Source organism: Rhamphochromis sp. 'chilingali' (assembly GCF_963969265.1).
Source record: "Rhamphochromis sp. 'chilingali' genome assembly, chromosome: 19".
Taxonomy (NCBI): Eukaryota; Metazoa; Chordata; class Actinopteri; order Cichliformes; family Cichlidae; genus Rhamphochromis; species Rhamphochromis sp. 'chilingali'.
Window position 1 is genome coordinate 9,618,082 of NC_137946.1, and position 288,358 is coordinate 9,906,439.

At 38.5% G+C, this 288,358-nt stretch overlaps 3 protein-coding genes and 1 long non-coding RNA gene across 5 annotated transcripts; 3 read left to right on the top strand and 1 right to left on the bottom strand.

Moving 5' to 3' along the window:
• The first annotated feature begins 21,788 nt into the window (after positions 1–21,788).
• Positions 21,789–23,292, top strand: LOC308387398. The gene is made up of 3 exons (XR_013969940.1): positions 21,789–21,810; positions 22,225–22,542; positions 22,804–23,292. It is a non-coding gene; the product is annotated as an uncharacterized lncRNA (long non-coding RNA).
• Positions 23,293–87,625: 64,333 nt separating this feature from the next.
• pcdh1a (protocadherin 1a) lies at positions 87,626–195,455 on the bottom strand. Its single transcript, XM_080867110.1, has 5 exons — positions 194,906–195,455; positions 186,431–187,245; positions 183,663–185,849; positions 117,243–117,462; positions 87,626–91,519 (listed from the first exon to the last, which is right to left on the bottom strand). Exons 2-5 carry the CDS (start codon positions 187,223–187,225, stop codon positions 91,149–91,151), a joined length of 3,573 nt encoding a protein of 1,190 aa, XP_080723236.1. The 5' UTR covers positions 187,226–187,245; positions 194,906–195,455; the 3' UTR covers positions 87,626–91,148.
• LOC308386754 (uncharacterized protein) lies at positions 132,741–159,213 on the top strand. Of its 2 annotated transcripts, XM_080866514.1 has the most exons (3): positions 132,741–132,959; positions 133,277–137,004; positions 158,128–159,213. In XM_080866514.1, the coding sequence occupies exons 2-3, from the start codon at positions 133,507–133,509 to the stop codon at positions 158,143–158,145; spliced, it is 3,516 nt and encodes a 1,171-aa protein (XP_080722640.1). In that variant the 5' UTR covers positions 132,741–132,959; positions 133,277–133,506; the 3' UTR covers positions 158,146–159,213. The 2 variants fall into 2 exon arrangements, with proteins under 2 accessions (XP_080722640.1, XP_080722639.1); XM_080866513.1 differs by lacking the exon at positions 158,128–159,213 and having other exon boundaries at positions 133,277–137,152.
• A 20,675-nt stretch (positions 195,456–216,130) lies between the features above and the next one.
• Positions 216,131–244,156, top strand: LOC308387303 (E3 SUMO-protein ligase ZBED1-like). The gene is made up of 5 exons (XM_080867249.1): positions 216,131–216,215; positions 235,579–235,608; positions 242,312–242,464; positions 242,641–242,893; positions 243,058–244,156. The coding sequence occupies exons 3-5, from the start codon at positions 242,331–242,333 to the stop codon at positions 243,472–243,474; spliced, it is 804 nt and encodes a 267-aa protein (XP_080723375.1). The 5' UTR covers positions 216,131–216,215; positions 235,579–235,608; positions 242,312–242,330; the 3' UTR covers positions 243,475–244,156.
• Positions 244,157–288,358: the final 44,202 nt, after the last annotated feature.

The window sequence follows — 288,358 nt, forward strand, 5'->3', positions numbered from 1 at the left end:
GTACAGCTGTGAAGAAATGGCACTTCATTCCTGCCCGCTGCCTGAGGCTCTTATCCAGTTTTTTCGTCAATACTGCTCAATATTGTCAATAGCATTATAAACGCAGTGCCTCACTGTTAGATGAGAATGAGATGAGGCTGTATCAGGTGCTATTGATCTGGCGAGTGAAATTAAAGCATTTTTTTAGTGCTGTGTTCACAGCAGTAGATCGAATAATAATTGTGGACAATGACTAAAATTAGTCTGTATGAAAGGGGTGTAAAGTGAACAGAATTATTTACACTGGATAGATCTCATTTATCACACAATTGTGTTTTCAAAATATTTTTTTTCCTATGGCAGCAGCCTTGTTCTTGGTGTTGTGGAGACATCTTTTATGTCTATAACTCTTTGCCTTAAAAGGGCAAGCCTTTACCAAAACTAGATTACTGTCATTAAGTGTCATCTGGGAGGAATAAAGTACTGCATTACCATTCCTGCCAAACCACAAAGGAATGGTCGCTTTAAGTGACCTGGCACCAAGTTTTTCAAAATTTGATGTTCAAAGTGACCTTAGCCCACAGCGAGCCCTGCCTCTCAGAAGTACAAAGAGGAGATAATAAATAGGCTTTTCAAGAAATTAAAAACCTCACAAAATCCATCAAGGTGAACTTTAATGACAAGTAGAGGAATCTTCAAGAACACGGTGAGTGTAATTGTGGCAAATAACTTGATACATAATGCTGCTATTCATCATTAACACTGATGAATAGCACATGCTAACACATATTCTATGGTGCTTTTTCTGTGCTTTATTTTAAAATCCCAAATGTTATTAATTAAGTTACTTATTAAGTAAAAGTATTTTTAAGTATCCCTCAATTAAAATAGATTAATGAATGCACCTGAAAAAGGTTATGTTGCATAAGTATTTGTGTACTGGCATGTGAGATCTTGCATAAGGTTAAAAAAAAAGAAATACATTTATTGAGTGTGGTGATTTGATGTTTATCTTGAAGTTGAATAAGATAAGGGAGGCAGAGAAAGACCCCATCTTTCATCACACACTACAAGATAGACAGGTTTCCAGGCAACGTGGGATTCTGCTGCCTTTCTCACACAAACCAAAATCAAAAAGACTCTCATCAATCTACCTCTCTCCCCGCGCTGATCACACATAGGAGACAGTGTCAAGGTCAGAAGTTTTGTCTGCACCATTACCTGCTCATAGCTGTGTTTGTCCAAGCCAGAAGTGTTGGAGGTAACAGATGGTGTGTGTGACAGTGTGTTCAACACGCTCACGCTCAGCCTTACTGAGAGTAGACAGAGTAGACATGTGTCCTGACCACAAAGTCCAAACCTGCATACAAGTGTCAAACCTCTGTCTAACCGCTCAGGGTGCTGAGTGCAGTGGCAATGCCTTGAAAATCAAACTAGTGATCCGAGTAATTGATATAATAAAACTATTATAAAAATTGCTCAGATCAGTGACTTTTTTGGATTTTCAAGGCATTGCCACTGCACTCAGCACCTTAATAATAATAATAATAATATATATATATATATATATATATATATATATATATATATATATATATATATATATATATATATATATATATATATATATATATATATATATATATATATATATAGTATCGGAGCACTAAGTGCGGTGACTCCCAAGCTAGGCGAGTAGCTTCAGCAGATCCCGGGAATAACATCGGAGATCTCTGTCCAGAAGAGCGCAGTCCTGGGAACAGTTAAGATACTGCGCAGGACCCTCAAGCTTCCAGGCCTCTGGTAGAGGACCCGAGCTTGAAGGATAAACCGCCCGCAGGGGCGTGCTGGGTGTTATATATATATATATATATATATATATATATATATATATATATATATATATATATATATATGTATATGTATATATATATGTGTGTGTGTGTGTGTGTGTGTGTGTGTGTGTGTGTGTGTATTTTCCATTTTCAATTTCTAAAGAGCATTTTTTTTTAACTTTTCTTGCTTTTATACTATTAAAAGTAAGTATTATATTATACTTACTGTTTTTTTCTACAATATAAAAGCCAAATACTTTCCAGATAACAAACAAACAAAAATGTCAATTACAAGTCAATAGAATAATATCCACATGGTCTTACTTAATTAAGTAATACAGATCACTTAAACATTAAAAGCAATTAGTTCTAGGACTGATAATACTAGGTTAACAAACCAGACTAGTTAATGGAGATCACTGAATCATTTTGTTTCTTTGTTTATTCCACAAGATACATGAAGCTGTATTGATTCATCCATCCTTCCATTCTGTTAACTGCTCATTCAGCTAGGATACAGGGTGGTAGTGGGCACCCTCTGGGATAGTGCCCAGAGGGGGGGTGGGGGGGGGGGGGGGGGGGGGTGGTCAAAAGGCAGAATATACCCTGGACAGGTTCCAAGTCCATTGCATTGCTATCTCAAGGATCAATGTATTCCAAAACAGTGCAATGCTTCAGTTGCAATGAAAAAAGTATTTTGTTGTGGTAGTAAGTTTCTCCCTTCATCTCCTCCCCCTATTTTCAAATGTGGTTGAACATCATGAATTATAAGGATCATGTGTGGGTGTGGTTTTTTTTTATACATGTCATAGAAAAATGGTCTGACCTTCCTTCCAAATACAACACGATGTAGTTGGAAGCTTATAAAAAAAAACTAGAATGGAAATCTAAAATTGTGAAGGTCTGACTGACTTATGAGGGATCAAATCACTCTTTGGGATCTCTTTTGTAACAACACAACAACACAGCAGGCACAGTCACAAGGAATGTCTGTTAACTGGTGGACTACTGTACTTGGGTCTATTACAGTAAGAGTCTGAAGTCTGAGAAAAACAGCTTCACAGGAAAAAGAATGAGGTTCTGCTGGGGGAAACCTCTGTGTTCCTTTCTGACCTGGATTCTTTAAGGCTAGGGCAACGCGATTGGCATGATTACTGAATTTACCAGTTGTAAATTTGAGTTTACACAACAAAGTGGGAATAATTACACCGAATTAGGCTGTAGAACAACTACAGTACATAAAGTAGAGTAGATGCTGCTCAGAAAAGGCCGTCATCTAACACATGCGCAGGGACATCACTGTATGCCATCCCACCTGTTTAAGGGCAAAGAGTATTGGCTCCTCACTCTGAAACGTTGCCCTTTGTCTCCTTGAGTTTGAGAAGGCAGATTTTATCCTCCAGACCCAGCAGGCTGTGAATAAAGTAAGTATGCAATGCAAATCAAAAACCATGGGAATAACTGTCTCCACTGAGGTTCCTTTGAGTTCCTGTGTTGCTGTGCTTTTCTGGATCAAACCTGTTCTTTAAATTTCAAAGTGTACCATACCTCTTGGGATACTTTTGTAGGACTCTTAAAAAATCAAAGCTAAACATCGCAAGATGTCTCTTTTCAAGAGATGTATTTTACTTTCTGGGAGATAAGTGGTGTTGTCAATGCATTACTGTCACTTTATTCTCTTGCCGTAGTCACATTGCTTCCCCTGTATAACTTCACGCTTCACAAGACACCATTGAACTCCTGACATACCTTGCAAGAGTGGGGAGAGAAGAGTCCAATCCTAGCAACTCCATTTAAATGCTTTCAAGGTGAAAAAGACCCCATTCAGCTTCTGAAAGAGGTACTTTGGGGACACTAGTGGGAAACTTCTCTGGCAATATATAGATGTAGAAGAAGCAGAAAGGGTTTTTGCTTAATCAGGCAAAAGGACATTTAAACCATTTGTTTTTCCTCTGGATGAGCACAGGGGAGAAAGAAGAAAACAAGGAAGAAAATGCTGAGAGCAATATGAGGTAGAAACCCCAGGAAGCACTGTGCACATTTTCAAAATGGCAGATAATAGACTTCTCCCATGCGTGTAAACATTGGATTTCCATAGAAATGGCCTCTTTCTCTGTTTCAAACGGCTAGTCATGGGTGAGAGAGTTATGTGGCACTCACCTCTTAATCTTGTTAGATGTTTTTAAAAATAGCACTGGTTCTGTGTTTTTTTTGTTTTTTAAACATTGAGAGACAGAAAGCTTGTGTCAGTATTTGTAATTTGAAATCTGATTTAAAAATTATGTTTCTGTTAATGACAAAGATATGATTTCTTTTAATATATGTTTTGCTGATGGACGTGACAGGTTATTGGCCAAATGTCACAGCTGAAATACTCCCCCCACCTCCCAAACATGTTTTCTGTTGTTTCTTGTAACTTCCTGTATGAAACCAATTTAATATAGGAGATTAAACAAGAAATTTCATGTTAGGTTTACACATGCTTCCAATGACAAAATGAATCTGCACCATCTCTTCCTGTGACTGGATTCATATCATTCCCATCATTATTGTTTATGAACAATTATGTTGTGAACATAGCAGTTTTTTTTAAACAATTCATGGTTATATATTTTCACATGTGGAAAAGTTTATGTGATATTAACTGAAGTGAGTGATGACAGTTTGTAAATTGTTATTAGTACATTAAACCATTTAAAGTTTGTGTTTGCACTGAGATCCTAACAGCGCAAAGTTTTATTAACAAATGTAGCCCAAGGATTCCAATTCATAAGAAGTACAGATGATAGATGTGTATTAATAATGTGAGGACTGCTGCGTACTGTGTCTTGTTACAGTGCAATAGGTGTGGGACATTATGCATCATTGTGACATGCTTGTGTGTAGGCACAGTCTTGAGAAACATAATAACCCAAGAACAATGCATGCCAGAAAGCTAATACCTAAATTGTACTTACGCCACAGGTCTCCTCTTGAAATCTGTCATGCACTCCTCCATACTAGATGATCTTATTAGATTTTGGATGACTTTCCTGCATAAATTTGCATTTCTTTGAGTAAAAAAATGCATTCATTTTACTCTATCGAGTTTACACAGCTCCTCTACTTCTGAGGGAAAAGTTCTCTCCTAGATAAATGGCGGGCCGCTCGATTAATGGGGTGATATGATCCATGCACAGCAGTGCGGGTTTGTCAGGAAGCAGGAGTAAGAGGAACAGTGAGTTTGCTGGTTTTGTGCATCAAATGAAACTCTGTTTTCTGATCAGTCTTCTCTTTGCCACTGACCTGCGGTCATAAGGCTTCTGGGCAGTGACCGAAAGAATGAGCCAGTGGATATAAGTGACTGAGGGTTTAAGGCTTGACTTTGCGTGACTGGGTAAGGGATTTAGTGATCCAAAAAGACTTTGATATTGTTGTTGCTCCCTCACATTGGCAGGAGGTTGTTCAGGCTTCTCTCTGGAGCCTTTGCCAAGTTTAATAGAAAATGTACTAAAAACATTTATTCATGAATGTAAAAAAAAAAAACCTCTTCATGAAGTTTGTTATTATGAAACCTATTTTGTTACAGAAAAGGTTCAAAATCTTATGAAATATTTTATGCCTTCTTACGAAGCATTAGCTGACAAAATTGATGCCACGCTTATGCCTTTGAAAAAAATAGGAAACCATAACCTTAAAACTGCCATGTTATATGGTCCTTGCCCCCCACCCACTAATAAATAATTTAAAAAATACAGCTTTTAAAATAACAACTTTAAAATAACATAAACGAGACAAAAACTGCTGTTTTTACATTTTAGCTGTGATGGTACTGCAAGTCATTCAACAGGTCCAATAAGAAGAATTCTATAAGAAATTGTTATAGTGTTATATGAATATAAATTGGATGAAATATTGACTCATGTCTACATCCCTAAATTGCATTTAGGAATGTGGACATGGTCAAGACAAACTGCTGAATTTTAAACTGAGCATCAGAATGGGGAAGAAAGGTGGTTTAAATGTGTTTAATGCTGCCGGATAAGCTGGTCTGAGTATTTTAGAAACTGCAGATCTACAAGGATTTTCCAGCACGATCACGTCTGGGGTTTACCGAGAATGGTCCGAAAAAGAAAAGAAAATATTGTGCGAGTGACAGATCTTTGGGTGAAAATGCCTTGTTGATTCTAGAGGCCAGAGGAGAATGGTCAGAGTGCTTGAAGCTGATATGAAAGCAACGGTAACTCAAATAACCACTCGTTACAATCAAGGTATGCAGTTTTTCTGAACACACACCACATTGAACCTTGAAGGAAATGGGATACAGCAGCTTGCTCGAATTTTGCTGCATACATATTATAGTCTTATATTACTCACATAGTATTAAAATACTTCTAATCCTTAAGAAATATGCAATACACAGCTGAGAGGGTCAAGGCTGTTGTATATGAGAGAAATATCAGATTTATACTCAAATGAAAACAGCTATACTGTGTATTAGCTTCTCAGTAATATGAAGCTGGTAATGATTGGCCAAGCAAGCTACTTAGAATTACCTTTCTGTGTTATATATATTTCTCTTTTTTTAAATTTCAGTATATGTTAGAGAATGGCCTTTGATTTCTTGGAAATCAGGAAGAGGAATTCTCAGATATGTAGCTTCTACAGCAGTGCCACTGTACACTGCATATAGGGCATATTTTGTAAAATAGTTGGGTTTTTATTGGAGAAACAAAGGCATCAAATTGGGCTATGTCTTTCAATCATGTCCCCCTTTTTTGGTTAGGGGGATATAGACAAGTCTGATCGCTAAAGTAGTACAGACTGCGGATTGTGAACAGCCAGCAGGGATTAGACTGGTCTTGGTAGATCTTCATTAAATGGATCAATGTCCAAGGAGAAGCTCATTATTTGTGGCTAAATCAGGTAATACACTCAGATTGAATGGAGAGTGATTAGGTATAGAAGAACACAGGCTTGAGAAGCTGTCTGCCTGAGAACAGAAGTGAGACATTTGATGAGGAGATGCTGGTAAAGGAATTTTAATTTGCCAAAGTAGTCGTTGCTCTTGAACTTGTTATAGCTTCATTTGTCAACTCTACCTGAAGACCTAGCTATAGTGATATTCCTACAGTGAACGGCGGCGGTAACTGTTGGCTACGTGTATAGAGATCACTGTCAAGTATTGTTAATATTACATGCTGCAGTCTCTAACACTGTACACAAATCTTCATACTGGCTGGGTGAATTCTTGTAATAAGTATGCGCTTCTGTGCATTTCTTGTAATACAACTTTGCTGATTTGTCGGACGAGAGATATTTTTGTTCGAATATTCCTGTGAGAGATGACGCTAATATGAGCAGGCAGGTGGATTATTTCTGTAGCTGTAATAAGGCCTAATGCGCTATTGCTGTGTTAAATTCTGGTAATCCACAGCAACCTGAAAACAAAGCAATGACCTAAAGGCTTGAGAGAAATTAGTTTACTTTGTGTAAATATTTGAAAAAATGAAATGAAATTGGACATTTATGTTGGAAAATTGTATTTTTCAATATTGTTTTAGCAAGAAACAATGTTGGGAAATAGCGAGTAGCAATATCTCCATTACTGAAAGACAGATAGGACTGCATAGCTTTTTATTCTACACTTCTGATTTAAATCTTTAGGCAGTTTACAATACATTATGGTTTATATCTAAATACTACAAACTCATTTTATTCATATAGATGGTATGGATTATGATATTTCTCTGATATTCATGTCTACAAAGGAACCAATTAATAATAAGAATATGGCATAATGACATGTTTTAGTGTAAAGACAGCTCATACCAAAATTGTACCCAAGAATGTTCATTCCTGTGGCCCTAAATACCCTTTGGTCACTGTAACCCTGCACTGAATACTCATATCAACAGTGTGAATAGAAGGGAAGAAAGTATGCATCCCAGCTGCAATCATACCACTTTCCAGGTGCTGGGATTCTGGGCTAAATTCCAGTGTTTTGAAGAACATTTGCATGCATTGGAAATAGGCCTTATGCAGATTTATGGTGACAGCTGGTACTCTTAAGACCTAAAAGCTACACACACAGATCTATGTGCCATTTTTTTAGGTCTAGAAAAAACATAACCAACTGTAGAGATCGCTCTTGAACTGTTGTGAAAATTGTTTTGTGACCTCTGTTGCTTGTGTGTCATATATCTGTCACTGGAGATTGCCTCACATTTTCCCCCAAATGATCGAGTTGTAATTTATGTTTTTCAAAAAGCAAGACAAGAAATTTAAAACCACTCTCTCTGACACCAGTATTGTGACTTGCTGCAGTCACCATGGCAGTCAGAGTAAGAGGCCATTCTCTGCTGCTGAGCATAAGGAGCCTTTTTGATGACTTTGTAGCAGGTTGAGTAGACGAGCTTCTGTAGCTTCTTTTGTTCCAAACAGTTTTTCATCCTAAAAGCTGGTCTGAGACTTTGTTCAGTTCCATATGTTTGAATGACATAAGAAAATTTAGTGGCTTTCTCTTTATGTTAGACAAGACCTCTGCCACAAACACAGTGTGTTCTGTTTCTAAAACCCATGCAACTTTATTTTAAATTCAAGTGGAGATCCAAAAGTTTGCAAAGATATCAGTCATGTCAGCTTGAATAATGGGGGAAAGTTTCCCTTGGTGTCAGTGGAGAGCTGACAGCGTGGATTAAGATGATTTTGAACCGCCCAAGGCTATGCAGACGTGAACAAAGAGGGAGTGACACTGTATGTTAAAGGTATTAATTGTTGTGACAAGTTTAATTCTATTTTATAGCTATTTTACTGCATAACTTTGCTGTTTGTGACTATTTAACACGCTCTTGTTAGCGTTCTCCTTAATTTTGCTTCTGCACTGGAAGATCCGGGACATCATGAAACTGTGGAACTGTCCTTGGAAGTCTGAAGTTGGATGAATGGATGGATGAAGACCACTAGATCAGAAATGCCACATAATGTGGAACAACAATGAACAATTAATATATACCTGTATGTTGTAATCCCTTTATAATAAACCATCTCACAAAACCACCCAGTGAGCTGGACGGGATCCTGAACTGAGCCTACCGAGTTGCTTAGACTTATGTCTGGAAAGAATTTTTTAACATCTTATGTTTTTTAATTTTTTATTTTTAGTATGTTTATGTAACACACTGAGTACAGTGGAAGCAATCAAAGAGATTGTGGCAGAGTGCTAAGCAGCTGTTGAAGTACTAAAAAATATTGAAATATTTGTGGCAACCGTCTGCTTAGTGTTCTTTTTTCCTTTTCCTTCAGACAAATCATATTTCCTGCTTTGCTGCCGGTGTATATTTATAATCAAAGCACAACATTTCCTCCATAGGCCAGCTCTGAATATCACACTATCACAGTCAGTCTTGTTTGCCTGCACATTTAAGAGGTATTTACAGGTATTTACAATTTTGAGCTGCACAGAAGCACACACTATGTTTATCCAACCTCTACCACAGCTTTGTTTGCCTCTGCAGTTGTTTTGATTATTGCCTTTGCTGCAATTACCAATTGTTTGTATTGCACTACTGCCCCCTACTTATGGGCTGTGGTAAATAAACCTTCTAGGAGGTATTCAATGCGCTCTTTTTTTAATACACTATGTTGCAAAGACATCTGTTTCTACAAAACTGCACATTTGCTGCCACTCCAACACCCACTGCTCACTAAGTTGAAAAAATGTTTATGCATTTTTGTTTGCACTTTTTAAAATATTCAAATAACTTCCCATGTTCAGAAAAAAGAAGTCTATTCTATTCTAAAAAATGTACAAAAGTAAAAATGAGAGAGACCGTCAGTGTCTCTAGCAGCCTCTAGACACTTGTTATTCAGTGCTATTGTTTTGAGTGTCAAACAGACAGAATAAATGGAAGAAAAGCGTATACATAATATACTATAGATGGCACTCTCAAGACAGCAGAGTTACAAAGGAATATATCCAACAGATTTGCATTCATTCCCTGGAGAGGTGCTGCGCACTGCACATCTAGTTTGAAAATCAGCCTATTCTTAGATTCTTAGAGGGAGGGAAAAAAAGTTCCTTTCATATACATAAAATATGGTGCTGTCTTCAGGAGCAAGTAATATTCATGTGGAGTAATGTCACCTTAAATGTTAAAAACAAAACAAAACAAAACAAAAAATATCCATCCTTGAACGGACTCCTTAAAATAAAGCACATTCTCCTTCATTGGACTCTCAGGCAAACTCTGAGACTGAAAGCTGTAGCTGAAGAACATACAGTACATTGCATGCTGAACCAACAGTCAGTAAGATCTACCTCCTGTAGTGTTATCACCACTATGCCCTGAATTTAACATGCAGCTCTGTGACAGGAGTGAGCTTAAGGTGTCTGCTTCAAGTCATCAGCACATAATACTGCATCTGAGGTAAATAGATGGGTGGCAAAGAGAGGTAAAAGGAATATCTGTTGAATATAGCAGCAAGCACTAATAAGGAAAAGCTAAGCTCTTAGTGAGGCTTAAAACAGCTTACAGATGAAGAGTCTCAAATTGGCTGCAGTATTTTTTCTATTCCAAAAACTAAAATCTTGTGGGGCTTAGTAATTTCTTCACATATACACTATGCCAGACGGAATGAAGGGAAATCCAGATCTGCTGAAATGCATCCTCTGCTGCCCACAGCTTAAGTTGAGCTCTTAATATGTCGTAAAGGGAGCTTAATTGGAAAGGAGATGCAGACACTTTCATTCCTGGCTGATGTAATTTTACACAATATTAACACTGATGCAAGTGAACCATCCATATCCAGCCGTGTCTCCTTGTGATTTAATTTTCCTCAAGTGATATATATTTGACAGAAGTTGGCACAGAGCAATGTGCATTTTTCGTATGCATTATGATGAGCGATCTACCAGCAGAAATGCAATGCTTAAAGGAGGATATGAAGTTATGTGATAGACGCAGTTCTTACATAGTTTTATTTTTTTTCAAGTGGTAAAGTTTGGCTTGCAGAGGGCATGAATATTTCAGTGACGTTGCCTTCATTTGCTAGCTCTGTGGTTAATGACTCATTGGGGTGTTATATTTCTGCATAGTGGTTATATAGGAAATGTAACAATATAGGGCATCTTTTAATCAAATGAACCCACTAAAATGGACAAAGTCACATTCTCATATCCTACTAAGCAATAACTCTGCATGCCTAAGCCCCAAAATACATGCAGGTTCGGAACATTTAACTGACTCATTCACCATTTTTCTCTTAGCATATCTTAGTAAAAATCACATATAATTTTCTTTATGCTCACACAATACTCTCCTTAATTTCCTGCAAATTTTATTTTCTGAATTGTTTTTTTTTTTTTTTTTTTTGCAATTTTAACTTAAAAAAACCAAATCAATCAAACAAACAAAAATATTCATTCCTTTCCCAGTTTCATGATTAGTCCTTTTAATCTTGAGTTACCTACAAGATGAATTAGTAATGACTTTAGCTGCTAAGCAAGTGTGTCACTACTGTCGTATTGTGAATTTTAAGCAATGTTATGGACAAATACAGCTTCATAGAGTTCCTAGCATTGCTCTGGACACTTAATTATCAGTTTTTGCAAGCTGTTAAGCCCAAAGTGCAAAAGCTATATACAGTGAGTAAATTAGGCTTCCAAAGAACCCAGCACAACAACACAGCAAGGACTGGGAAAAAATATATATATTTTGAGGCTTACAATGAGGAGCAATAACAGAGAGGAAAAGACAAACAGATGGTGGATGTAACATACACGTAGATAAAAAAGTGGTAACTTCAGTCTCGGTCTCAGGTGGCAGGACAGGGACCAACAAATAAGAAATGGAAGAAAACAGGGGAAATCAGTTGAACTCTCCTGGGGCAGACCACATAATATGAAGACACTATACAGAGAAAAGTAAACACAACTCAATTTAATGGACATCAAGGACGACAATAATAGGAAAGTAGTGAGGAGAGCTATACTATTAAAAACCCGCCTCATTCAGAGTGCCTTCCTTGTTGCAGATGCTGCCAATTTGACTCTCTCTTCAAGCATGACCAGGTGCTGGGTATTTTAAGAGCTGAACTTTGTGCTGAGGCTCTCCCTCAGCATTAAGTGTCACTCACTACGAAGCAAAGGAAAAAGCACTCTGTGCAGCTTCCACAGCAGGACACACCACAATGCATTTGTTCCCAACAGCAACATCCCCCCCTCTCTTCTTAATCTAATCAGTTCAAATTAACCTTAATACACATTGTGCCCCGGGCTTTTGAATCTGTGCTGTATCTCCCTGACACACCTTGTATAACGTCCCCGTGTTCCTGGCTGAATGACAGCCGCAGCGCCTAACTTGAGGTGACGTGGGGAGTTTAAGAAAAGTTCATTGGTTGACAATTTTGACAAAACAGAATATGGGGTCTCAATGCATCAAGGTGCAAGAAAAAAACAATTTTGTATTTGTTTGATGCAGGCAGTCTACTTATTGTTGACAAGAACCAAAAATGCTGGTTTAGTCTAAAGTACACAGATGAAAAGTCGGTGACCTTAAAATGCCCACGGGTTGTCTACATAAGAGCATTAAGAGCCAAAAACATTTGCTAGGTTGCATACAAGGTAATTACTTTACATTCATCTGGGAGTGGAGTGGACTCCACTTTGCCCCCAGAACAGCCCAACAACTTCAGGGCATAGAACCATCTAATTATCTCTGCCGAAGCACTGCACGGATAGCAGCAGAATGGTGATGGTTATATACAAAGCTGGGGTCACATCATTACATGCTGTGACATTCATAATGAAATATTCATCTTAGCACAATACACAGTGGTTTGTTTAAAGCATTAAAACTTTGCCAGCAGGCTGCCTCTAGTTCTCCTAACACTGACAGAGACTGCTTCACAACAGGCTGTTAACCATTTCAGACTTTTTCCTGCTCAACTAAACAAGACAGATTCCACTAAAGAACAAAGAGTATATCAGTATATATGCAGCTTTTAAAATGTTTGTGGCACACAGATTAAGTGGCAAAGTACAGGCAAATAGAGATCTCCTCAAAAATCAAAAGTTCTTCTTCTGTTTTGAGATCTGGATCTACTGCCTATTGACCAATAGGCAGTAGATCCAGATCTCTTGAGGTACTCTTTCACATCTCTAGGACACAGCATTCCTATTCCATGTGTCGATGTTTTGGTTTTTTTTTTGGTTTTGTCTTTTAATTAAACTGTGAATTAAACAGGGTGCATATTTCCCCCTTATCTGATCTAATATATTGTTTTAATCAAATGAAGAAAATCAAATGTCCACAGTTACACTGCCATCAAGTGGTGAAAAGCAACATTTTTTTTTATTTTTTTGGGAGTCATTCCACGTGACTAAATCATTATTCTTGCACTGAAGGCAGAGGAAAGGAGGAAAAACATACTACTGAGGTGTATTTGAATAGGAATGAACTAAATTGGAATATGGCAGATGAAAGAAAATGTTCAGATATAGAGTTTGGCATGCATTTGAGCCTTACACTGTCGCTACTGTGCAGTGTGTTCAACTATGAAACACTAGGTTGTGATAAAACAATAAAAACAACAAATGAACAACACATGGAGAGCCGCCTCTCTCATCACACACCAGTCAAAACAAGCAATAGGAAATTATTTTTGATCTGGTGCATGAATGAGTTTTGCTGCCATCTCCTGGTAACATCACCTTATTGCAGGTAATATAACACATATGCCCCACTTAATACAATATTGACTTTGCTTTCATAAATGTGCTCTGTTAAGCAACATTGAGCAGCCAAATCCATACTTATTTGCTCTACTTTTGAAAAATGGTACACTTTGCTATTGGTCTCAATTCACTGGAATGATACAATGTGCAAAAGGCTGAAACTAGTTACCAGAGAAACAGTAGTTGCAGCAGTGACGGACTTGATTTGTTTAGTGTTTGAACATCCGAATTAAGAGTAAGCCCCTCGCCACACCACAACTTAAAACTCAATTCCAAGTCCTATTAACGATAAGGCTCGAAGGCAGCGTATAACAGTTTCAGTGTTTACATGCTGGGCTTGAGCCATTGTTTAAAGAGAGAGTTGTGCCAAACCTTGAAGCAGTGAGATTCGACATACAAGTTGGATTTTGTACTTCTGCTGCCCGCATATCTGAAATTTGGAACTTCCATTTTGGATTCCTTTGGTTTGACCTCGCAAAACACATGCTGTGGGACTGTGCTGCAGTTGACCAAGAATGACATGTGAAAAAGGATTAAGACTGTGTTTGGTGCAAGTATGATACATAGTTCAGGTAAATAATTTCATTTTATTACACCATATTACTCAGTTTCAATCATATACGCATATTCACACATGTACATAGAACAGAAATAGCTAATAAATGATCAAAAACTTTATTATTTCATTGGTGCAAAACAAGCCCGTTCCTACAGGCTGCGTGCAGTACTTCAATATATTTTATTAGACTCAGTTATATAGCCTTGACCTTTTACCTCAGATCTTTTTATGCTGCATCACTGCAGCAGACAAGTTTGGTAAGGGCTGTTGACAACCATGCACAAATCCAGCCAAACATGCAGGAGGGGGTTCCCTTGAGGGCAGCGTTCATAACTAGGAGGTTGATTGTTGTTTTGACGTTTAATTGCCTTTTAACTCAAGTGGGACGCAGAAGGTATTTGGTTTAGATGTAAGGACGAGGGGATAGGGGGAGAAAGCAATTGGAACTGACAACTGAAAATACTACCCTATTAAATATGTTAGACCAGTAATATACAGAGGTAAATAACATAAATATTTCATGAAAGCCGTACAGGTGGACCAGCTTGCCTTCAGGCTGACCACAGATGATTTAGCCTCTTTGCTTCTTTAGCCACTGGCTCGTCTAGCTTTGAAAACGTATATTGAAGTGCTATCTGGCAGTGCCTCTGTATTGTTGACAAATCTTGGTAATTGGCATCCAACTTAATAAGGTCCACCTCTGCTCCAGTGCAATAGTTTCTTTTCAGTGAAATTCCTCGTCCTTGAGGTGTTAGCGCGGCGTGCCACCGTTATAGTTCATCCAGAGTTTAACATGATGTGATTCCTTATTCCAAGTTCGTTTTTTGTTATTCAATTAAATCTAATTTAGGAAATGGCTTAAGTGAATATTTACATCACAGAATAATAATGATAAAAATGATTATGGTTTATTTTAAAGTAGGCAAACAACCATCTGAACAATCAGCTATTAAAACTGAAGATTTGCACAGCTAGCTCCCATTAAGTTCTACAATCCACTCAGCAAGATTCATTAACCATATTGGATCACCACAAGGAAATTAAGAAATGTGCCAGAGCATTTATGACACCAGTGTGAGAGTATCAGTTAAATGAAAGTTTTCTTGGTAATAGGTTCTTAAAGCACTATGTGTTCATATTAAGATAGCAGTCATGATATATTAATTATATATATATGTATTTATACACAAGTTGCAGTATAGAAAATACACTCAATTTATGTAACAAATTACCAAAGCATCTTCCATAACGAGTACTTGTACTATCCGGGAAAATATCAACGGATGTATGCATTGTCACGTTGTCACAGTGTGTGTGTGTGTGTGTGTGTGTGTGTGTGTGTGTGTGTGTGTGTGTGTGTGTGTGTGTGTGTGTGTGTTTGTGAGAGAATTTAGGTCACATGTTTGATCTGGTCACCTCAGGCACTGTAGATCTGAACATACCAGATCTACAACTACCCAGTTCAAAACATCTTTTTATGGGAAGCAGCAAATCAGAAAAAAAAAAGTTGGCTGAAAGGAATGGGAACTGGAACTATAACATCTTTTTGCAGACAGTGCATGAGCTGAAGGGCTGCACATAGCCCCAGAAATAAAATATGGAGCTGGAAATTAACCTGACAGGGTACTTTTAATCTCCTGTGCATAATCAGACTGTCAACACAAACCCGATCAAGGTGACATGCATCAAGTTATTGACTTACAGTGAGCTGCTGAACACATGATTACCGCATGTAGTTGATTTTTTTTTTCTTTTTAAGATCACAAACTTAACATAACCATGACAATGTAACATTTGGCTGTGGCATCTTGGCCTCAAGTGTTTACTACAAAAAGCTGGTGTGTCATCTTATGCTCTAAACACTTTTAATGTCCACAGCAATAGGCAGTATTAGTGTTATCGAATGTGTTCTTCAGCTGAATAACAGTAGTTAGATTATATAATCTTTACTTTACTTTAATTTTCAGCACTGATTTTCATGTAGCAATTTATGCCACATCTTTGTTGATATACTGTATCTATGCAGACTTTACTTCCTCTGCTTTTCTCCTGACCAGTTAAAAAAATGGCCTCTCACCCTGTTACATTTACATCTACCATCAAAGAAACTTTGATGGTAGAAGTTAAAGTAATATTTATTTGTTATTAGGATAAAAGGCTTTGAAAACAAAGGTCCTGTGCAGATGGTTGATGATTCTTTTATCTTGTTGCACATTGCAAACTATAACAAGTTTAAACAATACCCAAAAGGTCCACTAACTGAAGTTTGCATTTATGAACATTTGTTATAATGTATGTTAGGATATTACAGAAGATTATTTGAAAATTAGACACTGTTATGCATGCTGTATTGTACATTGTATTGGTTTATTCTGTTTTATAAACAGTGCTCCTTTTTCCAGGTCGCAAGCCATTTGACAAACTGTGACATTTTCATGTCTTTGTGCTGGTCCATATCACAACTGCCTATAAATCCCAAACTCTGTTACTGAGCCCACTGTAAACAACCAGAATCGGAGGGAAAGAGATGCTATTGTGCTTCCTCAGCATTTACCAAAGGACAGTGCTACCCTCAGGTACTTGTACTTTAATGTCATACTGTAATTTAGAGTCTTAAGACTAAAAACAAATATGGAGTGTGTATCTATGACAAACAGTAGCTTTCATATTGTGAAGGTTAGGTTTATTTTATTGTGATATTTGCATCAGTGTCATAATTCAAATGGGAATGATTATCCCCCCCCCATAAGTTTAAATGAATGGTACACTATTTTCGGAATTATTATCATCAAAGCTCAGTCACATACATAGAACAAATATGGCTCCATCTTTCTAGGATTATTTACTTAATATGCCATGAGTGGCCTGGTACTGCTGATAAATATGTCTTATTAATTTATGGTGAACTGTCAAATGGCTTTTAAGGGTTATAAATATCAGACTGCAACATTTTGGAGACAGCTACACAGAGTGGGTGAGGAAAAGGGTCAAGAAGACAGGAGGACAGGATTTCTTTAGAAGGTAATTTCCAGTTTAGCCTGTTTAGTGCGAAGGTATGTCTGTAAAAAACACAATGTCTTATGTTTTAAAGGTGCAATGTGTAAAACACTTGTGGTTCTGAAGTCTGAAAATAAAATCAAGAACAAATAACGTCTTGTAATGTCATATTTTTCAGAAAAATGCTGTAGGTATTATGTTAGCAGATGGTACATTTAAACTGATACAAAAAAATAAATCATACCTTACATAATTAATTTTATAAATCTGTTAATATTTTTTGTGCTATAATTACTTACACATGTTTATTTATTTTGAGAAGTAAGAGGGCACAAGCCTAATCTGGTTGTTAAGTGATGGTATATAAACTCCAAGTCCAAGTTTTACTGTGCTCATTAAGGCTATCGTCCTTATAATGTGTTCTAATGCTTTGTATCTTGTTCTATTTAATCTGAACAAGGCCCTAAAAATAGTCAGTGGTCACTATCAGCCTGTCTGGGTTTTTAATATCACTATTCATCTGCAGTACGTTTTAGTTTTTTAAACCTTATGATGTAACTACAGCCCACTGGTTCATGGTTTGCCAGACACCACATATTTTAACGATTAGAAAATAATCACTTTGGGGCTAAGGAAGACTTTAATGGGTACATCAAGATGAGGATCGGACAGTTTTCATAGTGAGTAATCCAAACCATGCATTAATGACTAACCTAGTGCTGAGGATAAATCAGCTCACACGTTCCTTTGACTGAAGGTTGGTTTTCAGCATATTTTTCCTGCCCTATGATTGCATTTGTCTCTGCTCATCCAGGACTCTCACGTTAACTTTTATTGAAGGGAAAAAAAAGGTTACAGTTTGTCCTTTAGCTTCACTGTGCTTATGTGTTTATATTATCCTAACCATAGCTCTGTAGCTAGTCACCACGTAGCCACAATTATATGCCAGCTAGTCCAACTTCAGTAACCCTACAAACAGTCACTGCTCTTTAGTTTTCTGTCTTTGTGTATGTCTGAAGTGATAGCAGAGCTATATATTTTAATGTAATATATATGGCAGGTAGCTCCATGCCCTCCTGGGTTTTAAATGCACCTTAGAACACACATGCATCAACACTACAATGAGCGGGTGGAGGGAGGTTTGGAGTCTTCTCTCACCCCCATTCTCTGCGGCCTGCTGGAGCTAGGAGGCTAGGAGGCTAGGAGGCTAGGAGGAGTTGGCCGTCCGACTGCGGTCTGGAGTGTGGGGCCTCCCTGCTGCTGCGGAGTCGGGGCGGTCTGCCTCCCCCCACCGCAGGGAAAAGGGTAACACCACCTGGGTCTGGGTGCAGTTCCCCCCTCCAGGGGCAAGGGTACCTAGACCCAGTTTGTAGAGTACGCTTGGGGAGTGTGCTCGTGTGTACAGCGTCTCTTTATGTTTGTCTCCACGTTGGTTGAGTGTGGAGTAAGTGCATATGAGAGCATGAGGGTGGGAATGGATGTTTGTATATGTGTGTGTCTGTATTTCTGTGTCTATATGTCAGGTTGGGTGTCAGGCGCCACCTCTCTGAGGACATCTTAGGCCCTCCAAGGTTTGGAGGCCTATCTCCCCCCACCACCACTTCCCCTGCCAGTGGCGGACTCCCTCAGACATCGGTGCGTTGGTGGTTCTTTGTGTCCGGGGATGGGCGTCCAGGTACACACTGGCTCACTCCTTGGCGGCCGCTTATCGGGGCCTGGAGCCTGGGGCTCGCTCGGGCCACTTCGGAGGTGGGGTGCCCCCGGCCTCTCGGCCTGGGGCTCGGTCATTTAGGCGCGGCTGGCTGCCGGCGGAGCTCACGGGCGCGTCACTGCAACTCCCCCTGGCTTCTGCTCCGCGGCTGCTGAGTGAGCCCTCATCTGGGACTCTCCTCAGCTCTTTCTGGGACAGTGGTGCGGCTGCCCCTCTGTTGGTCTTCCTTGGTCTCTTGTGTTCTGGGGGCCTCTGGATGTCTGGAGTTTTGATCTCCTCCACACCTGCTTCACGCCCTGGAGGACGGGGCTGTGGCCCCCCCACACCCTCTAGCAGATCATTACATGAAGGAACCTTTTAAAAAAAAAAAACAAGCACGTCCATGCTCACAGGTGTACACACGGGTGATCACACCCACAAACTACACCCTTTTTGGCTCCTACCTCAAAGCACACTGTGTTCTGTTGATCTTATGTGCTGCACAATAATGTTTAGTATTTAGTATTTACTGTCATATTCCCATATATCATTGTGATGTTGTTTATTCTATTACTCTTGTTCTCTTCTGCTTGTTTTCTTTTTTCTTTCTCAGCAGGTGATCCAGGTGATTGATATATGCATTTTTTATTTCTTTTTTTTCTGCTCATTCTGTTGGTTTTTGTTTTTTGCCCTTCTCCCCCGTCCCTCTTCTCAGCTGTTTCTCTTTCCCTCTTTCTTTCTCCCCTTCTTTCCCCCAGTCAAGTCTGTCCCGTATTCAGTAAGTGAAAATAAAATGAACAATAAAAGGTGAATCAAATGGACCATTACGGCAAGGCTGGGATGGTCAATTTGGTAAAGTAAATCCGTTGGGCATCTTTCTTTGCCTTTAGACAATAATTCTGATGGCAAAAGAGCCAAACGGGACAGGCAGCAAAAAAAAAAAGAAAAAAAAGAAAAAAAGAAAAGTAATTAATTTTTTAGAAATCCCTCAGTCGGAACATGGTAGATCATCTTAAGTGAGCTAACTCCCTGCTAACTTCTAACTCTATTAAACTTGTTATATCCAGTTTTTCATAGATGCCTGAAAGCTAAACTTTATTGTTACACCTGGCAGAGCTGCCACACTGATCATTATATTAAAATTGTAATAATTTAGACAGTATTAAACTTTCAGAGATGCCATAGTGTTTGTTTGACTTTGGGAAGTGAAGAGAAGTTTGGACCCGGAAACAGCTAATGATGTCAGACTTAAGAGGCAGATAGAATAATGCGGAAAATTCGGATGTTTCCTTAGCAACTTCTTAGTAGCTTCTAGGATTTGCCAGAACTTACCACATATAAATTAGATACAAGTTTGCTCTTTTGTTAGGTTTGAAATAAGAAAAATGTCAAATATTTAGAGACACCATTGAGGGTTTATTTATCATTTTCAGCATGATGCTCTTGTAGATCAGCAACAGATGACGACAACAGCATACACCATTGTGATGTATGCTGTACAGTACAGCGAGGAATGCCCAGACCTCTACATTGGAGAGACCAAACAGCCACTTCACAAATTTATGGCACAACATAGAAGAGCCACCTCTGCGGGACAAGACTCGGTGGTCCATCTGCATCTAAAGGACAAAGGTCACTCTTTCAAGGATGCCAATGTTCACATTTTGGACAGAGAGGACAGATGGTTTGAAAGAGGAGTACAAGATCATTAGGGGGTCCATTGTCCCTCTCGGTGGGTTACTCCCACAGAGCTTAAATCTGGGACCCTCCACCATATGACCCTAGAACTGAAGAAACTGAAGAGACCACTGTTACAACAGTAGGCAAAGCTCTGCTACTTATTAAGCATTCTTATGTACTGGCTGTGGCAATGTAGGGACTAGGGATGGGAATTGATAAAAATTTAGCTATTCCGATTCCATTTCTGATACCACTAATCAATTCTCAATTGGTTCTCATTGGCTCTATTTTGATAATAACCTTCATTGCTAAGCAGCAATAAAGAAATTAGATTTAAGCAAATTAAGTGCATGCTGCAGGTGAAATTTTTTTTCATGTGTCTTGAAATATTTCTCCTCCTTGTTGCAATCATTGGCAGACTCCCAGGAAAACGTAATTTGTTATAATACTAGTTACATTATTTTCATGTTATTCTGTAAAATAGCTGAAATAAACTGCCTCATAATCACCATTTAACAATATAAACCTGAGGCTGCAACCCCCCACACCACCATAAATCCATAATGAGGACACACTAAGATGTTTCTCTTAGTAGAATACAAAAGCTGACCACAAAGCAAAGATGAAAACCAGCACAAAAAGTGATTCTGCTTTAGAAAATGTCTGGCTGCTGGGGTTGACATTTGTTCAGCTTTCAGTCTGGGTTCTTGGCTAGCTTAGCATTAGCATAGTGGTGTGTGCCGATGTTTGCAAAGAACCAAAGTTGTGTTAGCAACAGTTAATCGAGCTGTTTCTTTCCTGGATGCAGTTCTCCCCTTTACCATTGTGCCCTTATCCTTTTTTGTAATAGAGGCATTCTTACTATTCGGTGCCATTTGAGTCCTAATGACATAATATGGTATATTTAGTGTAAAACTTGTCTAATGCTTATTTCTAAACCATTTTCTTGTATGTTTAACCCCCCTCTACCATAGAACACATTGATATATACACAGGATAAATACATTAAAAGTAATTTACTTTTATTTTAGCACAAGTCACTAAAGTACTATGTCCCCAGTCATGCTTGCTCGACTTCAGTTACAAATATAACTTAAAAAAAAAAAAAGAAATCTAGATTTTTCATCATTTCTGGATTGTCTTATTTCTAATGTTCCTCATCAAATGTTCTTTTTTATTATTAATGCATGTTTAATACTTAAAATCTTTAAAAAATGTTGTGTCCCTGAATCAACTGTCACCCCTGTTACTCTGATAAGAATTCCATAGAACACATCACCTGATTATTCTTTTAGTCACATGACACTCCCGGATGTAACATATTTTGGAGGGAAAACTTTCAAGAAGAAGACGAGTAAGTACCACTCTTTAATCAACCCTTTTTTCAATGTTTTAGCAAGATTTTGTAATGTGGCAAAGCATAACACGTCCAACCTGTTACGCTTATTAATAGTGGAAACAATTTTTTTTGTAATTTTTATAATATGGCTAATAAACATGTTAAAAATGGTTCTTAGTGGTCACCATGTACTAGCTTGTTGTTCATCATACTAGTAGTAATGGCTAAGTTTAGCATAAAATCTCCCCCCTGATACCGTCACCCCTGTTATTGCTATGCACTGTAACAGGGGGGACACATGGTAACAGGGGGGACGTAAGATGATAGAAGTTTAGTGTTTAGGGTTATTTATACAAGTGTGTATTGGTAATTATTATTAACCTGTATATATATACTTTTAGAAGATTTTGAATAGTATACATTTTTCAGGGAATGGCACCAATGTCTGCTGCGGAGAAGCAGCGGCGCTACCGAGCACGTCGTGATGCTGACCCTGAGAGAAGACAGATATATCTCAATAAAGAGAAAGAGAAGTGGAGAAAGGACAGAGAGGAAGGGGAAAAAAAAGAAAGTGGCAGATCTCAGTGAACGACAGAAGAGAGCACAGAGAAAGCAGTGGCGAGAAAGGAAAAGAAAGCAGAGGGCTAGTGCCAAAGGCAGGACAGAATTTGAGGCTATGAATACTCCTCCCCTAAGTCCAGAATATTCCCTAGAGCCAGAAAATGCCCCGCAACCAGGACCCTCAAGGTTAGAAGAAGAGTTGACAGTTCAATGCTTTGCTGATTAGGTAGATTTTGTATTTGAATGATAAAACGTGATTTTGCCCTAAAAAAGAGAGAGAGAGAGAGAGAGAGAGAGAGAGAGAGAGAGAGAGAGAGAGAGAGAGAGAGAGTCTACCTGCCTAATACATTATAAACATATAATATCCAACGTCTATCTTATACTGTATCTAAACATTTATCTAAACATATATATATAATAATTGTGACAATATTTCCTGTGTTGTAGGCAATACATTGTTGGACGAAGGAATATTAGACAGGGAAGAAGGAGACTCAAGAATGAAATTAAAGAGCTAAAGGCCTTGTTGGAAAAGGAAAAGAGAAAAAAAGAAAAATACAAGAAGAGGTGCCAGCGTTTGGGTGGGGAAAAAAAATCCCCACGTTCTAAAGTGGATGCACTGCTGCGTCATGAAACAGTTAGCAACACAATTAGGAAAAGACTATTACTGCAGGAATCAATCATTGAGGAAATCAGGAATAAATACAAAAACACCAAAAAGGAACGAGAGAGGCAAATTATTGCAAAAACGACAATAGGAAAAATTATAAAGAAATACAGGCTACAGAGGGCTGCACAGACAGCTCTAGGCTTTTCAAAAAAGCGTGGTCAAAGACAAGATGGAGGGCTCATAACCTTTGAAAGAAAGGAAAGCAATAGATTACCAGTTGATTGCAAGCAGAAAATAAAGGCCTTCTTCTTAAGAGATGACGTCAGTCGGATGACAACAGGACGAAAGCAAACTAACTCAAAAGAAAATAAAAAAACAGAAACGTTTGCCAACTGATTCACTGAAGAATCTGCACCATAAGTTTCTTTCAGAAACTGAGCATCAGGTCTCATATTCTTGTTTCTGCACCTTAAGACCATTTTGGGTTGTGGTGCCCACAGAAGCTGATCGTGAAACCTGTCAGTGCAGGACACATGAGAACTTACAGTTCATGGCCAATGCCCTGTATGTCCAAGGTCTGTCAGCAACAAAACACATTGAAGAGATGGTAGATGCAACAATGTGTGATGCTAAATCCAAAGTCTGTGCATACGGTGAGTGCAAAGACTGTTTCAGTACAACACACACACTCTTGAGACCTCCTAACAACACAGAGATAGCCTTTACCAAGTGGTCTCTAGACGAGAATGAAAAATTAAATGATGGAGAGGTATCTGGTAAAAAGTCAACAATTACAGTGAAGACAACTGTCATGACAACAGAGGATGCACTTGCAGGGGAATTTCATGACGGACTACTCAGATTTAGGCGGCACGTCTTTAATATCCGATGGCAGTATAGGGCCTACAGACAACTGAGAGAAAATCTGAGAAACGATGAATGTCTGCTACATGTAGATTTTTGAAGTTTCTTTAAGGTGGTATTTTTTGTCACTGATGTTATGTCCACCCTGTTACCTCCTGTCCACCCTGTTACCTGTGTGTTTCTTTTGTTAATTAAATCAAATCAACAAACATAATGCATGTCTCTTTGGTTATTGGGAGGGAATGAATCAGCAAAATTAAGTTACTTAAAAATGGAGCCAATTTTTTTTAATATTCCCTTTGAATCTAAAAACAATCTTTTGAAATTACACTGTCTTAAAACTGAACCTGTCTTCTTTCAATATAATGCTTGTTTAAAATACTTCCTTGAAATTTCCTTGCAGATTTTAAAAAGGGACATTGTAGCTTTTAGAAAATGTAAATATTACTATAACTGTGCATTCAAAACAGTTATTAATAGAAAATTGAATGTCCTGTAACAGGGTGGACATTTGGCACGTCATGGTAAAGACTTTGATTTTAAAAAATATTATAATATAATATCCTTAGCTGGACCAATACTGTCACGGCTGCCGAGGCGAGCCGTGTGGATTTAGAAGGAGGACCCAAGATGCAGGCAGTGGATGAGATACCGGTGGTTTTATTTACAGAGGTGTAGTGGCAAACAAACAGTGGGGCATAACAAACAACTAAAGACACCTAAACTGGGAGAACTAAAATAACAGACCTGGGAGCATATGACAACGGATGATGAATAGCAGAGAGACGCAGACGAGGAACAGGACTCCGTGGAACACAGGGTAACAGACTGACACAGACTGACACGGAGGAACACAGACGAACCGGCAACAGGCAGGAGAACACACAGGGCTTAAATACACACACCAGTAATCAGGGGATGAGACAGGAGGGCAACACAGCTGGGAGGAATCTGGGCTGACGGGACAGGGGAAACGTAAACTGATCACACTCGCATATGACGCGGACCTTCACAATAAAACAGGAAACTCAGATACATGGAACCAGACAAGACATTGAACTAAACAGACAGATTCAGATGCAGACTCAGAGGCAGATCGAAAATATAACACACAGAACTCAAACAATAATAATCATCATCATCATAAACTAGAAAATGATAACTAAAAGCGCTGGGTCACCGACCCAGGACCATGACAAATACATTTTTCTTATAGGTTGAAAATCCCTCTTTTAGATGAAATGTTAAAATAATTCAAAATTTTGTATTTTTTGATGAAGAGTGATCACACTGAAATGGCACCGAATAGTAGGAATGACCCAAAAATGTCCATGTCCATGATGTAGACTGCATCACCATTTTCAGCTGATTTCAGTGGGAGTGCAGATCTCAGTTCTCCTGTTAATCCTACTCCTTAATGTTTACTTGCCAAGGTATTCAACCACTGTCTACTGTTTTTTTTTCTCAGAATTTCTTTCAACATGATTGAAAAGAATCACAAACACAGATTCTAGAATTCTTCTTACCTTGGAAATTAAACTGACATGAGTAGTATAAGTGTGAGTTGTGAGGAGCAAGGGTAGGACATGCTGGTTAGCATGCTGGCTTTAGTAGATATTTCTGAAACACAATGCATAAATGTGTCTGATATAATGCCATTAATCTTGCATACATATAGAGGAGCCTGAAGCACAGTACTGTTCAATTTGGCCTTATTCAAGGATTTATGAAATCTGCCCTCTGATCAATTGATGTATGGACAATGGAGAAAGTCAGAATTTATTTATTTTTTTTTTGGGGGGGGGTATGTGATTACTAGCAATGCTACCTCTTCCTGGCCAGTACAAAAACTACATTTCGGCTCTTGGGATACAACATGTCCCATAATGAGCCAAGCCACATGTTTGGAATGATTTTAAAACTGCTGCTTCTTTGCATTCCAGAAACAATTTTATTTATTTACTTACGACTAATATATATATATATATATATATATATATATATATATATATATATATATATATATATATATATATATATATATATATGTATATATATCTATATATATATATATATCTATCTCCTTTAACATCAGTATCTTAGTTCAGTTGAAACATCCTGTGCTAATATATAGCAATGCAAGACAAAAATAATCAGCCACTTCACAATATTTAGCTAGACCCTAATGTTGAATCATAGTTTAAGGTCAGTACGTGTAGTATAAAGCCACTAGATGGCCATTTTGTGAACAGTTTTGCTTTTATGTAAAAAAGTAAAAATAGCATTTTTTTTTCATAACACCTACATATTTAAATGAAATAAACCAAATACAGTTTACCAAAAATTAAATACAGAAAAACAAACAAAAAACAGTTTGTTCAACAAAGGTGTTGATAAAATGTGTTGCAGACAACCTCGAAATAGCGTGCATTTTATCCCACATACGCGAACCAGTAAACACGTATCTATGAGCAGGTTTTATTATTGTTGTGCGACTGTACCTCGGCATTTCTAATTTACTGATGTGCACTAAAATGCTGATGCTGGTTTGACTCTGATACAGACAAGAGACAGAAGAATAACCCTTAATGAGGGGCAACAAAGCATGAATTTCTTTCACGGCAGAACAAGTGTTGAAATCAGTTTGTTGAAAACTTGCAAAGTGTTGTCTGGAGAGGAATAAAACAGCACTCAGTGGGATAGGAAGACACACATGACTAGAAATGATGGGAACAGCTTAACCAGTTCACCTTTTATGTCATTTTCCCTTTCTGGTACACACTTGAGTTAACAGAGAATACAGTACCACTGTGCTGGGTTCTCATTCCAAGCACCATAAGCTGCACCAAGACTCTAGGTTTGCTCAAATATCCCTGCTCTCTAATGCTCTGGGTTCTTTCTCTTTCGGCTGTCTTGCATACAATTGTCTGGCATGAGCTTGTGTGCTAAGCACGACTGCCCACAATCAGCTCTAAACAAATGCTCATAGAAAGTCTGTGGGGGATTTGGCATGGTGAAAAGAAATATTTTAACAGTGTATATTAAATGTTGTGTTAAAACAATGGGAAGATTTCAAAAATCAAAAGTGTCTGATAGCATTTCTTGGAAGTGTCAGTACAGAAGTGTTTATTCACAGCGGAAGAAGAAGGACATTTGCTGATTTGCCAAGGAGATAATTAAATGCTAAAATTAGAAACGTGACATGTTCTTATCTTATCTTACGTAGGATTGAATTATGGCTTTCTGTTCTTCAAGTACAGGAAAAAAAATAGATCTCTGTAAGGGTACTGACTGATTATTACCAAAATAACTGCAAACAACATTATAATCAAGATATGTTGTTAATATAAATGCAGGACAGCACAAGCACATAAGCACAGAAATAGTTGATGAGGAGATAATTTTACTGAATGCTTATGGGCATCCCCTGATTTCCATTCTAAGAGTAGAGCCCCCATAGAAGTTCAAAAAATTGTAAACATTTAAAATCAATGACTCCAATTAAGTGATACTAAAAGGGTGAAAAGCACTTGTTTTATCTTAAAAGACCTTAAGTGTTTTACAAGCTCATATCATATTTTACTCACTGCAAAATCTTAATCAGAAACGCATGGCAATTTATAGAGACATAAAAAGTGAAATACTTAGGTAGCATGACATGGAATGATTAAAGGGGTGGAGATCAAAGCAGCAGCTACTGCATATAATATGAGTTGTTTTTTTTTTTCATGTATTATTCCAAAAATGTACAAGACTAGCGGATAAAAGATAAGTGCATTATTTAGGAATGAGTTATATTTAAAAACTCTCCTACTAACTGCTTAGAAAGATGATAGGATCGATGCGTTCTGCAAGAATCACTGACAACATATATTTTCACTTAAGTGTCACTAATAATTGACAACAACAAGGTCATGTGAAGAGGAACAACAACTGTCTTGAAAGTTTGTGTCTCAACAGATGTGGTCTGCGGACATAAGACTGCCAATGGATGAAAACTCACATGACATTCTACTCAAGTTATGTAGTTATTGTCGGTAATACAAATGATAGCAATATACATAAGGTAGCAGTGTCACTGCTGAACATTTTATAGTAGCCGTTTCTTTTTTCTTTTCTTTTATGATCCATCATTTTGAAATCCATGAGCCGAAGATAACTTTGATTGAGTTAAATAAATACAAGCAAACGAGTCTGTCTGCCTGCTTACCTGTTCTCGTGATTGAGTGCCTGGAGGAAATCACTTCAAATTTAGCGCAAATGTTAATGTAGACACAAGGAACCAATTAGATTTTAGCGGTCAGTAGTCAAAGGTCATGGTGACAGTGACCTCACATCCAGGGAATTCTTTCCAAGTCTGGCACATGTCCCTTTGGATTAAATGTTGAAATGATTGGATTTGTGACTTAAAGGTCAAAGTCATGTTACCTCATGCCCGTTCCACTCGTGTGCATACGAAGACATTCAGGAAATTTCATTGATTCTGATACAAGCATTCCCTCGTACACAAGGAAAAACTTGTAAATTAGATTATGGTGACAATTTTCTAATTAGATTATTCATTAGAATCTGGTGGTTGAATGAGAAATGCTTTTCGTCATAAGTCAAGAATTCATTTGCTAATTAAGACTCAAAATATAGTAGGATAAGATGTTGAAGTCTTGCAGTTACTTAATGCCATGATTTAGGAACAAGAAGGAGAATTGTTACAAAGTATTACATTTAGCTAGATACTTAATTGGAGACAATGATCCTTGGTGCCAACCTTTTAAACTCCTTATATCATATTTGTATATAGCCATGCTAATATAAGGAATTGTGCTAATTTGCCCCTATAACCAGGATATTAATGAGTACAGCCAGATCTCCTCCTCTTCCGCAGCACTGTGTACACAACCACTAAGTTATTTAAGCACTGTATATAAAAATGGCTGTGATGACTAAAGTCAATTCCCCCCTTTTTTCATTGTTAAAGATAAACAGTAACAAAGATAGATGAACAAGTATTGCTGTTACTAAATCCTATTATGTAAATGTTATTACCTGTGATGTGCATTCTCTGCAAAACCTTAAACTGAATTTATTGAATTTTTTCTGTTGCATGACATAAAATAGATATCATACTTAAATGTCATGATGTGACAACAGCTTATATATTAAAGCCACTTGATTTAAATCTGAATGCCCTCACTTCAATTACAACTTGATTTTTTTGATTTAATATCCATTGTTATGCTATACAGGGCAACACTGAAAAAAGGGTAGATATCAACAAAAAAAAAAGCCAGAGACTTTAAACTCGAACACACAGTCTCATCAGAAAGCTGTTTTATAGCACTTGGGGTATTTTTAACTTGGTAACAAAGTTAACAAATTTCTAACCTTTACCAATTTTGATCTTTTATATATTAAACAATTTTGTTTTTTATCATTTCATATTTTTTGCCTAAAATCTGATAAAAGTTTTACCATGACATTAGGAATTCTTGGGGAAACGGTGTATAATGCCCTGAGCCCTTATAGTACTGGTAAACGCCAGTTTTGATAGTAGTAGCAGTAGTAGTAGCTGATAGAGTTAGAAGCATTTTGACACTGATAAACTAAAAATGGGAGTTTCTGTTATCTAGTTAATTATAAAGGGAAAGTCAGCCATGATGACATGTTGCCATCATATAAAACTTTAATACTCACACATGTGAAGACCGATGTATTTGTCATAAGAATTCATAAATGTTGTACTGCAACAATCGCATAGAGTGACAACTGTCTGGGGGACGGGAGAAAAATGGTGCCGTCTTTGTAAGGCAGAAATGTTTGCACTGCTGAAAGGAATCAGTTTATTGTACATTCAGCGCCAATGTTAATTCCTCATAATAATAGGGGTATTTGATGTCCTTTATCATCAGTACTTATGCCTGCATAAAGCAATTTGTTCAAGTTATTTGTTTACACTGTCATGCCACTTCTTTTTCTTGTTTAAGGCATCTTTCACATTCTTGATGAACACTGTGCAAACAGAACATCAAAAAATTACAGAGCAGCATTAACACTGACTAACACAGCATGGCGAAAAATGGGAGAAAGAATTGCCTCCCAGCACTTTCACAGCCCTAGGAGATTTAAATAATAAAAAGCACTGGGCCTCTGAACAAACAGGATAATTATGGCCTACAGTCTTCCTGTCGCTCGTCTGGCACGACCAAGCGGAAAGAAACATGTTATTACCACTCAAAGGTTCTGCAAGGAGAATTAGGAGAAATAAATGTTTCATGTGGAAGGATAGCTCCACAGTGAATCCCTCTGACCAAATCAACAGCCGCAGTTTATTGCTTTCATTTATTTTATAGAGCAGCAATGACAAAAATGTACTGTGTGGAATGTACCTTATTACTTATATTATTTTTTATATTACTTTACTTTTTTTTAAATGTTGGATTTGCTCAGTCAAGTCTTCCTTTAGTTTAGATAAAATCATTCATTTACTTTGGTTAAACACATTGTTATGATCACAGAAACATTAATATTCTGTAATTGTTTGCTGCCTTAGATACTTCACCTTATTCAATCAAATTAACATCAGAGCTTCTGAAAAGGTGAGCTCATTGTGTGGTGTCACAAAACGCATCAAGCAGCGGAATTAAAGGAGTTTCACTCTTAGGTTGAGCTCATTAAAATGTTCGCCATAAAATACCTGTCAGGTTTTCACAGGGCACTCGGACCTTTCTGTCTGGTTTCAAGGTACAGCTCCAACATCTGTGTAGCTGCCAGCAGAATGTTTCAGTGGAACAGATGGTGTTGTAATGGAATGAGCTTGTCTCCATTAGCAGCTTTCCCTTTCTGTAACATAGTCATCCAAGGCAGCCATTGCTTTCAGATTGCTACACTTTTCAAAGCGTAACAATGTCAGCAAAACACTATATGACCTTTATGTCTGAGGCTGCATGACTGTCATACAAAGGCAGTGTCTTCACATTGATCTATTCCTTCATTTTGCTCATATATTTTTTTTTCCACATAATATAATGAAATCGAGAGCACGATCTTATTTGCAATCCCTTATTATTTAGGTATGATAAAAGATGAAGATTAAAAAAATGCTACAACAGCCTGGTTACTTCCAGTTTAAACAGTTTTTATGTTTAGATTTAGCTGCAACTTGAGATGCACAATACTTGAGCAAAGATTTCAGGCATTTAGATTTTTTGTAATGAGGTTTCATGACCACGTATGTATAACTACTGACAAGGCTGTGCACAGAGAAATTACATTTGGTCTCTATATTTTTCAATTTTAATGAGGAATGCTGCATGCTCTAATTCAAATGTCACATTCTTGCATCTTCTTTTCATATTTAGCTTGGGTAAGACTGAAAGACCTTTCAATCAAAAAAAAAAAAAAAGCCACCTTCCACCAGACTTCGTGTATTAATTATGAATATGCTTTCAGGGCAAGGCCATCCAGATGTCTTGTGGCAATTGGAAAACCTTTTTGCTTCTTATTTTTGAATTCAGGTTGTGGGATTCCTAAATGAACTCAGGAGGCCATTTCCACAGCCCAATTAGCATCTCAAGCAATTATAGTAGAGAAGAAGCCCATGGTAATTTTCAGTGCAGGGTATTTGAACCTTGGGTTAAAGCATACTGTGCAGTGGAATACTTGCAACAAGAGAGCAAATATGCAACCAAAAAACACAGAAATCTAATTTGTGCTGGAGAATAGCACTACAGAAAAATAATATTTATGCAAATGCCTTTTACAATATTGTACCCTGGGTGTCCTGTTAAAGCCAGCTATGGCAGATGCAGCAAATGGTATACAGTGTTGTGAAGAAACCTTGTATTTTCAGTCAATTTCATTGCTCATTGTGTATTAACAACTCAGTCATTTTCTTTGACATTGCTTTGGAAGCATAATGAGATTTAAAGTGCACCGAGCCTTCACTCAAAACACAGACTACAAATAAGACTATATTAAATTGTGCGTGCTGTGTGTAATGCGCACTCACAATCAGGCAGCTGAAAAGGCTAAATCAATACAAAAGCAACCAACTTTCAGACGTTCAAATGCAACAATTAAATCTCACCATGTCACTATTTATGTTGCAACACCATGCTGAAAAATGTTGAAGCTAAAAATGGGACACAATGTAACAAGGTTACCCATATCTGCAATGGAACAATTATATAGTGATGATGATTGCAAGACTTAAAATCAGGGTCCCAGAAAGCTGATGGTTTCCTTATAGAAACATATATAATGGATTACAGTAATAGTTATAATGTTCTTCCTGGCTTCTCTGACGACAATCAAAAAACTAAATTAATGTTGCTTCTTTATAATTAGATATCAAGCAGGACACAAATAGTATATAGCAAAGAAAACAAAATTGATATAGAACAAGCAAAACATGATAGAAACACAGATTTAAAAAAATAATAATAACACTGATGGGTATATATGAGCCCCAGCTCTTACCTTTAACAGAGTAGATAACACTTGATAAATGACCTAGCTGTTGCTACAACAACACTGTGTTTTCTTTACTGGCTTCTGAGTCCTTGTTAAAATGCTGGTACAGCACCTTAGGTGAGTCCTGAGCTTGAAGTCATTTGCCATCTAAAATCAGCAGTCGCCGAAACTACAAATTTCATCTGCACAACATTGCCTCAAGGTTGAAGTCAAACTCTTGAGAGCCATGGAGAGGAACATTAAGATATTTAACTCTTTTTAATATTTGCTGCAGCGTCACTGGCTCAAACCAATGTGCCTTATTCAATGTCAATTAAAAAAAAAATCTCTGAATGGGCTTACATAAAGGACCCAGCTCCACTTTACACAAAGACTTATCTGAAGAGATCAATTCACCTGTGACATTTTCTTAAACACTATACTGCGTCTGCTGGTGTTCTATCTATCAACACTAGTGAGTCATAAACACTACTAAAGAATATTGCTGCTTGGTTTCTTATGGCCAAAGGGCTTATGTGATGCCCTCCTCTTTTGTATTGGATGCTGTCCTGGCCGACCTCAGCAGAAACCTGGCTACCATGGAAGAGTAGTTGGTCTTGTTTACTTGGGCTTTACACGCTTTAAAAGCTGGCACATGTGCTCTCTCCGCATCACCTTTTTTGCTTTTGCCCCTTCAACACCTCCACAGCACACACAGAATGCATATCCACTCCTGCCATCTTTTAGTACTTCTGTTCTCCACGTCGCAGTCTTTGCTTCTGTGAGTTTTAGTTTTAATAAATTGCATTTGCTTTCAGTTAACCTTTACATGGGCTCCCTTCATCTATCACAATGTTGAAGCCAGATTATGAAAGAGTCAAAACAGATATAAGAAACAACGGGAAACAAGAATAATCATTGCCTTTTTTGCAATCTGAGGTAAAATAGCAGATTGTCAGATACTGAAAATCAAGACAAATACACAGTATTTTTCTGCTTTATTATAGTCCAACACTCTGGAGGAAATGTCGATCTTGCTTGAAATCCATAAATACAGCACAGTTTGAAATGCACATGGTTGAAGCATTCTTCCAAGAATTCTTAAGAGAGAGACTAATCCTTAACAGAAATGTTTGCACAATTAAATATTTGGCTCACATAATCATCTTTCCTTTGCCACTCTGCACTCACTGGATTCTCTCAAGGGTACGACTTACAAAAAAAAGTGTATGTGCAGCTTTTAGATGACTAAAAATGCAGATTCTGGGTCTAAGTAATAGAAACAATAATCTGAAAGTCCTGTTATATATCATATTTCTCAACTCACTATAATATTGGGTGTTTTGCTATAAAATGTGTGTGTGGTTTTAGATGTATTTCATCAGGCAAAAACATTTAATTTAAAGCTGAGTGCTGAAATGATGAATGTATGATGAGTTACATGGAGAATGCAGATGGCATACTCTCCCCCATCTCTGTCCATCCCACACCATGTTGCTCTCACACTACATTTCCTGCCACCGTCCCTCAAAAAAAGGGTGTACTTTTCAGAGAAGGAGGCTTTTAATTGCATTTTCATGTAGGTGTTTTCTGAGGGTGTCGTTCCCCAGGCAGAAGGAAGAGTGCTCTGAGACGAGCTTTACATGCTCACCAGTGCAGTCAAGCCCCACTAGGGGAAGTGCGTCAGAGTGGAGAGGTGCTGGAAGTGCAGACAGCCCTGTAGGGACACTTGAAAAAGCCATAACAGCCAGAGTATAAATAAATGCATGGGAAGAGCATTTTTCCTCATGGATGAAAAGCCTTTAACCTTTTGGTCTACATAAGAGCAAAAATCATTCTGTGACATTTAACTTGCATATTTGTCCTTTTTTTCTGGATAGATAATTTCTGGCTTTATAGGTAAATCGACAGAGCTTTATTGGACTCCAGCAGTCTATTAATTCTGTTTCAGTGCTACTGAATTTGAATTTGGAAATTCCAAGGGAACACTTGTGAATTTCAAGGTGCAATCCCTTCGCCCTTGGACAATTTATTCAGCATTACTTAACGGTCATCTCTGTTTCCTCCTGTGTAGCCCCCCCAAAAAAAAAAAGATAGAAAGGAGTTTGTTTTAGCCCCAGTCTAGGATGCCACACTGATGCATAATTGATTTGGAAAAGGACAGAAAAGGAAACGGTGACATAACCAGAACAGTGTTCTAATCTAGGGTATGCTTACTGGTTTGAACAGATTTCGCAAAGAAAAGGACTGATAAGAAGTCAGAAGTTTGCACAAAAATTGGAAATATTTTAATCCCCTATAGTTTTGTGGCCATCAACTCTGTATGCATTTAAACTAATCATTTGACTACACTTGTTTTTCCTCGTTATTAAAGTCATTTGAAAAGAGATTGAATTCTGTGGTTTTTGACATTTAGTAGTCAATCTGTTCTTTTGCAAGCATTTGATTCACAAATTCCACCTTCAAAATAATAAAGCAGCAAGAAACAAAGGATGGCTGATCAATAGAGTCAGGCAACAGTTATACTAGACAGCCAACCACTGCCAAGACATGTTCACATATCCAGGTTTCACTGGATAAATAATGGTTAAAAAATCCACCCAGTTTCCCATCCATTGAAGTAGAAGAACAGCTCCAGGCTGTACATCAATGTGACATCACAGATCACAGACATATATCTCTGAGGGCTCATTTATAAAGCTTGTATACACTGAAGATACACCCTAAAAACTGTGCACAGCAGCTTCCCATCTCAGAGGCACAGATTAAGAGAATAGGAATGTGGTCATGTGTCAGTGCAGAGGGAATAGCTCTTAAATATTGAATACAAAGGAAGAGGCGATGTGTAAAAAATGATGTAAACTTGTTCTTGCTGAAGTGTACCATGAGCTCTCGCAAATGACTAACTCAGATGCCGTATAAGGCAAAATTACTAATTAGCAGACTTAACGAGCTTGATGAATATGAGTTTACACAATTTTACATTACACTTTAGGTTCTCTTCACCAGAATTTTAAAAAACTAAGAATAATTAAAACAAACGTCTTAAGAGGAATGAAAATGAGGTAATTATGGCTTAACTATTTTATCATAAATATACAGTTCTCTGAATCATACGCTGTTTACTGTATAAATAACAGATGCCAGTGATTAGTTTGTAGACTCAAAATTTCTCTTACTGGCACAGATCTGTGTTTCTGTTAAACAGAAAGTTATCTACACCCTTATAAACCTTATAACCAACTTTATTGCATACTTTAAGGTAAATGGGATTTTAATTTACAAACGGACACAATTTAATACAAAAAAACAAAACAAAACAAAATAAAATATACAAACATACACGGTAGACTGGAGAGGTAAGGTAATAAATCATGTGATACTTTTTCTCATTGTTTTAATAAACAATCTTACATTTGCAGGCGTTTTTGTTTTGCTTTAAATTAAAAGATATTCAGCTCTGACCAATTTAGCAGCGTTCAAATAACGGTTCTAACAGGTTTAAGTGACAGGGACGACTCACTCAATATTTAACACATAAATGGTGAAATTAACCACTACCTCAAGAAAGACCATGCGCTAACCCATGGTCCACATTGCATATTGTACAAAACACTTTTTTTAATCTGAAAAAAATATCAATATCCTTTTAAACCTTAGTGAAATAGAACTGTTGACTCAAAATACGGACTTTGCAGGCTGATTTAGTGAAATTATACAAAGCAGAAACATGACATTAGGATAAATATATGAAGGGCATTACAAGATGGGCACAGAACTAGAAATTGCTCAGAGATATATGCACATTTTTATGTGAGGAAAGAAAAATGTTTGTTATGAAAATGTTGCAGAATGCAACTAAATAGTCACAAAGGAGATAGAGAATGAAATTTAAAAAGAAAGATTTCAATAATTCAGTGACCCATCTGTCCTGGTTTCATCAAAGTGAACCTGGTGGATTGTAAGTTACAATATTTACAAGGTTCTAAATTTTGACCTTGACATATTATGTCCCCATCAGGCACATACACTTATGTGCCTGATGGGGACATAATATGTATTCAGGCACAAACACATAAGTGTATGTGCCTGAATACTGGACAGTGCCAATAAATAAATAAATACAAATCTGCTTTGATTGAGGTCACAAGAGGAGTATATGAGTTTGGAAGCTTAGGATACATTTACTTTTGTCATGTTGTCGTATTTTTTAAGTTTATGTTCTATGTGATATAAATTATAGATTCTATAATATATATATTCTATGTGGTATATATGAGAGTTCTTATTTCATTTCCAATCATCAATCTCATGAATGACTCAGCTCAGCTGATTAAAAGTTGTGTAGTATATATGAGACTTGCTCCAACTTTAAGCATCAATATCATGAATGACTCAGCTCAATTTTGCTGAAAGTACAGATAGATCAATGTCCTGTGGTTGTACTATAGCCTACACTATCCTGATCAAAGTGTGTTGACAAGTTTGCTAACATAAAACGAGTGTTCGGGGCAAACACAATTATTTTCTATCTACCTTTGGGAATAACTTCAACTCTGGCTGGCTGCTCTCCAAAACATGTGGCTGAACAGCCACATTCACAGGAATTAATCGCGAATCAAATGAACCGTCCCTGAGTGTATTCACTGCAGTTGGACAGCTTACGAGAATTAAAGAATATTCTCCCCACTCTAATTCCACTCACTGGTGTTTCAAAAAAACAAAAACAAAAAGTCTGCATCACCAGTCAGTCAATGCACAAAGCAAATGAAGTGCATTCAGCAGACTGGTGTTCAGTTTCTTTAGACCTTTATTGTTAACACGCACACTAGTAAGAAATAAGATAAGATGTACAAGGTTAGAGTTTGTATTAGCAGTGTATCTGTACACTCGGTGACTTGTAAGAATCTTTGTCCTTACAGCAGAGGTCTTACATTTTCAGTAATTCACCATGGATTTTCTGGAGGCGTACTCAGAGAAAAGGGAGTTTAAAAACCAATGCCATGTTCTATTTAACAATATGAGTGAGCTGGTCACTTATTTTTGTGTGTTGGTCTCCTTTTTTTACTCTCTGTATCTTCCTTCTGTTCTCCTGGGGTTTCTGTATTGACAACCTCAATAAAACTCCCGGGCAATTTATTGTATTGTTTTGATCTTTCACTTGCTATGAATTACCCATGTATGTTGCAGAAAATGTCACAGGAGTGTGCGCTGTATGAAATAACAATGCAGTTCACAGTGTGCAGTCTTAGCTGTTCTTTCCTCTTGTTGCCTGGCTCTCATGTCTGCATCTCTCTTTGATGTCTGCATTGAAAGACACCAGGGCTTGAATTTGTTCTGTTTTTGTGCGTGGAAAGATTGGGGAGGGTTTCACAGAATGCTCCTGAATGGTTACTCGACTCTTCCTGTCGGAAAGAACAACAGTTGCTACATGTCAAACACAAATGGTAATAAATTTTTGTCTTATTGCAGGATATTGTAAACAAGTCACAGCACAACAGTAATACTGAGATTTTTCCAGTGTTTCTGCATCTCTACCCCCCCCCCCCCCCCCCCCCCCCCCCCAATAAATGCCTAATGTTCAGGAAGAAAACTAAACAAATATTCTTTCCAGAGCCTGTGTAGCCAGGAGGCAAATTTGTGTAAAACAACCCTTAGATGCAATGCCATGCTGTATGAGATAATACATTATTATAACTCAGATTCATATTCCTCACCTGGTCTTTTCTGATGTTTTGTCTGCTTTACCTGCAGGCGCTATCATTCTTTCAAACTCTTTCAAATTTTATCTGATTCTGTTTTAACAGCAGCCAAGAACAACACCATACTTGGTATGAAGTAAAACATTAAAATTGAACATAAACATTACTTATTAAACAATGCTAATAGTCTGCTGCACAGATACAAGGACACAATAGGCTGTTTATACGTAGTGCCAAAGTAAGCTATTTGGCTGATAAATAGCTTGTCTTTACAGGTAGGTGGGCGATGGGTTCCATTAGCAATTACAAAAACAGGTAAAACATTACAACTTAGTCCATAAGCTTTCTTATTATTCGGTTTCAGTCTACTAATAAATGTGATATTTCCACTCAAGGATATTCATAAAATGCAGGAAAAAAAATATTCAAGCATCCCCAACAGAAATAGCCAGAGGCATGTAACGGAAATGTTCTTGTTTAGACAATGTTCAGTAATGTTGCTTTAAAACATTAATGTTTCAAAACAAATAGAAAAATCCCCTTTAAAGGTTGAGAACAAATACAGCCTTCAGTAATTCATAATTTTTTTGTCTTTGCTTGAAGTGCACATTTGTGTGCATGCCTGGGATAAAACAGGTGATTTATCAAAAAATATATAAAAATGTAACCTCATGGCTGTGGACAATGACTGCTTTTTTTCCTCATTATTTTTACTGATAAAATAACACTAACCTGGTTCTTTATTAAGTGCACCAGTTTAAGTCGTTCGTAATCCAACTATCTAATTACCCAATCACATGGGATCAACTCTGTGCATTCAGGCATGCAGACATGCTCAAGATGACCTGCTGAAGTTCAAACCAAGTCTTGGCATGAGGAAGAATGAGTTCAGATAGAATGACCCGAAAAAGACAGCATGTAAGAAAGGACCACACAAGTTGCCAGTCCTTTCTTGTAAGAACAGAAAACTAAGACTACAATTCACACGAGCTCCCCAAATTGAACAATAGAAGGCTGGAAAAATGTTGCCTGGAATGATGGGTGATGATGTGCATTGCAATATTCAGATGGTAGGGTCAGAATGTGGCATAAAACATGAAAGCCTGGAGCCATCCTGCCTTGCATGGATATAGGCGATATTTTCTTTAAATTATTCTTCTGGGTTTTTTTCTCACCTGCAAATTTTGTTGAAGATGAGATAGGAAAACAGAGAGAAAGACGCAGCAAATGGCCATAGGTCAGAATAGACCCCGGGCCATTCTATTTGGCCTTGCGGCATGTGGTTGCCTGTTCAGCCACTGAGCTAATCCAGCACCATTTGCGCACTTTGGACTTTGGTACCAAGTGAGCATCAATTGAATGCTCCAATCATCTTAAACTGTTTTCTTTAAGATGGCAATGAGTTTACTGTACTCTAGTTTCCACAGCATTGTTGGTGACTGGTCATTGTTGTTGGTTACTTGAAAAAAATAATTAGCAACTAATTACTGATTACTTCTCCAAAAAGTAATCCTGTTATTTTACTGATTACTTTTTCAAAAGTAATTAGTTACTTAGTTGCTTAGTTACTTTTAAAAAAACATGATACACAACCTCAATAGGTAATAAAGTAATAGACCTTTAGCCCAATTCTATTTTTCTCCATTATTCATCATATAAAAGGCAATCAAATGAATGTGTCTCTTTCTAAAACTTGTTTTCTTAGTTTTAATCTTTTAACTGTATGCACATTGCATCAAGCAAAAATAAAATTATATGCAACTGTCTTTGACTTGAAGAAATGTGTTTAACATTTAAACCTATTTTCTGCATATTCCAGCATAAAAAATAAAATATTTTTTTCTGTTTACACTCATTCTTTCAAATAGATGCAAGTAAAACACAGCAGAAAATAAATAAAATCAGCAGCACCGAGTCTTGTTGTGCTTAAATCTATTTTCATCAGTTTAGCAGAAGTGGAGCAGGCGGAGGTTTGCCCGGTGCCACAGTGGTCAGGTCAGTGGGTGAATCCAGGGGTTTCTCTGTGAATTTCACATTACTTGCTCAGAAGTTTGGGGGGGTTTGCTGTAGAAAGAAGTTTACTTCCCTTGCAGAGTGTACAGCAGACGCTAATATTATCACTTTAATATTAATATTATCACTTTATTCACTTGTTAAAGTAATATCAGTGCTTTCACTCTAAACACTGCAGGATCATACTCTATCCCACACTCTATATATTATCCATTGTTGTCTGTTAGGTTACCACGAACGTTGCACGTGCTTACTGCCCATCTCTGGTCTACAATCAACAGAGTTTAACCCAATATAGCACCTTTTGGATGCGGTTGAGGTGTAGATTTACATCATGAATCTCCAACCAATAAATCTGCAGCAACTGGGGTGATGCTGCCGTGTCAACAAAGTCCAAAATCTTGGAGGAATGTTTCCTGGACTCTTTTGAATCTATGCCACAAAGAATTAAGACGGTCCTGAGACCAACATTAGGTTGAACCAGCTACTCGCAAGGTGTACCTAATATAATGGCTGGTAACTGTATAACTAACAGCTTAGAGAAACAGACCAAAATGCATAAAAATGAGGCATTTAAGTCAACGTAAACTGTTAGTGTACTGAATTGACTCACACAGTCTTGACAGTCTTGAGAAATATTTTTGGCAAAGTGTCTCAGGCCTTTAAGAACACACACACCGTGAAGGCAAAATCCATTAATTCCAATAATTCTCGATTTTTAATGGAAGAGCCTCTGCCTTCACAAATGGAGGGCTAGATATTTTGTCTTTACTCAGAGCTTGAATTAGCTATAAAACTACATGTTTGAAAATTTCACTTTTTTTTTCTTCTGAACTAAAGCATTTTCACAGTCTTGCTTAGAATTACTTTGTATAATTATATGAGCCCAACCACCTCCAACAAAGAGGAAGCCACTAGAATATCTGCACACAGTCAATTATGGATGTCATCTCTTAGATATACATTTTACTTTGAATACTAAAGTAGTAATCAGGATAATTGCACTCTTCACTGTCTTCAGTATTAAGTGACTGTGAAGTACAAACAATCTGTGCTCTGCCCTCTGGTTCAAGATAAAAAAAAAGGGTTTCTTTGATTGTATAAAGTTAATTTAATATAACTTGACAAACTGAAATATAAAAAGGAGATTGGGAAACTCTGTTATTGCTCCTTGAAGAATGTAATATATCTTCAATGTAGTACAAATCACGTATATGGATCTACTTTAATGCACTATGCACATCTCCAGTCAGATTCCCTGTTTACTCTTGCAGAACAACAGGAAACACATTAGCAGTATGAGCTGCTCACTGGGTTGGGCACAGAGCAGTGGAGAGGTAAAGTGTAAATTAGTTTTTCGTTACCAGTATGTGTTAGGCAGGCAGCCAAATATCTTTCTCAAGGTATTATCCTGAAATAATCTAATGCATATTGTGGAAACATGATTCTAATCTGACGTTATTATTTTATCATTACAATATTGCTACTCATTCTAACACCGCACATAGTGTTTTCCACTCTAATTAGCTTTCTCTGTTATTACTTTTAAACTATTTTACTATATTATTGACCATTAAAGAAATTAATCGTTCAGGTATCAATTTATTCTTATCATCATACTCACATTATTACCACATCATCACTGTGTTAAAAGGTTACCCACTATGACTTATTTACCAGAATATTTCTTGTTTCGTATAATCTGACTTAAACAATTGCCTGTTTAGGGTGTTTTTCCAATTTATTCAACAGCAAGAAGAATGGGAAACATGTCCTTGAAAAGGGTATTGATGTAAACTAAAGTAAACCAAATATTACTGGGTTCACTGTAGTTCACTTTACTCACACGGTAAAAAGGGAAAACGAATTAAATATTTGTACCTTTAAAAAAAAAAAAAGATTCAAATGTAGTTTTCCAGCTAGATGAATATTTCAAGCAGAAAAGCTTTGATAGAGTGCATTTGAGAGTCGGTGCATGTTGTGTCTCTCTACAATGGGTTTGGCTCATGGCTCATGCTTAGAGCACTTTGGCTGCAGTGTGGCAGAGGGAGAATGGCCTCCGTCCAGCTGAGATAATGGAATTGGTGTGTTCTCCCTGAGCTGTGCTCCTGGCTGGAGTTAATTCTGTTAATAGCAGGAGCTTCCACAGTCAAACCCTTTCGCTGGCTCGGGCAGCGTTCAGAGAGCACAAGAGGTGGCTTCTGTAACATTGGTGATGGATGTATAATGGATTAACTGGAAAGTGGCACATGCAACTTGCAATTGTTCTCAAAGCTGCTAATGTGTAATCATAAAAAGGACTTGGCACTCTGTGTTTAAATATTCCATATTCACTCAATGCTGAATGCATTACAGCATTCCTGTATTCAGTGCATCTTTCTGAGCCCACCACTGTTAACATCAGGAGTCTCTTTTTGACAAGATAAGGCTATTTGTGGAATACAAAATTACATATTATACCTTCATGGGATTTTTAAATCCATTACACATGGGATCCACTCTTCTCTCTTTTATCTGTTTAATTTGTCATGGAATAACAAGGGAACAGCTCTCACCTGGCCATTAAAATCAGTTGTCACTCAATACTTCGATTACTTCAGAGCATCAGAGCAGTGCTTCTATTTAATCCCTTAAATTCATGCTGAAAATATGTGCTTTGATCATAATTTAAATATTAAGTGGCAACTTTAACAAAAGAAGAAAAAGAAAAGAAAACTAACTGTATATGTAGGTGGCAATCAGAGCTGTAAATGATCTACAACTCTCTATACTAATTTAATTATATTTATGAATTGATTTATAATGCCTGGTATGATATGATCAGTGATATCTGATGTGATAAAATAAAAATTAGCAATTTCAGCCCTCACTGTCTGCATGGACAGCTTAATTATGGAAAAAGGTAAAAGATTAAGCTAACACATTACTGTTTATATACTTTTCAAAATTACCCTTTCCACAAATGACGATAAAATGTTGGGTTTTTTTTCTATTTAAAAATGCACATATATTTTACTAACCTGTGAACTACATTCTTCATAAACACATGCAAGTCTACAGATGAGCCAGCATACCAAACATGTCTGACAAAACAACAGCCTCACCATGACTACCTGAACATTGGCAGTCACAATCATAGGCTTCTTCTGTAGATGTGGTTCTTACAGGGACAATACAAATCCCTCGCTTTGTTCTCTTGCTTATGGTATAAAAGTGCATTGCCATGCACAGTACAGTTGCCATAAATATGTATCGATAACAAATGCCAGCTGGGGAGATTAATATGCAGTTTTGACTGCCGTCACACCCATTCGCTGTCAGTTGGAGTAGAAGCTGTAAATGAGGCTCATTGTTTTGGGCTTAGGTCAGAATATGAATTCTGCATGATGTGTACACACTAGAGAAGAAATCTCCCATAATCTTCACCTCGAGTTAATTACTGGAGACAAACATTATGGAGACCGGAGAGTCTTATCACTGGCTGTTTGAACACAGAGGAGAATTGCCCCACATCTGATATGATTTTAAACTAAATAATCATTGCAACAAAACAATCTGTTTGCCCTATTGTGAAATTTATCCCCTTTTTCATGAGTCGATCTGAAGGAGATAGATGTACATTCTCACTAATTACAGCAATTATTACTAGGTGATGATATAATAAGCTCTCAAACAATTACTCCTTCTCCCCTTACTCTTCTTCCCACATAGTCTCAGAAGAAGTATTTCATTGCACAAATATATGCTTGCCATTTATACTAGCTCATAAGGAAAACTACAAGCATATCATTCATTATTTTTGCATGCCAGCATGGAAACTAAACAAGGCCATCACCCGGGAGCCAAGTTACTTCCTGCTGAGCACAAGATGTTGAGATGGTGACACTCTCTATTCTGCAAATTTACAAGACTGCTGACTAAACTTGTGCTTATGGCTTACATACACAGAAAAATATAATGCCTGGAGTGCATCCACCTTTAAGGTATTGTAGAACTTCAGTGACTGTACCATCATAAACCAGAGTTCTTAGTCCTCTTAGTCCTGATTTAACAGTGTTTACTAAAAATGTTTGACTTTTTAAAGCAATAGCTGTGGAAAGAAGTTAGAGGTTATGTGAACCAGCACTCACAGCTGGGAGCTACCGTGTACAAACAAAAGAGCCTTGTCTTGTTGCCCTCAGAGCAGACGTACTACTGCAGTTTCTCCATGTCTTCTTCAGTGTCCTGCTCAGGGGCATTTCCGCTATGGTGGATGACAGCAGTGAGGTCACTGTATCAGATTCTTGACCATATTTGCTGCTATGGTACCAGCTTTATTTGCAGCACACGCTTGTTTTTAACTGTGACCAGTGTTGCACCATAGATGTATGAGTTTGTTTCTGTACTTTTCTATACGGCAGTATTATTAAACTTCAGCATGAAAATTGCTTAGAAAACAATATTGAAGAAGTGATTCCTCTCTAGGAATACTTGGAATCTCATCAAAGTTTTCTTCTCCACTCAGTCTCTGTCTCCAGCCAGGATTTTGTGTACCACATGCCAGAGACTGTTGAGGACCCGTGGGGGAGTGAAAAGTGAGTACAATGGACAAAGGCATGTGTGGCACCTTACATCCATTTTTTCTCTACCTTGCAGCTATTATTGTATGAAAGTGCTGTCGACAGCTTTTGCACTGCACCATGACTTCTCAAACAATGGGAAACTTACCTTCCTTTTCTACATGGAAATAGTGATGCCTGCAAACCTAAAGAAAAGATCTTGATCACGTGCAATAAAGATGCCCCTGTATCTTGAAATTTACTTTCGCCACTCAAGAATTTAGGATTATGAAAAAAAATGCTTTTACAACAGCACTAAAATGTGCCAAAGTTGGGTCTGATGATTGCTCATGATTTTACTTCCTCATCACTACAGACAAGTATTGCTGCATGTCAGTTAAAATTAGCACGCAATAATAAATAAAGTCTAATAACTAAATAAATTGGTCCAGGAAAAAATAATAATAATGTAAAATGTACAGTACAGTACAACCAAGGCAAATTTCTCTTACGCAGAGAGGAACTTTGTCGCATGGAGTCACACAAACCACCTGCAACTCAACACCTCAAAGACTAAGGAACTGGTTGTGGACTTCGGGAGGTCTAGAGCAGGTCCACTGCCGGTTCAGATAGAGGGGGAGGAGGTGGAGGTGGTCAACAAGTACAAGTACCTCGGGCTGTGGGTGGACAATAAACTGGACTGGTCATGCAACACAGAGCACCTGTATAAAAAAGCCCAAAGCCGACTGTACTTCCTCAGGAGGCTGAGGTCTTTTAACATCTGCAGGAAGCTCCTGAGGATGTTTTACCAGTCGGTGGTTGCTGGAGTACTTTTCTATGCTGTGGTGTGCTGGGGGAGCAGCACAGCAAAGAAGGACTCATCCAGGCTGGAGAAACTGATCAGGAGGGCTAGCTCTGTGGTCGGCATGAAGCTGGACACTCTGGTGACAGTGGCAGAGAAAAGGACATTAAAGAAACTGATGGACATTATGGACAATGCCAGGCATCCTCTGCACACGGCCATTAACAACCAGAAGAGTCTGTTCAGTGACAGGTTGCTTCTCCCAAAGACAAGAACTAACAGACTTAAAAACTCCTTTGTCCCACACGCCATCAGACTGTTTAACTCCTCTCTGGAGGGGAGAGGGAGGGGAAACAGGAGGACAAAGGAGGGAACAACTAAGCTGTAGTGCCTCTTCACCTCACTGTGCAATACCTTTTGTGCAATACTTTTGTAAATAGTCAACGGTGCAATAGACTCAATACTTGAAATGTGCAATTCACTTGTATTTTTATTTTTATTCCTATTTATTCTATTTATCCCCTTCGTATATTTTATTTATATTGTCTCTGTATTTATATATATGTGTGTGTGTATAACTCTGTAACTTCTGTCGGTGCTGTGCTTTTTTGGAAATCGAATTTCCCAGAGGAACCCACCCGAGGGATTAATAAAGTTCTATCTTATCTTATCTTAAATTTTAAAATAAACATAACCTTAAATAATACCAAGGTGAAAACAATCTTGCTCCTTATAGGAATATGCTTCGTCCTATGAATAATCTCGCAGCGCTTACCGGGTAGCACTTGCTAATACAGCCTGTTAATAATATGGTACTACTGGTGTAATAAGGTAGAAACAGAGGGGTAATAATATGGAAACATAAAGTATATACTAATACCATATGATAATAGTATATGTCAAAATATCAACCAATATTACCTCATTAGGAGGTTACTACCACATAAGGTTATAAAAGTTCTAGTCCACAGTCAATACAATGCTATTGCTTGCAGGTTATTATATTGTTAACAATATGTTGCTATACTATTATTAATTGATTGCAGAATAGTTTGTTATAGGCAAATATTATTACATTTTTGCCTTCATTTTCTGGCCTGTCATTACCCAGTTAAATAAATTTCAATGTAATATTACTCATCCATCCATTACTACTTGGCATCCATCCTCTAAATTACTGTCATTTTGCAGCTGCGCTTGGTTGCTGGATTGTAGCTTGACTACCAGACATTTAAACGGTTGTTTCTGTCATTTTCATGAGCATTTATATCTTTTTAAGAAAGGCTAGAAGCCTCATAAGCTGAGAAGGGAGCTGACTGTTTTGGCTGTTGTGCATGCGCATTGTGGATAAAGCTTTGAGAAACTATGCACATGCAGATGTTATGGGTCTATTCTTTTCACATTTTTTGTGCTTATATTCCAATCCATGCATGCATATTTAGGATTATTGTGAATAAAGAATACAGTATGCGCATTCAGACCGGATTATGTGCTAATGTAGTTCAAATCATGAACTCATCTAAATAAGCACATATGGATCTGTACACAAATTGTGATACAGATTCAGAATGACCATGGCTTACTTGGGTGTGATAATGGTTGTCACTGGCAACCATTATTTCAAATGTGATCTCTGTAAAATGTTTTGGGTTTGTTTTTTGTGTTTTTTTTGAAATTTTGAAAATACAATTTCGACAACCACAAATACTATTTATATATCATATTTGACATTCACTTTTGAGTGCATTCTCTCACTGAAGTGATGATGTGAAGCTCATCATTTCTGTTAATGTCACTGGAAACAACTAATTGCCTGGTCAACTTTTGTTGGTACTTAAGCTTCACTTAGGTTTGGACTTAATTTTATGTGGGAACAAAAAAGTAGCTTAGAAATGAGCAAAACAAAAACAATAACAAAAACCACTTTTCTTTTAGGCTTTTTTTTAAGGCACAAAGCACACTGCTGAGTCTCCAACTGTTGCAATGATACTAGCATTTTGATGGAGGTGATGATGGAGATTTCTGTTATCGACATCTGCTCATCCAGTGCTGAGTACTCCTGTTCTAGGATGACTGGCAAAAGAGTGGACTCACATCGATGAACAACTATCAAAATATTGGAATTGATGCTGAAGCCATTTTGCTGCAGTTTAATGGAGAGACACAGAATGCACTTCAAATGATTGGAAAAACTACTTCATTTTATCTTGTCATCTGACATTTTGCTTTATGTGAGTGCTGCACATAGTTGATATTGTTTCCGTGTCCAGTTTTAATAATAGTGTTTCTGTTACATGCAGAAATTCTCCATATTAGCAAATTAGGTCAACTTTGAGAGGGGAGGATAGGTGCATTATGTGAATGGGTCCTGCTGACACCACTGGTGTGGACTAGCATTTAATAATTATTTTAGCACTTTAGGAAAGTCCTGACAGTGATGATGGCAACATCAACTCTTACCATGGGTTTTATTAAACAGGCAAGTTGAACATGTGCAGACTCCAGCAGACTTTTCAGATTAGACATATGAGAAATTAATTTAATTAACATAGGTAGATGATGCATTTAGCGTTTGTTTTAATTTATTGTGTTTCAAATGACATTCAAATAAAAATGGGCAATTTGATTTTAACAACAGTTTTGAACTGAAGCAAAGGAGCTCTACCCTCAACTAGATTAAAGATGGGGAAAAACTCCTGGGCTCTCTGGTAACTTCTGGCCCCACTAAACCAGTGAAAACCTTGATTCCACTGTACCAGGCCCAGCCCCATGCTTCAGATCCATGGATCACATGGGTGCCAAACTAAAGGTTCTACTAACAGAGCCCTGGACCACAGTTTGCCACATGCCCTTCTTTCAGCTTTTAAGATTTAATCCTTCTGTTTTAAGTATTCCTAAGATTCCAGTGTTGCTGTGAGTATAATGTACTGTAACCGCGTATTTATTTATTTATTTCAAAATGAGATAATTACTTGCCGCCAGTATGTTTATTATAAAAGCCAATATAATAGCAAGTTGGACACACATTTTCTATGGCCTTTGGATGCCAAGATGTAAACTGCTGTCTAAGGCCTTGAGATTCACCTCCAGTCTAATCACACCATTAGTGTTTCCCTCCGTGCAAATGTGCCTGTTGATGGGCTGTCTAATGTGAGAACTGTGGCCAGGCCTGGAAGAAGTCATCCACTCGCCTCATTTGTTCGCTTCATTGCACTCTGGGAAATTTTTCATGAGGTCTAAGTGACTAAAACACGCAGTGAGCATTTTTTATCAGATCTTTATAATTTAATATGGTTGAGATATTTGAAAGTTTGAAGCTGAGTAAAGCAACTTACAAAGTCTTACACGAGCCTAGGTTTCCGTGTATTTTAAGAGCGTGTTACTGATAGTAACAATTAAAGCAAGACCCTGATATTGATACACAGTAAATGTCACCTCAAGGTTCTTTGTATTGTAAGGTTACTGAACCTACGATATTAGAGAGAAAACTCCAACAACAGATGGTTTTCTTTGAGCAGGCACTTGGCGACACTAGGAAGGAAGAACCTGACATGCAATGGTGGTGTATAAACACTTGAGGAGCGAATAGAGGCAAATGGAGAAGAAAGCCTCAGTGCTGCTGGTTTTATGATGATTGTAGGGCCTAGGTTGTCATGTGGGGTGAAACTCAACTTGATAAATATCAGGTAAACAAAAAAACTGCTAATTTTTCCAGTAAAAAATGAAGTGAATTATAATAGAAACTCAAACGGCAATTTGGGTTTCAAATCATTTGTTCTGAGAGCTCAAAATAATATGTCAGTCTTACTCGGTATACTCTTGGTATCTAAAGTGGAGAAACTCAAATACATTTGAGGCAAAAACTTAAGTACATAGATATATTAGACATATAGGCATATAGAGTCAAGGTTCCTGTATGCAGCCATTTGGGGAATAAGCTCAGGTGAACATGCCTTATTGGTAAACATTATGGTTTGACATTTAACAACTTTATACCTTTGCGATTTCAACTTTTCATCATATTAATGCTGTCCTTAGGGGGCTGGTGTGATTCACTGAAGCCATGGCTTGACGACCCTATTCACCAATCTTATCACCAAGGGAGCTACCCTTTACTGAAAAAAAAAATTGCATTGATATGATATATCATAGACTGCAGCCTTGGTTAGAAGCAAGTGTCTGGGCACAGTGTCAGGTAAGAAAGTCTGTAAGATATAATAAGAGACTTGTATTGCACAGTATGGCTCAGGCACGTAGACTCCCATAATACTATTCACAGGAATCTACAGTATATGCCAGTTGAGTCAGCAGATATCAGATGAACTCATGCGTTTTACAATTGTACAATAACAAAGAGGGCTCTCCACAAGCTCCTCATATTTAAGGGGCTATTAAACCACTTGGGTAAAGCATAAATGTTGAAGCAAGCCACTGATCACTGAGTGATCTTGCCAAATGATTCTTAGGCCGATTATGGATCAATTGCCTTGGACACAGACTGCAACATTGGAAATGAAAGGAACTTGAAGCTCCTTTTGGCTGCTTCTTTATTCACAAGGGGTTAGCACAGTGAGTAGCTGTGCATGTTTGATTTGGTAGACTTTTGCACTGGACACACTTCCTGGCACAACCCCAAAGGGACTTGTGTCTCCTCCCAGGAATGAACCAGGGATGTCTCACTTGTTAGGTGAATGTGCACACCACTTGAAATAACTATGAGAATAGCTGTACATGTTTAAGTAATATCTACACAATGTGTAAGTTATGCATTAAAAAAAAGAAAGAAAAAAAGTGAAACTTGTTGGGGAACTCTGACAGACCTCAAGTAAAATGGAAAAAACAAAAGAAAAGAAAAACAAAAAGTGTTTCTTGAGCAAAGTCAAGCCATGGGGGATAGGTGTAGTTATTAAATGTGGAGCTTCAGTGCATGCTTTGGGTCTTTTCAGGCTGACTTTTTGACTTCTGCAGTCAACCAGATTTATACTTTCTTGTTTTTCGTTTTCTGTTTTTCAATTAACTCTTCAAGAGGTCATCGCGGTCAACAAAATTCTGTGTGTAACACAGTATTACTCAGCGTGCTGTTAAAATAACTGGTATTTATTCCAGTATTCCAGTGCACTTGTAGCCATAGTAATACAGTTTCTAATGGCCCAGCATTATTAACTGGTTTTCAGCTTAATTATCTTAAGACCATATCTGTGTTGTTAAGCCTGCACCTTTACACATTCATTTAATCTTCATTTCTGCAATGACCTGGAATGTGTGAATGTGTTAAATCAAAACTTTTCCACTTACCATCTTTGGTAAGTGGTATAAGTAAGGTATGGTAAGTCCCTATGGCTGTACAGTGGAAAGGCCAGCATGGAAAGGCATGGTGGTTAGCACTGTGGTCTGTGTAAATCTGTTCTACCCCTGTTTGTATAGGTTCTCTCCAGGTACACCAGCAGTAGTACCCATGCTTCACTGTAGGGATGATACTGAACAAGTGATGAGTGGTGTATGGTTTTCTCTTTGGTAAGAGTTAAGTATTAGTTTCATCAGACAAGAGAAATGGAACAAGTGAAGCACAGTGAAAAATACTATATGCAAAGTATTAATTTGGTGTTGCAATTCTCAGACAGATTATTCTACCATTTTTTACATCAATGCAACTTCTTTTTTGCTTTTTAGCAAGTTTATCGTCACACTACAGTTATCTGCAGTCAGCAGTTACTATAGTATATTTTTGCTTTAATAAATTAAATGGAAATTTGACACATAAATTGCGGCTTTATTTGTTTTTAATGCAAGGTTACACTTGCTACCATTCACACTCTTGTCTGACTTACATTTCAATATTCTGCAAACCTTAAGTGAGTTGTGTTTGTATCTTGCATTAAGTATTTGCGTGATCTGTATCACTTTGTTCTTTGTCTATTTTCTTTTTCTCTTGTGAAATAACTGAGATTAGTTTGTCTAAAGGTTCTTCTGACCTTCTGAGTATGAAATAAGTATTGATACACTGGCAAACAACTAGCTCTTTTCATGTACAGTGTATCCAAAAATGTCAATGCATGCTCAATAAAGCAAGTGAAAAGATTCCTAGAAAGTTGACTCAATTCATTTGTATGCAACATTTCCATCACTGAACGGGCAGGGGGCCATGTACATTTCTAATCCTGTCCATTTCTCGCCCAATGAAAATCCCAGCATCTTCTTAGCATCGAGCTCTGCATCCTGTGTTTTTTTTAGTACCACCATCTCTAAACGAATGCATCATAGCCGGTATTACTGCCATCTTGTAAACCTTCCCTTTCACTTGCTGCTATCCTTTTGTCACAAATCACTTCTGACATTTGTCTCCTTCCACTTCACCTTGCATGCACTTTCCTCGTCACCCCTCTTGTGTACTGTTAATATGATATATAATTTAAATGGGGGAGGGGGGATAATTTGATTTATATCCGACTCAAAAGTATTGCCACTGTAGGTGGAAAAAGTTGGGTCAGAGTATCCCTGTTTTTTACACAAGGAGATGGGTCAGAGTAACCTGATCAGTCACCTGATCCAGACCCATCAAATGAAGAAAGCTTTTACCTTTGTTTTTTCTCATGGAGCTTTAGTATTAAGGAATTACAATATTCCAGCCTAGAAGGGAGAAGCGCAGATTATTTTTCAGCATCACTCTGACACAGGTGTTGCAGAGATGAAAGAATGCAGTCTTAATATTACGTTTAGAGGACGAGCTAAATGACAAGTTGTGTTCAAATGGATGCAAAAGGCAATCAGTGTGTATAAATAAAGATAGCAGTCTGAAGCCAGACTCGAAAGTTCAAAACTTCAAAACTTAGTTCAAAAACTAAGGTTTGTGATAAGTTTGTACAAAAGCAAGAATAGAACTTACTAGGGTTGGGTACTCTGCCTTCATTTAGATTAGATGGCTGCCCATCTTTCAGCTGTAAGGTTAGGCAACTGTTTCTGACCACAAGCTAACAGGTGACAATCATTTTGTATTTGTTTGCTGTAAAAGATGGGAGTGTCGCAAAACTGGCCCATGGTAATTCACAATCTGTGACTCTGGGATGTCAAACTCCAGTCCTCGAGGGCTGTTGTCCTGAAACTTTTAAATGTGTCATTGCTGAAACACACCTGAATAAAATGGCCACTGGTATTAGACCAGGGCTCACTCTGTATGCAGTTCCCTGACTTTTTTTTATAACAAAGTAGATCTTTCAGCTACTGTGCGCCTATACTAACCTGTGTGGTAGTTTTAGTCATAATATATAGTATTCAAGAAATAGGAATGTAATATCTAAAAGGTCTGTGCTCATCTGAGTCTCACAGCTATATTATACTGATAATAAATCAGATAAAATACTGCAAATAATTATTTCTGCATTTGTGTGATTGAAATGAATTGAAAATGTGTATGCAGTGACACCATTTGAAAGATTTGACCTAAGATTTTTCTACATATTCAAGCTATAATACATGTTTTTTTAAACATGTTATATGTGAGCTTATTAAGCAAGATTAACATTTATATCCATGTTCATAAACATGACTCACTATGCTTGATGAATGAGTGTACATGTTAGATTGTAATGACAAATGAGTTAAAGCGCCCGCCTTTCCCTTTAAGAAAAAACATGTTATCTGTTCAACGCCTTACATAGTGAAAATGTCACTTCGCCTTTGTAACAGCTGTCAAATCATTTATGTGTTCAGAAAGCAGAGAAGAATGTGCAATACTTTAATATTTTTATATAAATGTGCCCAATTATCAGATTGGCTTTTAAAATGGACAGTGGCTTTGAATATGTCAATCTCTATTCCTGGACTCTAATCTCCTTTGCTGCAGTAAATGATTTGGGGTAAGACAGCGTAGTCTCTTCAGTGTTCTTCCTGCATATTTCTACATGATGTAAGAAGAAAAAAATCAGTGTCAGAATTAAGGAAACAACAAAAAGAGCACTGTGCTGGTCTAATGTCAAATGCAATACTATTATACATTACTAAATGCAGTATGACACTGCAAGGTTCATCGCTTGGTATATCTGACTAGCATACAGCATGTGATTTCTAGTATCCAAGAAATCTGTGAATCAGATTTGGTAGCATTTAACTTCGGACTTATAGAGATTAACAAAAAAATATATTTTTTTGTAAGTTCCAATATAAATTCAATAGCAGACGGAACTGATCATAGGTCATTGTATAAAAAACCTTTATCACGTCTAAGTAGATGTGTTGAAGAAAATATGTCTGTTCTTTTACACTGTCAAATGTCTACAAACAAACAAAAAAATTACCAAATTGTATGTAGTGACTCCCAAATGGACAAAAACATTTGAATTTCAAAAGTAGGACTTCAAGTTGTGGAGGGATACAGAACAAAAACAAACAAAATGTTGACATATTTTGAACAAAAAAGAAAATAAAATGAGTCCAGGCTGAGTTGTTTTGGATTTTTGCAAAGATTTCAATTTCATTGTTACAGCGCAGCCTATGAGTATGTTAGTTAGATAAAAGGACCAACATGAGAAATGTATTAAAATATTTTAGTCGCCGGCAAAACCCCAGTTTAATATATCCACTCGTAAGTTCGATATGTTTTATTGCCATACATCTAACATGTTTTATCCTGGTTTAGAAGCTGGAAATTCTATGTGTAATTCATTCATGACTGAAATACCTTTTTTATGTTCTGGTTTTAGATTAAACATTTTGTCTGTCCTTGACCAATTTTGAAAGACATCTCTGTTGGCAGTACATACTTCAGATTTTATCCTATTTAAATAATCCTTTTTCTGTCCGCTCATTGCACTTTTGTCTTTGTTATATGCTTGTTACATTTTTACTTTGGTGAGTGACTATTTTATAAAAAAAATTATCAACAAAAAATTTGAATAAACTTTTGGACGTCTGTCCTTTACTGTACTCACTTGCCATTTTATGTAATAACTAGTACTTTTTGCAATATTTTGCAGAAATAGTGTATATTTCTGAGTAAAAAACACAAACTCTGCACAAAGTATCATCTTTATCATTTTCCCTACATTTAAGCTGTCTCCTTTACTTTTATGTCTTCTTGTCCCTTCTTCTTCTACGACATTTTTGTCCATTTTTCAATGCAACTTTAAATTAAGAATTAAAATTGCAAAATACGTGTAGTCCACATCAGAAAAATGTCCGTAACATAAATAATTGCAATATCACTTACAATACCATAATAATCTTAGAAATTGAGAACTCTGATGGAACATGAAGAAAAAGTTGCAGAAAAAAGATAGCTTCAATGGGACATCATCCAATTTAAACAGCAGAAATGTGGGGCATTCATTACTGCAGTGCAGTGCTGGAATATGACTTTGATGTGTATATGATGTGCAACTAGAAAGGGAGAGAAGTGACAGTGGAACGGTAACTACTCTGATAGCAGAGCTGAAACCCTGTTGAGAGGCCATTGCTTTGTACACTCCAACTACATAACTCTCATGCGTGGCCATCATGAATCATAGAACAGATCATGATCCTTTAATGGAGACATTGAATTACTGACGAGTTGGGTTTGGTTGTTTTCTCATCCTGTTATTCTGTGCTCAGTGGTGTAAGGAATGGACCGAAATGATTTTTACTTATCACAACTGTGGTATGCAAAGTGAACTGAAGCAGAGGGAATTACGTTATGATTGAGCAAATGATTGCAGGACGAAGGGCAATGGTGATGTAAAAAAATCTGCTGCTAATGACATGGAAAGAAACTGGAGGGCATGTCAGTATTGTAAAATAGTCAACAGTGACATGTGACTGGTGTGTAAATGTCTTTATGTATATTGCACAAATAACTGCATGAAAAATATTCATTAGGGATTTGGTGGCTGCTCAGTCACCATATTTGTCGGCATATTAGGCAGAAGTATTTTTCAGCGGTTGTCTTTGTTGCCTCACAGCATGATGATCCTAGGTTTGAAATTGGCTGTTTCTTTTTTGTGTGTTGTTCATTTGCTCTGTGAGTTTCCCCGGGCTCTACTAGTTTCCTCCTATCCTCCAAAGAAAAGCAGCGCGGTTGAATTGGAAGTCAGTAACTGCGCATGTGTGAAAATAAGTGTGAATATGTTTGTCTATGTGTTATCCTGCTATCGATTTGAACCCCTCCAGAGTGTTAAAATGTGCAAATCAATGCTTGAATGTCAATATCTTCAACCCTGATGTCTCTTTTTGACTAAAAATATCAATACCAGTATCATTTTTAACAAGTAATTTTAATGTTTTGCAAAGTCAAATGCACATCTGATGCTGAAGACAAAATGAAAAAATGACAAACGTGCCAATTACTGCACTGGAGAGAAGGAGCCTCTCATTCCATCAATAAATAAGGTTGTTTGTTGGTCCTTGCTAAATGCCTTGTATCTAGTGCTTCTCGTACAATATGGGAACAGGCAGTTATATAGAAATACTCACTGCATTTATTTAGACTGCACAAAGGTTTCTATAAACAACCTGTTTAAATTCCATATATATTAAAGCAATATTAAACAACTGATCATTTAAATCAGTTGTTTAAATATCAGAAATAGATATATTTAGATTAATATAAAAAATGTTCTGATTACCAATCACTTCAGCTATTGAAGTTATTATTATATAACAAGCTCTGGCTTATACATAAAGAATAATAAATTTGAACGTAGACTACTATGTTTGAATTCTGTTTTTATATTTAATCTTTACTCTCAAACCCCGAGAGAATAAAAGCCGAAGCTGCCATTCGCAAGTTATGCTCCGAGTTTTGGTTTAAAATTTTCTGGAAGCGCTGCTTTTTCATTTACTTTTTGACTTACAGCATGTTTTAAGTATAATATAGATTCTGGGAGGAAATGTTTCTTATATGCAAACTGTTAAGCTGTACTTTACTAAAACCACTGTCCATTGCATTTTCATGGAAATGTGCATGCATTAATTTGGTGATTTAACAAAAAACGTATACAATGTTGTTACATTTGATACTAATCTGCTGCTAAGTGTCATGTTCCTGGGCCCGTGACCAGGGTTACAGAATCGGAGAAACTTTATTAATCCCAGAGGGAAATTTAGTTGTCATAGCAGCAAATATACAACAAACAACAAGAACTCATATAAAACGAGTGTAGAAACAGAGTTATGATATAATATATGATATAAATATTAAGATAAATCGATACATATAGAGATATATAAATATACATAAAAATATAAAAAGACAAGTATGTGTTCAAAAGTGACAGGGTGCACTGAAGTGTGATTAATTGTCTTCCACATGTGTGGACCTAACCCAAGTGGATGAGTTAAAGAGTCTGATAGCAGCAGGAAGGAACAACCTCCTGTAATGTTCCCTCAGACAGCGAGGTTCAGGGAACATGTTGCTGAAACTGCTCTTCAGATTGTCCAGTGTTTTATGGAGGGGGTGGGAGTCAGTGTCCATGATTGCCAGCAGTCTTGCCAGCATTCTGTCACTGATCACCTCCTTGGACGATTTGTTTCTGACTTATTTAATATTCTAAAGTTCAGTTGATGTTTCTGGTTTTGGTTCTTACTGTTGTGATTCTGCTCTGTGTAGTATTTGTACATTCTAGTGTTAGTTTTGTCATCTTGTCTTTCATTTTCTGTTTCCATGCCTCCCCTGTGTTCCACATTCCATGTCTGCCACTTTGTCTTCATGTTTGTTTATCTCTTGTGTGGGTTCTATGTTCCCTTCTGTCTCCCCAGTCTGTTGTGTCTCCTTGTCAGGTTACTCCCAGTCCTAGTCGTAAGTTCATGTGTCTTTATCTGTGTCTTGGCGTTGGTTCCTGTTTTACTTTGATAGTCTCCGCCTTGTGTGCATCAAGTTTAGTTTTGCTTCCCGTCTCGTCAGTCTGATTAGTGTCAGCTGTGTTCCCACCTGTGGCCCGTTTCCTCGTTATCCTTTGTGTGTATATATTGCCTGTGTTCCCCTCTGTTCTCTGCCATATTCTCCCTCATTGTAGGTAGTGGTTGTGTCTGTCTGTTTTCCTTCACTGAGTCAGTTTACTTTATGTTTTATAAAAATGTGGGACATGATACTAAAGAGGTAATTAACACTGTGGACATTGGGAGAAAGGGGAGGGATATGCTATCCATTCCTACATAAAATAGGATAATTTGTCACCCTTATCCCAACCATGTTTAATAATAAGAAACCAATCAGTAGATTTTTTTTTTAAAATTTATATCCCATTGCTTGTTTACAGCAAAAATGTTAATAGCTATCAAATTCCATGATAGGAGACATGATCATGCCCCTAACCACTGATTAATCACCAAACTGCCTGCATTTTTTCATTCAAATAAGCAAAAAGTCCCCCCCAAGAAACCACTACACACACATTTTTAAAAAGTTTTTTCAACATATATACGCCTTAAGATTTGAAGCTTTTACCAAGCTTTTTGTAAAGGTCACATATCTCTTATCTGTGCTCCCTGAATTCCTTTTCACACTATTCTTATCTTCAGCTAAAAGAACATCCTTATATCATGACAGTTCTGTTTGTGTTAGATTCATTCCATTCAGGTTATCCTCATCTTAAATCCAAGCTGTGTGGTGTGTCATTTGTTTGAGTGATGTACTTTTGTGAATTACGTGGTCAGATCTGTACGCTGATGTGCTGCTTTTTGTCATCCTGACATCTCATTCCAAGCATGCAAATGTCACTGTGTAGAACTTTTTCCTTAAAAGGGAAAAAAACTGGAATTCAAGTCAAATCATTAGTTGGAGTGTTCCAAAAAATATTTCAGTGGCTAGAACTGTCAAAATTATTAACCTCTGCTGCATTCTGATTGGATGTGGAGTTTGATGTGGAGCAGATGTCTTCCGCTTCCGGTACTTTTATTTAATCTGCACTTTTAGTCAACAGCTTCCCTGCTGGAGGAGCCATCCAAGTTAAAACACAATGAAGCAAGTTTATTTTTATTTCTTCAAATACATCAAATCATACAGTATATTACATCCTCTCCACTTCAGTACAGATATATATGGTTCTCCCTCTCCACAACCCAATAAACGTGTTATGCCTCTCAGGAGGACTTCACTCCCATTAAGTTCACACACAGTTCACTTTTTAAGGAGATAAGGGAGTCCTTTGACAGGGGGTCATTCCACTCGCAACCACTCTCACTTCGAAAACATCAAGCACTGACATGTGAAATTGACTGTGGATTTGAAAAGCCTACACTGCATGTATGAAATTCACTCAAACTGAGAGGTATCTAATAAAACCAGGCAAACTGAGATGCAACCGAATTTTATGCTTAATTTAAGAAACATTAAAGCTGCACTATGCAGATATCCGTAAAAGGAAAAAGAAAGACAAATTTGAAAGCCCTTACCACCAGATGAGCATGGGCATACTAAAAATAAATCAATGCTGACTTTTGGCACTACTAAAGATCAGCTTTCCCAGGTGAAGGCCTCTGATTATCTCACTTTTCTCAACGAGGACTTTGCTGCTTATTATATTAGTTTATACTGCACGCCTTATCTGGTCTGAAAAGATCTGTGATTGGCTAAAGCCTCTCCTAATGGATTAAACTTTCCAATTCATGAAAACAGACCGCAGAGCAGATTTAGAAGTCTGGTTCGCAATATGCTGGAAATGCCAAACATGTTTACTACCCACTAACAAAATGCAGTAGAGCACTTTTGGACACTTTTTTTTTTTGGGGGGGGGTAGTTATGAGTGATATAAATTGACTTTTTTTTTTTTTTTTTGCCCTGGAATTTATGTCGCCATCTTTACTACTGTAGAATCCAGCTATAGATTTCAATGTAATATTCATCTAGGCTGCATAATGTCTCCGGAAGAGCGTACTAGTTCCTTTAGCTTGAAATACAGATGCAATTTTATTCCCACCGTCCAAAGACATGCAGCTTGTGGGGATAGGTTAATTGGATAATCCAAATTGTCACTAGGTGTGAATGTGCGAATGAATGTGAGTGCGAATGGTTGTCTGTCTTTGTGTGTTGGCCCTGCGACAGACTGGCGACCTGTCCAGGGTGTACCCCGCCTCTCGCCCTATGACAGCTGGGATAGGCTCCAGCGCCCCCCGCGACCCTGAAAAGGACAAGCGGAAGCGAATGGATGGATGGATGGATGGATGGAAGTCAATCTAATACTTTGTCAAACAGTAGAAGCATTTCTTCGCAGTTAAACAAACTGTTTCACCTCAAACTCTTGCTCTTTTTGTCTGTCAGTGTTTCTGAGAGTAAAAGTGCCAAGTCAAGTGTTGTGCCACTAACAGAATAAGATAAAAGGGTATAAGACAACAAGTTTGGACAACTTTGTGAAGCATGAGATTATTTTTGTCAGCAAAAGTATAATGCTGTAGCAAAAAATGAAAAAATAAAAAAAAATAAAAAATAATGGAAATAGAATGAACAGAACAAACTCCAAAGCCTGTACAAAGACATAAATCAGTTAGAATGTGTTGGGGATGATTCCCAAACGAATTCACCCCCAGACTGTTTATTTCTTTGTCATTCTTGCTTTTAAACATTTGTTTCCTGAGGTTTTTTTTTCCTTACAGTGCCCTGGAGGTGTGCATTTCTGTGTGTCTGTATATATCGACAATTTAGTATATTAGTGGTTTTGAATGGAGGAATCCGTTATGCACCGGTGACAGCATAAGACATGCAGTCAGCAAAACTGGCGAATCTTTTTTGTTAGTGTCATAAAATCTCCCAGACATTTTCAGGGTCACACAGCCACAGAAATAGAGTATATATTTTTTGGACAACTCATGCAAGTGAGGTAAATCAGTGTCTCTGTGAATCTGATGGCTGTAAGACTTGTATTGGCCGTGCATTTATTTATTTATTTAACATGTTCTAGTCATAAGCCACACTTTCTGGAAATAATTGCATCCTTTCAAAAACCAATGAGTGACGCATCGCAACAGCATCAGTGAGAGAAAACAAGATGTTCTTTAGTGACAACATTGCTGTCTGGCAGAAGAGTGGGATTACTTGAACATCTCTCAAGGCTCAAAAATCAATATGTGGTGTTATTTGAGATGTTATTACTTGAAGAAAATTGCCAATAATTAATAACTTTTCCAGCCAAAATGTATTCTGTCTGCCTAAATGGTTAAGTAAAATTGGTGACTTGACTTAGTGTGCAGGAGAGCATCTCTTCCCAACTATTTCTGCAATCAGTATAGTGGATATTTCTTTAGCATGCTCCTCAATATGAAAAACAAATGTGATGCTTGTTGTTGCTCTCTCTGTTGCCTGTCTTAAAGACTTTTTTTTTGTGTTTACCACGGAAGGCACACCAGGAGCGGAGAGAGGAGATGTGTATAAGCTCCTTGACAGAACCATGTAATATTTCACAATTTACCTGTCAGCTGTCAGAGCTTTAGTAGACATCAGGGGGCCGCCGGTATACATGCATGCACAACTTTTCACTCAAAACGTGACTGACATTTTATTCAGAAAAGATTTTAGTGCAATAACCTGTTGGGTTCCAACAATATAAATTTTTTGTCATTCTGAAAAAAAATGTCAACATATTGCCACTTAAATACTACAGTTAATACACAAGTAACAATGAAAGGATATGTGTTGTCGATAAATATGGCTCAGATTACAGTATGCGATGGTTGTGCATGACACACAAAAGCCTTTCCAGTGTTAGAAGGTCCAGACCTTGGGTTTTGCATGTGTACACAATCTTACTGTGACGGTTATGTATAACATGCGGCAATCTGGTGCAGAGAATGCATATTCTGCCTTTGCGCATACTTGTTTAGCCTTGAAACAACAGTATGATCTATCTTTCCCTTGAGGTCTATAAAAGCTGTTAAGAAAATCACAGTGCATGTAGTAGAAACAAAACAGAAGAAGATGATGCTGAACATATAAGATAAAGTAACCAAAGTTGTAATTTAAGTTTAAAGTGCATACTGACTATTCAATACAATAGCAAGTCAATATGAATACAGATATCTATTATATCAGTAATCCTATTATTTCTTTAGCTGAGATTCTGTTTTGTATGTGGCATTGGTATTACCTAGAAAGGTGTGATTGAGATCGATCTATCTATCTATCTATCTATCTATCTATCTATCTATCTATCTAAGACATAGATGAAGACAAAGTATTTGTGTACCAGCTTGTTGGTATCTCATCCATCTGTCTTATTCATTTTCAAGTACACTATATGAGTCTAAGCCTTTGTAAATAAAAGACCTTCATTGTTCCAGCTCCTGCAGTCATTTGGGAGAACAGGATATACACCACCTTGCAAGCTTGCCTCGGGATGACTAGCAGTCATGCAAGTAACTTTTTACATGAGTTCTGAGTTAAACAGCAGCATGTTGCTCCATGTATAATGCAGAATGATTCTACAGTTTGATTATATTCCAATTTGGGTTAGTACTTGTTGTGAGTTACTCAGCCCTTTAGAACCGCTTTCACTCAGGAATGCTGCTGATTGGAATTTTGCACAGAAGAGCAAAATAGAGTAAAAATAGAGGCACAAAAATAGTGCAGAAAGTCTCTCAAAGAGATGTATTAGAGCACAGTGTTTCAAGAATTTGTTTTAGAACATCCACAAATTGAACACTTTGAAACACCTGTCAGCGATTCAGTACTTCTGCCTCAGGGAATCAAACTCTCAGTCTCAAGCTGAAAAGCTGACATTAAAGGAATAGTGTTCAACATTGTACACAGCAGACTAGTGAAGGCAAGAATGAGTGTTTAAAAAACAGCTTGTTGACATATGTACACCCTCAACCTTAGGGGTGTTTATCAGTATAAAAAGTAAGTTGTCACAACACAATAAATTAGAGCATTTTTTGCCAAATGTCATATATATACTTTTTTTCCTTTCTTTTTTTTAAACTATGTATAAAAAGTGACACTGAACCTGCCCGTAAACTGTAAAGAATTCCTCACCCACGACACTTATACTGTTAAGAGGATTATTTTCAGGTGTGGTGAATGCGTTATTAACCATCTTTTGAGCTATGCTATTCTATATGAGTGAGCTTCTCCAGTCCTGCACATTGTGGGGAGGAGAGCATCATGGGGCTGCCTTGACAAGCTCATCCATCAGCACAGCATGTTCAAGTCCCCATCAAATGCCTGCACCGCTCCATAAAGTGGAGGAGGAGAGGTGTCACTCCCTAAACAGGATATATGGTCTCTCACTGAGACACAAATTAGACAGTAAATACATAACAGTAGAAGTAGCCACTTCCGTGGCAACATGTTTGTGCTGCCGCTGTGCCAAAAACAACACCGCAGGAATATTAGAGGTGGCTGCTTGCCTGCCAACAAGACATATGCATTTGCATTAGATTACCCCCAGTGTCTCACTCACATCAAGCTTCAATGACAGCTTTATCTATAAAGGAGAGACCACTATAAATTAGTGACTCACTTCATAAAATACACATACTCTGATTATTATTACCCTGGCACTGAAACGCAAGTAGAATTATTAATTAATTTATTTTTATTTTTTTCTAGTTTGTGTAATATCATAATTATCATCACTTTCAACTCTGAAACTGGAGGCACAGATGGCACCCAGCCCATTGCAAATTCCCAGTTTAGTATGGCCAATTCCCAGCAGTGTGAGTGCCTCTGCTGCTGGCCTGGAGAGGGTGTAGGCAGCCACACATATTTTTTTTTACATACAGTGTCACTGTTTGTAGCTGCTGTACCAGTGAGCAGCCCTAGCATGCATAACCCCTCAACCCCGCTCTACTATCGCATCCACCAAACAACACAAGCTATAAATACCAAAACCCTAATATTCTTAACATCACTACCTGTGCCAGGCATATTTTTCATCAGAGACCACAAATTTTAAAAAAAAATCAAGCAACAGAATGGTCCATGTAACACCTTGGAATTAAAAAAAAAAAAAAAGAAAAAAAAACCCCTGAATAAATAAATGAATAAAGAGCTGACAAAGTAAGTGTATAATTGAAATGGGGCATTACCTGAAGGAGAGAATGGAGAAGTCATGTTTGCTTTTAGCGTTGCTCGGATTCTATGAAATGTGTGAGGACATTACCAGTTTCATGGCTGGTAAGGGAAATGTTTGTTGTAGAGCTGGCGAATAAAAGCAGAAGCAGTTTGTCTTTTCTATGTGTTGTAACAGAGAATTTCCATACCCCTAACATCTAAATGTAACACTGGAAGGACACAAACTGGGCATTCATGAATATGCATGCTGCAGTAAAAGGCACTTCAGACAAAACTGCCTTCACTAGGAGAGCCAAACGCAATAGGAAAGGTACAATTTTAGGAATTGGTTTACAAACCTTGATGCACATAAATAAACTTTTGAAAGTTTTACGAAACCATCTGCAGTCGACGCAAGAGAGAGTTTTCCAAAATACCGACACATAGAGCTGAATTAATTACAGTGGAACAGCCCACTGAGGGCCAAGTTTGAATCTCTGGAGGCAAAGGAGTTTGCCCCTTTCATCTCAGACACAATACCACAACTCCGCCTTAAGGCTGCCTGCGTGCTGAGGATGTTTGGAAGCATCTATTTGTGTAAACAAATGTTCTCCGTGATGAGGTTCAACAATCATCTCGCATGTCCGCCTGACAGACAAGAGCAGGTATCTATTTTTTTTTTTCAAAGCTGTCTGTTGTCTCACTACAATGTATTATTTCAGTAACAGCTTTCACATTTTCACAGTTTTTTTTTCTTTCAAATGAGTGATCACAGTCAAGTCTATGCAGTCAAACTAGAAGGGCAGCAGATGCACAATGAGTTATATCAAACACACACACACACACACACACACACACACACACACACACACACACACACACACACACACACACACACACACACACACACACACAAAATACTTGGAAATCATAACAAAAAAGCAGACAGTTTTATTGAATTACTACAGATAGGAAGAAATGGTGCAATGAGAGAGGCTTTGTCTTGATTGATTTGCAAGGAACAATACAAAACAATCTTTATTAAACTAAATATTGACAGCATGAGGCGCACTGTCAGAATGTATGAAATGAGAGAAAGGTCAAAAACATGATTTGGGTCTACATGTTCGACAAAAGGTTAGTGACTGTGTCAGAATAGTTACTATCTGTCAGTCTATAATAAAATAACTGGCCCATTTTAAAATGTCACAAACAGGCTTTATTATCCAGTGAGATTGCGCTCAGTAAAATATCATGCTTTTTATTTTAATATTTATTTTTTTGTGAGGCTTTTTGTTTGTCAATATTGAGTTGACAGTGCATACTCTGTGTGTATGTTTTGGTCTGCTGTGCCAGTCTGAGTCAAAAATATTCAGAGTATTCAGACAACAGTGTCAACATGTCGCTCCACACTCAAAACAGACACAGAGGAACCGAAATAGCCTCAAGATTATAATTAAAAAGAACCGACATCAATCGATGTAAAACACTGGAAATAGCAGGTGAGGAAACACCATGACTCAAAGCAACTCTGCCGGGCATTGTCATCTGACTTAACATTTTATTTTAGTACATTCCCTTTCACAGGCTATTTTTGTTATTTAAATGTAGATAGAGACAATAGTTATATAGTTTGGTTAACATGCAATATATGATCTTAAAACAAAAGACTATTGAATAATTGTAGCATTGTTGGGCTTGCAATGGATATTTTTAAAGGCTGAAAATCAATGCAGAAGAAGCCCATATATTGCCACCTTTTATTTTTTGCATTCATCTGCGTTATAGGATCTGTCGGCAACAGTTTCATTTGAGATTTGTACAAGCACATATTCACTGGAATTCACCTTAAGCTTCCTAACCATCATCCTCTTGTGTTTGGTGGTTCTCGTGCTGGTGGATACTGGACACTCATACAGTAGCAATTTCCCCGTAACAGTACAGGCTGACCCTTAATCTTCCTTTTTTTTTTTTTTTTTTTTTTTTTTAACTTTAACCAGGTCTATTATTTATTAAATTTATTGATTAAGATATGAAACACTCTATTCAGACAATAAACTCTTAGAAAATTATTTCCTGTATACTGTTGCTCTTTAAAATGAATACAGGTTTAGGACACTTGTTGACTGGCTGTGCTTTTCAGACCCAGAAACTTGTCCGTGTCCATTTCTTATATACATTTCATATCAGTTTCATTTTAGCAATTCATCTACTCTCATTTTACCAGCTTCAGGCATAGATGAGTAGTGTGCTAAAGAGATCTGGTGAGCTCAACCCATTCTAATTCTACCCACCCACCCAACTGAGTCAGTACATCAGACTCCATGCGCATCCCTCTTTAGCCGCATAAACATTCACATATGCAATAGGTTTCACTGACTGAACAAAACCCAAGTCATAATTTTTGATAGCTTTATTCCCATCAAATCCAATGTGTGTGATAATAATTTAATGTTGCAACGGTATACTGTATTTAAATGCTATTGGCTTGTGAGAGAATACTGCTGTATTATTAAAACTTGCTGACGAAAGGGAGACTTTTATCACCATCTTTATGGTATGGCAGGCATTTGCTACTAAATCATAACACTGACTGGCGAATGGGGGGACTCAAAATTAAAAGTGACAAGTTGTGTGACAGTCTGATCAAGAAGAGAACAGACTGCAGCTTTATTAGTGTCATCCATCAATCAATTTGAGTAAAGCTTAACAGACATCTATATGACACAACAGACATTGTTGTGTTGTGATGGTGATGATTCATCAAACTTATTGAGCTATGCAGTTGGGTGTTTTCACTTGCAAAGATATGTCTCGTTCGCATTCAGTTTTGTGACAAACAATATATCTGAAATTATACTTTTTAAAAAGAAACAAAAAGCTGCTTAATATTGTGATGGATGATGTTACAGGATAAAGAAGGCAAATTAATCTAAACATCCAGGTGGATGTTTGACATGAGACAAGTCCTTCATGTTGAGGTGCGAACTGAGGTTGCAGCATCTAGACCAGTCATGGTCAGATTATGATATTGATAAAATGGAATAACACCTTTGGGGTGATGTGAATTATGTATTCAGTTCTAAAAAACAAAAATGCTCGTTAGATTAGAAATTAGAAAGCACTTTTGTTCTTTTCTTTGCACAAATATCATTTACATGTATTTTTCTGTTAGTATTGAACGTGTAGGCAACGAAAAATTACAGCCGTTGTTTATTTTTTTATGAGCACATACAGCAGACTACATTTGAATGCATCTTTGCACATTCAATTGTTTGCTGTAGTTACTTAAATTAACTCATGTAATGTTATTTAATATCATTTGCTCACCTGTATGATAGAATAGAATAATAATCCTTTAACTGTGGATATAATATCAAAATATACACATGCAATGAATTATCAAACAAAATAATACTGCTGAAGAAAGAATATTTTGACAATATTTGAATATTTCTATCAAGTTTCTGATCATAATGGACTTAGTGCCAAAAATCCTGGCAAATTTCTTCTACATATAGAATACTATTTTTGCAAGTACTTAAAATTTGCACATGATTTTCTCAACTGCTCTCACAGAAGATGAGAGACTCTTTGTTGCAATACTAGAAAACACAGACAGATGATTGCATCTGGCTCGTCCTCCTCCGTTCTTTCACTGTATCCCCTCTGGCTACTGGAACAACACACCAACACGCAAAATTGAGAAGGAGGTCATTTTAACTTTAGCCCTTTGACAGAGTCACAGACCTTGAGCTAGAACATTTCATTATGAAGCTACAAACACTGTATTTGTCCTTTTAAACTATCTGAAGTAAAAAAATAAATAAATAAATAAATAAATAAAATGAAATAAAACTGAAAACTGTGGTTAACATGAGGCTAAACTAACATCTAGTATGAGTGGAAATTGCTTGCATCCTACACTTGTATGTGTTTTGATTTATTTCTCGTGTGGTGTTAAATAGGACAGTTCTGGAAGAGTTAAAATCTTATTTTATTGTAATACTTGCTTGCTTAGTTTTATTGTGATCACAATTATTTGGCATGGATGCTTTTTTTTAACATTTCAGTGGATATTTTTGTACTATTCAGTGGTGCTTTTTTTTTTTTTTTTTTCCAGAAAACAGCTATTCACTCTCAATATGAATCTCATTTTGGCAGAGAGGCAACACAGCTTTGCATGATTGGCTGTACTGCTGTCCTCTCCCACTCCCACAGACATGCATTTGATTTGTCACCAGCATCCAAAGTCTTATCTAAACACTGCAAAGAATCTCTGAGTAAATGTTCCCTGTTGGCACACTTCAGCTGCACAGAAACCAGCTATTCTTCAGACAGATCCTCTAAGTACCTTTCTTTCGGAGGAAGATTAGAATGGCCTGCAAAATAAAGAAAATAAATGATGTGAAGATGACTTGGCATGTAAAATCATGTGGGGCATGGCACATTATTACCATATGATAAGAGGACTGTAGGAAGTTTTCATTCGGTACTTTCCTGTGAGAGGCGAATGAAAGAAAACAGGCAAAACTTAAGTAATTGGCTTCAGAAGTTGCAACTTTCTTGCCCTCCATTTCTAGGCTGCGAAGAAGAAACCTGCCATGCTTGTCAAATCTTCTTGACTGTTACTGTGATGGCCAAAGACTGTAAAAATGGCCTTCATCTCGTAAGAGTACGGAGGGGAAATACAGGTTTAGCCGAGTGTGAAAGAACGTCTCATTATGAAAGTGAAATATGTCCTATTGGCAGCTATGGAATTGACATTTTTGAAATTCACTACACTGTTAAACAACTTTCTAAACAACTAATCGTTGTGGCATATGGTGTTGATAATAACTTCATACTGTATAATAGGAGATCTTTCAAATTACAGTAAACGTGACAAGATTTGCACTGGATAAAAAATGTTCCCTCTGGCAGTGTGTCATGTAGCCCAAGATCTGATTTATGGTCTGACAGCTGCAGAATTAGTTTAAGCACTGGTTTAAGAAAAGATCACAAATGAGTAGTTTCTGAGGAAAGATTACCTGCAGAGGGCTATGTTCCTTTTTCTTTCTTTCTTACTTCAGTCTTTAACTGATGCAATACAATAGAATGCTGTGTAGGGCGGAAAGCAACAGCAAAAGTGAAATGTTTGATCTCTTACAGGTAGAGTACAAAAGTCTTCACTGTTTTACTTATACATTTAAAAAGTTATATATATATATATATATATATATATATATATATATATATATATATATATATATATATATATATATATATATATATATAACTTTTTAAATGTGGTTGAAGAGATTTCACTGCAACACCTGCTTTGTTTACTATATATATATATATATATATATGCTTTGTTTACTAATATATATATATATATATATATATATGCTTTGTTTACTAATATATATATATATATATATATATATATATATATATATATATATATATATATATATATATATATATATATATATATATATATATATATATATATATATATTCCAACCAAAGTCTGAATATATAGAGTGATCTTTTGAATATATAGAATGAAACTTGAATATATAGAATGATCTTTTGAATTTATAACAATTATAACAATAAAACTTGTGGAAAAAAACCAACTCATTTTCCACTTTTTACAGATCAAGCTTGACATAATGGTTTGTTTTGTTTTGTTTTTTTGAAATAAAGCTATCATCTGTGCCTCCGAGCATCTTCACACTGTGCAAAAATCTCTTTCTGTCATTTTCTGTGCACATGTGTTTTGTATTTAAAGACGTTTTGCTCATTTTACAAACTTTCCGTCCGGCTAAGAAGATGAGTGAATCTAAACAGCAAATTGTAATCCTAGTAAACAAAGCAGGTGTTGCAGTGAAATCTCTTCAACCACAATCACAATTCCTCCCAGTTTTAAGATTTCCTTAAATACTGTGTAATGAGTTATCATGACTAGATTTTGCTACCGCTAAGCACACACACGAATTCAAAATTCTTGTGTAACCTTCCAGAAATACTCACATGCTTGGCAATCAAATAAGTCTGGATGTCTTGAAACTCAGTGTTTGGCAAGCAGTGTCCCCAACTGTTCAACTTTTCTCGCTGCAGTCCATATTGCTTCTTTTGTAAATTTGCCTTCAGATACGCCGCATTCCCAAAGTTTTGAGAAAGTTCAATCAGAAAAAAAAGTTATCTTTCGATAAGTGGGCAAGCAAATACATTAGCAAAAACCTAATTCAGGCTCATTAGGCAGCACAAAATTAAAACATCTTCAATCTTAAATAGATCCATTGGGAGGAAACGTGAAGTTAAACATCGCACTTGGCAGCCAGATAGACTACATCAGTTTCCTCAGATACTTGCTGCTCAGTAGGAGATAAACAACCAGGCTCAAGGACGTGAGCAGCTGCTGCAGCCCAGCATTACATTCCAACTTCTCAAGCTACAGCTACCCCCGACCATGCCCCCAACACCTGCACAGCAGGAAGTGGAAACCTTGAGGGATTGCTTCTGAGTAAACAAGTAAAAGTTTAGTTGTGGTCAGAGGTGTGCATGCATTCACAAAGCCACTAAAGACACAACTTCTTTCATATACATATATATATATATCTTTTTTTTAAACTAAAATGAAATTCAAAACAAAGCCAAATCCAGCCATGTTATCAAATACATTTTGGGGATAAGTGTTGCAGTTAAAATTGCAGTAAAAGTCACACATGCACACATTTATATTTGAGTAATAAAGAAAATATGGAGTCTATGGAGTCTTTGATAATGAAAACAAAATATGAAAACAGAATCGCTGACAACATCATTTGCATTTCTGTTGTTCCATAACCCTTTTAAATACATTGCATATGTGTTAGAAATATGTATCTTATGTTTCTGTTCCATTAAATCCAAAAAAAATGGAAAGAGACATCATGCACAGTTAAAATTTGAGAATTTTACATATTGTGAAAAAAATGACGTGTTTTACATTTCTTGTGTTCTTTTAGAGGCTGTACAACGGGGGAAAACTATACAGAAGATGTAGTGCAGTTCAGTTTTCTTCATAGAACAGATTTGCGTCCCATATGTCTAAGGCAACAAAAGAGAGACCTCCTGAGACGCAACCAGAACCTTCTGCAGTGAAGCAGGAAACATATAAAATGTTCAAATCTTAAACATTCTGAAAAAGAACACTAGAGTTGCAGGGAGGAAGTAAACAAGTAAGAAAACCTTACTGGCTGAGAACTAAGGTGAGAAGTATGTTGAAGTAGCTTACTGCATGCTTAGAGCCTAAGGAGGGAGACAGTGATATTCAATTACAGATTTTCTAATTTACCAAAGACATGAAAGAAGAGGAATTGGGTTTATTTAGTTGGGAGCCGAACGAAAAGAAAGACAGACCTTTATTTGATGAGTACTAGACACAGGAGGTGAGGGGAAGAATGAGAGACCTTTAATTAGACAAGATTGACGGTGAGAGGTTGTGAAGTCTAATTAGGCATGTCTGAAAAAAACTATTTTGAAAGTGGGATCACTCAACTGAATGAGAGACTTCATTATAGCTGAAAGAAACCAGGAAAGCGATACATGGCCAGTGTACTTTTTAAAACCACTCTGGGCTACATTTTAGATAACAAGCGATTAGTTCTTTTGTCTATTTCATTAGTGAATGAATTTCCTGTCAGTTGAATTTCCATGATACCAATGTCCCTAATTTTGTCTCAGAACAGATGAAGCTCGGTGAACTTGTAAAGTGACAGTGTCTTCATGAAGAAGCAGGTATTTTCCAGTCGACACTTACTTGGTAATTTCACAGCTTTTCGTGACACTAGTATTAGCAAAATATGAGAAGAAGATGATAAAACTGACTATTATGTCTTAGCCACTGGCTGACAGTTTGTGGTGTTTTCTTAACTCCATCTTAAAAACTCTTTGAAAACAATTATCTTTTTTATGCAAATATGGAAATAATAATGTTCTGCAGTGCCCTTTAAATGAGCTTTTCTTTCATCTGAAACAGTTGCGTAAACAGTCAAATAACCGCTTTATCATCTTCATTAAACATGCTGTTTTTGTGATTATATTTAATCGATCAAATACATTGATATGAAGAAAAAAATAGAAACAAACAAACAAAAAACCCCTAAAGAAACATAATTAGTGAAATGCTGGTTTAAACTACTTATGGTCAGTTGCTGACTTTAAGGCTACGTTCACACTGCAGGCGAAAGCGCATCAAATCCGATTTTTTGACCCTATGCGACCCATATCCGATCATGGTATGACAGTGTGAACGGCACAAATCCGATATTTTCAAATCCGATCTGGGTCACTTTGGCTACGTTCGCACTGCAGGTCTTAATGCTCAATTCCGATTTTTTTATCAAATCCGATTTTTTTGTCTGCTCGTTCACACTACAAATAAAATGCGACAGCAAACGCTCTCTAGTGTGAACGCTCAAAGCGGCCCGCATGCGCAAAAGAAGACGTCACACACAACGAGCTCTGTACACCCAGAGCAAACTATATTGTTTGACTGATGGGCCTTAATATAAAGACTTCGGACTTTACGTTTCCCAATTTTTGCTTTAAGTTTTGTTATTTACATAACAATGTAGATAACCTAATAATTATCCTTATTGCTGTTTTAGAGAGGAGCGGTGCTTCAAAGGATAGTTGCAGATTTCTGTCAGAATCTACAGATTATACAGTACATAAAATATACGTGAAAATAAAATGTTCACGTTTCCCCAACGTTGTCTTCCCAACAGTTTCACTAACATCTACACTTATTGGCCAGGAAGCGTTTGCGATGTCTTCTCCGGAGCTGATAATTGGCATCTGTCTTGTGTCGGTGACGTAAAAGACGGATTTAATGCGACATGACCATTCACACAGCAGTCGCTTTCTAAAACATCGGATATGTATCGGAATCAGTACCAGATACGAAAGTGACCCAGATCGGATTTGAAAATATCGGATTTGTGCCGTTCACACTGTCATACCATGATCGGATATGGGTCGCATAGGGTCCAAAAAATCGGATTTGATGCGCTTTCGCCTGCAGTGTGAATGTAGCCTTTCGTATGTGGTACTGAATCCGATGCATATCCGATATTTTAGAAAGCGACTGCTGTTTGAACGGTCATGTCGCATTAAATCCGTCTTTTACGTCACTGACACAAGACAGACGCTAATTATCATCGCCGGAGAAGACATCGCGAACGCTTCCTGGTCACCCAGGCCTGATCACTGTCAAAGCTGTAGAACTTTTTGGAAGGTTTGAGCCCGGTTACATCTGGTGTAAAACTAACAGCATTTCATAAAAAGAACCTTATAACAACAGTCAAACATGGTGGTAGTGTGATGACTTGGGCCTATTTTACTGCTGCAGGACCTGGAGAACTTCAAGTAGGAGAGTATTCGAGGCTGTGAAACACAAATGGTGAACTGTGACTAATGAAACTTGAATGACTTCTGTTCTTTACCAAAAGAATTCTGAAGGACTGTCTGGTCATCAGTTAATTCCCTGAAGCTTAAGCACACATGGGCTTATCTGAAACATACCAGCAAGTTTTGCCTCTAAATCATCTCCACAGCGATGTGAAAGACTCACTGAGAATTGTCACAAATGTGTAATTGCTGCCAAGGCATAACTACTTATTAGGTTTAGGGGCAATTCTTTTTTTTTTCTTTTTTTTTCTTTTTTTTACAAATACAAAGTGTGTTTGAATTTTTTTCATTTGAAAACTGCATTTTGGATTTACTTGGGTTATCTTTGTGTAATGTTAAAAAGTGTATGATGATCTGAAAAAATGTGTAAGAAAAATGCAAAACAATAAGAATCAGAATGGGGTGAGTACTATTTCACAGCGCTGTGGGAATGTCACCAGAATATAGTCAGAATATAACTAGCTGAGTTGAGTTCCCTATTGCATAGGTGTGTATCGCAGAGATTAGTGCAGCCTGACTCAGAGTGCAATGTGTTGGCAGTTTTTTGTGTTTAAAAATCAGGCAGCAGTCATTTGCAAACCTTTGCCAACTTGTCCTACAGTCGTTGCAGTCAGTCTGAGGACTGCGAATGTTTGGGGACAGATTGCCTCCTACCAGACAACTGTGCAATCACCTTGTAATAGAAAACAATTGACACAACAATTTGCCTTGTCAACATTAAAAAAATTAATTAAATTTCATAGTCATAATGCATAATGTAACTATGCATTGTTTCTACGGCATGGTGAAAATAGCATAGTGTTTGCCTAAATAATAATGTAAGTTGTGTTAGCGTAATTGGTTTCCCGCTTATTATGAAAATATAAAATGCATAAATACGTACATCTAGGACTTTCAGTTCTACTGGTTTTTGATGCTATAGGTTACTAGTAACAAAACCTGATGGTTCAAAACTAGCTTTTATCCACTATTCCTCTTCTTTCTTTCTTTCTTTCTTTCTTTCTTTCTTTCTTTCTTTCTTTCTTTCAAGCTTTTTCTTGGCTTCTACCATCCCGAGGGAAATGTCTTTCTCTTTATACTAAATGCTCCACTGTGTTCAGCACCTTTTATCTGACTTTGTCTCTCTGTTGTGTATTGCTTAGCTGGTTCTTCTCAGTGAAACAGATGCTTGCAGCACATGAAGCAAAACAGCAAAGTTTCAGATTTTTCAAAAAAAAGGCTAAAAAAGTATAACAATGCTCACAATGAACTGCAGTCTAATAATTCCATGTTGGCCCATCTCTCTGATCAGCCCCTTTCATGCTGCACAGTCATCCTTTCCTTTGCTATTAAATATTAATTATAGTAGCTTTAAACTAGCATCCAGCTGAACATAAGTGCTGCTTGACCTGTGTTGTCTCATGTGAATGTTAAGCATGGGCTGGGGTGTCAAACACAAAACTGGATGACTATCAGTATTATTGTATTACAGTGTTTTCAAACCAATCCTGAATGGTAACTATAAACCTATCATGGAGATGCTTTCTCAAATGGAGTTTAAACAGTGTGAGGCGTTCCATAGAATTGGTTAATGATTAAATGGGAAATGAATCCAGTTCTTCTCTCCCTTGAATACCATTTTGGTATTCAATAAGTTGAACCAATCATTATATGTAAATGAAAGACTGAAATCTTTCTCCAGGGTGATTTTAAAGCAGTGGGTTTAATAAACTTGTTTACTAAAAGAGAATAATATCCCATTACCAGTTGATCATTGTTTTTCCATAACACATGAATGCTGTGAGATTGAAATTTGGGTGATACCACCATCACCACTACCACGTTATACCCAAATTTCTGAAAATTTCAATAATATTTATACTGAATTGCTTTTTTCTCACATAGATTTCAAGATCAACCAAATTTTCTGTCAATATGGAAGCAACTACCTATTTCATTCTCTCCGTGAATAGAGCTGACTCAATCTGTCATGATCCCACTCGGCTCTTATGGCTCCATTCTGTATTGCACATGAAGATGTCTCTCCCAAATTAATTTTGCAACCAGAGCTTACTCACTGCAAAACAAACAAACAAGCAAAAAACAAGCAAAGGATAGTAAAAAAAAAAAAAAGAAAAAGAAAAAGAAAAGAAAGGCATGGCTTTATGTTCTGCTTTTCCATTTGTGTTTCACAGCCTCGAATACTCTCCTACTTGAAGGGACTTGCAGTATTGCAGGAGGATACAGAAATGCTTGTTTGCTGGCATGAAAGCAGAAAATCAGAAAATGTTCCGTTCAAATGTGCATTTACACATACCACACTCTTATAATATAACTCTAACTGTCTATATCTATATATATATATACACACAGAAAAAGAGAGAGAGTGCACGAGAGAGCGAGCACAAATGGGGTTTCTTTCTCCCTCATCCGTATGAATTTATGTCCGAAACACAATGTTTCCAGTGCATTAAGTAAGTCTAAGGCCAATTAATAAAATCAGCTGCAGTGCTACAAATCCACTGCAATGTCCTTGAGACCAGTCATAAACTACTGACTGCAGCACCAGAAATACATTTCTGATCATACGACCAGAAGTAAACAGCTGACTACACAACTGGAAACAAACAAGCTCCAATGAGACCAGAAATAAACGACTGATGCATGGAGCTGGAACTAAACTGGTGATCACAGGAGAGTAGATAGATGACCAATTATTAAACGGTGAGCCGTCAAAGCTCCGAGGGTTTGACATTCGTGAACTACATGCGAACCAACCCCCATCCAGGCATATCCCGAACAAGGCAGTGCCCTTTTGAAGCCTCTTAAAAGACTTGGTCTCCGTGAATTTGCTGTCTGTGCTGACTGTTCCTGAGGAGATGGGTCAGTTCCTCCCAAAGGTTACATTTTGTCACTGTAGGGAAGAGGATGAGGGATTCATGAAGATAGCGGTCAGCTTGCCACCATTGTATGGCAGGGTTGTATGTGGGGAATGTGCAGAATGATGGAGTAAATTAGGCTCTGAATAGGTGAAAATACGTGTTTCACATGCTTTAACTGACAGAGTTACTTTTCACCTAAAATAGAAAAAGTATTAATATCTTTCTTTCTTTTCTTTAGGAGTAAAAGAAATACCCTGCGATAAGTAATATACATTTTGCTAGTATTTATTATTGATCACCTCTGAAAGAGCATCTCAGCACAGATAGCAACTAAAATGTTCAGAAACTATAAAATCCAAAGATTCGTGGACATTCTGCCCAATTACAAATAATGATATTATTTGGACTGTTTTAATAGCCACTTTCACTCTCATCATTGAATTACGAACAAAATCAGCAGTGTTTAAACAGTGCAGTATGTTAGTTATGAGGCTGGTAAGAACTCACAAATTAATTTGGCAATAAAACCCCTGGTGAAATAATAAGTTGCTGCAACCAAACAATGTTAAGCCTCACACAGAGAAAATATGGCGTTAGGATAATGAGCCAATCAATTATCGGGATCTGCTCAAGTTGACAGTTGGCTCTCACCAAAGTCAAACCACTGCCTGATAATGTCACTGAGTCTTTCTGTTTTGCACAAGATTCTGCCATCAATTAGACCAAAATACCCTGAGAGAGAAGAAGGCACAAAAAAGCAAAGAGGAACTACAACATCTCCCCGCTAGAAGAAAGTGAACCACAACCAATTATTCTATCACCTAGAGGCCTCTGTAGAAGGTTGACAGATTGTATGAGGACGGTGATTAGTTTTAAGTGTCAGATGATCGGGCTGTGAACTCTGCTCTTAAAGAACTGTTACAAGAACTAATATTAAAAAAGCTAATAATTCCTTGAAAAACTCCCTAACAAGCTTCCTCTTACTTTTTAGTTAAACATAATGAAACATTTAAAATGTTGAAACAGCCTCTGCTGTCAAATACCTAGAAACCTTACACTGTGCACTCAATGCACCACTGGCAATATTAAAAATACATATTTAGAAGCGAGAACTTCCCCTGTACTTTTATTTTGATAATGACTGTAATATTATGTCATGCCATTTGATTTTACTGAAGGTTTACTCAGATGCTGTGGATTACCAGGAAAGATTCTGCAAATTAGACTTAATATTTAATTACAAACCATGCGTATAAAAATATAATAGACCAAGACTACCTTCCAACAACAGACTATAATGTCCTCGGGCATTACAATGTTCCACACGTAGCTCCTCTTTAACATTTCATTGGTTGTAAGAGTCTTCTTTGAATATGTTATGTTATTTTATTTGCTGGTAATTCTCAAATCCGAGGGGAATACACTCTGTGGAATAACTGCACTCCTATTTCTGTTTCTTTTTTTCAACAATGAGCAATCTTTTTTGTGACTCTATAGCACTGTATTTGCATTAATATTTATGTGTGTGTGTCATTATCATTTGTCTACTTTATGCACATGTTCCCTGCCCTCATTTAACCCTTGCTTTGTTAAAAATAAATATTATTACAAGCCTCTTATAGTCCATTAAAATGTACGTTCTATTCCAGCGTGTACCTGTTTTGAACTGTGACATCAGTCTCAAAAATGTTTTTTCCTGTAATTGCACTTGACAAACAACCCAATGGCCCAAGTAACTGTTTATTGACTTGTCTCTGTACAGAGTGGTGCAGCTTCTCACGGTGCAGTGCCACTGTTTGAGACACATAAGGTGCTGGCTTTGCACCCATCCCTACACGAGTGCCACAGTGTGTAAATGCAATGATCAATTTCAAATTTCTTGAGAGCTGCAGGGAATGCCAATGGTCACACAAACTAATCCATAACCAGAGAATCCAAACTTCTTTGCCTGCAGCATTTTCACTGGGCAGTATCAGCTACTGTTTGTTCCCTCTTTGCTCACATATTCTATGTCCCCCTGGCAGCAAAAGCTAAAAAAAGCCTCATAAAAAGATGAAGAAAATTGCTGTTTGTATTTGAAAGCATGTGCAGTGTGTACTCTAGTGTGCCTGCCTACTCCAGATTAGTTCAGTTACATAAAACATGTTATTGATACCCCCATTAGTGTTTTTGGATAGTTTTCATGCGTTCACATGAAATAAAATATAAGCTGTTAATACAATGCAATCAATTTTCTAAGCATATATGGATGCAATAGGTTTTGGCGGATTTCTAACAGGATATGAAAAAAAAAATGAAGTGGGTACGTGGGAAAGGAGGAAAAAAAAAGAGATTTCCGCTGTGTCCTCTGATCTTGTTAATGCGAGAAGCCAGGCATCTGGTTATCTGAAAACATATATGTATTTGTTAATGTGTCTCAGGATAATGCAAACTGTGTTAATTCCATTTGGACCTGTAGCAGTGGCTTATTAGATTATTGCATAAATGTCATGTTTATCAGGTTTAGAGATGTAAATGGGAAGAATTAAATATATCCTTTAAGTCTACAAAGAGTTAGTGAACAAGCTCTCCCTGGCTAACAGAGAGCTTGTGTAGAGTTTGGAACAGAATTTGTGGCTGATTGCGACTGGCCCACGTGCCTTTGAGTGTGTGGGTGGTTTATATTAATCTAAGTGAATATTTGGTACTACAGTCATCTCAGAAAGTATTTGGACAATGAAATTGTGTTTGATACTTTGGCTCCATTCTCTTTCTACTTCAAATGTTCAACTAGATGATGCTAATGAGGTTAGTAGGTTTTTCATTTTAGAGTATCTTCAGTTTCAAATTAATATTCAATGAAGCACTCATTCTTTACTTTTTTATTTTATTGTTAGAGTCCTTATCTACCTAGAGGGACACAAGTGCCTCTCTATAAACAAGGGTCTTGTTATGAACAGGGGCCAGAAGCACTGAAGCGCCGCTCACCAGTTCAACCCAACAGCCAACTGCACTCCTCTCTGCCCTGCCAAGCTACACCACAACCAGCTGGTGGCAATCTTCAATTACAACACCTGAACCGCATTAACTCGTCAGCCCCGACCCTGAAAGCCAGCAGGTGCTCGAGGGAGACTCGCAGGGGCTCACTGTTACCTGTGGACAAGTCTCAGTTCATGTCACAGGAAAGGGGAGTTGTTTTATTCATTCGCTGCCGTTAACAATGTGGAAATTTGAGATTTGCAGTGGAAAATGGAGCTCTAATCAAAAGACTGAGCCTTCCACCCTTGAATCATGCATGTGCCGAATATACCGTAATTGATTGTCTTTTAATGTGCCAATAAAGTCATAAGCCATTCATGTAATAGGAGTTCCTAGCTTTGTGCAAAATAATAATTCAGATATGATGCAATTCTCATTAAAGTAATAGATGCCATCCTATATTTATGTGTTTCACCCTGTTGGTGAAACATTGTTAAAATGCTTTGCCTTAAAAATATGTCTTCAATATTTCAGTACAATTTAAATTGGTTAAGATATTTGATGTCTAACAAAAAGGTTTTTAATTGTGTAGTTTTTATGCACTTTTGGTACCAGCAATGTTTTCTATCTATTTATATAACAAAAATGCTCATTAGGAAGTTATAATTTTAGTTTCTTTTATCATATTTGGTTTAGATGATGAAATGATGAGCAGATGCAAGTTATATTCCCATTAGAATTCTTTGAAAGGCAACACACTTGGGAAGGATAAAAGACATTTGCTTTACAGTAATTGCACAGGAAGTGGACCTATTATCTGATTTAATGTGTACTTTTTCTTTTTTTTTTTTTTAAAGAAACGATATCATTCTTAAAAGTGAACCTTCTATCATTCAGCCTCTCAGCCATTGCAAATTTTCCTTATGAAGCAAGTCATTATCACAAACTACAATTAATCTCACTCAGAGAATCTTAACATGTCTTCCATCTTGGTGGCAGAAAACCTCATCTTTTGAATTAATAAAAACGAAAACTGAAGCACTGGCTCTGTTTACACAAGTAATTGTTCAGGTGAAAAAAATAATTTTTTTTTTCCAGATTTCAACCAGGGAACGTTTGAAATTACACAACTTTGAGGAATGTTAAAGTGGATTATATTTTGAGTGGCAGTAAGTAAATTTATCCTCTGTGTTATCATATAGCCATGTCTAAAGCTAGAGTTGGTGAGATTCTTCAAAGAGCAACAAAAGTGTTTAAAGAATTGTATTGGAGATAGATGTGCGATGGTTCATTTTTGCTAAAATAGCACTGAAATCAACTGCTTTAATTCTCCTTCACATAGAATTAACACGCTGGAAACATTGCTCAAAGATTTTGGTTAAATTTGGTGACTGTGAGGGCTATTTGAATACAGTGAACACACTGCCATGTTCAAGGAACCACTTTGGCTACATTCACACTGCAGGTCTTAAAGTTCAATTCCAATTTTTTGATCAAAACCGATTTTTTTGTCTGGTTTTCACACTACAAATAAATTGTGACAGCAAATGCGCTCTAGTGTGAACGGTTCATGGCCCTCAAAGCGGCCCGCATGCGCAAAAGAAGACATCGCTCTGTTTACGGAAGTAAAAATGGCGGCTACAGAGTTAGTAGGTGTTGTTGCAGCAGTCTATCATTTCTCCCCATATGCTAATCAAGTCCAAAACCTCAGTTTCTGTCCATTGACTCGCTCCGTCTCCACTTTCTGCCACCTTGCTTTCTTGTTTGTGTTCTCCGCCGCTAATAATTGGCGTCTGTCTTGTATCAGTGACATAAAAGATTTAATGCAACATGACCATTCAAACAGCAGTCGCTTTCTAAAACATCAGATATGTATCGGATTCAGTACCACATACGAAAGTGACTAGGTCGGATTTGAAAATATCGTATTTGTGCTGTTCAAACTGTCATACCATGATCGAGTATGGGTCGCATAGGGTCAAAAAAGTCGTATGTGATGCGCTTTCGCCTGCAGTGTGACCGTAGCCTTGGACATGTCGTGAGCTTTGTGACAGGTTGCTGGGCGTACTGTGGACATAAACACATGGAAATGGTCGGCAAAAATTCTAAGGTAGATTCTGGCATTCAAACAATGTTCAGGTGAGGGATGCAAAGCATGCCAAGAAAATATCCCCCACGCAATTACACCAACACCAACAGTCTGCACCATTTATATGAGGTAGGCTGCATCCATTCTTTCTTTTTAGTTAAGCCAAATTCTACTCTTCCCATCCAAATTTTGCAGCAGAAATCAAAACTCATCATAACAGGAAAGGTTGTGATGAGTTTTGAATGTCCAATTGTACAATTTTGGTGAGCCCATGTTAATTGAAGCTTTTACTGTTCTTAGCTGGCAGGAGTGGCATTGTAGTATATGCTATAGCCCATTTCCTTCAAGATTTGATGCATTGTGTGTTCAGAGAAAGCCTTCTGCATTTCTTGGCTGTAACAGGTGATTTTAGATACTGTTGCCTTCCTATCAGCTGTCTGGTCATTCTCCTCTGACCTCTAACATTAACAAAAAGCATTTCTGCCCAAAGAGCCGCAACTCACTGCATATTTTCTGACCAATGTCTATAAACCCCAAGAGATTGTTACCAAATGACAATCACACTAGAGCAGCAATGTCTGAAGCACTCAGATCTGAAATCAACAACTAATATGGCATTCAAAGTCTCTTAAATCACATTTCTCCTCAATCTGATGCTCAGTTTGAACTTGGGTAGGTTGTCTTGACCATCTCTAGATTACACGTGACGGAGTGATTAATTATTTGCATTAACAGGCAGCTGAAAAGGTGTACTTAATGAAGTGCATGGTGAGGGTTTAATATTTTTTTTCTCTGTTTTTAGAACATGTGAGGAGCTGACGGGCAAGGTTAAATCAATGATGATGTTGTACAAGAAACATACCAAGTGCACTTCTCCAGAGTACTTTTTCACTTAAAGCAAATGTCCCGTGATGATGATTCACTCTAATTTACTTCATCAATTTTAATGCAATAATAACCTGCTCAGTTAGTAAAAATGCTGGGAAGTAATATAAATTGGAGAGTTTGATCAGACTAAAAGACTTCATTAAGGACCGTCATTAATTCCACCTATATTTCAGTTATCAATCATTTATATAGCAATCGCCTTGAATGGATGAGCAAAAAAACTGCTGTGTGTTTCTGTCTGTACTTGAAATAGAAGTGTACACACATTGATGCAGATTTGCACTGATCATTCAGGCATTTTCTGCTCTTGTGAAATAACCGTGGTGTCTAGAACATTGTTTTGCCTATTTGAGCTTGAGCAAGAAAGGGAAAAACATCACTAGTTACAAGGCGATGTCTGATCCATATTACATTTGTATACACAGTACTAAAAGACAGATTTTTTTTTGAAGTCATTCAATGGTATAGCAAGCATAGTGTAGACTTTTAGAAGCATAGCTCCCAGGTGCATGATTTATTATATGGAAAGCAGATGTAGCTTGGAAAGAAAAACATTGCTATTTGAAAGTATTTAATTGGAGACTGCATTTCAAGACAGCCAGCCCTGCCGCTGGTTTTATTCTAATTGCCAGCAGCTACGCACTTAATGAAGCGAGTGGTGAAGAGTGTGGGTAAAAGAGTGAGAGTGACCAGGTTTCCAAGGCAACAGCAGCGGTAGCTGAGTAGTGTTTTCATCTTGAGGAAAAGGCTACAGGAGAGCAGTGTTTCCCGGCGGTGCTTCCTGCAGCTCCATAATGAATACAGTAATAGATATATTTGTGGAAATGTTGCAGAGTTGAAAGATGCATGCAAACCTGTAGAGTAAGGCCTTTACAATACACCAGAGAAACAATTTTCCTCCAAACTTCAGGATTAGACTTGAGTAGGACACTTCGCAAGTAGATTATAGCGTACAAGCTTTAAAGTAACTGCACTGGGCCAAAGCTTTGAAAGCCTTCTGTCTCATGGTTTTGAACAAAGAAATGGTCTAGTCATTTTTTTGCCCTGCTTATCTTACTGCTATATAGATCTGCAAACTCTTATGTATCCCTAATCAATTACAGATGTACACAATGGTTCACAATAGCAGTTCAAGTTTTTTTCTTTTCTTTTGCACTCCAGCCTAGGCTCATATAAAAGTTTGGTTATTTTAAAATATCATTTATGAAGAAATTGCTCTCTCTTCCTTTTTGCCAATGGTCCGCATCCATGTGTGTCATGTGTTCCAAGTAGGACACAATATGCCCAGCAGGAAAACAGAGAGATAGGCAGAGCGTAGCCGATGTGTTGCATTAGCCTAACGGTCAGTAATGGATGAAATAAAGCAAAAACTTGCTAAAGGGAATATCCCCAAATCCCCAGTGATTCAGGGATGGCTTTTTCACTGTTTGAATAATATGACCTTGTAATATCCATAATTATGGCTGTATACAGAACTGTCAAGATTTTTAAGAGAAGACACTTAGATTTTAAACAAGCCAGTGTGAGCAATGAGGCAATAATCAGCTTGATGTGAACTAAAACAATATCAAATCTGATTCACAATGTCATTAAGCGTCATAAAATCTCTCATTCAAACTAAATCTATGTGAGAATTAAGCTGCACTCGTAATATATACAAATACGGTTTACACAACCCTATTAAAAGTATTCTTTTTTCAAAAGTATTATATATTGCAAAGATTTTTTTATTTCATAGAAAAACTGCATGAGGACATCTTGCAAAACAGCCTTGAGTTTGTATATATGTTTAAATTAGAGAAGAATTATAAGTATGCATCACAATACCCTCAACTTTCTACATTTCACCAGTAAAATACATGCTCCCTATACTTGTGGCCAAACATTACTAACTCATGCCCTGTCATTACTCAAATAAATCTTCTGTCAAATAAATAATTCTTATTAATGGTCATTGCTCAAATTCTTAAGATTTCTTGTGAGTTCCGAGCTTGGTATTCACACTTCTTTATCCCACAAACAACCTCAGATGTTACCACAGGTGAAGCTAGGCTGCTGGACTGTTAAGAGAATCTGATCTGTATAACTGAATTATAAGTCAGGCTGCTCATGAGATATGTATGGAGTTATTGATTCAATTTAACATCTTCAATTTATCATCTTCCTAGCCCCATCTTCATATGATTGTCAATTACCACATGGTCTCGGGTCTCTCCCGTCCAATTCAAGTTGACTTCCCTGAATAGAAAAACACTTCCATGAGTCAAAAAGCAGATAATAACCATAATACTGAGACAGCACATCCCTCAAGTAGGAGGGTCTCCAGTAGAACATAGACACATTAATAATTGATAGATAGATAGAAAGCCAGCATCGCCAGACAATTCTAAGAAGCTCAGTTCCTGCCACAGGAGAAATTTCCAGAAGCAAATAGGTCTTGAAGGTGGCAGTTATGTCATCTTTCACTACAACAGTGAAGGGAATGGCGAGCAGGTTTAATAGACTAATAAATTATAAAATGGAACCCTTACCCTGAGTCAGAATTCAGTGGAGAATGGAAATGTTGTAATGCCTGAGTAACAATTGAACCTGTGCTATTGAGATCACAAAACATCTGTGAAAGGTAAAAAAAAAAAAAAAAGCCGCACCAAGGATGTGGATTGTCTGGTTTGATGAAGTAGTTCTTAACTTATTGGTCTATCAAACACTGTGATGCAGTTTGTACATGCCTCATCAAAATGCTTCATTTTTTGAGTTTCTATTGCAGCAGTCCCTGTTGAGCTTTAAGGTTAGATGTTATTGATAATATTGGCTTTCTCTCACTCCCTGGGAAGCTGAGAGCTAAAATTAGCAGCAAGTTGAGCATGGCATCAGACCTGATAAACTCAGCAAAGTTACTCATGCAAGGTCTGTTTTGCACGGACGGTAAAAGAAGAGAATGTTGGAGTAAACAAATGCACATCATAAAACTCTTGCAAGAAAATAAGAAAAATGAGATGGGTGCAAGTTTTAGGTCACGTCAGGTTTGTGTGGGCTTTTTGCTTAATTCTGCATTTGTGTGAAGAAAGCAACTGCCCCACGAGGCACCACATATGCCCCGACACTTTGTCAGCAAGATACTCTTTTGTCAATATTGCATTGTGTTGAAAGGGCTCAGATGTGACTGTAGAAGTGTCCACCACAACAAATTGTGTATGTCAAAGCATTCTGTTAGGAGCTGTATGAATAAATATGCAATGTTGCTCAGAGTTTCCTCTAACTGTGGCGGTTCTTAAGACACCTTAAGACATGCCTTAAGACAAGGTCTTGTAAAATCACAAACATGAATCCATCTCTTGCCATTAAATAAAAGGCTGTTAGATCTTTGCTTTCTTTGAGCTATGCCTTTTTAAAGCAGAACTCATACTTCATTCCAACATCCCTTGGAGTTTTCTCGAGTCCAGTACGATTTACTTTTCACTTTTAATTCTCCATCTTTGAGAAAAACTTACAATTATGCCTTGCACTTTCCAGAGCATGTAAGATTTCAAGGTCTCTATTAGACTTTATTTTGTGGTTCAAGTCAGGCCTTTCCCCCGTTTTCCAGTGTGCATTGTTCTCAACAATGCCCATATACCTCTGCCTCGGTTTTTGCTAAGCACTACTAGCGAGCTCCACGGGAGCAAAAAGGTTGAATCTACACCATATCCAAGAACATACAGTACACTGCATTCTCAAGAGACATGGACTTGTGATGGCCTGTAATGGTATGTGTAAAAGGCTTAAAAACTCAAGCCTTTAAGGCCCCTGCACAGTGTGTGTATATAGTGTGAATATTTTGAGAGTTTCTACATCTTGACATGGATATATCTTTCCACTTAAAGGCTAAAAGGTGAAAACGGAAGGAAGTAAAAGAGCGTTATGCTTCCCTTCCTTCGTAATTAGCCATTCAGTGCATCTAAAGTATTATACTCATTGTACCGGGTAAATGTGTTGCTTTTTTTTTTATTAGATTATAGCATCGCATTCACACGGGTAGATCTAATGTTAAAGTGAATATGAAATTTTACTTGAAAAAGAAATATTTAGGAATGAAAACAGTGATCCTTAACACATCCAATTAAATGTGATTTTGTGAAATCATTTTATGAAATCAGTGTCCCCCTTTTTTTCTTTTTAGCACAGTTCACTGAGATAATCTGTGAAAAACAAGAGTACAGTTATTCACTTAGCCATGTTAAATGATCTGTTTTTGCATACTGGGGGTGGGGGGCGCTTGTTCGCCAATATCCTCAGCCTCCTTCCCTCCCTACGCTGTGTACTGGAAAAGAGCTTAAAAGTGATGGTCATATCTGAGCTCTCAGAGGGGCAACACAGATTCTGTTGAGGCTGTAGAACAGTGGACCAGCTTTTTACTTTCTAACAAATGATCAAGGGGGCTGGAAGTCTGCCAGTCCAATTTACTTTGGATTGGTTTGCAGACTAAAAGAAGGCTTATGCCTGGGTTACCCAAGGGATTCCATAGCTCTTAAGGAGTAAGGGATGTTAAAACCACTTCTGCCAGCTGTTATATTTGCATTTTAGACAGGATAGGTGGCAAACTTTGCCATTGTCTCAACTCCATTGGTGTAGTTTTTCCAGATGTGATTTAAAGACATAGCTTGAGAAAAGCCAGGAGATCTGCTTTCCAGTGTTTTTCTGTGCCTCTTTCAGGAGGACCTCCAGTGCTTATTCGAATGATTTTCAGCTGAGTGTAATACATCTAAATTTGAAAGCCACTGTTCTGCTCTGCCAAAGGATAGCACTCTCCTTTCTAGTAAAGGGGAATCATATAACATAAAGTATCAAACATTTCTTAAAATACTTGGTCTCAGGGGAAATGACAGCAAGAAAGGATAATGAGACGGTGAGAGTTGGGTGCTGTACTGTGCCTTACTGGTAAAGAGGAAATGTAGAGGTAGTTGTGCCACAAGACAAAGGTCTTGATTTATCATTTGGTCTCAGTGTAAATGCAGTGAGTAGCCATTTGAGGGAGGTTCACCTGATGTGAGTGCCACTCACAGAAGTCTACTAAGAATAGCTAGCTGGGAAAAGGCTGACTAGGCTAGCAGCTGTTCTGGGTTTGGATGGCTATCCCCCTGGAGGAGTTGGGAGAAGTTGCTGAAGACTGACATTCATTGGGCGTCTGTCTCCTCCTTTGGTACCTAAAATGCACTGTGTAGTTTGAAGAGTGGATTCAGAGGGTACAGTATTATAGCCTTACAGAGCTGTTGGCATTACTATGAACTATTTGGAGCTTTTCACTGTCTCATCTTTAGGGCAGTCTCTTGTCATCTATATCATCCAACCCCTCTGGTAAATTCAGTAGGATGTGGGCTTTCTGTTTTCAGGTGAAAAAACGCCCCAGAAGAGTAACTAAACAAACAAAACAGGGATTTTTTTGCTGTGCTGTTAGACACAATATTGTGTTTAAACCTTTCTCGATTAAATATGTTACGTTATTGTTGTTACCGCATAATTAACTAATATGTTTCAGATCAGCAGTTGTATTAAAGTAACATACACTGTAGGTACACATAAAGAAAAAGAAAAATAGGATAGTATATTTTTTTTAATATCTATTCTCTCTGACTTCAAGCCATGGCATTTAAATATCTTACAGTCACATGCATATTAAAAACACAGCAGCAACCTTGTTATCCTCGCACTAAATGTGTCGCAACAAGCAATTTGAATGAATGTTCCTTCCTAAGTGCATGACTGGGTCTGTGTACTTCTGGCACATTGTTTTTCTAGTTGAAGTAGTGAACACAGGTCCTGGGACTTTCCTACTTCAACCTCCGGAATGCTTCCCTCTCAACATTCAGAGGCTTCCTGACTGAGAAATAAGCCGCCTGTTCCCGCATGACAAGAATACTAGTTCTTCTTAATGAGCCCAGGTCCTGGAGTGAGATGCATTTTACACAATGTATCTCTAAGGCTGCAAAACCTTTTACAAAAAAGCAAAAAAAAACAAACAAACCCCAAACCCTAACATCCAAACACTTGTTTAGCTACCGGAAGTGATGAATAATGACGACAAACAAAGAAAACACTGACAGTGTTCATTTTTCCCTGAAGTGATTTTATTACAAAGTTCATGAGGACTTACAGTATTACAAGAGAATTTGTCAACATGCTGAAACAGAACAAAGCAGAACACAGGATTTAACAAACTGGTAAGATAAGACAATCCACTGTTCACGATAAACATAAAAACTGATTAAGTCCTCAGGAGGTGGGAGCCGGTGAATGACTACAGTGCAGGCATAGAACGGCCACATTCACACTGACTCAGCAAAGGTCAATCCAACCAAGGCAAGATGTGCACATCTCAAGAAAACATGTTACAATTTTTATATGCCATCGGCTTTTCTCAGTACTTTTAGAAAGCTTCACTTGTATGTACATAAAACTGTACAAAAACATGGCATCACAAGCATTTTATCCTATATAAATATACCAACAATTAGGATAACAACTAGATTCTCTCTTGCAAAGACGTATTTTCAAGGCAATTGTCTTTGTTCTAGTGAAAAAATGAAATGTTCAGATAATTTCAGTTCGTTTGGGAGAGGGCCTTCTGAATATGAACCAGCACTGACATTTCAGAAAGTTAAAAATAAAGAAAAAAGAGTAAACAGTATCTACCAATTATCTTTGGAATTCATGCTAAAATCATTGCCTGCCTGACAGCAGGCACAGCGTTGTGGAGATCTATGTACACTACACCACCAACAGACTTCTTTATTTTTTTCACACAACCAGTTTGCTAAGAGTCTTTGATCAGTAAGAAAAAGAAAAAAAATCTCTTGCCAATTTCAGAACGGTAATTTGTCCATCTGTCCACAGAAATGATCACCATACAATATACACTACAGATAGGCAAAAGATACTCAAGTGAATTCAACATTAAATCAATGTTAAGTACAAATTAAACATTATTCAACATAGTTTCGAGTGTATTTAGGTGCTCCGTGATGTCCTCTTACTTGGATCAAGGAGAACTGTTCTGTGTTTGAGAAAGAAGTAACCACAGTTCATTCAGCATGAGTTCAAAAGAAAGGTCAAACCTGGTGATGTATTGTTCCAGAAGTGAGTAGCAGGAGGTCATTATTGGCTGGAGCAAGAGAGTCCAACTTATCAAGAGAGTGGGAAAAGAAACCCAGGCTTGTTTTTGTTTTGGACTTAAATCAAACTCTCGCCATCCATTCGGATCAGCAACCGACAGTTCTGACACATCTGCTAAAAGCCTATTTATTCCATATATATAGATATTTTTTTTGTGATCAAAGACACAAATCAAAACATGTATTCCAAATTTACATCGTGACACATAGGCTGGAGCTGAATCTGAATCCAGTCAATGCTTTTAGACAGATCGAGTTTTGACTGAAGCTATGTGACACTGATTTTATCCCTCATTGGTATCTTTCTCACTTGTTATTAATTCCAGGTCAGTGATCTTACCCGCTGTTTTCAGTTCATGAAGCAGCTAGCCACAGCTATGAGAGGGGAGCTCGGGAGAGCCGTGGGGGTTTAATCACAGTGTATCATGGCTGTTGTTTGAATTTTACGTAAGTCGCTAAATGGCTTTGAAAACAGCATAATGTGCTTTCTCCCCCTCAAGGCAGGATAATCGCCCACCTTATTTAATCATGGCCATGTCCAGTAATTTCCATATGTTTTTGCGTTAATTATTCTAAACGTGGCTTTCAATGGCAGCATGATGAGGTAAGTGCTGATAAAAAAAATACCCCCTTTAACTGATTGTAGCTCTGTGGGTGGATTTGCATTATCTGGTGGGTGCCGTGTCCTGGGGTATGCTCACACATGCCCCAGCTCAGGACTTATTACTCACCCTAATTAGGAAATGTCCATTCCAGGCTCTTCCGCCCTTATTCAGAGACACAGTCTTACTGTGGAAATACTATACAGAGGTGAAAGGTATCTACAAATCTAATCAAATCAATGTTTAAATCAAAGACAACGACTAGCTCTTCGATGTTGTAAGGCAGGCTAGTGGAGTCATCATTAACACCCAATTACTGACTAATACATGGTGTCCTTCAGACACACAGTATCCTTCAGATTCACTTGGAAAATCTTTGCGAAGATAAATGAAGCCCATGGGCATGCCCTGTTTTTGTTCTCTACTCAATAGCCAGAGGAGGATAAATGCCTAATAACTTATTAAGCATGTTGTCCTCAATACAAGGAAATATATAATTAACAGGCAGTTGCGGCAAAATTGAGCCTTACTCCTACCACTGTCACTGTATTTGCAGGTATTCATTTACTGAAATGAATTACATATTTATTTCAGCTTTTATTGTTGGAATCTTTCATGTCAGACCAACATTGTTAAATCACTCACTTCAGTGTGTATTGAATTCACCTCTGCAGAAGCCTGTGTCCAGTGAGAGCTGACAATTAACATTGAAAATAGCACATACCACCTATCCAGTTCACATCATATTCACGCTCAATAAGTGCTCTATCTCTCTAGTGTCTCTCAACACTCAAGTGCCCTTTCCTGTAAATAATTCCTTAGGCCTTCATTAGATCAACACAAGTTCTCCTAAGCCGTGAGCGGAAAGCAGTATGAGTTTTAGAAAAAATGGACTGTGAATTACACAGAGAGCCCATCTGATTGTCACAACAGAGAAGAGCTTTCTCAACCGATACACTGGTATACTGTCATCAGCAGAGTAAAAAGCCAATCAGAACGTGTCTCGCGAGTACTCTGCGTTTGGTCATTGTGACTCTGGGGTACTGTGGCCAAGTCAACCGTTTTCATGATGAACGATAGGTCACAGTGCTGCGAGTCAGTGGGACATAATGTCAGTTTAAATGCTGCCACACAGCTCTCTCCACCAAGTGGAAGAGCTCTACAGGGAGCAGAGGTAAAGGCCATTCTACTATGATTAGGGGTCGAAGGGGGTGCGTGTGTGTGATTGTGTGAAGCGGATAAATGCCTTCCACAATATTGAGCTCCACTCCGGGAGATGGTTTTTAATCAAGTTTAAACAGCAGCATAAAGAAAAGCTTAAATATGCTAAAACTCTGAGGCATTTTTTTTTCAGCTTATGCCAGACAAAAATATATGTAGAACACACCATTCAAATGTATTTACAGCACTGTACATTAAGAGAGACCATTTTATTTGATTGTTAGTCAAAAGTGTTAAGCCTTTTGATATGGCCTGACTGGCTGTCTATTAAATTAGATGTAGCAATGGCACAAGAGCACTGATCACAACTTTCAGTTTCAAGAGATCACTTCACAGAATGGGACTTTGCTAACTACAGTAATGATTAGGTTCAATCTGTGTTTCCTATTCATCTGACTGAATTGTATCCCATCAAGATTTCCAATAAATAAATGAGTGAGTGCATCAATTAACTTTGTGGAGTCACTCATAAATATGCTAATAAATTAATATTTTAAGGAGAAAATGAGAAAAGCAGTGATCGAATGGGTCACAGCCTATATTGTTAACTTCAGATTGGGCATTGGCTTCAATGTGTGGACAGCCTGTTTCTCCTTCTTGAGGGGAGTGTGTATTTTCTTTAATTGTGTATTGATCAGATGAATATGTTCCTCACAGGTAAATTTCTCTTTTTGGAGTGTGAGCAGAAGGAGAGGTGGGTGGAAACTCAGAGGCTACGCTCAGGGGCACCTCCTCTAAGGGGCAGTCCTGATTGGCATCATGACCACTGCTGGAATAGGCACTGCGGGAGGGCGGAAGGCGCGGCCGATGCTCCTCACCACCCAGCCTGGCGTTCCCATTAGCCAGGCGTCCCAGGCTCCCTCTGTCTTGGTAAGGCACGAAGGTGGAGAGTTTCGGGGGGTTCCTGGTCTTGCGTACAGGGGAGGGATGCCCAGGCATCCAGCAGGCGTCTGAATGGCCCAGTTCACTGCACTCGGTTGTGCAGTTTCCAGTCATTGCCACATCAGGGAGGGAGCGGATATCTGTGGGCAGGAGAGAGAAGAAAAGCACCATCAGAGGGAGTTTCACAGCGACAAACACTGGAGCAATTTTCATTTAAAAAAAAGTTGTAAAAAGGCATTTGTGAACAGAAATGGTGTCATTTGAAACACCCCGTGAAACCCACCCCCCTCCTTGAGATCTTTGCAGCTGTTGCTAAGCAGTAAGCAGCAGTTGCTATGTAGCTGTTGCTATGCACTGTGTAATGAGCACTACTGTGTGTGTGTGTAGCCCACGAGCTGATGTGATACATTCAAGAGACGGCATGCTGTGTCTATGTCATTTAGAAGTATCCAACAGCAGTTTGTCTGCTATGTTTGTAATATATCATCGTGTTGTTAACATGTTCAACAGCAGTGAGTTAATTTCTATTAGTTGTGATTTGCATGCTGCAACTGATGCTCCAAGCAGGTGTCAACATGAAAAAAAAAAATACTACAGGAATGGACATAATGGAACAGCCACACATACTGGGGAAGTACAGTGTTTGGTTACAGAGAGAATAGCTCGATCCCTCTGGGCAAAACCATTGCTGAATGAGTTATTGATTGACAGTACTGAAATGAGTTCCCCTGCCCTTGATTCTCATCAATTTTTTATTCAACTGTTCCTAATTAAATAAATGGGTCCACGACCCAGTGACCTCGTTTCACTGTGGAAGCTGTGAAATCTTCCAAAATAAGTTTGCTTCAGCTAGCTCTCACAACTCACATGTTTCTCTCATGCTTGTAAAAGCGACAAAGGCCCCATTTATTTATTCATCGCTAATGTTCAGGTGCCAGGCAGCAGACTGGTTAAGCAGACCACCTGTTGACAAACTAAACATACAGCCCATATTAAATTTAAATACCACTCAATTTATCTTTGTTATCCCTTCAGACTCAGCCTGAGATGGCCAGATCAATGTCTGAAGAGCAGACAGCTGAGATCCGCGTGTGCGTGCAATGTCGCTGATGTGTAAACTTTTGATTGCCGTGATAAATGCATTACTGCAAATGCCACAATAGTGACCACGCCATCGAACGAGACATCCGTCGTGGGAGAGCTGTCTTGTTTTGCGGCTACAGGACGGCGCGCGAATGAGAGCAAATGTTCTTGTTGAGAAAGCAGAAAGTCCGCTGCTGAAAGAAGCTGGTGCATGTGAATGATGTAACCACAAGAGGTGACGTATTAGAGGCAGCGGTTCACAGCTAACAGAGAAAATGCCAGTTTGACTGTAAGCCTGTGAGACACAACATCAGTATTGTGCTCATGACCAGTGGCAAGATAATTATCTCACAAAAATGCCAGATCTCTGGGGCTACGGGAAAAAACACAGAGAAAAAAGCACAGCATCTGGTTCAACGAAAATTCAGTCAATCAAAGGCGAAAGTGGGAAAAGCTTGTGTGCTAAAGATGTTAAAAGCTCTGATGTTTACTAAAAATAAAAGCATGGCATTTAGCTTAATTCATTGTCCCTATTTGTGTCTAAAATATTCATTTCCCCTGGGTAAGCTACATACAATTACCTCTTTGTTTATTAAAATAATAATAATAATGATCGGGCATCTATTGTTGCAGTTAATCTCATTGTTCCTGTAATCCTAAACAGCTAGATGTTTAGGCTATTTAATACTTTCACTTCACAACTGAGCACTGTTCTTACTCATGCTTAATTACATCATTATGCTTAAGTGGCAAATTCCTATATCTGTTTAGTAGGTCAGTGTCAGCGAACTAATATTAATTTCATAAGAATGAACAACACTTTTATGGTTGATTAAGAACAAGGAGCTACAATAAATGAGGGATGCGAGCATGTACACGTTGAGGTGTGTGTGTGTGTGTGTGTGTGTGTGTGTGTGTGTGTGTGTTATTGCCTCATGCAAGATGACTGGAGTTTCATTTTCTCAGTTCCGCTAAGAGCATTGTCTGTATGCATCGCTGCAGCAAAGTGGACTCTTGCTACAAAAAGATGTTCATGGGAAGAGAGCTGGAGAGAGGGTTGAGGAGTCTGTTTCTAAGCGCAGGCACAGTTGTGTAGGAATCTACCCCAAAAGGATTTCACACTTGATTAAAACCTCTCCACAGCTTCCAGGAGGTTTATGCCACACCAAGAGGGCCTCGTGTTAAAATCAGCACAGCTCCACATCTACGAATTACTGTACAGGAAAAAGGAAAGACTTCACTGTACTGGTTTCCGAGAGACTTCACATGCCACAACTGGGCATGTTCCTTATAAATTAGGCATTGCCATTATGTGTCTGCATATAGGACCGCAAACTCCTGAAATTCACAAATGTCCTGTTGGTCTGTTTAATTTATGATTTCTCTTTGAACTCAGTAGAGATAAATGCCATATAGGGGAACACTGAATACTGTGACGTCTTCACTCACTGTCAGGTTGGTTATTGACTTCAGGTCGGCTGTATTTTTTATTTTTTTTACAAAATATAATGTGGAATTATTTAACTAAAAGAAAACATGTAATGTGAAATGATGCCATGCACCACTGACAGGAATTAGAGCACATTCTGAGCCACGCTCATCATCATCAAGGGCCAGAAAATCAGCAGTGACAGCTAAATACACGACTAGCTTGCCAAAGTCTGCCATTTTCTTCCGACGGTGCCAAAGTACATATCACACGTCATTAAGCGAGAACATACAGCAGATACTTTAATGTCAGATATTTTAGTAGGCCATTACCTTGACTGTTAGTGCTTTATCTAAATTTCATATGGTTTTATTTATAATCTAGCTTTGACATACAAGCTGTTCTTAATGCACAATTTAGCGAATAGCAGGGGTATATTCAACTTCAGCTCGCTGTGCTGCTGCATGCTGTCATTAGCACTCTGCAGTGCGTGTCATTCCCAGCCACCCATGTCAGCTCAAAACAGTTTTTAACGTGCAATAATAATGGATTAGTTATTGTGTAGTGATGACAGAATGTTATGATAGTGTGTCTCATTTGTGAAAGCACAAATTTTTACATTTGCTTCTACTGACCTTTCTGTCACACTCAAATCCATTTTCACACACACACACACAAAATCAATATTGGTAATTATACTTTTGTGTCCGCCTTTTGCTGTGGCCATTAGCCATCTGTAGCTGTACTACAGTCCACTTACAGTGTGGCACAAAACTGTCCACTCTGTGCATCAAAACACACTCCCACGCTTAGCTGAAATGATCATTGTTTGAATATTTGGTGGACACAATGAAGCAAATGGGTCAACCACAGGTTGAAGGAGCAGCCAAAGGCGCAGTGGGAAAATAGGTATTTTCTCACCCACTCAAGCCTGTTTTCTGCTGTACCTATACCTGAAATAAATCTGCTCACAGTCTGGAACAAACCCTTTAGAGTTTATAGTCGTGTATGTCATGGATGGCGAGCCAAGGTGGACAATTGAGAACAGATGGGCAAACCACAGCACTATTATGCCAGTGGCTGAAACAGGCTGACTGGATTTAGAGAGCTTGCGATTTGGTTTTGAAGAGCAGTGACTCAATGACATTGCTTCCTTTCTGCACAGCAGAATCCTTTTCCTCTAGACTCACAGATAGATTGCACCTGTAGCGTTCTCCTTTTATAGTGGGTCAGTCCCATCTGCTTGCTTAAAGCAATATCATGGAAAAGAAAAACAGCAATTTCTACCTTCTCCCAAATTCAGAACCACATCAGCGACTTGCAGTGAACCTTAGCCAAGCTTCTAAAAGCACCTCAGCTGCAGTAGCATAACATGTACTCCACAGTGCAGTTACAGAGTGGGGGTACACACAGAGCTTAACCCCCTGGCTGACAGATACATGTGAGGGGTGGGTTTGCATGCTGCTTGCATCAGGGTGCCAGTGGGAGGTGTTGAGTGTCTGAGGCAGGCTTCCTCATCGTCTGATCCCCTGCCCACGGGTATGGGGGAAGCTGCCTCTTCCTGAGATTTCACACTGCTCCTCTCTGTTTGATTGCAAATGCTGCCTCTCCCCACCGGCTGCTTTCCAGCGTACGCGCCAGACCGCTATGATCGATGGTGAACAAATATGAGAGACCTACAGCTTACGGAGGGATAACAGTGGAAAAAACCCAGCTACAATCATTTGGGAGTGTGCAAGAGATATCAACGGTATATTTGTGGTACCTGCAAACAGTTTATGAGGTAAATGACTACAGAAGTTCCAACAAACAAAAGGAAGAAGAAGAAATATCCCAGATCACAGACGTTAGTGTGTGTGTGTGTGTGTGTGTGTGTGGTGGCTATCGGTATAATAACTGGGTGTGAATGCATAGTGTGGCTGTCATCCTCTGGGAAGAAAAACAAGAAACCAGGATTTTGTATTTCTTTAGCTATGACATGTCAAGCCTTGTTATTCAAGTGTTCTCAGTAAGCACAGTAAGCAGAAGCTACCAAAAACATTTTTTTCTCTCCAGAGGAGTACATTTTTAAAGGACTGAAACTTGCTACAAGTGCACAAACATAGTGTTGACATGCACATTTTCCTTGCTCATTGTAATGGAATCCAGAAGAACAAAAACAGAGTTTGTAACCTCAGACGTGCACTTTCACATCTTGCCAGCCTAACTAGAACATGCAGGCTTGTAAGCTTTGTCACCTTAACTACACAGAAACTGATGGGTGAGATAAAGCACGGTAAAGCTCTTTTTGTTATAATACTGTGGCTAAAGATGATGTAGATTTCTTAAAGCATCGTTTTTGTGGAACAACCCCCGCTTTCAAGATCAGTATGTTTTTCTTTCATGAAATGATGCTCTAAAGATGACGATGTTAAGCATAGTTTAGTTTCTGTTAACGAAAAACTTCAGTCTGTTTGAACTCTTAATGGTTGATTGTTTTGGTGGAGACAGGTTCAGCAATTCTCAGTGAAACTGTACAGAACATGATGGCAGGATAAGAATGTGTATTGAGTTTTAAAACGCATGTCAGAACCTCCTTCAAAGACTCTTTAAGATCTGAATTCTCAGCTTGCTGAGCGGGCTGGCCTCTCGCTGACAGAGGCTGATGAGTGGACATGTCGGCCAGCCGCACGTCAGGAAAATATGCTGTAGATGGTTCATTGGGTGATGGTACACCTCCTGTCAGTTCTCTCACCATCCACCATTTTGTCTTAGAGTTCCTTTATTTGAAAACTGCCTTTTGTGTCACTGCGTCTGACAAAGCCTTAGCACCTGCTGACAGATCACGCTATGCACCAGCTCCTCCAATTGAGAAGTTGATATGCGGTGTGATATGTCAACCAATACTAAGGCTTTGTCAAACTGTGACACATACGCAAGGCGTCTTCAGATAAAATAGATTCAAAACACAGGTGATAGGCTGGGAAAGATAGCAATACGCTTTGTTTCGTGAGTGATATAATTGTTTCTCTGTTAGTGCACAAACATGTGTTTGAAAAATGTGTGTGGAGAAAAGCTTCATGCTTCTGCTGACAGTTGTATGTTTGGCTTGCCGGCCAATTACGGACTGGAGATTGGATCCTGAAACTTGACAGCAAAAGTATTGATCTGGGGCCTGTACTACCGAGTAAGTTCAACATATCATTTCATTATCACGAAACTTAAATTCAAGCTATTGCATTCCTGTAACCAGCAACAAGGTCGCCAGAGACTGGGGAATCTGTTTAATATCAAATATTATTTGCAACTAAGGTCAAATGGATTTTGGAAGAAAGAAATAAAGTTAAAAAAAGGCTTAATCACCATGTTAACCAATCTCAATAAAGAGCTTGCAGAGAGTGACTCTTTGTAAACTGACTGGGGGCATATTTAGGTTAGGACAAAAGCATGATTATTATACCTTTATCTATGAGACATATTCAAAGGAGTAGCATGATATAGCATCTGAAGCAAATTTTGCCTCGTTGGACGTTGGAGTCTCTCATTTCCCTCCACAGTCCAAAAGCATGACTTAACAGATAATTTTAAGTTGGCTGTGAATGTGGATTTAAACATGAATGGCTATTTGTATCCCTGTGATAGATTATTTCTTTAGGCCAGGGTAAGCTAATGTTTCACAACAACTTCTCAGTATTAAAAGGTTGACAGGGATTGTTTAAAAAAAAAAAAAAAAGGATTCTTGAGAATTTTATTTTATTTTATCATTACAAATAACCTTTGATTTAATCATTGTGCTTCATATGATAACACTAGAGAATAGCCCTAACCTCAGTCCTACTGAAGAGTTGCTGAATATGCTTAAAAAACAGGTCTGTGCCGAATAAATAAATAAATAAATAAATTAACTCTGCCAATTCTGCGAGAAAGAGCGGTCAGATATCCAGCCAGAAGTTTTGCCAGAAGCTTGCTGATGGCTACCACAAGCATCTGACTGAGGTGAAACTTGCTGAGGGACATTCAAACAAATATTAGTGGGGGTGAAAAAAGAAATGAAAAGAATCCTTAAAAGCCCAAACTTAGCATAAAGTTCATGTCCATATATATGTGGATGTATCATGCTTGTTACTCTGCATGTTTTACGCTACTAAAGTAAAACTAATTACCTATATCACTTCACCTAAATCTTTTATTAAGGCAGTCAGCTTGGAAGCTTGGAGACTATAAACAGTATTACTCTGTATGCTGTATTCACTCTCATATTCATTCAGAGAGAGCTTCGGGGACAGAGTTGAATGTGCGCATTGAGTTTGAATCACATTAGTTAGACATCAGTGATCTACTGTAAATCTTGAAATTTGCATATGTTCTTCAGGCCAATGCAGGTATTTTATTAATGCTGTTCATTTAAATCTTTACCGTGGGCTGTGCCACATTTGATGAAGGATGTAATGCTAAGCAGGGAGACACTGATTGTGATTAAAATATACAGTTTCAGAAATATGTTAACTACGATGCTAAACACAGTTAAATACAATATAAAGGGACATGAATTATTTGTCACTGTCAATACAGTCGAAGAACATCTTAAATTAAATAAGAATTAAAATGATTACATACACATTTTAGCTTTGCAGGTTTTTTTGCCAGTGCTTTTTGCAGTCTTATAATATATTTATACTTGCATAATTATATTTAAACCCACTTTGCTTCTTCCGCGCTGTGGTTCTCTTACTCCTGAAATAGGAAACCTCAAATTTCCCATTCAGTTTTCCTTATAATTTAATTAGAAATACTCCTGGAGATGCAGACAAAATCCCTGTGGTGTTGGGTTGTGACTGAATGCTCAATAATCAAGTGTTCTTTTTTTTCCTTGATACAACTATATAACATTGTGACTGTCATCAGCATATAAAAACTTGATTTCTAGCTAATAATCTGATCAACTGCTATCCTTTGTGCTCCTATGTGTCTGTCTGAAGTCAGTTGCTGGAGCAAATTAATTGATTATTAAAAGGCAAAATGGTGTAATGACTGGTGACAGTGCTGAGGTTGGAAGAGAAGATGAAGCCGAGAAATGTGACCACCAAAAATACCTTTTATGTGAAGTTTACGGTTGGGAAATATTGTCATGATAATTAAGCGGAGCGTTTCATCACCCAAGCCATTCTCTGATTACTGTGTGACATTTACTTCAAGAGTCACTTGTCTATTCCTGTCTCACACCCAAACGTTCTTTCTTCCTCTTGTCTGAATGTCTCTTTCTTAGTCCCTGCCTTTGAAGCTTTCCTTTCCTGCTTTAGGCCCTTTCTATGGCCCCTTTCAGAGTGGCAGCACTTCATGGCCACATACTAGCAGGTAGAAGATGTTTCATTTTGTAAATGCTGAAAAGAAAATCTAAACATTGAGTCCCCGGCCTGTTAGTGTTTGTCGAATTCAAGTTCCAAGAAGCACAATATACTTAATGAATATTAATGTTCTGCTTTTCAAATGACAGCCAAAAAAAAAAAAAAAAGTGGTTGCACTGGAAACATTTTTTCCCTCATCAATAAGAAAATCAAAGCCTTCCTTACATGTGATGTCCATGTCTAATTATCAAAGAGGAATTATTTCCTTCTCAGTATTTTCCCCTGGAGTATATTTCTATGCAGAACTTTGATGCTCACTATCTTTCGCTCATTGATCTTATTGACATGCAACACGGATGTATTCCATAATCCATTTGTTGTTCTTCCTCACCTTTCGATCAAGATGGTATCGCTTTGCTAATTCTGCCTTTGATCTCAGCAGTCTGCAATGTGAGACATGGTTAACTTGGGAGCACTAACATTAGCTGCTAATTAGCCTACACCTGCACAGGGCTTTGAATAAAAAGAATAGAAATGATAAAGTCACACACAGAGACTGTATCCAATCTGAGGTGATATATTTTTAGTAGGTTACAGAACCTCGCCTACGGCATGTTCCGTGATGACTTTTAACACCTAATCTTAATTCATATCCTTTAACCAGAAACCAATGTGGCAGACTTGGATTTATAGCAGAGTATCTTTTCATCTACATGTACTGAAGGCCATGTATTGATGTGATATAAAGCTATTATGAAAAACTTTAAATAAAACATTAACAGGAGGTACATAATTTCCACCACCAGTATGGACAAACATTGACATAATCTCACAAAATCCGATCTTTAGAATCGCGTAAGCCGCCCATGTGGCAGATAAATAATGACCCAGAAGAGGCAAAGCTTTATTCGACTATTTACTGTAGATAGTGTTGCTGCATGACTGACAATTCTCTGGAAAGTCAGCATACTAACGCAGTGAGATGGAAAGCTCTGTTACCACAATGCTCTCAACAATACAGCTATGTGTTTGGAGCAGGACAATTCAAATTTGTAGCACAGCGGAATATGAAAATTGCCTTTTGTGTAGCAGAAATTCTACAGGAAAAGAACAGCGGCAATCTCCCAGTGCTTCTCCACCCATTTATCCTCTTTTTTTTTTTTTTTTTTTTGACAAGGCTTTGATTAGGGAAAGGGGAAAAATAACACATGGAATCAAAAACATGATTGAATATGTAATTATTAAAGGAAAATGAAAATTTCAGTTTTTAAATATGCACGAAGACGGCAGGGGGTCATCAAGCTTTTAACACCAGCTTGATTCGGCCCTCTCCTGTTGTTCTGATCTGTTGCGTTTAGCTGCTACTGTTTGACTTTTATGAAGCTTTTGTTTGGTGAAGAATAGTCAACTTTGATGTTTTTTTGACATTACTGAAGTAATCATCTAATACAATAACAAAATGAACTTAATATTTTCTCAGTGGAGAATCAGGAGTAGTTGTAATGTGGTCTGTCTGGGAGACTGAGTATTTTGGTTACTAGAATGAGGACCACACCTTCACTTAAGTAACATCTAATATATTAAAGGCACTTTTAAAGGAGCACCATAAATGTTTTATCAGGTTAAAATGTCATAAATGGCCAGGACATATACTTCATTATGAGATAATAAAATGAAAATTTAATGCACTGATGGGCAAATTGGGTCATGTACACAGCAGTCGTCTGGGTCTGTCTGTGACCCTGGGTGTGCATGGCATGCAGTCCCTGTTTGGCTAAAACATGTCTTTTTTTTTTTTTTTAGTGTTACATTTTAACTACCATGTAATTATGCTTAGTGGGAGGCAATCAAGTGCCATGGTAATAAAAATACCGTATTTCCCGGACTACAAAGCGCACCTAAATATTAGCCGCACAAGCTAAAATCAGGGGAAAATCCTGTTTTGTACATACATTAGCCGCACCTGACCAAAAGCCGCAGGTGTTTCAATGTTGACTTATCATATGTAAGAGAATATGCACAAAGGGAATTGTCAGGAAAGAGATGGCTGTTTGGAGACATCACTTTTATTAATATTTTGAAAAACAAGTTATGGGTACATATTTGCACATGTAGTACATAACAGTAGCCTACAGCACACCAGAAAAATAGATTCGGACTACCTTTTAGGCTCAGGTGCAGTGACACAGCTTTAACAAGAAGAAAAGTCAGTCATTCACCACCATCTTTCTCTTCTTCCTGCGCACTAAAACCACCAAAGTCCTCTCCTCCAGTGTCGGAAACGAACAGGCTCAGGATGGCTTCGTCATCCACTCTTCTTCTCTCCTTCGTTGTCACTTTCAAAACCAAAGAAATCCTCATTGTCAGTGTCAGAGTCGAACACCCTCAGAAGGGCCGTGGCGGTGTCCTCCTCTCCATCATGCAGCAGTCCAGCCCTTCAAAATCCGTTGGTGATCGTGGATGTTTTCACACTTTTCCACGCTGTCAGAATCCACCGGTGGAGTTGGGCATAACTTGCTTTTTGGGCATAACTTGCAAGTTTATCGCCGCTCATCATCCACGCCTCCCGCTGAATGCGTAGCGCTACTTTGAAGTTTGTTTTTCGCGCTACTTCGTACGGCACTACGTTGCCTGGCGGACGGACATGTGACTAACATACCACTCTTGAACCCCGATCCTTCCGCCAGGCAACGTAGTGCCGTACAACAGCGGAACACACAAAACAAATCGTCTTACGATATGACAAAAATCACGGACAATCCATAGAAAAGCCGCACCTGACTAAAAGCCGCAGGGTTCAAAGCTTGTGCAAAAAGTAGCGGCTTATAGCCCGACATTTACGGTAACTAAGTGGTAAATCAATACCTGAAGGAAAAAAGCAAATACCAAAGGCACAACAAGAGTAAACATCTGAAGATTTTTCTTTTCATTAAAGTGTCTTCTCTCGCCATCTGTTTTCTCAGGGCCTGTGGCGGCTGTATGTTTGATGGGTACCTCATCTCCAGGCTAGATACTGTTTCAGTAGACAGCTCATCAAGATGAGTGACAAGTGTTGGGGCCTTGCACATGGCATGACCATCCAAGAGGAAGTTACCCAAAGGGAAATTGAAAAAAAAAAAAGGAAAGAAAAAGATATAATTTCTAAAGTTAAAAGAGGTTGCATGAAAACCAACAGTACATGTCTCTGTTCCAGCTCTGTAGTTGGGAACTAGAAAATATCAGTCACGATTAAACAGCAGAGTCAATACACGCTCTAATTAGACCGAAGATCTAACAGGAATCCATGGTGAGACCGAGCTGCGTAGTCATGCAATATTCTGTCAGAATTACTTTGCCTTGAAACAAGGACTATTTAGGGATAGTCCACTATATAATGTAGCTTTAAACAGAGTTTTGAAAGATCCAAAGAATTTAAGAATTGATTAAATAATCAGTGAGGTGCAACATGGATCAAAAACACGGGCAGGGCCCTGGAAATATCCTGATGATTTAGTTCAGTATGGAAGTAAAATGTCAGTGATGTCACCTTAAATGCACAACTGTATTATATTTGGCCATGAGGGTAAGCAAGACTAATTCAGGTCATTTTATTTAGCTCGAGGCATGTATGCTATTGACTGCCTGATATACCATGTTAACATAAAACTGCAAATTAAGAATTGATTCTTCCACCAGAGGAAAAAGCGAGAAAGATTTAAAAAAACGCACGGTTCCTTTTCATTCTGTGTTCAGAGGACAGTTTCAGTTTCACTGGATGCAGGCCTCATTGAGTTTGTATGGTCCCCGAACTGTAGTGAATTCTGCGATATCTGTAAGAAAGCCTTAAAGCGAGAGCGACTCTGTCCCTGTGAGACTCACTGGAAATAAGGAAATGCATGTCAGACCCATACAGTACAATTCCAGTCCCTCAAGTGCCATCCATCATTGAAGGGCAGAACACTAGTTAGAGGGAGGTTCAGCGGCTCTCAGTCCCCATCACAATATGATGGAAAGATGACCCCCGGGCTTACTCTGATGCCGGCCTGAGCTGCCCAACCAACTGAGGTTGAAGTGGAACTGGCCCCTAGCCAGCCTCTCCTCCCCCCCGATGCATAGCACTCTACCTCCTCTATGAATCACATAGACTGGGTAAGACCCAGTGAGAGCAACAGCGCTCTACCACCACTTTCTATTTCTGCCTCCATAACGATCCCTGAAGTTTCAAGTCAAGATCCCCTGGTTCTGCCGGTGGACACTCAGCTGAAAAGAAGCCACGAGCGACGCCAAGCTAATTAAGAAAACTTTCTTTATGTGCGTTTATAAACTTGTAGTTTTAAGCACAAATTTACACACACATCACCACCTCCAAACCTGCTGCTTCAGCACTCTGTTGCCCAGACTCACTGGCACGGCAAGAGCAGGCAGTGTGCTTTCCAATTTTTGCCTAAGTATAGGGAGTTATCCACTTTTGTTAGAGTAATACATGAGCACATCTAAAGCTTAGGGATAGTGGCTTAGGCACACTGGCTCACTCATTCATTTTACAAGCTTAGTGCTAAAACCGGACAATTTCAGTGGCAGCATGGTGTAAAAAGCACTATTTATGGAGCCTAATGTGCGCTTATATGCATGTCCTCGCCTTTCAGCACATAATTCTAAACACTTATCTGGGTTTTCAGCCATGTTATATACATGTGGATAAGAGTTGAGTGGCTTGTGTAAATCATATTGAAGAGGGCAATGGACTTGTCCCTATGAAACAGAGACCTTCCACAAATTCTCACATTTATTTGCTTTCCTTTTTTTTTTTTTTTTTGCAAAACAAGCAATAAAACTGGACAAATATTACAATATTAAGAACTAAAGCCCAGATATATTCCAGGTTCTGATAAAAACATACTATTATAAGGGATGTTACCACAGCCTTTGAGTCAGCTGGTCACAATGATGAAACTGCAGAGAAATCACTTTTATGTGTAAAAGAAGGTAGTCTGAAATCAAATGCAAGGGCTAGATTTATTGGGATAATGGGACTTCTGTTCGGGTTCCATCTATTTCACATGTGGCTGCAATCTCTGGCACACAATAAGTCAGTTCACTCGAAGAGACAATAAGCCAACTCTGTACTTTGCTACAGTTAATGGTCTGAGATGTAATAACATGTCCCTTCTGTCACAAAGCCCCTTTCAAAGGTCTGCAGTCATTTGACAAATAGTCTAATATGTGTGGCCAAAGTTTGGGATGAGAGCACGGGGCTCATTGTTAGTGATCACACAAGCGAGAGCACATTTTCAAATTGGGCAAAGGAAAATCTAGACACATTCAAAACTGTGACGTGTTGACACATCATCAGTGCCATTTTGGATTCAGCTGTATTGTCCCATGAAGTCATTTGTAAAAGCGTTATAGTTTACCATTGTCCATGGTGTCAAAGCCACATTCAGGTTATTGAGTTTAATTCTGCTCCAGTTAGGCTCTTCCAGTGACCTATTTGCTCTGAAATAAACCTACAAACAATCAGGGGGTAACAAAATAGCAGCAGCTGATGTGAGCATAGTGTAATGCGTGTGCTAGAATGAGCTCAGGATTATAAGCGTATTACTCATGACAACATGCCTCAGGGGACCGCTTGTAAGGACTTTTTTTCTGCAGAAGCCTCCACAAACTTGCCAGTCCCATGACCTGCCCCTTCTCTGGGTGGTGGCAGTTCCAGCAGTGGCTGGCATAGGCCACAGTGCTGTTGTAGCCTGGCATACTCTAGTCCACTCAATAGTACAAACAGGCAGAGACACTGACAATGTATAATGGCATCAGTTGGAAGAAACTCACACCCCTGCATCAGCATGCTTTACTGGCACCTAGGCAGGAGCCCAAGCAGGCACTCATGGACAAATAGGCTCAGTTATTCCATCTTTCAGTTTTTTGTTTTTTTTCCGTACATCTTTATTTGCTAAATAATAATTTCCATAGATAGATAGATAGATAGATAGATAGATAGATAGATAGATAGATAGATAGATAGATAGATAGATAGATAGATAGATAGATAGAGATATATGGGATGCACCGATACCACTTTTTTGGAAACGAGTACGAGTACTTGCATTTCAGTACTCGCCGATACCGATACCGAGTACTTAATAAAAACATGATTTAAATTTGCAGGTAACAGCTTTAGTCCTATAATTTAACAAAAACAAACAAACAAGGGACTAGTTTGGAATTAAGAACATTTATTTAAAATGAAAAGCATGTTGCATGCAACATATTACAGAATAAATAACATCAGAGGCTAGTGCATCGTAGCTGCACACTTTTTTAGTTAGTTCCTCAAAGGGGGCGAGGATGGCAACAGTCGTCTCCATAAGAGCCCATTGGTGAGCGGTGAGATAGTCAGGGAGTTCGTGCACTCGCTTTTGCTCAATGAGGGACTGGAGCAGGGGTGTCAAACTCAAATACACAGTGGGCCAAAATTCAAAACTGGAACAAAGTCGCGGGCTAACGTTAATATTTATTGAAAAAAAAAATCTTCCTCCACATATAAGAATGAATCTTTTCTTATGGACTCAAATAAGTTTTGCTGGAAAACTGAATATGGAACAAGCAAAGCTTAATACTAAACAATATATATATTAGCTGTATAATACCAGTAGGCCAGCTCTAATAGTAATTTGGTATGGCTTCGCAGGCCAAATGTAATTAGGCTGTGGGCCAAATTTGGCCCGCGGGCCAGAGTTTGACACATATGGAGTGGAGCATGTAATACGTGCTGTTCCAGCGCGTCTGTACGTCCTGCTGCAGTCTCTTTATTGGCTGGTTGAGCTGTCCCTGAATGTCCTCGAGGCGGGAGTAGGCTAAGGCGGAATGTTTAAAATGCCCAACTATTTTCCGTCCCACTGCTACAGCATCAGCTATGCTCCTCTGTGCTAATAAGCGTGGGGGCGGGCACTCAGCGCCTGTGATTAACCCCTTACATGCCGCTCAAACATAGACAGGTCTCAGACCGTGGTATCGGTCCTCGGTATCGGGGGACTTTTAATGAGTACGAGTACTTTAGAAAATGTGGTATCGAGGCCGATACTGGTATCGGTATCGTTGCACCCCTAAAATATACATATTTTTTTTTTTTTTAGGGGTGCAATGATACACAAAATTCACAGTTCGGTTCGATACTTTGGTGTCACGGTTCGATATTTTTTCGATACAAAAATTATTTTCATGCTTTTTAACTTGTCATTTATTAAAATTCTAAATATATATTTTAACTCAAAAGTACAGTTTTTAAATTTAATGTTGCTGAAACAACAAAGTAATAAAAATAAATAAATCTATCTGATCGAGAAATCACTCATCTTTGGAAAAGAGAGTTTATTACAGAGAAATGGCTCTTTCCAAAATAAAAGCTATACTATACGCTTCTTCTGGGCTATATTCTCAGCAGCATATTAAACATATCAGGTCCCCATAAGGAGAATCATGTGCTAACGGCTGTCTAAATGACTCGGGTAAAGTTTGTAGCATGCGTGCTTGTTGTTTTTGTCTGCTTCCACTTGTCTTTACACTAGGATGATGTCGGAGTAAATGTGCAGTCATATTCGTTGTGTTCCCACTAGTGCTGTCAGCGTTAATCTCGTTGAAATAATAATAATAATAATAATAAATTTTATTTATGAGCGCCTTTCAAGTCACCCAAGGACACTTTACAATAGGATAAAACACTTAGTAAAACAATGGCAGAATAAGAACAATAAAATACAAGCACAAGATAAAATTAACAAACAGTGGATTCACAGTGAATATGCAGATTTGAACAGATGAATTTTGAGTTGGGATTTAAACTGGGGGAGAGAACCAATATTTCTTATTTCAGGGGGCAGAGAGTTCCACAGCCTGGGAGCAGAGCAGCTGAAAGCTCTGCTTCCCATGGTGGTGAGGCGGAAGGAAGCTACAGTAAGCTGGATAGAAGAAGAAGAACGAAGTGAACGGGCAGAACAAGTGGTGGTTAACAGGTCAGAAAGGTAAGAAGGAGCGAGGTTATGAATGGCCTTGAAGGTGAGCAGAAGAAGTTTGAAAATTATCCAGAATTTCACAGGGAGCCAGTGAAGTTCCTGAAGAACAGGGGTGATGTGCTGGTAGGAGGGGGTTCTGGTGATAATGCGAGCAGCAGAGTTCTGAATCAGTTGAAGCTTATGGAGGGATTTTTGGGGGAGACCATGCAGAAGAGAATTGCAGTAGTCAATACGGGAGGTAACAAGACTATGTACAAGAATGGACGTAAAGTGGGTGGAAAGAGAAGCAATCTGTTAATGTTACGTAGATGGAAGTAGGAAGAACGGGTGAGATTATTGATGTGAGATTTATAGGAAAGTGAACTGTCTAGGATGACACCAAGGCTCTTAACCTGAGGAGAAGGGAAAACTGTGGAGTTATCGATGGTGAGTGAGAAATGGCTTGCCTTCAAAAGGTTGGATTTGGTGCCAATAAGGAGGATCTCAGTTTTATCCTCATTGTGTCACAGTCTGGCGAGGGCAGACTGTAGGTGTTGGCAAAAAGGACCCAAACGCAACTCCATAAACTGAACGTGGCGTAGATTTTAACAGAAAATAAGCCGTTTATTGAGGCCAGCAAAAGGGGAGTACAAACAGCAGGACACAGGTGAACACTAAACCATAGCCTAAACTGGGTGAACTAAAGCTAAACATGAAAAACCTTAAACGGGGTGAACTGACATAGAATGCTGAAGTGAGGGTATGGATGAGCAGACGACCTGACAAATGACATGCAAAAACAGAGGACTTAAATACACACATGAGGTGATCAGGGGAAGTGGAGACACATGAGGAAACAGCTGACTAACATGAACCTAATGACAGGAGCAGTGAAGCTAAATACAAAGAACCAAGAACACACGACTCCTTCCAAAATAAAACAGGAAACATAATGAAACGCAGACATGACAACCAGAACTTGACAACGTAAGACACAGACATGAAACACATGAAGAGCAGGGGAGACTTAACATGGGTTGGAAACACGAGGGGGAATTAATAAGAACTAAAATCACCTAGGCATGGTAACAAATGAACTTAGAAAACCTGAAGGGCTTAACATAAACTATAAACATCAAAATGAACTAAAACTCAAAACACTGGGTCATAAGACCCAGGACCGTGATACATTGAGCTTTAGAAAATTAGAGGTAAACCAGGATTTTAACTCGGATAGACATTCTGTAAGGGAAGAAGGTGGGAGGGAGGAATCAGGTTAGCAAGAGAGATATAACTGGGTGTCATCCGCAAAACAGTGAAACTGAAGATCAAATTTGCGGAAGATGGTACCTAGAGGGAGGATGTATATTATAAAGAGAAGAGGGCCTAAAACTGAGCCTTGGGGTACACCAGAGGTGACGGGGAATAGACGAGAGCGGAATGATCTTAGTTGAATAAACTGGGAGCGGTCGAGGAGATATGATTGAAACCAGACGAGGGGTGTGTCAGAGATGCCGAGAGAGGAAAGTCTGCTTAGAAGGACAGAGTGAGAAATGGTGTCAAAGGCTGAGCTCAGATCTAAAAGGACGAGAATGGTGAGAAGACCAGAGTCCGCTCCGATTAGAAGATCGTTAGTGACTTTAAGTAGAGCAGTTTCGGTACTGTGACATGAGCGAAAACCAGATTGAAATCTCTCGTAGATGTTATTATTAACCAGGTGTAAATGAAGTTGAGCTGCAACCACTTTTTCGAGTATCTTAGAAATGAAGGGTAGATTGGAAATCGGACGAAGGTTGTTAAAGTTGTTAGGATCTAAGGAAGGTTTTTTCAGTATAGGAGTGACTAGAGCAGTCTTCAATAAGGAGGGAACGATACCGGTGGTGAGAGAAGAGTGAAAGATAGCAGAAATGAGTGGGAGTAAAGGCTTTGATTTACATATTAACTAGGAAATATCAGATAAATCAAGAAGATGAAAAGTGGAAAACGGCTCAAAAAGGAGAAGAGGTTCTGGAGAGGGCGTAGACACAACATTTGATCTGAGTTGCTGGTGGATGTTATTGATTTTCGTAGTCCAGAACAGCATCAAGGAGTTGCATGTTTCAGAGGAATAGAAGTTCGGTGGTAAAGCGTTGGGGGGTTGAATTAGCTTGTTGAAAACTGAAAACAGAGTCCTTGCATTACCCTCATAAGAACTGATAATACCAGAGTAGAAGCTTTGTTTGGCCTTGTTAATGGAGTCTTTATACTGAAGTACGTGGTATTTATAGATTTCTGAATCAACAGTTAAACCAGATTTCTTATATTTATGCTCTAGCTGCCGAGCTTTGGCCTTCAGAGCTCGGAGGTCAGAGGTAAACCAGGGAGCAGAGCGAGCGAAGGAAACGGAGTTGGTTTTTACAGGAGCCAGAGAATCAAGGACAGTGCGTAGACAATTATTATAATATAACAACAAATCATCAGGAGTAGAATAGAAGTCCAGAATCTGAACATTGTCCAAACTGGTAGTGAGAATGTCCATATCAATGTTCTTGATGTTGCGGAACGAGATGAGACGGGTTGGCTTGGTAGAAGAGCAGCAGAGAGTGAGGTTAAATGAAAGGAGGAAGTGGTCAGTTATGGGGATTTCAGTAGCAGAAAGATTCGAGGGAGTAAGACCAGAACAGCAGACCAAGTCCAGGGTGTGTCCTTTAGAGTGAGTGGGAAAGTCGATAAATTGTTTAAATTCAGAGCCTTCGAGACAGGAGGAAAAGTCTCTGGTGAGCAGAAGGTCATTATTGTCCATGTGAATGTTGAAATCTCCCACCAAGATCACATTTGGGGATAGAGATGAAAGATGGGTTAGTAGATTAGCAAAGTCACTGAGGAAGACAGGGTTAGGTTTGGGGGGGCGGTATACAGTAGCTATGATAGTGGGAATGGGTCCAGTCAGCTCACATGCAAGGACCTCTAGAGAACTAAAGGTATCAACATTAACTGGCAGGACTTTCAAGTGCTGGCGAAAAAGGATCGCGAGACCACCCCCACGACCTGAGCAGCGGGGTTTAGAAAAGTAAACAAACCCCAGAGGAGCAGATTCGTTTAGCTGAGAAAAGTCATCAGGTTGTTGCCAGGTTTCAGTTAAGCAGAAAAAGTCAAACTTACGGTCAGATAGGAGGTCTTGGATGAGAGGTCCCTTACTTGTCAATGAATGAATGTTTAGAAGACCGAAGTTGAGTGGAGTATCTTCTTTTTTGCTAATCGCGGTGGGCGCCCTAGGCAGGTGGGCTAGAGATCGATGGTTGACAGCCCGATCAGGGTTCCTGCGAGGGCGGCGAGTAGCAGACCAGAACGATTTAGTTCCATTGGAGTTATGGAAAATCCTGCGGGACCCGCGATGGATGTATCTCCGGCGAGGCTGGAAAGTGATGCCCGGGTGGTAGTGGAGCTCCGCCGGCGACGGGAGCGATAGCTGCCCGCGAAGGCGCAGGATATAGCGGAACAGTCCAGCTGTAGGATGGTAGACGAGCGTCAGGAGAATCCAAAATAGTGCCGACCAGCTCAGGAACATCTTGGTCCGCATCTTCGATTGTGTGGAGGAAAAGGAGTCGAGCCGGCCGGAGCAACGAACAGGTAGGCTAAAATAGCTCAAACAGTTAAGCTAGTGCTGCTCACTGAGAAGAAGACGTGAGAACACATTCAGCTGAAATAACAGAAGTTGAGGACAAGCGTTGCAATTCAATCCCTGGCAGAGATCGATCTGGTCCTGAGTGTGAATGTCCCTGTTCATTCAAATCTGAATCCAAATAATCCAATTAATCCAAATAAATCCAAATAATCGAAAAATGAACCGGTGAGTAGCGGCAGCCAGACGCGCCAGCGTTCACTCAAGCCGAGAAATGACGTTAACGCCACAACACGGCAAATCTCCGTTAACGAGTTACCGCGGATCACCCCGTGCGTGGGACTGGATGGCCAACACGTTAACGAGCTAACTGCGCTAACCACTAGTTCCCACCAATGTAATTGAGCATTGCGTGGCACATCTGACATACTGTTTTACTTTTGTCCATGATGCGCTTACCTTCAGGATCATGCTTCACATGAAAACCAAAATAGTTCCAAACGCCAGATCTGAATTAGGGTGGGGGAGGTTCAATTTGCCATGTTGCAAGGAGAGCTTAACTTCTGTCTCGCTAGCTTGCCCTGTGCTCAGTGAATCTGCGTTCGACTACTCCACCTAGGCTGCACTGTCGAGCGCTGATCCACTGAGCGCTCAACACAGACAGCATCGTCAGAAGGAAAGTTGATAAAATAAATTAAAAATTTTGTATTGTTTGATACATATGCGTACCGAACCGAAAGTACTGTATCGAACGGTTCAATATCGACCCCTAACATTTATATGTGTGTGTGTGTGTGTGTGTGTGTGTGTGTGTGTGTGTGTGTGTGTGTGTGTGTTTCAATGTCCTGAGTGAAGACTAGCAAAAACAGTAGTGCTGCCTGTGTGATACTGATATGGCAAGCAGAGGAAAGCAAAGGAAAGCCCCATGACAACAGTTCAAACGGAACAAATATATGACGCTTCATGCATTATCTGTGAGATCTAAGGCAGGGAAAATCAGACAGCATTTCTAAAGAACCTTATTATCATGCAAATGCCATTTTTCCCATTTTATCTCAACCTTCTCAATAACCCATATGGCAGTGAGTCCGCACAGAGGAAGACACGGGGAGACCTCATGCTGGGCAAGCGGCCACATCAAAATTCCTCCATCTGTGGTCAATTGGGTTTGTGTGTGTGTGTGTGTGGGGGGTGCGCATGTAAGTACCTGTCTGCAATCTACCTATGTCTGTGCTAGCCCTCATATCACAGCCAAGATCCCCATCCACTGATCCCTGGAAGAGTGATTATTGTCTAGGCTGGAGTGAACAAGGTGGGACTGATGGTCAAACCAGTGTCCCAAAAAGAGAGGAGGGCTTATCGTAGGTCCTGGGACTTATTACTCAGAGGTCTGGGATAGGTGAGCCTTTTTTATAGGTTGTATTATGTGACTCCAGCTGAAACACAATATATTTGTTTTGCTTAAGCTAATGTTGGCAAAAATGAACAAAAACTCCAGTCATTCATGTTTTTTCTCCTTATAGTATAAGTGATTGAAAGCAACTGAAGAAAAAACACTTTAAATTAAATCAAGTGAACTCAGGATTAAAGATGATTAAAGATGCCTGATGCTATCTCGTATAACAGAGTTTTTTGATACTGATGTCTGTTTATTTATCAAATCCCCAAAACGATGCATTTTCTTTTTGAGCCAATCAGTAATAAATACTGTAAATCACTCTGACATTACCACTAATCAAAATCTAATCAGTAATGTCTGATATAGAGTGGATGGACAGATGGGACAAACAGAGACCAGTCGTCAGTCTATCTGTGATTTCACTGTGGATGACAAATCATGCATCTTGACAGCAACCAGACATACAAGATAAGCAGTTTTCATGCTGTCTGAAGCAATCAATTTAAATGGAATTACAGAGCTCAGTGATTATGATGAGAGTCTATTAAAGTAAAATAGCACTGTAATCAAAATGATTTAGAGATTTAGAGCACGATGCAACACCCGCCACTGCAAACAAATACATCCATGTACTGTATTCAGGTGCACATGCGCACCCACCCATGCCCCCCACATGAGCACGTGCATCCAATGGACATTGGATGCATGTGCTCATTTCTGATTAGATTAACAGTTGAGCAATGTGCATGCTACACTGTGAACGTAAGAGTGGAAAATGCACATGGGTAAACTGAAATGGAGTGCACTCTAACACAGCCGGGAGACAAGAATAAGAAAAAGTGGGAGGAGGGAGCAGCTGCTAAGGCATGGGGGGGGAGGAACTCCAGAAATTAATTTCTGCAGATCAGACAGCATAGATGTCATATAGCGGAATTTTTTATTACTCTACTTTGAATGAACTCTTAATACCAAAGCCAAGAATCATAACGGAATATGTTTATGCCCACTTGAGCGAAGCTGTTACAGACTACATACACACTTTCCTTTGAGCTACTCAGCCCAGTAAACCAAGGTCATATTACTTTAGTCTGCAAGAATCTTAGCAGACAGGGAAATTTTTTTTCTTTTGTTCATTTTAACTTTCAAAAGGCTTTTGATTGTATTTACACAGACACCTCTTTTAGATTTTTTTTCTTCTTAAGTATTACATGGCTATGCAGCTGTTATGTTCCCCATGTACAAACTGATTACTCAGTACTCCCATTTAGTGCTGGGCGATATGGAAAGAATATTTATCACGATATGAATTATGGGATCTGCTTTGGTCCTTTTCATATTATCTTCCTTTTATTTTCGATGTTACTTGTTAAGCACCTTGGCATACCCTTGCTTTTAAGTGTGCTTTATAAATAAAGTTTTATTATTATTATTATAGTTATTTATATCACGATGACGATATATATCACGATATACCACCTGACCTGCGGTCATCTGGAAAGTACGCGGTCTGTAAACAGCGAGCGGGGAGGGTCCAGTCTTTGTTAATGAAATGGATGGTTACGCTCATGTAGGGCTGCATATCTCTGCTTGTCCATAGGTCAATCATCAAGGCATAATGCACGACACTGCAAACATCCTTCTCTACTTTGGCCCAGCACTAGATTAATAGATTCTTGAGTGTTCTTTTTTGTGGACCTTCTATAGGTGATAGATTTGTTGTGTTGCCATTGAGTGCAGGAATAGTTTTATAGCATAGCTTGCAAATGGGCGTCTTCTGCTCCATGTTGGTGCTGTTGAACCCAAAATGTAACCAAATCATAGACGTACCCCCTCTTTTCGGTAAAAGTGCTTTTTCTTGGGCTGCCTGTGTAGCTGTCTCTGCCTGTTGCATGAAAATGCAAACTGTCGCACATCCATGGTTTTGAGTTACCGTAAAGCATGTCGCAAATCCGGGTGCACATAAAGCAGCATCATGTCGCAAAACCACAAGATGGAGTTTCTTTCCGAAAAATATCATTTTTCATAATTTATTTTCTCTTGCTAAAGTTAAGAGTATGTATAGTGAGAATACAACACTAATATATTTGCCACAAGCTATTTAATGATATTTTTTATGTAATCATTTATAAAATTAGGTTCGAAACAATAGAAGACAAATGGCACGATAGACACTTTTCTATCGCCCACACGATATATATCTTCATATCACCCAGCACTACTCCCATTGCTGTTAACCAGATTAGGCTCTTGAAAGTAAGAAACTGTAAGTACACATTTGACAATTTAATTCTTGCCATTTTGCCATATGCAGATGATATTGTGCTTCTGTCAGAGGGAATGTGTTAAAATTCTGTTTAAGATGATGGAAATTGTCAGTCAAAGGTAAATGATTTATTTTAGGGAACAAATTTGGGACTGCAGCATGGGAATATACATAGAAACTAGCAGGATTGGTTTAGAGATCATTAGTTGGGTGCCAACACAATAGAAGGGTGTGAAAATCTTGGGCATTTTACTTATCCACAACATTATGATGCATGTGTCAGCACCATATTAAATTATGTTTTAGTGATAAGGGAATTAAAAAATCAGCCTAAAAGCAACAAGTCTTGGTTAACTCGCAAGCATTTAATCAATCAATCAATCAATAAAAAAGTACCACTAATTATAGATAAACCGAAAAGCTAATATACTTACCTCATAAATTATTTACAGCTTTAATAGCAGTGTTAAAATTAATAGCGACAAGCATAATAGTAATTTTTCTATGTGTAATTTTATTAGTAATAAAAGTGATTCTGTATTTCCAGTTTATTATAGGAATGAAAAACCTGACTACAATCAGAATTTCACTGAATTCCCAAACTGAAATGGACTACTGAACTACAAAGTTTGTAAAAATGTAGATTCGCCAGTGTCAGAGTTCAACTTGTATAACAAAACACACATCCATGTCGATATTTTCCAAGCCCGGTGATGCAAACAGTCTGGGGTTCATATATTGCGTTTTATCCAACTTAAATGGAGTGACACATCGTCCTCACCTCCCCATTTTTTGCCTGTCAGTCATCTTTACTGCAATGAATAAAGCTCTGTACCAGTACAGCCTGTCACTCAAAATGCTTAAAAAAGACTTCATGTCACTATTCAGGTGAAGCTTGGGAGGAATTCCTCTGTCTCATTTGATTTTTCTGTCTAATCTTTCATTTTATGTAGGCTCCCTGTTATCTCCCTGGAGTGGAAATCACATTTTAATTAGGTCTTTCCTTGGTTAGCAGTTCATCTTCGCATCTCCCTGTCCTATGTGTTCATCCTGTGGGCTTTGCATCCTTGTCAGAGATTCCCTACACCCTGTCACAATCTAACGTTGTCCCCATCCTGTGCCACCTTTCCATTCTTTAACTGCTCTGTCTTCACTTGCCATCTTGCTCCCTTGCTGCTGAGAACAAAGGCAACATCACAAAAACATGTGTTTTCCAGATGGCAAAAATGCAACAAAGCCACAACAATCTAAAAAAGAAATCATACATATCCCATAACATAATTATGTGGGCAAGATAGAAATGTGTTAGTTGACTGCTGGCTCCTGAACCCGCAAGAGCGAGACTGTATATGGGCTGACTTAATCTGATGTTTAGTAAACTTAGACCTGTGTAGAGGCAGAAGGAAGTGCAACATTTGGGAGACTTGTCCTTTTTTGCACAACCACTACTCCAGTCTTGAATTCCAATGTCACTAATTGACACCAACATTTGCAGCAGAGATGAATAAACTAACTAATGTGACCCAGCACAAGAAGAGGCAATGCATCACAATGCAAGACGCTTTACTAAAAATGGAACTTTATCATCTGCTGCTTTCAGGTGACAGTGACACATTTTAGCCTTTGATCCTGCAATGTTTTGTAACTTGGGAATGCTTGAGACTGAAATAGTCTTCCTTTTTTTCCCCCCTCTCATCACTTAATCTTTTTCCAACCGTGATGTATACTTGCACTGACAAAAGATGCATCTGGGTCTGTTTCACCCACAGTGTGACACCTTAACTGTCAGTGTTGATCAGCAATTCATCAAGTCCTCAATGATGCATTTGTCTTTTATGGGGCAGTCAAAGGTCTACCTTTAAAATCTATATGCTAACAGAGCTGAGCCCTCACTGCTTTTGAGATAAGACCACATTAATGAAGAAAGTTAACATTCTAGAAATGCAAGCAGGAGGGCGAGGTGTTGTAGGTCAGAAGTGAAATATCAGAATTTACAAGTGTAAGACCGGGCAGCACTGCAACACAAAATGCTACAATAATTGGAAATGCACCATATGTATCACTTATCATAGACATGTAATGGATTGTGTTTGGCAGCGTAAGGCAGCAAAATTGTTATTTTGATGCACTGCTCACAGATTTGCAGCTATGGCCTTAGCTATAAGTCTTTTTGTTTGTTTGTTTGTTTGTTTGTTTGTTTGTTTGTTTGTTTGTTTGTTTGTTTTGGGGGTGTTCTTTGCAATATAAACCTAATAGTGAGGCCGTCAGTGTTCTGCTGGTGGATTGATTATTAAACCAAGAAATTATGGCACCTGCACGCCTTAGCTGCTGTGTAACTCGTGTCCGACTAGGAGCAAGGAACTGCTATGAGTAAACATAGTGTAGTCTGCACAGATGTCAAGGTTCAGATTTATTTAGAGGGCAAATGCTTCATTAGTTGGGCTTTTTAATTAGCACACTTGTGAGAGAGGGTCATTAAGGATGTCTGACAGAGGACCTGCTGATGAGGGGGATGGAGACACTGCTTACTCCAGCCTTGGTACACTCCCCACACACACATACACACGCACCCACGCAGCACAGATCTGCTCAAAAACCAATAACATTTCCACACAGTCATCAACAACCACAGCAAGTCAACGTCAAGCGTGCCACAACATTTTTGGGCTGAAATGGCCAGGGAGCACAAACAAACCTTCTACATAATGCATGTCTCAACCAAAGCCCGTTAGAGCCATCAACATTCAAATGCATATTCATAAAGAATATGCCAGAATAAAGAGGCTTGTCAGTGTACCATTTTCTGGGTGTTCAGTCTCTCCAATACTGCCATCTGGAGTGGTTCTCTCATAGTGGTCCTCAGGCAGGGTCAGGGGTCCAATGCGAGGACCAGACGATGACTTGCTGCTTGGAGTCTCAGATTCCTCCAGGCCGCTGTCATAGTAGCTGTGCTGAGAGGCATCCTGCAGGTCCTGCACAGGGTTGGTGGTGGAAAAGGTCACTCGCCGATGGGGATGCTAAAACACAGAGAGAAAACAAATGAATTTGTTCAGTATAAAGACACTTTTTTTTTTAACCCCCTATAACCCGTTTTTTTCTTTTTGTTTCCTTTTTGGTCTGCACAGTTACATTCACAGCTCAAAACACATCCATTTAGAATTATTCTGTAGATTGTGCTGGCCATATAAAGTTCACTAATAAAAAGTCAGAAAATAGTATTAAATATTAAAGACCTTTAAATATTAAATCGTTTTTTGGTCTATTATTATTCTGAAGATTGAATAGGTCAGAATTATATGAAAGGAGTGAAGATGGACTTCAATAACAAGGAACAGAAATGAATTAACTACCACAACATTCCAATATATTCTACAGTAGATTAATAGAGGCATCAAAGTGTGAATGGGGGGCATGCATTTAAATATTCTGACTGTTTATGGAAAGTGATTGAAATTAGTTTGCAACAAATAAGTGCCAATTCTCTTTCGTTTTTGCATCCTTGTAGTGCAAACTGTCAAAGTTTGATTTTCCTTGATATCCATGGACATGAAAGTAAACATTTTAAACAAACGTCTCATGGTGTCATAGAAATTGTAACCGCGATATGTACGATTATTGCTGTCACTGTCATTATTAGTCAGACAAAAGTTTCATTTTCTAAATCTGCCACTGCCAAATGAATTCTGATGACAATGATTGGTACACTAATCAGTAGCCCCAGTGAGCTACTTTCTATCTCCATATTTTAATATTTCTCTTTCCCCAGCTTTTGATGTTTAACTGAGTGGAAAGCTAGACAATATTTCCACAATCTAACTAAAAAGGAATCCAAAGAAGATCTAAATAAGGCTAACAACAAAAAGGGCACTGCAAATAAAGTTTGTGACACACATCAATTTGCCAGCATTAGAATATTTCATTAAATTTGCTTTCAGTGGTTTATGCTGATAAGATTTGATGAAAGATTGTAAAAAGTAAATGAATGAATGAAAATACTGATAGCTTGAAGAGGAGCAGAGCAACAAATGATAAATCATTTGAGATCACACCCTTTATCAAATTGAATGGCTTGTAAATAGAGTTAGGAGACCATTAAATTTCCTCTTCCAAAGATCAGTTTACTAATGGCTACCTACCCGCCGATCCACAACAGAAAGATGACTCCTTGCAGTGCACATGCAATCGTCCCCCACCCCCACACATGAGCACCTCTCGTAAAAGTCAGGAAAGCACTGATACAGCAGAACAGGCCTGCCAGTGCTGCACGACTCAGCCCCGATCAATACCACGGGTCTGCGCTTTCTACCGTTCAACCACTTTTCTGGCAAACAAATCCATGCTAGAAATCATTCGAACCATCAGCTTTTAGTACATACACACACCAGATATTGAGAAATGCTTTTAGGGCTTAGGTAAGTGCTATCAACAGCATGTTAGCGGGCTCCAAAATGTTTCCAGAAACCTGTTCATCTCTCCATCATCCCAACCCATCATACTGTTTTTTCTCAGTGCACTGATGCATCTCGACTTTTATCTGAATAATGACTATGTGAGTTCGCTGGTGCCTCGTAGTTATTTTTTCTCTTTTTCCCTCTCAAGAAAGCTACAACAACACTACATCAATAAATTATAGTCTCATCTTGGATTCTATAGATTTATGTATATTATTATATACATAAGAAACATAAAAAAGACTTCTATGTCTTTTTTGTTTCAGATATAGTGTAAACAAATGAAGAAAAGGTGCTGGGAGGGTGGGGGTGGAGTTAGGGGGTGTTTGGGTTCTATTAAATGTGCTCTTTGATTGTACATAGACACATAAAATATTTTTAAGCTTCATTTGAAATTAAACATACAAAGCAAGAACACGCTGTTTATTATACCACTCAAACTTCAGCTGATCTAATTCAGTTCTGAAAATATTACTAGTATGAATCGTGGAAAGATCCCACACATGACAAACACACACAAATTCAAAATAGAGACTCCTCCATCACCCTGGCTGCTAAGGATTTTCACTTCTATGGTATTTTACAAACATGACTAGACAAACTATATATTCCAGTGGTGCATTCTTAAAATCCGATTGGTCATCTCTTCGGCTCCTTATATGTTTAAAGTGAGGGGGCGTTTAGTTGTTCAAATATGGATTCTTGCTTACACGTCTCCTCAAGGCATCACTCCAGAGAGTCAGCATGTTTCCTGAGTATGATAACCAGCAAAGACTGCAGAGATGGGAAATAGATTCCCCTTTTAGTCAGAACAAAAATCCTTTGCCAGGCCTTGGGGGCTGCAGGGATGCGGCAAGACGGAAGGATGGAAGGGGAGGCTGAGCAGGAGTGGGGAGTTGGTCAGGCAGACACGGGCGGCGCTTTGGCTAGAGGGGACAAGCAGAAGGATTAGATTCTGGGAGACTGGAGGCGGGAGAGTACGATTGTTTGGGCATTGTTGTAGGAGTAAGAAGCTACAGGGCTGAGAATGAGGGACGGGACATTTATGATGACATCTAGAATTCATAACCCTATTTAGATTTTGCTAAAATGGCCTTGTTCATAATAATGTAGTCCCAAAGCAGATGGAAAGATATTGCATGATTCTGTCTTTATAAGAGGACCAAGATACATTTTTACATAAACAGCAATTGTCCACTGCTTAACTGCCCCCCCCCCCCTCCCCCCGGCATTCTTAGTCAGGCTGTCACAGAACAATTTCGAGCTAAACATGGTTATAACTGAATGAGTTTTAGCTGAACGTACATGCTGATTACTAGTAAGATGATGATGTTATTTCTTAATTTCTTTACAGTTTGCTGACATGACCATGTTCCACTCTTGTGAGAGCAGGCTGCTGTGTGCTTTCTTAAATAGGCTATTTAATTATACATTCATACAGTGCTCCTTTGCAAATACCATAATAACCAAGTGCTTTGTGATAAACACATAACAGATTAATAGCCTTTTCAGTGCATATATGACCTGACTGTAAGGCCTTGGACTATAGCTGAAGACTGCACTCCTTGTTCTTCTCTGCATGGAGTTGCTACTAAATATGAGCAACAGTGAGCTAAATGGCAGGAAACCACAAAACAGACATGAGCTGTCTCATTAGCAGCAAATGAACTTTCAAAATAAAAGCCAGGGAATTGTCCACAGGTAAACTGACTGTGACTGTGAATAACGGTGAGTCCCTTGACAAAATATGGAGTTTTTCCTTCCATCTGATTATTGGGGCTTTTTCTGTGATATTGTAGGATCTTTACCTTACGATATAAAGTGCCTTGAGGTGATTGCTCTTGTGATCTGAAGCTATATAAATAAAACTGAATTGAACTGAATGAATGCTAGAATGGTCATGTGATTTGAACTTTTACCATCTAAATATTTTGAAAAAATGTGTGACAAAGTGGCAAATAAATAAGGATTGTCACAGAAAAGGAAAAAAAAGGCTATTTTCGAAAGACTTTTTATGTGCTTGCATCTGAAGTTGTTATGCAAGCTGGAACTACTTATTTTAATTTACTATCTATTCAACTAATTAAAAAAATTAATGAGGACTGCACCTTCTCTTTATCTCACCCTTTCATTGGTTTGTAGAAGCAAACATATAACACAGTGGGGACAAATCTATTAAGTTGAATTGCAAGGACCAGACTTTCATCTAAATACATCAAAATATCAAATCAACAGAATAACACAACATTATGTGATGTCTTGCCTGAAACAAGAACTGGTTACGTTCGAACTGATAAGGAGTGAAATAGTCTGGCGCAGATAATCACAAGTGATGATTTATGTGAGTTAAATCTTGAGTGTGAGGTTAAGGGAAGAGAAGCCTGCTGGTCTGAACTCAAGAGTGCATTTTAGGTTATGTTTAAACTGGCAGCCCATATTAAATTTTTGGCAGACTGAGATATCAGAACAAATATTTCATTTTTCAAATCAGATTTAATCCAAATTCCCGAGCGGGTTGCTATCTGATTTAAAAACTGGCTTTCAAATGATCCTTTACATCACTTTGTATTTGACAGACAGCAGTGACGTCACACCCAGAGAACTGCTAGCTCGGTGCGGACTGTCACTAAGGTTTTCTGGCGTGATCGAAGACTTGTGCACTGTGACTAGATATTGCTACAGTGTGAAGAGTGAGAGAATACATCTCCATTATTCACCCAGCTTGTGGCCTGCTGTTTTGTGTCTGCATTGGGAAAAGGCACTACCAGTTTGTGAATGTATTTACGCCTATGCCGTTTCCATAGCAACTGACGCAAATGGGTTATCGTCAATGGTTATATTGGAATAGCGTGGACAGTTTGTCCCAAGGATTGGTTTTGAAATAAAATAATAATAATGTAGGTGCCTGCAGCTTGAATGGAAGAGTAGAAAGACATTGTGGTGGTGTACAGCTGTGCTTTATCAAAAAGGATAGCATTTTAGATCATCTCTAATATTACTGCTGATTTGCACTACTGTTCCCTGGTGGGACCACAGACCCCAATACTGCTGTGCTCTTGTGCTGGAGGTCTCAGTTTACTGTAGATGTCCTAGGGCTACCCAACACCATGTTGTCAGGTGCCCTGTCATTCAGCCAGGCTTCCCTGGTCATCACTGCTAGTGCTTATGCAGATGTGCAAATTCTTCATGCTCTCAGACACTTTTTAGGCAAACTCCTGGAAGAATCTTAGGTGAGGTACATTGAATTTTTGAATGCCCATCTCCTCCAAAGTTTGTATTTGTCTTTTCATTCATCTATGAGTAAACATATGGCGATCAAGCTGTTGACTGAATTGTATGTGCTTCAAAACTTATACAGTTAGGACTATATACACTGGATGACCAAATTATGCACTCACGACTGTTTACGACAATATATTTCAGCATTTAAATGCCATGTCAATTTTACACGGTACCTCATGGATGCAGATGGACACGCGAATAACAGCATGGTTGGTGAGGGTGAGATGGAACAGGAAACGGACAAGACAAGGCAAATCGAGGAGCTCGTTCCTAAATGAAGTTCTACCTCTGTAGCATGGATGTGGTTTGACTGTGAAAATCTGATACAAACCAGAAAACTGTATTCTGCCAGTCATGACAACAGGCTCAAACACCACGAACCTCTTCTACCACCTACACAAGAACTATTAGACAGAGAGTATGGACAGAGTTTTACAAATGACAAGCACAAAAGAACCGTCAAGTGCTTATATAAAAATCATTTATGTTGGGCTTGTAATCATTTTTTTAAACTGTTTTGTTTATTATGAATTAATATTTTAACATTTTAAATTAATGATTTGAGCTGACATTCTAAATAAAAAGATAAAAATAATCACATATGAACATGTATGATTCTTTTTTGAGCATGTCATTTAAAATTTTACAAAAAATACACTATTTTACACATTTTATAAACTTGTGTATGCACTATGTCATGATGTATTGTTATTGGGATATGGGATGACTTATACTGGGATATGAGATTTTGGTCATAACACACAGCCCTATATACAATATGGAATTAATCCATTTTCTTCTACCTATCCAGTTCAGGGTCACAGTGAGTCTTACCGTGAACAGATCGCTAGTCTGTCTCAGGGCTCAGTGACAGGCAAACATTCACTCTATATTCACACCTACGGCCAGTTTAGAACCACCATTTAACCTAACCTACCAAATATAGATTTAAGATTTAGCCTGAGACTAGCATTTAATATAAGCCACATCAAAGTCTGAATTTGAAACCAAAGTGGTTTCAAAATTCTGCATCTGACTACTACCTCTATTTATACTACTCTGTAAGCTTGCTAAAACCTGTCTGGCTCATAGTCCCTTATTGTCTTTTTTAAAATGAATTTATGATAAACACAATCACTCAAGTTTTCATTTAATCCCAGTGATGACAGCAACTTGTACTAAATCAGTGTAGAACAATGAAAATAGATATGCCAAATGCAAGAAAAAGAATCAAAATTTGCCACTACAATTCACTGCCACATTGCAACAATGCTAAAAAAAACAAAAAAGTTCAATCTCTTCATTGCTTCCAAGTCCAATGGCTAACACTGTATTTGTCACAGTTAGTTTGATGCCAAATGTTTTCATTTAAATTTTTTATTACACAGTGGTATTGTTCAAGCTGAGTCACTGTGGCCAGAAAAACATGCTGAATATTCAGAATTTCACTTGGAGAAGCAGAGCACAACAAGAGCCCAAGTTTCATAACTTTGAACAAGACACATGAATGGGGATAATAATGAACTAAACACAATCACTACTGGTTAATAGCATCTCGGGTGCAATTTGAAAGTGGAAAATATAGCTTTTGGAAAGATAATTAGGGAACAAGAAGGAGCACTTGTAATAAAAGTAAACTGGTTTAATAGGAGACTTCAGAAGGTAAAGAATGTGGACTATGTTTCACAAAAAGAGAGACGGAGAAAAAAAACAAGGACATTCTTTAGTTTACTGTTCTCAGCTGCATTTGAATAAAGCACCAAATCCACACTTTTAAGCTTAAATTTCAAAACTTATATTTTAACTACTGATTTTATCTAGTGTTCTGATTTTATCTACTGTTTTTTTAATCAATTTTAAATCATGCTTTTTATTGTTTTTGTTTTTTAATGTCTCTGTAAAGCACTTTGAATCACCTTGTTGTTGAATTGTGCTATATAAATAAACTTGCCTTGCCTTGCCTTACTGTGGCATGCTTTTAACCGGCTGTGAGGCCAAACAGCAATACTATACTCCACTAGAATACTCTCAACTTTTCAAGCTGCAGTAAACCTACAGTATGTGGCTCTGTTTATCAATCCTGAGTTGAGGTATATCGTGTGTGTACTGGTGCTGGCAGCCAGACTTTTCCTATTGAATCACAGTTATGTGTCTCTCTGATATTATGAAATGGGTTTTCTGCCCATGTTAAAGGAAACGGCTGATGTCTCAGTGCCCCTGTGATATGAAAAATTCAATTTAAAAGGATGAGAGAAAGAATGGTGCACGGCCTATTTTCATTCCCTCACACTGAGAGATATGAGAATGATGTTCTATTGTGTGGAGGAAATGATGCCAATCGTACTGCGGAGAAATTCCTTCATAATTCAATTCAATTTCTTCTAAATCCCAATGGCAAGCTCCTCTGCCAAAGAGAGGCAGAATGACAGAGACAAAAAGGGAGGGTTGGAGACTAAGATGGAAAAAGAAGCACTAAAGACTGAGACTGAAACAATGAAGAAATGGAGACGAGTCAGAGAGAGCAGCCACACTTAGCGGAAGGTAAGAGGAGAAGACAGTAATACAAAGTGGAGGGGGAAGTGGATAGAAGAGAAATGTTTTAGTAATGATTTATTTTGATCACTGTGGCATTTTAAGTAAAGCCAACTAATTTTCTCTAATTACCTCTCAGCAGCATCTGACAGAAGCAGAAAAAGTCATTTTCTGTTGCGATCCAACAGGACAAACTTCTAATTTTGGTGAAGTGGTGTTCGGGGTGGTTCACAGTAAGCCTGCCGTATATGCGCGCCTGATTCTAAGTGTACCATTAGCTACAGAACGTGCATCATTGATAGCCCGGGAGAGCTCTCCTGGTGCGGGACCAAGAATTTTCATTTTGTTACCGTGTTTGTGAGTACATCCTGGCTCTGGCATTTTGGGCGTGTATGCAGGAATCAATGAGCTGCTGCCTCTGAAGGCACAGAAAAAATGAGCTGCACCAACAAATATGACAATGAAGAAGTGCACCTCTCAGTGTATGCAGCAAGCATAAAACCATAAAGACAGAAGCAGTTGCAAAGCAAATGCATATGGAACTGTTTTTATTTTCTATTCCTCCATTATGTCCTCCATTCTCATCCCATCTACTGCTCTTTCTTGCTCTCTTCCTCTCTCTTTCTGTCTCTCTTCACACACACACTCACACACACCCACACACACACAGTTGTTTTTGTAGGTGCAATAGCTCCGAGGCAAGCAGCGTGGAATTGGAGTCTTCAAAGAGTCTTGGATTATCAAAGAGACACAGCTACCAGAAAACTAGGGGACACGCTAGAGAGGGGGAGGGAAGAACATAAGCATGAGGCAGGGAGGGGGGGGAGGGAGAGTGCAGAGGAGTCAGCATGGGTTTGGGTGGAGGATGAAGTGATCAGACAGGGTATGGGTGGGGGTGAGGAGTGGTTAAAGACCAGAAGTCCTTTTGTTCGCATACTGTAAGTGGAGAGGGGGGGAAGAAAGCTCAGTGAATGCATTAAAAAACAATCACATAGACCGTAATGGTCTTGATAGGCAAGACTGGATTTGCATTCTTCACTGTCTGTGCTGCTGCCTATTCTCTAGTAGTTTCTTTTCTTTCTTTCTTTTTTTTAATTCAACACAGAATTACATTTCAATGGGAGCACTGGCCTTGAAATACCATAATGTTGTCACAGTAAAACCAAGTATTACTGCAGCAGGACCCACCAAGTGTGAATATAGCTGCCACATCTAATGACAAATCTGACTGTTCATGCCATTCCATATGACAGGATGTGGGAGTGCTGGTGTGAATGCATCACCCTTCGACAAAAAGATCTCCGTCAGCCTCTCTGTCCCACAATGAGCTATGGATGTCTTTTTTTTCCCATTACAAGAACACTTCTTACTACTGAACACATTTCAAGTGAACCTACAAACCTGATTCTGGTAGCTTCGCTGCTGTCAGCCGCACGCCATCATCCAGCAATGATCTTGTCCAAGTGCCACAGCTAACATTAATACACACAAATACAAACCTCCCACCATCTCTGACCTTATTTGAAGTTAATTACAACCATTTAGCGACATGAAAGATGCAAAATGCTGATAAACAAGTCAGTTTTAAAAAGTCATCTTTTCTTGTGAAACTAGGAACAGAAGTCTTGCCCCTGCTTGCACTCATTTGGTAATTCTGGTGCATACTAAGACTGCTCTGGTGGTGCAGTCATTTGTTCTGACGGGAAGAGGAGAGCAGTAGAGAATAAGTTGTTGAACTCCTCTCCACACGCCACATGTATAGATGCTCTGCGCCGGTTTATTGCAGTCTATAAATAAATACACGCATTGTGTATGTGTTGGGCTTTCTTATGTGAGCATAGACCCTAAACTGCATAAAGATGGTCCAAAAAATTAAAACTTGACTTTTCCACTAAGCCACAGTTACAGATAAAATGATATTACTGTACAATACCAGCACATTTGACTATTATATTCAATATTAACCTTCATCTTACCAATATATTTTACACAGAGGAACTGCCAGCTGGACCCTCAAGACTAAACTACCGTAGGAAGTAATCATAATAACAAAATACCACCACCACTAGCAATAATAAAAATAATGATAATAGCAAAACCTAATATCTTTAAGAATTATTAATCTTTTAATTATCTAACATCCATTAATTTCCTTCTCATTCCAATTCAGGGAGGACTGGAGCCTATCCCAGCTACCGTAGGGTGAGAGGTGGGGTGCACACTGGACAGGTCCCTAGCCTGGTGCAAAAAAAAAAAAAGGTTTTTCATGAATATTATTTTTTTGCAGTTTTACAATTAGGTTGATAATTTTATCCAATTGAAATCTATACTTGTCTTTAATACAATTTGCAACTTTCATCCCAAGTATGCTCCATATTGTTACTTATCCTTTATCTCCTAGGTACTATACAGGATGCCTGGAGTTAGTTTGTCATTTTGAATGTAAAATTTAAAAAAAAAATCATCTTTCGCGCACTATTTGAATTTTCTCTCATACACCAAAATGGTTGAGGAGTTATGAAAATGTGATGCTCACATGGTAAAATCTGGGCAGAGCTGATTTTTCTGTCTGTATTCAAACAACAATACCTTGTGAATGCTTTGTGCTACCATGATGTACTAAACAACCCCCGTAGAGCTCGTCCTCTCTCCTTTTCAAGAGAATACTCTTGTATCTAGCACAAAACAGCAATGGCGTTACCATCATTTAAATAATAAAATCGGCCAGATGAAATGAATCTGCATCATTTCTATGTATAAAATCACTGAAATAAAGACAGAACTAGCCAGCCCAAAGATCCAGTATGTCCTGGATTTGCCCCGGGGCCTCCTCATCTCCTAGGACATGCCCAAAACACCTCACCTAGAAGAAGCCCAGGGGCATTCTGATCAACTGCCTGTACCACCTCAACTGGCTACTTTGGATGTGAAGGCATAGCAGTTCTTCTGTGAGTCCTTCCCAAATGACTGAGCTCCTCACCCTATTTCTAAGGGAGAGCCCAGACACGCTTCGCAGGAAGCTCATTTCTGCTCATATCCACAATCTCATTTTTTTTTCAATCACTACCCAGAGCTTGTTACCATACATGAGGGGTAGAACATAGACCGACCTGTAAATCGACAGCTGCTGGGTCAGCTCTCTCTCCATCACAGCAGACTGGTACAGAGTCCACATTACTGTAGATGCTGCACCAATCCATCAGTCATCTTCCCCCTCCACTTTCCAGTCACTCATGAACAAGATCCCCAGATACTCTAGAAGAAGCTCAGGGGCATGCTGATCAACTGCGTGTTCTACCTCAGCTGGCTACTTTAGATGTGAAGCTCTTCTGTGAGTGGGCCACTAACTCCTCCCTGACCTCAAGTGGGCACTCTACCCTTTTCCTGGCTGAGAACCACAGCGTCAGATTTGTAGGTGCTCATTCTCATCCTATCAGCTCAACTGTGAGTGGCCCAAGTGCAAGCTGGAAGATATCCCTCAAAGGATCCAGCAGAGCCACATCATCTGCATAAAGCATAGATGAGATCCTGAGTCATCAGACACAAAAGACAATTATAGGATGTTGGCATGTTAGCGGAGTAACAAACAGCTACTGCCTTCCTGTCTATGTTTCAGGAGTAAAGGTACCATCTTTGTTGAGCAGATCTTTCAGCTGAGCATTAGACAGTCAGCAGGCAGAGTTTTGCCCACTCCTAGGAGGGTTATTGCTGCTCAGACTGGAACATGTACTATAGCAGTATCAGGTCTCCTTTTCATGTGCGGCATGGCCAGTGCATAAAGCTATACTCTGAGCAGCAGGCATACCATTGCCTTGAAATAATCCTTTGCTGTGCCGTTTATGTCGCATACAAAATGACCTTATGAGACTTTCGGTTGCTTTGCCACGCAACTTATATGGTACTCGATTCCAATGAAAAATGACCAAAACCGAGTCGAGACGAGCCAAGTAGGTGTTACTGGAAAAGGGCTATATGTGTTACTTTAATGTAGGACCAGCAAGCAACTGCATAAAAAGTTGGACTGACAAAAAAAAGTACCTTTTGAAGAATTCAAGGAACACATTAAGTATGATGTTGGTTAATCAAATATTCAAACAATCCCTTTATTTGTAATTCAAGTCACATGGCAAACTATTTCTTTAACTTTGGGTGGGTTTAATATTAACGTTAATACTGATATATAAAAATCACAGTCAAAGCTTTGAACTGCAAGTTCTGACTATCACACAGACTGAGTTTATAATGCATATTATATTTGGTTAATTAGTATTTTTCTGACATAATGCCATAAGATGATGGAATGGGAAAGCACAAGTGGAATATTCTTTGGTGTCAGATTTGGAGACGGGGGGGATTAGCTTTGGGGAAGCCAGAGAAAGGATCAGTGTTGAAACTTAATTGGGAAGGGCACGGGATTAAAATTTTGATTGGTTTAGGGTTTAGATGGTGTTGTCTGACACACTCATTGTCTTAAACTTCAGAGATTAAATATGCTAATATTATATGGTAATATGATTGAGCTAATAGGAAATATAATGAAGGCAGCATTTAGTGTTGCGCTTTTGCAAGGAAAATGCTACTATGCACTGGGAAAAAAATGCTCATAAAGGATGAAAAACCCAAAACAAGCGGACAGGTTAAAACACAGGGCACAGTGCAGAAAAGACAAGAGTGAAACGTAGAGATGTAAAGAGAGTCCAGAAGCTCTAGCTTGCCATGATTTTTTTTTCAAAATCTTGTATGTTTTATATTTAATTTTCTTCCACATTGTAATCTTTTGTTTCGAAATATCTGTTTAATGAGTCACGAGCTTGTGATCTCAAATGTGCCTTTATTCATTTGTCCATTGTTTGTGTTTTATTATCCAATACACCATAAGAAAGTGTTATATAACTTAAACATATTGTTTTATTTCCCTCATGTGAAGTTCTCATGGTCACACTGACTGCTCTGACTATTTAGATTTAAACTTTAATCAGGTTCTCTTTGAGTGATTAAGCTCAGTAAGACTGTCCGTTTTCTTGGACCCAGACATCTACACTCTTGAAGTGCACTTGCAACCTCAGTAATTTCCTCTAACGACCACTAATTTTGCATTTAGCCAAGAGCTGTTGTATTAAAGTGACTATATTGTGGCTAACTTGGAAGCCAGGAGAGCATGCGGGAAAGTAAGCAGCAGGGATCGGTTTTAAGTAGATAAATGATAGATGCCTGCACTATTTGCAGCTCGGCATATCTTGGTAATAAATAAATTCTGTCTGGAAATAGACCAGTTTGAAACGATAAATTACAGATGTATGTAAATTGGTTTAAAATAGTCTCAATGTCTATTTTAACCACTATCATATCAATATCATTACAATCCAAAGATTTCAGCTTTTTACATTTTTTGACAATTTCAAGTCAAATTTCAGAAACTTCATTTTCATCAACGGCTGTGAGAAACATTCAATAAGTGTATTCATCAGTGTATCCAGTTTTTCCTGTGCTTACCCAGGATCAGTGATTGTTCTTGCTAAATTTGGTCCAGTAGTTACAAAAAAATGCCACAACATCCATAATATATTCTTTATTTTATCAATGAAATACATCAGATAGTTGTTCAGTCTAGACCCCCCATGTTTTATAACACTGTTCAGTATTTCCCATAATCTTTTAATATTATTTCTACATTATCTAATTGGTCCTTATAGTATTCTTTTTTACTATAGCTTAGTATATTTATTAACTTATTTTTATATCTTTTGTATGTCATTTCAGCATCTTCAGTTCTCTTTCTTAAGAAATCTCTGTATAGTGCATTTTTCTTTTTACTTGAAGACCTTTTCTTATCCATGGACAGTCCATATATTTATGTTTCCTACTATATTGCTTTTTTGGAAGGTTTGTATTACACAATAATATAAATATTCTAAGGAATTCATCATACGTGCCATTAATGTCTTGTTTCTGATATATTTCACCCCACTTCTGTTTCATTAAAAATGTTTTAAATGCATTTATTCATTCCTCTGTTCTTACTCGTCTGTGCTCTTATTTACTGTCCACTTTATTAATCTTGTAATTCCTATCGTAGACTGTAAAAATTGGGAGATGGTCACTGATGTCGTTAATCACACGTACAATGTCATTTGTAATAATGGTGTCTATGAGAGCTGCACAATAATAATGTGATCCTGGTAGGTCTAGTAATGTTAGGGAATAGGTTCAAACAGTACATTGTGTTACTAAATTCCTCAGTGATTTTTATTTCATGGGGGTTTAGCAAATGATTATTGAGATCTCCACAAATGAAAGTTTTTTTGTGAGCTCTTTCTTTATCCAGTCTACTACTACCTGGAGCTCTGTATATAACGCTAATGATTACTTTTTTACTCTTTAAACATTTCAACTGTTATACATTACAGTACCTTATTCAATTGCTATCATCATCTTATCCACCACATTAAATTTCAGGTTTTTTTTTTCCATATTCAAGGCCACTCTTCCTCCACCTTGGTTTTGCCAAGTTATAAATGTGAATTAATAACTCTCCAGTTCAATGTCTATTCCTTTTTCCATATTGATCAAGTTTCCAATGAGGCAATGACACTAAGTGGATGTGAAAGCAAGACACAGCAACTTACAAACAACTGGCAAACAGGAAATGACAACGCACGTATAGATTCGCCACTTTCAGGTGAAACTATTTCAATGTTTCAAACCCCTTAAATTACAGCTTCCTCCTCTTACAAAAAAACAAACAAAACAAACAAAACAAACAACCTACTCTGAATATTAATTGGTAGTTCATTATTTTTTGCTTTGAACAGAATTTGTGGAGTTTGAAATCTCATTAGATCAGCAATTTTCAATATTTCAGATTGCAAGAATATTGAGTTTGTATGATCCCTATAACCTGCATTGTGGATGATTCAAACTGCTTTTTTTGAAGAGCAAAAAGTGAATGTAATGTACTTTTATAGTTATTGCCCCAGACCTTTGCCAATAGCTTAAATATAGTGAAACCAGTGAACAGTGGAGAATATAAAGTAATATCTCATTTAATACCTTCTTTTAGGATTGCAATGCTTCTTGATACTTTGAAATGAATATATCTTATGTGAGCTCTCCAGTTAAGTTTTTCATCTATTATTACCCCCAGAAATGTATTTTCACTGACTCTTTCAATATCAACATCATTTATTTGAATCTTAGCATTTGTACATACAGTAAACTACTATTTCCAAATACCATTATTTTAGTTTTATTAAAATTCAACGATAATTTGTTTTTATCAAGCTAGAACGTCACTTTACTTATTTTATTAGTCATTTCATCCAGTAAATGGTGCAGATCATGACCAGAGCAGTTTGTATAGTCAGCAAAGAGTACCATTTTTAATACTTTGACACTTTACAAATGTCATTGATGTATAAGTAAAAAAAAAATGGGCCCAAAACTGACCCCTGGGTACACCACAAGCAGTGTCCATACATAAGGAGCAACAACCATTTAATTTCACAAACTGCTTCCTGTCACTTAAATAACTTTAAAACTACCCCTCTGAGCAAAAAGGAACCCAAATTTTACATAAATGTCTGGAATTGGCCCCAAATTTGGTCAGATCACACCTGGTCATAAACTATAATGTTGCTGAGCAGGAGCCCTGGCAGCATTGCAAATTGCAGTATCTGTGTGTGATTGGCTGTGGGTTCAGAGCCCTGTAATGGTCAACTGTAGCTGTATTTTTCATCTAAATAAATGTCCCTAGGGCAAGTTTCCAATTCAATCTCAAAGAGCTGTGGTGCTAAACAAAACTGAATTAAAGGCAAACAGAATTTAAAGGCAATACTTTAACAGAAAGACATGGAATGGAGTAAAGTTAAAGGCCTATTTATATATATATATATATATATATATATATATATATATATATATATATATATATATATATATATATATATGTTCTGTCCCAAGTAAAAGATTAAAAAAAATGGTTCATAATAATTTATTGATAAAATGTCATATTTCATCTGTGGTAATTTATGTTAAAAAAGAGAGTCATTTAGTTAAAAATATGTTCTATACAGTCAGCATTAGTTTTTCTGTATCTTATTTTGAAGGAGTAATCTGTGTTCGCAATGCATTGTGGGAAGCAGACGCTGCAGTCAGTCGGGAAAAGCATTGTACAGAAAACCTGCCTATCTGTGTTTAAACTTCATCTCCTGTGGCCTGAATCTTTATATACACCATCGAAAGCAATGGCTGTAAGTTTATTACATGTTCTGGTTGTTTTATATGTTTATAAGAGCTGATTTAGAGATCGTTTTGTGAATGTGTTTGTGCCAGGAATTAGCCTTATCCCAGAAGCGGATTTTGCTTAGAGCATGGTCTATTAAAACATAGCAATGATGCTAGCGATCTAATTTGCATATCAGAGGATTGTTAAAACTATTGTTTATCATTACTTAGCAGCTAAGACTAACTTTGATACATGTTTTCTGTCACTAACTATTTCTTTTGTGCATTTATTTCACAATGTCAAAGAGCTAAAGGATATTTTATTTTCTGGTTTATTTTTTAGTTTCACTCAGCACTTTCATCGAGCTATTCAAGCCACAGTTGTAAAAGATTGTAAGCCGTCGAGAAGACTGTAATAAAGGAGCAAGACGCTCAGTTTCCTGGCTCATGAAAATTGAGTTTGGCTTGCTGTTGACCTGCGTTAACATACACAGTGTATCCAACACGTAGCGATAACAGTACAGTGAAAAGCCAGGTCAGCAGTTGGTGGAAGATAAAGTTTATGCCACAGCGATGGATGCCCACGGGGAGAAGGCAGAAGAAATGGCTAACTCAGGAGACAAAGCACCATCAGAGGCTAGCTCCCGATCCAAACACTCTGGCTCCAAGCGCTCATCTTCCAAGTTGTCCTCAAGGTCCAGTGTATTGGAAGCAGCCATCTTTGCAAGAGCTTCTGCTGAAGCTACAAACGCCAAAGCCTTGTACAGTAAGAGACAATTGGAAATTAAAAAGCAGCAAGCAAATCTGGAAATGGATTTACAGATGTTAGAGATAGAGAAAAAAGCTGCAGCTGCTACGGCAAAAGCAGAGGTTCTAGAAGCTGCCGCAGCTGTTGAACAAGAAAAAGGAGAAAGTTTAAAAAGTTCAGTCCCACCACAAGTTATCAGACAGAGAACTATGGAGTACGTGCAACATCAAACCCAGCTAAAGTCACATCCGGCTGAAGAAGGAACACCTCAAGTCAAACTGACAGCAAAGGCGCCATCATTCACTCCAAGGAAACCAACCTCCTCTCCACCTGTACTCTCAAAAATGTACGTAGAGGAGGAAACTTTTGACCCACCAAGAGAGTATGTCGAGCCGAACAGTCACCATGCTCCTCACAATAGTGATGCACCTATGGCTGACTTTGCTAGGTTCCTTGCATGCAGAGAGTTAATCACAACAGGGCTCTTTAAGTTTGATGACACCCCTGAAAATTTTAGAGCATGGCAGTCTTCATTCTTAAATGCAACTGGAGGCATTGATCTTACATACAGCCAGCAGTTAGATCTCCTAGTCAAGTGGCTCGGTAAAGAGTCCTCAGAGCATGTTAAAAGAATCAGGGCTGTTTATACCACTAACCCCAAAGCTGCCTTCCAGTTGTCATGGGATAGGCTGGAGGAGTGTTATGCTACACCCGAAGTAGTAGAGAATGCCCTGTTTAAAAAACTGGACAGTTTTCCTCGCCTTACAAACAGAGACAATGTTAAACTTAGGGAACTAGGAGATTTGCTCCTAGAGCTGCAGGTTGCTAAAGACGAAGCCTACCTCCCAGGCCTCGCTTACCTTGACACACCACGTGGGGTTAAGCCCATAGTGGAAAAGCTGCCTCCAGGCTTACAAGATAAATGGCTCCACACTGGTTCAAAATACAAACAAAAATATAATGTGACGTTCCCTCCATTCTCATACTTTGTAAAGTTTGTCCAAGAGGAGGCAAAAGCGAGAAACGATCCAAGTTTTGTGTCATGCAGCAGTCAACCCCTCAACAAAGGTGAGAGACCACCATTCAAACAAATTAGCTACAAATCACCTCTAACTGTAAACAGAACAGAGGTTGATACAAGTGCTTCTGCTAGTATCAGAGAGGATGATCTAACACGTTATTGTCCAGTCCACAAGAAAACGCATTCTCTAGCCAAATGTAGAGCTTTCCGGATCAAACCACTACAAGAAAGACAAAACATACTCAAAGAACACAAACGATGTTTTCGCTGTTGTTCTCCCATGCACACAATAAAGGACTGCGACCTGAAGGTCAAGTGTGAGGAGTGCCAAAGTGAAAGACATTGCTCTGCCATGCACCCTGACACGGGTCAAAAACCCCAGCCGGAAAATGCACCTGAACCAGAGCCTCAGCCTCAAGACAACACTCTACCCAAGGTAACGTCACGATGCACTGAGATCTGCGGTGAAGGCTGTCCTCCGCGTTCCTGCTCCAAGGTATGTCTAGTTCAAGTTTTCCCTAAAGGTCAACCAGAACGGTCTGTTAAGATGTACGCCATTCTTGATGATCAGAGCAATTGCTCGCTGGCGCGTCCTGAATTCTTCGAGCTATTTGGAATCAAGGATAGCCCTCTGACATACCATATGAGAACGTGTGCTGGTCTAACTCAAATGCTCGGCAGGAAAGCAGTGGGGTTCCAAATTGAGCCTGTAGGTGAAGGCCCACGTCTAGACCTTCCTCCTCTCATTGAATGTGATGAGATAGTATTTAACAGAGATGAAATACCTACACCTGAAGTCGCTCTTGCCCATGCCCACTTGAAACATCTGGCTCCTCTGATACCTAAGCACGACCCAGCTGCCCAGATTGCAGTTCTACTGGGCAGAGACATCATACAAGTCCACAAGGCACGACAACAAGTCAACGGACCCCACAATGCTCCCTTTGCTCAGCGCCTAGACCTAGGCTGGGTAATTGTGGGGGAAGTATGCCTCAATGCTCACAGGCCAACGGTCAATGCCTATAAAACCCACGTGCTCTCCAACGGACGTCCATCTCTCCTCACTCCTTGTCCTAACAGCATGAAGATCAAAGAAAAACCATGCTATGGCGGGGAGCACAAGAGTAGCTTCTTAAAACGCAGTTCGAAACCCAATGCAGCAGAAGAAAAGCTTGGAGAGAAAGTTTTTGAGCGCACAGAGTATGACAACCAGCATGCCCTGTCCTTTGAGGACGAGACCTTCCTTAAGATAATGGAAAAGGAAGTCCACCAAGATGGAAACAATAACTGGATTGCTCCTTTACCATTCAAGTCCCCTCGCTTGCCACTTCCAAATAACAGAGACCAAGCGCTGTCTAGACTCAACTCACTGAGACGCAACTTAACCAAAAACCCTCAAATGAAAGAGCAGTTCTCAGAATTTATGGACAAGCTGTTTAAAAACAACCATGCAGAGATTGCTCCACCCATTGATGATAACACTGAGTGCTGGTACCTGCCTATTTTCGGCGTATATCACCCCCAGAAGCCCGGTCAGATACGGGTGGTCTTTGACTCTAGTGCCGAGCAGTCTGGTGTGTCACTCAATTCAGTGTTATTAACAGGCCCTGATCTCAATAACACCCTCCTTGGTGTCCTGATTCGGTTTAGGAGAGAGCCCATTGCAACCACTGCTGACATTCAGCAGATGTTTTACGGGTTCCTGGTTAGACCAGACCACAGAGATTATTTGAGGTTCCTGTGGCACAAGGACAATGACTTGTCAAAAGAGGTGCAGGAGTACCACATGCGGGTACATGTTTTTGGTAATAGTCCGTCACCAGCGGTAGCCATCTATTGCCTTCGAAGAGCCATCCAGGAAGGTGAGGCAAAGTTTGGAGCAGACACAAGACACTTCGTCGAGAGACACTTCTACGTCGATGACGGGCTGATTTCGGTTCCCACAGAGTCTGCAGCCATCGATCTGCTCAGGCGCACATGTGCATCCTTAGCTGAGTCTAACCTCAAGCTCCACAAAATCGCCTCGAATAGTGTCTCAGTCATGCAAGCATTCAAGCCAGAGGATTTGGCCTCCGGTATTAAAGACTTGAGTCTCGGCGACGATGCTTTACCGGCCCAGAGAAGTCTAGGAATGTGCTGGGACATTAACACTGATTCATTTACCTTCAAGGTAGCCGTCAATGACAAACCCTATACCCGCCGTGGGGTTCTCTCAGTGATTAATAGCATCTTCGACCCCTTGGGACTAGCATCGCCAGTGACAATCAAAGGCAGACTCTTGTTACGCAAAATGTCAAATGGAGTAAGTATTTTATTTTCTGGTTTATTTTTTAGTTTCACTCAGCACTTTCATCGAGCTATTCAAGCCACAGTTGTAAAAGATTGTAAGCCGTCGAGAAGACTGTAATAAAGGAGCAAGACGCTCAGTTTCCTGGCTCATGAAAATTGAGTTTGGCTTGCTGTTGACCTGCGTTAACATACACAGTGTATCCAACACGTAGCGATAACAGTACAATATATATATATATATATATATATATATATATATATATATATATATATATATATATATATATATATATATATGTGTGTGTGTGTGTGTGTGTGTGTGTGTGTGTGTGTGTGTGTGTGTGTGTGTGTGTGTGGAGAGAGAGAGCGAGAGAGACAGAGGGTATTTGAACACATTTAATTTGTGCCTTACCTATAATATACTGTAAAATATAAGTAACTTCCAAAGTGTCTCTGTGAAAGAAATATAGTTAATAGTGCAGGGAAGTAAAGACATACACTGAAGAGGATGGACTGATGACAGAAATAAAGTCAGAACCAAACATGAGAGAAATTAATCCTCAATATCCAGTCTCTGCTGGGTACCTTATTGCCTCTCAAACTTCCCATCTTCAGAGTTTATATCTCTATTGCTGCAGCATCTGGCTGAAAACCATGCATACACTTCCATTTGTTTGAACTGGAACATAATTGGATTTGGGAGTGGGAAAAAAAGCCTTCAACCATACTTAAAACTTCCCCTAATATGTGCACAAGGGGTGTGCAAGTTGGTATTTCAGCATGTGCAAGCTTGTGCATGGGCATCTATGTGTTGCTATAAATAGCATCTCTCATGGTCTCGCTTGCCTTGATTTGTTACCCCACATCCAAGATGTGCCGATTGGCAATACATTCCAAGAGCTAGGCGATTTCAGAAGTGTGTCTGCATCTCATGCTTGCACTAAAAGTAATCGTTCCAATGCAACTGGATGGGGAGCCCTCATGTTCTGCCATCTTATCAGGGAACTGAAAAATCATGGTTAATTAGATTCATAGTGACCTTTTTCATCTCTGGCTACAAACGCCCAGTCACTGCTGAAGCAGAATGTGTTCTCAACATTGATCTTTCTGCAGACTTGGGGATTGAGAAGACCATGGCGCAGTGAAACGAGGCAGAAAAACAACATATCAAAAATATCATCAGATGAAGAGATTACTCTGTTTGAGTGAGCTGCTCTCTTTTGAGGCCTTTAGGAGTTAGCACGTTTTTGTGAGAAGAGCTCTGTAATCCACCTACTGCATCTCAATCACTGTGCAAACAAACTCACACAAGTCCTGCCCTCTGTCTCAAGGCCCATTTGCCAGACATGCACATGTAATCCCACCGCATTTCTCATTATCAAATCCTATGTTCAATCTCTCTCTTTTGTATCCCTGCTGTCCACTATCCACAACAACAGTCTGCAACTGAGCATTGATCTTCCTGGAGGCTTCAAACAAAAGATGACTTACAACTTTCATCCAGACAAAAAAGCCCTTTTGATGATGCCCTGCTGATTTCCACACAGGAGAATGCTTGAGCTGTTCCAAAATTTCAACATACATACATCCAGGCAGCAAATATTACCAAAGCTTGGTAAAGTTCACAGTTATAAGAACAAACAAACAAATAAAAAAAAACTTGAAAAGAGAGCTGCTAAAATAAATGCCTCAACTGCAGCAAAGGAGAAATCACATTTTAAAATCCTGAAAAATATAAACATATTTGTGTCACACCTTTACAGTTTTGGTAACACTGAGGAAGAACCCACTAGACTCTGTTGATACAGATATGGTATGATATTGATGACAGATTTGATTAATCTACTGATGAAATTTTGGCGGATTGCTCCACAATGGGGTTTAGACAGGGCCTCAAAGCAGAATATCTTGTATGAATACTCTATTGCCATATCCTTTCAGAGCTCATTTGAGTCATATCTGACATATTTATGGCTCATCATGTCATATCGTAGCCATCAGAGTACAAGCACCATGAACCACTTAAATACTGTGGGCCATGCTGTCATCTCCTGTTAGTAACATATGTCTGATAGATGCATAAGAAGAGGCACTCAACTTGATTCTTTCACTGTGTTGCAGAGGAGCTGGAGCCCAGGCTTGGCAAATTTACAGGCAGGAATGATTTCTGCAAGAAAGCCTATTTAGCTGAATATTTTTAAAAAAAAAGGAGAGAGGAAAAAAAAGAAAGAGGGAACCTGACTGCTTTATATTGAACCGTATGCGAGAAGTGCACTGAAAGCATGGGGAAATGCAACAGAAGCCTTATCAGGATACAGAATGGTACAGTATATTTTAAAAGGAGTACAAGTTAACAGTTGCACCCCAGAAATCTATAATGATCCTTTGTGTGCACCTTAACAGAGTTGCCTGGCAACAGAACTAGAGCTCTGCAGTGAATTAAAGTGTCAAACGAAATACATTTGTAATCCAAAGGCAACATGGATTAAATTTTAGACAGTAGGAGTGCCTCTTGGACAAGATTTCAATAGGTAAGGTGGGCAAAGTGAATTGGGAAAGGCAAATAATTTTCTGCACTTTAATAACTTTCTGAACACTGACTGCTACCTGATATGGATGGCTGAATGAGCACAAAATAAGCACAACTAATTAACTGTACAGTTTTTAAATGGACCGTCTTAATGGAAGCTGTTATTCATCTGCCTTCAGCTAGAATCTATGAACAATCATGAGGGTGGGCGTGAAGCTGATAAATCAAAATAGTATATAGATCACTGTCACATATTTTTCTATGAAATTATTGATTAACTCATACGCAGAGCTGCTGTTTGAATAACACATTTCCTGTTTGCATCTGGCATTTGGCTTGATAAATATCATATCATGAACTGGTTCATGAAAAACAACGCGTCGAAAATGCTTTATGTATAAGCAAGATGAAAAATCTGAGAAACACTTTCTACCCCCCACACTCCGCTTCTCCTTCTCTCAAATGCAACACACACAAATAAGCAGACTGCTTATTTTCCAACAATGTTAAGCATTTAAACAAAGGGACCCAAATGAGCCACTGATTGAAGATAGAATCAGCACCCAAGCAACCCATCACAGAGCCTCTCAATCCCACATATGCATGATTAATACATCAAACAACATCAATTCTCCTTCCTTTTCCACTTGTCAATGAGTGCGCACGCACATACACGCCCACGTACACATTATAGGGGCAAACTTACGCACACATACATGCATATACACTCTCCCGCGCGCACAGACACAGTGTACCCAAATCCTTACAGGACTGCGTGCGAACACACAGACACTGCCCCCTCCATCATGGTTAATACATCAAACAGCATTAGCTTCCTGGATTCCTGAAGCTTAGACAGACACGGTTCTGACAGCCCATGATTCCTCACTGGCTGCCTCCCCCTTCAGCTTCCCCACTTTCTTTATTCCCTATGAAGTCTGTTTGGGTGGTTACAGAACATGCTGCCAAAATAGATTCACTTACATATTACCTTTGCTTTTTGTAAGCTTGTATAATGTCATGTTTGAAAGCCATCTCTACAATAAGATGACACTGCTGAGGAGCTTTAGAAGCTTGGGAGATGTAACAATAATAACCACAAGCCCTGATCAACAAAATCTTTATTTTATAAGAGTTCCATAGGCTTCTGACATCAGCAGGTATTTATAACTGCACATATCCAAAAGCTGCTTCTGTACCAGCATTGGCTCATGAATGTCTTAGAACAGCACCTAAACCAACAGGCCATCAAATACAATCAAATCTAACCTTTATAATTCAAATATGTCCTGTTTTTAGCTGGTTATACTCTAACATCAGTGAATAGTCCTTAAATGGAGATAGCAGGTGGCTTATTGGATCATAGTCTAATAAAATGGACATTCATTATTATATCTTTAGCAAAGAGTACTGTGTAATTATCGTCAGTGCGGTTCTGCATATGATCTCCATTTGATTTTACAGTTCTTTTAGTGGGTTATTGATTTAAACATGATTTTAGAGATCTAAGCTTTAGTCTTTGCATAAATAAGTAAACAAGAGTCTTTATTTCAGTATCTCTTAATGAATCTCAACCACAAAGGAAGCAACTGAGATAGTTCGTCTCACCAAACACAATAAAGAAACAGTCACATTTTGTGATGCTTTCAACATCAAATGAATACACCTTCTGTTCGCTTTAGTCTCCATCTGTTTTCATTCCCCTCTATACTAACACAAACACTATAGCAGTTTTCGTATTTCTGGGGAGAAGCCTTTAAATTTAAAGCTAAATATTTACCTCATTACTGTACAGACTAAAGCTTCTTTTCATCTAATCTGGTTTTCTTCTTTTCGTAAAGTGAACTAGTTATTTATGATTGGTTTTTTTATGTACAAAAGGCAGATGCAATTCTGATACTTCTTCCACAATACTTCCACTGGGCCGAAGTAGTAATGCTAGGGCACTTAGTAGATTGCTTTATAAATTTGAACAGTATCCAATGAGAATAGCTCCTCCATAAATGCAAAAAGATAAAAATTAATAGAAAAAAATTAATAAACAAACAAAAAAATCAGAAGGGAAAGTGTTTTTATGGATACTCTACCAATCTGCTAAATAGTGTAGCTTAAGTGCAGGGAGACTCATATTGCTATACTGCAAATCCTCAAACAGAGGATAAAGAGGCTTTAAAATCACATTTACAGCATAGGAGCAGTATCCTGCTGATAAATACAGATCATGGTATTTGACCCTGTCCATAAGCACATGGAAAGGCTTCTACACTACAGAGTCAGAACCTTTGTTACTAATAGATAAAGGGCCACACTTCAATAACTCTAAATAATAGCTATGGTTTGTGAGACCTAAAGAGCAACAGGGGTGAAATTAACTATGAGTCCAGAATTTCCTGGTATCTTGCTCAGTTATCTGACCTTTTATTTGATCTATTAAATGAAAGCATGTTCTTCATTTTAACTCTCAGGCTTGCTTTCGAATTGACCAGAGGCCTGTTATGAAATATTTTGTATGTTACACAGATCAATAGGCTTCCTAAAAGCCAGCATGCCATATTTATTTGTTCCTTCATAACATTCAACAACAACCTTAAATGTCAATACTGATCACCATCTGCAAGGCATTTTCAGTACTACCTGAAAGGAATTAACTTCACAGGATTACAGGAATCCAGTAGTTACAAAACAAGGATATTACTTGTCTAGCCATGAACATATTGTTAATAATTTAGCCAATGACCTCCAGTAAGTTCTTTTGACATTGCAGTATGACCTTTAGTGAGTCAATCTATCACTTTTAGCTTTTAGTTAATGCTGTGAACAAGTCCTATCTTTTTTCACAAAAACTCTTTAATGATAGCTGGTGGAAAACATTTTTCTTCTTTCTGAATGATAATTTTAGCTCCATTTTCAGGGGGACAAACACACAAAGCCACAGTGAATAAAGTTAATGGGTTTAAAAGTGGTTTGGCTTTCATCAGACTTGACTTAGATTGGAACTATTTTATTGTCCTCACAATTTGATGTGAGTCAAGCTGTCTATAAACCCACTCACTTAAGACATAAATTTGTGTGATTTTGGCAAAAGAAACGGTGTTAAATAATCAATGCCACAACTCGAAGCATTTTCAGAATGAAGACATCAATGTGGGATAAAGTTTTTAGTATGGTTGGACAATAATCAAATTTTGGCTTCCTGCAATTAAATGAGCATGATTGAGCAATGTTTAAATTTCTTGGTCAACTATTTAAAACACAAAGCAATAGCAAATCAAGCACTTCCTAAATCATTGTCTCACATGCTTGCAGGAGCCAGCTGTTCCCTGCACTGGGTAGCTTGAAGCTTCCTGAACTAATTTGGATGAGTAATGGACAGATATTAAAAGAGAGATACATAACAAAAATCTAATCTAACAAAACAGAAAGTGAAGAGTTTGTCCTTCAAAACAAATCATCATCTGTTTTTTTGAAAATACTTTGGATTTAACACACATGTTAACTATAAGCAAATCAGATCCAAAGAGTGCTGTCTGTGCTGTAAAGCAACCACCTGAAAAGACACTGCAACCAGAGTCGGGGTCAGGAAAAAACAGTGCAGTTTGCCTTCAGCATGCCTCTGGATGTGCCAACGTGTCCATCCAGCTTATAAACATACAATGAAATGATCAACACAATCGTATTCAACTTGGCCAAAGATGTGTCCAACAAACAAAGTAATGAACATTTTAGGAAAATGGACAACATGCTGGACAAAAGATTTTTGATCCTATTGCAATTACTTTCACAAAGTGGCAAAACCTCTGCTGGATCCTAAACACTGCAGAGGAAATGCAAAGAAATCTTGGAGCTCTATTTAATTATTTATATAGATATTTATATCTATTGCACCTATTTTTTTTTTCCATTTTGTTTTGCAAAGACTAATTTGAAAAAGATTAATTAGCACAATGTAAAAGCGAAAGCAGTGTCCATTTTTGTTTAATGTTGTGTTAGATTTCTGTTAGACTTTTTTCTTCTTCTAAGAGAATGGAGGCCAATTTTATTTTGAGGTCTTTGAAAGTCTTTCACAGATCCAAAAGCAATGTTCTATTTGTATGACAGTGCAAAAAAACAACAACCCCTCACTAAAATCAATGAATAATCGTGAAAAAAATTCATGAATAATCATGAAAAATCCTCCCAGGATTGAATGAAATAATCGTTTTGGCCACAATTGTGCAGCTCTAGATTTGAAATCTCTTCACAGGACACGGCTCCTGCAGTTCATATGACAGAGCTTGTCGTGCAAGAATTAAATAATTAAAGCAAATGCAGAAACATCATGCATAAGCTGACACTTTATATTTATTTGCTTATTTTTATTTTTTTATGTGACAGAGAACATTCACTGACCTGATGTCTAACTGTTGCGTTTACAAGCTATAGTTTGCAACTACACAAAAATCCATCTCTAATTTGAGTAGAGCTTGAAATAGAAGTGCCTGGGCTACACTTCAGAACTTTAGAAACAGTTTTAGATTTCCTTTGAATGTGAAAGCGAGTAATGTACTAACAAATATAACTACTGTTTAATTGCAGATTTTACGTGTTTGTCTCCAAAAGAGGAGAAGATGTGTGCCCAAACAAGAGTTGATATGGACTCATCTTTGGGTATTAATGTGACTAAAAACTACAAACACATTGCTCACTGTAAAAGCATAGCCACATTGAAATCACTCACTGCTTTTGGATTCTGCACACTCAAAAAAATGAAATTGGGTGGTTGCTACATGTACAAGATTCAAACTTGTAATTGGAACTAAATAATTTCATGTTTCTATGGTGAACGAAATTAAATCATGTGGCATCTGCATGAAATTCAGCAACTTAGTTTGTTCTTGTTGAGATGACATGATACAATCTAGTATTAGTTGTTAATTGCCTGGACTCATGAAATTCACAAGATCACATTAGACGTCAAACTGCAGGAAAATCGCTGGAGTTTTAAGAGGCAGACAATTACACCCACACCACGTGTATGCTATCGCTATTTATTGTGGTTTAACCTGTCAAGGACAAAAACGTACAGAAAAGTCTGCATCAAGCCTTGTAATCATAGCTTTCCTACTTTGGTTAAGCCTGGATTGACAGCTTGGTGGTGTGATGGTTAGTGCTGTTGTCTAACAGCAAGAAGGGCCTGGGTTCAAATCCACAGTCTGGCTGGTTTGCAGTGTGTAATTAGAGTTGGGTTAATTGGTGATTCTAAATTATCCATGAGTGCAAATGGTTGTTTGTCTCTATGAAATCATCAACCCCCATATTGGTTCATTAAGCAAGACTAGCAGTAATTGCCTTGATTGACAAAGTACTTGTTCAAACAACACAATTTCATTGTGTTTTCCTAAAGTTTTAACTTGTGTAAAATGAATTAAAGCAAATTTCACTCTACATACTTAAATAAATCACTTCAAGTCAATGCAAGTATACTACGTTGATCCAACATAATCTGATTACATTAAACCACCAAATGCCAAACGTGTTGGTTTGACATGGTCAAAAATGGGTTATTGTACATGGATAAATCACTTGGAAAAAGGTGCCATGATTAAATTGTGTTCATCCAACAACAGATTTTTTTGAGTGCAGTTACCTTACATGGATAAAAGGATGGAGTGCAACTAACTGTTAGTAAACCTTATTTTTAAAAACTACCGATGCAGTAGACACATATATACTGGATAATTAGCTCTCAGTAACGGACTAATAAAACACTACCTGTGTGGTCTGTACATTACAGTGATCCATCGTATTACTCAAATATAAATCAGAAATGCTCCAACAGACACCAATATTCCACAAACACGCAGTGAAGAGGTCCCATCTTCCAGTAGCTGTAGACGAGCACAGTGGCCCTGAGAAGCCAAGCGCACAAAGAAAGAATCCTAGCACACACCAAATGGGTCGAGGTGTTATTATCAGGATAACTGTCAATCAAGGCAGTTAGCCACGCTAAATACAGTATCCAAGTGAAAAAGCTGCAAAAACAATTCACCCCTGTCAGTTCTTTGTTGATGGAGAAAACGATCCACTGAAAGCAAAACCATTAAAGAAAAATCTAAATCAACTTTTTCAATTTGTGAATGATTGCCTCCCTTTTAGATTCAGCCTCAACTGGCACATGGAGAACCTGCAGTGTTTTTTCCATGTTGGCTGTTGGATGCCCCTTAAATAAGACATGCTTTTTTTTCTGCAATTTGCAGTAAATTGTGTGTCGTAAATCACATTTGTTTGATTGATTTATATCAACCCTCCCACTCTGAAAGGGAAACGCATATGCAAATACATATGCAATAAGGCCAGCTGTAAAAGTAACTGTCCGTGCCTTTCAGTTAGAAAGCTGACTCTGCACCTCTTCACTAAAGACCGTCAGTAGTTTTTTGAATGCTTGGTGCAGAGCATAACAAATCCAGTCCTCAGCTTTTGTAGACCAGTTTGTATAGTTTCTTGCTCTTATACATGACAACAGATATATAAAAGAGCACTTTTACCTACAATAACATGTAGTTTCAGTTAAACTGAGAATTTACATTACTTTTGCTGCATATGTAAACAGTTTTTAAACAGTCTTACTGCCATTAAAGACCAAATTCCGCGCTTTACCATTTCCATTTTATACGATAGAGATAAACAACTCCTTTTCCCTCAGATATTAGAGGTATTTGAGAAAAAATATTTCTGTTTCCCTGGTGGCATTTTAGTGACATTTCAATGTGAAGTACCTCTGTTGAGTACTTCACATCATAGTAGGCTACACACACACACCCATATATATATATATATATATATATATATACATATTGGGGCGATCGTGGCTCAAGAGTTGGGCGTTCACCTTGTAATCGGAAGGTTGCCAGTTCGAGCCCCGGCTTGGACAGTCTCGGTCGTTGTGTCCTTGGGCAAGACACTTCACCTGTTGCCTACTGGTGGTGGTCAGAGCCAGTGTTCGGCAGCCTCGCCTCTGTCAGTGCGCCCCAGGGTGGCTGTGGCTACAATGTAGCTTGCCATCACCAGTGTGTGAATGGGTGGATGACTGGATGTGTAAAGCGCTTTGGGGTCCTTAGGGACTAGTAAAGCGCTATACAAATACAGGCCATTTACCATATATATAGATAGATAGATAGATATTCAAAATGTTTTGTTAAAGTGTTCAATTGCTACATCCAAAATCCACATGAACACCCTCAATCAATAAAGGGAAACCTAATGTGTTTTTTGTGTCATTTTAATAGAGTTCCTCTCATAACTACAGTTTGTTTTCACATTCTGGCATTGGTGTCTAATACAGCTCCTGGGCTGATGGAAACGGTGGCAGTGAGGTTAAGTTTTCGAGTAAATACAGTCATGGCCAGTTTTCGTGAGTGTTCGAGGTGGTTTGTTGTGCTTTTCCCCTTTCCAAAACTGAATGAGAACAGACCTGGATGACTCATTGGCACTACAGTAGTAGGTTCCTGCTTTATTTATGAGAGCTGGTGGTTTTCTCCAGTGTGTCTCCTAGGCCCAGTGATTCATGAATGGACTAGACAGCCTGAGCCTGCAATTGTGGAGGTGCATTGGGAGCAGTGGGTATTGAGGATTAATTTCTTTCGTGTCAGACTGTTATTCCCAACCCCCATCAAATCCATCTCTCTTTTGCTCTCTATCTACAATGACTCACATTTCTTAGTTAAACGGGTGAAGCACAATTATTTGTCCTCAATCTGACAAATGGTCTGAATATTACGATAGAGCAGCCCTCTAATATACTGTAGGCTATATTATGTTGTTGTTGGTGGTAATGATTCAGACAGCACCAGTCAAATTCTAGCTTGTTTTTAAGCACATATAAGGTTCCATTACTTACACTGGGGACCAACACAAAGGGAATAGTAGGCCTATTATCCTGCAGGGTGATGCAATCAAGGGTTCAAAGAGTGAGTGAAACAGTATATCTGGCAGTGCTTAATGCAACAAAGCTCAATTATGTTCTATTGCATGCTTCTCCCCCCACCTTTTTTTTCTTTTGCCAATTAAACTGTTTAGTCCTGGTGGAAGAATGGGAATGCCCATCCATTCTATTGGCTTAAAGGACAAAGATCACGCCACATTCTGCCACAGATGGAGATATTAGATAGATCACTTGAAATATAGCTTGTATCTCCAGTTTCAGTGACACAGTAGGTGTCCAGAGAAATTTTTTGAAATAGATGAATATGTCCTGGTTTCAACAGTGTGTGTGTGTCCCAAGATATTCAGTTTTTGGCAGATTGTTAAATATTCCTTTCTAAGTAATGTTCTTCTGCATCCTGACCCACAAAAATCAAACCATAAAACAAACAGCTATAACCCCATGTGGGGTTATTTCTGCAGCTGTTGATGGTTGCTCAGCTGCTGGCATGCCAGTCAATCACAACAGAAATAGTTTGAACCGTCCTCCCGACATAGATTCAGAGGGAGCTCGTACTGTCTGACAGGAGAGACTGCTGACATTTTGCATTTCACCTCACCAAAGACAAAACAATTTAACTAGGGCCTCTGGTGTGAATACCTTTGTCATTTGCTCATACTTAGTAGTCTTAAGACAGGCAAAAAGAAAAACAAAAGTGGATTTTCAAAACACAGTGCATTGCCAGTTTAGTAGTAGTAGTAGTATTTATTTATTGTCATTGTCAAGAACAATGAAATTGCGTTTGGGGCTTCCATACAACCCAAAAAAAAGAAGAAAATAATAAATACCCCTTAAAACCCAAGTGTACATATTTAACCCAGTGTGACTCCAATGCAATAAGACAATCCTTAGCAATAATGTTCGTAGAAATTCAGACAAAGACCTGAGAAACATGACAAAATACAACAATGCAACCCATTCAATATTATTGTACTGTGAGATATGATATCAGATATGATAGTTATCTATTTAAGAAAGAGGGGGGGGGGGGGGCAGGAGGGGGAAGAGAATAAAGATATGATGCACCAATGCAGACCAGTTCATTGCTATTAAGAAGTTGGATATGGTTATTGTCCGTGAGAGGGGGGCAGAGAGTTCAGGAGCCTCACAGCCTGTAGATACAGGCTGTTGGCCAGTCTGGATGTTCTGGCCTGTATAGACCTGTACCTTCTCCCTGAGGGCAGCAGATGGAAAAGGTGGCGCGCAGGGTGATGTTGGTCCCGCAGGATACTGTGCACCCTCCTCAGACAGCGAGTGGGGAAGATATTACTGGTCTCTGGCAGACTTGTTCCAATAATTCTGCCAGCTTCTTTCACCACCCGCTGGAGTGCTTGCTGATCGGCCTTGGTGCAGCTGGGGAACCACACTAGAAATCCATACGTCAGAACGCTGCTGATGGCACAGTTGTAGAAGTTCAACATCAGAGATCTGGGAATGTGTGCGCTCCGCAGTCTCCTCAGGTAGTAGAGGCGCTGTTGGGCCTTCCGTGCAACTGAGGTGATATGGTTGCCCCAGGACAGGTCCTCGGTCACAGTTACCCCCAAGAATTTAAAACTGCTCACCCTCTCCACCGCCTCACTGCCAATGAAGAGAGGCAGATGGTTGTTATGACCCCTCTTCCGGAAATCTACAATGATCTCCTTGGTCTTTTTGGTGTTTAAGACCAAGTTATTGTCGTGGCACCATGACTCTAGTTGTTGCACCTCTGTCCTATAGTTTGTCTCATCATTGTTGGATATAAGTCTGAGCACTGTAGTGTCATTTGCAAACTTAACAATGAGATTGGACGCGCAGGAGGAAATACAGTCATGGGTGAAGAGAGTGTATAGCAGAGGGCTCAGAACACACCCCTGAGGGGCACCGGTGTTGACCACAAGGGTGGAGGAGGTGTTCTTACCCACTCTGACACTCTGTCTACGGTTAGTGAGGAAGTCCACAATCCAGTTGCACAGAGAGGAGTTAAGTCCCAGTTGGTGGAGTTTGGGACGGAGTTTGTATGGCCGGATGGTATTAAAAGCCGAGCTGTAGTCTACAAAGAGGAGCCGTGCATAGGTGTTCCTGTGTTCCAAGTGCTTCAGTAATGTGTGCAGCACTGTGGCGATCGCATCCTCGGTTGACCGGTTCTCCCTGTATGCAAACTGGTGCGAGTCCAGGGATGGTGGAAAAGCAGCTCTGATGTGTTTAATGACCAGTCTCTCCAGGCATTTGGCGGGAATGGGGGTGAGTGCCACAGGTCTGAAATCGTTCAGACATGTGACATTTGACTGTTTTGGGATGGGAACGATGGTTGCTGCTTTGAAACAGGATGGTACCAGTGAACAGGACAACGAGGTGTTATATATAGAGGTGAAGACGTCCGCACAGTCTTTTAGCACCCGGCCCAGCACTCCATCTGGCCCGGCCGCCTTCCTGGTGTTAATGCTCCGGAACACACGCCTCAGCTCATGAGTGCTCAGGACTGGAGCAGGATCGGTTGAGGGGAGAGGGGACAGGACAGGGTCGGTGTTCTCCCTATCAAAACGGGCATAAAAGAGATTTAGATCCTCAGCCAGAGTAGAACTGTCGGCTGAGGGTGATGGTGTTCTTCTTTTGTAGTCCGTGATAGCCCTGATGCCCTCCCAGACCTGCCTTGGGTTTGTGTTGTTCTCAAACCTGGCCTCGATACGCCTCCTGTGCTGCTGCTTGGCAGTCTTGATGCCTCTTCTCAGGTTGTCCCTGGCAGCACTGTATGCCTCCTGGTCCCCGGATTTGAAAGCGTTGTTCCTTGTTCGAATAAGTTGTTGAACTCCGTGTGTCATCCAGGGTGGATTATTAGGGAACACACGGAATCGTTTCCAAGTTGTTACATTGTCCACACAGAAACAGATGTAGTCCAAGACAGTGGAGGTGTAACTGTCCAATGCGACACGATTGTCAGTGTCCTGCACCTTGAATACATCCCAGTCTGTGCAGTGGAAACAGTCCTGAAGCATCGGAATAGCATCCTGCGGCCATGTTCTCACGGTTTTGGTTGTAATCCCAGTGCTCTTGATCTTTTGTGTGTATATTGGGTGTAGCAGAAGGGAGAGATGGTCTGACAGACCCAGGTGGGGATAAGCCTGGGCTCTGTACGCATTCGCCATGTTGGTGTACACCTGGTCCAACGTTCTATCTCCTCTGGTAGCACACTTCACATTACGGTGGAAATTGTGAAGTACAGATTTCAGGTCCGCGTGGTTAAAATCCCCAGCCGCAATAAAGACACTGTCCGGGTGTGCTACCAGGCTGTTATTGATGCTGGTGCTCAATTGTGCTAACGCTAGCTTAGCATTAGCATCTGGTGGAATGTAAACAGCGCAGATGTAAACAGCAGAAAATTCCCGAGGGAGATAGAATGGACGGCACTTTAACACCAACAGTTCTACCTCTGTACTGCACAGTCTTTCCGTTACCGTGACGTTCGTGCACCAAAAGTTGTTAATATAGATGCACAGCCCCCCGCCAGTCTTCTTACCCGAGTCCGCAGACCTGTCGGCTCGATAGGCGGTGCGGCCTGCTAGATCAATAGCCGCATCGGGAATGGCGCTGTCCAGCCAGGTTTCAGTGAAAATCATGCACGAACAGTTATTAAAAGTCCGTCGAGTGGCGATCTGCAGTCGTATTTCATCCAGTTTGTAACGGATTGAACGGGCGTTGGAGAGGAATATGATCGGGAGTGGTGGTTTAAACGGACTAGTCTTTAGCCGTGCCCACAGGCCTCCCCGCCTGCCTCTCTTCTGCCTCCGCTCGCAACGTCTCCTCCTGCGGCTTGCTGTTGCGGGTAGCCCCGGGGGTTGCTTAACGATCTCCGGGGGGATGAGATACTCGGATGTTAGTTGAAGATCTCCACGGCTTAGTTGTAGTAGATCATCTCTGTTGTACTGAAGTAACCCCAGACTGTGTGAAATAATACACAGTACCACCAAAAGTGCAAAAGTGTAGGAGCTCCGGGCCGCTGCGTCTGTGCGCGCCGCCATCTTGGTACAATATTGCTTGCTAGTTAATCCGTTTACTTGAATATGCTCCGTTTCACAAATTGTATAGTGTATTTTAGCGTGTTTTCTAAAGTATAACCACATGCAGTTAGTCTACAGTTAGTCTTCTGTAGTTCTGAAATCCACCAGCAAAAACCATTTCAATAAGGCCAAATGTGTATTTACATTAATTATGAAAGAAGCAAGTGCTGCAGACTTCAAATACTGAAGAGATATTTTCTCCTGGCCCCCTTTCTGTTGTTATTAGGCAGCTTCCTGGCTGATCAATGTGTTAATTTGATTTATAAAGAACAAGATGTATTGAACTTAGCAATTACTAAGGGTGGTACAAAATGACTGCAGATACGTTCTATGCACGCCCACAAAAACCCATTTTGTGCCTCAGTATAGCTTTGATCTATGAGAAAACGAATGCAGATCTGCACACATCCTTTACATTCTAATCCAGTTTCGTGGTATAATCTGTTCTCTCTCTTCACTGTTTCATAGTTCAGCTGTAATTGTTGAACCTCACTATTTTAACTCATGCCATATCGTGGGTCTGTCTCAAATTTCAGCAGTTCAAGGTTGTTCTCCTCAGCTTCAAAATGTGATTTTTGACGTCTTTGAAATGTCAAAAATGATTAACTGGCAACATTAATTTCACAACACTATAGGATTTGAAACTCAGTTATGAAATGGAGTATTCAGTCTTTCTGATACATTTCTCTTGGAGAATAAATATTATAAGATAAGGTAGAGCCTTGCAGGAGGCTGTAGGTAACAATCCTCCACAACAGCATATTAGAATGTGCTTCTTTTGTTATGATATCCTGGTGAAAATGAATTCAAAAGGGCTTTTTTGCTGGGATGCTTATTGCTCAAAATTGCAGAATCTTTCTACAACAGAGACTTAACCACTTAACCTTGTGATTGCTGCTATATTACACAACAACTTTTGATAGACAGATTTAATTTTCACAGTCACCACATTGGAAAGAAAAAAGCTGTGTCTGGGCAATATGTAGGCAATATTGCTAACAGACAAAGGGACTATGAGAAAGAGCTCTTAAGAGCAATGCCACCTTGAAAATGTTATATCTCTGACTTAATATGAAAACTGGGACTGCTGAATATTGGTTATTATTAAATGGATCACAGCTGTCTAGACTACTTTTATGAAAAATTATATTTTGTATAATTATGAGAGCGAGAGAGAGACAGGCAGACGAACTATCTGTCTGTCTGTCTTTATCTTGCTACCTTAGTTATTCAGATCCTGGGTGCTTTCTTTAGAGGGTCTCCATGTTCTCCGAATGTCCAGTTAAAAACGTGTGGATTAGGTTTAACTCTAGGGGTGAATGAGAGAGTGAATAGTGGTAAGTCTCTCTCTGTTGGCCTTGTGACAGATTGGCAGCCTGTCCGGGGTATAGCCTCATCTCGCCCTATGACAGCTGGGATAGGGTACAGCCTTGTAAGGCCATTCCTAAAGCCATGTCCTCAAGCCTAAAATTTGCAGATGATGCTTAAAACCTTGGTCCATGTCAGGAAACCAACCAGTTTAAATGAAATATTTCAGAAGCTTATTTCAGAAGCGAATGTATACTTCTGTCCCTGTGTGTAGTTTTTTCATTGCCAACTGAAGGCGTGTTGTGTGGCAATGTAGCATTTCAAAATAACGTCCGTGCTCAATTTCCTGTCAGCTTTTAATAGCTTTAATAGTGTCACTATCCGATGGCCCCGCCCCTCCCTGAGCCTGGTTCTGCCGGAGGTTTCTTCCTGTTGAAAGGGAGTTTTTCCTTCCCACTGTCACCAAAGTGCTTGCTCATAAGGGGTCATATAATTGTTGGGTTTTTCTCTGTATGTATTATTGTAGGGTCTACCTTACAATATAAAGCGCCTTGAGGCAACTGCTGTTGTGATTTGGCGCTATATAAATAAAATTGAATTAAATTGAATTGAACTATTGTCTTTTTACAGCCGAGTTGCAAATAATAAACCTAATGCCTTCCTTGGACTTTAAGATGTTGAAAGTTATGAGTCCCTGATTTGTTGTCATCTTATGGAATTTCCTTGTGTCCTTGTCCAAATACTTCAGCTTGACTGTGTATGGTAGTCATTCTCTAGCCCTGAGCACAGTTGTTAAGTCTTACTCAGTTCAAACCAACGCCTTTTATGACATGGCAATTTGCAGTGCTGTAGTTCCCAAAGATTCAGACTGACACATATTGACAATAGTTCAGCTAAAACAAATTCAAACTTCCCTAAGTATCTTGAAAAAGTATTTTTCATGTGCGTAAGATAACTCCTGAGAGAAAGAATAGATTTTTGTTATTTTCATTTTTTTTTTCTTAGTCTGCAGTAGGCCTAACTAAATAGCCAGGAGGGTTATGATGAGAACAAAACCAACAGGACTTGGGTAGCCCTGGAGCTAACAGTGGGTTTATCATAAGATAAATATTAGAAGAAAGAGATGGAATAATTCCAAGCTTGATGGCAGCAGAACAATATGACCTAGCCACTCTTTCTCATCATGACATCTTCTTCTCTACAGCCAAGCAAATAATAAGAAAGCAGACATTTCCTTTCTTTTTCTTTCTTTGCCTCACTTTCCTGCCCTGGTGCTCCGTCACTCACTGTCTGCGGTCTGCTGGATGTAAGAGCATGTCTGACACATTTCCATTAGTGGGGAGACTATTCAATTACTATAGCTCAAGATATTTAAACTTTGCCAATTACTGAACATCTCCCCTTTAAATTATGCATACACAGAGCTGATAAGGTTGTGTGTAGTGATTTCTCCTTTTGACATGTTGCAGAGTGTTCTGCTGTGTCAGACTTGTTTCTTCAGAGAGAAATCTACCCATTTGTCTCAGTAACATGTCCATTCAGTGCTAGTGTATCACAATGATATCGGCCATCTCTGTGTACCAAAGCGAGTCCAAAAATGTTATACCTCTTACCTTAAAAAGAGTTGTTTTTTTTCTGTATAAAGTGTGTGAATGATCCAATGTGATAAACTTGGTAATAAACATGTTTTGTCTATGTTTTTAGGTGGTAAAATGCTGATTTTGCATTGGGCCTTGACATAGTCTAAAATCTAGTAGTCTTCTCCTGAATAAGTACTAATCATTGGCTCTATTTTTTATGCCAAATCCAGTCGACAAAATGCGTATGCTCTTCAAGACCATCTAATCTCTTTCCTTGTATCCTAGCAACCCCCCTACATTTCAAACAATACTGCAAAACTCACACATACTCCTACATAATCCCACGTACCTCTCGCTGCCTACTGTCTCTGCTTTGTACCCGACCCCATCCCCAGGTGAGTAGCTTCCTACGATTTCTTACTAGACTATTTCTTCACCTTTACCCTAACCCACTCATTTCAACAGAAACACATCTATGAAAGAATAAACAGGAACCTCAGTGCTCTCTTTTCTTTAATGCTACTATATACATAAACTGTACAGTTTTGCTTTATATCATCTTTGCAATCCGACAGTTAGAATTCATTATGGTATGTTCCTCTTAAGCTACCTCCCACTTACAGTAAATGGAGCCACTGTGATACCTCTGCTTCAGAAACATGTCTTTCTTTTTTACAACTAAAATTAGGGATCTCCATCATTTCTATCAATCATCTGTCATCTATCAATATGATGACAACACTGATTTATAGGATAATGTGCCTAAAAATGTAGTGAAACAAAAAGTTAGTATGGAGATAGTTCTGCTTTAAATTCAGATAATAAATCTGAACAAATTTTTAAGCTTTAGGGAAGCTGAATGATTATCTATCTATATATATCATATATATATATATATATATATATATATATATATATATATATATATATATATAAAATAATCAAAATTATATATCCTTGATCTTATCTCAAAGAAATTATATATCAAAAGATCATTTTGCAAGGATTACGTTGATGAAATGTTTTGTCTTGCATCAAATATTGTCATAAAGCCCTGACATCATTTTCACAGATTCTTTGAAAATATTCAAAGAGTGGTGAAGTCTTTACATAAGAGCGATGTTCATCAAGATGCAGATTAGAAGTGTCAAGATGTCTGGAACAGGGCTGTGGCATATTATTAAATAGATGTCAAATTCACACTGAAAGTGTGAAGTGAATTCTCCTTCCCAAACTATTCAGTTGTCCTCATTGTGACTGGCAGGAGGAAAACACTATAAAGGGGTTAAAAGGAAGCAAAATTGCAGTGCGCCTATTTTGTTGTTCTACAAATTACTGGACATGTTGTTAAAGAAACTAAAATCTCACCACAAACTCATAAATAATCTTGTATGACTGATTGAACAATGTCTCAGAGAAAGCAGAAAAAATGATAACATTACCCTTTTCTGAAAACCCTATGTCTTTTATAGAAACTGGGAAAATGAACTCCGTTATGCGTTATTACATGTGAAATGAAGGAAATTAATTGAATTATATTCAAGTCATAAGGGTAATTGTTTCTGAGTCAATAACTGTTTCCGACAGTGAAGCAGACAAGCTGAAAGACACAAACAAGCTCCCAGCTGGAGAGATACATGCACAAAATCATAGAATCAAGCAAACTGCAAATGGCTAAAATCAAATACATATTCTAACACTATAAAATCTCTCTGTGCTATACCTATCTCTTTTATCTGACAGATTTTTATCAGAAGCATAAACCAAATGGTCTATTATTACAACCAGACAGTGTGTCAATCTGTGAAACAAGTTGGCATTGAACAAGTTATCATTATAACTCTTGCTTTACCTTTCAGTAAACAAAAATGGACTTTGTAATTCCAAGCAAACAGCATAGCATACAGAGAAAAAATTAATTAAGATGGCTTAGGTGTTACACTACATATAGATTCAGTATTCCCTGAGTTTATAAATAATTATATTTTATGACCATATGGCTGTATTCTTTGGTCAGACACAAATTTATCTGACCAAATACAACCGGCACAAAGATATAAGCACAATTGTACTTCACTGATTGTAACAAAATCTCTCTTGATAATATACTCAACTCAGTATAATGCTGCAGACAGATATCCTTAAGCTTCAAGTTAAATATGCAGTGTCAGGATCAAAAACATCCTGTTAAATTCAAGAAAGCAAACTAAAAGGGATGGGCTTATTAAACTCAAGTCTATAGTTTGTTTCTTTACTATGGCCCTCAATAATACTTTGCAGCACATAGGTTAAATACATATGCTATTTCTAACATATTTCTGAGGCTTTCACAAACAGATCTCTGTATATCAGAATCAGGTTTCTGATATATTACATTTGAGCTTATCCACTTCTACGGACAGTCTCCTACCCAGTTAACAAGGTGGGAAAAGTTTAAAGAAGTACACAAGGGGGCCAGAATATAGGCATCCTGATAACAAGCATATTGTTGTGAATATGAGTCACCTTTACACAAACACACACACTTTTTGTTATTAAACATTTAATACTGACCCATGAATCATTCAAGCATACAAAAGTTACCTAACTAAAGGAATGAACCAGTGTTGTGGCATGCCTAAAAAACTATCTGTACCTATCTGTAGTAGATTAACAGTGTCACACCCTGAATAAAATGATGAAAAAATTCTACTAATGCAGGACCTTAGTCAAACGCTGTTGTGACAGTGATGTACACTGTCTTTTTGGTATATGTATGATTTCTATACGTTGTACATCAGATAAAAACTTTGGTTGTAAGATTCAGATAATTATTTAATAAAAGCGAGACATTTTAAATGAGAATAAGAAAGAAAGGTATTTCTTTGTGCCCCCCTTTCACTGTTAATGCCCTACCTGGCCCCCTGGCAAAACTTTGCTAGACCCGCCCCTGCACAGTTGCCAGCTGTCAGCTACTTAGAAAAGGATCCTGGTGTTATTTGTCTCTCAGAAACAGTTCATAACTTCCCTTCAACTCATTCATGTCACCTAAAAGGTAAACCTATTTCTCCATCACCTGTTCAGCTCTGATGATTCAGTAAGGACATCTCCTGGTTTCATCTTCATGTTTCCCTCTCATCACATAACCAAACCGATATCATGACCAGCAGCTTTTACGGCTGTGGCTCCAGCAAACATCAGCTGATACTAGAAAGTAATATTAAATAAATTCTAACAACAGCTGATCAAGCTTAAACGTGCTGCTGTTGTTTAGCGCGACGTCCGCTGGTTTCCTCTTTCTGGCGCAAAGTCGGCGATAAACAAACATGAGAGAAAAGCCAATCAGCTGATCATTGATCAGTTTCATGATTGAAGGAGCAACAGGAGAGAGAGGGAGAGGGAATGAGAGAAGAAGAGGCAGCTGACAGAGTAAAGACAGAATAACTCCAGCTTTGTGTCTTTTTCCATCCTAGCTGAAGTACGGGACAAACTGTGTTCCTTTTCAGCTCAATAATATTTTCTCTGAATACGGGATGATTCCGTTTTTTATGGCACGGTTGGCAACTTTACTAACCAACCTTGTGAATAAAATAAAATTCACTATCAGTAACATCATAGCACCCACCCAGCTGTTTAGAAACTCTGTCATGCTAGCTAGTACGCAGTACGAGTTATTGTAACTGACTGTAAAAACTCAGCACAACCAAAATAAACTCCACCTAAACTTGGTTTATATCTGCCCCAGACAGACTGCAGGTCATAACTTCTTACCTGAAGTTCAGTTTACCTGACACTCGGACCGGCGGCCGCCTTGGGTCTCTCCTCCTGCCTCCCCTTTCCCTCATCCACCTGGCCTCTTGTGGCAGCTCCGCCATATTCCAAACACACTGCTCATGCAGTAAATGCAAACGTGGATAGAAAAAACCCCCCACAATAGAGCACTATCAGTCATGGATTGTCCTCCCCAAAGGCTGGACCCAAACATTACTGAAGCAGTGTGGGATCGTCTTGACAGAGAATGAAACAGATGGCAGCCAACATCCAGAGAAGAGCTTGGGAACGTCATTCAAGAAGCCTATTCCTGAAGACTATATAAAGTAGTAATCTTCAAGAACTGTGTTAGGCAAGAAAATTTCCTTAAGGCAATTTGGATTGTGCTGAAGAGTAAAGGTGATCCTGCCAAATATTAAATTTGAAGCTTGTTAGAATTGAATATTTCTATATATATATTTACAGATATGTGACTAAATTGCTGTACCTAATTCCGATTTTTTTCCAGGCAAAAATATCAAGACTTTTTTTCCCCCATATCTTCACATATTCATATCCTGGGAAAGCATTTCTGGCTTCAGCAAAGTGCATGGGGAGAATAGCAAAGCCTGCTTATTTGTTCCTCTAGCCTGTGGAACCGTTCGATAACTTACCACCTGATGGTTGCTAAGACCTTCATGCCTTTGGTAATAACTACTGTGTGGTCCGTAGGGAGTCAGAATAGTCACACAACTGCAACTGATTAAAAAAAACAATGTGGACCTGGTACGATGTGTTATGTCTAAGTTTGCTGTTTTCTGCTTCCTAAATTGTAAATGTCTTACATCACTGGTATTTTTGGAGATAACGGGTTTCAAAGCAGATGATGAAATGGCATGTTCCTTGGTTTTTCAGAGCTGTGCTGTTAAATTTTCAGTGAATTTAGTGTCCAAAGCATCAAATGTTTCAGATTTTTTTTTAACTCAAAAAAATTGTTGAATTGTTGAAGCCATAAACATCAATTGTAGGTGTTGATTGAACTGTATGGTCTACATTTGAAATATATAACAAATTAAATGAAGAAGCCTGTTACTTTTTTTTTTGTTGCTTTTTTTTGCTAATTGAACCATATATATATATATATATATATATATATTACAAGATGCAATTGAAAAACCTTTAGGCAAAAAAGACCACTTGAACAAAGAATACTGGAAATTTTCATGTTAAATGAAACTTTTATACACCAAACAGTTCATTTTATCCAGTAAATGGATTTTCCTTCTCCTGGTTCATCTCTCCTGTACTTGATTTTCTGGAAATATAAAATGCCTTATGTGAGTCTTAATATGTTTTGCTGGAGTTATAGGAATGGTATGCTTATTATGTTAACCCTTCAGCAGACACTGTCTGCATTTGACAACATGAGATGCATTCTCCTGTGACTGTATGCACAAAATCGTATCTTTTAGTATGCAACAGTGAATGCAGCTGCAATGGATGCATAGTGTCTGAACTGAAGTGGAAGCTGGACAATTGTCCTACTGTAGGATGCCCTGGAGCACACACTGTGCAGAAATGGAAATATCAAAGTGATGTGCAAAAGAAGCTTTAGACACAAACCTAATCCAGCTGTGCTACTGAACTGTTCAGCAGCTGGAACCCTGCATTCAAGACCTGTTTTCTCAGGCAAAACAAGGATAGTTTTTGAATGCATGAATTATACATTATAATTTGCAAAATAAAAAATGAAAAACAAAACAAAAAGATAGGGATTTGAACACCTACTGATCTCCAGTCTATGAACTAAGAGAATTCTACAGATATATTTATCACAGAAACATATCTGATCAGTGCTGTGATCAGAGGATTTTTTTCTTCATTGTCAAGCATAAAATGCAACTGCAAGCAAGACTTCAAAGGGAAAAAAGGAAACATTTCATCATTCTGGATGCTCACTAACTCGAATTACATTGAACTCTTATAATCAGGTCAGTAAAAGTTACAAAGGACAAGTGCCTAAGGGAATGCTCTAAAAATGATATTAAAAAATAAAATAAAACAGCACAGGTTTGCTAACATCTTATAATGAGAATATAGAGATAATAAAAAACAAGCTTGGAATTTGCTTGGCTCTGATATCAACACTGTGTTTAAATTCTTGGCCAATGACACGGTATAATCAGTTTAATAGTATAAGAAGGCTGCCAGTTATTCTGACCTCGAGACAGCAGAGCCTACAATAATTCGTCTGGCAAATAATTAGTTTTATCACACAATGACATGGGTCAGCCGTAAGGGCCTGATTTTAACAAGAGAACAATACAAGAAAATGTGCAGTTCAGTGAAGCTCTCAAAGGGGATTGCTTCTTCATATCTTGTCAAATTCCAGATGACATTTCATATGACTGCAAACCAGAAACAATCCTTCCCTGTATGAGCTGCTGCAGCCTCTGAGAGTCATTATGTTGAGAGCTGAAATTCCACACTGCAATGCTTTAGTCCTCAGTCTAAGTGTTTTGTTTGTACTGACTAGAGATGGCACGATACCACTTTTTTATGTCCGATACCGATATCATAAATTTGGATATCTGCCGATACCGATATGAATCCGATATAGTGTTTTTTAATCAACAAAACTGTTTTTAAAATATCTTGCTGCATTTTGTATAAGTTCATACTCAAGTTTAAAACAACAACTACACTAAAGCTATTCTGTTATACCTGTATGCAAAAAAAATGTTTCATAGTTCAGCAATACTGATCAATCTAATAAACTTAAACCTACACCATCCTCCCTATTCTGGTATTTTAAAGAGTACTTAGCATAAATATTAAGCAACCTAACTAATAGGGTTCCAACTCCCAGCAACAACAAAAATAAATAAATAAAAAATAGGGAACCACCCCTCACGCTCCACCTCATGATGCTTAATCGACGTAATCAACCTTAATTTGATGCAGTGTGAAAAAAATGCACAGAAATCAATTATTTTTCAAGAAATATTAAATAGATTCAACATCTTTCTTCAACAAAATTGCAGACTGCACAGATGGTACCTTCCCAAAGGAAAAAGTACTATAGCTTACTAGGGTATATATATTAGACTTAATAGTTACTATATACAGTAATGGACTTCTATTCATTTTGCATCAAATTAAAACTTTGGGTGTCAGATAATTATTTATTAAAAGCTAGACATTTTAAATGAGAATAAGAAAGAAAAGTATGTCTTTGTGCCCCCTTTTCCCTGTTAATGCCCTATCGGCCCCCCTGGCTAAACTTTGCTAGATCCGCCCCTGCACAGTTACCAGCGTCAGCTACGTAGAAAAAGATCCTCGAGTAGAAAGTAATATTAAATACATTCTAACAACAGCTGATCAAGCTTAAACGTGCTTCTGTTGTTCAGCCGCTGGTTTCCTCTTTCTGGTGCAAAGTGGACCAAAAACAAAGAAGAGACACGGACTCGGGACAGAAAAGCCGATCAGCTGATCGTTAAGCAGTTTCATGATTGAAGTAGCAGCAAGAAGAGGCAGTCGCTCCATATATCGTTTGTTAAGCTTAACGCAGGAATGCTTTACAAACATTCAGAGATGGACTTACACACTTGCTGTACTTCTCTCGGGGATAACTTTGTCGGAGATGAAATGCCGGGTTGCTAGCGAAGCTCCAAATGCTATCCAGAGCACTGACAGGTCCCGCATGCCACAGCCGCTCTATCACGTGATGCATACTGCTCCAACGTGCTAACGTTCTGAGGTGAGTTACGGCGTGTTGCAAGTTTTGTGAGGTACTTTCGTGATATTTAATGGATCGGATTACATTTTTTATTTTTCTCCGATATCCGATCCAGTAATTTAGGTCAGTATCGGACCGATACCGATACGTAATATCTGATCGGTCCATCTCTAGTACTGACACTTAGCACAAAGCAAGAAGAGGCAGAAATCAGTTTTGAAAATCAATGCCTATGTTAGGTTTGCTTGAGTAACACATGCAAAAGTATATAAATGTGAAAACAAAGTACTGAAATTGCATGACAGTGTTAATGCCAGCTTTGTTTATTATTAATCTTTACCACTAACTGATTGACAGCATTTATGTGAGGTTGTATTATTCATCACACTTTCCATTAACCGTGGCGAGCTGTTCTCTTAATAGCATTGCAAATTGTGCTTGCCCAAAGGAAATGGTATGGCAAACATGCACATTTTGCTATTTTATTTACTCTGTCTCCAATCTGTATGGTATTGACCATATGTTGAATAATATAGCCTACTATTTGTTATTCCAATTACATTCAGTGCACTGTATTTTTTAGCTGTGCCTGATGGATTTGCACTCATCTAACGTGTGCAGTGTACTGCTGCTTAACAGACTCAGAATTTGCATTATAATGATTTAGAACACCAATGCATTTTTAATGCTCATAAACAAGAGTGTGTACTGTGGCTTTTTTTTTTTCACAGAATATGTTTACGCCACCATTTAACTGTGTGCATGGTCGTAGTATTTTGTACCAACTCCTTGGTATGAAATTGCTCTTGCTTGTGCATCAGACTAATCACGACGAAAAATGTATTTTAGCAGAAATACAAAGATGACTGAGATGTGAGCTGCAGCACTAAATTACATGGACTTTGGTCATAGCCATGTAGAAAATGTGATATGTTTGTAAGCTTGCCTTTGAGAGAAATTAATAATGTGTCTCTTATCACTGTCGAGTGGAACTGTTGTTTAGAAACTGATCAGCTTTCGACAGAACTTGAGGGAATTACCCATGTCACTGCTTTAAATTAGGTCAAGGGGGCGCTAAAGTACAGCACTTCTTCATTCCTCTAGAGTCACACATAATATCTCAGTTACTGGGAAATGAATTTTTTTAAATTAGAGAAATTATTCCTGACAAAACTGTGTTTGAGAATTTTTAGATGTAAACAGATTTGCCTGAAAGAAGTATCAGGCTTGCCATGTGATGCTCCCTATATTAATAACCTGCCACTGTCATACGCTACAGTTCCACAAATTGCACAAGGACGTAGTACGCATGATGCGTTTATCTTGCTATTAGTTACTATGCTATATCATTCATCAATACTATAATAGAACAACAATATAATTATAATATATAATTCTGCAAGACAGAAGAGTCTCTTAAGGTACTAGGGTGGCCCTAAGCCTTTATCTTATCAAGTTTCAGTCCAATACACATGGGATGGGGGCGGGGACAAAAGGAAACCAAGCAATTAATTGTCTTCTCTGCTTGGCATCTCATTTCAACACCCCAGAAGGTCTATTACAGGAGCAGGACAGTCATTAAATCTCAACAATAATCACTGCTGAGCTATGCCTTCATCCATTGTGCTACTTCAGTGTTTCTTCGTTAATGGCACTCAGCTATGACAATTCCACTCAAATGAAGTCACATTTTAATACATGGAATGCAATTTATAGTATATAAATGCTATGTTAGTTGGTGACATGAAACTGAAGCAGGGAAGTAATTATGGTGCGCTAGAATCAGTCTATCAATTATATGAACTAAATAATGCAGTAAGATTACTGCATAATAGAAGGCAGCAGGACCTCTTCAGATGCAAAAACCTCCAATACTTCTCAAGCAACAGAGCAAAAAGAGAATGGGGAAGGTAATGGTGGGAGAAGTGAAAGAGCATCGCTGGGAGAACAAAAGAAAAGTAAAAATGTAGGCCAGGGGAAAGTGAGGCAGAAAAAAAAGAGCATGGTAGGTGAGAATGAATAGAATAGGGGTTGAGGGCGCTCAAGAAGAAAATGGTGGTGGTGGTGGAGGGGGGGTACAGGGTAGAGACTGAGGGTGAGAAAGGAGTTTCAGAGACATAAAACTGGCAGTTGGGGAAGCGGAGATGGTTCATTTGTCACTGTCAGATCAGTTTGTTTCTCCTTCATAACTGCAAGGACGAGATCTGGCCCACAACGCAGCCCCGATCTTCCCCGTTCTTAAGCCAACCACCCATCACCATCTATCCTCCAACCTCTGCCAGCACCTGCCCTCTCTCCTATTACTGGTTGGAGGATATAAACTATGCTGCAGTGCACGCAGTATACACACAATTGTGTCTGCCTGTATGGACAAGCTCACTGAGCTTAATCAGTAGCAGTAACAACCTATAGCCTGCAGTAAAATCCTCAATCCATTGGCATGTCTAAAATATATGAGCTCTTCAGATCTTAATAAGTCCTGAGGTATAGCCATGCAACTGTAGTCTTCTATAAACGTCAGACTGTCTATAGAAGATGATTGTTTAATTTAAATGAAACATAATGCAAACGCAGAAGAGCCACTTGCAGCTCTTTTTGACCACAGTCCCTTTTTCTTCTTTATATGTACCTCCTGCAGTGCAATCGAGGCAGCATGCTGATATAGCACTCCTGGATGCATCACAGGCAGAATTCGACAACCCTTTATTGGCTGAGTGTCTACACCAACCTGGGCCTTGTAATGAGCACCATGGTGGTGCTTCCTCAGTAAAAATCTCTCAGTCGGAGGTTAAAAAACACTTTTCTTGGCTCAGAAAGCGTAATGTATTTGGCAATCATATTGCATGTTTAGTCCCCTGTGGGTAATGTGTCTACGCATCTTTCACCGGGTGTAATTAACCTGAACTGTTTGTGGCGTGTAGGTAACTCTGCAATTACTGCTCCTAACTGTGAGATGTTTCTGCTGCTCGTGTAGTTTCCTGACAAGCAGTTGAGTTTTAGAGGTAAAAAAAAAGTTCATGGCTGTTTCCATACGGATTCCATTTCTTACTTTTGACTCTTTATTTATTTATTAAAGGTTTCCTTCCAGCCCTCTCTGGCTTATCATAAACAACTTGTTTTTTCCCATTTGTTGTTTAACTTTTCATCTTTCATATACATAATTACTTTAAAATCAGTAGGTGAGTGCTGTGTACCTTTATATATACCACATTAAATTGCTGAATTAGTAAAGCTACATATAACAGTTTCAATCCATGTCTGTGAGAAGATATTAGGTATGTAAAGGAATACACAACATGTTGTACATTTGGAGAATGTATTCTGTTTGATCAATACAGAGTATTATAAAATTGCATACCACTGAACTTATTCACTGCTTGTTCTACAACCAACCCTGTAGATCTTGGCATATATAGTATTATTCAGAACTGTAATAATCGCAGTTTGGTTTCATGACTGACAACTGCCGAGTAGTTAAATTAATATTTTTAGTACTACAAATTGTACTGCACTGTTTGACTGACAGAGGAATTGTGATCACAAACGCCAAGCAGCTACAGCTTTGGAGGTTTAAATAGTTGCTATACTATGCTATACTTACATACCAGCGTGGTCAGGAGATGGTTGTGCATTGCTGAAATTGCTGAGATATACTCACAGTATATCAGTTTTTTACACAAATGTCAATAGGAAGGGAAAGTTCTTGCAATAGTTAAGTGAAAACGTTTTAGAAATGATATAGTTATAGTTATAGTTATGAAATAGTTTATGAGTGAATCAAGCAGCAAAGTCTCTAAACGCTAACAGAAATTGCATTGTCTTAAACATCTTGATTACAGTAATTTGTAAACTACTACTGACTGTGTATAAGAAACTTTGGATCCCTCAAGTAGACCTGTTGAGGTAAATTAAAGCAAATTGTAAAATCTCATCTAGCTATTAGAAAACCAACAGATTAATAAAAATAAATAAATAAAACATCCTTTTTTTTTTAAATTAAAAGCTGTTTCCTGTTATCACATTTATGGGATCTGCTCTTACACTTCTCATGGCTTTTACAAAAGTTACTAACTAAATGGGACTGGAACTACTTACACCACTATCTGAATCTAAAATGAATAACTAATTACTTAATAGCTGTTGAAATATTCTCCAGTTAAAGTAAAAGATTGACATAATCAGACAGGACATGCAGATTCACAAATGTTAATTGGAAAGGCAAACTCGTTCCACTAATTAAGTGAAACCTTTATGAGAAATTCTGATGTAACATTGTTATTCATATTTAAATTCTGCACACATCAAAATTAATGACACTCTTTCCTTTTGTAAATGTTCATCCTCTGTCTTTTCTCCTTTCTGTTAAGAACCATATGACGAGTAAGGTGTCTAAGCACATAAATGGCATTGTTAGATTAGCCCTATTAACTAGCTTGCAGAGCTCTTTTAAACTGGTATTGATAATCACAAATCATGCTCGTGGATTACATGTTACGTGAGTTACACACTATTCAGTACAATATTTCTAGGGGTAGTCGTTATTATTCTTATATCAAAGGCTAAATACACATAAAAAAAATTAGTATTTTCTACAAACTCATCAACAGGCTTTTCCCCAATCAAATATGTATTATAAGTTACAACATGAATAAAGGTGTTGTAAATGCAAAGCAATAAGGCAGATAAAAAAGGTTTGAAAATATATATTACTTGCAAAAGACATTTTAAAAGACCTATCGGGTGTGCAGGAAAAGAAGTGAAACACCAGAAGAATATAATGTGTGTAAAGAGAAATTTGCTCAGTGGGATACTTTAGGCAGAGAAGTAATTTCCCTTATTATGCTGCTTATCTCAATTTCTCTGGCACTGTTGTAGAAATAAAACAACAATAACAAAAACTCTCAAATATATAACTATATACATAAAAGATGATGGATCTTTAATGGTGAATTTTCTTTTCATAGCAAACGCCATAGCTTGCCCCAACCCCACCTATATTAGGATTATCCTCCTGTGATCATCACTTTAAATAAGATTGTTGTGAGATTTTCATTAAATACAGGCACAACCAACAATAACCAATACTGCATAGCAGAAAGAATTGTTGATTCATTGATTATATGAGTGACAGAATTAACTGCCAACAATTTTAATTCTTGATGGATCATTTAAGTCACTAGTGCCCTACCTGTTCAGAACACGCCTGTTCGGATCAGGCTGATTGCGAATTGCAGTGAGCGATTGAAGTCATTTGGAGAAATAGGAAGTGTCAGCAAATGCACTGCTGCCAACATTTAACTGCAATGATTTAATAACGCTGGTCTTATCCGAACTGCATTGCAGATATATGACATTATCTAGATTGACATTATGTGCCTAGACACCATTTCATGTTACCTTGCAGAGTTTGTCTTGTGTGCGTTACTACGGTTATAAGGCACATGTCAGAGCGGGCACGTGTCTCTGTTAAAAGCTAAATTAATTACATAAATTATAAAATTATACTGCTAACTCTTCCTAGCCAAACAGAAAATCACTAAAAAATATGTAAAAGTGTCTCAGAACACAACCAAAATATGAACACCTCTCATAGTGACTTCATACTTGACATATGAATCCCCACATAGGAGAAAAGCAGATTAGACCCCAGTCATACACGCCTAGAGACTCGTTGGCAACTGCCTGGCAAACACTGGTTGCTTGGGAAAAATTTGCTTTCTTCAACTGATCGTGAGCGTTTGGGGGGGGTTTACATATTAAGAAGTTTAATTATCAGTGAAAAACTGGTTGCAGCTTTACATGTATTCTAAATACCTTGATCTGAGCAAAGTTACAAACAATGAAGGTCTTAAAAATAGAATTAAACAACAGTCTACAGCAGATGGCACAGAAAATAGTAGTAAACCTGAGCATTTCTGGGGGACCCTGGGTAGTTGGCTTCTCTTCCCATTTGGTAATCAAACTGTGCCTCCAGGCTATAGTACACACTCAAAGCTGCAGCCATGCAATGGAAATCTAAGCAAGAGAAGTGCAATGAGGAGCTATACACTCTTGGATGTATAAAAAATTATATTAATTAACTTAAAAGAATCCATTTTCCTTCATGCTTCCATGTCAGATCTATGAGTTGGCAAACAAAGCACGAAAAACACACAATTAATCACGACTTCACAACAGTTTGTCACAAAGAGAAACACTCCTGAAGCTAGAGAAAAAAAACATTCATTAGGCAATCCTCCATATGGCAAACTTTAATGGTTAATGAGGTCATAATACATCAAACTGCTTTAAAATTAGTATTCTTATTTTTGGGTGCTGATAACATTTATTAAATGTCATGAAACCCTTTGTAAAAACGAATTGGTAGACAGCATGTCATGGCGAACCTTTTATGCCCAGTTCTATCCCGAAAGGTGTCAGAAATGGCTATTTGTGGCCCAGCAAAGGATTCAACTTTGACTTGATCTAGGATTTAAAATTTCAAACTCACTTTGGAAAATGTGTCTGCCTCTGGAAGATTTGGGTCAGGCTCATCAAATGTAATAAGCAGCACTCTAATCACAAGAGAGGCAGTATGCTGGAACCTCACAGCTGTATGCAATTGTTCCAATCGGAGCAGGGTGAAAGAGCTGCCATTTGCTGGAGAGCTTGTTCAAGCATTTACAAAAGAGTGAGTGAAATCTCAGCTGGGATCTGCTTGGGCTCAATAATGCTTATGCTAATTTATATTTATAGCTATACTTTGCATTGTGTACTGGTTTGCAAACTGGAAAAATAAAACACTATATATTTAACTATATTTTTAAAGCAGGTGCCATCAAACATCACTGCACTTTAGGATGGTTAGAATTATTGAGAAATGAGTCTTTCAATACAATTTCTGAAACTATGTCAGAATCTTGTGGAAAAATACACAACTTTTACCACATCGCCATATGGGCCGATGCTTTTATGCAACCTTATCTGACACATGGCTTTGAGTAAATATCCTAAGGAACACATGGCATTCCAGTGACAAATCAAATTTTACACCATCTGTAACTGTGCACCTTTGTGGCTGACTGGCCTTAAAGGTGTCTGTGGACCAGAGCACTTCCCTAATGGATCTTAATGGGTTTTATGGTGAACTCCAGGCTTCTAATGGGGTAGTATGTCTGATGGGGATGCTGCTCCCTTGCCCTCTTGGGCCCTGTCTAGTTTCCTAATGTGACCTGAAGAGAAGAATACATAATGTATTGCTGTTTGTCTGAGTCAGAGGGTAATCCTTAGACCTATAGAAGAATTTTTGGGAGAAAGGGAGGAAGGTTGAAAATAAGGAAATGTGAGAATATGAGAATATGTAAGTGCAAAATACTTTTAAAAAGAACCCCAGGAGTTAAAGCAGCGGGAGAAAAAACATGGCATATTATTGAGGAACACTTTGGTGCTAAGCTGCTTATTGATAAAAGCACTAATCTGCCTGGCAGAAGGTAAGGAGGCTGGGTTGTGTGGTGATATAATATCTCAGCTAAAGGCAATGCCATCAGGGAGCTGAGCCTCCACACAGCTTTACCTAAAGAAGAACTCATTTTATTTTATTTTATTTTATTTTTTACATAAAAGATGGAATCTGACCATGTGCCACTCACAGAAAGCATTTGAGCCTGAGGGAAAATGACAGCAACCAATAGCTTTTCATCAGATATTTCATTAAACCTGATCAATAGGGAGACCATCATATTTTAATGCGCACATGGATCACCAGCATCACTTTAATCAGGTCTATTTCCCCTCTACATCAAAGAGCAAGTCAGCAGTGCTAAGCATCTTGATGACATCAAGAGGGCTGATGGCTGGCAGTCAGGACTTGCTGCACAAAAAGTTGCAATTGCCATCCATCAGGAAGAATTTGGCAATTGCTCATTCTACATAAATCAAGAACTTGTTACATTATTAGAAATGTTTTTAATGAATAATTACTACATGAAAGCTGACATAACAAATACAAGAGTGTTTGTGAGAGGTATAAAAGGTTAGAATCTTGCTATGTTCTCATTTAGCTGAGATTAGTAATGTTGTTGTTTTATGTTGGCGTGCTACAAAAGCAGTGTTACAACATTTGCCTTTGTTGAAAACACTCCACATGGCGCAATGAAAATGTTGAGCTACCTCGCCATGTTGTCAGTGTACAATCCAGGATAATCTAGAAAACACATGTAAAAGTAATATATATCACCCTCACATATAGTATAAAAAGGTATAAAAGATGGACATAACCACCAAGAGATCACCTGCTGGTTTTAGGCCACCACCATGTTTGTATAACACGAGTGAAAGTTACTTTATCTGCTAACACTAGTTACCTTGGTTGTATATAGGTGTAACACACATATATCAGCTAATTAGTGCAAAACAAAAATACTAAAAAGTAGCAGAATTTCACTGGCCAAAAGTGAAGCTCAGACTTTTTGGATGGTCTGTACCCTTCAGCAAGCCATAGATAATTTATTAAAAGTACTCCAAAATGCTCCAACAGCACACACAGCAATGATATAAGGTTAAATATCTCAAAGTAATGGATGGGACCTAGGGCTATAGCTGCCTGTGTTGGGACACCTGTCAGTTACAGTGACCACGCACCTAATTCAATTATTCTGGTCCATAAGTTACAGAAATGCAAAAGAAAACTAAAAACATGCAAGCTAGTCAGCATTATTGTGAAGGGAGAAACTGTCTACAGAGGCCAAAACAAATTTTTATACGAGGCTGTAAATATGATTTTAGAACCAGCCTCATTTTTCATTTTGCAGCTCCCGAGGTTGCCCTATTGTTCACATTATGTACTTCGTAGGCACATTTTCCATCTTTTGTAAAACCTTGATTAAGGAAGAAAGACTACCTGAGAAAAGGAGATCTCCAGGTAGCATTTTACAAATAAGTTTATCATCCTTTGCAAACTAAAATATTTACTTCTATCCAACCCACACATAAACGTTGCCTATTACCCACACCTGTCATATCAGCCGCATCACACTTCAGGCAAACCGTTTCAAAGGGCTAACACTAATAATTCAATCTAGGAAATGCAAATAAAATCAATCCCTATGTCCTAGTTGAAGGGATGGTTGTTAATTAGGACAAGCCTGCTAATTGAATGCACTTGCCTCTCTGCTGTCTCACTTGCCCTTAAAGGGTTTCATGCAGAGCCTTTGGAATAAATGACTCCTTTGTAACCTACTGGGAAACTTTTATTATAATATAATTATATTACATTGAGCTCAGAGTATAATATTATCTACTCACAAGAGTGTTCGTAAAGAATTTCTCATTTCCATCACTTTTAACTCTGATGATATGATTCACAAATCCATGCTACATTAAGTACATCATTTCAAACTTGTTATATTTTCTAAAGTGTATTTTGTGAACAATGCAGAAGATCATTGTTTACAAAACAGTAAAACAGTGGATGGTTGTTGTTTTGTTTTTTTGGTTTTTTTTTTTTTTTTCCTCTTTCTCAATCAATTTAGCACATTTAAACAAACAACACAGGTTGACCAAAGTGTTTTACAAAGTTAAAAAAAAAAGTGCAGTTTAGGTGCAGAATATGTTCCATCTTTACATCATGATACATGTTATACAGTAATATTCTCAACCACCTGGAGCCCTTTAACAAGCCCAGAATTCAATGCAAAGACATAAATATGCATATTAAGGAGCACTGTACACAATAAAAAGATTTCAATTAAGATTCCATCTTAGTTTACTTATAAAAACTTAAAGAAACAATATAGATCCAAGGTCTGACAGCTGATTGGATAATAATTAGGATGTATCCTGGACTTTAAGTCAGCCTTTAACAGTACATGAAACAGAAAGCATCAGAAGGGTGCATGGAGGGTGCCAAGAAACTGTAAATGTGCTCAATATGACAGGCAGCCTATACATCAGTGTTTCCACATAAGCCTTGATTATTGAGGTGTGCCATCTTTTTTACTGTGCTGAGCCAGATCGCACAGCTGACATCCATCTCCGTCTACAGTAACTCAAGGTAACACACCTTCTCTATCTTGGCAAGACACTTCAAAGGATGTCTGAGGATGTTATGTGAATATTATTGGCATATATTTCAGCCTGCCTAGCACAATTTTTTAACATTAATTAGCAGACACATCAAAGAAGATTGTCATGGGTGAAGTTTAACGATTTTAGGCAACTGCCCACGAGCTCCATACAGTGAAATGATTGCTGGAAATAAGAAGAATAACGTAATAGTCGACAGATCAAATTGTAGTGACTTATTTATGTTATTAAGGTTTATTTTGATCATCGGCTAAAGCATTTGAGCCTTCTTGTCAGCTGCCTTGCTTGTGCACATTTTATAGAACAAAGTATATAATTGAGATTGCACACCTCTTGTTTTTTTAGACTTCCAGTAGGCAAAAGCACCCCACTTTCACTCCCTACTATTTAGAATAGATTTTTCTCCAGTCACTCCATGCAGCCATCAAATGTGCATGCATTCACTACAACCCATATCTTAATCTTAGTGTTATCGAACTTAAATGTTATATTTTTTAGATGTTTAAATATTAATGTTTAAATGTTATATTAGATCAGTTTAGGATGACCATTAACATCTATACATTTGTAAACTGCTGTGAGATTGAGTTGTACTGCTTAACGTGTATTAGCCCCAATTAGTTCAGGTATTACCATCTTCATAGATGTTGCCCTTAGCTGCAGCAGTTTTCTCAACATTGGATTTTCTTCTTGTTGATATTCATTAACTTGTTTTTTTTTTTATGGTTTTTTTTGTTTTTTTGTTTGTTTGTTTGTTTGTTTGTTTGTTTGTTTGTTTGTTTGTTTGTTTGTTTTACAGCCCAATCAAAAACAAGTGTTTTGTTCCAAATAAAGAGGATTTCAAAGAAAATAAAGTGGGGAACTTACTGAAAGTGTAGATGCTAGTTTAATAAGCAATCAAGTGGTCATGCAAGGGAACTTGCATGAGAACACAGATGTATTCCTAACAACTTGGCATTGATTTATCAATTATATCGCAAATTTTTAATCACCACATCCCAAAGGTGCTCTACTGGATTATGATATGTGACTGTGGAAGCCTTTTGAGTCCATCCCCCAGATCATTACATCATCTGCCTGAACCACTGATACAACAAAAGGGTTGGTCCATGTTATCATGTTGTTTACGCAAGATTCTGACTTTACCATCCAAATGTCACACAAGAAATCAAATCAGCCTAGTTGTTAAATTTTAATGGGTCTGTGTGAAGTGTAGCTCCAGTTTCATGTTCTTAGCTGACAGGGGTGGGACTCAGTGTGGTCTTCTGAAACCCATCTGCCTCACGGTTCAGCATGTTTTGTGTTCAGAGATGCGCTTCTACATACCTTGGCTCAGTGAAGCTATTGCTTTTAAACAATAGCTTAACTGAGTTACTTCTGACATCCTGTGAACTCAAAGCAGTCTGGCCATTCCTTTCTGACCACTGGCCTCCACCAGGCATTTTCAGCACAGAAAACTGCTGCTTACTGGATATTTTCTCTTTTTCTAATCATTTTCTGTAGATAAGATGATCGTGAATGAAAATCCCAGGAGATCAGCAGTTTCTGAAATATTCACACCAGCCCATCTGGCACCAACAACCATGCCACATTCAAACTCACTTAAAATCCCCTTTCTTTCCCATTCTGATGCTCACTTGAATCTTCAGCAGGTTGTCTCAACCATGTCTACATGCTAAAATGCACTGAGTTGCTGCCATGTGGTTGACTGATTAGACAGTTTTGCTAATGAGCAGTTGAACAGTTGTACCTAATATGCGGGCCAGTGATTGTATTCTCTTCATACTGCAGAAAATGCAATAAAGTTCTGAGATTTGATGCTTATCGTTTCACTTTTGTTCAATAAACATGCAGTAATACAGAATGGTCGCAGTCCAAAGCCCACAATTTGTGGCAGTAAGTTGAACTGTTGAAAAACTGCAATATAGAAAAGTGAAAAGCAGTTAATTAAAATGTCAGGTTTGTATGTGCTGTTTTTTTTAAGTTATTTTTGGCAAAACAGTTATATGAAGTTTTGGTGTGAATATTCTTTTTTATGTGTACAATAGCCCTAACCATTTTTGGGATGCATGAAGAACATTTTATTATGCTTTAATTTAATTATCATTCCAAGGGAGGTTGCCAGTTGAGTCTTTGTGTTCACCCATCCTAAACAAAATGAAATTATAAGCACACTATCTCTTAAAGCAATGCTTCAGCAAAAAATAACGAACAGGCTCTGATGTCTCTGAATTCCTTCTCTAACAGCAAAGACAGTATGGAAGTAGCTCGAGTGTTTACAAAAGACCTACTGTATGTATCTGGGCAAAAAAAACTGCATGGAATTTGGTATTTTCTGTTTTCCTACACTAAACTGGAGTGCAACACTTTGCTTATTATTGTGCTCATTCAAATGCCAAGTTCACATTCAGTCAAAACTCTATTATATTTTTGTATTTTTGTCTCCTCTCTATTGTATTTTTTGTCTCCTCTGTAATACAGTAAGACCTGTGAGTCCTTACCTAGCAGTTACATAGGCTTAGAGATATATTTAATACACAGCCTTTATATATCCTATAAAGTTGTCTCACTCATACACCCACAGCTTAGCTACACATAGGAAAAGTCATAGCACCTTTTGCATCATCTCATTCTCTGTTCAGCTTCAGAGACACAAATTCAGACAAAGCCTCTGTTTCTTGCTTTTCCCAAAATTCTCCTATGTTTGTCAATTCCAACTGTACATCACCTTGTGCTGTCACCTGTTTGCCAGGCTGTTTTTTTTTATCAGCAATTAGTCACAGTATAGGCAGAAGGCTGCATGCTACCAGGCTATGTTACCTTCCTGACTTTGACCATTTTTCTTGTTGCGTGTTTGCCTTTTACAGTAACTGCCTGTACCTGTTACAGTGAATAGATGTCTAAAATTTAGGTGATCTCGAGTGCTATAAAGCTACAGATTCTACTGTGAATGTCTAGACCACTCTCCTTGTTGAGGACTACCTGCCTCAAATTATTTAAGCCAATCGTGTCAGTATTTTAATCAAACTTACTATGTGGACTCAAACACAGTAATGTATTGAACAAAGAGAATAACAAGAGAGATGATGGCTAATGTGGTTATTCTTAGGTACGCGTAGCCAATGGGCTCCCCTTGACTATCTGGGCCTGGCATGTTTAAACTTGAGCATTTCTTTCAACAAACTTTTTGGTCGACATTTTAACCAACCATTATTACCAAAAAATGTAAATATTAAAAAATATTTTTCCACACTGTTAAGAAAAATGAATCAAATAATGAGAAATTGAAATGATAATTAATAGAGCTCACCAGTTTTGGGGGGGGGGGGGCTGGGTGGCATGTACATGTACATGTTGTACAACTTCCCCATCCATCCCGAAAAAAAAAACCCACAGGAAAAACTATGCTTTATAAAAAGGTAGGTGCAAAATTATACACTACTGCATTTCTTAAGTAATAAACTGCTCTGAACTAAGATCACTGTGGCATATTTTTTTCTTTATTATCTGGCTGTATTAAGTTGTGAAGGAGCAGCATCAAATGTGCAGTGCTTTCACTACAATGCAATACTGATGCAGTGTATTGAATCATGCATTGACACTATAAAACAGTAAGAAAACATGCCGTGCAGGCAGGGCAAATTACTCCACCATTACCTCACTTTCCTTCTAGCCTTCTTTTTCTGAGTAATCAGCCAGGGCAAATATGTGGTGCACAAAGAGCTGTTTGTGTGTTTGTGTGCTTGCCTGTGTGTGTGAATGAGAGAGCTGGTCTGTGGGTGAGTATGTCTGCGTGTGTGCCTGTGTCTGTTTGTAAAATACTGGGAGGCAGATTGGAAAGTGAGATAGGAAATGATAATTTAGCAGCACGCCATGCTTTCCCAACTATTCAGTAAAATGCAGATGACAAATTTTCAGTGATTTCATGGTTCCACCGGTCTTCAGTAAAAATAAGCATAAGACAAATCTGCTAAATCGTGCATACGAACATATCACACACAAATCGGTGATTTATCACTATTTTCGCACCTTAATTTGTTTGTGCTTCACAAACAAATTGAAAACTGCCCCTAACCATGTATATGAAAAAATGAAAAAAAGCCCAGGTTGTTTTAGCAAACATACACACAACTCGTTAAAATGAATACATCCATCACTACTACTACTACTACTATGATTACTATGACTACTACTATAATGAATCATGCTGACTATTATTCTTATGATTATTTATAAAACTTGGATTCCCATTAGCTTCTCCATTGTGGTTGCTAGTATCCTTGGGGCCCGAAAATGTTCCTATGTCAAATGTATGTATTATATATTTTTTAAAGTTACAGTGAAGTCCGTAAATCGCAGACGGTGGTCAACTGAATTCTTTTTTCTTACCCTCCCAAATTTAAGTGAATAATCCTAGCTACGGTGAATGCTGTAGGACAAACATATTTTAGTCTCCCTGCTGAGATCAAAAATTTCCCCCAGGGATCAATAAAGTATTCTGATTCTGATTCTGATTCTGATTAAATAACATTCAACTGTACCCCATAATGCAACTGCCAGCCTATTAAATGTATAGGATTTCCTTATATTATTAATCTATTACTTCTTTTTGTTATAATACAATTTAGTTGACATATTTCTTAATCTACACTAGCATCTTCTGTCAGAAATACATCATCATTTCTAAGGAATCTCTTTAGCCTTATCTCAGTAAAGCATTGCTAATCTTAATTTATCATCAAGACAGGGTTCCTTCACTGAGCGCTTCCTAAGTGGAACCCTTTCACGCATAGTGGCCACTACAGTGGACAGCTATTCAAAGGCTGTTTTCTTATATTTGTGTCAGTGTTGATGGTATACTTGCACATAAACCACTACATTGGGCACTGATGTGTCACTCCATACCCTGCCACCCACTGGTTGTTTAATGTTACTATAGATGTATGACGTATTTCATTGTAATTATTGTTATTTAACCCTTTCATACATGAATTGAAAAAACCTCAATCAAGATTTTTTGCTTAAGTATTTTTATTAATATTTTCATGGCTAAAGATTAATAAAAATACTTAAGAAAAAAATCCTGATTGAGGTTGTCATAATTCATGTATAAAAGGGTTAACAGATACATTAGATCAGGGCTGCCCAATCCCAGTCCTCGAGAGCTACTATCCTGCAGCTTTTAGATGCATCCCTACTCCAACACAGCTGAATCAAATGTTTGATTACCTCTTCAGCATGCCATCATGTTTGGCAAAGGCCTGATAACAAGCCATTCATTTGATTCAGGTGTGTGGGAACAAGGATGCATCTAAAAGCTGCAGGACGGTAGCTCTCGAGGACCGGGATTGGGCACCACTGCATTAGATCATCCATAAACACGGTTACAGCCCTATTTGCAAGATTTCCCCACATAATGGGGCGATTGTGGCTCAAGAGTTGGGAGTTCGCCTTGTAATTGGAAGGTTGCCGGTTCGAGTCCCGGCTTGGTCGTTGTGTCCTTGGGCAAGACACTTCACCCGTTGCCTACTGGTGGTGGTCAGAGGGCCCGGTGGCGCCAGTGTCCGGCAGCCCCACCTCTGTCAGTGTGCCCCAGGGTGGCTGTGGCCACAATGTAGCTTGTCATCACCAGTGTGTGAATGGGTGGATGACTGGATGTGTAAAGCACTTTGGGGTCCTTAGGGACTAGTAAAGCGCTATACAAATACAGGCCATTTACCATAATTCTGACCAATTTAACATCATTCAAAAATAAATCCATATCAAATTTCCATAACTTCTACAAAGGACAATGCTATTTTACAGATTTTGACAATTTTGTTTTCCAAGTTTAAATTATGAATGTTGAACCCAACTGCCACCAATACAGACCCTGATCATATTATTTTATTATTTACAAATGTGATTAGTGCACATAGAGATTTTATTACTACGGTTATTTACAGAAACTGTTGACCTTGTCACAATTTGAGGAAAGTTTAGAGATCCCTGTAATTCAGATAAGGTTTATTTCTAAATGAGCAGTACTTATTAAGAAATTAAGATTCATTAAGATTGATAAACCAATAAAAGTTCAGGTCACCAGGAAGAAAAAAAAATTCTATTCTGTTACATTACACTTAAATTTTCAAAATACTGTATATTAGAATTAGGTGGTCTGTAACAACAGCCTATAAAATAGGCATAAATGTTAAAAACAAATCTTTAACCAAAAATTCTCAATCTCTGGACTCATTAAACATTTTTTATCACTGTTCCTGGAGATAAAAAGCAACGCCTACACCTAATTTATTTCTGTCTGCCCTGTACAACTTGTAACCACTTACAGCCAGCTCAGAGTCATTGCAGCTTGAATCAAGATTAATTTCAGGCAAAGCCACGATGTGAATATTATTTCACTGATACCAGTGACTTCATCAGTCCTATTTCTTCAAATGTGCAATAATCAAGCCCTTTTCAGACAGGCTTGTTGAAAAATAGACATTATTAACTTTACCTACAAAAGGAATGGTAATATATGATGATATGAAGATACCATGCCATTGTTGTTTGTAGACAGAACGATTAATTTTGGCTAAATGCTATTATCACTGCATCTAAAGGACGAGATCAAAGACCCAGGGCTAATTTGGCCAGTACTTGCTGTTTTCTAAAACACCATAAGTCGCAAAATGTTCAGAATTACAATTAATCAAAAACATAAAAAATAAATAAATCTGAACAGAATACTAAATGGAAAACTGTAGGCTTCAACGGTATTAAAAATGCCATATCATTCCTGGATGACATCATTACAGTCATTTTCTTAAGTCAGTTTCTTGGCACTATCACATTTTTTTAATTAATTAATTAATTTCATTTTTCATTGCAGTGAGGTTCTCATCTTGAGCTGACAGATTACGTGCTCCTTCCCCTTCACTGTTTTCTTCTTTTTTATAGAATGTTTGATAGCCAAACTTTTTTTCCCCGAGTCACAGTGCCTGTCTCAGGGGGAAACAACATTCAGAACCCCCATTATTTCAGCCACAGACTTTTTGTTTTCAACAATCCTCAGTCTGGTGGAAACATTTGTGGGAATCTGTGTCTTTTGACTTCCTCTTTGCACAAAAATGTTTCACTTTCTTCATTTGGACTTTCTCTTGCTTCCTTGCTTCAGTGAAGCGTACAGGGTTTTCTCTTTCATTCTTTCTTTCTTTCATTCTGTGCTTTCATTGCCACTAATTTCCCCACTTAACCTAGAGGTAAATGCATTTTCTTATATAGATAATGTCGTGTGCAGATAGTATGCGTGTATACAGATTGTACCAATCTGTTAGTTCAGAATGATTCTGTTTTGCTAACATGACTATAGTGATGAGGGCAAAAAAGGGCAGTGCACATGCTCGATTAATCTGATAGTAATTTTACGCACTTGTTTTTCGTGCACGGTAAGAAGACTTCCAAACACACCTAAGTAATTGAGGGCCAGTGTGTCACAGTCTCAAAGAACAAATTGTGCTTCCAGCCTCATCTGTAATATACCTCGGCTGACTTCAAATACCCGCATTGGACTAAATCGGGCTAATCCCAGCTCAAAGGGATGCCTAAAGTTCACAAAGTGTGGGCCCTTCTTAACAAAGAAGCAGGTTAATTAAGACTCACACTGACTCACTCTACTACAGGTGGGCATGGAGATGAACAAGTAAGCCAGAGCTGGACAAAATTCATCCTCATTGAATGAATAGAACATTTTATCAGCATGCGTTGATGCATAAAAAATACAGTGACGCAGTAATGATTGTTCCTTCCTGACTTTCATTTTGCTTTTTGTTCATATGTAAGATTCTCATTAAATGAAGTGTGAAAAAAGGTGCCAGCTCTTGGACCCAACAGAGCTAATTATCAGGTCTAATGGCTAACGTGAGTCACTGGTTTCTCTAGCAACCATCATGCAATATCACACATTCAAAGGTGATGAGGGGGTAAACTACAAAAGGTGCAACCTTTAGCAGCCTGGATTTAGAAATGTGCAGCTTACAATGTTGTGTTTTCAAAATACAACTATGTACCAACATTTGCTTTGCTATGTTACTTTCGTGACTACTACTATTCATTTGCTTTATTTTGTCCAAATGGATGACACTGGGTAAAACACACTTATTTAAAATATTCATATTCTGTTAATAAAATAAAAAGTTTCCCTTTAAATCTTAAGAATCAAGGAACCACTATTTGTATGGATGGTAACTTCACATGCAGTAATTAGTACAATATATTGTTTGCCCAAGAATAAAATTGTGGCATATATCTAAAAATGGCTTAACTTGCCAAGACCCTGAGGAAAATTCCTAGTGTCCCTACTTTAATTACAACAATACCCAAACAGGTGCAAGCAGAAACTGTAAGAACCTCTATGCATATTCAGTACAGTGAGGCTATAACACCCCACTATTTGAAGTCTCCCACATGTTTGTTTGAATCTAGTATAGAACCATTTGGGCTGACTATGATGCTACATTAGTGCTCAGTAATTTTCCTTGATCTAAAACTTTCTAATTTAGCATTTGATGAGTGTTATTCTAAAGGGTGTTGACACAGACCACAGAGGAATGAAGCTGGGCTTCTTTAGTGCCTATCATCCTTTTTCCACCTCTGATGCAATGGCTCTCAGAAGCTTTGGAGCTAGTTGGCAGCAAAAGCACTGTCCATGTTACTGAATGTTATTGCTTGTAGACACATGGAATGCAAAATTAGAAGTGTGATTAGTGGCGTTGAGTGTCTGTTGCTGTTTCTTTTTTGCAAAACATTACATCCTGGAAACAGCATTTTAGGAATATTTGCAGAAGTGGGTTAATCTAAAACAATTACAGGGCTGAAACATTCTCCACAGAGTCTTGGGAAAAGATCAAAATGTTTCTGAACTGATAGCAGTACTAGCTCCTGGTGTAGGAAACTAAACAAATATTATTTTGCACATATAGCTGGCACATGCTTAGGTAATATGATGATCTAATTAGCACATCTGAAACATCTGTTCGGGTTCTTGAGTAATATAGTACTTTAATATTCTACTATTCAGCCTTGGGCTGTTCATTAATCTAGCATATTAATGTAGAGATGCTTCTGATAAGTTCAAATAGAGAAGATGAAAAAGTAATCATTTTGTAATGACCAGCTCCACAAATAAGTTCAAAATGAAGAGTTAAGTAGGTGCAGCAAACAAGACAATATTTTACCTGCAAATAAATACTAATGCATGTATGACAGTCTTTAATTACACTCCATCTAATTTTACATTATCAGTCTATTTGCACCTGCAATCTAAACCTGGGAAAATATTTTCATCTTTTAAATATATCTCTGCAATCAACGTCTAATACCACTAACACACTCACAAACACACTCACACACTTTTATATCGTTTTTTTGATCAATTTGTTTAATATCCGCTCAGATGCCACCTGACAATAGATTTGTGTTCAGAAGGAAACTGTCTCTAATTAAAGCCTAAAGCATGAAGATACTGCTTGAAACAAAAAAATATCATTAAACGCTTGTAATGTTTCATATGCTCATAATCCCTGAACATGCACGCTGGAAATTTGAGACTTTGAGATTTGACAAAAAAAAAAAAAAATAGACATCTGACCATATTGGGGAAACAAAAAAACAAAACTAGTTGTTGAGTGCAGCACAGTTAATTAAAACAATGGCACCACTCTAGATCTGTCACATCACTTGGCAGTTGCTTTAATTATATATTTTGGTCAATCTGTTCTTCCTGATGTGAGAGGGGATGCCATACACAAGACAACATCTGCTGAGGTATGTCACATGAGCTTCAACATCTGTCCATGTTTTTAAACAGCCTGTCACTCACTTGAGTCATGTTGCATATGTATTTATGCGATCATATTGAGAAAGCGCACACACAATACTGTTAAATGCTGAGAGCTTACATCTGTGCCAGACACAATTAACACTCTTAGATTAAGGAGCAAATCTACATACAAACAGAGAGATTGGCACTACACACAAACACCCAGACACACCCTGTGGCTTGCAGTCATTTTGGTCCCTTATGTTGTCCATCAAGAAGACAGTGGTGACTGTTCTCTAAACTGACTCCACCCACAACGGCTTGTGATCACCTAAGCTGTCAACTAACATCTGCTAAAACTACCAACAAGCCAACTGTGAGACTGGCTCTGAAGATATCTCCACAGAAAATGTGTCACCTACACATGTTCAGAACTCAGCGGCATGTTTTCCCCTTCTATTTTTGCTAATTTTTATGTGGCAAACGTTATCTGCAAAGCCTTGGAGAATGTCAAACTGTTTTGTACGGCTGAAATGTAGGAAGTGTCTTGAAAGCTCATGTTAACTCGTCCTGGTTGAAAATAAATTGTTTACATCAATGTCAAATATTTTCAGTACTAAATAATAGCCATCCTTTGAATGCCACAGTAGCGACATGAATAAAGTATTGTTAGATCTAGTTGGTGTGTGTTTCACAAATATATCACTTTTCACTCAGTGTGGTTCAGAGGAATCAGTCATGTTAGGTTGCTAATCATACCCTGAGTTTTTGAATTTGTGGTTGTTTGTGATGGAATGCCCCTGCGCAAAGCTGTCTTTGGTGCTGGGTATTCTTTGAAGTTGTCTTATCAGCATCTTACCTCTCACTGACACTAGCTGTTTTTTTTCTGTGTTGAATGTGAGTTCAGCACATATTTAACTAAAAAAGTAAATAAATAAAAACCACAGATCCATTTCAGTGGCTCAAGCGTGGCTGTGTAACTGGTGGGATCAAGACATCTGGACATTTTTCTGTATAATAAGGGATGTTCTACTATATAAGGATAATGATAATCTGCCTTATCCCCTCCTGCACACAAATTTATATTTGTGTAGTCCAAGACACACATTTACACAGTTGCAGATGACACAGAAACCCAGAGACACACTAGCTTTCTAGCCTTACTTTCTAAAATCTTTCTGTTCGTAATCCCTTCTGACTCTATTAATATTTCTGTTTCCATGGTGATTCAAGCCCAAATGTTGTACAGATAAGAGGAGATAAGAGCATAAGGAGCAGGGAGATAAGAGCAAATGACCTGCCGAGATCACTACAGAGTACTAGAGGTCAAGCAGAAGAGCAGAAGTAAGTGAGAACAGACCATCCCTGCTCAACTCTTCTGCCAACCTGACAAAATCTTATTTTTTAGCAGTGCCACAATTGAGCAAATACTTGCAGCAACTTTCTTTCTGTCTATGCAATTTTACATATATACATGCCTTACCCAGAGAAGCAAAGCAGACAGTTACTAGTAAGAGAAAGAATGGATAATATAATTTTGGAAATGATTTGGTCTGTTCTTCGTATATCATCACACACAATTTACAGTTATGCACTGAGTAAAACAGCCAGTAACAAATTTGTACTAAATTTTTAACTATTGTTTTACATTTTTACAATCCAGATAGATGGCACAATGACAAAAATGGCATTCAGATAATTCAAATTTGGGACTGTTATTGTCAAAGTAAATCATATCAAATTACTAGAACTGCCAAAGTAGTCATGAATGAGAGTTGTTGAATCTGTGATTTTCAGGACTGTAGATAATAAGACTAAAATATTGCAAGTCTTATAATGAAATCACTGCTTTTCAACATTCTCACAAAATCCACCAAACCAATCACCCATTCCTCAGACAGACCTTACTATGCGCTTGAGATAACTGTACCTGTTTGTTGTTATACTTCGGTTGGCCCGTCTTGTAGCTGTAATCTGAGTACTGGTCTGAGCCAGTGGAATTGTCGTCTCCTCCTGTTCCTACGAAGGTGTTGGTGGCAGGGAGGTCCTGGACCACCTGATGCTTCTGTGAGGCAGATGGCGATTGGGCTTGCAGCTGGATGGAGGGTAAAGGGGAGTTGGAACGGTAGTGTCTGCCTATATCAGGGCTTCCTGGTGAATATGTTAAAGGCAGATGTATCCTGGGGCTATCATTGACTCCATCAAGATTGAACTTCAGACTTTTTTGAAGGCTGACCTCTTCGTCTTCCCCGAGTGGTTTTGGAGACTTCTGAGGTTTGCCTTTCCGTCCACGTTTGCCTTTGGTGTTTTTTGGGGCCTGTTTGGGTGCATATAAGTCCTTGGTTTCCTTTTTGCCAGCTTGATATCCACTCTTGGTTTCTCTTTGGATGCGGTGGCGAATAAATACCACCACCAAGATCAACATTACAACACCTGCTACACCAGCAAGGCTTCCAAACAATATATTACTACGCTGAGCAGCAAAACCATTGTCGGGATCACCAGCAATGTCCCTGTCCAGTGGAGTGTAAAGACTGTGTCCCACTAAGGCTTCCACTAAGCTGACATTTGAAATGGTTTCATTGACATAGATGTGGACCAGGGCAGTAGCGTGGCGTGCAGGCTTCCCCTTGTCACTTACTCGCACCACTAGGCGATGTAATCCACCATGTTTGCGTGTCATCTCCTTTGCTAGAGTGATCTCTCCACTTGAGGGGGAAATGCGAAATAACTGGTAAGGGTTTCCACCAGCGATACTGAACACCAGCTCTGCATTAGGGCCATTGTCCAGGTCCTCAGCTTCCACTACTTCAACGTGGCTATCTGGGGAGGCTAGAGGTGATAAGCGTCTGAAGGAAGAGTTGGAGGGCTTAGTTATCACGGGATCATTGTCATTTTCATCCAGTACATTGATTGTAACACCCACATATGAAGACCTGGGTGGCTCTCCTCCATCCACTGCTTTTAGACGGAAATTATAGCTGCTTTCTTTCTCCCTGTCAAACGAGATGCTTGAGAGAATAGTTCCTGTTCCATTTTGAACAACAAACTTTCCTTCATCAGGCTCTACAGAGAGGTGAACGTGGGCATTCTCGCCTTTGTCCATATCTAGGACTGTCACCATACCAACTGGACTCAGAGGTGGCATGTTTTCCAAGACTGAAAAACTGTAGCCACTAAGCATGAATTTGGGATCATTGTCATTGCGGTCTATTACTTTTATTACAACAGTTGCTGTTCCTTTATGGACAGGAGACCCTTTATCTGCTGCAGTGACACGAAACTCATATTGTTCTTTGTGTTCACGATCAAGAGAGCTTTTGGCTCTTACTTCGCCTGTATTTGGGTCAATCTCAAACAAGCCTTTGATGGATGAATCTGGCAAAATATTATAGAGAAGTTCGGCATTAGTGCCGCTGTCAGCATCTGTGGCTATAACATCTAAAATTTTTTCTCCTGGTTGGTTTTCTTCAGCAAAATCAACCTCAAACAAGGTAGGGGAAAATATTGGAGAGTTATCGTTCACATCAGTCACTTGAACCTTCAAAGAGTTTGTACTAGAGAGTGCTGGGTTTCCAGAATCTACAGCCACAATCTCTACTCGGTAATCTCTAACTCTTTCATAGTCGAGAGGTGTGGTGGTCTGTAGGAAATACTTCCTCTTGTTGTCACTGGTTGAGTCACTGGCAGGGCGAAGCTGAAATGGCACATCACCTGCTACCACACAAGTGACCACAGCGTTTTCTCCCTCATCTTTGTCAGATACTTGAACTAAAGCAACAGCTGTTCCCACTGGCATGTCTTCGGAAATATTTGCCACTCCTTCACTGTGCGTCACAAGGCCAATCCCACGAATCTCCACAGCTGGAGCATTGTCATTTTGGTCAGTCACTTCAATGGTTACAAATGTCTTAGAGCTTTTAGGCTGAGGGCCTTTATCCCTTGCTATCACATAGAAGGACAAGCTGCTGATTTCCTCCCTGTCCAGTGGTCCTTTGACATAGATGATGCCAGTGGACCGATCAATTCGTAAGAGTTTCGGCACTGGGTCTACTGCCTGGTGAAGGGTGTACTCAATTTCTCCATTCGGGCCCATGTCAGAGTCGTTTGCTTTAACCTGTAATCAAAACATATTCAATGGTTAAAGTCATTAAATATGCGCAACAGTTAGTGTTGTAACTAATGTTATTTACAACACTAACAATGAATGTAACTAATGAATCATTGGTCACTGAATAAATTAATCCAGGAATCTGTGTGGGTCTGATCACTTTAAATCACAGCATGTAGATAACTTTGTTTTGGCTATTGCTTTTCCTCTGTTTTTTGATAGTTACATCACTAGCCTTCTTTTCTCTTTTTTCTAGGATTCAATGAAAGGTTGTAAATTATTAGGCCTGACATTTCCTTCATGATAATCAGTGTAAATCCGCAGCAACATGCTGTGAAAATCCTGCACAGAGCAATTTATACTCCGAAAATAATATCTCACACTGTTCTGCAACTACATTGTCAATACAAGATATAAGCATTTATTACCTGTAGAAGGATAATGAGCTAATGCTCTCTTCAAAAATATATTGAAAAAGGTAAAATCCAAAATTTAAAACTATACATTTATTCAGAAAGACATTGCTGGTTACAATTTAACTTTGCAATCCAGACTACAACATTATACAAAAAAAGTTTTTAAATTACCTGCAACACAGAGTGTCCGACAGGGCTATTTTCCGAAACCTCTGCCTCATAGGTGGACTTTTCAAACTTGGGAGCGTTATCATTGGCATCAGTCACCACCACTCTGAGTAATGCACTGCTGTAGCGCTGAGGGTTTCCTCCGTCCACTGCCTTTATGGTGAGGTCATAAGAATCCTTTAACTCACGATCTAGGTTGCCCAGGACAATGAGCTGTGGGAGCTTCCCTCCCCTGTCATCAGCCACTTGCAAACCAAACAGGGTTGCAGCATCTGGCCCTGCAGTCAGCGCATAGTCAGCTACCCCATTCCTGTCAGAGTCCCTGTCTGTAGCTAGAGGTATGGAGAATAACGCTCCCATGATCGTGTTCTCGGGGACTGAGATGGTAAGCACAGAAGAAGGAAATTGGGGGGTGTTGTCATTGATGTCCTGTACTTCAATGCGTCCTTCAATAAGCCGTGGGCTCTGGTTTTGTATCAGATCAGTCACTGATACTTCAAATTCCAGGTAGCAGGGTTTACCCTTAGCCAGGGAGCGACAGTCCCTCAGGGTTTCTCTGTCTATAGGAATCTCTGTGGTGTAAATGTCCCCTGTCTTTCCATCGACACGAAGATAAGGGGCACCCACCTCTAGCTTGTAAAGGTGACCTGAGTCTGGCAGTCCCTGGTCTGCTGCCAGGCTACCTATAAGAGTATTTGGAGGTTGCTCCTCCTGGACCCGGTACAGGATACTGCCTTCAGCAGAGCCACAATGCAGCACCACGACCCAACACAATATCACTTGTAAATTCAGTTCCATTAGGTCATCAGACGATCTGCCTGTAAAATGAAAAAAACACAATATGGGTTAAAAAGCTGGTTCCCTTTCTGCTGAAACCTAGCTCCATAAAGCAATATTTACATAGCTGTTACTTTTTATTTAATTATTCAAAAATGAAAAAAAAAAAACTAACAGAGGGTCAAAGTGAAACATTAGACAGGGGAAGCAAGCAGCACTGTGTTTTTGAATAATGACTCTACAGCTATAAAATTAATCGTTTTTTTTTTTCAATAACTTGCAGTAAAACATACAGCATACCTAGAAGAACAACACAATAATTAGACAACAACAATAACAAAGAGAAAATAGGGCATTTAAAAAAATGCAATCATAGCTATCCCAGCATGGCTTCTTTTCAGTCTCAGAGCTTCAAGAGTTTCAATGAATATCTCAGCTTTATGAAATTCATGGAAAAATTAATGTAGGAACAAGAAATTATATCTTGTGAGCTTACATCCAAAACAAACTTCAGGGCCAGTGTGGATTGTTTCAGCTGAATAATCAAATAAAAATGTAATACAAAAACTCACAGCCTAAGAGACTCATTATTTCTGTATTACACAGCTAGACATTGAGTAGGGAAGCAATGTAGCTCTAAAATAACCTATGGTTTGAAATCCACGCTCAAGAATACACCCTTACGAGCGAAGATTTTGTCTGCTGAGAGAAATGATATATTTGACCAATTTGTTTACCCAAGAGGCGTCTGACAATGAACACTTGCATACTAAAGGTCATAGAGTCAAATTTCTTTCTCATGCCAATTATGCAACTTTGCTACTATCATCACATCCAGCTTCCACCTGGCATTGCACAATGCAGACATTTCCACACTCCATTGCCACTGGCTAGCTCAAACACTGTAATTATTGTGTTTGATTTTGAACCTTTCAACTCTACAATTGTGACCCATTATTTTAGTGTCTTCTTTGATCTTTACTCCCTCTAGCAAAAGACTTCTGTTTTTTTCATGCTGCAATGATTTTAGAGTATAATTATTTCCCCTCTCTCTCTTTCTTTCTTTCTGTGTGTGTGTGTGTATATGCATGTGTGTGTGTTTGAGTCCTATTGGTAATTGAAATAGGAGCAATCATTGGGGTTAAGTATCAAGGTCTCATGCTCTGGAAAACTTCATCGTGAAAACAGTTTAAAAAAATTGTGTGTCTGCTGAATCAGTGAGTGTCCACTTACTAATCAAGAAGAGTTCATTTCAGTGCATCCGATTTTATTGTGCTATGTTTGTGTTACTAATGCAAAACTTCAATATGCTGATCAATACCAGCTTTAATGACTCGGGTTATAATTAGACAACAGCAGTCCATGTCGCAGTCACTGTCTCTTCAATGCTGCACTGTTTTACAGCATTTCTTTATTTTCACAGGCTTTTAAAGAAAGTTACAGCGAAAACAAAATGCTACTTCTAGTTTAAAAAGTTATGTAGAAGTAAATCATTATGTTAATCCAAACACAGGTGAATAGTTCCAATTATTTCCACAATAGTTTTTCAACTGAAACAGAAAAGAACACAGGTGCTCAGTCTAGTGTGGGTCTATGTCGTCAGTTAGGGATTAGGAAAAGAACAAGAGGAATCAATGCTTCCCTAGTCAGTGTGGGTGAGAGCTGATAGAAATATACATACACGACAGCAAATGGAGTTATTTAAAATGCAACTGCATGCCGCAATGTTCCATACAGGAGTAAGGTAAATGAGTATTAAGCTAGACAGCAAAACACAAATATACAGAAATTCAATGAAAAATCCAATTCCTTTTGAATACATTAAAATTGAAAGTGCTAGTTATTGATGCACTAATTGCTCAAAAATCAATGTCTCCCTTTTTACATTTGTGAGGAGAACCTGTAGTCAATGTGGCATGAACAGTGATTGCGCTTTCTCCAGTTCATGTTTGCAGTATAAAAAGGCAGGAAGAAGCAAAAACGCAATCAGCAGATACACTTTTCTTATACCCAAGACTGACATTAACAGCATCCCATGGGATATAATTTTAAGGGGAATTATAAATCACACTGTAAATGTTTCATACTGCTGCCTACCATTCCATTAAACACATGCTTTCAACAAGATATGTGAACTTATGAGGTGTGCATGTATGTATTGCTTCAATTAAATTGGTATTTGGAGAATTCAGTAAAAATTACTTTAGCTTACTTGATATGTGCATCATCTTTTTTTTTTCATTTCTATTTTAAAATTCACTGTTAAATTTCAAAGTTTTCAAATGTATTTATACAATGTGGCATCTAAAAATGGCATACCGTAGCTGATTTTATAATGGTTTGGTTGTAACTGCTCCCCTGATATTATAGCCACTTCTGCAATGAATAGCCATGCTTTGATAGTGACATGATTGTTATGGTTGATGACACTCATGACTTAATGTTTTCCAGTTGGCCTCATGCCTGTCTTCCAGATGGCACCATGCCTGACAGTCTAGTGAATTAGTGTCCTTTTTTTTCTTTGTTTACATTTACATTAAAATTCATGTTGTTCGTAAAATATGCGTTTTGCTATCACTCAGCGAGAATCTCTGCTGAATATCATTGACACCACGCCTTTGGGTTTTATCTCACATTCCTCAGCTTTCCCACAAATATTTTATCAAAAGCTTGACAGTGCCAGATTTCCTTTTCTCATCTCAAAGTGCTCTGAGGTGGTGGCAAAGGGAAACAGGAGATTTTTCCCTACTGGAGGATGTGAAACTTCTTGGACTACTGGATGTCTCACTGAAATTTACTACCTGAGCAGCAAAATTGATAAATTAGAAGTGCTGAACACAACTAGGAGTGACATTCCCTGCATCTCAGCTCTTTTTCTCCAAAAAACTTAGTTATCATCTGTCATCCCAGATGGTAGACCCACAAGACTACAAGCTGATTCAGGCAGATCGCGATACATAATTCAGCAGAAAATCAAAGGGAGGAACAAGAGGTTAGTTCTCTCAGAGTGATAAAATGTTTTTGTCATAGTTGAGTCCTGTTGAACTGCTCAAAAAATCAAATACTTTTCTTAGTCATTTCCAAAATTAATATTTTAGCTTCCTTAATGAATGAAATCAGCTATAAAAATGCCAGCTCTGGAAGAAAAATACTGAACTGGATCAGACATTGCAAGACTGCAATATTGAGAAAGTGCTAGGCTGAGAAAATGAAATCTTTTTGGTTATTAAAATTCACCCTGTCAACAACCAAGTATTGTGGCAGCACTGCTGTAATAAACTAAAAAAGAATCACTGAATATAAACTTTTTTTCATTTGTCGTCTGAACAACCAATTATAACTCTAAAATATGTTTTGCTAGCTGCTCCACGGGACAACTTTGACATTGCTTGCTTGGGTAACTCTAGTACAACTTGTGTAAGTCCAGGAGGCAGAACTGTAGAGACTGTGTATTGCCTAGGTGACTCTAATTCCCTTGAGCACTGTTTGTTGGAAAATACACCATGTTCAAATAGACAATCCAATTAGCATACTGAGCCAGAGACCTTATGAAGGTGATCCAGAGCAACACATATTCTTAGGGAAAAAAACAAAATCCTTCCAAATACAATCAAGGCATCCACTGTTTGACTGAGGAGGGAACTTTAAGTCTACCAGTGAAGCAGCACTCACCACAAAACCTCATGCTGTGATCACGCAATGGTCCAGATGGTTGCTATGTTGAAAAAACTGAAAAATGAATGCTGAAGGCAGCCTGTACCACAGTATGGAGGTGGACTTTCAAAGAGAGCCTCAAACTGCCCGATGGGTCTAGTGTCTGTTGTTTGTTTTGTGTAGATGTTTAACTTTGCAACAGAAAACGCAGTCGAGGCAAAACTGCTTAGCAGTAGAGTTTAAGAGCCCAAGGTTTATCTGGATTGACCTGCCACACAGCAAGAACTCTGCCTGGCCAAACCTTAGCTTATTAAGACCATCAGGAGTGCCAACTGTAAGTACAAGTCCAAACAACTGAGTCAATGTTTTATGACTTATGTTCAGTTTGGCCATCATTACACAGACTCACAATTTGGTGGAGAAGCTCACCCAAGCATACTTTTTCACCTGTCAACGATCTCTATAGATAAGAGTGTCTCTAAGAGGGGAAGAAAAGTGGTTCTCACTCATGCCCACTTTCACACCTGGGAGGTTGTTGTCACTTATGTTCAAGTTTTACTGAAATGTAGTGTAGAGGTGTAGAGGTTGCTATTTGACTACACAACTCCTTGACCTGAAGGCAAAAAAACAAACCTTGAAAAAAGTGTCTGGTAAAGTACTGTGGTACTTTTTGCTGCATTATTTTTATAAAGAAAAAGAAACAAATAGAACTATTAAATGTGAAATTGTGTTATGTGTTAAATTCAGTTTGTCTTTTCTACAACCATAGACCTTTGTAATAATTAAAAGAAATGACCATTGCTTATTTGCCAGAAAAAACATGCAAAAGGTGCTGTGGGAAAATATGCTGTTTTGATTTGAATTTCAGCAATATATTCAGAACAATACTGTTGTCTCCTAACAATATATCTTCCATCATTATCCTTCTGATGTCTGCGTATCATAGATTGAAGAAGTAATAATCATTGATGCGCTTCACCATGTTCTAAAATAAATGAATAGATAAAAATGCAGGACTCCTCCACTCCACCGCTGCAATTTTTTGTTCTTCATTGAGGAGAAGGTGAAAAACTTCACAGGCAGCTAAAACATCAGTCAAACTACGAGGTCTGATTGAGCCTCACACTGAGCCCTCACACAGTGCACAATCCAGTTGACCCATCTGTTCAAGAGAACTTTTCAACTTCTGCGTGTCTACAATCAAAGTGCCAGCCTAGGTTGTGTCAGGTTGTGCTGCGGTTCCCAAGGAAACAAGTCCCTGCCTCGCTAAGGCTGTGGTTGCTGAACCCAGTCATAAAAATGACCTCTGAAAAATTGGTACCATCCAAGCCTATATGACAGATCCAGTCCTGAATCAACTGGAGAGAAGTGCATATATATATATATATATATATATATATATATATATATATATATATATATATATATATATATATGCACAAACACAGAGAAAGAGAGACAAATGAGAGACAGAGATAGAATTAGCACTACTTTATTTACTGTAAGTAACTCTGATAAATATAGGGAAGGAAATACAAGTAGGAGGGTGAAGTTTGATTAAACAGAAATAATTGGTAAGATAAATGCTAATAAAAAAGTTAATGCAGTACTTCAGCTAACAATAACATTGTATAAAATATGGAGTGATTATGTTGTTTTTCATTTTTGTAATTGAAAAATAAATAACACATCTTTTACGTGCCAGTATGTAACAATTTATTGCAAAGCAAAAGTAATTTGCATTGTTTGTGAAAGATTTAGAACAATGTTTGGCTTAAAATGAAATTATTTTAAAAAATGATAAAGGAGTTTGTGCCTGATTATGTAAGTGTTGGTATTATACATTAAAAAAAAAAGGTAGTTATAAAAATGAAGAACAATATAATTGTGCTGCGGAGCATGTGCGCCTGCTCTGGTTGCCATGGAGACAGACTATCTTCTGACTGAGTCAACTCAGAGACTGACTGGGTGACATTTGCTCTTTAAGTTGGCCGCTCCACAGGTCCAGCAGAAATGACTCACATGCAGAATTAACTGAGGCATAATAGTAAATTACTCATAAGAAAAAAGGTTAGAGTTGTGCCGGGAAGAAAAAAAATCATCAGAGGAATTAAATAGGATATTTTGTAGTAGCTGCTTGTTTTGCAGCAACTGATAAAAGCAGGACCTGAATTTTCACCTGTTACATGCTGGGACTCAGGTTCATGAATTTGTGCTGTACAACGCTGTTCTGTGCTCCTTCCTGCTTTGCCAGAGTGTGGAAAGATAACAGATGATTTAATGATTTTCTCAACTGATGTGATTTGATGTATTGGCTGACTCTGCGCCTTTAGCTAGTATAACAGGTAAAATCCATTACCCTCCCACCGGCATGATTTATGATAGGTAGTATCACAGCTATGGGTCTCTCCTTACACTGCTGATCTACCAATGGAATTTACTGCCAAATGTAAGGCTGCACTCTTATACTGACTGCAAACTGTGGGTTTCGGTAATGAGAAAGCAACAGCCTTTGGTTGGAAACACTTTCTAAAGGCGTGAGCACTGGAATTATCCATATGCATGCTGAAACACAGAACACTCTTGTGTCACTCCTGTCACAAAGAAGTAAAATTAAAAAAAAAGAAATACACTGATATCAAAAAGGCCACATTCCAATATTAAAAGGTTCTTTATATAAAGATATAAAGAAACTGGCAGATCGTATAATTTGGATTCCTCACTGCTCTGTGTAACATGATTAAAACAGAGTTTAATTTCCTTATAGGGGTTATTGTACTGCTTTTGTGCAGTAAAGGTTCACTCCCTCAAGCTCAAATACCTGCTGGAGAAGTCAGAAAAAAATCCTTTTGTGCCCTTTCCACAATTTGATCCGTTTACCACACACTTACCCTTCCTTCAGCAACCCCATTACATGGCACATTGCATGTTATTGTACAATATTCAGAGGAAAGTTCCCTACTGGTAATAATTCAAAAATAAAATCGGCAGAGGAAATTAGCCTTACAGTCTATTCTTATGTGGGATAGATAGATAGATAGATAGATAGATAGATAGATAGATAGAAAGAAATTTCATTCACTGAATGATTTAGATAATAACATTTAACAGGTTCATGTCTTACAGACAGTTTCTCAGATCTGGGCTACAAGTAGGTTATAGGCCTGTTTGATCTGCTCTGTTATGACGGCCTTGTAGCCTAAAGTATGTGTGGGAACTTAGACCGACATCATTACGTAGAGCAGACTATTAAAATGTGCCTGGTGGTCGGTGGAGTGGCGAGAAACAACACCCCAGACTCTCACTGGAGAGCACAGGAGATTACCCGTGCCGACGATCTGATCAAAGATTTCACCCCCCAATTATAATCACGAATCTCTCCATAGAAAAACTGTATAACAGTTATGAACACGACAGGCTGCAGGAGAAGTCCGAATTGTTTGCAAGAAATTGTTCAGAGTAAACAACGCCAAATCAAGATGCACGAATAAAGGCAATTAGTATGATGTTTGCAGCTAGTATGGGATAAATGGCGAAAGAAGGATGATACAAATGGTTCACATTTTCTGCTTCACAGAATCATAATGGTGCAATAAAATGCAATTAGCCGATCGCCGGTACAGATCAGCTTGAAAAGCGCACGCACTCATATTGTCGCTGAAGTGCAATGACATGCAGAGTTAATGACTTAATACCAACCCCGACGCAGGCTGGAACTCGTGTCTACTCGCATAGGTTTTAATTAAAATGCATCGTCTAATTTATCATGCAGAGGATCCTTATTGCGGGTGGCACATCTAGCCTTTGTACCGCCTATCAACCTGTAACACCGAACAGCCAGCTGTTTTGTGCTCTGTGTGTGTCTATTATAAAGTGCAACTTGTTGTATAAACGATCTGTTTGAGCCACGGCCTGTGTTAAGCGACAACACTTCAGACAAGTCCGAAATGCATTCCTATAAACTTCATTGGCATTGCATCATGAATCACGCACAGTGGCCACCGGTCAAATCAACTTTCTTGATTATTTCTGCAGTAATTTCAGTACCTGAGCCAGAGACTTTTTACGTGAGCGCTTGTCGCGTAGCCAATTCTTCCCGCGGCTGATATGTCCAGCGGTGCTCCCAGAGGCAGGTGTCTAACCCTCAAACCTCCGTCACAGTGCTGAGATCAAAAATCACTTCAGCGGCCACAAAATCCATAGACAGTACTCAGAACTTTCCGCATGAAAATTCAGAATCCTTCGTTCACCGCCGTCCCACAGTGTGAAGAACAGAGACAGTTTTCAGTCCGTGAGAATATGCGGCTGTAACTTATGAGCAATTATATTGTATAGACTGTTTTATGACAGAGATGGGAAACCAAGAATCTCATTCCATAAAGATGCCCTACTGTGTGCCATTTTCAATCCTCAGTAACTGATCCTTGGAAAGATTTGCACTCGCTGTCGCATCCCTTTGGTCCAAGTTTCTCCAGCCCTGATCTAAGTAGCTTAGAGCGCACTCTAAGGACGCACTGGATGTCTAAAACACAGCAAAAGAAATGTCATTTTCGCAACGTGCAAAAAGAAACCGCTAACCGGTCCTAAACAAGAAGCCCATCTGAAGCATTTCCAGACAGCAAGTGGTGAGATACAGTGGGTACGTTAGTTGCTCCCCTAGCTCCCTCTCTCTTTTCTCTCTCTACTCATCAGAGCGTGGGAGGAGGTGGGGCTCCCATCCACCGCAGCACACAGCAACTTCATACTCTACATTATGCCAAGGCTGCCTACCAGGAAATTATGTGATGCCTACAGTTTAAGAGGATCTTATTAAAGTGGGTCAGCTCAAACAGGGGGATGCACCTTATTAAATAAGCTTATCAAGAAATCACTCCGCTTGCCTTGCACTATTTTAATTCGTGTCAGTCTTTCCTTTCCCCTCAAAACTGCTCACTAATCGCACAACGTGTCCAAAATTGATGTAACAGGTAGCCAGTGCCGGCGGTTTACTTGTTGATATGCATTACATGTAGCAAAATGAGCGGCCTAAAATGGAAGCTGTTTGGCCACTATTTATTCATTTGGCGCCACCCTCAGGCGGTTATGATAGGGAAGAAGAGAAGCAGCACATATATCTGCTGAGGAAACTGTTAATAATGCTTGATGTAGGAGTAATATGCGCTACACTGTCTTGTTCTTGGAGACAATGACTATCAACCGCACGTGAAACAAACTGTGCTGTTGGTGTACAATGGAATAAACTAGTAATGTGTGGCATCATCTGTTAAAACTGCAGCAGTGTAATTAAAAAAACAATGCTTTTGCTCAGGGCTATAAATCAGCATGGCTCAGCAGGGAGAGAAATTCATCCCACGCCACAGTTACTCTCTTCCTTTCTTCCTGAACACTGATGCCAGTGATCATAACTGCTTAGGCATAAAGCAATGGACCAGGAGTAATGAGTCAAATGCAGGGTTTTGTCACAAAGGAAAGCCTTAAGCAATGTCCTCCGGAGAAAACTTGATTTCCTATCTTCCCAAGCCATTCAGAAGCAAGAGTTTATCAGAGTGTTTCCAGTCTGTGATCCTTTACTCCTCCCCCATCTCTCATTAGCTGCAAACACACAGCTGTTGGGTTACCTCTCCAGGGCTCCCATTAAGGGCTGCCACTCAGGCTTACAGTGTCCCTGAGCCAATCATATTAGAGCTCCCGCCCACGCATCGCCACCGCTATGCTGCTTTTCAACAGCCATACTAATAACATTTAAGTAATTTCACAGGTGGCCCAGAAGGCGCCTAAGAACACTGCGAGGTAGCCTACAAAATGAAAGGGTAAATGTTGGAGGAGAAGAAATAAACATTTTATGCATACAAATGAAAATCAATTACGAAATAATTAGGAGATTATGAGTCAGTGTTCCAACAAAGTGACCAACCCACTTGAGCAAAATCATTATATTTCATTATAGATGTGTTAAAGAATCATTTTTGTTATTTGGTTGTTTGCTGATCTTTTCCTGTCTAATTAAATAGACAATTGGAAATTGAAGGCAGTGTTTCAAGACAGTTAAAGTGAAACAACTGATTACATGTATGGTGACCTTGTTAAAGCTTCACTCAAAACGAATTTATAAGGATATCTGGCATTCATATTCATGCTTTTATTTAACCAGAGAGCTGAGGCAGACCAAGGCCATGATTTAACATTTCTATTGTCTATTTCAGGTATAACTGCTTAAAACACTGCATTTGATGTCTTTAAAGAGCGCAGGCAGGTTTGATTCCCATTCTCTTTTTCCTGGTGGCCATATTATGATGTGAGGAAAAAACGAGGACAAGGGAAGGGTAATAGGTGCATCAGAAGAAAGGCAGATTATGCCCTCAAATTTCCCAAAAGGGCCTGCCCACCATGCACAATCTAGCCAGCACATTGTCTGTGGCCAGCACCCTGAATACTACAGTCTCATACTTGGCTTTATCTGATTTATTTCAAAGCTGACCTAGTCCAGCCAGCACATTCAACAAACATCAATTAAGAACTTGGCAAGTACTCCAGAAAATATGTTTTCAGGACCCATTTCCAATTACGTCAACTGATGCTGAAAAACTTGGAAGCTTTTGTAAGCTTGAATACTCTAAGGCAGATGGAATGTTAGAATTCTAAGCTTGTGGTTTGTTTGCTCTCACAAGCACACAGCAACACAGCATGTGAATGTGATCTGTATACATTTACATCTATTCTCTTATCATAAACCACACCTGGAGCACCGTCCCTCCTCCCACAAACACATACTTTCGGAGGAGGCATACACAGAGAAACGACAAATACAGACTCAACAACATGCAGAAGCAAGGTGGCACACACGCAACACAAATGGACATCAAAAGCAGAAAAAATGAGGTGAAAATGCTGTCAGTATATACTTTGATGAGCAAATCCATACTGAATGATAATGGGCAAAAAAAAGAAAAGAAAAAAAAACTTTTCCCACAATGTTCTCTATAGATACACATGTTCAAAGTTGGGGAAACTCTTGTCACATCCCAGTCAGTTTTTCCTTTTGACAGATGATTGAGCAGACACGCTGTGCCATCACAGGGTGTGGCCAGACATACTACAAGATTTAAGCCCATAGGCATCAGTGCAGCAGTAGTTCTCTGCCATATGTGATCTGGAGTGACTTTACTCTCTAAATGTCACTGCAATAAAAATAAAGTGAGATATGTCAGCTGTGGGGAAGAGCATCCTTTATCTTTCTTATATTTCTTTTCTTTTCCTTTTCCTTCTTGGGCTGACTCAGTTGAAGAATATGATGCATTCAAATATTTAGAAAATCTACTTGTGGAGCCAAAGCATATGGGTCAACTGACAGATAGAGGGAGCACTGATGCGAAGAGAAAAAGTTCACTGTTCTTTAGCCATTCAGCCCAGAGAGACAGACAAGCAACAAACTTATAAGGCAAGATTTGACCAAAAAAATGTAAATCTGATTTGTTTAAAGATGTATAGTTTCTGATTTTTGTTGAATAGATTCATAATTTTATAGAAATAAGAGATAAATGTTAAAACAATTCTGCAGTAATGCTAGAGGGATGTCTTAAGAATATTTACCCTCAAGTAATAGATACTTGGTTTCAACAATAAAATGGTGAAAAGGCTAAAAGTAATGAATAAATAGCAAAATTGATCAATTGAAGCAGGTGCCTAATAAAATGAATATATAAGAAAAAATGGTAAATGATTATGCTGATGGATGAAAAAAAAAGTTGACACAATAATTAGTCATGGAGAAATGGTTAAAATGTTAAATTGCAATAAATATGTCACTGAATACCAAAACGAATAAATAAATCAAAAATAATTTACATGAACCTATTTTCATTTGTTGAAGGTGAACTTTAAAAGATGTAAATATTTTTGACTGAGATCATAAATAATTAAACACATTTTTTACTTCTGTGCACATCAGTTGTTGGAATTAAAGAAACCGTCCATCACGTCCATCAATTTGCTGTAACAGTAACAGGTTGATCATAGCAGCAACTTTATTAACCTCGCAAGTATAAAAATGTTGGGGTTTATGTTTTGTTGTTTCTTAATATATTGCTAATCCATTATATTTCTTTATTCTTCAGTTCCATAATCTGGTGCAAATTATATGAAGATCCCTAGTGATGTAATTCTGCATGGTCTAATCCATTTTTTTTTTTCAGTTTAGCCAAGAAAACAGTTTTAGAATATCAGAAAATATCACATATTTGATTTTGACGTTACTGATTCATTACACAACTTTAAATCCCTCCTTTGTGATGAGTGAAAAGTGAGGATTATATATAATATAATGTTCCTATATCATTGCAGACATATTAATACCTCTGCAAACACACAATACAAGCCACAGTTTGTGGTAAAACTCTAAATTTGATGTTTTTCATGTCAATAGGAAAGACAGCTCAAAAAATGAAATAAATAAAAGAAACAATATTAGTCACGTCAGGTGGAAATGATCTAACAAGTAAAATGTGGTAATGGACAGCTGATTTCCTAATGGCAGACAGGCATCAGAAGAGACTTAAAAGATGTGTGTTTATAAAGCTGTCAGCACCACATGAACAACTCACCGTCACTCCTGTCAAGATTTACCTTGGTGTCTGAGTGTGTGGTAGGCGTTGGGTGTGGGAGAGAGAGTGTTTGTGTGTATGTGTGCACTTAAGATCTGCAGTTAAAAAGACTGAACAATTTAGCAGTAATATTTCCACCAGCAGCTCCTGATTCTGTTCTGTTGTCGTTACATATAATGTATAATTCCTTTTTTCCCCCTCACACAGTGACATACATGAAACCAGCGAGGAGCATTAACACGGGCGCTATATATTCTTGAAGGGAGATACAGAGATTGTCAGCTCAGTGACAAAGCCAAAGCATCGGTAAAAAGTCAAGACTGGCTGCAGTCATTGGTTAAGGCTTTGCTTATTCTTGTGAATTTATTCCTTTTGTACAAAGTCTGACCCTCACCCTCACCTTTGTAGAATACCACAGACAGTATATGTTGGTAGAAAAATAACATGCAGACTATGCTGCTAGGTTTTATTCAGTGAGGAGACTCTACAGTTAGAGAAGACACTTGGACTTGTGTTTAGACCCATGTGGTTTGGTTAATTAACAGAAAGAGCTCTCTTGCAAGCAGAGTATTGAGAGGCAGGAAGATCCACATAACCCGTCCCTTGTGTAAATGAAACGTATGAAAACAAGGTGCTATGGAAATAGCACTTTCATTTTCACCAGACTGGACTCAAAACAACCAACGAATGGGGAGATGTTTTAAAATTAATTAACACTTTAGTGAATATGATGAGTATATAGCACTGTGGGAGTGAGTAATCCTGTTACTGTCATGAAAGCATGTCTTCATGTCTTATCCTAAGGCTTTCTTATCATATTGAGTAGGCTACATTTATTCCATGTGCTATATGGATGTCACTGTTCCTCTTATTGGAGCATGCTGGTTTGCTTTGTGTTTAGGAATTCCAAGAGCTAGAGCAGTTTGCATTTCTTCTTCGTGTTCATTGTTTTTGTTTGCTACTGGGTTTGGATTATATTCACATGATTAAAAAAGCAGCAAAAATAACACTTCTGATAGAGAAAGAGTAGGCTTTAAACATCCCTCCAGTCATTTGTCACATGGCACAGTTCCTAACCCTAAACCATCTACAGAAACTGGGAAAGAGATAGTGAGATTAAATTAAGCTACTAAGCATTTTGATTTTTGATTTTTTTAATAAAGATTCAAATTATGTAGAAAATCGTAAATAAAGACTGTCTAGTTAGTCATAGAGGTCTAACATGGATGAAATAGATAAAAGATTTCATTATCTCCCTTTAACATTTTAAATTAGCTGTTCATTTTGAATTCCTATTCCTTTTGCCAGTTGGTTCAAACATTAGAGTGAGGCACTTAAGCAAATTAGACTATGATCACATACACGTATTATCATGTATGGCTCTTGGGGATCATTTTTGTGTATTTTCACATGGAAAAAGATCCATAACCCTTAAATAAATAGTGCACTATATTTTGAGGGATAAAAGAATTAAATGTCTTAACACAAAATAAAATACTGAAAATCTGTAAAACTTCCAAAAGGTCCAAAACATAAAACTTTAAATATAAATATAATATAAATTGGAAATATGTGGGAGTTACACTGAGAAAGACAGTAGACTATATTGTTGTTTTGATTATGTGATGTTGGTAAAAATGGTGTCTAAATTCCACATTTTGATACTGGTCAAAATCAAAAAAAATTTGTTATCATGCTTAAAATGTGAAAGTCTACTTAACAAACACCATATTTGCAACAAACATGAGATAAAAAGACAGTAGTGTTTGTGTGTACCTGACTACATAAACCACTGTTGCTCACCTTGTCATACAATATTCTTCCATATGTTTTTCTGTAAAATCATCTCTACCTCAAAAGAAAACAGCACAGGTTAGTTGTGGTTAAATTATCAGTGCTTAATTAGGGGACCTAATGCAGTCATGTGAACAAGTATAAGTAAAATATCTACTGTCCTCATCAGCTGTAGTTCTTCAGTTGCAGTGTGATACTCCACCAAGACACAGCAGAAGTTTACTTTCAAGTCCTTCTGCCAAGAAGGCGCTCTAACATGTGGTAAATGTTGTGAAAGGGTCTATTTTAAACCCAGACCATAATGTTTTCCTACAACTAAGCAAGCATTTTTTGTATGTGCCTAAACCTTTACAATCAACACCTAAAAACAAATTCATAAGTAAACCTGAAAACTATAAATCAACAATCTAAAGATAAGGATGAAGAAAGGGAGAAAGGGATACATTTGACTATGCTGCCAGTACAGGTTTAAAAAGCAAACTTTGTTGCATTTCAGTCTGCAAGCACTAGTGTTGTTGTGTGAGTCATGTCCATTTCGGCTATGCTGTCATTTAGGAATGAGAGAATGTCCAAATAAGAAAAATAAGATAAGATAATCCTCATCTTTAAAGTGCGGAGAATGAAAGAAATAATAACATGATAAAACATAAGTGTTTCAGAATTACCTATAAAAATCTCATGGGTCAATGAACAAAAGCCTTGGCATGCTATATTGGATCAGCAGTGGTGAAACAATTGTAAAGGAAGAAATAATAATAAAAATAGTGTTTGCATTCATTTTTTTTATGTGATGCAATGTAGCATATAAAGAAGACACACAAATCCAGTGTTTTAAAGTCTTCACTATGCTGGTAATAAAGTAGAAAATGATGATAAGAGATCAGGCCAGTAAAACACACATTGTGGACTGAAAGGGCATTTTTGGTTGAAATATTCAGCAAACACCATCTATATATGAATACCTACTGGCTGAAAATGAAAGAAATGTTTCTTGCTTTATTGTGCATCCAAACAGCTTCTTGAAAAATACAGAGACTAGAGGCTGCCAATATAACACTGTGGGGAAAAGACTGTAGCAAAACATCTGGCCTCCAGTTTTTAATTAGAATTACAATTGGGATTTCTATCATTTTACATACTGTACTGGGGCATTTCTTTTCCTTGAGGAATACTTGACAACATGATATGAAATCAAATATAAAGCATTTGTTTCAAGTGGGATACCATTTATTTAGGAAATAATGCTAGTTTAGCATTAATATTATACTGTGACGAATTTTCTAGAACAGAAATTCTAAAAATAGTCATATGCAGTAACAGAATTTGCAAAGATTGGAGTATTAGACTAGTAGATGTTATAAGTGGCTTGGTTTTGTGAGCCTGCTGTATGTTTTGAGGTGGAGCTGGAGTTTCTCTCTCCACCTCTGATCACCTGCAAGCCATCAAACCCGTTCAAAATAACCAGCACGGCCATTAGTCTTTGCGAGATTATCAGATCACCAGCCTGGTAAACAACCCAGCTAAGACACTTAGTCAAATTGCAAAAAGTACAAATTAGTCAAAGTACAAATTGCAAATTAACAGATTTCTCCTTGTTTCCAGTGTCACTTGGATGAGTGATGAAACGTTTCTCCTACTGAAAACGTTAAGTCCAGACGAACAGAATCAACCTTTTGGGATTTACTTACCTGGATGACTGAACAGGCACCAAGACATACCTTGCTAAATTTGACAGTGTAATCTGATCTAAACCTATGGACTCACCAAACCTGGTCAAAAGAGCCGTGGATAAGCGGGAGCCTTTTTGTGGGAATACATGCCCGCCCTTCAATTCCTTGGTGCCCAACATAAACTCACAACTCAGTGACTAGACCATGTAACCCAGTTAACTGAATAAAGTGTGTCAAAGTTAGTAAGTTTTTTCCCTTCGCACTGCCCCGTCTCTTCCACTGGAGCTTCAGAGGGAGCAGCATCACTGGCTGTTTTTGTGATGCCGTTTTTCCTCCATTTGAGCCATTTTCGGGAGAGGTTGGTTGCTGTGGATGGTTTCTGCCCTTTGCTCTTTGGCTTTTGTGCGCTCCCCTCTCTCTTTCTGAGATGATGGTTCTAAGGTTTCTTTTGTGATCGGTTATTTGTAAAGCGTTAATGCGGGCAGAGGCTTACCTGCTATCCAGAACAGTTGCTGCTTGTTCTTATGAAACATTTATTAAAGAGCTTAAGGGACATTTGACCATCCTCTTAGTGATGTCATGGTGCCTATGCATCTAGCTCTTAGGCAGAGTAACAAAAGTGCGGTGGAACACATAATTGAATCTCACACTCTCATCACAAGTTCAGGTTGGCCAGCTAATGTGCTGGTGTGTTTCTGAACTCTTTGAATGATCATATGATAGATCAGTTAACATCCAGGGATAAGGCCTCCTCTTTCGAGGATCTCATTTTACAATTACATAATTGGCTTTGCAAGAGAAACAAGGAAAGGTCAGTGCTTCCGGTCTACCGTCATTGAGTTTCCGGTCCGTGCTTGCACTGACGCCCTCCACTTCTGGGATTCCCAGCTTCGAGTATTAGTGGATTCAGGGGCAGAGCAAATTTTGCTAGATAGCAGTCTTGTCAAGTAGTTAGACATCCCTCCCTTGCCTCTTGTCTCATGGATTTATGTAAGCAGCTTGCATGTATTTAACACAATTGCCTCATCTTTTAACTCTTGAGCCACGATCGCCCCGTGGCTCAAGAGTTGGGAGTTTGCCTTGTAATTGGAAGGTTGCCGGTTCGAGGCCCGTTGTGTCCTTGGGCAAGACACTCCACCCGTTGCCTACTGGTGGTGGTCAGAGGGCCCGGTGGCGCCAGTGCCCGGCAGCCTCGCCTCTGTCAGTGCGCCCCAGGGTGGCTGTGGCTACAATGTAGCTTGCCATCACCTGTGTGTGAATGGGTGGATGACAAGTTGTGTAAAGCGCTTTGGGGTCCTTAGGGACTAGAAAAGCACTATACAAATACAGGCCATTTACCATTTAAAGTTAAATGTAACTATATAGTATAAAAACTACATGATATGCAGAAAGGGTGTATTAAATTGTTCATATCATGTTCAGGTGAAGTAAGTCAATAAGATAGCAACGTTAAATCTCATGAAACCACGTGTGATTTCATCTCGCGGGCTTTGGATCATGGTTTAAAAAAGGCATCCATCTCAGTCACGTCGAGCAGCCAACTCTACGTTTTTTGGTATGTCTAGATTTTTTGAATTAATATTTACCATATTTCAGCCAAATGTAGTTAAACGTCTAGAGTGTCGCCATGTAACATGCTAAAAAAGAGCCGTTAGCTTATTTGCTGTTTTATCTGTTGTCAAAGAATTGGTGCTTTTTCATTTGAATTTGTCTTTGGCACAAGAGCCGTAATATCACATTAAACCTAATTACGAGGCACTCATAACATAATTTGGTTTTCTGTGTGAATAGATTTGCCAACTGACTCTTCAGTTACATTGTGTATTTACTGCACCGTGGTGTTAGTGAGATTTTGGACATTGAACAGCTTTAGCTAATATCATCAGCGGCATTATGCTAGCTTACATCCCTACCCCTCCTGCCCTCACCTGCTGTCCTTTTGTTTTTGTTTTTTGTTTTTTTTGTTGCACATTGAGAGACGACCTCTATTCTGCATTTCACCAGGAGTCAGCTGATGGATTGTGGGTTCAAGGTGTTATGGTGAGAAAGTATATTCTATTTTCGCTTAAGGTGTCTGTAACTTAATTATAATAGATTTTTTTTAATTATTAGGTGCATGCATACTCAAACAGACCACCCTATTAATACAACTGAGAAATCCAAAATCTGCCAAAGGTTTAACTTATACCTATATGTATTGTCAGAAAGGTGATTACTGGACTCACATTAATGCACACTTGAACTAAAATGAGCTTGTAACTTGTGGATTGTTGGGTTGCAAATCAGAAACAAACATCTTTGGATTTTTTAATTGCATAAGATCTGGAAACACAGGTTTTATTCAACAAAACATTAATGATTAACCAAGCACAGTGCCTGCTGTTATTTCAAAATAATTTTATGTCATTTCAGATAAAATGCAGCATTCCAGTGCATCCCAACCATGCCTTTACAGTCAAGGTTTCTGACGGAGCTGAGTTTCTCTCTGACAGTCTGCTGAAAGTGTTTGCAAAGTGATCGGGGGAACAGGCCACAAAGCTAAAGGATGTAGCTGCCATGATGACAGTAAGAACTTTAAAATTCTTTAACTACAAATTGTATATGTATTGCATTAGGTCAGTAATGCTGCATCCATTGAAACAGTCAACTATTACCTGTGAGTACTGATTCCAGGATGCCATAATTTTCATCATGCATTTACTGGCCCAATGAGAAAAATTTATCTTTTTTTAAAAATATATGTTCTGGAAACTATAAAGTTGATGTCAAACAGGAACTTTTGATATTGCTTTGTAGATGCTGGTGTTGTATGTTGACTGGTTTAAAAAGTCAAGAGTTTTTGTCTGGGATCATTTTCTTCTGTGCTACTGAAAAGTTCACAAATCTCTGTCTTGCTGTTGAGCTCAAATTACTTCATCAAAACATGTTTAAGTCACATTTTATCAACAAAAATTGCACAGGTTTATTGAACATGAATAAAATGTGTTAATTTAACTCAATTGTTTAAGTTGCTGCCAAAGCAAAACATCTGTGTGCAACCAATGTCCACTATTGAATTAAGTAAATCCAACAACATATTTTTTTTCAGTGTACAGCACTCTGTATCAGCCTCGGCTTTAAATGGTCAGGTAATTGCCATCATACTCAATGCTTGAACCAGTGCATTTAATAGTTTCAGGTAACCATCATGAGCATGTAAACCTGTTATCTGTTGACTGCCTCCACTTGCTAAATTTGCCAATAGATTGGGACTTTGGTTATTATTTTGATGCCTGAAGCTACACTGTAAAAGTAATTTTGTCAGTTTAAATATTTGATTTATGACTGTAAATAAGCAAATTAGACTAGTTCAACTGAAAAGCAACAGCAAAAACCTTGAGTTGTGTAAAAAAATATCCTAGTCTGAGTTTAGTTTCACTACTACTTCACTGCTGTAAATGGGTTCAAAGATTCTTCAGTCTTTACCTATTTTTGGGCACTCCTTCTTTTTTTTACTATTCATTGTCAGACTGCCCTAACTTGAGCTCAAGAGGGATATACTTTTTACTTTTTAAAATGAAGTCACTGTTTTTTCTCAACACTTGGTTGTTCTTGCCTTTATTCACAGTAAAATGTAAAGCTTGGCAGTTACAAGTTTTTTCCCCCCTTTTTTTAACTCCTTAGCTTGGACACAGAATAAAACATTCCCTTTTTCTGCCCACTGTGTCATGACCAGTGAGAACATTAAGTATGCTGTAGAACTTTTGGGTTTGTTAAAAGAACTTAGGGTTGTGAATCACACACATACAGAGGTGAAATGAAAGATGCATTTAAAAAAGTTAGTTCCTAGGTGTTTCTTTGTTTGTTTGAATTTGAAATTCCTGTAGTTATATTAATTTTTCTTCAGAGATTGTATTTCTCCACAGTGTTTATTTGTGGTATGACAATGCTGTTGATTGTTATTTCAGTGGTACAATACCAGTAAGTGGGTTGTACTAAAAATAGTTTGTTATATCATTTTATTTCCAACAGCCACATTGGCAGGTAATCAGTTGGGGGCCGAACATTGCTAGTTTCTTAGTTCTATCTGTGATTTGAGCCCTCCCTGTGTTAGTCAATGTTGTGATTAAAATTGCAGGGTAACATACGCTATGCTGAGGATTCAGGGCAACTTCTTGCAGTGAGTTTTGACAGTATCATAATTTTCAATCACCTCTACCACCAAAAAGAGAAATGTAACACTAGTTAATACAAGAAAAATGGAAGCCACTTAAAGAAACCAAGAGATACATACATTTTACCATCTGACGTACTCCATACAATATCTTTTAGGCGATACTGCAAAATTGCCAGGGGGATCCTGAAGTTGCTTATATACTTGTTTGTGTTAAAAGATTAAAGCCAGTATCCATCTTGCCAGTGTTGGAGATGATAACTACTGCCTTACCACAAAAAAATACAAAGTTAGAGAAACTAAAATGTGGTTTGCCATGTGTGTAGTTTTATTCCAACTTTTTATCTCCAATCTAAAAACATACAGCACTCTTTTGACACACTACCATTTCTGTGCATTGCATTGTAATTGCCAAAGATATAGATATCAGCATTTACAACAAGTACAGTTCCACCTTATTTAATTAAATAAGGTGGACCTGGAAGCCCTGTGTGCTGGACTGGGAGACACATTCTCCCCTTATGTCCCACAGTCACACCATATGTCAAATGGGTTTTTTTATACCTTGGTCCAATAGGTGACAGGGAAAAATCTAGGCAACGATTTTCTGAAGGTGTAATTTATTATGCCACCTCTCAAAGTGCACAAAAGGACGATTTGTAAACAAACAAAGAAACAAAAAAGAAAAAAAATACACTATTTACAAAGTCAAATCCTCTAAACTCAGTTCTTCTATAACTCAGCCATCCTAAAACCTATCATGACGGCTTGACCACAAGTTACCCACAAGTAACTGTAATCGCATTTAGTCTAATGATATAGGCCTCCTTTACCCATTTCCTCCTCCCACTGGGCATCTTGTCTATCAGGGTATCTTTCCCCATTAGGTAGTATGTCGCCTTGCTCCACTAAAAGGGATAAAGGGTTAGCATGGTGTGTACTCGAAATTATGGATTAACTGGCAAGACACAGCGAGAAGTTTGAGATCAACCTGCACAAGGCTCCAAAAAAACAAAAGAACTGGTGTGACCAACAGGCACAGCACCATGAATACCAGCCCGGCCAAACGTTTGGATGACCAAAAGTTTGGTCAAAAGAATGGATGACCCATCTGGCATCATCCTTACTGGGTTCCACAACAACTGGTGAGAAAAATTGCAACAGGAAGTTGAGAAGATGTTAAAGATTGGGGTGATAGAGCCTTCCCACTCAGAGTGGTGCATTCCAGTAATCTTCAAGAAGGATGAGTTGCTGTGAATATGCATTGAGGATTTGTTAGAGAAGATTGGAAATGCCAGGTACATTCCCACTCTGGATTTGTGTAAGGGATACTGGCAAGTGGAAATGAAATAGTCCTCTCAAACATACACAGCCTTCCAAACACCAGCTGGACTCTCCCAATTTACTGTGCACAGGGTAACCCCCACTTTCAGGAGGGTGATGGAGCAAGTACTGCAGTGCAGGTGATCTTCTGCAATACATGGGAAGAGCACCTGCAGCACCTGTCAGAGGTCCTTGGAAGGATACCAAAGGGCGTGACTGACACTCTTCTAAATTTGAGTGTGCACAGCAGGAGACACACTACCTTGACTAACAAGTGGGGTGACGCAAAGTGTCTCCACAGGTGGATAAGGTAGAAGCCATCCAGGAATTCCTCTTAGCCTCGTACAAAAAGGGAGTTACGTTCCATTCTAGGACTGGTTGAAGATTTACCCCAGTCCCTCTTTCAGCAATGACCAAAAGAACCCAGTAACATGTAATAAATGCCTTTGATACTCTGAAAGCCTACCTGTGTTCCCTCTCCAGTCCTCAGGAGCCCTGACTTCAGCAGAAGATTTCTGCTGCCAGTAGATGCTCCCTCATTCAGCCTTGGAGCAGTCCTGGCCCAAGGAGAAGAACATTTTCTAGTTGCCATGTGAAATTACATATTTCACTGTGGAGAAGGAAGACTTAGCCAGCAAGAGGGCACTGAAGAAACACCAATATTATTTATTTGGATGGGAATTTGATTTGGAAGCCCACTGATTCATTTACACCATTTCCGTGGAGGGACAACCAGTGGTACCTCTCATTTCAGTCTTTTAGGTTCACCATCCAATACTGACCAGGCAAGTCTAATGTAGTGGCAGATTGCCTCCCCATGTAGCTGCATATTGCCAATCTCCAAGAGGATTTTCTGCAGAAGGCATTTGGCCTACGAATGAATATAGCTGCAAATTTCAATTGAGCTTTTCTAGCAGTTTCCAGTTCATGGTAGTCTTCACCCTTGGTGGTTCCTGGATAGTTCATTTTTTCTAAGATCTGAGATTGACAGTGCAGGTCTTCAAACTGACCTTGACAAAGTGGTGACATCTGAATAGCTTGTACTTCTGCACAGCTGTTTAAACTGAATCTGTAGTTTTTGTTTTTTTAAATACCTCCCAAAGAGCTCTCCAACTTCTGTAAACTATAATTCTTCTTAGATGTTCACTGAGTTCCTTGGACTTTTCACTTGGTCTCAGTATTGGCCCATCCAATGTGTACTGTCAAACAAATCCTTTTTAAGCTGGCAAGGAGAAACTAGCAGTTGTAGTCAATCATGATCACCAACAAGAAATGAATCGGCCTTAGCCTTGTCAAACTAAAAGAAATTTTAGAACTTTCAGCACTACGTAATTATTATGCATAATAACACATAGTTTTTACCCTGTGTCGATTAGAGAAAGTCCAAAAGACATTCAGACTTGTGCACCCACCTCTTGTTTTTCCAAAGTAATTAAAGATGCATGCTGCACAATCATTCCACCATAGAAAAAAAAATGTTTAAATAAACAACTTAAAGCCTAAAATTACTGTGACATCCATTGCCATAATAAGTGTATCTAAACTTCTGACCACAGCTGTATCTATTGCTAGTTTGAAATTGTTTTGATATACATTTGGCAAACTATCTACTGGATGGATCACCAATAGGCAATGAAAAAGACAATTACCAGAAGAGTGTGCCAACCATGGAAAGTGTTTGGAGTACGCGTGTGTTCAGCAGCTATAATGCTTGCATTTCCTTTTGTTTGTTATTTCACAACTCTTTATTTTGCTGCCACCTTCTACACTGCTACTTCATTTGTTGCCAACTTTTTGTGGTACAAACACATAAATGTATTTGGGATAATGTGGCTTCTGTTGTGAACAGCAACACAATTTGTCTTTTTTTCTTTTCTTTTCCTCTGTCACTGTCATGTATATGGAAGCCCGTTTCCGCCACTAAAAAAAAAAGGATCCATAACTCAAAATTTTGAGTTATTTTCTCGAAATTCCGAGTTATTTTCTCAAAATTCTGAGTTATTTTCTCTAAATTTTGACAAATTAACTCGAAATTTTGATTTATTAACTCAAAATTTAGAGAAAAGCAACTCGAAATTTCGAGTTAGCGCTGCCAATCAGTAATCTACATGAATAACGTCATTTCCTTGTTACCCGGAAGCTGAAGCCCTCAGCTACAAATGCTACAGCTAAGCTTCCGGTTTTACATCCAGTCGTGAATGCACAGATTGCTGAGTGTTTTCAGCCTGGCTTCACAAATGATGAAAGCCCTGTGTTATTAGCTGAATCACATGGTGTTACTATCAGCAAACGTACTCGCGAAAGCGCCAATTTGTTAGGATCCGTTTTTGAGTGCGCATTCCTCTGCGCCATATGCTTCCGGGTAACAAGAAAGCGACCTCATTCACGTATATTTTTGATTGGCAGAGCTAACTCGAAATTTTGAGAAAAGTAACTCGAAATTTTGAGTTATATTTCTCGAAATTTCGAGTTACTTTTCTCGAAAGTTCAAGTTAATAAGTCGAAATTTCGAGAAAATAACTCAAAATTTCGAGTTATGGATACTAGCTTTTTTGTTTTCATTTAGTGGCGGAAACGGGCTTCCATACATATAAGCCTAAACACGTGTATTTTGTGTAACGTTAAAATTAGATTTATTTTTTTTTTGCCTGTAATCACCCAATAATGGCTATAGATATTATATCTAAAGATATTATGTTTGCATCCCAATCCTCAAAATAAGTATTTTCTAACATTTTGCCTCATTATTGTTACAACCCAAAACTGTGCAAAATAAAAGAATCAATAAATAAATAGTGTTACAATAGTGATGCACGGTAAAGTGGGGTTGAAGCATTTCTTGGTTATGTATGCCAAACTTGCATCTGCTTCTTTGTATTATTATTTATGTATTTGTATATTTATTTGTATATTTTTTTAATTTAATATAATATGGGGTTTAATTTACAATAATGCCATAAGATAATTTAAGGCTTTTCATTCTCATCATGTGGTAATAAGTTGTATTTAATGTGCACTAACTGAAATCAAGGCCAGACTCTGCCAGTATGCCAGATGGCCTCTACAATTGTGACTCTACATGATTTAGAGGTGACAGAGAGACAGAATTAAGATGGTTTTAAAAGTCGTTTCTTTGAAATGGTAAGGATGACAGTGCTTCAGCTTTGGACTGAAAATGAATAGTTGTGAATTTCACAGCCTTCCTGGGTGAACCTAGGGGATACAGATCAACAGTTTTTTGAGCAGCAGGGTTTTTTAATCCATTGCTGGAGTCCTCAACCACATATTGTGATACTTTTTATTATAATGTTTTAAAGCACTAGTGTGTTCCACAGGGTCACATTGGGCTAGAAGTTCACACAGGTAGTTATTTTGAATATTATGAATGAATATTTCGGAACAGCTGACCTTACAACTCAGTCATGAGTCATATTATGAGCTGATATTTTGTATGGTTCAAGTTTCCTAGATTTTGTGACATAGTTATCGCTTATCATGATGGAGATTTTTATGACCATGAGAACTGTCACTCTATGCTGTTTTGAAGTAGACGCCAAGATACAGAGGAAATGAGAAGCTTTTCATGTTTAATTAATAATGCTAATGAAACTTAATTAGAGCAGCTTATGAAAAATGCATTCAAATGAGAGATGAGCTTTATCCTTAAATAACAAGCCTCCTGTGCTGGATTTAGTGTCCTATTACATGCTAATTAGACTGCACGAGGGACTGTTAATGAGCATAGATCATCTCAATCTTTAGCACAGCAAGGCCCTCATCACCTGCTTTTGACCATATATGTGGAAATGTTTTTTTTCATAAGAATGTACAGATTGTGGTATAACTGTTTATTGTGTGCAATAAATATGTCTGTGCAACTGTCATTATATAGATGAGTGTTCGATTTCAAAATAGATTAAAACCGTTATTTACTATGTAAATAGGATTCATTTTTTACTTGTCTTGACTGATCTAAAATCTTTTGCAAAGCAACATTTTAATTGTAATAATTTGTTTTTGCTACCAGAAATTTTGAGAGTGGCAAGTGCATTATAAATCATACAATGAATATTCCTGCCATTCTTTGGGATTGTTTATTAAAAATACTTTTGCAGATTGCTGGGTATCAGTTCATAGTTTACAGATCCCAGAAAAAAAAGTCTTTTGAAGGTTGCACTGTTCATTTTGTGTTCACGGAATCCAATCCAAAATCACACTGCCAGATATATATTTTAGAATTTTTGCATGCAATTTTATACGTTAGTCATAGCAGTTATTCACATCTGTGTTTTGCTCTTTTATCAAAATTCAAAATGTCAAAAATAATAGATTTAGAATGCTAAAAAGCATATCTATTGGTGCATGCTGTGTGCTGAAAGTACATAGATGGTCTTTATGTAGAGAGACAGCAGTGAACTGTCACAGCATGTGTCATCTCCAGCTTTATAACAGCTTACTAACATCACAGCTCAATTGCTGAAAATGCCTGTATACCCTGCAGGTAAGGGTCTATTAAATCCTCCTACACTCTGATCCTGCTCCTACGCCTGATTCTATCTCAACCTGTAAGGCTTTTGGTCAGTAACACCTATTGCAATTTGCTTCTCTTGAATTCCAACAAATTAACCCTTGGAAATGGGGGAAAAAAAACATCATTGATTTTATAAGCAACGTATGGTAATTTGTATCAAGAGATAAATCACCTCTATGATACGTATATGTAAACTAATTAACTATATACGCACCATCTCTGTGCCAAAGAAAGAAAGGGGGTTGGATGAATGGGTGGATGTGTGCGCTCTGTTTTACACTGTCAATTTGGCAGACGCCTGCAGGGGCTGGTGTGTTGCCATGGTGATATGAGCAAGGCATGAAAGAGCAGCAAGGTTTGCCTAACAGAACCAGTCTTATAAGGACTGATAAAATAAGAACCTTTCTTTAAGACTCTTGCATACACTCGCATATGTCTATTCAAGACAGCCTAGAGCATAACTCCTAACCACAGCACAGTTTTTTAAAAAAAGTGACTGCTGCCCATGTTTCAATTATAAAACATTTTCTTTTGTGAAGATAAAAATTTGCTTTCACTTCAGTAATCTACAGAAGTTGATATTTTTATTCTCAAATTACAAGAGGTTATGTCATTGGCCAAGTATTGTCATTAGAAAACAGACCACGTTTTAAATAAGAAAAACTAATGTTCACAAAACCCTGAAAATGAGGATTTCCACATTTAAAATATGCAATATTGCCTTCAGTTCCTTAAAGACAAAGGTTTGAAACGAGAAGTCTGTATTTGAATATCTTTTGTGCATATTAATTGAGATAGTTTTAATAGATAAATAGTCCTTTAACAGAATTAATTATTAATTGTTAGTAAGCAAAATGCTATTTACTTTCAGGCCCTAAACAGTCAAATAGTGTCTGCTTTATCAAGTGTCACATAGGTTCTCAAGAAGAAATGGTTTTGGAAAAATGAAGGAAACGCAGCAACACAGAAAATCACACGTTTGGTCTGTTGCAATATGTACTTTAAGGCATTCCGGCAAAGAGGCCTGATTTATTAATGCAGACTGACCACTGTGAGAGAGGAAATTGTGTCTGACATTTTGTGTCAGGGAAAAGCAGGTGTAAAAACTGAAACATTGTGTCCGCCACACTTGTACGAAAAGACAAGCTAGATCGAAAGAAACAGTGAGATAGACAGTGGAAGCCCACACAACATATAATGGATGCATACTTTTGCATTCTTCTGCCTCTGTTGCACACTTTTCAGGTAGTTTAACAGAAGTGATGCACAACCTTTTTTTTAATTAAAAAAAAGTATGATGTTTTAAGAAACTCTAAAGTAGTTGGAGAATCTAAAATAATTTTAACATAATTTTCTTCTCTTGAGTAGTTCCACCAGGCCCTTGCTGAATGCCACCTACAACTAGAGCTCTTTTGTGGATCTTTCTGCCTTCAGTTTTTGCTTTCCAAAAAGCATCCATTATTGGTAACTCGGTATCCCATTTCTTTGCTTTGAGAAACTTACACTTCAATATGTATGCTGCTACTTCAATCAACAGTCACATCATTATTATACACTCACAACCCAGTTCCAATGGCATCCTTACTAGCCCATAACATAAGTTTGTTTCAAGGATGATGTGGCGTGCTTAGTAACATGAGATACAGTAATAAAAATGTAAATTCTAAAATCGATATAGCAAATTCAAATATACCAAAAAAATAAATCAATCTCCCTTATCATTTTTGAGAGCTACTGTATGTCATAAAGCTCCTGCCCTGTTTGGATCCATCTTTATATTATTGCCCTCTAGTGGCTACAGTTGGCTACAAGCGCTGCTTGTTTCATGCTCCCAGGGAACTGTAGCTCTCTCCAGCTGAGATGCCAGCACTTTATTTTTCTGATGGTTTGTGTATGTATATTGTGGATAAACCTCTTATCTTTTATGGTGAACTGATGGGAGACTACTGTACTAGACAAGCTGATGCTGGCTCTGCATTCACTGCTCTGAGATTAGTTATGATTTGCACGTGCACAGCTAGGATTAGCAAGTAAACGACCTTCAGTGATTGATTTTCTTGACTAACCACTCTGGCCAGCATGTGTGATGTAGAGAAGATGGAATGTGAAAATAAGTCCTAAAAACTGATTTATTACATTACCAAGGAAGCTTTGATTGTGATGGAGAGGGCATCTCCTACCAGGTCTAATAATTAAGGCAAGCTGACCGGATGCTGGCTCAGCCAGAACTTTCTGATAAGCATGTATGAGAATGTCTTAATAATACATTTAACCAGTTGGTTTGCCAACCTTAATTTTCTATTAATATTTTTTTAATCTCCCCTGTAGGTATTGGCATTTACCTACACTATCAGTACCTACATTCCTTCACTTTTCAAGCCTTTAATTTAACTGATCTTTTGGTATTAATATATTTTAATGTTTTTTTTAATCAAGATTTAAACCTGTGCTTTCGAGCTCATGAACAACTTGTCTTTTTTTCCCCCCAGGACAGCCACTACAAACATATGATTTATACAATATGATGCAGGAGAGTAAACAGACTGATAAGGATGTACTCTCCCTTTTGTTGTTATGGCGACTTTGTTTGTGCTGTTTCCCTAATCACTTTATTTCTTGGTTTTTCAGCCTCCTTCACTTCCATCAACATGTCTTTTCACCTCATATTGGGAGTTTCATCAACCAGCTACCAAATGCAACTTAAACACATTAAGTCCAGATCTTTTTAACTACTTAATTTGTCATGATAATTGAACACCTGGCCGTGAAATTGCTTATCAGTCAATTGTCAATTACTTTTCTGCTTCTAACAGTGCAGGATTGTGTACAACATGGCTATATGTCCTAAACAGTTAACCTAGGACATTTGTGATTGACTTGAATTAAAGTCTATTCTCCAATCATATTCTCACTGTTTAATTTAAAATCCACTGTGGTGGTACAGAGACAACAATGCAAAAATTGTATTGTTGTACAGATATTTATAGTCTTAAATGCATGAGTTGGCATATATTCTCAGGAGTTATCATTTGGTTGTGCAGGATGACAATCACTCTACAAATAAGTTAAAGACATTTGACAAGTTGGGATTTCATCTATAATACATCCATAATGAAAAATTAGAAGTGACAGAAAGTCGTATTTCTTTTTTTCACACAACACAGCCTGTGTGTGAGTAACAAACCATAAGAACAACGCTGGGCAGACAACTAATTCAAGGGGCCAGCTTCTCCCTCCTGTCTGCACAACTGTCTCCACTGATCAAAGTAGCTGGAAAGATAAAGAGGTGAGAGCTTACACTCACAGACTGCAATCACCAATCCAAAAAGATTTCTGTAGTTGAAGTGAAGCAAATATTCATATCCCAAATCTAACTCAATCGCTATACTACAAACAAATATACAACAAACTGAATATTGACAAACTCTACCACCACTGTTTGCATTATCGTTTGCTTTTTGATATAGATTGAGTGAACTAATAGTGAATTAAGCTTCAAGTAATAGCTATTTACCATTTAAATATGACATGAAAATAACCAGTGATAATGTAAAGTTAGAATTTATGTTTATGCATTTTTCAAAATGGCTATTAAATGCTGTGTAGTCAGTGCATATTATTTGTGTGTCTATTTAAAAATAGAAATTCTAGAAATATTAAAGAGCCTTTAAGTGTGGCATGTGGAGTGCTGTAAATCACAAGACTGTGAACTAGTCGTGTTTTTTCTTATTTTTTCATATTAAATTGCCATTTACTGCAATTTGCTTCGAGCTGTTTGGTTTAGGCTTCGGCATCAAAATAACTCCTTGACATCATTGAGTTTAGAATGAGTTTAGAACAACAATATGTGTTAGACTATACCTGCTCACATTGATAACATTGTATGCAAAAAAAATAGTGCTTCAAGGTACAAAATTAACAATAGGCGTTCATTTGAATTCTCATATGTTGACCTACTGTGAATTACAAATCAGCTACAATGCATTTATTCTAAAATAACAACAGCATTTAGTAATCATTAACAAATACAACAGTAATAACATGATATGTGTGTCAATCATGAGAAAATGTCATAAAACCTGTGGCAACTGTCAGTTTTCTGATATCAATAATAGTTATTAAGAGTTATTCAATTGGGTAAAGCATGTAAAGGGTAAGTCTGTTACATATGTCATTATATTAATTTCTTAAAAGTACCTTTTAAATTACTAAATTACTCTTTTTCTTGTTGTAGCAAAGGCAACATACAGTGTCACAGGTTTAATTGGAATTCTTCTGAATAACATTCTGAATGATCAACAATATGATAACTGCTGTTCTGCTGTTATAACCTTGTGTTCTTCACTTTTTACTGCGTTGCAGTTCAACCAGGGTGTTGTACAACTTCTTCTATCTTCTGGCCATGCTATAGAACAATTGACTGTTTACTGTTCTCATTAGTGATCCGCTACAATCCAGTCATTATTCCAGCTGACAGGTCAGTGTACCCTTTGGGCGAGACTAATTCGTTTTCATGCGTGAGCCCAATCATTAATTCAGCCAACAGACATGGCCTAGAGCTTAGAGAAGACAGAACAGTGAATACTTTATGCCGCCTTTCAGCAACCTCAGCCAAATCCGTAATTAAGAACTTCCAACCAGGACAGATGCACTGGATTGGTCTGCAAAACTGAGTAACAATCACTGACAAAGCGTCTGATAACATGATTATGGCAAGGTTTTACAAGCTTTCAACCTGTTCATTACATGTAGGAAACACCTACAAAAGCAACTACAAGTAAGGACTGGATATTCTGGGTTTAGTAAGTATGTATCGAGGTGCATTTAAATGATGGATCCAATAATCCTAAGCAGATCGTACCAATTAATACTTCCACAGATTTTGTGCTTGAACAGTACCAGAATTAAGACCCAGTTAGCGCTGATACTCTGTGAGTGTGCATCAAAATCAAGCTCTATCATATTCCAGAAGGAGCTGCACTGTGCTCAACCACCTCCTTGTAACAGCTATTTTCAGCTATGTGCATCTAATCAAACCAACTGTCACAAAAGTGGAAGAAATGGTCTGGGCTTATAAGACCCAAATGCTCCATTTTTTTTAAATTATTCATTTTTCAAAAAAAGAAAGAAAGAAAATGAAGACAACAGCAGTGCCTCAGATACAGGTTGTTTTTACTGGTACTCACAAGGACTAAAATTACTTAAGCAGAGTTTAGGAATCACTCCTCCACAGGCTAAAGGAGCATGTTTTGGCAGGTGTTGTTGATATATCATCATCATTTATCTGTGATCAATTGGGGAAAAAAGCTCATAAATCTTGCCAGTAAAGCAGTGGCAACTTTAGAGTTACACATTTTTATCACAGATATTTTTAAAAAAATATTTTCTGCTCCATGTTTGTCATTATAAATTCCCTTGGGTGTTTGACCTTCAGTGTGTAGATTGATGTGTGTCAAATTTGTCACTAGAAGACTATTTTCTGATTGCTGTGATGAAGTGGGAAAGTTTCTTTGTGCTATCATAAAATTACAGATGAATATATATGCTCATGAAGAGAATATATCCATATTATGTATCCAATAAGTGAAAAAAGCTTTAAATATCCACTCTGACAATACTTTTTTTAAGACGTTCACTCGACGATCCTAAATCTATTCCAGGTTTTATGATATTTTCATAAAAGTAATCCAGTCGATGCTTAGAGACATTTATTTTCCTACTTATTACACTGACCACTCTTGTGCTATTTAAAATTACTTTTGCTCATGTTGACTTATCCCATTGGGGTTTTAACTTATGCTATAGCCTTGTTTTTGTTGTTTGATATTTTTTTCATATCCATACTTTCTATACAATTTGCATATGCCCGTAGTAATCTTCCAGTACCCACTCGTACTTTAACGTTATGCACTTTTTCAGCTTTCTTTTGTTTCTTCCTATTTTATTATTCACCTTGTATCTTTCCTTTGACTCTTCTCTTGCAACTCTCTTTCCTATTTTGTGATTCTTTTGTGAATCTTTGCTACTCTCATTTATTCCTGTCCTCTAGCTCCCTTTGTGTTCATTACTGTGCGCCTAATCCTGTATTTCCTCTGCCCATCTTTTCAGCTCTTTATGTCTCATTTTTAGTGCCAACTATATACACGTAAATTAACACAATTAAAATAAGCAAGAGCAGTGTAACAGCTGCACTGGCTTTTAAGCCTGTTTTCTTGGCCAGTAGCACTGCAGGTAAGGCTTGACTGAGAATTTGCAAAGCAAACACAGCGGCTCCTCTCTCAGATGCTGAACAAAATCTGATTCCAGAATCTTTTTATTAACAGTTGAGAAACGCAGACTCTTTTACTGCTTACTGTGAAATAGCTCGCATATTATGGTAGAAATTTAAAGTCGGGTTTAGTACATTGAACTGTAAGTATTTTCAAGAGTTTCAAATACATAGGATTAGGGCAGTTTGATCAAGTTAAATGTCATTTTGCAATGTAACATGCAGTATTATGTAGCACGGAGGATACATACATTTTCTTAATTGTGTATAAAAAGGTAATTTATACTTATTAATCTTTGCCCTCACTGATTTTGCAAATTTGCAGTCTGATGTCAATTTTATTGTCAAAGCACAATAATGTTAATGCTTAATAGTTCTGTCACTACTATTCGTTCTGCCACAGTTGACAAGTATTAACTGTACTGATGTATGGTTTGAAACAGTTTACCTATGATATTGTTTTAACTTCAGATACTTCAGATTATATGAAGGTAAAATTACTCATTTTCAGGCACTTTCATGCGATAGTTACCTGCAGTGATCTGGATTGCCAACAAGCATTTTAGAGGTAATAAAAAACAACTTTGCCTCATATTATGACAACTTGAAAATCTCAGCAGGAGCATTAAGATTTCTAAAAAAGAAAGTCTTTTTATGTTGTCAGAGATGTTTCAGTGACAGCAAAGCAAGTGATTTCATGTCTAGGTGAGTTAGTGCAGGCTGGGAAATTTCTGGATTACTGAAAGACGTTTCCACATACCAGAAAACAGACTATCTTGATGTTTAATATAACTTATAATATAACTTAACTTTAATATAAATTAACTCTACTATGCATTTAAACTATATCAGGCAGGGGCGGAGTTTCCAAGGGGGTTAGGGGGGTTATGCTCCCCCCAATAATCAGACCCAACCAATATAACCTCCCGAATAAAATTATGAATTATCTTGCATAAATAGGCTATTGATTTTCTTTACTCATTTCAGTTATTACCAGCAAAACAGTTGCATGTTTAATCATCTGGGAATTTACCCAGATTTATTTATTTATTTAGACAGAGATCTTGCGCCCCCCCCCCCCATGAAATGTCATGGAACATATAATCCCAACAGCAGATATATATTTTCAGCACTCATATATTATATTATATATTTGATTTAAATCTAAGTTAAGTGCATCAAATATGCAGTGCAAATATGCACAAACATTATTCAAATGAAATTAATTTTCTAGTTTCTCTACAACTATTGATAACATTCTACCTTTATTTAAATAATATCTGAGTTGCAACAGAGTTGTCAAAGTAAACATAACTACATTAAATTGTGAGTGAAGGAAAAAAAAACAATGCCACAACCAATTACATAGACATTTCTCCCATAACCCTGCTGTTAGCATTACTTTAGCAGTACAGACACACACACAGACACACACTTTCTAACAGCACCAATGTGCTTCAGGGTGATAGCCCTATAACTATACCAGTGATGTCTGATAAAATAATAGCAGATAACAGTCTAGAGTTTTGTAGAAGCTATAAGCATCCCACTCTGTCTAAAGGGGAAGTGAGCATACAAGCTGGGATGTCAGCTAACAAGCCTGTAAGTAATTGGTAGGAGTGCTGTGGAGCAATCCATAGACTCAATAGCAAACAATCAGATCAGTTAAGTAGAGTTTGTCTGTCCTTTTTGCAGTTTTCAGCAATAAAGCTTGCTTTTTTACAGAGACAATAACAGATATCTAATTTTATCCATTTGACCTCCACATGCTTTCCATTTCTTCTTGGAGAAATTTCTACATTATTTTCCATTGTAGCATGTTGAATTAAATGTAAGTTAGTAATACTTCACTTTGTAGCTTAAATAACAAACAAAATCTCAATGGACATAACAAAATGGGATGTTTTCTCCCTTGAGATGTTCTGCCAGGCTTTTACTGCCACCACTTTCAGTTGCTGCTTGTTTGTCTCTCTGCCTTCAGTTTTGTATTAAGTAACTGAGAAGCATGCTCTATTGGGCTGACATCTGGTGACCAGTCATTGAAGAATATTCCATTTCTTTGCTTTGAAAAATTACTGGGTTGCATTTGCAGTATGCTTTGGATCATTATCCATTTGCACTGTGAAAAGTAACTATCAGCAGTGACACTAATAAACACTAATGGCTTACTTCCAGTAGCAGCCCTAAACACTCATGCTATAACATTGCCACCACCATGTTTGATAGGCGTATTTGTATAATCATGAGCTGTTCCCTTACTGGTGTCATTTGTCCATTTCATTACTCTATTTTGTTTTTATTTATTTATGGGTTTTTTTTTCCAGAATTAGTCATGTGAAAAGGAAAGTTTCCAATAACTCTATGCAGTCATATAAAAAAAAAAATATGTATACCAAATGATTAATTAGGTTGTACAACCACTTCTAAGCAGCAATAACTTAAAATATGACTGGCTTTATTTGTCTCTTGCATTTAATTTTCGCACCTTCTTCTTCTTCCACTCTTTTTCAATTCATTGCGGTTTGCAGGCATTGTTTATGCACAGCTCTCTTAAAGTCCTGCCACATCGGGTTTAGAGGTGAACTGCACCTGGGCTATAGCAACACCTTGATTCATTTCTTTTTCAGATTTGCTGATGTTCTTGAGACCATTGTCCTGCTGCATGGCCTGATTTGAAATAAGCTTTAGTTGTTGGGAAAAAAGACCTCACATTTGATTTTAGAATAATTTGATAAAAAGATGAGTTTATGGTCAAATCACTGCCTGCAAGGTTCCAAATCATCACTCCTCCAACAAACATAATGTAACGTTCACAAGAACCAGACGGTTGGGGTCTCAGTTTGTCCGTTTATTCGGCACATAAGCCAGCGGGTTGTTAACTCAGGGGGAGCGCTCTCGAACTACACCTCTCTTCAGCCTGGCACACACACAGAACTACCAGGTCCCCCCACCCCTTCCTGTACACCACCCTCACTACTTCCTGCAGCCCAACTGAAGGAAATTGCCGTCCCGGGTTTCCTCCGTGGCGTGAGCGATAAGCAGAGTTTTGTCCTTTCCTTATAAGACTCCTAATTATTCAAAGTAACACTCAGGTATGCCGTTCAGGTGGGTTAGTTACGATATCGGGAGCAGTTAGGAGAACAAAGTGATACAGAAACTGTTCAGATTGCTTTCCCAGAATCAACTCAAAGGTTTATTTGGTACACAGCAGTTTATATAGAGAAAAAAAGGTTCGTGTGTCAGCTTTCCCAGTTCAAACCGGTACAGACTAAATAAGGAAACGTCTTCCTGCCTTCTGAGCAAAGTATCCCTTGTGTAGTTTATCAGTTCAGCTACAATTTATGATCATCCCAGCAAAATACACTCCTAGACATAAAATACAGAGTTCTTTCATTAGTGAATTCTGAAACAAACCACCTGGCCTTTAACGAGCCTTTTTCTAAGAGATAAAGAAGGGAGGATGGGAGTAAGGAAGTGGTCTCGTCTCTGTGGTGTTTTCGACCTTGGGGTACCAGCTTGTGAGTCTTACACATTAATTCTTGGGTCACAGAGAAAGAGAAAAACAACTAGTAGATGGGCCTTATTGAGTAACAGTTTTCCTGTATAAAACAATATCCTGTAAATGCTAACCGTGGTATCAAAATATCACAACACCAACCAAACATGAATCTTAAAGGAACAACAACAGTGTGCAGAGAAAACCAACATGTCACTGTCCAGTAACACTTAACCATCGTTACACTGCCCCCCCAGCAATAAGTTCCTCGTCCCCGAGGGAACGACACAGTCTCTGAGGCGGGGCGGTAGCCTACGTTCCCTCCTTGACCTCCTGAGCCCCTGAGGAGGACGCGGAGCTTCGGGGCTTTGGGGTGAAGAGTCCGAGGGGGGGGAACGCAGCCCCGGTCGGGGGCCCCTCTGAGCAGGGTCATGGACGCTCTGTACACGTCCCTCTGGAAAGGAGGGGAGGGACTGTCCTCTGTAGGGGGCCATCCGGTCTCTGTGCAGCGCTACTATCCTCCCCCTAGGAGGCAACTGCACCCTGTAAACAACCTCCCCCACTCGCTCTAGGACGCTGCAAGGCCCCACCCAGCTGCTATCCAGTTTAGGACACCGTCCCTTCTTCCTCTTTGGGCTGTAGACCCACACCAGCTCCCCAGCACGGAAGTGCCTCCCTTTAGTGGTGATGTCGTAATTCCTCTTTTGGCACAGGCCTGCCTTCGCCAGCTGCTCTCGGGCGTAGGAATGTGCAGAATCCAGCCGGTCCTGCAGCTTCCTTGCGTAGTCCCGGCCCGGTGGTGCCTCTGGCGCGTCCGGGGGTTTCCCAAAAGCCAACTCTGCAGGAGTTCTCAGCTCTCTCCCTAACATGAGCAGGGCAGGCGTACATTGGGTGGAGTCCTGCACTGCCGACCTGTAGGCCATGAGGGTAAGGGGAAGATGGTAATCCCAGTCCCGTTGGTGTTCTGAGGTAAGGATGGCTAGCTGCTGGGCCAGCGTCCTGTTAAACCTTTCCACCAGCCCATCGCTTTGGGGGTGAAGTGGGGTGGTGCGGGTCTTCTTAATCCCAAGGCGTTCACACATGGCAGCAAATACCTTGGACTCAAAGTTACGCCCCTGGTCACTGTGGAGGGTCTCTGCTGTCCCAAAGCGGCTGAACATCCCCTCCACTAATACATCAGCGACAGTCTCAGCCTCCTGATCTGGGATGGCGTATGCTTCCGGCCACTTGGTAAAATAGTCCATGGCCACAAGAACATAGCGGTTTCCTCTGTCTGTGCGAGGAAATGGGCCCATGACGTCCACAGCTACTCGCTCCATTGGAGCTCCTGCTGGTTGCTGCTGAAGCTGAGCCCGGGACTGGTCTTGTGGCCCTTTGTGTGAGGAACATGCATCACAGCTGCGGCAAAAGTCCTCCACATCCCTCCGCTGTTGACCCCAGTAATAGCCCTGGCGGAGGCGGCGAAGAGTCTTGGAGACCCCAAAGTGGCCAGAGCCAGTGCTCCCATGGCAGGCTCCCAGCACAGCTGACCTCAGCGACCTTGGCACCACAACCTGCCACCTCTCCTCCCCCGTGGCAGGATCCTTCCAGGCACGCTCCAACACCCCCTCCTTCAGCCTGAGAGCTGCAAACTTGGCCCACAGCCCCCTGGTACAGATGGAAAACCCAGTGACCTCATCCCAAAGGGGTTGCTCCCCCTTCTCCAGCCACTGCAGGACCGGCAGCAGGTCTGTGTCTTGTTCCTGCCGTGCCCTCCACTCCGCTGCATCCACCACCAGAAGAACCAGAAGAACCCTGCAGGCGAGCTGTGCTGCTCCGTCTATTGTCGTGAGTTCCCGCTCTATTTCCTCTCGCTTCTCACAGTAATGGCAGCCAGCTGCAGCACATGGGCGGCGAGAGAGGGCGTCTGCGTTAGAATGGTGCGTCCCTGCTCTGTGCTCCACGGTGAAATTGAAGGCTTGGAGCTCCTCCAGCCAGCGAGCCACCTGTCCCTCTGGCTCCCTGAAAGACATCAGCCACTGAAGGGCAGCATGATCAGTTCTGACAACAAATGCTGTGCCGCACAGGTAGTATTTAAAGTGTCTCACCCCCGCCACCACAGCCAACAGCTCTCGTCGTGTGACACAGTAGCGCCGCTCGCTCCTGTTCAGGACCCGGCTGAAGTACGCCACCACCTTCTCCCCTTCCGGTCCAACCTGTGACAACACCGCTCCCAGCCCCACATTACTTGCGTCAGTGTCCAGGACAAAAGGCAGGGCGGGGTCAGGGGGGGCAAGGACTGGGGACTCTGTCAGCGATCTGCGGAGGGTGTCGAACGCCTGCTGACAGTCCTGGGTCCAGATGAAGTCACGGTCCTTCTGCAGCAGGTGGAAGAGTGGTGCGGCTATGGAGGAAAAGCCCTTCACAAACCTCCTGTAATAAGACGCCAGTCCTAGGAAGCTTTTGAGCTGTTTCTGGTCTGCTGGTGTGGGCCACTCGGTAATGGTGTGAATTTTTTCCTCCAAAGTGCTGATGCCCTCACGACCCAGCTTGTGGCCCAGAAACTCCACCTCCCTCCTCATGAAGTGGCACTTGTCGGGATGCAGCTTCAGGCCTGCAGCCGCCACCCTCTCCAACACTTGTCTCAGGGCATCCAGGGCAGCATCAAAGGAGCTCCCGTGCACTAGAAGATCATCCAGGTAAACCAGACACCGTTGCCGTGGGACGCCAGCCAGCACACTGTCCATGAGCCTCTCGAAGGTCGCAGGAGCGTTGCAAAGGCCAAAACTCAGGACTTTGAACTGCCATAGTCCCCTGTTAGTGCAGAAGGCTGTCTTCGGTCTGGATTCCGGGGACAGTGGCACCTGCCAGTAGCCACTCCGCAGGTCCAGGGTGGAAAACCAGGAGGACCCGGCTACTAAGTCGAGGGACTCATCAATCCTGGGAAGGGGGTAAGAGTCTTTCTTCGTCACTTTGTTGAGTGGTCTGTAGTCCACACAGAAACGCATCCTAGGACTTTTTTTCTTAGGCACCATCACCACCGCGGAGGCCCACGGGCTATCAGATGGTTCTATGATGCCCGCCTTCATCATTTCACACAGCTCCCTGTCTGCAGCCTCCTGATGAGCCAGGGGCAGGCGGCGGGGGCGCACTTTAATAGGCTGGGCATCCCCGGTCTCAATGACGTGCTCTACCAAGTGTGTCAAGCCAACATCACTTTCTTTCAGGGCAAAAATGTCACTAAACTCTTTTAGTACCTGCCATAGACTCTCTTGCTGCTGTGGAGTCAGCCCCTCACAGTTCTTTGACCAGATACTCCTCACTGCTGAGAGCCTCTCCTCCTCCTCCTCCTCCGCTCGCTGTTCTGCTGGCGGGTCTGCAGGGGTCTCTGCGGTGGAGGTGGACGCCGCGGCAGATGCTGTGCAGACCGGGGTAGGAATAAGCGGCACCTTCTTCCCATCAGGGAGTACGAGGAGGCCTTTGCCTAAGTCCAGTACACCACCAATGGCTCGTAAAAAATCCAGCCCAAGGATGCAGGCGTCCTGCACGTCAGCCACCCAGGCAGCATAAGACACACCGAGGTCCCCCACCTTGAACTGGAACACTCCCTTCCCTCTCATTGGGGCCAGATCACCGGTCACAGTCTTAAGTTGCACGTTAGTCGGTTGTACAGCAGCTCCGGTTGGGACAATATCGGGTCGGACCAGCGTTGCATTGGATCCCGTGTCCAGCAGGGCCGTACAGGACACCCCCGCAATCGTCACTGGAACATGGCAAAAGCCGCCAACCTGGGTCCAGCCCACAGTGATGGCCGCACCGGGTGGAGGTGGCGGTGGTGTGGGGATGTCGTTCTCCCAGGCCCGTGTACTCCCGCCTACACGGGCCCGTGGGCGTTTCCCTGAACCGCTGCAAGCTTGGGGCACTGCCTGATGAGGTGTCCGACTTGTCCACATCCCCAGCAGCTCTGAGGTCGGCGGTGTGGGCCAGCCCGAGGGGAAGGCGACTGCAGCGAAGCTGTCTGCACCAAACTGCACAGGCCCGCTGGCGTCTCCATCTGTTCCACAGGTGCTGACACAGCCCTCACCACGTGTGCGTCGTCAGCGCCCCCAGAGGATCCTGCAAGCATCTCCCTCTCCAACGCTAGCTCCAGGGCTGCACTGAGTGTGGCCGGCCGAGCAAGCTGAGTTTGCATGCGGAGCTCTTTAGGGCTCAGGGCCTGCAGGAACTGGTCCCGAGCTAACTCCGCCTGCACTGATGGTGGCATGCTGTCATACGCCCTCCGGCAAAGGCACTCGACTTCATGGGCCAAAATGCGGAGGGGCTTACCTGGCAATCTGCGTCTGTTGTGGAACTCCGACCTCAGCAGCACTGGTTGGTTATACTGCCCGAAGCGCCTCTGAAGTGCTCCGACCAGAGCATTATAATCTCCCCTCTGCTCCTCGGTCAGCAGCAGCAGGCATGCAGCTGCATCCTCACACAGGCACAAAGCCAATTGGAGAGCTTTATGTTCCTCAGACCAGCCAGCTGCAACAGCTAACAGCTCGAACTGTGCGATAAACACTTCCCATGGCGTCTTGCCGCTGAACTTAGGCGTTTTTATATTCGCTGCAGCTTGCTGGGCGCCGCCATGTTTGTTTACATCACGTGACGGCACGCCGAGCGAGGTCGACTCCTTCCCGCCGGAATCGCGGCCGCTGTGCGAACAGTTCCCGAGCCTAGTCAAACCTGGAGAAAATCCAGCCTCGGCAGACAGCCGCAGCGCCGTTTCCCTCACTCCATGGGCGGGCGAGCGCGGACGAACCTCCCTCTCCTCCGTCTCCTTCTTAATCCTGCCCGGCAACATCCTCGTCTCGTAACGGCAAGCGTCGCCGGCAACAGGGTCTCGGGCGTTCTGGGGTTCTTTTTTCTTTCTTCACTTCTGACACCAATGTAACGTTCACAAGAACCAGACGGTTGGGGTCTCAGTTTGTCCGTTTATTCGGCACATAAGCCAGCGGGTTGTTAACTCAGGGGGAGCGCTCTCGAACTACACCTCTCTTCAGCCTGGCACACACACAGAACTACCAGGTCCCCCCACCCCTTCCTGTACACCACCCTCACTACTTCCTGCAGCCCAACCAAACATGAATCTTAAAGGAACAACAACAGTGTGCAGAGAAAACCAACATGTCACTGTCCAGTAACACTTAACCATCGTTACAATAACATGTCTCATAAAAACTGCTTGACAGTTGTTAAATGGTGCTATGCACATTTAGAACAATATTTCCAGAGAAATGTAGCCACAGTTCTAAAAGTGCAAAAATTGCAGAGGCAAAGCAGGAGACAAACAGTAGAGATATTTCCTGTAGGTGAAGAAGTGGCTCAGTGAACTAACCACACACTAGGGCAGTTGACTGAGACGGCACAATGTTCTTCACACATTTCCATTTGTTTTGCAATTTTCGAGTAGGGTCGTGCTTTAAAACTAAATGCACAAACTAATGAATGACCTCTTTTCTGACCTGCATTGGCCCAGTAGCTTCCTCAGGCATGCTGGTTACCACGATTGTTGCAGTCAAGTACTAAACTACTGTGAACAGAACAACTAAACTGAGTTTACACTGCATTATTTTATCGGTGATATAGGTCTTGTGTTTTTCGTTGCCAAACCGATGAATTAGTCTAACTTATAGTTATTGAGTATCAGAAGAATTCAGCTGAAGCCCACGGTGACTGTATTGGGTGGGCCTAGACCCTGTGGCCCATCTGTAATGCTGATACTGCATGAATGGAGCAGTGACATTATCTTTTCTTTTTATTACACAAAAGGACAAGAGCACAATGGTAAAGTGAAAACTGCATTCAGGACAGAATAGCTGAATTTTACTGTTAGCACAACTTCCACTTTTTGCAAACATTTGTACAAACAGCACACTAATGCAAAGCTAGTCAAGAACCCGGAGTGATATTAAAGCTGAGTACATGCCGACTCTGATGTTCCCTTGTATTGTCTTTTTCATACATGTGAACTAAAAGAAAGATCATATGTGTGTCCTCATTAGGATAGGGACTTTTGTTGTTGCATGGCACTGTAGCTTAAGATTTATATTGTTAACTGGTGTTTTTAAGGGAGTGTGTTTCAGGTCATTTTGCAGAGTAATATAAGTAAGTAATTTAGTTTAGTTAGCTTTGAAGCAAATAGATATGGAATCAGTTTGCTTTGACTAGCCAGTGGTGTGTATACCCGTACTAAAGTCTGGAACCATAATCTCAATTCTTTATATTTTGCGAGGAAATAAAAACAAAGAGATGTGATGATTTATTAAAAAAGTGTAAACATGCATGCAATTATAGAATACAAGGGGAAAACAACACAGTTACATGTCGCGCTAAACAACAGCGGCACGTTTAAGCTTGATCAGCTGTTGTTAGAATTTATTTAATATTAATTTCTAGTATCAGCTGATGTTTGCTGGAGCTGTAAAAGCTGCTGGTCATGATATCGGTTTGTATATGTGGTGAGAGGGAAACATGCAGATGAAACCAGGAGGTGTCCCTACTGAATCATCAGAGTTGAACAGGTGATGGAGAAACAGGTTTACCTTTTAGGTGACAGGAATGAGTTGAAGGGAAGTTATGAACTGTTTCTGAGAGACAAATAACACCAGGATCCTTTTCTAAGTAGCTGACAGCTGGTAACTGTGCAGGGGCGGATCTAGGAAAGTTTTGTCAGGGGGGCCAGGTAGGGCATTAACAGGGAAAGGGGGGCACAAAGAAATACCTTTCTTTCTTATTCTCATTTAAAATATCTAGCTTTTATTAAATAATTATCTGAATCTTGGGAACAAAGTTTTTATCTGACATAAAATGTATAGAAATCATTCATATACCAAAAAGACAGTGTACATCACTGTCACAACAGCGTTTGTTTTCATTCAAAGGCTTTATGGCTTTAATACCTGGTGGGCCAGTTTCTAGTCAAAATGCCCAATTTTTTTGTCCCAGTCCAGCCCTGCAGGTTAATACTGGCAGGGTCACTATGCCAGCTGACTGTATTTCATCATCAGCCAGTCTTGTTCTTTATACATCAATATTACCAAAGTTTACCATAAGGCAGTATAGAAAGTATTTACTTGCTTTCAGGTTTTATTCAAATGTTAGTCTTTTCAGTTGTTTCCCCTCTTTTTTCCTGTTTCAAAATCCAACAACAGCTTGTTTTTTATGTTGATGAAAATGAAGTTTTTGAAATTGTCAAGAAATGTAAAAATCAGAAATCTTTGGATTGTAATGATATTGATATGACAGTGGTTAAAAGAGTCATTGAGGCTATTATAAAACCATACATTTGTAATTTATCATTTCAAACTGGTCGATTTCCAGACAGAATGAAAATAGCAAAAGTTATACAGTACCTCTATACAAATCTGGAAGCAAACACCATTTCACAAACTACAGGCCTGTCTCTTTACTACCTCAATTCTCAAAAGTTCTTGAAAAACTGTTTAAAAACCGACTGGAAAAATTTATAGATAAACATAAACTACTCACTGAGAGTGGCTGGGTTATTCATAGACTTGACAAAGGCATTTGACACTATAGATCATGATATATTAATAAGAAAACTGGAACGTTATGGTGTCAGAGGGGTAGTTCTAGATTGGGTCCGGAGTTATTTAAGTGACAGAAAGCAGTTTGTGAAAATAAATGGTGGTTGCTCATTATGTATGGACATTGCTTGTGGTGTACCCCAAGGGTCAGTTTTGGGTCCAAAATTCTTCAACTTGTACATTAACGACATCTGTAAAGTGTCCAAAGTATTAAAAATGGTTCTCTTTGCTGACGATACAAACATTTTTTGCTCTGGTGATGATCTGCAGAATTTATTGGAGGATATGACTAATGAAATAAGTGAAGTGAAGTTCTGGCTTGATAAAAATAAATTATCATTAAATTTGAATAAATCTAAACTTATGTTATTTGGAAATAGTAGTTTAAATACAAATGCAAAGATTCAAATAAATGGTGTTGATATTGAAAGAGTCAGTGAAAATAAATTTAATAAATAAATAATAATAAATAGAAAATAAATAGATGAAAAACTTAACTGGAGAGCTCACGTAAGATATATTCATTCCAAAGTATCACGAAGCATTGCAGTACTAAACAAGGCAAAACAAGTATTCGACAGAACATCACTTCATATTCTCTACTGTTCACTGGTTTCACCATACTTAAGCTATTGTGCAGAGGTCTGGGGCAATAACTATAAAGCCACATTACATTCACTTTTTACTCTTCAAAAAAAAAGCAATTCGAATCATCCACAATGCAGGTTATAGGGAACATACAAACTCACTATTTTTGCAGTCTGAAATATTGAAAATTGACGATATAGTGAAATTCCAAACAGCACAAATTCTATTCAAAGCAAAAAATAAAGAACTGCCAGGTAATATTCAGAGTATGTTTTTTTTGAAAGAAGGAAGTTATAATTTAAGGGGTTTTTGTAACTTCAAAACAATGAACGTACGTACTACAAGAAAAAGCTTTTGTGTTTCTGTTCATGGAGTGAAACTATGGAACAGTCTGAAGATGGAATTAAAGCAATATCCAAACATAAAACTGTTCAAAAAGAGTTGTAAAAATATGATCTTCTCGAACTATAAAGAAAAGGAAAATATTTAAATTAAGTGAATGTCTCTATTTAAAAACAAACAAACAAACAAAAAACTCATGATGTGATATTATAGTATATAGTATATCAGAAATCTGTTCACTATTTTTATTACAAATTATATCAGTAAGGAAGCTGACTAAATATTAACTGATGATTTATGGCAAAGGGGTGGGATTAAATAAGTGTTTACTTCTTCCCACTCCCTTTCAACATGTAAATTAATCAGAATGTTTTTTTGTATGTAATTTGTATAGTATTTTTTTTCTCTCCTAAATGTACTTGTATATTGTTCACATGTTGAAATAAATTACCAATCAATCAATCAATCAATAATAGGCAGATAAAGTTTTGCATTGGCATTGGCTAATTTGCCAATTGTATGTTAAAAATGTTCGTATTTTAATATTCAAAAATGTTTTTGCCCAAAACATATGTGCACTATATGTCAGTAAAAATACTATGCAAATATTGCTGTCCTTGAATGCTGAGTAAACACTGACAAAGCACTGATTGTATCTCTTGTACTTTATCAACACAGTATCTAAAAACTTTGCACCGTAGTGGTTAAAATCTCATTCTAATAAGAGTTAAGAGCGCATTTGGTTATTAGGTTTATAGGGTTATTGAATTATCTTTAACGGTTGGTAGATTTTTTTTTAACATTATCTGCCAATTACATCTGCCACCTTTCTCCAAATCTGTGCCCCTAACTGCCCCCCCCCCCAAAAAAAAATTTCTAGACATGCCACTGACCATCAAGTTTCAAATTTTATCAGTTACAGTTGTGTGACCATTTATTTTGACTCCCCATTGACCACACAGTAGATACACCACAAACATGAAGGTTTTAGGAACCGTCAGGTGGTAAGTTATTGAAAAGTTTCACAGGCTAGGAGAACAAACAGGCTTTGCTGTTCTCCCCATGCAGTTTGCTGAAGCTGTAAATGCTTTCCTAGCTTGTGAAGCAAGTATTCTAACCTTTGAGTAAACATTAAGTACAAAAATAAAAATACAAAACCATATACAATATTAATTCTAAAAAAGCTGTAAGGGCAATACAAAAAACATACTTGGTTAAGCAAGTATCTGTCTTCTCTAAGCATTACACAGTCATAAAGCTGGACTTCCAATGAACACCAGACGCATGCGGCACACACAGAACTCACTTGTTTGCAGCACTGAAAAACATACTGCTAGACCTCTAGTACAACACTATAGGTTCTTAAGGTATCTTTATGTCAAAAAAATAAACTTGATTTTTTGTGATTTTAAATAAGGGAAAGGACAACAAAATATTAAAATCTTGCATATTAAAATATTAAACTCATTCATCTTTGGTGTTCTTTTGGTATTTTGTATGAATGTATGCTGCCTTCTAGCGTCAAGACCGGCAAGGAGGCAGTTATAATCTGTCAAAAGTATGCTGAAAGTTAGAAGACAAGTAAGGTACAAAGTAAGTGTTTAGTAGTTAATTCGTTGCTTGGGTTAGAAAATTAATTGGGGGCAAGCGTGGCTCAGGTTACAGGGCAGGTTGTCTACCAATCAGAAGGTCAGTGGATTGATCCTTGTCCATGTCTTGAAGTATCCTTGGGCAAGATGCTGAACTCCAAGTTGCCCTTGTCACATTCATTGGGTTTGAGTGTGTGAATGTTAGCTAAAAGTGCTTAGGTATAGATCAAAACACCCAGTGTGTGTGTGGCTGGGTGAATTAGACTTGTAGTAGAAAATGGTTTAAGTGCTCAAAAGTCATTAGAAATGTAAGCAGTGTTGGGAAGGTTACTTTTAAAATGTATTCCACTACAGATTACAGAATACATGGCCCAAAATGTAGTTTGTAAAGTATTCCGTTAAGTTACTTAATGTGAGTAATGTATTCTGAATACTTTGGATTACTTGATATATTGTCATGCTTTTTACAAATACATGAATATACTATTGCTATGTGATTTATTACTATTACTGAAAGCTACTTGCCACAGAGCTAACATTGGTAGCTGGGATGCCTGGGGACGCCGTTTGCTGTCCGCCAATTTGGCATTTGGCGTACAGCACTCTCGCACACGGCCCTGTCATTACCCCAAACCGACATTACCTGCTGATCTGTCCGCCACTGACTGATGTCCCCCTGGTCACAGTTCCTATATTTGTTCCACTTTTAACAGTAATACACAAAACTCTGGACTCAGACCTCTCTCTCCCACAGTCAACACAATACGCGTCATAATCACAAACAGAGAGCAACAGAATTATCATAAATCCAGTAACTGCAAAAACATTAATAACCTCCGGCCCCTTCAAAAATGTCAACATCCATTGAACTCTACTGTCAAAAATCCACCAGTCTCGATCAGTATGGCACTTTTAAATGTCCGCTCTCTGTTGAACAAGTCTTTTATTATTAATGATTTAATTTTAGATAATAAACTTGACTGTTTATTTTTAACAAATTTTATTTGACCATTTTACCACTTTCGAATTCCATGCTATTGTTTTTAGCAGCCCTCCAGTTTTATCTGTCACAATTTATAGACCACCTAAAGACAGTGCTGCTTTTATCAAGGAATTCTCAGAATTTTTAACAAACATACACTCAAAATATAACATGATAATTTTAACCGGTGATTTTAACCTGCACATAGATAATCCTTCTGACCCTGCATCAAAAGAATTCTTAAACATTCTTCACTGTATGGATTTTACCCAGCACGTCACGCAGCCAACTCACAACAGAGGACACACTCTGGACCTGGTCATCACCTATGGGATGTCCACCAGTGTGTCCTCTGTTATTGACTTGGCTGTCTCTGACCACTACTGTGTGTTTTTTAACATCACCGGTTTTATTCAGCGGGTGCGAACTGTGAGGAGGCGCTATCTAACCTCTGAAGTGGCTGCAAATTTTACCAGGGTTTTAGACGAATGCCCCCCTGTGATTTTTCCTGCACCCTGCGATTTTATTTTTAATTATTTTAACAGCAAACTGAAGAAAAGCCTTGACTCCGTTGCTCCACTCACCACCAAAAAGATTAACGTAAAACATGTATCACCCTGGAGAAACGAAGAAGTCAAAAAACTCAAAAGAAATTGCAGGGCAGCAGAAAGGAGATGGAGGAAAAATAAAAATGTAATCAACCATCAAATACTTTGCGAGCAACTTAAAATGTACAATAATACATTAAGGAATTCAAGAAATTCATACTTCACCAAAATAATCAGTATTAACAAAAATAATCCCAAGGTCCTCTTTTCCACCATAGATCATTTATTTAACCCTGATTTTAACTGCTCCCAAAGAACCCCCACAGACTCGCTCTGTGAGCAGTTTGCAGCCACTTCAGGGGAAAAATCAGCGCCATCAGATGTGATATTTTATCTTCTCGTGATATGATTTTAAACACATCTGAGGGCTCGATTGTACCTGAGGAGACACTGGACAGGTTTGTCCTGGTTAATGCTGAGAACCTTAAGAAAGTTTTCTCCACAGTGAGACCCACCACATGTCTTTTAGATTCAATCCCCTCTTCACTTTTTAAAACACTTTATGGATTTTTTTGAAGCTGAGCTTTTATACATGATGAATTGCTCTCTTCAGTTGGGTGTCTTTCCTGCTGCCTTTAAAACGGCGGTGGTGAGGCCCCTTCTGAAGAAGAGGCTGGGCACGCAGCCTCCTGATGTGTATGTATGTATCCATGTTTATGTTAATGAGAGTGTGGGGAGTGAGTTGGAGGGCGGGGTGGGGTGGGGTGGGCTGCTTTTAACCGTGTAAGGCACTTTGTGCTACATTTCTTTATGAAAAGTGCTTTATAAATAAAGATTGATTGATTGTCGTTGGTTGAGGTTAGTTAACTTGATGGATAGCATTAACAACCTGCTAGCTGCAAATAATCATGTGCAGTTCTGAAAGCAATGCCAACTAGATTTATAAAACTTACTATAAAATGAGTAACAGTAGGGTGGACATTAAGTAAGGCTGCACTTTTTGCAGTGATCTTGTATAGAAAACTATTTCTGTACCAGTAACATGTTTTCTTTCTGTCTGCTTTCAGAACTGCACGTGATTATTTGCAGCTGGCAGGTTGTAATGCAGCCTTCATTAATAGCAATAAAATCACACCGCAATAGTACATCAAAGATAGTGAACTGGTACATAACCCAGGTAGCTACCACAACTAAAAGAAGGTAGTTGCAGAAGGCTAACATTACTTTTAAAAAAAGAACTTACTTCCAGATGTTTCTTTATGTTGCAGGTGGAGTCTTGCTTGCTGCTTGGAGAGCAGGTTGGTTGCATTGCACGGTCAGATTTCCAGTCGGAACCTCTTATTGCTATAGTTGGTACAGTTACTCATACTTTGTTTTTTAAATATGTAAAGCTGGTACGTGTATTCCATTACTCCCCAACACTGTAGCTGTGTCCCAAAACGTCGGCTGCATCCTTCGGAGGCCGCATTTGAAGGCCAATTACGTCACACTAAGGCTGTCCCAATTCGTCAACTCCTTCAAATGCGGCCGACAAATGCAGCCTTCATTTCCCCGAATTTGAAGGATGGGTCGGGTGTGTCCTTCGTGGCCCACCATATCCCAGAATTCATAGCGCGGCCCAGCCAATTTCAGTTTCCAACAATGGCGGCCGCTACTAAGTTTTAAAATTATTCTTATTAATCTTTCTGGGTCACAAAATAACCTTTTAACACATTTTCAGGCGAGAAAGTAGCTGTGTAAACTTATCTGCTTGGTTTATCAAGACATCGCATATTTGCAAAAGTGCGCCGACGTTTTCGGACATGTCTGTTACCCACCCGCTCGATAGCTAGCCGGGGGGTTCAATGGTCACTCGAGCCGGCGAGAGCTGCAGACTCCCGCCTTCATCATTTTCAGACCCCCGCTGTCTTTCGCTACTCAGGTTAAACATGATATATAAGTCACTCAGATAACTTAAAAATGTAATTGTTTGGCTTTTTTCGGTGTTGTATTTGTTCCGGAGTAAATCGGTTTGGCTGAGATCAAAGTTATTCGATTATTAGATTAAATAAAACTTTATTAATCCATTGGGTGGGTTCCTCCGGGATTTTCACACAGCTGAATAAACGTCAAACGTCAAAGTGTGAGACGGTCAAGAATTTACGCCAGTGTCCTGTTATATTTTAGATAGCAAGGAGCAGATGGCCGAGTTTATTAAACTCCACCGACACAGCGGTGGTTATAAATCTGAAGGCTAGACCGTCCCATTTCACAGCCTCGCACTTCCGGCCTTCTCGGTCTTCGAAGGACCCGGCCCACGTAGACCGCGAAGGCCGAAGGATGCAGCCTACGGTTTGGGACACGGGTTGTATGTACCAGTACATTTACTAATAGTCTAAATAATATAGCGACGGCTATTCCAGAGTTTCTCTGGTAAGACCAAAAAATATATTGATGTCCTATGACAAACCATGGGACATCACAACTTACTTGTAAATTAATACAGTATCACAACTGTGTTACAGAGGTTTGAGCTTTGCATCAAATCAAAATTGTGGAACATATAAGATACTGAGCCAAAGTGTTCTTTAGCTGGATAAGCTGAATGTCTCAGAGTAAAGTGAAGTCAGTATGCCAGTACTGACACACCTACTGGACAGAAATAGAGATTGATCCAGTGGGAGCAGGCAGTAGCTGAAGTGGAAGTGACCTCAGCACACCGTAGGGTCAAGTAGGCGTCCCATTGTCGTGTGCTTCATTCACTGAAGAGCAGTTCAGTAGTTTCCAAAATATGCATCCATAAACTGAAGCTTGAAGTTAGTGTGAAAGCTGTGAAGACTTTTGTCTATCTGCAACTCATCCAGGAAGTCTGTGGTATAGAGTCAACTTTTTACAGCAGATGCCTCTCACAGATTTCAGGCAATTCATTAAATGTCTCAGTCTGTCAAAAGACTGAATGTTTTTAAAAATACTGTTACATCTACGTCAAATCATTTTAGGCCAGCAATTATTTTTTAGCTGTGTCTTTATTGAGATGTACAGATCAAGGAGAAAGAAATTCTGCATAATCATCATCATCCAGAGAATTTTTGAAAACAATAAAATTGTGGTATATACATTCTCCAAGAACTGACATCCTATGCAGATCAGTCAAAGCAAAGCAAGCGGCCATCAAAAACTTTGATTAGAGAAACATCACAGATATACTCAGGTTAATCCTATTTGTTAATTGCATATTAGAGCTATACAATAACACTTAGAATTGCACTGATCTCTCTTAAAATTATGCTTAGCAAAATTTTTAATTAAAAACATAAAATAATCCAGTAGAAATTAGGCACGATACCACTTTTTTATGTTCGATACCGATACCGATATCATAAATTTGGATATCTGCCGATACCGATATGAATCCGATATAGTGGGGGTTTTTTTTATCAATAAAACAGTTGTTTTTTTTTAAATATCTTGCTGCATTTTGTATAAGTTCATACTCAAGTTTAAAAAACAACAACACTAAAGCTATTCTGTTATACCTGTATGTAAAAAAAAATATTTCATAGTTCAGCAATACTGATCAATCTAATAAACTTAAACCTACACCATCCTCCCTATTCTGGTATTTTAAAGAGTACTAACTAATAGGGTTGCAAACTCCCAGCAACAACAACAAAAAATAAATAAAAAATAGGGAACCACCCCTCACGCTCCACCTCCACCTCATGACGTAATCAACCTTAATTTGATGCAGTGTGAAAAAAAAATGCACAGAAATCGATTAATTTTTCAAGAAATATTAAATAGATTCAACATCTTTCTTTAACAGAATTGCAGACTGCACAGGTGGTGCCTTCCCAAAGGAAAAAGTAGTATAGCTTACTAGGGTATATTAGACTTAACAGTTACTATATACAGTAACGGACTTCTATTCATTTTTACATCAAATTAAAACTTTGGGTGTCAGATAATTATTTAATAAAAGCTAGACATTTTAAATGAGAATAAGAAAGAAAAGTATTTCTTTGTGCCCCCTTTTCCCTGTTAATGCCCTACCTGCCCCCTGGCTAAACTTCACTAGATCCGCCCCTGCACAGTTACCAGCCGTCAGCTACCTAGGAAAAGATCCTGGTGTAGAAAGTAATATTAAATAAATTCTAACAACAGCTTATCAAGCTTAAACGTGCTGCTGTTGTTTATCCGCTGGTTCCCTCTTTCTGGTGCAAAGTGGGCCAAAAACAAACAAGAGAGACGGAGTCGCAACAGAAAAGCCGATCAGCTGATCATTAAGCAGTTTCATGATTGAAGTAGCAGCAGGAGAGGGAAAGAGAGAAGAGGCAGTCGCTCCATAAATCGGTTGTTAAGCTTAACGTGGGAATGCTTTACTAACATTCAGAGATGGACTTACACACTTGCTTTACTTTTCTCTGGGATAACTTTGTCGGAGATGAAATGCCAGGTTGGTAGGAAGCTCCAAATGCTCAACCAGACCACCGACAGGTCTCGCATGCCACAGCCGCTCTATCACGTGATGCATACTGCTCCGACGTGCTAAGGTTATGAAGCGAGTTACGGCTTGTTGCAAGTTTTGTGAGGTGCTTTCATGATATTTCATTTCATTTATTTATTTATTTCACACTTGGTACAACAGTTCAAACAAACCAACCACACTTTCTATCAATAAATTTAATGGATCGGATTACATTTTTATTTTTCTCCGATATCCAATCCAGTAATTTAGGTCAGTATCGGACCGATACCGATACGTAATATCGGATCGGTCCATCTCTAGTAGAAATAACTCTGGAAGAACAATGCACATCAGGACCAACACCAGATAGCAATACAGCAACAAAATAATGGGTTACATCATTATATATTCGGAAATGAGAAAAAAACAAGGAAAAAACAATTCATCCTAAACTTAAACATAGGTAAGATTAACTATAAGTGCAGTTCCTATCAGATTTTTTAATTAGTATTTTTTTGTGATTACTTTTTTTGTGTTAAGCTATTATTACTAGTGGAAGTGGGTTGCATGTGGAAGATGTTGGCCCATCCTTGAAAAAATGTATGGCTTTCTTTTGTAAGTGTGTGAGACAGAGAGATATCCAAACAACAGGCAAAGGTTTTAGTGTAACAGTGTTCTAAGTGTAGCGGCTTTCAGTGAATAGTGTTTGTTGTCCCACAAAATGTAATGAAGGTCAGATCCATGCAACATTAACTACAGTATATCGCTGCCTCCCCTTATTCCTGCAGCCTCTTTATGGATTTATTATAGACTGCAGTAGCTGCATCACCTTGTCTGCATGAACTTTTACAGTGGCTGTGGCTATGTTGTGGTAAAGTAAAAACCCTACATTAGTTCAACAGTTAAAACACTTGTTACATGGTTACCTGTTACCTGGTCTGTTAGCGATATCTCCACGTGTTAACTCCCACAATTGTTTATAATTACTAATTTGATTATCATATCATTTGATAATGAGTTAATCAGTTAATGTCGAAACAAAATGGAGGGTAGCGTAGTCCTTTATCCTCCAGAATGCCTTTCCAAGTGGCAGTCTTTAGGAGAAAACATGACTACTTTCTTTTATTTCAACATGATTTATTCTAATATACTTGGAGAATACAAAGGTATAAGACTCAATTATGTTTAGATGAGAAATTTAAATTAGTCATATATGAAGTGAATTTGCAGATTTAAAAACCACCTAATTGCTTTTTTTTGTTCACTATTGTACTTGCTGGACTGAAATTTAATTTTACTTTTCTGTTTGTAATTAAATTACTTTTAACAAGATCCCCAACCCAGTGTTTTTGTTTAACAGCTCTTTGGGAATCTCCTTGTTGGTGCAAAAATAATATTTTCTGCCTGTCAAAATGTTTTGCATTTTTCAGAGATTTACCTCAAGAAGGTTGAAAAAATTTAGTGCTTTTGTGAAATGCTGGTAGTAAGAAAGTGCCTAAAGATAGATTTTCAATTTTCTGTTATTCATAAACACAAGACTGGTTCATTCCTTGAGTTTAGTGCCTTTATTATGCTAGAATGAGTCATTGGTCACTGTTAAATTGTCTAACAAGAAGAAAGAAAGAAAGAAAGAAAGAAAGAAAGAAAGAAAGAAAGAAAGGAAATAGTCATGTACAAGGACTGGACTAAAAGTGAATGAAAAAGAAACCACTATCCAAAATATATAAAAAAAACTAGGGTAAGGTTTCAAGACAGAGGTTTAAAGCACTTTTTTGCGCCACGGACCGGTTTATGTCAGACAATATTTTCATGGACCGGCCTTTAAGGTGCCGCGCATAAATACAACAAAATAAAACCAGTACCGATACCAAAAAAAAAAAAAGAAAATCGATTCATAAGACACGGGAACCCAGGGAAACAGAGTTAACGATAAAACCCTGAAAACCATAAATTTCACACCCGGGCCTCAACTCTTGTGGCCAGGTACCAAACAACTCCAGTCCGTGGCCTGGGGGTTGGGGACTGCTGGTTTAAAACACTTTAATGTTAAAAAAAAAAGAGTTTATCAGATCTTCAAGCAGAATCAGGTAAAGAGGGACACACCATGAAAACAAAAAAAACCCAAGTCGTTTTCTAAAAATGTCATTCTTCACACTTAAGCAATGTCACATATTCACACCTGACAGTTGGCAAGTACAGCTGCGCCTGTGTGGTGACTAATTGCCACAAAAAGAAAATGGGTATAGTAAGAGCTCTATGACAGGACACTTGTTAAGAAAATATTTCGGAGTTTCTTTACATTTCAAATGATTCAAACTGTGTTACCTGCTAATGACTGACTTAGTTAAAACTAGGGGTGTCAAATTATCGCGTTAATTGCGATTAATTAATTACAATGCTATTTAGCGCGTTATGTTTTTTAATCTCGTTAATCTAATTTTTAATCTCTTGACGTCATTGATTTTGTATGAGAGTTGCTATGTTATAAAATCCGTTTTTATGTGCTGGGCTCCTTGTGCTTGACTTGTTGGGGGTGGAGTCACGTCGTGAGGTCAAGGTGAGAAGTGGTGATTAGCTTACAGTGTGGATATGGAGGCGCATCTGAGAGTTGTTGGCCCAATGAACGGGAAATTTGTATTTCATAAACGCCCCGACGGCACCATTGACAAAGCTAAAGTGGTCTGCCTAGAGTGTAAGAAGGAGTTTGCTTACCACCGAAGCAGCTCAAGTTTGGCCTATCACCTCAACGCAAAGCACCCAGCCGCGAGTGCAGCAACAGCTAGCAGTGAAGACGTTAGCAATATAGCAAGCCAGAGCAAAGCTTTTCGCCAAATAAAACTAGAGAATACCCCTCGTATGAGCAAGTCTGCGACCGACAGGCTGACTAATGTTATTGCCAAGTGGATAGCGATGAACTGTAGGCCGATAAATATAGTAGAGGACGAAGGATTGACAGAGGTGTTGCAAATTGCGTCCAATGACCCGTCATACAAGCCGCCGTGCAGGACTACAGTAACGACCAAAATCAGCAAAATGTACGACGGCGAAAAGAAAAACAAACTTGAGATTTTGGCGGAGGATTCTCCCAACTGTGTTGCTATAACCGGAGATCACTGGACCTCAGCTGGCAACCACAGCTATTTTGGGGTGACTGGACACTTTATTGATAGTGAGTGGAACCTCAACTCATTTGCACTGACCGTCATGAGAACAGAAACCAGGCACTTTGCTGATAAATGCGCCGAACAGTTCCTCAAGGTAGCAAATGACTGGGGTATTGAAAACAAGATATCCACCATTGGCACAGACAGCGCAGCAAACATGCTGGCTGCTATGAGAGCACTTCCATATGAGCACATCGCCTGCAATGCTCACATTCTCCAGAGGACCATCACGGTATGTCTCGATAGCAGTGGTTTTGTCGGTGTACTGGCAAAGTGCCGCAAGATTGTTGGTCATTTTAAACAAAGCCCTGCGAGTACCACAGAACTTAACCAACAACAAGTAGCACTCTGAAAGAAGAGCGATCAACTTATACAGGATGTACCCACCAGGTGGAACTCGACTCTCGCAATGGTCTCACGCCTCCTATGTAACCGAGAGGCTGTCCAGGCTACGTTGGACCAACAGAACCACAGGTTGGTCTTGCCAACCGAAGCTGAGTGGGCGAAACTGCAGAGGCTGGAGCTCCTGCTTGAACCATGCAAGTAAGTTCAAATAAACACCTTCCCATTTTAATTATATAAACTACTGTTACATGTGTAAAATCAAAATTAATGAACATAACAAGGAACTTTTAAGGACAATTAAATTGGAAATCAGTTACACTTTGATTTAAATGAATCCAGCTAGGTTTATTTAGCAAACCTCTCCACCTCTGCAGGTATGTGACAGAGCTGCTGGGTGGTGAGGCCTACGTCTCTTGCTCTGTAGTGCTGCCTGCTTTTCGCCATCTGTACCGTGTCATGGACATTACTGATGATGATCCTGCCTACGTGGTGAAGTTCAAGAATGCCTTCCAGAAGGATCTGGCAGCACGACGAGCTAATGGCAACGAGATATGGTTCGAGGTGGCCACAGCATTGGATCCACGGTTTAAGGATTTGAAATGTCTTCCAAGAGAAAAGAGGGAACAGGTAGGACAATAAGGTTAAGCTGGACTAATGAGTCCAATTCATTATCAAATCAAACTTTTATTTATTATATGGAACACAAAGTTCTTTACAAGATTAAATAAAATAAAAAAAAGCACTTAGTTTTAATCACAATCATTCATTCATTCATTCATTCATTCATTCAGGTGTGGACCATTCTGGAGAATATGCTCCAGGCAGCAGAGCCCAGAAGAGCAGATAGTCTCCAGCCCTCCACAGAGGATGATGGACCAGCTCAGAAGAAGAGGAGGAGCGAACTCCTTCTGGGGTCTGACTCTGACTCAGAAGATGGAATTGAGTCTGGAGAGCTGCAGCGCTACAGAGCAGAACCCAGCATCAGTATTGATGACTGTCCCCTACAGTGGTGGTATGCTCACTCAGGAGTCTATGAAAAGCTGTCAGTCCTAGCACAAAAGTACCTGGCCTCCCCAGCTACCTCTGTACCCTGTGAGAGACTCTTTAGCCTTGCAGGCCACATAGTGCAAAAGAAAAGGGCAGCCTTGCTTCCAGAAAATGTTACCAGGCTGGTGTGTCTTAGCGACTGGCTGAGGAAGAAGAAATGAGACACATGTGGTCAGCATAGCTGCTGTGTCATTTGTAGCCTACTAGAATAGATTGCTTGATGTTCAGCACTTTTTTTTGTGATGGAAGAATACTTTGATGTGCTAACTTGCAGCACTGCAATGTCAGTTTTATTTTTCATTATCTGAAGCAGAGGAATTTCAGTGCTGTATTGCTCAGAAAAGAGCAACTCTGATGTGCTAACTTGCAGCACTTAATTTATTTGATTTTATTTGTATTTATTTTTCCACCTATTTTACAAAAGAATACAACAGTATGTAAATGGTTGCATCTGTTTAACGTTTGTTAAACAATAAATGACTTTATAAAGTCACTTTCTTTGTTATATCAGTCTTTTGGTCTGCCACAATAAGTTGAGGGCTTTCCTCAGCTATTTTTGGGTGAGATTAAAAAAGAGATTAATTAGATCAATTAATTAAAAATCATAATTAATTAATCTCTATTTTTTTAATCTCTTGACAGCACTAGTTAAAACTAAGTTAAAACCTAAAATATTGTTCTGGGCTTCCCTGTAATTTCATCTTTTCCAGTGTTTTGTATTATTATCTTGCTATAAGATGAACCACTCAATCTGTGTTGCTTCAACACTGTCTTTAGATTTACAGTGGCTCTATATCATCAGCAGAAGTTGTTCCACTTTAAACCAAATTAATATTTTATTTCATTTCATTTGTTTGTGTTATGAAGTTTATATCTCAATCAAACGTTTAAGACCACTTGAAAAATGACAAAAAAAAAACAAAACCCAACAAAAACCAAAAAAACCTCACTCCCGTTTCTTCTTGTTGCATGTTGAAGCTCTACTTGGAACCTTGTTAAGATCCAACCATGCAAAATATGATTTTTTACCATTTTTCAACTGGTCTTAATCTTTGGATTGAGACTGTATTATTGTGCTTGCTTTGGTACCATTTGAAGTTATTCACTCGCATTTACATTCTTACATAAAAATTGGATAAATGAGTTTGTACTAAGAGTTTTGACTGATCGTGTGTGTACGTTATGTCTATGTATGTATAGTAATTACTGTAGATCTGTATGCACACATGTAAATAAGTATATGTACACACACGCTTCACAAGCACTTACTACAAACTAATCTTCCCCTTTTGTTATCTGTAAAATTAAATGGCTTCCTCTAAATATTGAACCAACCAGCATTACAAAGCAGAGTGAGGAAATGAGCGCTAATCACTGCATTTGTCAGTCAAGCCTAATGCTATTTATGAGCACAGCTTTACATGTCCTCTCTGCGGGGGTATCATATCAGGGCATGCATTCTGTGTATTTTCACAGTGTAAGGCTATGTGCCCTCACTGGTGGGGATATGTCTGTCACTGGCTCTCTTGAGGCTATATCAGGAAGGAGACCATCTGTTTATTTTGTCCTGGCATCACCTCTGCTTACAATATGTCATAAGCTTATATTTTCTAAAAAGGTATAAAATGATGTTTGGAAACATTATTTGTTGTTCCTTGATTTTTTAATATCATGCCTTTTGTAAAAATCCTGTTCATGTTTTATGAAGGATATTTGTTACAGTATTGTTGCATCAGCTGGTTCATGCTCTATGCATTCATGGTGTGGAAAGGTTAACCTATCCTGTGGGACGACGGCAGTGTTAAGTTAAAAGCAACAGTTTTAATGAAATAAATTCCTCATTCATCTAATGTCTTCTTTCATTTTCCTGGAAAGTTGGACTAACATGGGTCCCTGTCCTTTCTCATTAAGACAATATTGTTTTTTAATTCTGGGATTGTGATTCTGACTTTGATGGCTGATTAAAATCACTCATGGACATATTGTGCATGTTTACTTTAAATGTGGAAAGATAGTTATTTCAATGAACAGTATACAATTACAGTCCTGTTTGCCTCTAGTGCTGACCTGCCTGTTCCTTTCTAACTTTCTGCATGAGCTCTGTTTGTGTGCACTTCTGTCTCTGCAAAGGTGTGGCCACTTTCTGGTTTCCTGGCTGGTGCACCTGTCTGCACTCTACTCATCACCCACCTGCTGCATTTAAATACAAATTATAGCATTACACTCACACTTTTAATGGAAAACTTAGCTTCTTTGATTGTGTGTTTTTCTTCAATGGCTAGCCATGGGTCTCGTCTGTGATCTAGATCCCTTCTTGTTCAAAAGCTATGCATAGTCCCTGATTTGGATTCACTGCTTGCCCACTCCCTAACCATTTTCTCACAGACCTCTATTTCCCCTCCCCCAGACTCCTCATTGCACATTCTGAACTTCATTAAAATAAGGCTGTTAACCTGATTCCTAGTGTTCCTGCTTTAGAGTCCTCCAGTCCTGTTTAAATATAACATATGGAATTATGGAAAACAAGGAAATTTGACTGCATCGAAAGTGTCTGTCAGATTATTGTAACCTGCCCCGTTATTTTTATATGCTTGGAATATTTTATTTCACAGATAAAAGTCACAGTGTTAACCCCTCTGTTTGTGGTACCTTACAAAGCATTTCTTTTCAACAACTGTCAGTGGCTTGTAACTAATGAAAATTTTCTTCCAAAGGAACAGAAGACAAAAGAAAAGAAAACATCTCTGCAAGTCACATGCGAGAGCAGTTATAGGACATAAGTGGTTATCTTGAGAATTTGAAATGGATGATGTCCTTATTCTTAGAAGACCTCTATTAGACTGCTAAAAGTACAAAGATTGCCAAAGATGATGAAAAATGAATATTAAGTTCAATACATCATTCTTGTCTGGCTAGTGATATGGCAGTCCTGATGGAAAATTAATTTGATTTCCACTGGCAGACATTGTGAGATGAGGAGTGGTAGCAGAGTGATTTTAAATACACACACACACACACACACACACACACACACACACACACACACACACACACACACACACACACACACACATATATATATATATATATATATATATATATATATATATATATATATACATACATACATACATACATACATACATACATACATACACACACATGTTTGTTTGTTTTAAACATAAAAGTCTGGGAAATCACAGATTTTGCTTGTAGTTGTGCGTATCTCTCTCTCTCTGTGTGTGTGTGTGTGTGTGTGTGTGTGTGTGTGTGTGTGTGTGTGTATTTCATTTTCTATTTTTTCAAGTGAAAGGAAACAAAACTCGTACTGACAAAAAGTTAACCACTAATCATGGCACATGCAAAGATTTGTGCGCCCTATTAAGTCAACACTAATAGTTACACTTCTGAGTTATTAAAGCTTTTAATTGCTTTTAGTAGCCAAGTAAGATTCTTATTTAGATATTTGTACACACTTTAATTTCCAATTAACTTTAAATTCTGAGATACTACCTGCCATTATCCACTCCATCTGCATAATCAAGCTCACAGCACAAATTAGTGCACTACTAATAACAGGTAACTCAAACTGTCCAACACACGGCAAAATAATCCTGATGATGAAGGATCCCCTCAAGCAACAATTTCAAACTTACAATGACCTGCCCAAGACCTCCCCTTGACCTGCCAAGTTGTAACACTTAAGTAAGCACATAGGTCGAAAAATGTTATTCATCACTTGCATGCTATACCAAATCTGCACAGGCTTCAACCCACTCTTGTAGCTCATCACAACAAGTGGATAATAATATAGATCCAGAAGTGGAGCGACCATCACTGACCGATCACTGAGTTGATGACACCAAGCTATAAACCGGGAGTGAATGAGCACTCAGGTCATTTTCCCACCTCATTAGATTTTTACAGTGAAGAAAACAATGTTATGTAATTTGGAATGGAGTGTGCTGGTAAAGACAGTGAAGGTGATCAGGACCAAAGGAGTGGAATTACCAGAAAGCTGGATAGCATACAGGACCGATAAAAGTAGCTGGGTATTTCACAGAACAACAGGAACTGTGGTCAGGAAGGAGCATAGCAATAGCTAAATACTATTAAAGAGTAGGAGAGGTGCTAAGAAACCAGCTTAGTTTTAGAAATAAGATCGGCAATATCAACAAGTAAGTCCTACCAGTCATCAAATACCCATCGGGGATAGTTAGGTGATTAAATGAGGAGATTCACGATGCTCATTCAAAAACATGAAAACTCGACAGCACACAAGGTCTCATGCAAAGTCCACACTCTGAGACTCTCCAAGCAATGAAAAGAGGGAGGAGGAGGATATGTGAGTCAGAGTCACACTCTGGGAAGAAACAAGGAGCATCCATGAATGCATCAGGAAGACGCACCCCTGAGATGAACTGCTACAAGAGCGCTTCAGGCAACCGAAAACAGGCAATGATGAAGAGGAAATATCATGGAAGACTGGGCCTCTTCAAAATTTTTAAATTAATTATACATTTAAAAATTTGAGGTTATCCGAGGCCTGGTCTGCCATCAGCTTTGCAATCTGCTGGCATCAACCCTGTGATTGCTGCGTTCACTGAAACTTGTCAGACATTTCAGGCAGTGAGAGTTGCTGTACTGTGGTGTATAAATTTTGATATGTTTTTAGCTTTTATGTTCTTTGTAGGCATTGGCTTCATTTCAGTTGCCTGGAGGAAAAGCCTGTGATTACTGAGTGCAACAAGGTTTAAAAGGTCAGAGTATTTACCAGGCTCTGAGTTATCTTTAGCTGACAATTCCTCCTTGACCTACTGCAGTTCAAATTACTCATTCAAGCCTTACTGAATTAATAAAATTCTACAGCTTTATAAATTAAATGGGTACCAAAGGTTTTGTAAATACAAGTACTAGTTATTTTTTTCATGTGTTTAGAAGTAATTTATACGTTAAATAAATAAAAAGTAATAATAACAATTAAACATTACCAAGAGTGTGCCAAAGGGGAACAAATAAATATCTGGATTTATGGTAATGACCTGCCGACTAACAAAAATGCTATCAGTTTGGGACATGTTGCCTTTAGTTTCAAAGTTTAAATCTAATTGTCAGGATTTTTTTTCTATATTCCAGAGACTTTCTGACTACCAAATGGCTGAATATACTGTTGCATCTGTACACTTAGGATCCGTATCAAGTGTTATGAATCTCATCTTCAGTGTGGATTATGAACATATGTAACCTAGTTATTTCTAATTAAATTCTGCAAAGTGTGCATCAGTCTGCAGCAGAGTGCTTCTTGACAAAATAAGTGTTAAGTGCTGAGCGGGAAGTGAGTGTTAGTTACATTTAGAGATGCATAAGAACTTGGTAACTTGCTATGGCAGTTTTGAGTTTTAACTTGTGTCCTTCAGCCTTGAGATACAAGTTACTTGTTACTTATCAAAAGGATATTAAAAGTACTTGTGCTAAGTGTAGTTTACACTGATCTAAAAGAATTTCCTTGAATAATGAGAGCAATAAACAAGACTGTTAACTGGCGCTTATCTTTCATACTATGTGCTTGCTCAGATTTGAAGTGGAATTTTTTGCTGTAGAAAGAAGTTTTCTTCCCATGCAGAGTGTACAGCGGATGCTAATGTTTTTTTTGTCAAACTCAAAGTAATGTCAGTACTTCAAAGCTGTAATTGATGCATGGTCGTACTCTCTCCTGCGCTTCATGTTATCCATTGTTGATCTACACACGTCTGTTGCTGCCACAGATGTCACACGCTCGTATGTCATTGTCATGAGACACTCTCACAAACACAACAGTTTAGTAACGCAGTAATCCAGCATGCTTACGAGAAAGTAACAGTAATCTAATTAGTTATATTGTTACTTGTTACAGTTATTTGATATTATATTTTGCACTATCCCACTGTATATTACTGCACACTTGTATTCTATTGTACATATTGAATATCTTATTCCTCTGCTCCTCTGTCTCGCTTGCTGCATTGAGCATGTGTATGACAAAAGAATTTCCCTCGGGATAAATAAAGTTCTTCTTATCTTATCTTATCTTATCTTACTTTTTTGCAATAGTAATCCCTTACTTTACTCGTTACAGTTAAAAGTAATTGGATTACAGTAACGCTGCCCATTTCTGCTCAAGGCTGATAGGTAACTGGTAGTGAAACAAGAAAAACATAATTAATCAGGGAATCAGAGCAGGACATGATTCAAACGATAAGTACTCTTAAACGACAAACAAGAAGTAACAAAAATACAAATACTGAGGACAAATAGTACACACTGAAATAAGAATACTCACATCACAAATGGAGTGTGAAAGCATAACCTCAGGAATATGAGACAGATCGATAGGGAAATAAACTGAAAAAACCAAAAAATACAACTTGAGCTGAATGAAAAGCAAGAAAATGAAATTCAACCTCAGTTATATTAGGACCATGACAGCTCTAAGTTGCCTTTTTGGGGAGGTAGGTGGTTCTGGCATTGATTCCCTTCCCCCAGTTTGGAGTTAGCAAGCTTCTGTGCATCTTTAATTTACACTAATTAATACTTGTTGGAGAGATTGTGTTGCAGGCTAATGAGCTCTCATCAGTTTGAGTAACCCTATCTTCTCTTTTCCAGTACTGCACTCAGGGCTTTGTTGTGCTGTTGTCTCATGCACATGGTGACAATCATAAACTGAAGTCTGGTGACAGCAGCAGAGAAAAATTATGACAGAAAGTAGCATGACCATAGATTTTATCAACCTGCAAAAGAGACACTGCTGAAATAAAAGAAAGGCTTCAGAAATTAGGTAAGAAAAAAAAAATCTTAAGTAAAGTTGTCCAGAGTTTGCTTATCAGCTGTGCTTCACTCAGCAGCAGGGTCAGCAGGGTCTTTATTGCAACAGTCTAGTTTGCATATTTGATGCCAGAGACCGGCTTCAATTAATTTCAAAGAATTACTCTCTCCTTATTGCGCTATTTGTGGAATACTAGGACACAGTTTACCAATGCCTGAAAACAACTGTGGTTTCACATCACTATTCTGTCCATCAACAATGCTGATTCCAAGTCTATTATATAGGTACTGCAAAAAACAACTAATAATGCAGATCTTAATTATGATTTCCGTTGCAGTTGGTTATTACATCTGTTGTGCAGGAAAAATATAGAATCATAGGAAGCAATGTGTCTGTGTGCGAAAGCCATAAAGAGTGAACAATTAAAATGCTGAAAATGTATCTAAAATTAGTCTCAATAAGAGCACATATTTCTGACGAATAAGTGTGCTTCTTTGTGGCAAGCTAAAATGCAATTACCACTTACACAATTAAAGGGAAACATATCAGCAAACCCAAAAGAGCAGAGACTGATTGCAGAAATTATGTTTATTGTCATTAGAGGTTGGTAAATTAAATTACTTCTTTAGAGCAGTTCTTCTGAGCACCTCAGAACCCAGTTCTCATTCAACAAAAACACATCTAAAGGTCTAATCATGCCAGACCCACAGCCTGCAGTCAGGGAGAGCCACTCCATTCACATGGTTCTTAAACTGCATCTGTGACACTAGAATCCCCAGGGCGTGCTCTCCACAGATGCTGCTGCCAGACTAGCTCTCTCGTCTACATTCCCTATTTGGAAGGAAGAGATATGCAAAGAAAAAAGAACACCCTTCTTTATATCCTTGACAGCTCATTACCACGGAAACAACCCTGGGCTGGCATCACTGGCCAGCCCTTCTCACTGGAGGAAACAGACAATAAAAAAAGGGAGTGCTGAGGAGAAATGAGAGCGCAATATTATATACGATAACTGGACCTTTAATTAAAAAATGCTGAGTGCAGTCATCTGCTATATTTTAAGCTAAATCAGCTTGACTCGTGTGGCATTAACCCTTCATTTTAGTAAAGGGCAATACCAGGTGTCACAAAGAGCTTCTGACATATCAGAATAAGCAAAATTTTCGTGAGCAGTATCGCTTTCTGTGTCCTATTATGGTTTGGGACACTCAGTGTTTTAGATGCTTTTGTTCAGGTATGGAAATAAAATAATGAGGGGGAATAAGGGATAAGACAGACAGGTGGGGAAGCCTTGCATTGGATTTATTTCTAATAGACTGGGAGGATGGGCTTTTCTGCATCCAAGGAACTTTAACCTTGATTATGTTTGGGCAAACAAAGAAAAATCTGTTTAATTATCTATGTTCAAGTCATGCCCATAGGTATAGGAAGCATTAGCAGAAACAACTGTAATCCCTCCTGTTTGTGGTAACCACCCAAGAAGTTCTTCTCTTTGTTTTGTTTTGTTTTTTGAATGAATGAGGTCAGAGTCATACACATTAAGTTAAGAACTGGTTTTCACATTTTACATGTAGTCTCGCAGTTTAGTAATATCAAAATGGGACATGTAATACGGCATAAGAAAACAACATATATATTTGCACTTCTATTGTTTACAGATGATTAATTTAGTGCCTTTAGAAAACTGTGAAAGTTCCTTTAATTTCCTGAGCCTTCTTTACAGTTTGAATGATAGTTAGGTGTCAGTTAAAGTTTAATGGTAAGCACATGTTTTAGTTCGTTTCTTTGTCAAGCTTTAGCTGAGCTTGGACTAAACCTCTGAGACTAGCTTAGCTCTGAGTACATTTCTAGAAAGTCCAAAAGACTTAGAGATGGATAGTTTCTCAGTCTGGAGTTTCACACCTACACTGTTCCAAAAAATAGTAATGTTTTTTTATTTTACTGTGTATTTTACAGTTGAGTACTGTTTTTCCACAATATCATCAAATTTACATAAATCGACTGTGATTTCACATGTGAAATGTAAAATAACATAAAATCACTGTAAATGTAATAAAACATAATCTCCTTGTTACCCAAATATATTTCTCTGTACATATGCATAGTCAGATTGTGAAAATACATTGCACCTGAGGTGATGGCGCGGTCATGAAAACAATGTGACATGCCATTGGATGTCAACGGCATGACCATAAACATCGGCCAATGAATTAGAACCACAAAGTCGCAGGTATGGCTGTGGAAAGCGCGGTGGAAGAGATAGATTGAAAGATCATCCACGCAGTGCTGCAAGGCAAGTATATCAAACTCAGCTCAGTAGAATCAACTTGGCATTGCTTGACCATTATGGCTCGTAGTTTACCGAGACGGTAAAAGGCATGGAATCCCTAGCTATGAAGATAAAGGACGGCGTCTGTCAGTTCAAGGTGCAGTTAGCGGCTGGTCTGTATACTAACTTTCTGGCTAGCAGAGTTGTTGTTCGCTAATTTGTTAGCTGTCAAATTTCTGTGACCGTGTAAACACAGCAGTTGCTACGCGGATAGTTTCTACACCGCTAATACCCGTTAGGGGGCCCACGATGACAGTGGCCACTGATGCATTTGTCTTAATGTGAAAGTAAGTATGCAACATAAGAGCTAATAGGCGACCTGTTCCACTCTAGCAACGCACCTGCACTCTTGTAGAGAGCTCATGCGTGCCAAGATGTGCTGTAAGAGAAATAGGAAATAGAAATAGCCCACTGTGCTAGCTTTGCCCTGTAAAATGTAATGGACATGTAAGCCAAGTATTTCCTTCTATTTTGTGGAAAGGAAGTAGGGCTAAAGCAGCTGGGGCGAATTATTTGACTACATTTAAACGTACATTGCATACACGTATTTGAATTTTGGCAGGTTTCATGATTCATAAGGTTTTGTTTCTTCCCCTGCAGATTGGTAGCGTGAGTTCTCAAATTTATTCAGTAAGCTGTAAAGGTGAGTATTGTGCTGCATTTACCGATGTCAAAAGATTACACCTGTCGCAGTTATGGTGCTTTAATGTAAATGTTTGGGCACCCATGGTCAAAATTTCAGTTCATGTGAACGGTTAAGCAAGTAGAAGATGAAATAATCTCCAAATGCCTTAAAGTTATAGATGACAATTAATTTTAAATAAAATCATTTTCATAATTTTTTAAACAGAAAAGGAAAAGGCCCACAGCAAAAGTTTAGACACCTTGTAGTTGATCGTAGGGCCCAAACTGCATGCCAGTGTATGTAATTGATATACATCAGTTGTAACATTGCAGTTAGTTGTTTGAGTCATGTGTGGATTTGTTTTTTTGTCCCCTTGTCTCTTGTTCATGTACACAACAGGAAACTCTACTTTGGTAGCCGAGCACTTCATGTTATCTGTGGACCAGGCAATTGTGAATGGCCATATCACTATCTTCAGCAACGCACTTATCCTGATGTTTGGCTCTTACTACTGCACGAACATTTCTTATCCAGTAGCCCAGGCAGCAACCTTGGAATTCTTGCAACGGTAAGGCAGCACCAGTCAATTTTATGCATTGAGACATAAGAATGATGAGACAGTGAAATCTAAAGTTATGCAATCCAAATCAAATCATCAGATCTCCTTTCATTTGCAGCTAAAACACATAAGAATGAGCAATGCTTGAGTGTTGAGATGATTTGCAGATTGATAAATCAACAAATAACTAATATTTATGTTTCAGATGGCTGTCTCTGAAATATCCTTGATTCATGCTCATGTCAAGTTATAGAAAGAGACCTTTGAGTAGTAGATGTTCACAGATGTTTCACTACCCTGAAACAGCATTTGCAATAGACTCACAGGTTAACCAAACATCTTTGCATCACCCCTCTGTTCCACAATGACCTGTATGTCCAAACGCGCACTCAAAAGCAAGCTCAATCTACACTTAGATTCATTGCAAATGTAAAAAAACACATACAGTCCAGTCCTCAGTTTCTTAATGAAGTTGTTGTTTTTCATTCGACAGATGCCTTAAGCTAAACCCCGACAAGGGATCCAAAGTGGAGTGGAACACATCTAAGAAAAACCTTGCAGTCAATCCAAAGGTTCTGACGTTGATTGCCAAAATTGCGGACTATGAGTGGAGAGCATAAAAAGTTCTTATTTTTATCCTGAGGATAACTATATCTGTTGTTCAGTAACACTGGTCTCTGGTTCATGGTCAATGTCAACAGCACGGGTGGCCCGGTTGATAGGGGAAAAGTGAAATATAGGCTGCAAATCCTATTCACATTTAGCTAGCATTAGTGCTAGCCAGTTGGTATGTTACTGTCTGCTGACAGGCTCTCTGTCACTCTGTCCTGCTTTAGGTGTAGCATTGTCTTAAGTATTATCTTCATCTCAGTTCATTGTAATAGGCTATTCATTGACACTTGTGGTGCTTGCTCTGCAAACACAGTCCCATTCGTTCAGTTATTTTGGTAAAAGTTTGTGTTAAAGTGACAACTTACAACATATCAATACATCAGTTAAGTATAATCAGCATAACAATGAGGCTTTTGTTTTACTCGTGTTGTTCTTTGCATATGATTACTTTGCAAATTTCTCCAAGGGAACCCAAATGGCCAGCAGCAGCCCTGAATGTGAGACTTTCAGAAAGCTAGAGCTACTTCTAAACCTGCAGGTTATGTGCCTCAAATATACCCCTTTTCGTTGCTCCAGATGTGGGGAGGCAGATGAACGTTCGAGGTGGCATCGCCCCCTTCTTTTGTACTCAAATGTGCGTTTGCATTACATTCTTTTTTTCTACGTGCCTTTGTTTATGCATAAGTGTTAGTTGTTCTTGGATTGTTCCAGGAAGTGTTATCTTCTTGTCAATAAAATCCATGTTAATGATTGAAACCATGTCTCATGTCTTATAAGTAAAATAAACCTATACAAACTGCTCATACACAACATATGATCAAGAATTAACATAATATTTGATGTAATTATAATCAGGGGTTTTGTTTAATAAGGGTTCTTTGGGTGTTTTGTGACAGATAAAACCCACAATCTTACAGGGAGCATTTAATTAGCACTTAATTCAAACTGAAAGTCCAGTAAATATTCAGGAAATTTAAGTTAAATTACACTTAAAATCTAAATTTACATGTGATATTATGTAAAATTGACAGTGAATTGTAATTTTAAAGCCAATATCTAGTTTTCTGACCTGTTTTGAAAGATAAATTATTTTGTGCTGTATAATGTAGTATTACATCAAATATAATTAAATATACAATTTTTTTTACATAAAATAATGTTATTTAACCCAACTGTATATTTCTGTAAATTTAAGCATTATTATTCATGTTGGCACATTCATTGACCTTGCTTATAGGTAATTTCATTGTTTACTCTAAAATGTTCCTAATTCAATGTCTAAAAGCACTTGGAAAATGTAAAATCCCATGTAAAATTAGCGCAACAAACTCTATTTTCATTACTGAAAATAACTGTATTTTTATGTTTTATGTTTTTATGTTATTTTCTGTTATTTTACGGTAGTATTTTGGCGTCCCAGCTGCCGGAATATTACTGTTTTTTTAGGATTTGTTTTTTTTGTTTTTTAACAGTGTAGCATTAGGGGTTTTAAGGATGAGATACTGTCATGTGGAATTCATAAAACGTGTCAAAATTATTTTGGGTGAACACTGGAAGATTCAGATAGAGTATTTGTTTGTCAATGGTCTCTGGTTTTAGCATTTAGACTTTAGAAAACAGTCACGTCTGGTACTTGTGGAAGTAGGTCAGTATTTTAAAATCAAGACACATATTTCTCTTTACAGCTCTGAGCAAGGAACCATGGATATACAGTTTTTCAGTTACATTTTAAATGACACTCCCTCAGTGACTTCTCTAATTGCTCCTCTTTTTAAGATGAGTGAGACCAGAATGTGACTTCACAGAATGGTTGATATATGCTTAGTCCATGCACTGAGACAATCAGTCGATCAGTTGCATAAAGAGATAGACATACACTCATATATAAAATAAAAAATGGAGAAAACATGCAATGAAGAAATTTCATTTCAGTGGAATTTTAAACAAGTGGTACTTGGAGAAATATGCTGGTGTTTTTAGGTGCTTTTTATTAAACTTCTTGGGATGGAAATTTTTGAAATTGCTTCAATATAGAGTGAGAACAATGCAATCACACTGTATTCAGTTTTTAACAAAAACAGTATCATATTGCTGTGTGATAAAGAAAAATGAGTGATATGACATGGCTGTCTTGCTAACTTTATTAAAGATCTCTTTCTAGGGTACTTTACAAACCTAATTACACACGTCATCATGTAGGTTTGATGACTCATTTCCATGTAGAATTGTGGATCGTTCAGAGACAGTAACAAACCAGGAAAATTGCTTCTTGTTTAAGTCAGTGGCTCTGCTGGTAGATATTTCCAATTTATTTCTTTAACCAAATTTTTAAAAAGCGATGTGCTGATTTGGCACTTCACGCTTACTGACAAAATATACTGTCTTGTGAAAACAGTTTTCATGGAGTCCTGTGAAAAATTAAATACACTTCACAATTCAGTAGCTTGCAGAACCAACTTTAGAAGCAATAACTTGAAGTATGTCTGTATGACTTCATCAGTCTCTCACATTGTTGTGGAGAACTTTTGGCCTACTCTTCTTTACAACATTGCTTCTCGTAAGGTCCCACCGTAACATTTCAATCAGGATGAGGTCTTTTTTTTGGGGGGGGGGTAGCCATTACATTGAGGATTTGCTTGGGACTATTATATGTCCAATTGTGGTTTTTTGATGCAAAATATTCTAGAGATGTTGTACCTTCCTGAACATTAGCATTTAACATGTTAATGGAGGGATGTGGAGTTTGAGACGATTCCCTGGGCTTTGATTGTCCTGGAACCTTGGGAAGATTTTGTTGGGCTGTCCACTCCTGGGAAGACTGTGCCATTGTATCAACACACCTGAATGTACCAGACCAACTCAAAATGCACCGATGATCAGTTAATCAGGTCAACTGGATTAGCGGGATCTGGCTGCTACTCACCCTTTGAATTTCTATGCAAGCAATAAATGGGTACATACTTTTTTTTTTCAGGACTGAACTGTGTTAGATTCTGATATGACAAACAATAATATTAGTTTTATCAAATACATCATTGTGAAGTGTGAGCTGACTAGTAAATAAATTGATGCACCAACTATTATCATATTACATATCCTCACAATCAAATATGTGGTCCGACACAGGAAAGTCCAATAAATTTGGTAAGAGCATGCGGCAAATACATATTTTTCTCCTAAAGAAAAGAAACACGCTGCTCTATAAGTTGAGGTACCACTGTAAGTAAAAAAGATGGCCTGGGCAGTTTCACACTGAAGTCAATTACTATTTAACTAACTTTAAGACACATGCTGAACTGTTGCGTATAATTTGAATTGGTTTTAAGCTCTTCCACATCAATTTGCTATTAGCCTAACAAGCACCAGATGTCTGTGTAAAACATGCCGGCTGCAAGATGCGAGGAAGCAGCAGGTTGACTGCTGGGGAACAGTCGAAGATGACGCATTTCTGCAAATTTACGCTGTGCTTGTTTAACAGGTGCTGATAAATTTCTCATGTTTTACACTTACAGGGATAACAAGCCACACCATTGTCAGTCTCAGCAAGACTCTGAGGTCTTTATCATAATCTTGGCTTTGTGTCCTCATGTTCTACTCTGTCTGAAAAGTGTGACAGCAGAAAAGACAACATAAAGGATTGTGAAAGAAAGGCAAAAAATCCCCAGAAATAGCCAGGTATGTACAGAATGATGATCTTAGAATATTCAATATTCAGTTTTATTTGTATAGCGCCAAATCACAGCAACAGACACCCCAAGGATGCAGGGTTCATATTATTTGGTTATTGTGTCAAATTCTGTCATCTTAACTTTATTTCCTTGTTTACCATTCATATGCCAATCTATTGTATATGCGTAATTCAAAGAGGGCTTAGAACGGAAAGAACTGCAAAAGATTGCTAATGATCTCATAATTTAAACATCTTAAACTTGTCAGCATGTTATTTGATTTCACACTGACTCAAAATGTTGCCCCCTGCTACACAGCTATAATAGTAATGCCTTCAAACAAAATGAGCTACTCCTCGGTAACATCAGTATGGTGTATTTTCGCTCTCTCTTTCCACTGTCTAACCATATTGCAAAACAGACATAAGGGGCACGCATAAAAAGTTGTTGCTATTTTATTTTTATTTTGCTTTCCCTTAAAAATGTACACATCTTAAAGTGCATCAGTTAGCCTGAGGGGGTTGTTTGAAAACACGGAGAGGAGATTTTTCCAGGTAGGTGAGCAGGAAACAAGACAGGAAAACAAGACCACAGCAGGCTATCACACACTGCTTTAGAGTGAAGTGGCACAGCACACACACTATAAGTAAGATCACCACTCTGACAGAGAAGCTAAATCTTCTTTCAGCCTCTGCTCGACCACCCTGCCACCTGTGACTGAATTGCATGTGTTCAGTGTTGCAGAGTAATATAGCTCGCATGCTCAAGAAATGTGAACAAACTATCATTTTGCCTTTATTAACCATAGGTACACTAAAACATGCAAAAATGATACATATGATGTTACGCACCTTTTTTCAGAGGACACCGAGGAGATGAAGAGCAATTGGTCGGGTTGCAGAGTGCTGAAGAAGCATCAGCATGGATAACCTAAGGGTTGTTCTGAAGTTCCTGGTGCAGCAGACGACATAGTAATGGAGCAGAGTTAATTCAAATGCTGGAAAGGTAGATCAGAAAATTCACAGAAGAAAGGGCAGAGGTGAGCACCAGCGAGGCTGGGTCAAACTGAAGCTGATGGGGTAACAACACTGTGAGTGTGACACTGCTGGTAAAGGAGGTAACTGGAGAGAGGTGTTGCAATGAAAATATGGCTCAGGGGCAACCGTGGCTCAGGGGGTTGGGAATCGCATCTGTAATCGGAAAATATGGCTAAATTTTTTTCTTTCTTTCCTTTTATTTTGCACAGAGAGACTTTCGATCCCTGACATTTGTTTGTAAGTATACTGAAAGCAATGCGCAATATTTGGGGGACAGTGATGGGATGCATTTATATGAAAATATGATAGCTTTCTACAAGCAAGATTCTCCGTGTACTTAAGTACTGTAGCGGCTTCTGAATTTCTATAATGTCTCCTTTTTTGCTGCTTTTGACTAGTATTGTCAGCAATGTGACACACACAGAAGTGTGTGGCAGCAGTACATTTACTCAGTTGGATTTTCTTGAATTACTTTTGTTTCACAAAATTGCACTTCATTTGTATGGCAGGATGCTTTAAACAAATAAAAGACATAAATGTTTTATTTTTATTCATTCAGCCTGACTTTTGTTTGACTCCAACAATTTGATTCAGTGCACCTCTAGTTGTTCTCTCTCTATTTTTCTCTCTGTGTGTTCTGCTCTGGATGCAACCCAGTCATGGTGGATTCAACTGCCAGCAGCCAATCACACTGGAAGGTCGTTGTTGTTTCCTTTCCAGCCTACAAAATTCCATGGCAACAAAATGCACTGCTGTCTTTGTTTACCTAAACATTTGGACCCTTTAGTGTAATAATAATAATAATAATAATAATAATAATAATAATAGGGCAATAAGTTACAATTTACTTTACGTAAGTAACAGTTAATAAGCTATTGCAATGGAAGATGGTTTTATAACCAGTTCTATTAAATCAATCAAACAAAATATAATTGAACAAATAAAGTAAAGTGGTAGGTTTTAAATATAATTTAAAGTTTATTAGATTGCCCGATTTCTTCTTGCAGGTCATTTTACAACTGAGGGATCCAGTCAGTGCAGAAGTCAGGCATGGATTTATCAGTATGGCATCCTGCCAAGACTTCTCTAGCCACTGCTGTTATATGAAGTGCCACTGTGAAAGGCTTTGAGCTAGACATCAGCTATTGGCCAATTCCCCCGCAAGTAGCTGGGCATACGAGTCCAAGCAGCACTGGACTTTTTAGGCACATCAACAATATGCAGCTTCCTTTCACTGTCTTGACAGAGGAATTGGAGGTCACTCATGTCATTTAGCTGCTTCTTTATATAGAGACCCTTCAAAGTTTCCTCTGCAGGAACTAAATTTTAAACTCGGAGGAAGTGGGCAGAGAGTGCAGTGAAGTAGGCAGAAGCAAGGGTGAGAGACGGCATTCTGTTCTGTCTCTGTGGCACATAGATGAGCTTGGTAGCTACACAAGAATTTACAATGATAAAGCCTCGGGAAGGGGTAAATGCCAGTTGATCCATACGAACTAAAGATGCTACAGTTTCTTCAACTCCTCTGCTTCTGGACTAACTGGTTGAGCCACTGAGCAGGTCAACGCTTGGATAGAAGCCTGAGACTTATCAACCTCACTTAGGTTGCTAAGTGTGCTAAGATCCAAAAATACTAAATGATCCTTGGTTTGTCAGTGATTATATGTCCAAGTTGCATCATCTGGGTGTTAAGAAACTTGCCAAAAATAATTATTTTGGCAAGGACTTTTCACTTACACTTAAATCACAGCTGTCTAAAAGCAAATATGCTTTTACTTGAGTACAGCTGGCAACTGTACCCACCTCTACAGGGAAAATACAAGCAAAATAGCCTTCCATTTTATAAAATATCACGCAATTATGTATGAATTCAAAAATCTCATTCAGAATCTTTGGCATGAAGTTATACATGTCAAAGGGATATGCTAAGTAAATAGCAGCAAACATCTGGCTCGCTAATTTTAATTAGTCCAGGCTTATAGCTGGGCTCTGCTCTATGTTGTCATAAGGAATTGTTGTGTGAGACTTCTTAGTCTTTAGTCACAATCCAGAACAGTTTTTTTTTTTGCCATTACAGGTCAAAATCACTTCTGATATATCAGGAGCAGAAGGCAGGTTCATTACCTACTACTGGGAAAGAAGGTGTGTTCTCCTTTCTGATAATCAATAGACAAAGTAATCAGCATTATGTAGGTGAAATCTTGCAGTTGTACTCGCATGTAAAATCTCTGATAGATAATGATGAAGAATGATTGTTTCTAAACTTAAACCAAGAAGTTTTAGCAAAAAAAATGAACCTCGGAAATTTTATAAAACGTCGATATATCACATGTTACACCAGCAAACACTTAGTATTTCCAGTTGGTGCACAGATTCATAACAATCCTCCTTTGGTTTTCTATTAAATATATTCGACTACCAGGAGTGGAAACATGACAAAATGTGTATCTTTGTGCTGATTTCTGAAGATAAGATAAGATAAGATAAGATAAGATAAGATAAGATAAGATAAGATAAGATAAGATAACCTTTATTAGTCCCACACGTGGGAAATTTGTTTTGTCACAGCAGGAAGTGGACAGTGCAAAAGTTATGAGGCAAAAATTAGAATACAATAAGAATAAATACAGTACACAACTGTACAGAATAGAATAAAATAAAATACTATATACAGTAGAATAAAATAAAATAAATATACAATAAGATAAAAATAGAATACAAATACAAATACTATATACAACTGAGTAAAAATACAACGATGACAGAAAGGATTATTGCACTTGGTATTATTGTCCTGCATTCTTTTTATTTCATATCTTACCTTGTAGTCTCATGCATCACAGTACTAGTTACGGGGTTAGAAAACCAGCATCTCCATGGTATTCCAGTGATCCATTTTGCCAGTGTAAACAGCCTGACTGCTCCTTCACCTACCTATCTTTACCTCTTATCTGCTTCTACCCTTTCCTTCTCTCTACGTCTATCTTGGTCTGACTTCGTCTGCCTCTGTCTCTTCAACCTGTCACACACAACTGCACACCTCATCAAAAAAAGAGAGAAAAAAACCCTCTCTAAGCTACTCACTTAACCATCTATCCCTCACTTTCTCTTACTATCACTCTCTATTGAGTAGTTTCCAGTACTGTAGTCATGAGATAGCAAGCCAGGAAGAGTTTAAAAAGAGTTTGACTTATTTATTTGTTAAATTTAGTTTGTAATTTAAGGAATTTGATTAAATCAAGTGTGACATGAGCCCAGAAAACCTATCAACACAATGGCTACCTGGTTTATCATTTGCTCAGCAGTTTGAGGCATAGTAGGAATGCTTTAATAAATCATTTGGTAACATAAAGGCTGCCTTTAACAGTTTCTGCTCCAACTTTTAAATTTGTCCTGGAAAGACTGCTTTATTTTGAAAAGTAATTGGAAGAGAAGCAGTTGCAGACAGAAATACATTTAACTTATGTTGCACTTAGTACCATTTGCTACAAGTTTATTTCCTTTTCTCTGTGTTTTTTATTTTGCTTGATTTTTGTTTTGTTTTGTTTTTTCATTTGACCAGACACGTGATTCACTTTGAGACACATGTTATATAGTCTTTGCCACCAATTGCATATTGAATGTGGAGATATCTAGCATAATGCTGACTCTGTGTCCCTGTACAAAATCTCAAAATAATCATTTTTTTTTACATGGTCAAAGCCAGAAAGCCATTTTTTATAAGCACATGCACCAATTACAAAATCCATTAATATCTGTCACTTTCTGTCATAAATCATACAACTCAACAGCTAGTCTTACTGTAATTATTGTAAAGCAAGAAGCAGAAGTCCATGATTAGGTTTAGTCATTATTTCCCTCCATGTGATTAATCTCAGCTTTGAAATAATAAATGGGAAAAATGAACCAGTTCTATGTCAATGTTTTTGTAATTGTGAATTTGAGCATGACATACAATTAAACCACAGAAATCTGTTCCTGACAGTCTCTTCTCCCTTCTTTCTCTCTGTGACAAATGCAACAATCAATGCTCTGTCATGTTTGTGCTTGTGTCAGAGCATCTAAAAATATCATGAAACCTACAAATGTCAGATTGAAAACTATTTGCGTGTCTCTGTTCACTCAAATGTCATTTTTCCCCTTACACAACAGAGGAAAAAGCCTTAGATAATGCTATATATTTCTGTTAGCAATATTAACTAGAATAAAATACATTTCTATTTCTATTGCAATATTTCAGTGTTGATTAGAAGCACTGCTTGTAACATTATCCATAGTTTATTTTCATAATTATTCCCTCTACGAGAGGACCGTTTTATTTCCATTCAGAGTACAAGTTTAAATGCACGCACATCATCTCAATTCCCTGCTTTATTTAAACTCTCATTAAAGCAGTTCCTTCAGCCCTTACTGAATTTATACACGTTTTACAGAATCACATGTGCTTCAGTCTTTGCCTTCAAGCTTCAGTGAGCAGGTCGTATCTTAAATGCTAATTGTTAAAGGTTTACATTCTTGCCACTTAGTACTAAGAACTCTCATTTGGATTTTAAGATATAGCTAATAAACACTGTTCAAACATAGGTCGAATTCAACATCAAAGTGTGGATTTCTCCTGGCTTCTCGTGATTTTCTCATGATTTCTCATCACTGCTAAATTTTATTGATCACTTTGTTCAGCAGTTCTTCTTTATTATGGGAATAATCAGATTTAATGAAGTTATATGAGATTCAAAACTATCCTTAACCTTCCAACATAACATGTTTAGCACTTTCCTATGTATGAACTGGCTCCAAGACAATGCTGACTAATGTTTTCTGGCACACTGTGTTTTAGGGGAATCAATTTTTCCACAATAACTCGGCCAGGCAAGAATCTGCCCTGTGGAATGAAGGAAAGCATATTACTCCTAATGCAAACCCTATTATCAAAGACACACAGTCATACATTATTTAGCGAATGCCAGTTTCACAAGGCTGGTTCAAAAACAAACATGAATTATTCATCCATACCCAGATTTTCCTGGTTTTCTGAATCTAATTAATATTAAGAACAATCAGCCCACCACAAATCAAACACAATAACTTTCCCCCCGTAATGGATGAAGTTTATGAGGAAGAAGACAATGGCAAAATTTCATGACTGTTATGTCTAATAGGTGTCCAGCAGTGTTGCTTATTCACAGTGGCGGTAGAATCCTGCAGTTATATTGATTCAAGCCAAGGTTAAAGGTTTAGCTATTATTCTGCAGCTGAAAAGGGATCACCCTTTTTGCCCTGAGATCAATGAAGAGCCTGCAGCTATAATTACCACGAACTTGATGATGTTATTATAATGTTGGCATACAGTTGTGAAATTGATTATATAGCCCCATAAAATGCATGTCAGCGCACCCTGATATATAACCACTGTATCAATATCCCCACTAAACGTGACGTAATAGATACCAACACAAAGATATTACTGTCATGTTTGGGTTTTTTTTTTTAAATTTCAATTCAATTTTCAACTAACCACAGCAGAGATATACTGCTTGATTTAATCATTCTCTGGGATTAGTTTCAGTGGGGGGGAAAAAAAGGTATTACTGTAAACAAGTTTCCACAGCTGGCAGTGCAACTGCTCATCAAATCCTTATACAAACAAGCAGCTGTTTGCTAAATTACCAAACAGGCCAGCCTTAATAATAAAAAAGTCATAATCACATGGTCAGCATTTTAAATGAAATTAAAACCAATAATACATGGTTTTAAGCATCATGACTACTTTTTTAAGTGAATATTCACAGATATTCCCATATATGAGCCCCCCCCCCAAGAAAAAAACCCTACAAGTGTTTTGATGGCTACTGAAATTGCTCCAACTGTTGTCTAAATGTCACAGGTTACAATCCAGATGCCAGCTCATTCACACGAGGCCTGGAGGGAGCGTGATAAAGGTTGCAAATGTCAGTTATGTCTGATAAAGTTTGGAATGGCAGATTTCTGCTCTGTTTGCACCGTTAGTCCATCTATAAAAACATATGCACAGAAAAAAAACATGCTGATTAAAAAAGAAAAATGATAAATAAGAAAGTAATTACTTATGCAGATGTGTTTTCTTCATGTTTATACTCTTCATGTTGCAAGGTCCTATTGCCTGAGCAGCTTCTGACTTATGTCTTACTCATAATTGTATTTGATCATAGCCATTTCTCTAATATATCATGTGAGTTTTTCAAACTCAGATTGCCAAAAACTGAATTTAAAATTATCCAAGTAAATGGATTTCAGTTAAAATAAAAAGCACTTCAGATTAAATTAGTGAATTCCTCCATGCATCTATTTTTTTCCACTTATACAATCCAGGGCAAAGGGGGCTAGAGCCTATACCAGCACAACTTGAACAGGTCAACAATGTATTGCAGAGCAATCAACTTCCTTCTGTTAACCAAGACTGTATAAAAAGGCATAAAGCTTCTTTTTCACAGAATGGATAAGTGTTGCCTTGTTCAGAAAGCAGAACTGGTAACAGGCAGTGATTGAGAATTTGAGAAAATAATATATTAAAAAACACAACAAAGGTCCTGCAAACAGACCAAGAATTAAATCACAGCTGGTCTAACCATACAAGTTCATTTATGTTGTCTCTCAGTGCTGCTCTTTATTTCTAACAAGAGAGCAGCTGTCTTGTTAGAAATGATACACTTCCAGCTCAGTCCATTTTAAACATAATAATAAAGTTGTAGTAAATGTTAAATGGCTTGAGTATTGAATCATCCATACTGTTAGCATTCTAGCATGCACTAATAAAGATAATCACTAAACATTACTGATTTGCTGGCTGCTGAGAATGTTGTTTGTTTGCAAGATCTAAACAAAAATCGATATTGAATGTCCATCCATCCACCCATCCATCCATCTTCATCTGCTTATCTGAGGCCGGGTCGCGGGGGTAGCAGCCTAAGCAAAGAGGCCCAGACCTCCCTCTCCCCAGCCACCTCCTCCAGCTTATCCGGGGGAACACCAAGGCGTTCCCAGGCCAGCCAGGAGATTATATCTCTTAGCTGGCCTGGGTCTGCCCCGGGGCCTCCTCCCGGTGGGACATGCCTGGAACACCTCACCCAGGAGGTGCCCAGGAGGCATCCTTGTCAGATGCCCGAACCACCTCAACTGGCTCCTTTCGATGTGGAGGAGCAGCGGCTCTACTCTGAGCCCCTCCCGGATGGCCGAACTTCTCACCCTATCTGTAAGGGAGAGGCCAGCCACCCTTCGGAGGAAGCTCATTTCTGTCGCTTGTATCCACGATCTCGTTCTTTCGGTCACTACCCACAGCTCATGGCCATAGGTGAGGGTAGGGACGTAGATCGACCGGTAAATTGAGAGCTTCGCTTTTACACTCAGCTCCCTCTTCACCACGACGGACCGGTGCAGCGTCTGCATCACTGCAGCTGCAGCCCCAATCAGTCTGTCGATCTCCGGCTCCCTTCTCCCATCACTCGCGAACAAGACCCCGAGATACTTGAACTCCTCCACTTGGGGCAGGAATTGAATGTGTGCCACAAAAACCATAACAATTTAACCCACCGCTGTTGAGACAAGTCATTGAAAGTTGCAAAAGTAAAACTAATGTCATAAAAGGATAAGTCACAATATCACAAACGTCAGTGGGATCAATCCTCTGGAGATATTAAAGAATAATTAAGACAAATTTTAATTTCTGTTCGTGAAATAACTGTTCCATGATTACACTGGCATCCAAAGGGTCACATGAATATAAACAACAAAGTAATTTTATGTATAAGTAGTAATATGTTTGCAATATGATGTACACGAGCAATGAAAGTATACAAGGTAATGGTAAGACATTAATTATAAAAAATGGCTTCCAGCCCAGTTGTATATCATGCAACAACACATAGAGACATAGAGACAACATTAAACTAATCCCAGAGCAAAGACGATATACAAAGATATCAACTATTGAATGATCCCACTGCTTGTGCTGCTTCGTAAGACTTCCAAAGCTAACATCAAAACAGGACCCTACAAAAAGAGAATTCGTTATCAGCAGGGCCTTGTGCTCCAACCCAGTTCTCTTTCACTCTCTCTAATGGATTAAATCAACATTAAAACATGATTCTTTAACTGTTTAATTATGAAATAAGTACAAAGATGAGAGTGTGTTGATTTTGTAGACTTTTTAAATGAAAAATTCATTAATCTATTCCCTTATTCATTATCTTCAAATAACAAGAGAAAGATCTCAAAGCCGAGAACCCAGTTAAAACTAAAACTCTATTATTAAAGCCTGACGTCAAAAGTAAACTGTCTACTACTATGGCTATTAAAGCCATATTGCAATACATCTGTCCAAAGGCTAAATTGAATAAGCATAATATTGATGAAGGAAGGAACACCAACCTGAAGATTGGTGGGTGGTAAGCACTGCTGCTTGTTGGTTTTGCTACATCAGACATTTCTGTGCATTTTGTAATAATCAGAACTGAACACTAGTTTACCCAAATCTGCTTCTCTGACGCCAAATTGATTTTATGTCGTGTATTTAATTCAACCCCAACCCCCGGGCCTCGGACCGGTCCGTGAGTCGTTTGGTACCGGGCCGCGAGAGTTGAGCCTCAGGTGTGAAATGTATGGTTTTCAGGGTTTTTATCGGTTTTCAGCATTATTTTGTTATCGTTTTTATCGTTAACTCGGTTTTCCTGCGTCTTTTCACGTGTGTTATGAATAAATCTTCTTTTTTTCGGTACCGGTACTAGTTTTATTTTGTTGTATTTATTCGCGACACCTTAAAGGCCGGTCCCTGAAAATATTGTCGGGCATAAACTGGTCTGTGGCACAAAAAAGATTGGGGACCGCTGATTTAATTCATTGATAAAAAGAGTAATGATTATAAAACAGTTTTAGAATACCTGAAAATTTGTATATTTTTTTCTGTTAATAGGTCAGAGAGTGTCTACATTATTTCTTAGATTCTGCAGCCTCCCAACCCTTTTTCAAAAAAAAAAAAAAGAATATGTATTTACTTTTTTACATACATCATAGTTCTGGATAATATACTGTTTAAATATTCTCTTTCATGAGTTTGTGTGAGAGAATGCCTTGATCACATGTGAGTTAATGGGGAGACCCTCCTTATTTATGCCATAAGATGCTGGTGCAGGAACAACACTGTGTTATTTATCTTTTTCCCCTTTGTGTTTGTGGGTAAGCAATTAAAATAACTGGGTCACTGATTATTGAACTTGTGCTTGCACAGAGCAGCACACTGGTATCATACAATATTGGATCTTTCTTTTGATAGCTCACTGTGGGGGAAGGTTCATGTTTCTTGAGGAAAGGAGGAAAGACGAATAAGGTGAGGAAAGGATGTGATCTTCTGTTTGTTGTAGTCCTGATCCTTGTACTAAAGAAATGGAATGAAGAATGGATATCAAGTAGGTAAGGGGCCTATTGCCCCATAAATAGTATCAACAAGAAAGCTGCATAGGAGAAAAAAAGTCTTGCCAATGTTTTAGAGATTACTCGACAGAGAGTCAGTCTCAGCGAGTACTCATAACCTCACTCACAAGCCCCAGTGCCACACCACCATGAAATAACACATGGGCCCTATGTCTGGAGTTTGAGATGACTGACAGCCAGTGGGACCTGTAAAACAGCCCAAAGCAAACTGATTACTGCCCCCATCAGTATATGGGCTGTCACTGTTATCGAGAGACTGTCAGACTCATTCTCGGTGTGATCCAAATCAAATGTGAGCATCAGTCATGTAGGGCAGCTGGGGGCATCAAACATCCTCTGTTGTTAACCCATTAACCTTGTTGTGTGATGTTAAATAGTTACGGGCTTTAATTTGAAGGGGAAACTAAGTAGTTGCCGCTCACTGATCCCACAGGATGTGGTTATGTTTTCTTACCTGATGAATACTGTAGACAAGTAGGGTGACAGATAAAGAGACTAAAAGACAGATAAATAACTATTTTATCGCATCTTCGAGATCTTCAAGCTAATAGCATATTCCCTTGATGCCTGGAGTACAGGCAGCTTCTTTGCTGTTATCCAAACAAACAAGAGCTTACATCTCTTCTCAGCTTCCTGTCTCGCAGCCTTGTTTCCTAGGTAACCATGTCAGATGAATTGAGAGGGGGACTGACGCCCTCCAGAGAGCCAATCCTCTCTCATCCAAAGTTTGTCTCACTTTAGGTCATGTGACATCTGTTCCCATGACAACCAGGTTGGAGGGCAGTCTGGATATCTCTTTGATCAAGGAAAAATGCCACACATGCCAGGAAGCAACCTTGAAATCAAGGTGGAGATGCAGATATGCACTGGCTCTTTATGGAGATGTAATAAGCTCCTGTCAGCTCATTCACAAAAGCTTTTGCTTACTTCTAGCACAGGAATAGCAAACATGCAATTATTTATTTTCTATCACCAAATCACAAAACAGTAAAATTAGGGCAAGCCTATAGTAAACCTATACAGAGTGTCACTGAACAGGAAAAAATATATATAATTAGCGTTATTATTTATTTATTTGTTTGTTTATTGTAATCCAAAGTATAACCTTAGTTAAAGCAATGCCACAAGAATAAGGTAAAGATTGAGTGGATACCCCTCTTGTCAGCTCACAGAAACATTAATCACCAGCAGCAGTCACAAAACAGATTTTATTTTGTGAGCAGGTGGCCTTAAAGCCTTAAAGGTCTTTTGGTCTATGATAAGCATTTGGCCTTTCTAAGCCTTTGAGCTCTCGCAAACAAAGAACCATCCCAAACCTCTGGGCTGAGGTAAATGGTTGACTTTTCCAAGCCTTTTAGTCTGCACAAAGCTGTTGGAAAGCGTCCATCAGATAAGAGGTTCCCATGGGCATCCTTTCAATAAAATATGTGGCGGGCAACAAATTGGCTTTAGACACCTGTCGTAATATAGAAAGGCCAGTCATTTTTCTGCTCCACACTTGTCTCAGAACATTGGTATTAACTGGTAAATTGAAAACTGGTTAATTGGTACGAATAGTAAATTATTACAAGCGAGGACCGCAGAAAATAATCATTTAAGAAGAGCACTGATATAAAAAGGCTTCTTTCACATCCTATACTCTAAATCATGAGGTCAAATCTCATCAATGAAAAGAAAACAGGAAAAATCACACCGGATGTGATTTCTTGCAATTGCTTCAAACAGCAAACTTTGAAAAGGCAGGCAAAGAGAAAACATATTCTGATCTTTGGCACAGCCGTTTCTTAAAAAAAGCAAAGAAACCCTTTAGCATGGGCAAAGTGCAAATTCTACATAAATGAAGCGCACAATAAACTCCCACAAATGGTCTCAAAGAAACTGGACTTGCCTTTAAAGCATCCATATTTAAAGTCATAATAAAAAGAGACATTCAATTGAATTTTAAGCACCCTGAGGAAAGGCTATGTATGATAAGGTCGGATGTTTGGCCTATGCTTCTGGCCAATTTATCAAGAAATATGCCCGAACTCTGAATTATAATGACCACTAATTATGCTACTGTCTAACTTTTTGATAGGGCGACTTTTATGAATTTACTTTTAGAGAAATGTTTCATTAAAATTTAAATAGTAATTTAATGATGCATGGCATTTCAATAACATAAAATGCCAAAAGTTAATGATGTAATGGCAATAATAAACTAATATTACTTTACTTTTTATTTTATCTATTTACTTATTTATTAATTTTTGTTATTATTATAATTTTTTTATTTGCTGCATGCAAATTAATTAGCCATTTTCTGCATATTGGAGGATGATTAGTAGACAGTCTCCCCCAATCCAATCAAATGGCCTTACCCTGTAGCACAGTTACACTCGGCATGTACATGACTGAATAAAATGTATAATCATTTACTTGCAGTAGATTGTGAGCCTTAGGGACAGTATGGCTTAAAACACTGTATAGGGTCCCAATTAAAACTGTGTGTACAAAAAAGGCAGAAAAATACATTAATGCATTTGTTTTTGTCATGTTGTATTAAGCAGTGTGTAAGTCATTAAAAATCTTAGTCCGTCATGAAATTTAATACATACGCTTGTGACCCCAGTTCAAGTTTTTTCATTTGCTTATTATCTTATGTTTTTAAATATAGGAATTAAGTCATGAAGTCAAAAGCAAAAGAAAAGTGCAATAACAAATTAACAATCTGAGACGTCACACCTTCACAAAGACATGGAGGAGTTTTTTTTCTTTCCTTCATACATTAATAAGAGGATGAATATTTTTAGTTACTTTTTCATCTCCCTGCAGTCTGACAGCACACAGGTGAACAACAGGCAAATCTTTTAATAAAGAATTAGCTTATATACCATCTTGCTACTCTTCCAGTGTTGCTGTTTCCTGAAATAGCCAATGCATACACCACAGACACACTCTCTGACTAAACTACTTCTTTGTTGTGTTGAAAGGACAGACACTGGCCAACCACCTTTAAGTACCTGGAGCAATAAAGACTGCTCCCCTGACAAGTTGCATGTCTCAGAGTTATTCTTCTGAAAGAGCTAACCACAACACAAAGGTGAATACTTTTTGAACTCAGTATTTCATAGCTTCAGATAGGAGTACATTAAAGCAATTGCTAATAATAAGGGTAAGATGGCGCTGGCACGGCTGGCAGCCTTAACCCAATTTCCCTCAGGATGAATAAAGTATTATCAATCAATCAATAACAAAAGTGTTATTACATTTGCAGTGTAAATATCACACCATTGATATCAACTTTTTAAAAAACATGTTACATACCAGAAGAAAATACAGGAGGATAGGACACAGAGTGCACCTCACAAAAAATAATAATAATAAAAAAAAAAGAAACACACAAAAAACCCAACAGGCAGCAAACTGACTCACAAGTCAGTCAAATGCAGTGTTTGTGACTCATTTCAGCATATTAGCAGGTACCTGCTGTTGGCACAAAGAAAAAGTCAGGGCATCACTAAAGTCATTACTATTCATAGAAGCATGCTGCCAGCATGGCTAAACATGTAAAGATAATAGCATCATTTCCTGCACCAGGTTCCAACTGAACACGGGGTTAATTTATCCATCAATATCCTGACCATTCCTACCCTGTAAAACAGTCAAATTTAGAAATCACATTACTCTTTTATCTTGTAAATAGCATTGTACTTATCTGCATCATTACAAGGATATTATATTTAATGGACAAATATGAAAGCGCCATCAGTCTTCTACCTTTGCTCCTCAAAGTGAACAAGCACAGTTACTAAAACAGAAAAACTGTTATTTGAAAACAAAAACACAAACTATCAGTGCCATAAAGAAGGTGCTTTATTTAACCATTACAAAATGCCTCAGACATGATACTACTCCATTGTGCATAGAACACTACTTCTGTATTCATGTAACTTTTTATTATCAAACTATATGAATTCAGTTTTTCTTTTGTTAAAGGAAAACTCAAATAGTGTGAATTATGCATCTAAAATCATTGAATCACTTACACAAACATTTAGAATAAATCAAATGGAATAATATTTGTCGAGAGTCACTAATTAAAAAGTGTTATCACATGTTAATTGATTATAGTCACCTGTGTCTTTCAATTTCAAGCCACATATACAAATGTACAGTAAGTTTGTGTGATTTAAAATGAAGACTTGAAGTATTATAAATAGATGGTATTCCCCTCTGCAGTTCCTTCCCATAAGATAGTTTAGCTATTCAGTTAAAATGGGTCACATTAAGAAATAAACAGATTATGTTTAGCAAGATGCTGCTGCCTTAACAGAGGCAGGAAATTATGCCTGCATGTAGTTTCAATCAGGAAAACACTTTTTAAAAAGAACAAACAATAGTGACAATAAAAAAAAAATGTAAGTTTAGAGTAACTACGGTCTTTAAGAAAATCCATTCTCATTGAAGGTTTACTTGGATTGGTTATGTGGTCTATCTTTTAAAATAATTTACCATTTAAAATAAGGATCTATAATTGTTCTTCCTTTGGAATAATACATCATTTTCTACTGGATTAAATATGCAGGTAATTACATGGTACAAATGTTAAACATTAACATTGAGCTTTGTTTGGTGCAGAAGAGTGCTCGGTTTAGAGAGAAACTGCAAGTTTCAGCACTGTTGAGGTAAATGCCAAGTCAAGACAAGTCTGCGACTGATTCACTTGTTCAACTTATTACAAATGCCTCAAGCACAACTATAAAACAGGCAACCAGGCAAGCAGGGGTTCAGTCATTATAAAGACAGACCAGCAGCCAAAGGCCCTGGATTGAAGCCTCTCTGTCGACCAATATCTACTCCACTGAAATGTCAATGAGCAAGGTGCTGACTCCTTACCACATCCTAAGCTGCTGTGTATGTAGATATATTGGATGTACCCTAATTTAAGACTAGTGGCTTTTTTGCGGGTGCTGGCTTTTTCAAAGAAAAGTAACTGGTGGTGAAATGGACTGAAGTGTGACCTTTCTATGATTTCTCCATTGTTGGCAGCTTTTCCCCTATCCAGCATTTCCAATGTCATATGCAGCATAGACCTTCAAAATAGCATTTTATTTCTCAAAACCACACTCTGCTGAAATCTCTCCATGACTCACTGACCTATTTTTATTTTCATTTCATTTTCATTTCATTTTTCATTAAAAACAAATCAACAATTGCAACAAATAGGAGAAATACTTTCAACATATGTTTAAGTATTCAACATTCCAACATACTGTAATCTTTCCATCCATCCACAGATCACAGGTCTATATGGGGGGTGGTGGAGGAATTGTACTTTGTAAAGGTCAGCACAGGCTATACTACTGCAAAAAGGCAGACAATCACTTATGCTCACATTTATAACTGTGGTTATTTTTGAAGCACCAGTGAACACTTTTCCTGCCTGAGTGTTTTCAAAAGTATTGTTTTGACCTCAGCAGTGAGTCATGATGCGGTAATCATTCATGAGCTCCAAGATTAATTTGTATATATGAATATATGTTAATATATATCCAACAAGAGAGAGCAAAGAGAAAAATAAAAGTAAAAATCAGTGTTTCAAACTGTTGATGTGAAAGCACTGATTGCTAAAATATTTTGTCATTAGCAGGGATAGTGTAATCCTAACAAGCATGTGTTTGGACCGTGAGAGGAAACCAAAGGGCCTCAAGAGAACCCACAAACATCCAGTGCCTGCAGAGAACCTTCGTTCAATGAGGCCCTGATTTTTAAATAGTAGCGCAAACAAAGAAAAATCCACTCAAGTCCAAGGATTCATTTCAATTTCAACTTCAAAGGTGAGATCTGCAGCTTTTTTTTTTTCAGTTTGTTGAATTGCAGTTATGTACCAGGGCTGTCTGCTATGAAGTGTGTCTCTGAAGAAATGCTAGGTAGGTGGATTGTTGGTGTTGCAAGTGACATACTGGTGGCTGTAATGGGGCGATAAAAGTACATGGAGCCACACCCCTGTGTTGCAATCTCAGTAAATAGAAAAGGATGCCTCTCTTCCTATCTGGAAATCTACAGATGGATAATGCTCTGGAGGAAAGCAGAACAAATCATCAAACCAGATGTTTTTCTTAGGAATCTACTGTAGTGGAATTTTTTTTTTAATTCTTAATTTCCTTAAAGAGACAGAATTTTTTGTTGTTGCATTCTGACATTATTTCATATTTATTATTGAAGTTAAACCTAACTAACTGATCAAAGAGCACTAAGAGGGAAAAGAGGCTTTTAATGGCATCTCTAATGTTTGATTCATGAGAGTAGTATGAAGATGAAGTAGTATGAAGTAGTATGAAGAGGAAAAACCAGCATATACATTTCAGTAAAAAAAAAAAAAAAAAAAAAAACTCTTATTGTAAATAAGAGTAAATCATGTAATATAAGGATTACATGATTTACTCATGAAAGTGGCCACTTTCTCATTACGTTCATATATTCTTTTAGTAAGTATCCAAAACATACAAGTTTCATTATATAATTTTTCAAGGGATCTTATATCTGTTTTCACTCTTATATGCTTTTCATACAAGTTTCACACAAGACAGATACAAACTTTGTAAGATTTATATATATCTTTTCCATATGGGAACTAATGAAAACCCTCCCAGGCTTCAGAGCAAGTATGTCCACTGTATATACAGACATATGACCTGAACTGTTTTCATGGAAAAAATAAAAAATAAAAATATCCTTGGTAAGATGTGAAGAATCCAAAATCAGAGTCTAGCTTATGTCCGCTGTGGTAAAAATCACAACCCCTTACAGAACACAGTCTAACCTTCTAAATTACAATGCTGGCATTAAGTGTAAATGATCATTTTAGAGAAGACGTATTACTTGATCCTCCATTAGAAACAGTAGAATGATAATCCAAACTTCTTTCAAAGCCAGCAAAACCACCCACAGCTATTTTCAGTGCACTTTTATTTAAATGTTTTCTAAACTATATATGCAATATGATAAACTGTTCTAATGCATAATTCAATGCAAGTTTTTTCTTCTATTTATTTATTTTTGTTGTTGATGGTTCTTTGTCATCTTTTTTATAACTAGGTTTAATTTATTAATACAAATATGATTATATAAAGTGCCTGGTTGTATATGTACAGATACAGACATTTTCCTATTAAGGAACAGTTACAAAAAAAATGAGAAAGAATGCTTATCTATTTTTAAATCTAACGTTTTGCTATACCAGAACTTATTCACACTACTAGAAAAGTTTAAGCCCTGATGGAGGGTAGTCAGACACCCATAGCTGAAAGTGAAAGGAAAACAAGATAAGAAAATAGTTTCCTTAGCTATACCTGGGGAAGCTCACCCCAAGTCTAATGTGAAATGTTTACACCCTTCATTATGTTGTAGTAGTTAGTAGTTAGTTTAGGTACTGTGTGCTCAACAACACCTGACCACAGTTTTTAATATCACCATGGCCCTTTATTAGCCTGCTTAGATTGAAGCAGAGATGATGTGTCAAATTCTGTCTTTATGCTACACCAAAATATGGAGGGCTGTGTCAGTAGGCGTATTAGTAAACGCATCAATAAGTATCATTATCAGTAAAATCCTAACACTGGCCATCCATTATCCACATCTGTGTTGTATGATATTAAAAAAAGGTAATAATGTAGCTCATTTTACTTATCAAATGATGTCTCCCCCACTACTTACTCTTCCTGTTAGTACATGATGGCACAGGATGGATGACTCATGTAGATGATTCAGAAGCTTAGGTACTGCAAAGGAAATAAGGGAGAGACAGAGAGAAATGGAGATAGATAGATAGATAGATAGATAGATAGATAGATAGATAGATAGATAGATAGATACTGTACTATACTGTACTGTATTGTACTATACCATCTAAGTCATAGGAAAATATAGAAGACAATATAGAAAACCCATGCTATATGGTATGCTATATGCTGCTTTGCATTCTTTTGCTAAAATAATATGCTGTCCTTACAATGTGTAAATAGTATGCAAGGTTATGGAGTGTGTGCTAGTCACAATACACTGAAAAAAAGCCATGAGACACTTGCTGGGTGTTTGGCAGTATTTACATTTAAATGTTACTTGCCTTATCATCATAAGAATAGAAAACTATTCGACAAACCAGCAATACAGTTTCTTGTTTAAAGTCTAGCAATAAATATTCATGTGTAGGTTCAGTCGTTAGGGTACAAAAAAAGATGCTTGCTTTAGAGGCTCAGAGTGCCATGCTCTACACATCCCCTAGCAACTGGAATCCCCCTGGCAGGCACTAACTGTGGTGTCAACAAGCAGCTACTGATTGCCAGTTTGGTACAGATACTGATATAGTCAGCCCATAGCTAGGCTCTGCACAGGAGGAGAAATGTGGATGGAGGCAGGCATTGAAATTGAGTCTCGCTGTAGGGGGGAGCCATTCTGAAATGAGCTCACCTATACAAAAAATATGCAAAATAAAAAGTTTGTCTCCTTTGTTCTTTGCATGTTACATGGCAATACATATTTTTCAAATGTAAAAAAAAAAAGGCTATAATGCAACCCTACATTACTTAATTATGTTTTAGTGATAAATGAAGACACATTCAAGGAATTACATAAAAATAAGTGAACACAGAAATAACATTTTCACTTATTTATTTATGTATTCCATGAGCCTTTTATTAAAACTCTAACTACATCTTATTTGATGAGTACTAGTAGTGGTACAATGATAGTTTTTTTTTCATCAATAAAAAATACATCTTCGCTAAGCTCTGTCATGTGGCAGTGTATATGTGCACTGTGTGATATAGCATTTGTTCATTTACAAGTCCTGGCATGTCAACATCGCAAACCCTGTCTGTAAAAGATGTCTGTAAACCTGTTTGTTAACCTACCCAGACAAACGGTGTAGACATATACATTTTTGCAAAGTTTTGTTTTTTACTGACATTCCCATTTTTTAGTATTTAAGTCCTGAGTTCTATTATTTATTATTCTTTTACTCTTGCTTGTCTTAGGTTTCTTGCAGTGGTGTCTGGTGTGTGTCTATATGAAGAATAAACTATCTGATACGCTTGCTTATCTAGAATTTTAGGTACCTATGTATCAGTATCATCACTGTGATACAGTGACAATACTAGTAAAGGTCTTGAACAGGATGTACACAGGATTTTGTTGTCTTTCGGTGAAAAAGGAGCCACTACCAGAACTAGACTAGATGAGACCATGCCATGAAAATGTTGAGTAAGCATCTGATATTATCCAAAAGTTTCAGGGATGCTTTATATTCAAAAGAAAATCTTTTCTTTTGTAGTATTTTTTATATATTTATCTTAGACCCAAAAATCAAAATAGTCAATCTAGAAAATTATAGAAAAAATTCTCAAAATTATTACAAAGATAAATACTGGTATTATTATATTAAGCGATTAAAGCCAAACATAATTTTATAGGCTGTACTAACGTCTACGTTGATGTGGCTGGAAAACTATAAAGTGCTGCTGAGTACACTGGCAGTGATTGGGACGTAGGACGTGGGTAAAATGCTCTAATGTGATTTAATGACCCAAAATTTGTCCAGCTGCCAAAGGAAAGGATGGTTGGCGGTGATTTGAAAGGAGCATGAGATTAGGCCACAGAAGTAATTTGGCTCAGAGGGACAAACGAAAGGGGAGATCTATGGATTCAGAAGGATTGCATGTGCTCAGGTAAATGGTGTGACTTGCTAAAATAAGGAGAAAAACAAAACGGTATGGGATTTATAGTGATTAAGAACAGAGAAGGAGGCAGGAAGGGATTTTGATTCAGCTTGGTTCTCTGATCTGAAAGGATGGAGTTGAGAAGCTGAATTAGTGGGAATGCAGCGTTACTGGGGACGGATAAAGACTTTGCAATTTTCTCAAGGTTGGGAACAAAGTAATGTTCTTATGGAAATAAATTGTTTGGAATATTATTTTATTTCAAGATGGTTAATAGAGAAAAACTGTATACGTAGCAACTGTAAAGCTTCTGTCAATGAGCCCAAGCTCCTATTTACACTACAAGACAGCAGTTTTTCTGTCTCAGCAGCTTGGGCAGAATACTTTCTCTGTGTTACTGCTGATCAACGAACAGGAAGGAATGATGCCAGAGTGAGAAAAGGGTCAGGAAGAGCTGTCACTGTTCCTGTCCGCCTGAGATACTGTGTCTACCACAGTCTTTCCTCTGGGACTGAGGTAACACATCACCTCCACAGTTTGATCCCATGAGATGTCACACTTCCTCAAATTCACTGGTAAACCCCTGCAATCTCTTGCTTCCCTAAACACCATACGCCTGTCTTATACTTAAAAACCCTTTGTTCGCTGTTCTATTTTGAGTTTTAAAGCTTTTACTGAATCTTGCAACACTTTAAATTCTTACCTTCATAATGTATGACCAGAATCAGAATCTTTAGTATAGCTAAAAAAAATATGGACTCGAAGTTAATGTCAAAATCCTGTTAAGTCAAATTTAATTTGCTTGCATTTTTTCCATATGCTTGTGTGGGTTAACTGGTAAACAAGCACATTATAAAGCTCAAGTTTCTCTGAAGAAGATTCAGAGATCGGTTTCTGTATGTGTTATATAATCTTGAAAATATGTGCTGTAAACCTGTGAAGCATCTAAGAACTATATACAGTTGTTCTGAGTAGACTTCTGTGTTCAGGATTTCTGGTTGTGATTTGCATGAAGTGTGAGAAATCTGATCTTTTTTGATTGTGCAGCATAGCATTTGTACATTATTATGAGCTAGTGTCATATTTCCCATGACTCTCAGGTACCATGAACCTTAGCCCCAGTTTATGAATAGGATGTGTTCTATGCAGTGTTGGTCAAGTTACTTGAAAAAAGTAATCAGTAACTAATTACCGATTACTTCCCCAAAAAAGTAATCCCGTTACTTTACTGATTACTTATTTTCAAAAGTAATTAGTTACTTAGTTACTTTTTAAAAACGCAATTTACAACCTGAAAAGGTGATAAAGCGAGAGATCTTTCAGCCCAATTCTACTTTTTCTACATAATCCATCATACAAAATGTAATCCAATGGAAAAGTCTCTTTTTAAAACTTGTTTTATTAGTTTTAATCTTTTAACTTTATGCATCAAGAAAAATTTTAATTATATGCAACATTCTCTGACTGGAAGAAATTTGTTTAACATTTAAACTTATTTTCTGCACATTCCAGCACATAATTTTTTTTGTGTGTGTGTTTACACTCACTCTTTCAAATAGATGCAAGTAAAACACAGCAGAAAATAAATAACATCAAAGACTAGCGGTCCTGTTGCTCTATTTTCACCTGTAAAGCAGGAGTGGCGTAGGCGGAGGTTTGCCCTGGTGCAGGTGTGCCGCAGCGGTCAGTGGAAGAATCTGCGAGTTTCTCTGTGAGTTTCCCATTACGTGGTAGCGCACTCCCAGTGCTTGCTTGGAAGTTTAGGGGTTTTTTTCACTTTAAAGAGAAGTTTTCTTCCCACGCACAACGGACGCTAATGTTTTTGTCACTTTTTATGCAATCAAACTCAAAATAAGGTCAGTACTTCCAAGCTTTAAACGCTGCACGCTCATACTCTCTCCCGCACTCGATATATGATCCATTGTTGATCTGCACACAGCTGTTGTCACGAACGTTGCACTCGCTTACGTCACTGTCATGAGACATTCTTGCAAAAAAATCACGGTTTTAGTAACGCAGCGTTCCTACGGGAAAGTAACGGTAATCTAATTACCGTTTTTGCAATAGTAATCCCTTACTTTACTCGTTACCTGAAAAAAGTAATCAGATTACAGTAACGCGTTACTGCCCATCTCTGGTTCTATGTTCTTACATGATTAAAAGGGGGAATTGATTTTCCCAGGGGCCACATGAAAAACTTGGACTGATGTGGAGGGTGGCAGCAATGAGCTTATAAAGAGATAAATTAATACTGAGCAGAATCATGTTCAGCTTATTGGCATCATCCTCTAAACTAGTACCAGTTTTTTAAGTAGTCCCTTGGGAAAATTAATTGCCCACCCATTATTTTGGGGGAATTTCCACTTAAGTAAAACCATTGGGTGTCATGATTTAAACATTAGGTTTCCATCTTTTTTACATTTTTTTTTTAAATAGTCCGTTACCCTATACCAGAATATGACATAATGATCCTAAATACATACATACTACTCTTTTCTTTTCTCTGGAGTTTTTTTTTTACTGTCTGACCTCATGCCAGTAAAGTTGCAAGGCCTTAGGCTTTTTGGGGGCTTACCTGGAAAGCGGGCAGCAAAAATCTGCAATCAAGTCAGACAGTTGCCAACAGCTTTCACTCTGTACAGGACAAAAAAACCCACTGACATCCTGTTAGAGCTGGATGTTATCAGATCAATCTATCAGTTTGTGTGTGTTAATACATCCAGGCTTTAGGCAGACGGTGGCCTAGGAAAAGTGATGTTCTCTCTCTGCAGTATGCAAATTATATGCAGATTCTACGGAAACCATGCTCTTGTCAGCCCCTCAAGCCTTTTACCAATGCCAAAACAGTGACAGAGAGTTGAAACTGAAAAGCTCTGACACTGAAAAGAACCTGTCAGCACAGAAGGAAAAAGTCAGAGTGAAAAGACTGCCAAGAAGAAAAAGCAAACCTGAAGTTGGGGCTTATAAAGGGCCCCATTTATGTATTTGTTTCGTCAGGTTAAATAAACTAATAATGATAAGTTCATGGTCAAGTTCATGGTCCAAAAAAATCTAACTCATTTCCGATTTCTTCTTTGAACAGTGACGCTAATTATTATTTCCTTGTGTATTTATTCATTGTTTTGGGTGGCAGTTCCATGGGTGGCTGGTCAGACCAAATAGTTACATCTGAATTACAATTCTCCTGACAGATTTGGCAAAAATCATGTGAAACCGTGTGATCCCATAATTATGCACCCATATAGTTGCCTGGATACAAAGCTTGTCACGTTTACTCAAGGCAAAAGGTCCAACTCACAGATCTCTGCATCATATTTTCTCCCTAATTTTATTCGGACAGTTCTAACCAGAGGTGGTGATTCATATCTCTACTGGTTTGACGCTCGCTGTCTGTCATGCTGTTCTCCCTTTTCAAAATAAACTACTCCTTAAAGATGTGTATTACATCTAGGGAGCAATGTCTTATCACATTTTTGTTTTTACCTAGCTCTTGTGAAATATATGAGCATTTGGACACCACTGTTGCTTTTTCACTTAAGTATACAATCTGTAGGATTCCTGTAAAAAGCAGATTATACCCTAGATACAACCGCCCACCCCAACCTTTTTTTTAGTAGTACTGCATCTTATTTTCAGCTTCAGCATTTCTTCGCCAACAAGCCTTTTTTCAGTTTGGCTTTAACAAGCCAGATTTTATTTCTAGTGCACATTAGTAATTCTATAACATGTAAATTAAGCCTACATAAACTCATTTTCTTCTCTCAGCCCTTTTTCTTTCACTGTTCATATAACTGTTCATATAACTATACTGTACTATACGAACACATGAATAGGTGAATTCTGTTGTAATACACTGTAAAAGACCTCTGGTCCAACCAGGGGTTCATCCAGTGCCACGTCCTTCTTCTAACTAACAAAACGGACTTCCTTATATCTAAAAAGTAAAGTTAGCTTGATGCACACCAGGGTCATACTTTGTGTTTTCACATTTGATAAGATACTGAAGCTTAATAATAATAATGTGTATGTGTTAGTCCCCGTAGGAAAATTACTCCTCTGCAATTAACCCATTCACCCCAGTGTTGCCAACTTAGCGACTTTGTCGCTATATTTAGCGAGTTTTCAGACCCCTTAGCGACTTTTTTTCTAAAAAAAAAGTCGCTAAGGGGTCGTGAAAAAAGACGTGAAAGCGCGTATTGCTTTTACTCTCAACAAGCAGCGGGTGCTGTAACCAGTGTTGGGACTAACAGTTACAGTAACTACGTTATTATTGTGGTAACGAGCACGGTAACTAGTTATTATGCCAAAACCAGGAACGCGTTACTCGTTACTGGGATTTAGATAGGCTCGTTATTCGTTACTTCTTGCAGTGGCTATCGCAGAGCTTCCACAGATTCAGTAACATTAGCAAGTGGTGGAAGCCAGCAGGTGGATGAGAGAAAGGGGAGGCAAGAGGGGAGGCAAGAGGAGAGACCCGAAGCGGCCGAGTGTCAGGTGAACTGAACTTCAGGTAAGAAGTTATGACCTGCAGTCTATCTGGGTCAGATATAAACCAAGTTTAGGTGGAGTTTATTTTCGTTGTGCGTGCTAGCTAGCATGACGGGGTTTCTATACAGCTGGGTGGGTGCTATGTTACTGATGTTGAACTTTATTTTGTTCATAGGTTAATTATTAGAGTTGCCAATCGTTCCCTAAAAAACGGAATCGTCTCGTATGCAGAGAAATTATTACGCGTTTCGTATTTAGGTGAAAAGGAACACAGTTTGTCCCGGACCTCAGCTACAATGAAAAAGACACAAAGCTGGAGTTATTCTGTCTTTGCTTCACAGCTGCCTCTTCTTCTCTCATTCTCTCCCCTCCCTCTCCTGTTGCTACTTTGATCATGAAACTGATCAATGATCAGCTGATCGGCTTTTCCCTCTTGTTTATTTATCGTCCACTTTGCGCCAGAAAGAGGAAACCACCGGATGTCGCGTTAAACAACAGCAGCACGTTTGATCAGCTGTTGTTAGAATTTATTTAATATTACTTTCTAGTGTCAGCTGATGTTTGCTGGAGCCACAGCTGTAAAGCTGCTGGTCATGATATCGGTTTGTATATCTGGTGAGTGGGAAACATGAAGATGAAACCAGGAGATGTCCTTACTGAATCATCAGAGCTGAACAGGTGATGGAGAAACAGGTTTACCTTTTAGGTGACATGAATGAGTTGAAGGGAAGTTATCAACTGTTTCTGAGAGATAAATAACACCAGGATCCTTTTCTATGTAGCTGACAGCTGGTAACTGTGCAGGGGCGGCGCTAGCAAAGTGTTGCCAGGGGGCCAGGTAGGGCATTAACAGGGAAAGGGGGGCAAAAAGAAATACTCTTCTTTCTTATTCTCATTTCAAATGTCTCGCTTTTATTAAATAATTATCTGAGTCTTACAATAAATGATTGATAGATTGATACATATATACCATCAAGACAGTATACATCACTGTCACAACAGTGTTTGTTTTCATTCAAAGGCTTTATGATTTTTGCTATAATGGTGGGCCGGTCTCTAATCAAAATGCCCGGGCTGATTTTTTTGTCCCAGTCCAGCCGTGTATGCAGCTCATCCACAGTCTGGTGTTACCTACATCTTCCTATTCAGAAGGCAGAATTTCTGAGTACAATCAAAAGCACCACGACTGCAGTTTTTGTGTTGGACATAAAAAGCGCACATGACGCTGTAACATAGGCTAGAATCATGGCGGCGGTCAACGACGGTCCAGGCATGGGATTTCTCTCGTGGAAATATGCACATTATTTTTTCCTTTGGTAGGTGGCACAGTGCACTTGTGGCAAGTAAACCAGCTAGAAGACTGGCACTCTTGCTGGGTATCCAGTTAACAACACATTAACAAGAGAAGTCTGAGTAAAACCAAAGTTACTTTCCCTAGTAACTAGTTACTTTGAAAGTAACGAGTAACTTGAAGTAACTGAATTACTTTTGATGGAAGTAACTAGTAATGTAACTAAGTTACTAATTTAAAGTAACTTGCCCAACACTGGCTGTAACGCAGTCAGTTCTTCTTTTACTCTTTTACTCTTATGCTGTTTTGTGGATCACAAGGTTTATAATTACTTATAAACACACACACACAAAGTAACTCCACCAGAGTGCCTATTTCGGGTCACTTTTGCCGGTCCAAGCCCGGGTAAAGGAGCAGGGTTGGAACTGTGACATTAAAAAAAACAATAATTGCTAAAAGAAATTTAATTTGTAGTTCTAAATAAACTCTAAATGCATTTAGGACATTTTTTACTCACTTTATGTCTCTTCCACAATGTTATTTCTCTCTCCAACAACATAGGTTACAATTAGATTAGCATGACCAATTATGCAAATTAGGCGATGACATCATTTAGCGACTTCTAGCGACTTTTAGGACGACCAATAGCGATTTTCCTTACTGAGGAGTTGGCAACACTGCATTCACCCAGTGAAGCAGTGGGCAGCCACCAATGCAGCGCCTGGGGAGCAGTGTGTAGGGACGGAACCTTGCTCAGGGTTACCCGTTCAGTGGAGTCGAACCCCCGACCTTCCGATCATGGGGCAACCACTGTACCTACTGAGCTATCCCTGCCCTTGTGCAGTTCCTTGGTAATTGGTCAGGTCCTTCACACTTTTTTCAATGTAGCGTCAGTTTGTAAGACAACATGGGCTATAACTGATGTCATCCTTTGGCATTTGAGATGTCAGCATTAATCCTACTAGCATTAAATGGCCAATGCTAGTTTGTTATATCCTTCAATCTGACAGAACAGTTTACTGGGCTTTCATTTGAGAAAATTGTTGTCTGTTACTATCTAAGACTGTCCATTTACCAAGATACCTGCCATGTACCTACTGATAAAATTAACCCTCTGGGGTCAACAGTGTAATTGGCGTTTTTTGACTACCATTGACATTGATTTTGTCAGGTTTATATTGTTGGATTGTCATTTAGAAATATATATTTATATATTCTTAGAAGTTATGTATTTGATTGCATATTGAAAGAATGTCTCATCCTAGGAGGTCTGTAACAACTCTGTGTAGCATGAAGGGGGGAGTGCGTTCACTCCTCTTCAGAGTGTTCTGGCATAGATCACACACCTCCTAGGAGAGGTTGTATCTTCTCTTGCTGATATATGGTATAGCAAACACACGTATATCTGTTTGAGTTTAAGAGCCCTTTGTTTAGATGGACCGCTAGACTCCTGGCACCAGCTTTGGGCAGTCTTCACAGGTTCACATCTTGAACACACACACACACACACACATCTACACACACACACACACATACCTACACAACACACAGACAAGGTACTCTTGGTTCATATGTATACCTATGTAAGACGTCATATGTTAATGAACCTATGCATATTCATGTAACCACAATAAAAGGAGCGCTACAGGGAACCTGGCTGAGAGTCTGACGGAGGTCAAGTGGGCAGAACGACACTTGGCTCCAGTTGGGTCTCCCTCATGCATGAGTAACACAAAGTACTTTGCCTACTTGAGTCTTGCTTTTGCTGTGTAGTAGAATTGTCTTGAACGTTCCAGCGAATAGGTTTATGCTACGAACCTATCAGATTTTACCTTCATATTTCACCTTTAAAAACTGTTTACCTTTGTTAAGTATCATTTTTGTCAGTACAACCTGGCTTTACAATTATTTTTTCATTTTGATATACTTTATTAATTTGTCAGTGATGTGTGTTATTCATTCTATTCCAGAATAGTTTTTGTTTAGTTGCTTGTTTTTTTTTTAATTTGTTTTTTGTTCTCTTCGACACTCGGCAGGGTAATAATTGGAGGCGAGTGATCTCTCATAAAAATATGCTTTTTCTACTGCCTTAATTCAATTCAATCCAATTTCAGTTCAGTTTTATTTGTATAGCACCAAATCATAGCAACATGGCATGAATGTCTATATCTGACATTGTTTAAAAAACAAACAAACATACTCTAGAAATATTTTACAGCAGCTCAGCCATGGTGCATAATAAGCATTTCTAGTTATTCTTTAGCATAAATCATTCAGCCAAAACCTCCACTTGAGGACTCTCTATAATTCTTATAGAGTGTTTATCTTGTTAAAGCACTCTAAACTTACAAGTACAATCTCTTTAAACATCCATACACCAAATGTAAGTAATGTAAGTACTACTGAGAAAGCAGTATCATAGCATAGAGAATTCAACAGCATCATGTTTTTGTACTGTAGGAAAACCATTGTGGTGTTGTAAAATTGCTACACAAGTATGCCTTTAGAGCACAGAAAACAGAAGCAAACAAACCAAACTGTAATCAACTTCAAATATTGTAGCTGGTGTAAGCGGTGTAATTTTTAGCACAGTAGAAGCAATCAGTATACCAATCAAGCAGCGTAAAAACACTTCAGAACATGCTTTTGAGAAAAATCCATATTCTTGACTGCCATTTCAAAAAATTGCTAAACATGATGTAGTTGTGTTAAAGCTTAGTAGGCACAAATCCAGAAAAAGCATGCACCAAAAAAAATCAGTGCTGACTACTTTACCTGAGCTTTAAAGTCTGCCAGGCTAAATTGTCTCGTTAACCACATATTGCTGAATATGATACGTTGTACACATTAATGCATTATCTTCTTCTTGTTATGGCCTCTTTTTATAACTTAACCTTTTGCGAGATGAAAAATTACAGCAGTTTTTCCAAACTCCAATTCCAATTGTGGATAGTGAATACAAAAAACATTATGTGCTGTGGTGTTCAAAACATTTTGTGTCTCTTCAAATAATCACAGACTGACTTAATATTTTTGAAGTGGAAGTCAGTCATGGGGACTAAACCATGTATTGCAGCCGCCTCCTTCTTGTCACTGAAGACTGTTCTTTTATGGTTTTCTAAACATGTTTGGGGGTTATGATTGTGCATAAAGAATTTAACAGCAATCAGCCAAATGCTATATTTTCAAGATGGTACTATCCAGTGTAGACAGGAATTCGCTCTGTATATCTGTCTGTTGCTTGACTATTTTTATGTAAACTACATTAATCACTTGAAGGCATTGAAGCTAGTGGGTTTTTTTTGGCTAAGAACATGGAATCTTCATCCCCCCCACCCCCCCCTTACAATGTATTTTATTCTTAAATGTTTGCTCCTTGGTTCACAAGCATCATCAGCTAGCCATCCTTTCAGTAGTAGACAGGATATTACACACTGTTCCCTACTATGCTTCTGTGGCTTGGCTGATGTTCTGGACTCAGCAATGCACCATGAGAATTCTCTCTATACTAAATCAGCTGCACCAAGATTTCATCCATCCATCCATCTTCATCCGCTTTATCCGAGGCCGGGTCGCGGGGGTAGCAGCCTAAGCAAAGAGGCCCAGACCTCCCTCTCCCCAGCCACCTCCTCCAGCTTATCCGGGGGAATACCAAGGCGTTCCCAGGCCAGCCGAGAGATATAATCTCTCCAGCGTGTCCTGGGTCTGCCCCGAGGCCTCCTCCCGGTGGGACAAGCCTGGAACACCTCACCCAGGAGGCGCCCAGGGGGCATCCTTGTCAGATGCCCGAACCACCTCAGCTGGCTCCTTTCGATGTGGAGCAGCAGCTGCTCTACTCTGAGCCCCTCCCGGATGGCCGAACTTCTCACCCTATCTGTAAGGGAGAGGTCAGCCACCCTTCGGAGGAAGCTCATTTCTGCCGCTTGTATCCGCAATCTCGTTCTTTCGGTCACTACCCACAGCTCGTGGCCATAGGTGAGGGTAGGGACGTAGATCGACCGGTAAATTGAGAGCTTCGCTTTTACACTCAGCTCCCTCTTCACCACGACGGACCGGTGCAGCGTCTGCATTACTGCAGCTGCAGTCCCAATCCGTCTGTCGATCTCCAGCTCCCTAGGCGCAGCCAAGTGGCGGAGGGCTTTCGCTTTGGTGGCCTCAGAATCTCATCTCTGATTTTTGCGGATGATGTGGTTCTGTTGGCTTCATCGGGTGAGGGCCTCCAGCTCGCACTGGAACGGTTTGCAGCCGAGTGTGAAGCAGCGGGAATGAGGATCAGCACCTCCAAATCTGAGGCCATGGTTCTCAGCCGGAAAAGGGTGGAGTGCCCACTCCGGGTCGGGGATGAGTTCCTGCCCCAAGTGGAGGAGTTCAAGTATCTCGGGGTCTTGTTCGCGAGTGATGGGAGAAGGGAGCCGGAGATCGACAGACGGATTGGGGCTGCAGCTGCAGTAATGCAGACGCTGCACCGGTCCGTCGT

Coding starts and splice junctions, on each gene's coding strand:
- LOC308386754 (XM_080866513.1), top strand. CDS start 133,507: ATGGATGCCCACGGGGAGAAGGCAGAAGAAATGGCTAACTCAGGAGAC.
- pcdh1a (XM_080867110.1), bottom strand. CDS start 187,225: ATGGAACTGAATTTACAAGTGATATTGTGTTGGGTCGTGGTGCTGCAT. Junction 185,850..186,430: donor TCGGACACTCTGTGTTGCAG/GTAATTTAAAAA, acceptor TTTTGATTACAG/GTTAAAGCAAACGACTCTGA. Junction 117,463..183,662: donor CGAAGTATAACAACAAACAG/GTACAGTTATCT, acceptor TCTGTGTTTTAG/CATCCCCATCGGCGAGTGAC.
- LOC308387303 (XM_080867249.1), top strand. CDS start 242,331: ATGGTCTCACGCCTCCTATGTAACCGAGAGGCTGTCCAGGCTACGTTG. Junction 242,465..242,640: donor CTCCTGCTTGAACCATGCAA/GTAAGTTCAAAT, acceptor CCACCTCTGCAG/GTATGTGACAGAGCTGCTGG. Junction 242,894..243,057: donor CAAGAGAAAAGAGGGAACAG/GTAGGACAATAA, acceptor TCATTCATTCAG/GTGTGGACCATTCTGGAGAA.